Source organism: Suncus etruscus, chromosome 16 (assembly GCF_024139225.1).
Source record: "Suncus etruscus isolate mSunEtr1 chromosome 16, mSunEtr1.pri.cur, whole genome shotgun sequence".
Classification (NCBI taxonomy): Eukaryota; Metazoa; Chordata; class Mammalia; order Eulipotyphla; family Soricidae; genus Suncus; species Suncus etruscus.
Genome location: NC_064863.1, coordinates 77,644,499 through 77,893,931, shown reverse-complemented (window position 1 = coordinate 77,893,931; position 249,433 = coordinate 77,644,499). Strand labels below are relative to the sequence as shown.

At 41.4% G+C, this 249,433-nt stretch overlaps 5 protein-coding genes, 2 non-coding genes and 1 pseudogene across 7 annotated transcripts; 3 read left to right on the top strand and 5 right to left on the bottom strand.

Moving 5' to 3' along the window:
• The first annotated feature begins 9,017 nt into the window (after positions 1 to 9,017).
• PYURF (PIGY upstream open reading frame) lies at positions 9,018 to 10,619 on the top strand. The gene is made up of 2 exons (XM_049789776.1): positions 9,018 to 9,214; positions 10,478 to 10,619. The coding sequence occupies exons 1-2, from the start codon at positions 9,021 to 9,023 to the stop codon at positions 10,617 to 10,619; spliced, it is 336 nt and encodes a 111-aa protein (XP_049645733.1). The 5' UTR covers positions 9,018 to 9,020.
• Positions 10,620 to 10,711: 92 nt separating this feature from the next.
• On the top strand, positions 10,712 to 11,143 carry PIGY (phosphatidylinositol glycan anchor biosynthesis class Y). Its single transcript, XM_049789777.1, has one exon. It carries the CDS (start codon positions 10,712 to 10,714, stop codon positions 10,925 to 10,927), a length of 216 nt encoding a protein of 71 aa, XP_049645734.1. The 3' UTR covers positions 10,928 to 11,143.
• Positions 11,144 to 24,993: 13,850 nt separating this feature from the next.
• Positions 24,994 to 92,244, bottom strand: HERC5 (HECT and RLD domain containing E3 ubiquitin protein ligase 5). The gene is given in 28 exon segments (XM_049789890.1): positions 24,994 to 25,199; positions 27,733 to 27,781; positions 27,783 to 27,812; positions 27,814 to 27,840; positions 29,134 to 29,147; positions 29,150 to 29,184; positions 29,186 to 29,295; positions 29,297 to 29,318; positions 30,702 to 30,772; positions 32,454 to 32,520; positions 33,177 to 33,343; positions 36,625 to 36,774; positions 38,936 to 39,106; positions 41,626 to 41,736; positions 43,013 to 43,126; positions 46,104 to 46,258; positions 58,450 to 58,639; positions 60,358 to 60,451; positions 62,328 to 62,387; positions 70,634 to 70,734; positions 71,576 to 71,652; positions 73,295 to 73,434; positions 83,744 to 83,874; positions 84,227 to 84,318; positions 86,759 to 86,980; positions 87,403 to 87,479; positions 89,535 to 89,655; positions 91,983 to 92,244. Coding segments are annotated over 28 exon segments (3,066 nt in total).
• LOC126032545 (heterogeneous nuclear ribonucleoproteins A2/B1-like) lies at positions 81,704 to 82,698 on the bottom strand (annotated as a pseudogene).
• A 2,648-nt stretch (positions 92,245 to 94,892) lies between the features above and the next one.
• Positions 94,893 to 161,784, bottom strand: HERC6 (HECT and RLD domain containing E3 ubiquitin protein ligase family member 6). Its single transcript, XM_049789889.1, has 23 exons — positions 161,265 to 161,784; positions 158,372 to 158,531; positions 155,425 to 155,501; positions 150,242 to 150,469; positions 147,415 to 147,509; positions 145,715 to 145,836; positions 143,837 to 143,970; positions 143,208 to 143,275; positions 139,213 to 139,328; positions 136,466 to 136,525; positions 134,740 to 134,833; positions 131,013 to 131,193; positions 126,795 to 126,949; positions 124,770 to 124,883; positions 123,380 to 123,487; positions 119,929 to 120,087; positions 114,945 to 115,088; positions 109,784 to 109,950; positions 102,391 to 102,454; positions 101,942 to 102,012; positions 99,304 to 99,490; positions 98,924 to 99,026; positions 94,893 to 95,236 (listed from the first exon to the last, which is right to left on the bottom strand). Exons 1-23 carry the CDS (start codon positions 161,782 to 161,784, stop codon positions 95,013 to 95,015), a joined length of 3,351 nt encoding a protein of 1,116 aa, XP_049645846.1. The 3' UTR covers positions 94,893 to 95,012.
• Positions 161,785 to 197,917: 36,133 nt separating this feature from the next.
• PPM1K (protein phosphatase, Mg2+/Mn2+ dependent 1K) lies at positions 197,918 to 219,424 on the top strand. Its single transcript, XM_049789771.1, has 6 exons — positions 197,918 to 198,651; positions 202,215 to 202,315; positions 213,041 to 213,206; positions 214,639 to 214,783; positions 215,865 to 215,999; positions 218,916 to 219,424. Exons 1-6 carry the CDS (start codon positions 198,212 to 198,214, stop codon positions 219,045 to 219,047), a joined length of 1,119 nt encoding a protein of 372 aa, XP_049645728.1. The 5' UTR covers positions 197,918 to 198,211; the 3' UTR covers positions 219,048 to 219,424.
• Positions 207,519 to 207,645, bottom strand: LOC126032782 (small Cajal body-specific RNA 1). The gene has a single exon (XR_007503980.1). It is a non-coding gene; the product is annotated as a small Cajal body-specific RNA 1 (non-coding RNA).
• A 19,015-nt stretch (positions 219,425 to 238,439) lies between the features above and the next one.
• On the bottom strand, positions 238,440 to 238,569 carry LOC126033276 (small nucleolar RNA SNORA22). Its single transcript, XR_007504385.1, has one exon. It is a non-coding gene; the product is annotated as a small nucleolar RNA SNORA22 (small nucleolar RNA).
• Between the last annotated feature and the right edge of the window lie 10,864 nt (positions 238,570 to 249,433).

The window sequence follows — 249,433 nt, the reverse complement described above, 5'->3', positions numbered from 1 at the left end:
ACCACAGTGTATAAAAGATAAAAAGTGGGGGGGGGTGGGGAAAGGCTACAGAGGAAGGGGAAGAGTGTTGGGGAGAGCAGGAAGGAAACTGAGGACTGGTGAAAGGTGTTGTAGATTGTGTGACTAAAACTCAATTATGATCAATTTTGCAGTTGTAGGAAAAACCCAACTGTACACACACACACACACACACACACACACACACACACACACACACACATTGGTTTTTGGGTTACACACGGCAGTGCTCAGGGGTTACTCCTGGCTCTATGCTCAGAAATCGCCCCTGGCAGGCACAGGGGACCATATGGGATGCCGGGATTCAAATCACCATCCTGCATGCAAGGCAAATGCCTTACCTCCACGCTATCTCTCCGGCCCCACCAACTGTATTATTAACAACCTTGTAACCATGGTGTTTAAAAAAGTAATTAATTTTTAAAAATCTATAAATGTCCTATTGTTTCTGTGGAGGCAAGCATTCTATGTGCTATATTATTGCTTTGGCCCCTAATGATATTTTATGTGATTATCAATCAAATGCATTTCCTCTTATGAAGTTTTAATATATTTCTCAATTTTTCTACTTGACCTTTGATTTTATATGTTTATTGTGTGGGGGAGGGATCCAGTAGTGCTTATGGCATACTCTTGGTTCTGGATAGGGGGAACATATGGTAGCACTGGGCTTCAACTCCAAGTCAACCAATGCCCTTCAAACACCTATAGCCCTGTATTCTCTCTCCAGGCCTAAATCCTTGGGTTTTTTTTGGTTTTTGGTTTTTGGGTCACACCCGGCAGTGCTCAGAGGTTATTCCCAGCTCCATGCTCAGAAATCACTCCTGGCAAGCTCAGGGGACCATATGGGATGCCGGATTCAAAGACCTTACCTCCATGCTATCTCTCCGGCCCCAATCCTTGGTATTTTAAGTCCAATACATCTTTAAGTTATTAACAAAAATTTTGTGACTCTAAAATAAGTGATCAAATCAAGGAAACTGGGAAAAAGTAAATGAAATTGTATCACAGGACCAGAGCAATAGTATAGCAGGTAGGAAGCTCGTCTTGCAAATGGTTGACCTGGGTCCAATCACAATATCCCATATGGTTTCCTTAGCCTGCCAGGAGTGATCCCTGTTCACTGCTAAGTGTAGCCTCCCCCATCCCCCCAAATAGGAGAGAAAGAGCGCAAGTAGAAATGTTAGTTAAAACATAGAATGATGCATTCTAGTGAAAATTTGATTATAATTTTTATTAGAAATTATTGGATTTGAACACCTCTACTCAATTTGTATTTATGTTAAAGGGTATACGCTGTCTGGGAAGTTTTGGTTTTTTTTTTAAGTAAGCTAGGATACACCTGGTGGTGCTCTGTACTTTGTGTACCATGAATATCAGGGATAAAATCCAAGTTGATCATATGCCAACCAAGCACCTTAATCCCAGGACTCTTTCTCCAACCTCTGCCTGGAAATTTTTTAATCAATTGATATGCCCAGAAGTTTTGTTTCAATACTATATACATATATACTGGAAACTATCAAATTTTATGTTAGTTTAAAGAAAAGTTTCCTGGTGGTACACTGTACTTTTCATCTGAATTTTTATCAATCACACATTAACTTTTTGCTAAAAATAACATTGCTTAAATGTGTAGTCTTGGGTCCAGATTGATAGCACAGTGTTTGCCTTGTATGCAGCCAACCCAGGATCCATCTCTGGCATCCCATACGGTCCCTGAGCCTGCCAGGAGCGATTTCTGGCAGTGCCAGGAGTAAGCCCTGAATGCCACCAGGTGGGGTCCAAAAACAAACAAAAAACTAACCAACTAACTAACTAAATAAATAAATAAATGTGCTAGCCCCTGTGCAAACTTCTTTACTTGTATTGTCATCCTCTCAACAGTAATAAATGGGTACTATTATTATTCTATTTCATAGATAAAAAAAAAGACTGAAGTATGGGGCCGGAACAGTGGTGCAGTGGAAGGGCGTTTGCCTTGCACGTGGCTGAAAAAGGACGGACCAAGGTTCGATCCCCTGGTGTCCCATATGGCCCCCAAGCCAGGAGAAATTTTTGAGTGCAGAGCCAGTAGTAACCCCTAAGCGTCATCAGGTGTGGCCCAAAAACAAAACAAACAAAAAGGCCGAAGTAGAGGGTTTAAATAGTGAGTAGGAGGCACCTAAGCCAAAAACACATCATGTTACTCTGTGATGAGAAAGGTTACAATTATACCAATAAATGATGCCAGTAAAAGGACTAATGACTCCAACATTTCATGGATTTTTACATTCCATTGTTGTTCTTTTGCCTGCAATCACTTAATATACTAGCTACAGATATGTTATATTTCACTATTACTGAGGAATGTTTAGGGACATTTCAATGTTTTGCCAGTTAATATTACATGATTTGGACAAATATTCACATGACAATGTTTAGACATTGGTTGTGGATTCTAGGTGTTGGAAATTAAAGGATATTTACAATATTGCGGTATTTCTTTTCATTTTTTCCCAAGAGTAATTATAAACTAGAACAAACTGATCTGTCTCAAATCTTCCATGTGAACACAATCTGAATCTAATTTATTATGCCTAATTAGAAAACTCATTTTAATAAGTACCTGGCAGCCAGGTAAGCTGGGCTAATGCAACTGGCCTTTCAAATGGTGTGCTGTCCCTTAGGCCCTGGGTCTGCCCGCCCTCCTGCTGCTGAAAAACAAACTCCTGAAATTTACTCCCTCTCTAGAACTCAAAGTATCAACTAACAACTGAAAATTTAATCCCTACTACTACCATGGTAGGAAATAGTGTAAAAGTAACAGGTTACTAGTCACTGCTGAGGCTTTATCATCCCTGAAAGCTACTATATTTTTATTATCTTTAGCTGGAAAGTTATAGGAAGTTCTCATTGTAAAAGATTTTTATGGAACAGGGAGGCTTGTTTATCAGACACTTTCATCACCTTTTAAATGCTTATCTACTTAGAAAATCATTTTCTACTTAGTATTCTAATAGTGGCTTTAACATTTATAAATCTATTGATCATTAGTAACTAGAGTATCAAATATTGTAGCTAACATTTTGAAGTTTAAGTGAACTTAAGTTTTCAAGACATAGAACACAGAACCTGAAATCTCAGAATAGAATTGCCGGTACTAAACAACCAAAACCCAATTCTCTGTTTAATGTAACTCATGTCAGCTCATCACCAGGGAATTTCTAATCAATCCACTTGTATTTTTTTTATTTTTAATTTTGTTTTTGGGGGCCACACCCAGCAGTGCTCAGGTGTTACTCCTAGCTCTGTGCTCAGAAATCACTTCTGGCAGGCTCGGGGGACCATATGGGATTCTGGAGATTGAATCCAGGTCTGTTCCAGGCTGGCTGCATGCATGGCAAAAGCCATGTATTGCACGATTACTCCGGCCTCCCACTTGAACTTTTAATGTTTTTATGCCATGCTAAGAGGTGCTGATGACTTCTCCTGGCTTGGTGCTCAGGTGCACTCCCACACCTGCATGTTAGAAGGTTTTTAGCCCAATGTCCATGCTGTTTGTTGGAATAGGAAGAGGTAGATCTGGTCATGACCACAGCTGCATAAATATTGGACCAAGTAGGAGGATAGACAGGACTTGGGAGACACTCAAGTCTCTAGGTCTCTTCATGGGCTCCTTCATAAAGGAAAGAAAGTCCTTTATTTCCCCCCTAAAAGTGTGTTCAAAGTGATCAGATTTTGAACTCCAGCCATTGAATAAATTATGAACTGGGAAGTTGCATTAAAAGTTGCACTTTTAATCTAGAAGTTCTGCTTCAAAGATCTTCTGCATTAGACTCAGGCTACTGAAAACTTCCCTCTAGCTAGTGTCCAGCAGTAGAAAAGCCACTGATTACATGAGCTGGAGCCAACCAGGAGAGGAATACATCTTTGGGCTCTAAGAATTCCATGGAGGCAGTCCAAGGCTGAACACTATGACCAGACATAAAGACTCAGTGGTTGTAGTATACACAGAAATTGCATAGCAGGTAGAGCTCCCCTCGTTCCATATTTCCAACAGCTCCCCACTCCCACTGCCAAGAGTTTGGAGAAATGCTAATTATTAGGACTCTGGAGAACTCCTTCCTAGAAGCTGGACAGACCCCAGTACTCACCTGTGTAGCTATTGCCATATACTGAACCTGGCAAGTTTTTTTATTTAGTTTTTTGTTTGTTGCTTTGGTTTTAGGGGCATACACATCCTGGCTCTTCTCGCAGGAATTACTCCTGGCAGTGGGTGGAGGACCATAAAAGAATCCGAGGATTAAACTCTGGCCAATTTTGTGCAAGGTAAGTGTCCTACCTGCTGTGCTATTGCTCCAGCTAAATAATTTATTTTTTGTCTTTATTTAAGTACCTTAATTACAGACAAGATTATAGTTGGGTTTCAGTCATATAAAGAAAACCCTCCTTCACCAGTGCAACATTCCCATCACCAATAACCCCAATAGCCTTCCCCCACTGCAGCTGTATTTGAGACAGGCATTCTACTTCTCTCAGTCACTGACATTGTCACCATAGTTGTCAGTATAATTATTTCTCTAATTGCATTTACCACTCCTTGTCGTGAGCTTCATATCATGATCCCTCATCTCTATTGTCTTTGGGCATTATTACAATAATGTCTTTTATTTTTCTTAAAACCCATAAATGAGAGAATATTCTGTGTCTATCTCTCTCCCTCTGACTTATTTCACTCATCATAATAAATACCATGTACATCCATGTATAGGAAAATTTCATTACTTCATCTCTGCTGATGGGCTTTGTTTTTGCAATGACTTTTGATTAATATTTTAATATTCTCAATTATGTCCTTGACTGTTGATTCTTCCTGTAGATTTTCTTCCTGGGTTCTGGGACTCCAAAAATCTTTTGTTGTTTCTGTTGAGTTTATCAAAGACTTCTAATTTCATCTATTCACATTCTTTGAGTAATTTTTCCACTGTCTGATCATTTGCTTTAAGGCTCTTTTCCAATCTCTTCTGTTGTATGGAGTATGCATCTCATCTTCCAGCTCACTGATTCTGTCCTCAGCAGCTATTACCCTGTTGGATAGGCTTTCCATTGAGGTTTTCATTTCATCTACTGAGTTTTTTAATTTTGTTATTTCAGTTTGGAGTTTTCTGATTTCTATCTTCATATCCTCTTGATTCTTATTTGTGTTCTGTTCAACACAATCTATGCTTTCTTTGAGTTTTATGAACATCCTCCATATTTCTTCTCTAAACTCCTTATCTGAAAGGCAGTTTTCAGGTCATCAGAGCTGCCATCTTTATTCTGTATGCCTGTTGTTGGCCTGTATTTTTCCCCATTGTCCCACTTGTAGTGTGGTTGTTTTCTATGTGTTATGGTGGGGTTTTGAAGATACTCATGACTGTGAAGCAGAGAGGAGTGACCATGCTCCTCTGGCTCCAATCTTTGTGGATGGAACTGCTCACCTCTGAAGAAGCGCCCCTAGGGAATGATTGGTGGGGAGGACCAAGGAGCAGACCAAAGGAGTGTTGAGAAGGTAGTCCCGGATAGCTGTCTACTGTGCTTCAAGGACCACAGCAGCAACTTGCTTTATTTAGTTCAGATTTTGGACCACACCTGATGGTGCTCAGGGTAGGGCATGAGGGTACCATATGGGTAAGCTGTATGCAAGGAAAGTGACTTACCTCTGTTACTATCTTGCTGGTACCTGGCCTCTTCCCTCTCCTTAGAAATCCACAAAAAATTATGGCCAGAGAGAGAATCCAAAAGTGTAGAATGTTTGCCTTACATGAGCCAACCATTTCAATACGCAGCACCACATATGGTTGCTCAGGCCCCTGCCAGGATTGCTGAGGGCAGAGCCATTAGCAAGCCCTGAGCATCATAGGGTATGACCCTGCTCAGAAAAATCTGATCCCAGAGTAAAATACTGATAGCAGCAGCTGTCATTAGAGGAAGACTCTTGACCTGCAGATGTCAAACTCAGAGAATAGAACGAGTGACAAAAGGATTAAGGCAGCAGCTGTCATTAGAGGAAGATTCTTAAACCACAGATGTCAAATTCAGAGAACAGAACTAGTGACAAAAGGACAGGAAAAGTGATGTACTTTATACATAGGTTGGTCCTCCCCACCCAGTGCAGTGAGTCTGGACAACTTATCCCTCATCCCTTCACAGGTGACATCCATCCTGAAAAGCAAAACAGTTCTCCAAGGCAACACAAAAGGCAGTGTCTCCTACAGAAAAAAAATCTGCCTGCAAATGCCAGAAAAGGACTATACAATGTGGTTTAGTAAACAAGAATGAAGATGCTTGGAAAATCAACCTCAACAATACAAAAATTAGACAATGAATTTAAAATAACTACTAGGACAAAAGTCTGCCAGGGAAACCAAACATACACTAATATAAAACAAATGTTAATGAAATAAAGAAAATATAGAAATAGAAAAGTGTCTTATCAAAGACCTGACACAGTATTGGTAAGGGCATGGAGAAAAAGAAAGTAGTGTGCTGAGAAAATTATAAATTAGTGCAGTCTCTATGGAAATTATGTGGATGGTCCTTAAAACACTGAAAATGGAAATGATTCAGAAATGCTATGGTAGGCATGAAGCCCTTTTCAGAAAGACTATAGCAGCATTTATTCCTAATTGTCAAAACACTAACTTCAACCTCAATGCCCATCTACAAATGACAATAAAACTGTGCTATAGATACTCCTATTCAGCTGTCTAATAAAATGAAGTGATACCTTTGTGATGGTATAGATGGAATTTGAGGTGAGTGTGCAAAGTGAAATAGGTTAGAATGTGAGTTACCTGATGATTTTACATATGTGTGGCCTGTGAACCAGATAATAACAGAAGTAACCCACCCTCTGAAAATGTGATTATCAAAGGAAGAGGAGAGGGGGGGAAGGGAGGAATTGGTTGCATAGTCATTTTGGGTTTGGTGCTCAGGACTTACTTGACTCTGCATTCAGGGATCAATCCTGGTGGGGCTCCAGGGATCCTATGTAGTGCTGGGGATGTAAGCTTGTCAGCAACGTGCAAGACTAGTGCCCTACCCTTTATACTATCCGTCTAGCCCCCTAAACGATCATTCTTGACCATGTGAAGACACCAGAACTTTAGTAGTGGGTGCAAAGATTTAAATTTGCACAGATGGTGAAGCTGTATCACCAAATTTACAGAATATTCAACCAAATGGTAACACTAAAAATTGTTTCAAGAATATTTTATATTATTGTGTGGAAGGGAAATCTGAAATGTAATCTTTCATGTGCACCTGCAATCTCTATTCCTCACTACCACCCCTATGTTAAGAGCCTGAAATGTGACGTAAAGTCCAGTGAATCAAACAGAATCTGCTAACATTCGGCAAAACAAAGATGAAATACTAATAATTAACAAAACATTAAGTGTATTGAAGTGAGAATGTGAGAAAGGGAAGTGGAAGGGAGGAAAGAAAAAAAAAATGGCAGAAAAGGAGGGATGAGGGAGGGGTTGAAGAAAGGAAGATTTGGGGCAGGGAAATGCTCAGAGGGTACAGTCTGTACTTCTTCCAAGACGCTGAGACCCCATGGTTTCACAGATCGCTACTGGGCGTGATCCCCTGCACCACCCAGGAATAGCTTCGGAACACCACAGGCTGTGGGTCACAGTAAAGAATTGCAAAGACCGTTGGTCGTGAATCCGTACAAGTCGTTCTTTAAATGCTCTTTGCATGCACTTAATCCTCCAGCCCAGGGGTCTTCAAACTACGGCCCGCGGGCCACATGCAGCCGGCAGAGGAGTCTGATCCGGCCCGCCAGCAGTGAGGGCTGTTTGGTTGCCAAGATACCTGCCAGCATATACACTCAGTGTATATCCAAATATCAGGAACCATGCACTCAAAATGGTCACCATCTTTGGTAGCACTTTATGCCTGTGAACAGACTTTTTCAAGAATGAAACATCTGCAATCTCCAACCAGATCAAGATTAACTGATGCCCACTTGCATCACTTGTTACGGCTGGCAGTGACAAATATGGGAATCGGACATTGACCATCTCATTAGCCAAAAGCAGGCCCACAGTTCCCATTGAAATACTGGTGCGTGATCTGTTTATTTATAAATGGTTTTCATTTTATTTATAGAAGATATGTGCAGTGTGAGTAGGAATTAGTAGCTCATACAGTCCGGCCCTCCAGCTCTCTAAGGGACCGTACTCCGGCCCCCACTTTAAAAAGTTTGAAGACCCCTGCTCCAGCCCATCGCAAAAAAGAAAAAAAGAAAAGAAAGAAAAAAACTACTTGAAGCGCCACGTGGAATCCACCTATTCAGAAACTGAGAAGTCATTGCTGGAACCAGGCAGGGAGGAAACTGTGTTCCTGGAGCCCAGCTGTCAAGTGCCTGCCTCTGGTCCTGTTAAGACCCAGATCCGCCTGTAATTAGGCCTTTGCAGGGCAGTGCATTGGCCGGGCTGGTCACTCAGCTAGCTGCACAAATTGCATCGGATTCGCTTCCAATGCCACTGGACCCAGGAGGGCCCTGGAACGTGGGGTGGCAGTGCAGACCACTGTGTGGGTTTCGCAGGAGGAAACCAAAGGCCCAAGAAACGAGGCTGGGAGCACTGCGGCATTTTTCACAGAGAACAAGGTATGTTCACAAGAAAAAAAAAGCTAAGGCTTGCACATACCCTGCATGACTGTGTCTGACATTTCCTTCTGGAATCAGGCCCAGATCTAACGCCGCCCCGTAGCTTTGAGGTCCGGCTGGACACAAACCAGCCAGCCAGGGTCGGTAAAAAAAATCAAATCCCAGGCGCCGGATTTAAATCCCAGCCCAGCGCGCCAGCCTTGGGGTCACGGCAAAAAGCGCTCGGGTCCGCGGCACTCCCGGAACCAAAGCGCGGCGGCGCGAGGGCCGGGCGGCGGCATTTCCGGAACGCGCCGGGGGGCGGGGCCTAGCCGGGCCGGAAGTTTGTCCGCGTTCGCCTCTGCGGCCGCCGTCCCGGACCATGCTGAGCGGGGCTCGCGGCTGCTTGGCCTCCGCGCTGCGGCAGGTACGAGTGCCGGGAGCCGGCAGGTGCCTGCACGGCTCGCGGCGGCGGCTGCGGCCAGACGGCAGCCAGCAGGCTCAGGCCCCGGCCCGCGACTTCGACCCCGGGCTGCTGGAGTTCCTGGTGTGCCCGCTGTCCAAAAAGCCGCTCAGGTCAGAGCCGGGGCGGGCGCGTCTTCCTGGCCGGGGCCGCGGCGAGGTCTGGCCACGCCCAGTCGGGGACTTCCGCTGCGCAACTTCCGGCCGCGGGGGCTTCTGGGAGTGTTGCTGACGGCCCAGGCCGGGCCCTGTGCTGGAGCCTTTTTGCAGAGCAGCCTCAGGATGCAGCTCGGCCCAGGGCTTTCAACGCTGCAATCAGCGTCCCTAGACAATCGCGGGGTGCTGCACTGGCCCCAGGCATTCCGTGTGGTAGAAATGCCGTCCCTGATGAGCGAACGCCATCTTAAACTTGCATGCCACGTTCTTGTTTCTTTGCTCTTGACTTTCTCAAACTTGGCTGCATTAGCAGCATTGCTGCTGATACACTCCCCAGATTTATTCCCAATGGAAGGAGTTGCCTTCATGGTCGTTTGTTTCGAGGCCGCAACCAGACCCTGCTCAGGTCCCTGACTCTGCCCTCAGGGATCACTCCTTCTGGTGGTGCTCATGTTGTATTTATTCCCATTTTGTTTCTTCACTTCTAAATAAGATATATGCAGTGTGCATGGAAATTTGTTCATAGTTTTTGTTTTTACTACAATCTGGCCCTCCAACAGTCTGAAGGACAGTGAACTGGACCCCTGTTTAAAAAGTTTGAGGACCCCTGGTCTACCCTATGGGATGCCAGAGGTCAAACCCGAGTCGCCTGCCTGCAAGGGGAACACCCTACCCCCTCCGGGGGTCCTCAAACTTTTTAAACAGGGGTCAGTCCCTCAGACCATTGGAGGGTCTGACTATAGTAAAAACAAAACTTATGAACGAATTCTTATGCACACTACATATATCTTATTTTGCAATGAAAAAACAAAACAGATACAAATACAATATGTGGCCCGCGGGCGATAGTTTGAGGACCACTGCCCTATGCTATCACTTTTCCCCTGATGGAATCGATTTTCTTAGTCTTGAGTGTATGCTCCAGTACTAAATGAACTGCATAAAGTGCCTTAGATCGTTTCTATAGTTTATAGCTAAAGCTTAATGAGTAAAGCAATAAATTAACACGAGAAAAGCTGGTTAAAATGGGAACAATCAGAAGTTAATTGTGCGAGTTAAATTTTGCAACAGACATGTTTCCCTTGTTTACTGAGACTAGACTAGAATGTAATTGAATTCTGCTGTTCTGGGAGTGGCTCTGGGTTAAAAAGTGGATATATAGTGCTACTGCTTGTAGACCACCTGCTTCCAATCCTTTTTCATAGCGTCATTCTCCTGCAGATATGAAGCATCGACCAATGAGCTGATTAACGAGGAGCTGGGAATAGCCTACCCAATCATTGATGGAATCCCAAATATGATACCACAGGCTGCCAGGAGCACACGTCAGAGTGAGAAGCAAGAAGACCCAGAGCATCACTAGCTCAGCACCATCTCCTGGTTTAAACTGTAGCGGGACTGCACCTCATCACCCATCTGTCAGCCACACAGAATCAGGATAGCCACGTGGGCAGCATGTTCCTGTCTCTTCCGACGCTCACAGTCCTCATCCCCCTGGTGTCCTTAGCAGGATTGTTCTACTCTGCCTCTGTGGAGGAGAACTTCCCACAGGGCTGCACCAGCACCAGCAGCCTCTGCTTTTACAGCCTACTCTTACCCATCACTGTTCCCGTATATGTCTTCTTCCACCTCTGGACCTGGATGGGTATCAAACTCTTCAGGCACAACTGATGCCACAAGAACCCTGGTGGTATATTTATTAATAAAAGGCTTAAAGGGTGAATCTCTCAGTGGAAATACTGGAAAGACACTAGGCATTGCTTCTGTGAGCAGCTCAAAGCCATGGTGCATACCTAGTAAAAGCTTATTCTGCTGTTCTGCCCTTAAAAAGCAGTAATTTGTAACAGGTGTATCAAAAAATAAATAAATAAAAACAGTTGGGAATTACTAGATCCTGCCATTGTCTGATGACTTTCTTATCCCATTCATCTGAAAGTTTATGATTTGAAATATTGCTCAGTCACATTTACCGTTTTGGTCAAGTCTCATTTTAGAGTGACTAAATTATTTATTCCAAAGGAGCTATGCTATGGCTATTAAAAATTTTTCGTTTAGGGGCCAGAGTGATAGCACAGTGGTAGGCCGTTTGCCTTGCACATGGCAGATCCAGGACAGACTTAGTTCAATTCCCCGGCATCCCATATGGTCCCCCTAGCCAGCAGAGATTTCTGAGCACATAGCCAGGAGTAACCCCTGAGCGTCACCAGGTGTGGCCCAAAAAACAACCAATAGATTTTGTATATGTCTTTCAGAACAATAAAATGCAAAGTTTATAGACTAATAAAAATTCCGAGTATGAAATTGTCTTCATTTTCTTGGCATGAAATGTTGATATTTTTCATTAAAAAAATGGTTTGCATGCAAGGTATGGTATCCCACACGGGATACCATACCTTGCATGCACTACGAGATGGCCACGAGAAAACTCTTTAACATACACTTTATCTCTAGGTAATACCTCCATTTAGGAATTGAAGCACGTGATCATTCAGATCATCGAAGCAGTACCTGAGACGTACAGACTTAAACCACAGGCTCTATTCTTCGAACACTTTTAATTAAACCAGCATTCCCTTGCTATTCTCTCTTCTCACTACTTTTTTTTTTTTCTCTATTCTGCTCATTACTTTTTTCCCTTTCTCTTCCCCTTTTCTCTCTAAGGTATTTTCTCTTTTCTCTTCCTTCATAGCCTTCCCCTTTCTCCCCTTCGGAAATCCAACTAACCCTATACCCCTCAATCCCATCCAGATCTCCCACCATATTAAAACTCTTCACCCTCAGTCCTTATTCTATTAGGCATCAAGATCGACCTCCTACCCAACGAACCAGTACCCTGCACCCAGGCAAGGGGACACCCAGATAAACCCACACCTCGTCTCCTGAAAGAAAAGACAGCCAACTCCCCTGTGGACTCATACTGCGAGGCCCTCCCTACTAACTCTCCCTAACGCGGACTGTTCCTTGAAACTGGGCCTAGCTCCAAAAGTATCCCCAATGCAACAACTCTTCCAAGACCTCCCTGCCGCAAATTTTTAATAATCTGAAGAAGGTCAGGGGATGTGTTAGGAAGATGCCTGGGAACCCACACACCACAAGAAAAACCCAAAAGAGGGGCCGGGCGGTGGCGCTAAAGGTAAGGTGCCTGCCTTGCCTGCGCTAGCCTTGAACGGACCGCGGTTCGATCCCCCGGTGTCCCATATGGTCCCCCAAACCAGGAGCGACTTCTGAGCTCATAGCCAGGAGTAACCCCTGAGTGTTACCGGGTGTGGCCCAAAAACCAAAAAAAAAAAAGAAAAACCCAAAAGACAATGGGAAAACTGTACTTCCAACATAGGCATAAAACCTGTATACACCATCTCTTTACCTGCTCTCCCCCAAATGTAAGGTAGTCCTCTGCACCACTTTGGTTCCTTAAAAACTTCGCTAACTTATTTTTATTTTTTATTTTTTTTATTTATTTATTTTTTCTTTTTTTTCTTTTTTTTGTTTTGTTTTTTTGTTTTTGTTTTTGTTTTTGTTTTTTTTGTTTGTTTGTTTTTTGTTTTTTTTTTTTTTTGGTTTTTGGGCCACACCCGGCAGTGCTCAGGGGTTATTCCTGGCTGTCTGCTCAGAAATAGCTCCTGGCAGGCACGGGGGACCATATGGGACACTGGGATTCGAACCAACCACCTTTGGTCCTGGTTCGGCTGCTTGCAAGGCAAACACCGCTGTGCTATCTCTCCGGGCCCTGTTTTGTTTTGTTTTTAATTTATTTATTTATCTTTTTTAAATGATTGTCCTTCATATATATTGGTGAGCACATACTTTTTTAATTCCCTTTTTTTTTCTTTTCTTTTTTTTTCTCCTCGTTTTTGGGTATGTGACCTGTTTCGGTTATCCCATCAATCCACCCACAAATATACAGACATTATAATGTAGCACCACTTCCCCCTGCAAAGGCACACTAAGTAAAGGGGAAATCTTACATATATATATATAAAAAAAAAGAGCTCCTATCTACTAGAGATAGGAACTCATAGTTGTTTACAATATGGGGATATCTCCTGCCTTGAAAATATGTCATGTGGAATCAACTTAGACCTCAAGTGATTAGATACCATTCATTCAGCCTTGAACCCTTGATCCCCGACATAGAAACGGCACAGCTCTTCACAACAGCTGCAGGAAACAAACTTTATCCGGGACAGCCTTGATACGGCGGGACTAACAACAAGGCCCAGCTCTAACATGTTATCCTGACAACGAGGAAAATGCGAACATCTTGACCTTAGAGCAGATTAGCCTACCTTACCAACTAATGACAAGATAAAACCAGAAGTCTTGGCACCCTTTGGTAAGTCCAAAAACCAAGATCGGGATTTGCAGATGACTGGCTGCAAGAACCACGACCAGACTGTATACATCTTGGGACCAATAAAAAAGCCCTAGTTTAGGGCTTGAACTATGACCTGCACAATAATCATGATCCCCAGTCCCAAAGGTCCAGCAGAGACAATTGTAACGGAATGGGGCTTTTGGAAGCACAAAGAAAGACGCTATCCTAGGTGCCACCCTAGGTTCAGTGCAAAGACCAAGATCACCAACCACAGAAGATGGATTAAAATGACACTGAGGTAACAGAACCTCTAGAACCACAAAGATGGACTTCATCATAAGTCCCACCTCAGGATCTGTGCAGATACTGAGACCTCTAAACATAGAGCAGAAGTCTTCCACACACACACACAAAAAAAAAAAAAAAAAAAAAAAAAAAAACTACCATCGGGAAAGTAAAGGACCCTGATCATGAGCAAAGTCTAGAGTTGATCCCATGACAGTATGCTCCAAGGACAGAGAAACCCCATATCTCTTAGGCCAAGTGAATTCCTTTTCGAATGACCCCAATATTTACTGTGCCAGGGCAGGAGGGAAAAAAACAAATACAAAAAGCACAAAATCTTGGTTATTTTTATATAAATATATATATTACCTTTATTTATTATTGTTATTATTTTTTATTTATTTATCTATTTTGGTCGATTTTTCTGTTTGGGTGCGATTATTGAAAGTGTTGTCCCCAATTATATTTATTTATTTTTTTCTTTCTTCCTTTCTTCTCTTTCGTTATGTGCTATACCATGTTTCTTAATTCAAGACCATGGCGTGATTTTTGTTTGTTTGTTTTAGTTTTTTGTTTTGTTTTGTTTGTTTTTTTTTGTTGGTTTGTTTGTTTTGTCTGTTCTTTGAGGTGCTTATCGATATAGCTGGAGCCCTCAATTCATGGGAGGACTGCCCTGGTTTGTCTCTAAAGAGGCGAGATTGGGGAACAGGTGACTGGGCTGCTAGAGCAGTTCACATGATCTGTGGTGGTTATTCATTGAAAATGTACCTCATTATATCTGCTTTTGCTTTTCTTGGGCAGCCCTGTCAGCCAACCCACCAGCTGTTAAGCAGTTTACAAGTAAATGCAATTTTTTTTGTTGTGGGGTTTTGTGTTTTTTTTTATATTTTATATTACATTTTGTTTAAAGTCCTATGAATGTATATGTGTGATTAAAATGGCTTTTTCTGTTTGGAAAAAAAAAATAAAAACCATTACTTTAATAAAAAAAAAAAAGAAAGAAAAAAAATGGTTTGCATTTCTATTTGTTGTAGAAAGTGATTCTTTACAGCACAAATGGCTGATATCTAGATTCTATTGGGTAGGAAGAACATCTTTAGTGCAACAGCTCACAAAGGCCTAACAATGAATTCTGCCACCCAGACAGCAACCACAATAACTTGTGACCTGTATGACAGCCTTGATATATCCCGTTCCTTAGCTGCTTATGTTGTCTGACAGGTTGTGCCCTGTGTAAATAAAGGAAAGGACACCCACTCAATCTGGTTAAAAAACCACCAGATTACTTAGGTAGCAACCAGTTAGATTGGTTCTGCAACTAATCAGATTCCTATGGCAGCAACTAAAGAAAGTTTTGCCAGAAGTGACTATGTCAAAGATAGTTGAAAACGATTACTCTGGACAAGAACTGGGTGCTGAAAGTAGGTAAGTTATGTGCATATTCCCCAATCAGTAACAATATCACACACAGTGTGTTTGTGTGTGCTGAAAGTAGATAGGTTATATGCATATTACCCAATCAGTAACAATATCACACACACACACTGTGTGTGTGTGTGTGTGTGTGTGTGTGTGTGTGTGTGTGTGTGTGTGTGTGTGTGTGTGTGTGTATGTAGGGGAAAATTGAAGAAAAATGTCTGCCACAAAGGCAAGGGAGAGGGAAGGGAGGAAGCAGGAAGGAAACTGGGGACATTGGTGGTGAGAAATGTGCACTGATGAAGGGGTGCGTGTTGGGCATTGTATGGCTGAACTTGATCATGAACAACTTTGGAACTATCACGGTGATTCAATTAAAGTTGTTATTAGTGACTTAATATTTCTCTTTTGTCTGTTTTAGCTCAACTATTTCTGTTTGTGTGAAAACTCAGCACATCCATAAACCTTCACACATCTTCACACCATTCTTAGGTGTCCAGATTTCCTAAATTTCTGGCCCTCCTCTCATGAAGGCTGCTTTGATCTCATCACTGTCTTTGTACTATTTTATTTATACTCAGCCTGTCTGATCCCTTAGTAAGCTTCATAAAGAAGTGTGATGTTCCAAGCACCTGTCAGAAAGCCAGACACAGTCATGCCAACTTTCACAGAAGGAAAACGACATATTGTTTTCCCTTGTTCAGGGAAGACAAGAGCAAGGCCTTCTACCCCTACCCCTTGGTTTCAAGGAACATTTATATACGTAGGAGAAGCTTGAAACTTGGATCTCATTCTTGAAAACTTAGAGGTGACAAATAGGTTAGGAGCCTTAAATAATAAGGTTTCAGGAGAAGAAACAAGATGACTTTCTGTGCATTTCCATCTAAATTGCAATGCCAACTTGTTACAGATTCTGGCTGTTTTGAAGGTCAAAGGCAAGCAGGTACTAGGGGACAGAAGGAAGTGGATAATAGTCCTGCTTGTTATTCTTACAGACAGTTATAGCACTTGCTTCTTATGCAGAGCAATTCTTAGCAATCTGAAGGCAAGATTTTAGTTTTTTGTTTTTTGTCTGTCCCAATTTATCCATATGTTTAAACCTTCCTTGTTTCTGGGCTATGGTCTTTGTTCTTTAGGGCTAGAAACTTTTAACTTCAAGTTTTGTTTTCAGGGCTAGAAATGGTTACCTAACTTCTTTACATTAAGCACTTTGTAAAGAATATATATTAAGAACATTAATGTAATTAAGAACAGTAATTTGTAAAGAACATGTGAAAGAACAAAGTCACAATGATATTAGGGATAAAGTATGATGAGCTCTGGCACTCCCCAAGAAACAGCCCTTCCTTGGGAAAAATGATAGACCGGAAAAACAAAACTGAAAGTCTGGGAGTTTTACTAAGGGCATTCAGTTGAAGCAGGATGTACAAGAAAAGCTCAAACTCTGGAGTACCAGGAATCTGGCATCTGAACCTCCACCTCTATCACTCTGTGTCACTACTAAATGATTCGTGTGCAGTTGGAGAGGACACATCCAAGAAAACCCATTTCCTTCTCCTCTCATACTGCCCAGTCTTTTTTTGGTTTTTGGTTTTTGGGTCACACCCGGCGGCGCTCAGGGGTTCTGGCTCTACGCTCAGAAATCACTCCTGGCAGGCTCCGGGGATCATATGGGATGCCGGGATTCAAACCACCGTCCTTCTGCATGCAAGGCAAACGCCCTACCTCCATGCTATCTCTCCCGCCCCCATACTGCTCAGTCTTGCCCTACATTGGCAGTGTTGCCAACGTGGCAGTCATAAAAGGAGTCTGCCCCTTTAAAAAAGATTAACTCCAACTGTTATTGACTGGCTGGAACTATAACATGCCCCCCCCACCCCCTGACATCCTTGCCCCTCCAAAGAGTTCCCAGGAGGTGACAGTTCACCAGCCCAGCTGAGGTAATTACATAATTGAAAGACAAGTCCTATTTTGTATGTTTTATAATTACAGAGCAATTCTATGTTACAGCCTATTGCATATTTTTCTTTTTTAGTAAGCAAGATGGTTTTTACTGAATGAAACTTCCGTAGAAAGATGAAAGATGCGGGGTGAGGGAGGGGAGAAAAGGAGAAAAAGTTCTATTCAAGAAAGAACAGGGCTTTGAAAGAACAAGAAAGAGCAAACAAACAGGTAAGCAAGCGAGATTCATGTTCAGGGAGACCAGACTTGAAGAGCAAGCCAAGTCTGTAGTGTATTTCCCATAAATGGCTCTAAGAGCATGACTGAAGCAAAGTTGAATTAGAGAAGAAAATGACACCAAAATGGCACCAGAATGGAACAAATAAGAAAAGGCAGAAAGTAAAGTCAGAATAGAAGCCGGCGGAAAGCTTAGAGCCTCTTACTTTCAGGCTAGATGCCTGAAGTCTGTTAATCTGAGTGTGGTCCTGATGGTACTGTCAGTTGTAACGCCTAGCACCACAAAAAATATGTGAACTCTCGTGAACACAACTAAGTGAACATCCGTCAGCATACACGTGTATGCATGCGCAAGCGCGCGCGCGCACACACACACACACACACACACACACACACACACACACACACACACACACACACACACACACACCACTTCAATAAAAAGGAAGAGGTGAAAGAACAAAAAGGGGGCTGGAAAGTGCATAATAGGTAAGACATTGCCTTGTATCCAGCCAACTCTGAGACCCTATCAGGGGTTTTAAACTCACGGCCCGCGGGCCATTTGCGGCCCTCCATACAACATTTTGTGGCCCTGCCTTGAGGAATCTTGTTTTGTTTTATTTTAGTTGTTTGGGTCACACACCCCCAATGTTCAAGGCTTACTACTGACTTTGCACTCAAGGATCACCCCGACTTTGCCTCCTGCAGCCCCCAGGTAAATTGAGTTTGAGACCCCTGCCGGGCCTAGTTCCTTCCCTGGCACTACATGTTTTTCCAAGCTCTGCCAAAAGTCACTACCGAGTACAGAATCATGAGTAACCTTGAGCACTGTTAACTAAGGAGAAAACTTGTGGCCCAAAAAACTCCAGAGAAAGAAAAATATTACAAATATATATATGTTTTTTTATTTTATTTTTTATTTTTTTGGTTTTTGGGCCACACCCGGCAGTGCTCAGGGATTACTCCTGGCTGTCTGCTCAGAAATAGCTCCTGGCAGGCACGGGGGACCGTATGGGACGCCGGGATTCGAACCAACCACCTTTGGTCCTGGATCGGCTGCTTGCAAGGCAAACGCCGCTGTGCTATTTCTCTGGGCCCTACAAATATATTTTTTTAAGAAGAAATTGTTACAAGCAATAGCACAGCTGTAGAGCATTTGATTGCCTTGCACGTGGTCAACCTAATACGAACCTGGGTTCAATCCCCAGCATCCCATATGGTCCCTGAGCCTACCAGGAGCAATTTCTGAGTACAGAGCCAGGAGTAACCCCTGAGCACTGCCAGGTGTGACCCCAAAACAAAACAATAAATAATATTTCTTTTGTCTGTTGAAAAGACAGTGAATTACGTGAAATATTTAAAGCAGTTTTATTGGGATTGTGACAATGTAGAGTGACCAACAATAGAAGCCCAAATTTTGTCCCAGTGAAATGTGCAATTTTGAATCAATTTATCTTTTATCTTTCTTTTATAAATACCATGGTTACAAGGTTGCTCAAAGTGCATCCCCTCCAGATAAAAAGTTGTTTATAACTGAGTTTCAGTATAATGTACAGCACCCTTCCCCAGCAGTATTTTGTAGGTTTTGTGTGTGTGTGTGTGTGTGTGTGTGTGTGTGTGTGTGTGTGTGTGTGTGTGTGTGTGTGTGTGTGTGTGTAGGTAGATATTTCATCACTGTATTTGACTCCAAGGTACTTGATTTTCTGAGGCACAATGGTGAATGGAGTTGTTTTTTAAATGTTTTTCTTCTCTTTCACTCTCTGTATGTAGAAAAGCCATGTGTATTAATTTTGTAGCCTGCCACTTTACTATAAAAATCTATTGCTTCTAGAAACATTTTTGTTTTAAAACATTTTTATAAAGTCTTTATGATTTTCTAAATATATTATGTCGTCTGTAAATGTGAAAGCTTGACTTCTTCCCTTCCTCTCTGGAAGCCCTTGATTATCTTTTTTTCTTGCCATGGAAAGTACTTTTGTTACAATATTTAATAGAAGTGATAAGAGGGAGCAATTTTGTCTTCTGCCAGATCTTGAGGAAATTTTTTTTTTTTTTTTTGGTTTTTGGGCCACACCCGGTAATGCTCAGGGGTTACTCCTGGCTATGTGCTCAGAAGTTGCTCCTGGCTTGGGGGACCATATGGGACACCGGGGGATCGAACCGCGGTCCGTCCAGGGCTAGCGCAGGCAAGGCAGGCACCTTACCTTTAGCGCCACCGCCCGGCCCCGAAATTTTTTTTTTTAATTTTTAACCCTTGAGTATAATGTTAGCCATGGGCTTGTAGTAAATGGTTTCGACTATATTGAGGAAAGTTCTTTTAATTTCCATCTTGAGTTTTTATCATAAATGGGTGCTGGACCTTGTCAAATGCTTTCTCTGCATCTATTGCTATGATCATATTTTTATTGATATTGATTGCTTGTATATGTTCAAACATCCTATCCTTGCATCTCTGGAATGAATCATACTTGGCCATGATATATGATCTTTTTGATGAACTATTGGATTATATTTGCTAGTATTTTGTTGAGGATCTTTGCAACTGTGTTCATTAAGGGTATGGTCTTCATTATTTTGTTGTTTCCCTTTCTGCTTTTTGTATCCTAGAAACTATTTGGGAGTGTTTGTTTCTTCATTTCCTGGAAGAGCCTGAGGATTGGCACTAAGTCCTCTCTAAAGATTTGAAAGCATTCACTAGTAAATACATACATATTGACCTAGGATTTTGTTACTTTTTCAATTTATTCAATAGTAATAGGTGATCTGTTTGAGTATTCCAGACAGCTTTGGTTCAACCATAGGAGTCCAAGAATTTATCCGTTTCTTCCAGGTTCTCTTGTTTTCAAAGTAATCTCAAAGTAATATTCTCAAATAATCTTTTTTTCTTTGGAATTTATGTTTTATCTGTTGTAACTTACGCACTTTCATTTCTGATTTGGCTTATTAAGTTTATCTCTTTCTTTGTGAGTCTTGCTAATGGTTTATCAATCCTGTTTATTTTTTCAAATAACCAAATCTTTCACTGATATTTTGGATTTGTTTTGCTAGTTCACTAATTTCTGCTTCAAATTTTATTATTTCCTTCTGCCTGCTTTGAGGTCATTTTGTTGATCATTTTCCAGTTTCTTAATTTGTGCCATTAAGTTATTTATGTAAATCCTTTCTTCCTTTCTGATACAGCCTGCAAAGCTGTATTTTCTTCTTACTACTGCTTTTGCTATGTTTATTAATTTGTCTTCATTCTAATTTATTTTCAAGAATATTTTTTGATTTCCTCTCTCAGTGGGATTTCAGTAGTAAGATATTTTAGTTTCCAAGTATTAAAGTTATTTCACCATTCCTGTTTGTAATTCATTTCTATTTTAAATGCATCAAAGTTTAAGAAGATAGTTGATAGAATTTCTTTTTTTTTTTTTTTGGGGGGGGCCACACCCTGTGACGCTCAGGGGTTACTCCTGGCTATGCGCTCAGAAGTTGCTCCTGGCTTCTTGGGGGGGACCATATGGGACGCCAGGGAGGAGTTGAACCGAGGTCCGTCCTAGGTAGCGCAATTAAGGCAAGGCAAGGCACCCTACCCTCCAGCGCCACCGCCCGGACCCCTTGATAGCATTTTATTCTTTTTATTTATGGAGGGAGGTATGTTTTATGGTCCCAGCCATGTGATCTTAGATAATGTCCCATGTGCATTGGGAGAATATGTATTCAGCTTTGGGGGTTAAAACAAAACCCTAAATCTATTATGTCACTCTCACCCCATTTCTTCTTTCAACACCATTATATATATATATATATATATACATATATATATGTATGTATGTATGTATATTGTGTGTGTGTGTTTTGTTTTATTTTGTTTTTGCCACATCCAGTGATGCTCAGGGCTTACTCCTGGCTAGGAACTCAAAAATCGCTCCTGGTTTGGGGGACCATATGGGACACTGGAGGATAGAACCACGGTCCATCCATCCTAGGCCAGTGTAGGCAAGGCAGATGCCTTACCACTTGCACCACCACTCTGGCCCCTAAATCTAATGTGAATGTTAAGGATGCATTTTTGATCTTGTTCTTTCAGTATTCTATCTCTATAGTTTCCATCATTGTGACTAGTATATGCTTAGAGTGCTTTTATTTGGATCTTTTAAGCTGGTAGGTACTCTTCCTGTGTCCAAGATGTGGGTGCATGCACTTTCAGTTCTGGGAATTTTTCAGCAATGATGTCATTAACTATTGCTTCTTTATAGAGGTTTTCTTTCTGGCTCTCTGGAACCCCAATGATTCGGATGTTTTTCCTATTAGATTTATCTCAAAGGGCTATTATTGTCTGTTTGCTTATTCTGAGCATTTCTTCAATCTTCTGTTCAGTTAAGGGTTTTCCAACTTCTATCATATGGAGTTATTATGCTGCTCTTCAGGCTCATTAATTCAGTCATCAGCAGCTATTACTCTACTGTTGAGGCCTTCCAGTGATCTTGCATTCCACCTATCAAATTTTTCAGTCCTGTTATTTCTGTTTAAAGTTTTCTCATTTCTACTCTCATATCCTAGTTTTCCTCAGGGTTGTGCACTTTTTGAAGACACTAATACCACCAACAGCCATTTTTCTCACAGCTGTGCTCTTCTTACAGGCACTGACCCACAGTGGGTAGAATGCTTTCCATGCATACGGTCTACCTGGGTTTGATCCCTGGCATCTCATAGGGAACCCCAAACTTGGCAGGAGTAATTTTTGAGCACAGAGCCAGGAGTTACCCCTGAGCACTGCTGGGTGTGGTCCCAAAAACAACTTGGCCTCCACTGCCAGAAATTTTCCTCTTGGGTGCACTCTTCATAGAGCATTTAATCTTGCTGGCAACTGGTCTTCCTTGCAGCTACACACTTCTCATAGGGGCACTGACTCTGTGGGACTTTTTTTTTTTTTTTGGTTTTTGGATCACACCCAGCAGCACTCAGGGGCTACTCCTGGCTCTATGCTCAGAAATCACTCCTGGCAGGCTCGAGGGACCATATGGGATGCTGGGATTTGAACCACCGGCCTTCTGCATGCAAGGCAAATGCACTACCCCCATGCTCTCTCTCCAGGCCCCTGTGGGACTTCTTCTTTTCTAATTGACTAACTGTGAATTACAAAGTTACAAAGGTATTTATGACTTTATGATATTTCAACTTATTTTATTATTCCAATAAATAAAATTTATGATACTTATGAAACTTCAGGAGTACATTGCTTCAACACAAATCCCTTCACCTATGTCCACTACCCTCCACCAATCTCTCATATTTCCCCTCTGACCCCCCCCCCATTTCTGTAGCAGGCACTTTTTCTGAAGTACTGTAAGTTTCTGGCACTTTGAGCAAACTGACAGAACCAAGCTCTAACCAGAATGGTGTAGCAGCATATGACTGCATGAAAGCCATTAGAGCTAAGTGAATAAGTGAGAAAAGTAAACAGACTGAACAAGTTAGCAGAGATAAAGGTAAGATGAGAAAATATTCCCAGAAGTAGGCAACCAAGGTAGGTAGAAAAAAACTGAAATAATGGCATGGTAGTGGCTGAAGCATTGCTGGGGACACATTGTGGTCTACTGAGTGCTCTAACAGTATGATCAAGTTAGGCTAAAATGCCTGGATTTCACATTATTTGTACTCATAATCACTATGGGTTTTTCTCAAAACCTGGGGGGAAAACAGAAACATATGCAAAATTTAAGGGTGTGGCTGGGGAAGTCTGCCTGCCACTGGTCCTGTGATGGCAAATGCAGGCCCTGCACATAGCAACTACCAGTCACAGGTAAATGTTTAGTAGTTCAATGTGCTGGTGGACTATGAACTAGAATCTGACAGCAGTTAATTTTTCCTATTATGGTCAAGTGCTGTAAAGACTAACGGGTCTATATAGTGAACAGTGCTGAGATAGATCTGCCATAAAACACTCTGGATAATGCTGACCTGCATATAAGAATGTCATGTGGAAGATGACTACAGTTATGGAAAGGGAAATCTAGTCTGCACAGAACCTGTCTCTGGGGTTGTATTTACACCTAGAATTGTCAAGATTTGACATTTTGTAGGTGTAGAAATTACAAAAAGAAGAGTGGCTTCTGCCTGGATATGCTGTTAATCACACTGTAAGCTGTGGAACTTGGGGGAAAATGATCCATTTCTTCTTTTAGAAATTTATAAAGCTAAGTTGAATAAGCCAGAGCATACAGGCAGACTCTGAGCAAACGAATAACTGTAGTGTCTGACTTTCTCTTCCTTAGTTTATCCATTGTTCTTTGCATAGGATGGGTTAGGGTACAGGACTTTCAGTACCCTAGTTTTTCTTTTTTTAACCAGTGGCCTGCTTGGTTGTGTAAGTGGTGGTTGGAGGTATATCTATATTCTAGGGATTATTTTCTCAGGGTGCATGCGTTTACCCAAGTATGGTAGAAATGTTAGAGACTAGTTAGGTTTTGGGGCTATATATTTTCAAAGGAAGAAAAAAAGTTGGGCCTGCTCTGCCTAGGACTGTCTGGCACAGTCTTAAGCATCAGCTGGGTTTGTAGGGCAGCGAGGTTATGACCAGGGTGTGTATGTACAGCCCCACAGTGGCGTAGGCACAATGGAATTGTCCAAGGGCTCTTTCTTGTGCCTGGCCTGGCAAGGTCATATTTCTCCTCTCTATTTCCTGGTTCCCGCACTTACTCTATCCCCAGAGCTGCAGGAACCAAGGCACCGAGATGGCATCCCCCACACCCGCTATAGTGTGTCTTTCTCATCTGATCCTGCAGGTCAGTGAGAGAGGGGGATCTGGGTTCCTTGCAACAGCATGGGTGCACTGAAGTACTGGAGCAGACAAAGATGTGTATGTGCAGATTAAAATGTCTATACTAGCACCTCATGTCTGTGAGTTTAAGAGAAATATGCAGAAGGGATAGTAAAGAAACCACAAAAATAAAACCTAGTCTTGGCAGTTAAGTTTTGAGAAAGTTGTCAGTGACTAAAAAGGTAACCGTTGACAAGACTAAAATGTGGGGCCGGGGAGGTGGCACTAGAGGTAAGGTGTCAGCCTTGCAAGCGCTAGCCAAGGAAAGATCGCGACCGCAGTTTGATCCCCTGGTGTCCCATATGATCCCCCCAAGCCAGGGGCAATTTCTGAGCGCTTAGCCAGGAGTAACCCCTGAGCATCAAACGGTGTGGCCCAAAAAACAAACAAGAAAAGAAAAGAAAAGAAAAGAAAAGAAAAGAAAAGACTGAAATGTGTAAGTCTCCACAAAAGTCTTCTATTAATGTGACTTAAAGCACAGCACTTTGAGTGGAAGTGCATCAGTTCTAGACAAACTATAGGTATTTATGAGGGAAAAAACATCTACCTTATTCAGTGTATGGTCACACAGTTTTAGGCTCGCCTTGTTTTAGCCTAATCTACATCATTACTAATTCATTTTCAGTAAATAAGAGCAAATAGAGTCATTGAAGGGTCAGCAAGAGTTCAGTGCTAATTTTTTGTTCACAATTTATTTTTGAGAATTTATCAACAAAGGTTAACAAGAGTTTAGGATGGTCAGCCAAATCCCCTATTGCTGTGGATGGCAATTTGAAGTGCTTCTTCCACTCTTTCCATCGTAGGGTATTTAGGAAGGTAGAGGACACTGAGACATGTTTGTGCTCTTATAGGATCTCTGTCATTCAAATTTTCAGGACAACAAAATGTTATTTTCATGTTCTTTAAACCTTTGATTTGAATTCTGTCAGTACCTGTAAGAAACACTAAAAATAAAAAAGAAAAACAAAAACAAAAAAACTGAGTGGTATGTTTCACAAACAACATTTATAAAGAGACTATGTTTGGTTTGTTTGTTTTGGAGCTATACCTGACAGTGTTCAAGGTTGACTCCTGGTGAGTTTGGGGACAAGAGGAAGTGCTAGGGATTTTAAAACCAAGGTGAAGGCAAATGCCCTACCACTGTATTATCACTCTGCTCCCCTAAAAAACAAAAACAAAAAAACAAAACAAAAAACTGTTTATTTGGGGCCCGGAGAGATAGCACAGCGGCGTTTGCCTTGCAAGCAGCCGATCGAGGAACGAAGGTGGTTGGTTCGAATCCCAGTGTCCCATATGGTCCCCCGTGCCTGCCAGGAGCTAGTTCTGAGCAGACAGCCAGGAGTAACCCCTGAGCACCGCCGGGTGTGGCCCAAAAACCAAAAAAAAAAAAACAAAAAAAAAAACTGTTTATTTGAAACTATATGCAGAGGCACACAGAGTGCTCAGGGCACTGATGAAAAACAAATATGATACTCTCCCTGCCTTTCAGCAGCTCATACACCTACCACCTGGACTCATTTATTGCATAAAAAGATAAAACAGCAAGAAAAAATTAAATGAGTTATTGAAACAGCCACCGAACAAGCACCATGACATCACGTTTCTGCTAATGCTTGGCTGAGAATTAAGCCAAACGCAGTTTAAAGATGCTCAGAAGATTCTAAGAGTCTTTTAAATTAAGTACAAGTAGTAGATAGAAGCAACTGAGGGATTATGGGTTGTTGTGAAAGTTTCTTCAGGACAAGAAATCTTCCTAGAAAATACGGGATAAAAATGTATCTTTGGGGCCCGGAGAGATAGCAAGGAAATAAGGTGTTTGCCTTTCATGTGCAGAAGGTCATCGGTTCGAATCCCGGCGTCCCCATATGGTGTCCGTCCCCCCCCACCCCCCACGGCTGCAGGAGCAATCCCTCGAGCACTGCCGGTGTGACCCAAAAAACCACACACACACACACAACAAAAAGTAACTTTGAAAATGTATACAATTAAGCTGCTGGGCTTCACACGAGGTTAATGGAATGAACTTCTAGATAAGCCTAAATATATTTCAACATTCATGTCATAGCACAAAATAACAATAGAAAACATTGCCCAAAGAAAATAAAATAGAATTATGAGATGAGAGATTAACAAATCTCAGGAAAACCAATATTAAAACCTGAAAAATACTATAAATAGCTTAGGTATCTCTTTGAGTCCTAGATAAGTGAATGATGGTACAAACTACAGAAAGAAGTTTTGTCAAAGAAGGAAGTTTGTTTTCTGTGCACATGTGGCAGTTCTCCAGGTGGTCTGCACCATAGTAGTAATTTCTATATTTCTATTAGGGGACAGACAGAGACCCTCCAGAAATCATATCCCTCGTGCGGATGGCTATTCATATGCCTCCAAGGGAATTTCACCAAAAGGCCAGCTGTGGAAACAGAGTGAGAGCTAGAGAAATTCCAGAAAGGTATTTTTGAGATTCATGTTATGGTTCAGACATGTTATTTCCTTCGCATTTTAATTGGTCTACTTCTCCCTGTGTATTTATAGGCCAAAATATAGCCTTGATTAATTTACTCTTTGCCCCCAAAATTGTCAGCATTCAAGACAATACTTTTTCTGTCAGCCTCTGAATTTACATCATGATGCAACTCTAAGCTGTCAAAACTCCTTGCCAGGTGCAAAATTTTCCATTTATATGGCCTGGCTCTTTTACCTACCCCTTTTACACAAAACCAGCTCTCCCTTAGCAAACTGGAAAAATCTGTTAGGCAAGCTTTAGCTCCTTGCTACCTCCAAAAAACTTTACTTCTGAAACTACTTGGAAGGATCTGCCTTTGTAAATGTTAAAACTAACATCTCCCTTCTAAATTAGGACTCTTATATAGTTTCTTTTCACCAAAGTTGCATATCCCTCTAGTCAATTTCAATGTTATGTACATCTTAACAGGGCTACTATTAATGTTTCTGTGTACCAGAAGTTCTGTTCTTTGTCAATCTCCAGACATTCTTCTCATAACCTGTGACTGGCAATTTACCCCTTATAAAACTCCCTAGCTTGGAGAAAGAACAATTGTCTCTCAAACATACATTGTGTGGTCTCAATGTCTTCATATTTCACTGCCTGTGCATCCTCTCTCCTCAAGAGGACTCCAAGGAAGAAATCCTCTAATGCATCCGGACCTCAAGAGCTAGTCGGTGGACACTCAGGGTCACCCCTGATGGTGGCTTGTGGAATCAGACATGCAAGGCAAGATCCTTACCCACTGTATTATCTCTCCAGGTTGAATAAGGAATTTTGTAAGCAACAGGTGAGTTTGAAATCACTGGGAGACAAATTTTTTTTGATGCTCACACCAACCCAGCATAAAGAAACATTCAGATAGTTTAGGGGGGACTGTTGTATTCAAGTTACAAATGCTTGTAACAAAACAGACTTTTAAAAATCACATAAAACAAGAATGCACGGTATTTAACTTCTGATCTAACTACTTACAAGAAATTTTTTCTTTTCTTCAAGTGTCAATTTATGTAAAGCCTTTCCAAAACATCACTATAGTGGGGTGTGAACTAATCATAACCTTCTTTATAGCTTGCATTCTAGGCATACAACCACACACACACCAAAAATTGAGGGATTATAAACAAACTTAAAGCAAAATTTGGCTCTATCAGAGGATATAAGGGATAGAATAATCTCACTCATTTGTGGATACAAGAAAAACAAGAGATAGTATGTACCATATATACTTGAGTATTACCTGACCCCAAGTATAGAGCCCACCCGAGTATAAGCCCACTCACCCCTCTAATTTTACCCTAAAAACTGGGAAAACTTAGTGACTCGAGAATAAGCCGAGGTGGAAAATTCAGCCATTAGTAAATTAAAAAAATAAATTAAAAATAAAAAATATATACCGAAACAATTATCAATAATTGAGGAATCGTAGGTTAAATGTTTTTTCAATATTTATTGCTAATAAAACCTGTAAACTAACAACAATAACTTTAAAACTTTAAAGTGCAAAAAACCATAGCTTAATGGGTAATTAAGCCAAATCACAAGGTTAAAAATCTTCAAAACTGGATTCCCTCCCTCATCATCTGTATATCCAAACAGAGCTTCAGCTTTATATGATGTGATGATATCAGCACATTGTCATCATCATTGAGTTCACAAATATAATCATCACTTCTGTCGGTTTCATATAAAGCACAGAATATCGTGAATTAAATAGTTCCGTGGCATTCAGTTCAGCTGCCTACCTCTTCAATTGAGCCTCGACTGGTGTACTGAGCTGAAGCTGAAGCTGAAGCCCCCTCCATCAGATGGCAGAAGATGACTGGAGACTATGTGCATTTGATTCAATGCAAATGCACTGAATCAACCTGTATGACCCGAAATTTGTATGGCACAAATTTGTGCCAAAAAACTCAGCTTATACTTGAGTATATATGGGTAATAAACATTCAGAGAGAATAGGGGTAAGGGTCAGGAGGTTCAGCCAAGGGTAGAAAGCTCACCACAAAGAGCTGTCAGGTGTAGTTAAGAGAGAAGGGTCTACTAGACAATGAAAATTGGAACTGATCACTCTGGACAGAACTCATGTGCTGAAAGGGGAGAAATAACATGTAAGGCATCTCTCTATAAACAATAGTACAAATCACAGTGGGTGAGAGACAGAGAGGGAAGAGGGACAGGGACAGGGACAGGGACAGGGACAGGGAGAGAAAGAGAGAGAGAAGCAAATTGCCTGTACAAGACAAGTGGGGGTGGGAGAGAAACTCTGGTGAAGGATGGTGTACACTATATGATTGAAACTCAACAATGAACAATTTTATAACCATGCTGCATAAATAAAAGCAATTAAAATTTAGGTTCTTATGATGTACCTTTTCAAATGTTTCCAATCATAATCTGTACTTCCTATATCACGTCCCTTAGTTCTCAGGATGGAAAAAATAAATTATCTCCTTTTCACAGACTCTGTAAAATCCCCCTTTGAAATTCTTCAATAAAACTACCTTTACAGAGAAGTCGAAGATGTAACTGACTACACTTAGAAACATAATCTCTCCTTTAAACAAAACAAAAGATGATTTCAGTTACTTCAATACTGGAACAAATAGGGATTAGTAACAGAATAAACTATAAATTAGAACAAATAAAAGTGCAAGTTTGTTTCTGGGCTACATTCAATAATGCTCAGGGTTTATTCCTGGCTCTTGCCTAGATAGCACCCTGAGCAGGGTTCAGGGGAATATGAGAGGTGCCAAGATTCAGATGGGTTGGCATGAAGGCAATCAATCCAGTCCACTGTAGTACTGCTCTGGACCAACATTTTTTAAAAACCCATTTGACTTAGATAAGAATGCTCAGTGGGGGCCAGAGAGATAGGATGGAGGTAAAGCGTTTGGTCTTCATGCAGAAGATTCGTAGCTTGAATCCCGGCATCCCCATATTAATGCCCCGAGCCTGCCAGGAGCGATTTCTGAGCATGGAGCCATGGAGTAACCAACCCCTGAGCACTGCCGGGTGGGACCCAACCAAAAAAAAAACCAAAAATGCTCACTGGATATCTCTTTGCTGCTCTAGCTGATTTTTTTTTTTTTTTGGTTTTTCAGGCCACACCCATTTGATGCTTAGGGCTACTCCTGGCTAAGCGCCTCAGAAATCGCCCATGGCTTGTGACAACCCACATGGGACACCAGGGGATCAAACCGGCTCTTTCCTTGGTTAGCGCTTGGCAAGGCAGATACCTTACCTTTGCGCCACCTCGCTGGCCCATAGAAATTTTTGTGTGTGTGTGTGTGTGTGTGTAGTTTTTGGGTCCTCACCCGCAGTGCTCAGGGGTTATTCCTGGCTCCAGGGCTCAATCTGGCAGGCACGGGGGACCATATGGGACTCCAGGATTCGAACCGATGACCTCCTGCATGAAAGGCAAATGCCTTACCTCCATGCTATCTCTCTGGCCCCCGCTTTAGCCGATTTTTTTATGAAATATCAGTAATCTCCAACTAAGCAGCATATTCCATGTTAGGGTATGAAAAGTATAGTGATCTCCTCCACAAATACTTATTTTACGATGTATCTGCTATGGAACAGTCAATGTGATAGAACACCCTAACTACTACATAGACAACAAATTAGCAAGACATAGAGTTCCTGCCATCAGGCAACTTGTTATTTTGGGAGACAACCATAAGTAAACCATAAGTAAAAAATGATAATTAAAGGAAGTGATGCTATATATTTATTTTATATATATTATATATATTTATATATATTATATTATATTATATATAGAGTCAGGGTTTGATAAAAAGAGAGACTATCTGGTAGTATAACACTTTCCAGGCCTCTCAACTTTTATTTGCCTTTCCTACCAGAATATAATCTTTCTTACCAGAAATAAAAGTAATTTATAAACAGAATAGACATTTCATTTCTTTGCACCTACTTGTTAGTCTGGTTGACAATTCTGGACCTTTCATTAGGATTCAAAGCAACATCATTTTTGTCCCAGTGTACCTATAACCACAAATGAACTCAGTACTTCTGAAATAAAACCATATCATCAACAAAACCACTTTAGAACTATCTTTTAAGAATTTGCCAAGATGTACATTCTCATGCAAATAATAGTCACCATATCATGCCAAATAAAACGCTTTTTTGGTTGTAATAGGGATCAAATCCAGGGTTTCATATATATAAGGCACATGCTTTTACCACTGAGTTACATCCCTAGCTTAATATAACTTTCTAAAATAAGAACCTGAATTAAGTGTTTTACTGGACCAACAAATAGAAAAAGAAATTGCAGGATCTTAGTAGTCATGTAGTACAGCTCAGACAAGAGTCACACAAATAAGGTCCATAAATTTCCTCCCAAAATTTCAGGCCCTTCTACAGTGCGATTGCATGACATTTCCCATCAGCCCTCAAAACTGAGTGTAGTCACCAGTTTAAGAATGTTTTGATCAAAGGGATCTGAGAAAAGTTTTAGATAAAACACTTTCCCATTATTTCTTCTTGCTCCCTGCCCCACCCCACATTTCTGAGTCACCTCTGGTTTTGTTCAGTTTACATGGTCTCCAGGCTCTGTAATCAGGATCATTCCTAGTGATGCCTGGGGGTCAGAATGTGGTGCCAGGAATTGAACAAGAATCAGCTGTATGCAAGGCAAGCACTTTACCTTCTAATACTATCTCTCTGGTTCCTCATCCTGCTCTTTTTAACCCAATAAAATCAGGGGAGAATTCTGCTAGCCTAGTAGAGGCTAAAAGGCCAGCAGGTCAGACACAAGGTGTTCTAGCAAAAATCCCATATAACCAACCAGCCTGCCAAAATAACTTGACCCAGAAGTGAGGCTACTGTAGACAATTTGGCCAAACTAAGCCCCACCCAATCCAGAAAAAAAATAGCTTTGCTTTAAGCCCCTCAATTCAGAAATTGTTTGTTACATAGTAAAAAAAAATAAATGGTATTTCCAGTTCAAAAAATAGCAAAATAACAATAAAGAAATATGAAAAACCAGCCTTTGCCATTAGCTAATTAAAAATATTTTCTTATGAGGCCAGAGAGATAGCATGGAGGTAGAGCGTGTTTGCCTTGCATACAGGACAGTGGTTTGAATCCCGGCATCCCATATGGTCCCCCGAGCCTGGCAGGAGTGATTTCTGAGTGTAGAGCCAGGAGTAAACCCTGAGTGCCATAGGGTGTGACTCAAAAACTAAAAAAAAATTTTTTTTTCTTATGCTGGAAGATAAACTAAAGGTCTGGAGCACATGTTTGCTTATGGGAATTTTGAGTTCAAGAGAATCCCTGGCCAGAAATGTCTGTTGGGAGATAGTTAGATGTGGTCCCAAACCAAATAAATAAATAAATAAAGTCAAAGTTTTGTGTGTGTTTTTTAAATAAAATACAAATGATACACTTAAAAAGTACAAATGACACACTTAGCTAAGTGTATAAAGGACTAACTGGAGGGGTCAGAGTGGTGGCACAAGCAGTAAGGTATCTGCCTTGCCTGCACTAACTCTGGATGGACAGTGGTTCAATCCCTGGCCCATAGCAATTTCTGAGTGCATAGCCAGGAGTAACCCCTGAGCATCACCACCCGGGGTGTGGCCCAAAAAACAAAAACAAAAAACAAAAGGAGTAACTGGATTAAATCTAATGTATAATCTGTTGTTTATTGTTTACTCACATAAAAATAGATAAGAAATACTTCTTCAAAGTCATCACCTTCATAATCCAGAAGTGTTTGTAAACTCCTAAAGAACAATTGACTGTGTTTTAAAATCAATCATCACTAAAGACATCATTTCAAGTGTTAGGCAGTCCCAAGCACATTTGGTCCCATGTTTTGGGCTGTCTGAAGTGGCAGATATATTTTACATTAGAAATAATTATTTCTAAGTAATGAAAAGGAAAGATTTAAATAAACATCCTACACAAATAATCTTGTGCTGTTAATGACTATTTCTACACTAGTATAATTGAAAGAGTAATGCAAGTGCCAAGGACAAATCATAGGAAACTTTGTACTTAAATGTGAAAGTTAAATATTATCTAATAAATCATGATGAAATAAATGTTTTAAAATACCTAAAACACGGGGCCGGGCGGTGGCGCTAAAGGTAAGGTGCCTGCCTTGCCTGCGCTAGCCTTGGACGGACCACGGTTCGATCCCCCGGTGTCCCATATGGTCCCCCAAGCCAGGAGCAACTTCTGAGCGCATAGCCAGGAGTAACCCCTGAGCATTACTGGGTGTGGCCCAAAAACCAAAAAAAAAAAAAAAAAAAAAAAAAAAAAAAAAAAAAAAAAAAATACCTAAAACACTACTGTTCAAAATGAAAATATAGTTGGTGTTTGTATAGTTAAATATTTATCTCAACAAATGTTAGAAAAAAGAACTATGAATACTTACTTTCCCAAAACAGGACTCAGTTCTTTTAAATCATCCAAAGATGGTGTTTGGCTCAGAAGTTTCTTAAACAGGGCCAGGGGAAAAGGGATATTGGCAACATTGCAATTGAACAGGGAAAGTCCACATAGTACCCCAAAGAAGTAGTAAAACTTTTTCTCAAATTTAGGCTGGAAAAAAAATAAGAAAAGGTTACCATTTACCATTATGACAGAATTACTATGAATTAATCTAGTACACAATAGATCTACAAAATGAAATCAAATATTAAAACCAAAACGCTTTTGGTGGGGGGAACATAGCAGTGCTCAGGGGAGCAATGAGTACCAGGCATCAAACCTGGGCTGGTAGTATGCAAGACAAGCACCCTACCCAACAACATACCCCTAAAAAACAAAACTTTTTCTAAAAACAAAGTCCATACTTGATTCATGAAGTCAATTTCAAACCCTGACAGTTTTGGTTATTAGAAACATTAACAGATATAAAAATATAATTAGTAATTATTATAAAAATAAAAGTTTGGGGCTAGAGAGATAGTACAAGGGTTAAGGGATTGATAAACATGTGGCTAATTTGGTTTGATCCCTGACATTCCAGATGGTCTCTAAGCACTACCAGGAGTAATCTCTGAGTACAGAGCCAGGAGAAATCCCTGAGCACAGCAAAATAATAAAGAGAAAGAAAAACTAAATAATTCAATTTCTTTCCACTGCCTTTGTCTTCAGGATGGTTTTCTGTGTGTATTATCTGTTTTAATGCTGGTGACTACTACTAATTAAGCACCTGAAGATCATTCCCAATAGTGCTTGGGGGACCATTCAGTACTAGGACTCAAATCTGGAGCTCCTGTATGCATGCAAAGCAATTGCTCCTTCCCTTTAAGCAATATCCCTAGCTGGAAGCATTTTCTTTTTAAAAAATGTTCTATTTAATTAAAGAACTGTGGTTTACAAGTTATTGATAGTTAAGTTTTAGGCTTTAAAAAAAAGAAAACTAATCCCACCATTGGTGTCAACTTCCATCATGAGTGTTCCCATACTCCATCATTCCCCGCACACCGACCAACCTTCCCAACCCTGCCTGTCATCACCTTGACAGTGAAGTTCGGTGGTTGTAGCTTAGATCTCATGTTTTCAGTGTTGGTGAGTCTGTGTTCTGGATGTGTAACTATACCTCTCCCACATCCCTAATATAAAGGAAGTCCAAACCCATGTTCCCCCTTCCTTTTCTCATCTTCCTTCCCACCTTGGTATCTTACCTCCTATGTCCTTCTCCTTGCTAGACCTTTAGGGTCAAGGATGATCTAGGAATCCCTTTACTACATACATTACATTTTTTAATTTTATATACCACAGATAAGTGAGATCATCCTGTGTTTATCTTTCTTCTGTCTAGCTTACTTCACTCAGCCTATCTTACAGCTTCTTCAGAAAATTGCACGATTTCATCATTCCTTGCATCTATATAGTATTCCATTGTGTATATCTTCATAATCAATTCATCTGTCATTGGGAAACCTAAGTTGATTCCATATTTTAGCTAATGTACTCATAGCAACAATGAATAATGGTGTGTTTATGTCCTTTTGAATAAATGTTTTTTAAGGTCTGGGGATATATATTCCAAAACTGGGATGCTGGGTCATATAGCAGTTCAAATCCAAGTTTACTGAAGTCTCTCCATACCATTTTCAGGAGGTAGAATCAGACAACATTCCCACTAGCATCAGACAGGAGTTCCCTTTTCACTGTATCTCCATCAGCACCAACTGTTCCTACATTTTTTGATATGTACCATAATTACTGGTGAATGGTATCTGTTATCTAGATTTGGATTTCTCTAGTAAGTGATCCTGAACACTTTTCATGTGCTTACTGGCAACCTGCCTGATTTCCAGAAGCATCTGTTCATTTTCTCTACCCATTTTTTGATAAGATCTTTGAATTTGTTTTCGTTTATATTTGTGAGTACTTTATATTATTTTAGCTCTAGCCCATTTTTCTTTTGCCATACAGAAGCTCTTTAACACAGATCCATTTGTTAATTTTTTTTAATTTTGTTCCCTTTGCCAGTAGTATGATTGAAAACTCCTTTAAGGTCAAATCTTAGAGCAGGGGTCTCAAACTCAATTTACCTGGGGCCGCAGGAGGCAAAGTCGGGGTGATTCTTGAGTGCAAAGTCAGTAGTAAGCCTTAAACATGGGGGGTGTGACCCAAACAACAAAAACAAAACAAAGATTCCTCTAGGGCGGGGCCACAAAATGTTGTACAGAGGGCCACAAGTTTGAGGCCCCTGTTTAGAGCATTCTCCCTATATTTTCCTCAATGTATTTTATAGTTTCTGGTCAGATTTCAATGTCTTTGATCCACACTAAATTGACTTGCGTGTAAAGAAATATGGGTTGAGTTTAATTTCTTAAATGTAATTATCCAGTTTTCCCAGCACCAATTGTTGAATAGGCTATCTTTTTTTTTTTTTTTTTTGGCTTTTGGATCACACCCAACAGCACTCAGGGGTTACTCCTGGCTCTACGCTCAGAAATCACTCCTGGCAGGCACAGGGGACCATATGGGATGCCAGGATTCGGACCACCAACCTTCTGCATGCAAGGCAAATGCTTTAGAAGAGGCTATCTTTATGCCATTTCATATTCTCATTTCCTTTATCAAAAACTATTTATATGGGATTTTGTCCCTGGGTAGATGATTCTGACCCATTGATCAGAGAGCTTATCTTTATTCAAGTAGCAGGCAGTTTTAATCATTATAGCTTTATAATATAGTTCTAAATTAGGTAAGGAGATACCTCTCCATTTTTTGGGATACCTATCCATTTTCTTTTTTGTTGGTTTTTGGACCACACCCGGTGGTGCTCAGAAATTACTCTTGGCAGGCTCAAGGGACCATATGGTATGCCAGAAATCAAACCCAGGTTAGCAACATGCAAGAAAATGCCCTAGCCACTGTACTATCACTCTGGCCCCATCTCTGCAATTCTTATTTTTTCATTGTGACTTTGGCTATTTGTGGTTTCTTCTAACTTTATTATTGACTTTTCTACGTCCTTAAAAAATGCTAACTTTGGATAGGAATTACACTGAATCTCTATATTTAGAATCTGGAAGAGCTCTTTTTTGTTGCTGTTTGTTTTGTTTTATGGGGACTATACTCGAAAATGTTTAGAAATCACTCCTGGTGGTGCCCAGGAAAAGCTCATTTTTATGTACATATTTTAGAAATGATAATTACTTAGGCTACAGTTAATAGAGGAGAAATACAAGGAGAAAGGAGAGTCCATTAGAAATAAAATAATCACCTTACAAGAACCTCATATTATCCTCACAACTGTACCAGAAACAATTTGCCAATATAAAGCCTTCAGGGAATACAATCTTTTGTGGCATGTGATGACCACCTGTCATAAAATTCAAGCCAAACTGAGGACTGACCTTGACAGGAAACCACATGTAGGAAGCCTCCTCAGGATAGATGAACATTTCATACTCTGGCCGGGTCATCTCTTCAAACAGACAATGAAAGAATTCCGCCTTGACTCCTCCAAAACCAAAACCAAATCCCATTTCTCCAGTAAATGAAATCTACAGAAACAAAATAAATCACCTACTATTACTTCCACAATTTTGTACTGCTACATATTATGTCAATTAAAAATAATACTAGCAGGGACTATAGAGCACAGTGGTAGGGTGTTTGCCTTGCATTCAGCAAACACAGGACAAACCCTGGTTCAATTCCTGGCCTTCCATATGGTCCTTTGAGCATGCCAAGATTGATTTCTAAGTGCAGAGCCAGGAGTAACCCTTGAGCGCTGCCAGGTGTGACACAAAATATATAAATATATATAGCAAAATAACATTTAATTATGCATCTCAAACTCTTTACGACATAGTGATAACATCTTATTCACACTAATCCTAAGAGGTTAATGCAGTTTCAAGAATTTAATCTTTAAAATAATTGCCATCTCCAGTGTTTAATCTTATAGATTAATATTGCAGATTTAATCTTGTAGTCTGCCAAACACAGAACCTGAAGTATTTCTCACCACTGACTTGTTATGAAAATCAACATTAAAAAGCCACAAATGGGGCTGGAACGATAGCATGGAGGTAGGGTGTTTGCCTTGCATGTAGAAGGACGATGGTTCGAATCCCGACATACCATATGGTCCCCCAAGCCTGCCAGGAACGATTTCTGAGCATAGACCCAGGAGTAACCCCTGAGCACTGCCAGGTGTGACCAAAACAAACAAAGAAATCCAGAAATAATGTAATTTTAAAAAAATGGAATAACCAGGGGACAGAACATAGCATAGCAGGTAGGGCATTTGCTTCACATGTGGCCAACCTGGGTTTATTCCCTGGCATCCTATATGATTCCTTGAATATGCCAGTAATGGCCCCAAGCAGAGTCAGGACTAGCCCCTAAGTATTGCTGGATGTGACCCTCCCTCCATAAAAATTAGAATAAACAAATCAAACATAATTGGCTAGCATTTAGTCCCGGAAGAAACAGCATCCTCTGTTGACAATCTCTCATTCGTAAAATGACTAAAACTGATTTTGACTCTGTTATTATTATTATTATTATTATTATTATTATTGGTTTTTCAGCCATAACTGTCACGCTCAGGGGTTACCCCTGGCTATGCGCTCAGAAATTGTTACTGGCTTGGGGTACCATATGGGACGCTGGGGATTGAATCACAGTGCATTCTAGGCTAGTGCTCAAAGAGGGATGCCTTATGGCTCGTGCCACCGTTCTGGCCCCCCAAGATCTTGATTCTTTAAATTACTCTGTACCTGTTTTCACCCTAGTTGTTTTTTGTTTGTTTGTTTGTTTGTTTTGATGGAACCACACCTGACTGTGCTCATAACTTAACCCTGTTCCAGAATGACTGCTGTTGGTGCCCAGGGAACCACATGGGTTCAAGGGATGGAACTGGACTGACCACATGCAAAGTGTCCTACCTGCTGATCTATCTCTTCCTTCCTGGGAATTTTTCAATTTATTTTATGTGTTCTGATTTTCCTTTTAAGGCATGGCTAACCCATACCCTTAAAAGGAAAAAAAAATAATCTCACCACCACAGACTCTAATACAGACAATTCTGGATCCTAGAGTCCAGCCTGCCAAATCTTGAGGAATGTATACCAATACCAAAGCCATGTCTCTTCTTTCCAAGAGACCCAAAATACTGTGACCCCTAAATTCCAAAGAGTTTTCTCATGTCTAATCTCTGGTTTCTAACCATATTCTCTTGCTTTCTCTTCCAACGTACTTAGATTTTAATTTCTCTTTCCTTCTTATGAAACCCTACATTTCTATGTTGACAGTTATATCCTGTTACTATAGACTTCCCTATCATTTTTCTTTTTAAATTCCATTTATTACTGGCAAGCATTTAACTTTTCTAAAACAATCCTTTGGAGCCAGAGACTCTACAGGGAAAAGGTGTTTGCCTAGATTACAAGTGACCCAGGTTCAAGTCACAGACATATGGTCCCTGAGTCCCACCGGGGTATGTTCCATGAGCACAGCATCAGAAGTAAGCCCTGAGCACCATAGGCATGAAACCAAAACACAATTAAAAGATAAACCAAAGGAATCTGGAGGAATGAAGAAAATTCCAAGACAGACAACCAGTTTAGTAAAAGGGGCTAGTTCTCCTATGGGAACTGTACTTATCTGTCTTCCTTAGCCCAGTAGCAAAAACATGAAGTGAATGTTATACTTTACCAATAACTCTTTCCTCAGATCTTCATTCTCAAATATATTAAGCTGATTCAAAACATCCTCAATTAAGTGACCTCTTCGGACCAATAGATTAAGGGTGGGCAGAAAAGACAATTCAAATCCTCCATGTTCCAAAACATCAGCCAACTGCCTATAGGCTCTAATTTTTTTTTCCTGTAAAACAGAAATTATTCGTATCTCCATTTGCTGTCAGCAGACATGTATAGATATCATCACCACAGCATTAATGAAAGGTACCTTATACACACCATTTGAAACTATGCACCATATTCACCTCTGGGAAGCAAGAACCCAACCCAAGAAACCAAAGCTCAGTATTGCTATTGGGTGCAAGATGGCAAGTGAGCCTTTACAGGTTCCAGTGGGCAACTCTATCTGTTACCAAAGCTCATTTCAGAGACTTGCAAAAACTGAATGAAGCAGTGTGCTGAACTTCATATTCTCAGAAGAAAAGTTTAGAAAGGAAGAAGACTATAGAAAAAGTTCAAGTATGAATGACATTCAAATATATATGACTTTTCTGGAGCCAGATAGCACAGGAGACAAGGTACTTTGCCTTGCATGGGACTGAACATGGTTCAAATCCCTCATACCACTTGGGATCCCACACACACTGCCATGGGTTGCTTTTAAGCACAACACTAGGAATAGCCCCTGAGAACTTCCTTTTAAGTGCAAATATTCACAGTCCCAAATATATATCCAATTCTAGGGAAAATCCATACAAAAAATTTCAGGAATTTGGTCCATCAATGCAACTAAAAGTAGTTCATCTGAGAACAACTGAGGAGGAAACAGGTACACAAATATCTTAAGTCAAATGACACTTTGGACTTGTTAATGTCTATGGCTCTTAGCAAAAGAAACAAATAAAAAAGGCCCAAAAATGTTAAATTATTGGAAGCTTGCTTAAAACCAGTAAAGCTACAGAAGTTAAAGCAAAATAAAATAATTGTATATTCTTTCCTTCATTAAACATTTCATTTATTTGATGGCAAATGCACTGTGTGAAAGTATACTTTTAGTTTATTTGCTTGTCCCCACATACATGTCTAATACACACACACACACACACACACAAATACACACACATATAAAAGAGATGGCACCTGGTATTTTTGCTTGTGTGAGGCACTTCTTTTTTGGGGGGGGTTTTGGTTTTTGGGCCACACCCAATGATGCTCAGGGGTTACTACTGGCTATGTGCTCAGAAATAGATCCTGGCTTGGTGGACCATATGGGAAGCCAGGGATCAAACCGAGGACCATCCTGGGTCAGCCACATGCAAGGCAAACACCCTACCGCTGTGCTATCACTCTGGCCCCTGTGTGAGGCACTGTTCTAAATGCTTTACCTATAAAATTAAATGCTTAATCCAAAATACAATGAGATAGCTGTAGAGAACCTGAAATGCAGTTCTTAGCAGTAGAGAACCTGCAATGCATGTGTAAAGTCCTGATTCAACCAGCACACTACTTCAAACAACAGACATAAAAAAAATATAATGAGGTACATTATGGCACCCATCTGTTCAGGGATTCAAGATTTTTAAGTTTAGGGAATACAAGATGGTGGCTATCAATAGGATTTGACGGCACTTGTGGCAGCCAACAAATGTGGAAAGAAAGTTTTGTTAGTTGCTCTTCAAAACTGAGTTCTCCCTTGAACATGTGTCTTGTCTGTTTCTTTGCTTGACTATTTCTACTCTACATAAGCTTGTGTTCTCTCCTAAAAACATAATTATTGTGTTCTCTCCCTGACAAATTTCTTTTTTTTTTTTTTTTTTGGTGCGGGTGGGGGAATACATGTGGTACTCAAGCTCCTGGGCTCTGCATTCAGACATCACTCCTGAACAGCTTGAGAAAACAAATGGGATACCGGGGATTGAATCCCACTTGGCTGCAGGAAAAGAAAATTCCCTACTTGTAGTACTCTGGCTTCTAACCCTCAAAATTTCCTAATAAGTTCCAATAAAGATTGCTGTGTCATCAAAAAAGTTTTTTATTGGTTAACAATTTAGGTTGATAAAGTTTACTTAATGATTTGGCAGCTTCCTTACATTCCTGCATGTGATAAGGGGGCTTTCAGAATGGAAATAACTGTCAAGCAGAATATCTATTCATATGAATAAGAAGGATCACACATTTACAAAGAAATAAAGGGAAAAGTGAATGATGAACTAAACTCTGTTATGGCTTCTGCATGCAAATGTAAGGCGGTTCCAGCAGTGGCATTCAGACAACTTGCAAAGTAGGACTGCAGAAAACAGGCATGAGCCACTGCCTGGCACTCCCTTCCAGCTATAATTCCTAGTTTTCTTTTTTTTTTTGAACTTTAAATATGTAGTAGGTATATTTTTATTTTTAAACATGTAACAGATATTTTTAAACATGTAACAAATATTCCCATAGTTTTATTAATCAAAATTGATATAGACAACCTTTAGGGAAAAAAAGATTAAATGTTAAAGGATTAATATGTTCTTTGAATCCAGTCAATTGTTTATGATCGCAAAATAGAAACAAATCACTCTGAGGCCTGGAGAGAGCATAGTTGGCCCAGGTTCAATTCTCAGCACCCCTTAATGAGAAGGCATCAAAACTTACAATTTGATGGTGAAGACAAAGAAATGAACTTACAATTTGATGGTGAAGACAAAGAAATGAACATACCTGTATTTTTAAAAGTGAGTCTGCATACAGAAGTTTAATTTTTGACAAAATATTAAAGATAAATGGAAAATGACTGAATATGACTGGAGACTGGAGGTCTACTGAACTGTCCTACAAGTGAAAAATGACAACCATTCTAATCAATGAAAGGATAAAGAAAAGTTGACCCTTCCCTCACAGATTTAAATCCCCGACTGGTTAATATCCTAGTACTTCCACCCAAAGCAATCCAATCTGCTGCTGCTCAGGAGCACTGAAGATCTACCAAATCCTAAAAAAAAATGCTTGTATGCTATATATACACATAAATACATGTATATGTATAAATATATATATGATATACATATATACATACACACATACATACATATAAATTTTTTAGCATTTACTTATTTAGTAATTAATTATAAATTATGGACAATTTCTCTAATAGTCTGTTTTGCTCTCTAAGTAGTCTGTACTTTGAAATGACACTAGCTCAAATGTTTTTATAGGAAATTGGAATGAATTTAGCTCTAACATAATTTTGCCAGCCAACAGATGATACTCTATAGATAAAATTACAATGCTCATGGAAAGAAACACAAATCTCAGGTTGTTGCTGCAATGGGCATAATAAAAACATTGGTTTTTGGGTGACACCCAGTGATGCTCAGGGGTTACTCCTGGTTATGTGCTCAGAAATTGCTCCTGGCTTGGGGGGACCAAATGGGACACGGGGGATCGAAATGCCGTCCATCCTAGGTCAGCCACGTGCAAGGCAAATGTCTTACTGCTATGCCACTGCTCTGGCCCCAAGAGTCAGAAACATTTAACTAAAAAGGAACACATATCTTAGACATTTCTTGAGTTGTAGCCCCACCTTCTGCCAGCTCCTGTGAGTCACATAGCATTCCATATTCAACTCAGGGCAACTGTGCTCCGCAGTGCTAGCAGATGGGGCTGAATTTCTACCTTCTAGATTCAGTGTAGTCTTCATTCTTATGATGCTTTCCAGGAACTGCATGCCCAGTTGGCCATGCTATCTACACCAAGACAGCACCTATTTCTTGGCTAATGCTCTATCCACCAAACTGCACTGGTTTGGAGGAGCTATAATCTTGTCCTTTCCATTAGTCCTTGATATTTCCATTGTATAATTTTACAAAGTGCAAGGGTTTTAGAAACTCATAAAGGTTATAAATATATTTCCATTAACTTAATATCAATCACATTTCCCACTTTAAATATGCCATACTGGGGCCACAGAGATAGTACAGTGATAGAGCACTCCGCTTGCACACTGCCAACCTAAATTCAATCCCAGGTACCCATAAGATTCCCTTGAGTCCAACAGTGATTATTAAATGCAGTCAGGAATAAATCACAAAAACTATTCTATACTTACTGAGTTCAATTTCCAAGAGGACCTTTTATAAGCATCTACATAAAAATCAAGCCAATGTGAGAGCTCATTAATTTTGAAAATATTTTCAGAGAGATGGAACATAGTCTGGTTTACCTTAAATAAGAAAAAATGATCAATGAGAAAGCATTATACATGATTTTACTTAATAGATTATTAGAATAAAGAGCAAACTGGCACTTTATTGGCTAGAGTAAGGATTTTGGGGAGTTTTATTGTTTTGAGGTTTTTTTGGATTTATGGGCCACACCCTGTGATGCTCAGGGATTACTCCTGACCATGTGCTCAGAAATCACTCCTGGCTTGGGGGACCATATGGGACACCGGGAGATTGAACCAGGTTCCATCCTGGGACAGCTGAGTGCAAGGCAAATACCCTAATGCTCCGCCATTGCTCCGGTCCCTAGAGTATGGTTTTATAAAAATAAAATCCTCTACTGTCAAGCCCACATTTATAGGAATATAAAGAAAACTATAATAATATATATGGTTAATGTAATAACATTCTAATTTATTTTCATTCATAAAAAGCTTTAAAGAATTAAGGGTCTAAGGAAAAATCCATGTAGATGAAGAAAATACTTGAAACTGCCATTGAAAGCTTGATAGGTGAGGGATCAGAGAGATAAGGCATTTGCCTTGCATGCAGAAGGATGGTGGTTCAAATCCCAGCATCCCATATGGACCCCGAGTGTTCTGGGGCAATTTCTGAGCATAGAGCCAGGAGTAGCCCCTGAGTGCTGCAGGGTCTGAACCAAAAACCAAAAATCCAAACAAACAAAACCAAACTTGGTAGGTGAAATGAAAAACTCACTGGAAAGCTTTATCAACAGAGCTTATTAACAGCTACTGAGGAATCAGTGAGCTGGAAGATGCGCTGTATAATACATCCATTAAATAGAAGATACTGAAAAAGTCTTAAAATAAACAAAGAGAAGATGGAAAATATAATCAAAGTAAATGAACATACAACAACAGACCTTTGGTATAAATTTAACAGGAGCAACATTAAGAATCACTGGAGTACCAGAGAACTAGGAAGAAAACCCTTATGAAAAAGACATCATCGCGGAAAAATTCCCAGAGTTGAAAGAATGCTTGAACCCATATTTTAGATGCCCAAAGTGACCAGGATACAAAGAATAACTACAGAATGGAAGAAACTATAAAATTCACCCAATTCCCATCTGATAAAGGATTACTATCTAATATATACAAAGTACTGTTAGAGCATAGCAAGAAAAGAAATGATCAGACATTTCCTCAAAGAAGAAACAGAGATGGCTAAAAGGCACATAAAAAACACACTACTTCACTGAAATGCATATCAAAACGCGAGGTATCATTTCATGCCACAGAACCAGAGACTGGAATACATTAAAAGGAACAAGAACAAAGTGCTGGTGAGAATGTAGAGAATGCCAATTGGTCCAGCGTTTTGGGAAAGCAATATCCTTAAAAATTCTCATAAAAATATGAACTGAACTTCTGTATGATCAGCAATTACCATTCCCTGGGTATATAACCAATGAACCCAAAAAACACATGCAAAAAAACTTCTCTGAATTCTATGTTCAAACTCGTACTATAAAGAAACATCACTATTTACAATAGCCAGTATCTGAAAACACCTAGGACGGACCCTCGGTTTGATCCCTTGGGCATCCCATATGATCCCCCAAGCCAGGAGTGATTTCTGAGCACATAGCCAGGAGTAACCCATGAGCTTCACTGGGTGTGGCCCAAAAACCAAAAAGAAAAAAAGAGGAACAATATATTTTTAGATTATTGAAATACAAGAACAGGAATTTCATAAAAGAGAAAGCCCTTCACTTTTAAGTTAAAATGTTTGCACTTATGACATTAAACACATTAAGACCGAGGAATTATCATTATAATAATTAGGAAGTAATATATGCAGAAAATGTTTCCAAATTTTAAAAAGTGAGACATCTCTATGGAACATAGATTCATTATCCTTTTGAAAGAATTTGAAATTGGTTCATTTAAGAAGATAATATGTCAATAATAGTAAAGAGTGAAGGTATCTTTTGTTTTAAGAGATTTTGGGGGGAAGTGCCTATACTCAGTAGTTCACAGGGGTCATTCTTGGCATACTGGTGTTGGTCATTCACATACAAGACAAACCTACCTGCTGTACTCTCTCTTTGTCCAACAGCAACAAATCTCACAAGCTTGCAACTATACAGAATGTTTACAGATATATACAAAAATTACAAAACGGGCTGGAGCAGTGACGTAGCAGTAGGGCAATTGTCTTGCACGCAGCTGACCTAGGAAGGACTGCAGTTCAATCTCCCGGCGTCCCATATGGTCCCCTGAGCCAGGAGCGATTTTTGACCACATAACCAGGAGTAACCCCTGGGGTATGGCCCAAAACCAAAAAAAAAAAGTTATAAAACAATAAAGACAGAAGTATGGCTACCTCTGTGATATGCATTTTTTGTTTTGGTTTTTGTGCTATCCCTGGCAGTGGCCATGGTCCCTCCTGGCTTAGAAATAAGTCTTGCCAGGGTCAGGGTACTAGATGGGATACCAGGGATCAAATCCAGGATGCCCACCTGCTGTGCTATCACTCTAGTCCCCAATACACACATTTCTAAAATGCTATCTTTTGTAAAAAAAAAAAAAAAAAAAAAGCATTGAGTGATCATTATATACTAATAGTTTTTATTGCTTTAAATTTATCCTGTATATAAGATACTGTATGCATCCCTAACATGAAAAACAAAATTAAAAAAATTTAAAGATATAGGGGAGGGTAAAGAAAAAAGATAAACCAATAAAATAAAATATAAACAAATAAAAAGTACTAATATAAACTTCAAATTTTGAGTTTACATAACATCAAGGAAAAAGCAAATGTGATATTATGAAGTTTGGGGGTTGTTTTTTCTGGGGGTGATTCTCAAAGGACTTGCTCCTGGCTCTACACTTAAAGAGACCATAGAGATACAGGGGATCAAAGCTGGGTTGGTGGCATACAGAGCAGAGTCTTAACAATGTACTATCTCTCTAGCCCGCTATTCTGAGTTTTGATATAAATCCTTACCGTGTAGAGTTTTCCCAACATTTTAAGAAGAACTTTAGCATGATAGTTGTTCTCATCACTTTCATTCCAATAATGCAGCAGGGAAATGACGGCCCTTTTGAACATCTGGACCAATGCGCTAAATGTGGAATCTTGTAGAGAGGCCCAATATCCCTCTGCAGGGCACAAAAAGGTACAAATAATTGTTAGCATGAACTTTCTCTTCAAGTATTTGAGATAAACATGGTCAATATAGTACCAACCAAAATAAATATTTTCATCTACATTATAATTATAAAAACTCAATTTTGTAAAATTGTCATTAAAATGTATAAGTTCTAGGAGGAAATGGAAAGTAACAGAACTATAAAAATCAATCTAATTAATTTGTGGAATAAACACAAAATTAAATGTAGTCACATTCCTCCAGCTTCCCACAATCAAATAACATACTTAATTTAAAAAACTCGATGGTTGGGGGCCAGAGCAGTGGTGCTAGCCTAGGACGGACCTTGATTAGAGCCCCTGGTGTCCCATATGGTCTCCAAGCCAGGAGCAATTTCTGAGTACATAGCCAGGAGCACATAGCCAGGAGTAAGCCCCCACCCACCCCCAAAAAAAACTCGATGGGAGACTTAATTGAGGGCTGAGAATAGTGGAGTTAAGGTGTTTGCCTTAATGAGTTGAGTACATTATTCAAATCCTCAACATCACATATGATCTCCTGAGCACAGAGTAAGGAACAGTCTGCAGTGGGGCCAACTTCCCCCACCTCATCAAAAGCACATGGCAGGGTTGAAGAGATAGTTTTGAGTTAAGATGGATGTCTTACATGCAGCTGACCCTAGTTTAATCCTTCATTCAACATAGGGTCCTGTGTACACTCCCAGGAGTGATTTCCTAGCAGACACAGGATTAATCCCAATGTACTGTGACCCCAAAATAAATAAAATAAAATAAAGGAATTAAGAACACAAAACTTCTTTGCACTTCCAGTATTATTTGAGTAGAGGCCTCCTTAGCAGTGCATAGGGACCTTAGGGGGAATTGCCAGCTACACTTAGCCTAGTTGTGCAGGCTAGAAAGCTTAATAACCAGGTCCTATGGTATAGAGCTTCTTAGAATCACAAGAACCTTATATGGCCACGATGCTCACTCATCAGTGCTCAAGGGTCACAAACAGTACTTGGAGATTGAACTTGGAGCCTTAAGAATGTCAGACAGCATACCAGCTCTTTGAGATTTTTCTTAGTCTGAGTCTTAACTCTGAAAAACTTTCCGGGGCTGAGGATTCAAAGAGTGCTGTCTCTCAAACCTGAAGTCAATCCTATACCTGATTCCCAGTGCCTTTGATTTTCAGGTGTTCCCCAGCACCAAAACCAAGTGTGCAACTTTAGAACACCTGACCATACAAAGCACAAGAAACTGCAGCCCTAAACAAAGTACTTGCAGCCAAGAAATGTGTGCCCACACAGCATAAGAGGGTAAACCAGCCAGCATATATGTAAACCTGAATCATGAATGTGCAACTTCAATTACCTTAACGATCACTTGGGAGAAGGGAAAGGGGAATACAATTGCTTATAAAAATCAGTAATAGGGCAGAAGCCATCTTGAGCCATGCTGTTTCCAGCCGTAAGAGATTGGATTTCATCAGCTTTCCTGCTGGCAGTCTTGCCTGCTTCAGATGTGGGTCAGGCCATACACAGACTGACTACTGCCGTTTCTGCTGGGTGTCAGAGGCGCTCTGTGGTCATCTTGGGCCTTGCTGTTCCAAGCAGCCTGAGATTGGATTTCTTCAGCATCCCTACTAGCAGACTTGCCAATGTATACCACCACAACATGTAGAAAAGGCCACAATACAAGAGTAACAATGTGAAACAATGCAAGCCAACACCAGGCAATGAAATGAAGATGGCAATTCTGAGAATCCAAAAACGCCAACCACCTAGTTAGTCTCTCAGATATGGAGCTTAGAGAAGAAATATGGAGGATGTTCACAGAACTCCAAGAAAGTATAGAACAGAACACTTATAAGAATCAAGAGCATATGAAGATAGAAATCAGAAAACTCCAAACTGAAATATCAGGTCAAATAACAGGTCTGAAAAGCTCAGTAGATGAATTGACAAAATAGATTAGCTCTCCAGCAGGGTAACAGCAGCTGAGGACAGAATTAGTGTGATGGAAGTTGAGATGCATAACAACTCCATACAGCAGAAGAGACTGGAAAAAAGCCTTAAAGCAAATGATCAGACAATGGAAAAATTACTCAAAGAATGTGAACAGATGAAAACAGAAGTCTTTGATAAGCTCCACAGAAACAACTTAAGAATCATTGGAGTCCCAGAGACCCAGAAAGAAAATCTCCAGGAAGAATCAATGGTCTAGAACATGATTAAAGAGAAACTACCAGAGCTAAAGAATACATGTGACCAAATCCTGCATGCCCAAAGAGTACCAGCTAAAAGAGACCCCAGGAAAAACACCCCAATACACATCCCAGTCACAATGATGAATCCCACAGATAGAGATAGAATACTGAAAGCAGTAAGATCAAAAAGAGAAATTATATTCAAGGGAGCATCCTTGAGATTTACAGCAGACCTGTCACAAGAAACACTCAAGGCTAGAAGGCAGTGGTGGGACATAGTGACAAAACACAATGAAATAAATGCTTCGCCTAGAATACTACACCCAGCCAAATTCACTTTCAGGTTTGAAGGAAGTATACAAGGCTTTACAGATAAACAACAGCTCAGAAACTTTACAGACTCAAAACCAGCCTTTTAAGAAAAACTGAAAGATCTACTTTAAGACAAGACTGACTAACAGACATATCAAATTTCACACAAAGATGGCACTAAACCCCATGACAGTTCTTTCAATGTCAATGGACTAAATGTACCTGTTAAGAGACACAGTGGCTAAATGGATCAAAAACTCAATCCAACCTTCTGCTGCCTACAAGAAACACACCTGAATAGTCAGAACAAACATAGACTCAAAATAAAAGGTTGTAGAAAAATCATCTAAGCAAACAACACCCATAAAAAAGCTGGAGTGGCCATACTAATATCAGATGATGCAAACTTTATACTCAGAAAAGTTGTAAGGGACAAAGATGTACGTTTTGTATTAACCAAGGGATATGTATAGCAGGAAGAAATCACTTTCCTAAACATATATGCAACAAATGAGGGGCCAGAAATATTTAATACAATTGTTGACAAATCTTTAAAAGGGTATCAATAACAACACAATAATTGTGGGAGACCTCAACACAGCTTTGTCAACACCTGATAGGTCAACCAGACTGAAACCCAACAAAAATATACTAGACCTGAAAAGAGAAATGGAAGAAAGAGGACTAGTAGATATATATAAAACACTCCACCCCAGAAACCTAGATAAACTTTCTTCTCCAATGTACACGGGTCATTCTCCAGGATAGACAACATGCTGGCACATAAAACATACCTCCATAATATCACGAGTATAGAAATTTTGCAGGCTACCTTCACTGACCACAAGGCTCTGAAGTTAGAGGTGAACTACAAAGGGACACAGAAGAAAAACTTTAACACCTGGAAATTAAACAGCCTAATAATGAATAACCAGTGGGTCCAAAATGAAATCAAAGAGGAAATCAAAACTTTCCTGGAAACAAATACAATAAAGACACAAACTATCAGAACCTATGGGACTTAGCAAAAGTGGTACTGAGAGGAAAATTTATAGCTTTGAAAGCACACATAAGGAAGAAGGGGCCTACGTGAATAGCTTAATGACGCAGCTCATAGGATTAGAAAGTGCTCAACAAAAGGAACCAAAAATAGAAAGAGAGAAGGAAATAACAAAGCTGAGAGCAGAAATAAACGAAGTGGAAACCCAAAAAACAATCCGAAAGATCAACGAAAGCAGAAGTTGGTTCTTTGAAAAAAATAAACAAGATTGATAAACCACTGGCAAAACTCACAAAGAAAGGGAGAGAGAGAAACTTGGTAACTCGTATTAGAAACAAAAAGGGTGAGATCACTACTAATACTGCAGAGATTCAAAGGGTAATCAGAACTATTTTGTGAAACTCTATGCCACTAAAAATGAGAACCTGGAAGAAATGGATAAATGCTTGGACTCTTATAACCTTCCAAAGTTGGATAAAGAGGATGTAGCATATCTAAACACCCCCATCACTATTGATCAGGGGTCCTCAAACTTTTTAAACAGGGGGCCAGTTCACTGTCCTTCAGACTGCTGGAGGGCCAGATTATAGTATAAACAAAAATTATGAACAAATTTCTACGCACACTGCATATATCTTATTTAGAAGTGAAGAAACAAAATGGGAATAAATACATTATGTGGCCCGCAGGCCTTAGTTTGAGGACCATTGCAGTATTGATGAAATTAAAAAGGTAATCAAATGTCTTCCTAAGCCCAGACCCAGATGAATTCACTAATGAATTATTTCAAACCTTTCAAGAGGAACTACTACCAATCCTGGCAAAACTCTCTCATGAAATCGAAAAAAAGGGAACACTTCCAAATAGCTTTTATGAAGCCAACATCACCTTGATACCCAAACCAGACAGAGATGCTACCAAAAAAGAAAATTACAGACCAATATCTCTGATGAACACAGATGCAAAGATCCTCAACAAAATCCTGGCAAATAGGATTCAATGCCTCATTAAGAAGATCATCCACTACAATCAAGTAGGTTTCATCCCAGGAATGCAAGGATGGTTAAACATCCGTAAATCTATCAACATAATACACAACATTAACAAGAAAAATAAAAATCACATGATCATATCAATAGATGCAGAGAAAGCATTTGATAAGGTCCAACACCCATTCTTGATCAAAACTCTCAGCAAGATGGGAATGAAAGGAACCTTTCTCAATATACTTAAGGCCATCTACCACAAGCCAGTGGCAAATATTATCCTCAATGGAGAAAAACTAAAAGCCTTCCCACTAAATCAGGGGTCTCAAACTCAATTTACCTGGGGCCGCAGGAGGCAAAGTCAGGGTGATCCTTGAGTGCAAAGTCAGTAGTAAGCCTTGAACATTGAGGGGTGTGACCCAAACAACTAAAACAAAACAAAAAAGGATTCCTCGGGCCCGGAGATATAGTACAGCGGTGTTTGCCTTGCAAGCAGCTGATCCAGGACCAAAGGTGGTTGGTTCAAATCCCGGTGTCCCATATGGTCCCCCATGCCTGCCAGGAGCTATTTCTGAGCAGGCGGCCAGGAGTAGCCCCTGAGCACCGTGGGTTGTGGCCCAAAAACAAAAAAAAAAAAAAAAAAAGATTCCTCTAGGGCAGGGCCACAAAATGTTGTACGGAGGGGCCTGTGGGCCGCGAGTTTGAGACCCCTTCCAAATTCTGGCACAAGACAAGCTGTCCTCTCTCACCACTCCTATTCAACATAGCACTGGAAGTACTTGCTATAGCGATTAGGCAAGAAAAAAGACATCAAGGGAATCCATATAGGAAAGGAAGAAGTCAATTCTCACTGTTTGAAGATGACATGATACTCTACTAAGAAAACCCTAAAGAATCTACCAAAAAGCTTCTAGAAACAATAGACTCATAAAGCAAGGTGGCAGGCTACAAAATTAACATACAAAAATCAATGGCTTTTTTATACACCAATAATAACAGGGAATAAATGGACATTAAGGAAACAACCCCATTCACATTAGTGCCACACAAACTCAAATATCTTGGCGTCAACTTGACTAAAGATGTGAAGGACCTATACAAAGAAAACTATAAAACTCTGCTCCAAGAAATAAGAGAGGACACACAGAAATGGAAACATATACCCTGCTCATGGATTGGCAGGATTAACATAATTAAAATGGCAATACTCCCCAAAGCATTGTACAGATTTAATGCAATCCCTCTATGACATTCTTCAAAGTGGATCAAACACTGTTGAAATTCTTTTGGAACAATAAACAACCTCAAATAGCTAAAGCAATCATTGAGAAAAAGAATATGGGAGGCATAACTTTCCCCAACTTTAAACTGTATTACAAAGCAATAGTTATCAAAACAGCATGGTATTAGAATAAAGACAGACCCTCAGATCAGTGTAATAGGCTTGAATACTCAGAGAATGTTACCCAGACATACAATCACCTAAGTTTTGATAAAAGAGCAAGAAATCCTAAATGGAGCAAAAAAAGCCTCTTCAACAAGTGGTGTTGGCACAACTGGTTAGCCACTTGCAAAAAAATTGAAATTAGACCCCCAGCTAACATCATCTACAAAGGTAAAATTCAAGTGGATTAAAGACCTTGATATCAGGCATGATACCATAAGATATATGCAACAACACATAGGTAAAACACTCAATGACATTGAGACTAAAGGTATCTTCAAGGAGGAAATAGCACTCTCCAAATAAGTGAAAGCAGAGATTAACAGATGGGAATATATTAAGCTGAGAAGCTTCTGCACCTCAAAGGACATAGTGCCCAGGATACAAGAGCCACCCACTGAGTGGGAGAAACTATTCACCCAATACCCATCAGATAAGGGGCTAATCTCCAAAATATACAAGACAGAACTTTACAAGAAAAAAAAACATCTAATCCCATCAAGAAATGGAGAGAAGAAATGGACAATTTGATAAAGAAGAAATACAAATAGACAAAAGGCACATGAAAAAATGCTCCACATCACTAATCATCAGGGAGATGCAAATCAAAACAACTATGAGGTACTATTTCACACCACAGAGATTGGCACACATCACAAAGAATGAGAACAAGCAGTGTTGGTGGGGATGTGGAGAGAAAGGAACTCTTATTCACTGCTGGTGGGAATGCCGTCTAGTCCAACCTTTATGGAAAGTGATATGGAGATTCCTCCAAAAACTGGAAATCGAGCTCCCATACGATCCAGCTATACCACTCCTAGGAATATACCCTAGGAACACAAAAATACAATACAAAAACCCTTCCCTCACACCTATATTCATTGCAGCACTATTTACTATAGCAAGGCTCTGGAAACAAGCAAGATGCCCATCAACAGATGAATGGCTAAAGATACTATGGTACATGTACACAATGGAATATTATGCAGCCATAGAAGAGATGAAGTCATGAAATTTTCCTATACATGGATGTACATGGAAATCTATTATGCTGAGTGAAATTAAATCAGAGAGAGAAAGATGCAGAATGGTCTCACTCATTTATGGGTTTTAAGAAAAATGAAAGACATTTTTGCAATAATTTTTAGAAATGAAAGAGAGGAGAGCTGGAAGTTCCAGCTCACCTCAAGAAGTTCACCACAAAGAGTTATGAGCTAAGTTAGAGAGGTAACTACATTGAGAACTATCTAAACAATGAGAATGTATGAGGGAAAGAGAAAGCCTGTATAGAGTACAGGCAGGGGAGGGCTGGGGAGGAGGGAGAATTGGGACATTGGTGATGGGAATGCTGCACTGGTGATGGGGGGGAGGTGCTCTATTTTTTTTTTTTTTTTGGTTTTTGGGCCACACCCGGTAACGCTCAGGGGTTACTCCTGGCTATGTGCTCAGAAGTTGCTCCTGGCTTGGGGGACCATATGGGACACCGGGGGATCGAACCGCGGTCCGTCCAAGGCTAGCTCAGGCAAAGCAGGCACCTTACCTTTAGCGCCACCGCCAGGCCCCCGGAGGTGCTCTTTATATGACAGAACCCCAACCACAATCATGTTTGTAATCAAGGTGTTTAAATAAAATATAAAAAATATAATAATAATGGAGGAGGGAGGAGGGAGGATGGAGCAGGAGGAGGAGAAAAAAATCAGTAATAGTCTTAACATCAAAATAAATAAACCACAGGGCCAGAGCGGTGGCACTAGAGGTAAGACGTCTCCAGGACAGACCTTGGTTCAATTCCCTGGCATCCCATATACAGTCTAAGCCAGGAGTGATTTCTGAGTGCATAGCCAGGAGTATCACCAGGTGTGACCCAAAAACCAAACAAACACACACTTTTAGCACTGTTTAAGACAAAAGTCAATCGAAGATAAGCCTTTATCACAGTTACAATTTCAGGCAGGTTAAATCAAGCCCAAAAATGTTCTTCCTTGGAAACTGAATGACTACTCTGTGTCTAACACTTGACAAACATAAGCCCTAATCCCAGCACTGGCAAGTATGAAGGTTGTGGGGCCTAGCTGACAGATGCAGGCCTTCAAGTTATATACCTCATTCGAAGCAGTCTTGTGCTCATACCAATGAGGAGGAAAGAAGCCTTAGTGGTATTTGTACTTTCTCTTCAATGATTAGGCTTTTTCATGTGTTTCAACCCACCCACCCAACCCCATCCCAAATATAGGGCAAAGCAGAAGTGGAGAATCTTGGCTAGCCCAGTTCAAGTGTGTGAAGGAGTGTGAAATGTGGCCTTTCAATGAAGGGCAGCATGTAAACCCAGGGCTGAGTTCCTCTTTCCACTCTAAACACCTAGAGAATGCAACTACCTTTGACCCTGAACTGGAATGAGAAGAGTCAGTGGTACTGAGTGTATGTATGTATGTATGTATATGTGTGTGTGTGTGTATATATATATATATATACACACACACATATATATATATCACATTGTTGAATATAAAGTGTCTGAGCTCTTTATTTAGAAGCTTAGGCATACCTGGCACAGGCCTCAGAAGAATGGACATTCTCCATTCACCCCTGATCTAGAGAAGACATCTACAAAATATCCAAGGTTGTCTATAACATCACCTGAAGGCATTCCTCTACCAGGGAAGATCCTACAGCTGCTCTGACATCGATCTACTCAAAAGAGACTTCCCTTAACACTGAGAAGACTTAACATAAACAATGAACTGCTTACTGGACAGGGCTTGCTGTATTGTCCCTTAATTGTGAGGTGAAACTAGAGGATACTCCACACCAGCCTGACTTCAATGTAGGATGTGCAGATTCCAGGATCTTTAATACAGAAACCTGATGCCAACAATAGGACTACGTGAAAAATAAAACTGTATTGGCACTACAGACAATGACTTGGATTGAATAAACTAGTTTGCCTGGAGCCTAGAGTTGGTCTTATGCCAGGAAACTTCAGGGGTAGTGGTCTCCTTGTATTTAGATCAAGGCTATTCCTTTCTATGACCCCCATATTTTGGTGGGCCTATGCAAACAATATTTGCCACTTTAACACCGTTTTTACTGTGCTCTTTTGACTAACCCTTAAAAAAAAACCTCTTAAACTTTTGATGTTAACTTAAACTAATATGTATGTGCATGAATATATAACAATACTATGACTTCAAAGTTAAGGAGTCACATAAATCTCATGGCTTTAGGTTGCTTTGTGTACTGCTAAGAAATGTTATAATGTCCTACAATCTGGGGAATTGTGGACAAAGTAATTGTACATGGGTTCTGTCTTATTTTTCTTAATGATTTTTTGACTGTAAGTTCAATATTTAGGCGTCAGCAAGGGGATTTCTTCTGAGAACTCTGTTTATGGGTGATTGTTCTTTCACTGTAACTTTACCTTGTCCTCTTGCATCATTGTTCTCATAATTAAAAATAAAAAAATTTAAAAAAAGCTTAGGCAATTACTTCTGACAAGAGATGCAGTAGAACTTAGCCCTTGTTTCTACCGATTAGCTGCTGGTAAGACTGAACTTTTTTTTTTTTTGGAGGGCTTCCTCAGTAGTTCTGAAGGTCACCAGAGCCACATCCGTTGGTATTATAGAGGCCATCCAGTGCCAGGAATGGGAATTGGGGCCCAGTGCACATCAGGCATAAATTTTAACCTGATGAGCTACTGTGCAGTTTTTAAAATATATTTCATGCAGGTCTTTAATACATTTCACTTAGAATTTCTAATTCCAAGAACCTATCAGTAACACCATGATGACTTACTATATATATGTACAATCTTTTCAAGCCCAACCCCACTTCTTGCAAATTGGAAATGCAGAAAAAGGAGGAAACCACCAGATAAATCTACTGAATGTGAGATTTTCTTTTGTTTTGGTCATACCTGGCAGCTATCAGGAGTTACTCCTGGTTCTGCGCTCAGGAATCGCTCCTGGCAGGCTAAGGGGACCATATGGGATGCCAGGATTTGAACCACCGACCTTCCACATGCAAGGCAAACGCTTTACCTCCATGCTATCTCTCCGGCCCCTGAATGTGAGGTTTTCATCTGAATAAACAACCTTCATTTATTTCTGAGAAGCTATAATACAAGGCCAGAGTTCAGGGTATGTTAAGGCAGTTGCACAGTACGTTGCTGACCCTGATTCAATTCCCCTGTACCAAGTCCATAACGGGATCACTCTTAAGCACAAACACAGGGAATAGCCTGTAGTATATGAAAAAGTTTCTTTAAGATTAGTCTTGGAATTGTTGTATATAAAAATATTTCCTGGGCCCGGAGAGATAGCACAACGGCGTTTGCCTTGCAAGCAGCTGATCCAAGACCAAAGGTGATTGGTTCAAATCCCGGTGTCCCATATGGTCCCCCGTGCCTGCCAGGAGCTATTTCTGAGCAGACAGCCAGGAGTAACCCCTGAGCACTGCTGGGTGTGGCCCAAAAACCAAAAAAAAAAAAAAAAAATTTTTCTTAGGATTGTCCTGTGACTATTGCCCCACCTAGACCTCTCAGGTGGGGGCGCTGTGGAGTTGGCAATAAATAGCTTGATGGACAGGGAAGAGGGGTCCTTTTGAGAAAGCTGTTTGCAGGCTGCAAGAGGACTCCTCTCTCTCCCCTTTCTCACCCCCCTTCTCCCTCCCTCTCCCTCCCCGCCCAATCTTTTACACCCTAACCTTCTTGTCTGTGTGGATTATTATTTGCTGCGGATAAATATTACCAAGGTCTCCCCCCGAAAGGGGACAAGGGGATGGGAAGTAATTTCTCATTCTGGGCACTGTTCATGAATTCACAAACACCCAACAAAGGATTTAACAGCTCAGATTCATTACAATAGCTCTTGAACACTGCATGAGTGTGGTCCCCAAACCTGGTCCAGCCACGGCCCCAACCATAAAATGGGCCTGAGAAGTAATTTAGTGACAAGATTCTTATAAGCTTTCTGAGTCCAAGCCCCACTGCCAGTCCCAGGCACCTCTGCTCTCGACACCCAGTGTAATAGAACAGTGTGCTGTCCTCAGCCCTTTGAAGCCAGGGATGTGATGCCTGAAGAGCACATGTGCGGGAGCACCCAAACTCAGCAAACTTGTAGTGCTACAAGTACAGCGCAACTATATAAACAGCACAAACAGGTGTGTGACTTAGGTCAATACAATAGCAACCCAGGTGAGGGAAGAGAGGGGGCCATGAAACACTGGAGCGAAAAGTCAAGTACAGAAATCTGAATGTGGAATGTATCAACTCAATATTATTAATTATGGACAAAATGTTGATGAACTTATATATCAATATGAATTTTATTAGCTGTGATAATAATGACTTAGTATGGTAGAATTGTACATTCCTAAGTGGTAACTCCTGAATCACAGTAAAATGTCACACCAACAACTTTATTTAATTTTGCTTTTGGCATAACTCAGGAGTTACTCCTGGCTCTGCATTCAGAAATCTGGCATGGGAGACCATATGGGACAGCGCAATTCAAACCACTATTCATCCTAAATCGGCTGTGTGCAAGGCGAACGCCCTACCGCTGAGCTATCTCTTTAGCCCACAACTTCTAATTTTGTTTTTGTTTGGGGGTTGCACTCAATGATACTCAGGAGTTGATTCTACTAATACCTGGTATTTGGAGACCACAGATATTAATGACTACTCAACCTACTGAGCTAGTTATATATCCCTCAACTTACTTTTAAATAATTCAATGAAATAATATGTACCTAAGGAGAAAGTATATATGGCAACATATTCTGAACAGGCGACTAAAGTGTCAGGTATAAATATGGAGTATCGTACTTTTTTTCTCAACTTGTGCATAAAACGTTTCGTAGTAAAAGCAGGCACAAATTTACTATGTATGACTTTAATACCATTAACTTTAAAAAATGTACCTCAACAATATGGTTCTTTTGAGGACCACAGTATTACAGTACCTGTATAACATGGTAAAAATATTTAAAACGTGACTATTTAATAGGTTTTGTCTAAGTTTATTTATTTTTTAATCTGGGCCATACCCTGGCTGTGCACTCAGTAGTTACTACTGAAGTGCTTGGGGGACCATACGGAATAACAGGAATTAAATCTGAGTCAGACATGTGCAAGGCAAACACCCTAGGTTGCTGTGTTATCTTTCTGACCCCAAATTTGTCTAAGTTTAATAGGCACGTATCCCCACTAAGAGGATAGCCAAGCATTTTCAAATATAAGACATGAGCCTTACCCAGAAGCCCTGATGATTGGTCACTCATTTTACAAACAGCTTCTGCAAATGGAACCACCAGGCTCTCCCAGTTGTTACACTCATGCATCATGGGAAATTCTGGGAGAAGGAAGAAAACTTCTAAAGCTTCTTGGTGTGGAGAATGAAATGGGAGATTTTTGAGCAGATTATCCTTGAGACATGTAGTTATCTGTAGTAAAAAAAAAAAAAAAAGGAAAGGCTCAAAACCTGCCATATGATTTGGGTTAATGTTTGCAACCAAGTATAGAAGTTGGAATTTGATTTCACTGTGATCATGTTTGAGTCCATGTTTACAACCAGCTCACCCAGTCTCCCATCCTCAGCAGGAGGATATTCATAGATAAAGGAGATCAAGAGTTAAACAGATGATCAATGGATTCCCAACTAATAGACAAGAGGGCTGGAGAGATAACACAGTGGTAGGGTGCTTGCCTGGCACGTGGCCAACCTAGGATGGACCTGGGTTTGATTCCTGGCATCCCATATAGTCCCCTGAGCCTTCGAGGAGTGATTTCTGAACACAGAGCCAGGAGTAACCCAAGTGCTTCTGGGTATGGGCCAAAAACAAACAAAAAGCAATAGACAGTCCTCCAGTACTGAGGACTAGGTTCTACCCCCTTTTATCACTCTTACAGCTCATATTTGAAAGAGAAATATCTATCAGGATCCCAAAGAACAGAGCAAACAGAAAACAAACAAAACCCAACATGGTTTCCCATTATCCTCTCACCACACTGGACAGAGTCAATAAGACTCTCTTCCATTATTCTCTCATACAGGGGTCTTCAAACTACGGCCCGCGGGCCACATATTGTATTTATTCCCATTTTGTTTCTAAATAAGATATATGCAGTGTGCATAGAAATTTGTTCATAATTTTTGTTTTTACTATAATCTGGCCCTCCAACAGTCTGAAGGACAGTGAACTGGCCCCCTGTTTAAAAAGTTTGAGGACCACTGCTAGGTCACCCTGGACAGTCAATTTGACTCTCCTCAATTCCCCTGTGATTTCCCAATTTCCTTGAGTGCCATAGTTCAGAATATAAGTTTTCAGGAAAAAGCCAAAAGGAATGTGGAATGAGGGGCCGGGCAGTGGCGCTGGAGGTAAGGTGCCTGCCTTGCCTGCGCTAGCCTAGGACGGACCTTGGTTCGATCCCCCGGCGTCCCATATGGTCCCCCAAGAAGCCAGGAACAACTTCTGAGCGCATAGCCAGGAGTAACCCCTGAGCGTCACAGGGTGTGGCCCAAAAACCAAAAAAAAAAAGAAAAAAAAAAAAGGAATCTGGAATGAAAACATGCCTCACAAAAGCTGCAGTTATTATCAATAATGACTAGAATTCCTAGACACTGTGGCAACTCCAGTTTTTTAAAAAATAATACATCCCTGTAGAAATATACCAATTTAGACACCAAAATGTATTTTAAGCCACCTAATATTCACAAAGTAACAGAATAATGAATTAGCAATAAGAGTTTACTAAACAACTTTTTTATTTTTCCTTCAGCCATACCTGGTAACACTCAGGGGTTACTCCTGGCTATGCATTCAAAAATCGCTCCTGTCTTAGGAGACCACATGGGATGCTGGGGAATCGAACCGTGGTTAGTCCTAGGTTATTGCATGCAAAGCAGACGCCTTATCGCTTGCGCCACCGTTCCAGCCCCATGAGTTTACTAAACTTTCTGACAATGACTTAGTAACCTCATTGTGTGATTCAGTAAGTTTTATATTTTTTCTTATTATATATTTTTTTCTTTCTTTCATTTTTTAAGAATTTTTCTCCCACTTACCTGGAAATAAGTGTATTATGATCAACTACTGACATGATCTTTGAATAAAATAGTTTGTATTTTAAAAAATGTAAAAAAAAATCTGAAGAATACTACCGTGTTAGTAATCCAATCCTTTTGGGTAAGCTCCTTAAAAGCATTTCTTGCTGTATTTATGTCCAAATATATAGACATTGATTCTTCAGCTGTCCTGTGAAAGATAAATTTTAGAACAGATATCTAAGTAAATAAAAAAAAGAAATAACATTTAATGTAAAGTTTTCCAAAACTTAGTTTAATGGACACTGATGACAGCAACTGAGCAGTTTGGTGGTGGCAGGGTGCAGTAACTTTGTACTCAATGCCATCAATGGTAACAACATAAAAAAAATTTTGGATAGCAACAAATATTACTTTTCTAAAAAGCTTGCTTCATTTAAATAATTATATTTACATTTGCCCTCTACTTATACTATAACTGAAATGATCTGGCTCAATATAACTACAATAGAAAACCTCAACAATATATCTAAAATCCAAAAAACTCATGGAGCTAGAACTATAGTACAGCAGGAAAGGTTCTTTGCCTTATATAAGGCCAACGTAGGTTCAAATCTCCAACACCCTATAAGATCCCCTGAGAACTACCAGGAGTGAGCCCTGAATGTTTCACTGGTGAAGGGGGGTGTTCTTTACATGACTAAAACCCAACTACAATCACATTTGTAACCAAGGTGTTTAAATAAAGATATTAATTAAAATAAAACAGAGAGGGATAGACATAGAATGGTTGTACTGTTAATAGTCATTTAAAAAAAGCATTATCACCTATTATAATCTCTTCTTTCTGGGTTGAAAGGTTCTGGTTATTTCTCTGTACCAATCAATATGAGAAAGCTGGAGATGGGAAATGGTACCTCTAGTTGAAAATGGCAGAATGACACATTAAATTTAGATTCTTGAGTCATTGGTTAAAAAAAAGAGCAGAGAGAGAAGGCCTGACTACAAGTAGTGTGGCCCCAAAATACCAACAACTAAAAAATATGAAGGTAGAATTAGCCATACATATATGTACGTATATATGGATAAAGTCACCACACTTTAATTTAAATAAAACACCTTAATTACTGTACTCTCTCTAGCCCCAGGGATTTCCCTTAAGTGATGTTTCACAAACATTAAGTAAAGCCATTCTTCAATAAGATTTAAAAATTCAAATAATCTTAGTCTCTACCAATAATGAAATAAATAAGGTACAATTTTGTTTTGTTTTTGGATCACACCTGGCAGTGCTCAGAGGTTATTCCTTGTTCTGCACTCGGGAATTACTTTTGTTGGTCAGGGGGAAACCTTATGGGGTGCGTGAGATCAAACCTGGGTTAGCCCATGCAAGGCCCTAACCTTTATACTATCTCTCCATATCCCAACCCAATTAGACACATTCTTCCCACAGAATACTATTAGCCACTGAAATGTTACAGGTAGAGCTGGAAATACATCTGAGAGCACATGCTTTGCATGTTAAAGGCCAGGTTCTATCCCCAGCATTACATGTTCCCCTGAGCACCAGCAGGTGTGACCCAAAACACCAAAAAGTTTTAGGAATGCTGCGTATCAAGAAAACTGAGCAACAAGAAAAATGTTTTTAAGTTCAAGGCAAAGCGTAACAAATACAATCTAAATTTTTAGTAAAAGAATGTGTCTATACAGAAAAAGTATACCTATACAAAGTCTAGTAATTATTTTTAAGGGGTTATAAGTGATTTGTTTTCTTTATATTGCATACAGTTCACATTTTCTAAGATAAAAGATTAGCTAATTATTTTTATCTTCAATTGACTTTCATATTTTCAAGTATTTTCCATTGCAATATAATGGCTATGAAATATTACATTAGTTTTAGATGTACAAGATATTTACATATATGTACCATGAAATAACAATAAAACTAGTTAACATGTCTCCTGACATAGTAAAATTATTTTTCTTATAAGAACTTTTAAGATATATTAGCAATTTTCAAATTATTATTATAGTTACCATGCTATACACTATTTTTAAACAAACTTTAATTTACTATGTATTACCTTTCTCTTAAAAAACTTCCAATTAGACAAGCAGGGGATGAAAATATCTCTCTGATTTCCCTACAGTAGGAAGAAGATGGTTTAAAAAATGAGTATATATCTCCTGATAACATATAACAAGATAAACATTTAATCTTCATTTGAGAATATATTAAGCAATGTTTTCAATTCATCTGCATACCACTCTCACACCTAAAAGTCTATTCTAACCACTTTTCCAGGGGTGGTAGTCCACAAACATGAAAAAATACTCAACATCCCTTATTAATTAGGAAAATACAAATCACAATGAGATATTATCTCCCACTAATGAGAATGCATAAGTCAAAAAGACTGAAATAAGGATTGAGGAGATGGCTCAATGGATTACTGTGCATAATATGCAGGCTGGAGGTCCATATTAAGAATCCCCACATGATCTTGTGACCACTATAGGAGTAACCCCCAAGCTCAATGCTAGGATTAGCCCGAGAATTTACAGGGGAGCCAAAATAACCTGAAAAAATAAAAACAGTAAACAAATATAACAAGAATTAAAAAAAAAGGAACAATGATACCCAGTGGAGGGAATGTAAATTGAGAGCCCTCTACAGAAAACGCTGCAAAGATTCCTGTAAAAAACTGAAAAAATTATCAAGAGATAATACTATAGGTAGGGAACTTGCCGAAAACAGCTGACCCAGGTTTAGTCCCTGGCACCATAAAGTCAGGAATAAGTGCTAAGCACTGTTGGGTGTGGCCCCAAATAAAACAAAATCAAAATATTAAGATTCAGTAGAAACATTTCCAGGCACATAAGAATGTGAAAATACTAACTCAAAAACTATTTGCTCCCCTGTATTTATAACAGTATTATTTGTAATAGCAAAAACCAGGGAGCCTCAAACTAAAGCCCATGAGCCACATGCAGCCCAGCAGAGACATTTATCTGACCTGCTGGGTGTTTGTGCTAAAGAGATATGTTCAGAGACGGCCAATTTATTTTGTACAGTGAGTCTTTCAGGATCTATAATTACACAAAGGATTGAAGAAATGATAGATAATTTGCATTAGTATTTGCAACTCCACAAAAAATCTTTCCTAATTTTCCTTGGCACTATATAACACCAATGATGTTCATGATTCTGCACAACTTCTAATTGCTATTCATGGGAGGAATCACTATTTCAAAGTCACAGAAGAGCTTGCTGGGCCGGGCGGTGGCGCTGGAGGTAAGGTGCCTGCCTTGCCTGCGCTAGCCTAGGACGGACCGCGGTTCGATCCCCCGGAGTCCCATATGGTCCCCCAAGAAGCCAGGAGCAACTTCTGAGCGCATAGCCAGGAGTAACCCCTGAGCGTCACAGGGTGTGGCCCAAAAACCAAAAAAAAAAAAAAAAAAAGAAGAGCTTGCTGTATTGCAGAGTATCAAAGGCTCAACTATAGGAGAGGATATCTATGAAAAGGTTTGCCAAAACTGTGAATGGTTTAGAGCTGCACTGGGCGAAACTAGCAATGTTGCAACTGATGGTGCTCCTAGTAAGGTGGGGTCTACAGACGGAGTAATTGCTATCATTAACCAAGAAATGGACAAACATAACCATTATCAGCCAAAACCCATATACAATCTCATCCACCAACAAATGCTGTATAGTAAATCAATGAAGTGGAACTGTTATGAAAACTGGAAACCATCTTTGCAGCACTTATGTCTATGAACAGATGTTTTCCAGAATGAAACATCTGAAATCTCCAACCAGATCTAGACTAACTAAAGCATACTTGCATCACATGTTACAAAGTGACAAAAATATGGACCGGGACACTGATCATCTCATTAACCAAAAATAGGTCCACAGTTCCCACTGAAATACTAGTAAGTTTGTTGATTTGACTTTATTTATGGGGCCGGAGTGATAGCACAGTGGTAAGGCTGTGTTCATTTATAATGAACTTTTACAAATTTACCGGTGTATGTGAGACATTCAGGGGCTATAACTTTTTTTTTTCTCACCCTTGGTGGGTAGACCAAAACTAGGGCTTAGACACACATGCAGTCCAGCTCTCTGCTGCTGAGCCATATCCCTAACTCTAGAAGTCTACTTTAATACTTCCCTATCTGTATAGGGTTCATTACATGTACCACCAGAATTCCTAAACCTAAATATTTCATAGGCAAAAACAGGAAATAAAAAGATATTAGAAAAGTCATAAAGAAGAAAGAGGTTGATCTAGGCAGTGATAGCTACCTTTTTGAGCCCGAGTGCCCAAACTGCCGCACAATGCCCAGTCCTCCCAATGGCCAGTCCAGCCCTGTTGCCAGGTCAGCTGCAAAGCAGACACCGAAACACTCGCCTCCGGCCGCATATCTTAATTGCGGACCTTCCCGCGTGCCAGCTGCAAGGCCTTCGAGTACCACTGCTGGTATGAGTGCCATAGGTTCTCCATCGAGAACCCTCCTCCATCGAGGGTCTAGGGAAAATATTTTTTTCTATTTTGTGGCCACACCCAATGATGTTCAGGACTTACCCTTGGCTCTGTGCTCAAGGATAAGTCCTGGCAGGGTTCAGGAGACTGTATGTAGTGCTGAGGATCAAATTGGGTCAGTCTAGTGCAAGGCATGCATCCTAGCTACTTACTATACTATTGCTCTGGATTTAAGACTGGGGGAAATGGTTTGCACATACTTGTGGTTACTGAGAGGCTACTCCTGGCTCTGCACTCAGGGATCACTCCTGGCAGTCCCTTGGTGGATCATATGGGATGCCAGGGATCAAACCCAAGTTGGCTATGTGCAAGGTAAACAAACACCCTCTCCACTGAACTATCGTTCTAGCCCCTCAAGACAGTATTTTCTTAAATAGAACATGTTCCTCCCACTTAACTTTCTAAGATTTGTTTTCTGCTGATGTGGAACAAAAAGAGAAATTAAGTAAGGGTGAGGATAGGAGGATCGGCCCTATCTTAGAATTAAATAGGGTTTTTTTTTGTTTTTGTTTTGCTTTTGGGCCACACCCAGTGATGCTCAGGGGTTACTCCTGGCTATGCACTCAGAAATCACTTCTGGCTTAGAGGACCATGTGGGACGCCAGGGATCAAACCGAGGTCCATCCTGGGTCAGCCACATGCAAGGCAAATGCCTTACTGCTGTGCTATTGCTCCGGTCCCTGAATTAAATAGTTTTTGATCATCAAATTATGAAGCAAGTTTTAGGTAACTACTCCAGAATTATAATCATAGCTATAAATATCTCTTTAAAAATGCTTAGACAAATCAGTATAATCTGGATAGATGGTAGTTATCTAGTTCAGAGTAAGGTTGCCATTGTTGAACAGCTTTTGACCACAGGGTCTACAAACAAGTGCTTTCAATGCTAAATAGGGTGGGAAATTGGAGACTGCATTTTCTGCCCAGAGTTATATTTATATATATTATATATTTATATATATATTATATATATATATATATATAAACACATCAAAGACTTAGGAAATCCTATAGTGAAAACAGCAGTCTTCATGGAGTTTACAAGACAGTTATGGTTAATCTTACATGTTTGGTTAGACCACCATAATCAGAATTAATAAAATATCCAGAATCACTTATTCTTTTTTTTTGTGGGTAGTGCCAGAGTCAAATCCAGAACCTCACACATTTGAGGCAATCTATGTATGTAGTTTTCACGTATTCTTTTTAAGAGTGTTCAGTGCTGGAGATCAAACCGGGCATCATATAGGCAAGGCAAGTGCTCTCCCACTGAGCTGTATCCCTTGTTTTAGTTCTTTGCTTATAATTTAAAGGATGATTTTATTTCCTTTTTTTAAAACTGTATTTTATTGAAACAATTGTGATGTACAGAGTCCTTCATAATTGAATTTCAGATATACAATGTAATCAGGGCCTTCCCACCACCAATGTCGACCTCTCTCCATCAATGGACCCAGAGTGCATTCCTATACCACCACCCTTTGCCCTCTGGCCCCTTAATTTGAAGGATGTTTTTAGATAAGATTATAATCAGTAGAGTTTAAGGAAGCAGATCATCTCCAGAGTGAGGCTTTGCCCAATCAGTTGAAGGTACTAAAAACTAAAGGCTTGGGGCCAAAGCAATAGCACAGAGGTACAACATTTGCCGTGAACACAGCTGACCTGGGTTCGATCCCTATGGTTCCAAGAGTACCAGACCTAATTTCTGAGCACAGAGCAAGGATTAATCCCTGAGTACTGCCAAATCAGATACAAAAAAAACAAAAATAAAATGGAAATAAAAAAAAAGACTCAAGTCCCTAAGAAAGAGCGAATTCAAAACTAGAAATTGAGATTCCATTTGATCCAGAAATACTACTCTTGAGAATATACCCTATAAAAAACACAATGCATGCTGGAGGCTGGGTAGGTCATTTGCCTTGCAGATGGCTGACTTGTGTTTAATACCCTGAATACTATATGATTCCCCAAGCATCACCAGGAATGATTTCTGAATACAGAACCAGGGGTAACCCCTGAGCATCACCAGGTCTGGCCAAATAAAACAAAAATACCCACAATGCAGAAAAGGCATCTCATTCCTATGTTCATTCACTACTCACAATAGCTATAGTCTGGAAATAAACCAAGAACAGATGAGTGGATAAAGAAATTATGGCATATCCACACAACGAAATACTATGCCACCATTAGAAAAAAATGAAGCCATGAAATGTGTCCATATGTGAATGGATATGGTAAGTGAAAAGAGCCAGAGGAGCAGACACAGAATGATGGTACTCATTTGTAAAATACTAAAAAATAGTATGACAATAATATCCAAAGACAATAGAAATGAGAGTCAGTAATGCCTCCCATATTCCTTTTCCCAAGAATTGCTTTAGCTATTCGTGGGTGTTTATTGTTTCAAATAAATATCAGTGTGTGATCCACTTCTTTAAAGAATGTCATGGGTATTTTTAGAGGGATTGCATTAAATCTGTACAATGCTTTGGGGAGTACTGCCATTTTAATGTTGTTAATCCTGCCAATACATGAGCAGGTATGTGTTTCCATTTCCATGTGTCCTCTCATTTCTTGAAGCAGGGTTTTGTAGTTTTCTTTGTATAAGTCCTTCACCTCTTTAAATATCTTGACTCCAAACTATTTGAGTTTGTGTGACACTAATGTGAATGGGGTTGTTTTTTTAATGTCCATTTTTCTCCATCATTATTGCTGTATAAAAAGGCCATTGATTTCTGTGTGTTAATTTTGTAGCCTGCCACCTTACTATATGAGTCTATTGTTTCTAGAAGCTTTTTGGTAGAGTCTTTAGGGTTTTCTAAATATACTATCATGTCATCTGCAAACAGTGAGAGCTTGACTTCCTCCTTTCCTATCTGGATGCCCTTGATATCTTTTTATTGCCTACTTGCTGTAGCAAGTACTTCCAGTAATATGTTGAATAGGAGTGGTGAGAGAGGACAGCCTTGACTACAAAGCAAGTTATCAAAACAATATGGTATTAGAATAAAGACAGATCCTCAGATCAGCGAAATAGGCTTGAGTATTCAGAGAATGTTCCCAGACATAAAATCATTTAATTTTTGATAAAGGGGCAAGAAATCCAAAATGGAGCTAGGAAAGCCTCTTCAACAAGTGGTGTTGGCACGACTGTTTCGCCACTTGCAAAAAGGCAAACTCAGACCCCCAGCTAACACCATGTACGAAGGTAAAATCCAAATGGATTAAAGACCTTGATATCAGACCTGAAACCATAAGGGTATATAGAAACAACAGATAGGAAAAACACTCCATGACATTGAAACTAAAGGCATCTTCAAAGAGGAAACAGCACTCTCCAAACAAGTGTTAAGTAGAGATAAACAGATAGGAATAATATTACTGAGAAGCTTCTGTACCTCAAAGAAAATAGTGCCTAGGATACAAGTGCCATTCAATGAATGGGAGAAATTAGTCACCAATACCCATCAGATAAGGGGCTAATATCCAAAATATACAAGGCACTGACAGAACTTTACAAGAAAGAAAAATCTAATCCCATTTAAAAATGGAGAGAAAAAATGAACAGACACTTTGTCTAAGAAGAAATCCAAATGGCCAAAAGACACATGAAAAAATGCTCCATATCACCAATCATCAGGGAAATACAAATCAAAACAACTATGAAGTACCATCTCACTCCACAGAGATTAGCACACATCGCAAAGAAAGAGAACAAGCAGTGCTGGGGGGATGTAGAGAGAAAGGAACTTTCTTATTCACTGCTGGTGGGAGTGCCGTCTAGTCCAGCCTTTATGAAAAACAATATGAGAGTCCTCAAAAAACTGGTAATTGAGCTCCCATATGATCCATATACACTCCTAGGGATCTACCCTAGGACAGTGATGGCGAACCCATGGCACGCATAAGCCTTGCAGCTGGCACACGGGAAGGTCCGCAATTAATAAATTTATAAAATTTATAAAGAGTTTTTAGATACTAAAATCTTGTTATTAAGGTTTAATTGACATGCTGGCACTTTGAGGAAATTCTTTGGTTTTGTATGACAGTTTGGGCACTCGGACTCAAAAAGGTTAGCCATCACTGCCCTAAGAACACAAAAATACAATTCAAAAATCCCTTCCTCACACCTATATTTACTGCAGCGCTATTTACAATAGCCAGACTCTGGAAACAACCAAGATGAGGAATGGCTAAAGAAACTGGTACTTCAGAACCAAACAGATATATGATCACTAATAGTAAGCTAGACAAAGAGGGGACCACCTACTCTAGCAGCCCGGGGAGTGATGGTAGGGTATATGGGTTGCAGAAATGGAAACTGGGGGGGGGAGGACAAATTTGGTGATGGGTATTCCCCTAATTCAATGCTAATATGTACCTAAAATACTACTGTGAAAAATATGTAAGCCATTATGATTGAAATAAAAATTAAAAAAAAATAAATACTAATTAAAATATTTTAAAAAAGAAACTGTGGTACTTATACACAATGGAGTATTATGCAGCCATCAGGAGAGATGAAATCATAAATTTTTCCTATACATGGATGTACATGGAATCTATTATGCTGAGTGAAATAAGTTAGAGGGAGAGAGACAGACACAAAATAGTCTCACTCACCTATGGGTTTAAAAAAAAAAGTAAATACATTATTGTAATAATTCCAGAGAAAATAGAGGGAAGGGCCTGAAGGACCAGCCCATAATATGAAGCTCACCACAAAAAGTGGTGAATGCTGTTAGGTAAATAACTACACTAACAACTAGCATGACAAACTTAATGAGAGAAATAGAATGCCTATCTCGAATACAGGCAGGGGTTGGCAAGGAGGGATCAGGGACATTGGCAGTGGGAGTGTTGTACAGGTGAAGGGGGGTGTTCTGTTTATGACTGAAACCCAACTACAATCATGCTTGTAATTATGGTGCTTAAATAAATATTTTATAATTAAAAAAAAATGAGGGTCAGGAGAAATGGTCCATGGTAGGAAACTTGCTACAAAGGGGGTATGCATAGGGAGTACATTAGGGCAGATACCAGATATCCTATATCAGATATATTGATAACTGGAAATGATCACTTTGGGTAAGAACTTGTTGCTCAAAGGTGGTTTAAGTGATATGCATGATACCCTTTCGGTTATAGTACTGCAGACCATGATGCCTTAAAAGAAAATGGGGATAGAAAGATACTACCATAGAGGCAGACTTGGATTAGGGGGAACAGGATAGGACAGAAGTCAAACTGGAGGTGCCAGAGAGTTATCACAGTGAGAAGGCAATTTGTATGTGGCCAACCCGGGATGGACCCGATTCAATTCCTGGCATCCCATATGGTCCCACGAGCTTGCCAAGAGCGATTTCTAAGTACAAACCCATATGGCATTTGCTTTGGATGCAGAAGAACGGCAGTTTGAATCCCGGCATCTCATATTGTCCCCCGAGCCTGTCAGGAGCGATTTCTGAGTGTAGAGTCAGGAGTAACCCCTGAACGTGGCCAGGTGTGACCCCAAAAACAAAAAATAATTAATAAATCTTGAAAAACAAAGTCAAACTGGGGATATGGGTGGTAGGAAATATACACACAGTTAAGAGGATGGATGTTAGAATGTTGTATGACTGAAATTCAACCATCAACAACTTTTTAACTTTGTATCTGATGACTTAATTTAAAAGAGAAAATTCACCCTCTCCACAGCCACCCTTGCTTAGGTTTCTCTCTCTAGAGAGAAACTAATTAATATTCTCAAGACTAATTAATATTCTCAGATGTCAAAATTTTCCCTATCAGCAGAAGCACTATGAAGTGCTACAAACAGATCAACCTATGAGGTGTACCTTTTTGCATTCTGCCATTGTTTAGTCCCCACACTAGCAATCCATCTCTTTATAGTCCCTTCATTCAGTGTGGGGATTCTCCTCAGATTAACGTAGGAATTCTGGAAACAAGAGACACAATGCAACTTTTAGCACATTTTAAGGACACAGAGTACTACTCACTGTTACATATGGATTACGTGGCTCTGAGAAATCATTGCGAGTCCATCAAGAAATTATCAACCTTTTCCCTGGTTTTCAATTTCTTGTCCAAAGTAGCTTTGATTCCAACCACATTTGAGCATGTATGAGTGCTCAGCACTTTATGACCACTTTTTGCATAACACAACCTTCAGAGATCCTACAAGAACTGTATATAGAATAGGAAACTCAACATTTGCCTTGGGGTAGAGGTAGGGAGAGGACTTGGTCTGACTATCTGTAAGCCTATGGATCTTGGCCTTTTTTCAGTACTGTTCCAATAAAGTCATTCAGAATGTCAATTTGTTGGCTCACTAGAATACTGATTTCTTGCCTTTGGCAGAAGCTTCCCTAAAGGTAAACATCTAAGAAAATCCCCAATTTGTTACTCACTAAAAACAAGTCTGCTGATTTTTGTGGATACTTCTGTAATGTGACAATAAAGTACCAGTAATATCCAGCTATTAGGGGCTGGCGTGGTGGCTCTAGAGGTAAGGTGTCTGCCTTGCCAGCGCTAGCCTAGGACGGACCATGGTTCTATCCCTCAGTATCCCATATGGTCCCCCAAGTCAGGAGCAACTTCTGAGCACATAGCCAGGAGTAACCCCTGAGCGTCACCGGGTGTGGCCCAAACCCCACCCCCCAAAAAAATCCAGCTATTAGATAAAAGTAACTTAGTAGTCTTAAAATTTGGGAGTTCACTAAATCTGGATCCTTGGTATTTCTTACTTAAAACATGAGGTTATCTAGAACTTGTTTTACCTCTTTTTTCATCCAGAGCAAAATGCTATGATTTCCTCCAGCAATCATTATTAACTCCTTTCCTGAAACATTGCTTTCTGAAAGAAATATATGAAATGAAAGTCATTAGGCATGAGCATACACAAGTGAAATCATTTCACATCTTCAACTTAATCATCCTATCTTCCTAATGAAGAAGACTCAACACACTTCCCCCCATGAAGCAGAAATATAAATTTATTTCACAAACGTAAGTATTTTATAAAGTTAATATGAGACACTGTTTGGATCTGGAGTCATACGCAGGGGTCTTCAAACTACGGCCCGCGGGCCACATATTTATTTATTCCCATTTTGTTTCTTCACTTCTAAATAAGATATATGCAGTGTGCATAGAAATTTGTTCATAATTTTTGTTTTTACTATAATCTGGCCCTCCAACAGTCTGAAGGACAGTGAACTGGCCCCCTGTTTAAAAAGTTTGAGGACCCCTGATAGAGATTAGGGCCAAGTGGCCCACGTTCAATCTCCCACATCCTAGAGTCTGCTGAGCAGGCCAAAAGTGATCCCTTGAGAAAAAAGCAGAAAAAGGGCTAAGCACCACTGCTAAGTACTGCTAGGTGTAGCCCAAAAATAAAACATTGTTAAATACAATATAAATGTGTTGATATTTAAAATGAAAACAACTACTCTATTCCCTAGCTTAATTTGGCCCTATAATCAAAAACTATTCAATATTTCAGCAATGAGTTGGTTGTAAAGAATTTATGTATATGAGTGGTGATAAAAGATCAAATGTATGTGTCTATGGAGGAATAATACTAATGTTCATGCTCCTGGAACAACTGAGATAATTTTGGTTCAAGGAGACTACAGGTGAAATCTATATAAATAGGGGCCATGACAGGATTCTAGGCAGCTTATAGGCTGGATGGGTCAGAAAAAGGATGAGATACACTGCTCTAGGTCCTCACTAAGCTTTCACATACCAGTATCATCATGTTGGAATGTTGTTTCATAGTAGCCAACAAGTTTAGGTTCTGAGGGCACATGGCACTAACTAGCTAGCCCTGGTTGTTTAACTTTCTCTGAAAGTCTGTGCACCTTTCAAGAAAATATGACTTAGTATGTATTGCTCAGAATTGTTAAGGACTGAAGAGAGTACCTCGTGGTAAGCATAGTGAAAGTGCCTGCCAGGTAAATTGCCTACTCCTGAGGGTGCATGATACATGTTATTTTATTTAAGAAAATTGTCAGAGGGGGCTGGAGAGATAGCATGGAGGTAAGGCATTTGCCTGCATACAGAAGGTCGATGGTTCAAATCCTGGCATCCCATATGGTCCCCCAAGCCTGCCAGGAGTGATTTCTGAGCATAGAGCCAAGTAGTAGCACCTGAGTGCTGCCGGTGTGACTCCACCCCCCCCCCAAAAAAAAAGAAAATTGTCAGAGAATTGTCTCTCACAAATATATTAGATCTGCATTTGCTCTTAAGTTCAGTCTAATTTATGCTGTATCATTTTTAAGTCCATATTAATCTTAATCTGAAGGAGTAAGAGAAAGCCAATAGTCACTTTGATATGACATGTTCTAGATTGAGTAATTTACATTTTTTGCAAGTTAAAAAATAGTTATATTTAGAGAAAATGTATTCAAGCCAATCTTTCTTTTATTACATACCTAGAAGAATTGGTTTCTTAACTAAAGTATTTATGACATCGTCAATGCTACTACAGAACTTACCAAATCTGAGTTCATATGATGATCTCATGGGACGTGGTCTTAGTTGATTACGTGTTCCACCATTTCCCAGTTGGCCTTCTCTTCCAGATCCGAAAGAAAAAACTTTTCCCAAACCAGCAACATAGACAAGTGTGTGCTTCCTATTAAATAAAAGTACAATTTGGCAGAAACAAATCCATAACTTATGGCACTGTGAGAGAATGGAATACACTAAATTGCCAGAATAAAATAATCAATGAGTGACATTAGTCATAATTCATAATGTCAGGTAAGGCATTATAAACTATGAAATAACTACTCTTTTTTCTATTTTATTGAAATCATCATGATTTACAAAGTCCTTCATAGTTGAATTTCAGGCATAGAGTGACAGTAAATCAAGGCCATTCCCACCATTAGTGGTGACCTCCCTTTACCAATGTTCCCAGTTTGCATCTGGGATCTTCCAGGTGGAATGACAGGCAAAAACATTATTACAACAATCACACAACATACCACCACCCTTAGTCCTCTGGCCTACCAGTGTAACAACCCATTTTAAGTTTAGTTTGTTATAGTTTGGATCTCTTGATTCTATTGTTTGTTGACTTTGGCTTAGGTAATAACTTCTTGTGTAACTGAAATCATCTTAGAATTACTGACTCTGATCAAGAGCAGGGATTAGATCCATGCTGTCAAAGCAATAAAAATATAATGAAGTTGGCACTGCCAAAACAAAACATTTAATTAACCCCATTAACTCTAATGCTAATTGATTTTAGACTCGGATGAGTTCTCCTTGTTGGTAATACTCTACATATTGCCCAATTTTGAGCTGGGGAGAGGAAGGTGGAAACTATATGCTGCGGGGCTCCCTACATTCTGCCTGTTCATCTCCTTTTAATGGCTGTATTTTATATCTCTTCTTGAAATGAAAGTGGTCATGAGCTCCATATTATTCAAGGAGGTTCTATGTCTTCTCTATGAATTCTCCCAGATTAGTAGGGCGACTGTTGTGTTTTGTATTAAGACATCTTCATAACTGGATCTATTTACTTATGACACATGCTACTTAGAGAAATGGGAGTTGCAAGATTTCCAGTTGAGAGGCTGACATGCAGCTCACTGTAGCATTGTTTCATACATACAAAACCCTAAGTTTGATCCCAAACTTGAGCGTGCACTCCACTCTCAAAATTCAGTATGATAGCAATGTTTTTATGGTGAATAGAGATGCTGAATGTTGTGTATGTAAACATTTTTATGGGATTATTATGTTACTGACCCTACCCTGATCGGTGATTGTGCCCTACCCTAGGGTGTGACCTGGCTTTCTGCTCCCACCCTAGGGTGGTACCTGATTTTGCTCCGACCATTGGGTAGTATCTGATCCCACCATTGGGTGGTACCTTCTGGGGCATAAAAGCAAGGGTCTGTGAAAGGTGAGAGGCTTTTTTCCTGGCCTATTCTTAGGCCTTTTGACTTCGGCCTCTTCACAGAATAAAGAGCTCATTTCTTCGGAAGCCTGACTGCCTGTAGGCATTTTTTTTAAGGTTAGCAATAAATACCTTCATTGCAACTATTGGTAAAAGCTTGTTATATGCAATATTTGAGCTATACTTATAAAGCAAAAGTATTAAAAGGTTGTGTGAAATTATTTTATTGTACAATCTTTTTTTCTTTATTTAAACATCTTAATTACAAATATGATTTGTGATTAGGTTTCAGTCATGTAAAGAATACCCCCTTCACCAGTGCAACATTCCCACCACCAATGTCCCAAATCTCCCTCCATCCCACCCCACCCCACCTGTACTCCAGACAGGCTTTCCAGTTCCCTCATTCAGTTACATGATTATGGTAGTTCTCTGTGTAGTTATTTCTATAGCTGCACTCACCACTCTTTGTGGTGAGCTTCATGAAGTGAGCTGGAAGTTCTAGTCCTTCTCTCATTGTGTCTGAGGATTGTTGCAAAGATGACTTTTATTTTTCTTAAAACCCATAGGTGAGGGGCCCGGAGAGATAGCACAGCGGCGTTTGCCTTGCAAGCAGCCGATCCAGGACCAAAGGTGGTTGGTTCGAATCCTGGTGTCCCATATGGTCCCCCGTGCCTGCCAGGAGCTATTTCTGAGCAGACAGCCAGGAGTAACCCCTGAGCAACGCCGGGTGTGACCCAAAAACCAAAAAAACAAAAACAAAAAAAAAAAAAAACCCATAGGTGAGTGAGACTATTCTGCATCTCTCTCTCCCTCTGACTTATTTCACTCAGCATGATAGACTCCATATACATCCATGTATAGGAAAATTTCATGACTTCATTTCTCCTGACGGCTGCATACTATTCCATTGTGTATATGTACCACAGTTTCTTTCACCATTCATCTGTTGAAGGGCATCTTGGTTGTTTCCAGAGCCTGGCTATTGTGAATAGTGCTGCAATAAATATAGGTGTGAGGAAGGGGTTTTTGTATTGTATTCTTGTGTTCCTACGGCCTAGGAGTGGAATAGCTGGGTCGAATGGGAGCTCAATTTCCAGATTTTGGAGGAATCTCCATATCACTTTCCATAGAGGTTGGACTAGATGGCATTCCCACCAGCAGTGGATAAGAGTTCCTTTCTCTCCACATCCCCACTAGCACCAATTGTTCTCATTCTTTGTGATGTGAGTCAATCTCTGTGGTGTGAGATGGTATCTCATTGTTGTTTTGATTTTCATCTCCCTGATGATCAGTGATGAGGAGCATTTTTTCATGTGCCTTTTGGCCATTTGTATTTCTTTTTTTATCAAAGTGTCTGTTCATTTCTTCTCCCCATTTTTTTATGGGATTAGATTTTTTTTCTTGTAAAGTTATGTCAGTACCCTGTGCATTTTGGATATTACCCCTTTATCTGATGGGTATTGGGTGAATAGTTTCTCCCACATGGTGGGTGGCTCTTGTATCCTGGGCACTATTTCTTTTGAGGTGCAGAAGCTTCTCATCTTAATGTATTCCTATCTGTTTATCTCTGCTTCCACTTGTTTGGAAAGTGCAGTTTCCTCCTTGAAGATGTCTTGAGTCTCAATGTAATGGAGTGTTTTACCAACGTGTTGTTCTATATACCTTAAGGTATCAGGTCTGATATCAAGGTCTTTAATCCATTTGGATTTTACCTTCGTACATGATGTTAACTGGGGGTCTATGTTTGCTTTTTTTGCAAGTGGCTAACCAGTTCTGCCAGTACCACTTGTTGAAGAGGTTTTCCCTGCTCCACTTAGGATTTCTTGCTCTTTTATCAAAAATTAGGTGATTGTACGTCTGGGAACATTGTCTGAGAACTCAAACCTATTCCACTGATCTGAGGGTCTGTCTTTATTCCAATACCATGCTGTTTTGATAACTATTGCTTTGTAGTACAGTTTAAAGTTGGGGAAAGTAATGCCTCCCATTTTCCTTTTCCCTAGGAATGCTTTAGCTATTCGAGGGTGTTTATTGTTCCAGATGAACTTCATATTGAGGACATTGAAACTGTAATCAAGCATCTGCCCAAAAAGAAAAGCCCAGGCCCAGATGGATTTACTAATGAATGTTTCAAACCTTTCAAGAGGAGCTATTACCAATCCTAGCCAGGCTCTTCCATGAAATTGAAAAAACGGGAACACTCCCAAACAGCTTCTATGAAGCCAACATCACCTTGATACCAAAACCAGACAGAGATGCTGCCAAAAAAGAAAATTATAGACCATATCCCTGGATGAATGCAGATGCAAAGATCTTCAACAAAATCCTGGCAAATAGGATCTAATGCATCATCAAGAAGATCATACGCTACGACCATATAGGTTTCATCCCAGGAATGCAAGGATGGTTTAACATCCGTAAATCTATCAACATCATACACAACATCAACAAGAAAAATAAAAATCACATGATTTTATCAATAGATGCAGAAAAGGCATTTGATAAGGACAACACCCATTCTTGATCAAAACTCTCAGCAAGATGGGAATGGAAGGAACCTTTCTTAATCTAGTTAAAGACATCTACCACAAGCCAATGGCAAATATTATCCTCAATGGAGAAAAACTAAAAGCCTTTCTTCTAAATTCTGGTACAAGACAAGACTGTCCGCTCTCACCTCTCCTATTCAACATAGTACTGGAAGTGCCTGATGGCTTTCTTTCTGCCGCATTCACCTCAGAACCGCAGGCTGAATATGGTAACAGACGCATGGTCCAAGCTGGAGGAGAAAGGCTTCATCCTCCATCCCTCCATCAGTCAACCTCATCAGGGGCTTATTTGCAACACTGAATGCTAACAACCATATCATCACAATCTGTTCTATCCAATTATGTAATCGTGTCCTTAAAATAATGTACGCAGACTAAAAATATTGGACTGGAGAGATAGTATAGTGGGTAAGGTGCTTATCTTGCATACCAATGACCCACGTTTGATTCCTGGCACTTCATATGCCCTGAAGACCATCAGGAATGATTCCTGAGCCAGAGTCAGGAGTAATCCCTAAGCACTTCCAGGTATGGCCCAAAAGCATAAACAAAAGAAGTATGCTAATCTTTTAACGATAGTATTTACCATTTTAACAAAGATTTCAGTAAGCTTACAAACTTACCCCATATTCAGATTCAATTTGAACTGCTAGTGTTGTGAAGAAAAAAAGAACTGCTAAAAACAATTTAACTCACAAAAACCCAACACCTTACTAGTGAGAAGTAAAATGATCCAACTGATCATTTCAAGAAAAATCCAACTTCAAGAAAAAAAATTAAGTCAAGGAACTTGAACATTTTTTCTAGTTTTATTTTTTTCTTTAAGAATTATTTTATTAAATCATAAATGTACAACAGCTTAACTCTACACATACACTTACAATTTTTTTTAATTTTTTATTTTTAATTATGAGAACAAAGATGCAAAGAAAGAGGACAAGGTAAAGTTACAGTGGAAGGACAATCACCCATAACATAATTCTCAGAAGAAGTCCCCTTGCTGATATCTTAACTTTGAACTTTCAGCCAAAGGACATTAAGATAAATAAAACAGAATCCATGTGCAATTACATTGTCCCTCAAGTCCCCAGATTGTAACACATTATAATATTTCTTTTTTTTTTTCATTTTTTTTCCTTTTTTTTATTTATTGAAACACCTTGATTACATACATGATTGTGTTTGGGTTTCAGTCATATAAAGAACACCACCCATCACCAGTGCAACACTCCCATCATCAATGTCCCAAGTCTCCCTCCTCCCCACCCGACCCCCGCCTGCACTCTAAACAGGCTCTCAACTTCCCTCATACATTCTCATTATTAGGACAGTTCAAAATGTAGTCATTTATCCAACTAAACTCATCACTCTCTGTGGTGAGCTTCCTGAGGTGAGCTGGGACTTCCAGCTCTTTTCTCTTTTGTGTCTGAAAATTATTATTACAAGGGTGTCTTTCATTTTTCTTAAAACCCATAGATGAGTGAGACCATTCTGCGTTTTTCTCTCTCTCTCTGACTTATTTCACTCAGCATAATAGATTCCGTGTACATCCATGTATAGGAAAATTTCATGACTTCATCTCTCCTGACAGCTGCATAATATTCCATTGTGTATATGTACCACAGTTTCTTTAGCCATTCGTCTGTTGAAGGGCATCTTGGTTGTTTCCAGAGTCTTGCTATGGTAAATAGTGCTGCAATGAATATAGGTGTAAGGAAGGGATTTTTGTATTGTATTTTTGTGTTCCTAGGGTATATTCCTAGGAGTGGTATAGCTGGATCGTATGGGAGCTCGATTTCCAGTTTTTGGAGGAATCTCCATATCGCTTTCCATAAAGGTTGAACTAGACGGCATTCCCACCAGCAGTGGATAAGAGTTCCTTTCTCCCTACATCCCCGCCAACACTGTTTATTCTCATTCTTTGTGATGTGTGCCATTCTCTGTGGTGTGAGGTGGTATCTCATCGTTGTTTTGATTTGCATCTCACTGATGATTAGTGATATGGAGCACTTTTTCATGTGTCTTTTGGCCATCTGTATTTCTTCTTTGTCAAAGTGTCTGTTCATTTCTTCTCCCCATTTTTTTATGGGATTAGATGTTTTTTTCTTGTAAAGTTCTGTCAGTGTCTTGTATATTTTGGAGATTAGACCCTTATCTGATGGGTATATTTCTTAACAGCACACAAGGCAATCTAAAGCCACAAAACTTACGTAACTCCTTAAACATTAGAGGCATAGCATTTTTTACATTTCCATGTACATGCATATTAGCTTAAATTAACCTCAAATTTTAAGTGGATTTTTTTTTAAGGATTAGAGTCAAAGGAGCACAGTAAAAACAGTGTCAGAGTGGCAATTGTTGTTTGCATAGGCCCACCAAAATATGAGAGGCATGGAAAGGAATAACCTTGGCCTAAATACAAAGAGACCCTACCCCTGAAGTTTCCTGGCATAAGACCAACTCTAGGCTCCAGGCAAGTTAGATCGTCCAATCCAAGACATTGTCTGTAGTGCCAACACACTTTTCACACAGTCTCTGTTGTTGGTATCATGTTTCTGTATTAAAGATCCTGGAATCTGCATATCCTACCTTGAAGTCAGGATGTGGAGTGTCTTCTCGTTTCACCTCACCATTAAAGGGCAATGCAGAAAGCCCTGTCCTGTAAGCAGGTCGTTGTTGTTAAGTCTTCTCAGTGTTAAGGGAAGTCTCTTTTGAGCAGGTCAATGTCTGAGCAGTGGCAGGGTCTTCCGTGGTAGAGGATTGCTTCCAGGTGATGTTATAGACAAACCTGGATGTTTCGTGGATGGCTTCCCTGGTGCAGGGGTGAATGAAAAATGCCCTTTCTTCTGAGGCCTGTGCCAGGTCATTATGTCAATGTTCAGGGTGTAAGGTCCCTTTGCACTACAGGATTTGTGTATTCCAATCTCTATTAGATAGGATCTTATTTGTATGTATAGTATTTTCTCATGTTAATGTGCCTATGCAAAAAAGGAGCAATGCCACGTGGCGTTATTGGTGCATATGGGGGACATAAGAACAAGTCCAATAATCCCCATAACATGGTTCAATCATAAGCATTAAACTGGGGGACTCTTTCACCAAAATTCCTTGTTGAAAAGCTCATAAAGAGAAGATAAAAAGTGGTTAGAATCGTCACTGTATAAGAGAATATTTAGTCAGACTTAATAGTTGTCAGGGAAAAACACAAAATATTCTAAAGACATACATGTCCATATTATGTCTTTTGAAATAGTTCGGGGATGTTACACACAATGCACAGCTTTGGTCTCTGATTAGGATTGTGCAATACTGAAGTTAAAAAGAGTAATGTGGGTTACTGATGTTTGAGGTGGCTGAGAGAGTTAAGGACTAAAAGTGAGCTTTGAAGGGGTGTGGGAAAGGGCAAAATACAAAATGGACATTCTAGATACGCAGAACATAACATTAAGATAAGGAATACTCTTAATACAAGCAGCCCCCGCACGGTTTTCCATATGCAGAGTGGTCAGAAATTGCCAGTGACAAACATAGCGTAACCGAGCAAATCTCAGCACACGCCAAGTTAGGACCAACCAATTCTGGCCACCTGGGCTGCCACCCCAGAAGGCTCCCAGCCTTCCCAGCGCACCCAAGTTAGGGAGAAGGCCTTCCACATGGGATCTCCCCCAACCCCATGCTGGCTAGAGCTAGCCTCCAGCTCAAGAGAGGATCGAGAGAGAGCCGGAAGCCAGGATCTGCCCGCCCTACACCCTGTGCCCTTCCCTCCCTAGAGCTGAGGGAAGGGCAGGGAAAGCTTGGGACCTCATGCAGGAGGGACCCCCAACACCCACCTTGTCTGGCTGCCTGGGCTGCCACCCCAGAAGGCCTGGAGGCCGGGGGCAGAAGAGGGGAAGGCTCCCAGCGCACCCAAGTTAGGGAGAAGACTTTCCACATGGGGTCTCCCCCAACCCCATATCGGCTAGCGTACACTTACAATTTAAAAAAAAAAAAAGTTACCTTTTATTACACCACGATCCTGGCTAATAGCTTTTCAAAACTTTTGAGAAAATCTTAAAAAAAAGTTTCTTATGTCACCTGAAACAAATTCAACATTATTGAAGGAATGCTTCTACACTCTTAAAAAGATCACTAGAAAGAAACACAATTAAAAAGCTAAGAAATTGTCTCAAAGAAATTTTTTTTTACAATCCTTTCTCCACAGTAAGGTTATGTTAATAATCCAATCCATTCACAAAAAGGTTCTCTGCATTTTCTCTGTCATCTTCTGCCATATCACTGAATATTTATGCATGACTGAGATAAGAGTTTCCTTAACATTGTTATTCCAATAACCTGAAGCTGTTGTTACCTCTGGGCTTTCATCGTCTCTGTTTATACAGTGAAGCCCACAGCAATAAGAAGCAGCTCATTATTTGTTTCTTCCTCCATAATCCACACTTCCTTCACTGCCCTTCTGGACCATAGTTTCCTCCACCATATGATACCCCCATATTCCTGCTACCACCAATTTCTACTCTTCATCGAACCATAGATGGAAGGTTGCTAGTTATAATTCCCAAAATAATTGTAATTTCCACTTCCATAATTTCTTCCTCCATAGTTATCATAACCACCTCCCTAGCCCCCACACCCTGATTGCTTTATCCAGGTCTTCTACCACCATATCCTCCCCTTCCTCTTTTATAACCAGGGCTACCTCCAAAACTGCCATCTCCAGGTCCTCCTCCATATCCATTATCGTCATCACCAAATCCACGACCACTTCCATATCCATCAGATCCTCCCTAAAATTAAAAATTACTACACCAAGTCCTGATCCAAAATTTCCTCCTCCACCATGAGCATCTCCAAAGTCAAAGTTGCCTCCTTCCACTCCTAGAACTTTGGACTTCCTGAATTTCTTGCTTTAATAAAGCCTTTCTTCTTAATGCATTGTGACCATTAATGGTATGGTATTTCTGTAATACAATCTTATCCACAGGATCATGGTCATCGAAAGTAACAAATCCAAAGCCTCTTTTCTTTCCAAACTGCCTATCTGTATTATCTCAATAGTGTCAATTTTTCCATATTCCTCAAAGTAATCTCTAAGGTGATGTTCCTCAATATCTTCTTCTATTCCACCAACAAAAAGCTTCTTTACAGTTACATAAGCCCCCGGTTTTCTAGATTCCTGTCTTGCTACAGCTAGTTTTGGCTGTATTACTCTTCCGTCAATTGAATGAGGTTTTATAGGCATGGCATCATCGACCTCAGCCATGGATGAAAAGGTGTTCAAAAACTAAATCCTTTTGATCATTTGCTTGCTGAATTTCATAATCACACAATCAGTAAGTTTCCGCCATTCCTCGTAGTAATTCCTCAAACTTTCTTCCCTTGTTTCAAAGCTCAAGCCACCAATAAAGAGTTAATGGAACTGTTTCTTTTGTCTCTCCATCATGGACTCAGAGCTTCAGCCCAACTTCCCACAGCAGAGTAAGATGAGAGAGATCTCCGTGGTTGGACATGAGCTGGACTAGTCCTGGACAAAGAACCACCACGAGGAGAACCTTCCACTGGGGACCCAGCAACACGGCTTTTCTAGAACCTTCCCCACCCCCAGTAACGCATTCTCCTCTACTCCAGGCCATTGCATAAATGTCCTAACCGCCACCAATCTTCTACTTTTATTCTAAAACAAAACAAATAAGCATTATGATAACCTTTTTTTTCCTTTTTTGGGTTACACCTGGCAACATTCATGGCTGTTTTCAGAAATCACTTTTTTTTTTTTTTTGCCACACCCGGTGACACTCAGGTTACTCCTCATTATGCACTCAGAAATCGCTCCTGGATAGGAGGACCATTTGGGACGCTGGGGATTGAACTCAGGTCCCTCCTGGGCAGCCATACAAGGCAAAAGCCCTATGCTGTGCAATCGCTCCAGCCCTAAAAAGCAAACTTCTATGAGTATAACTGACTTGACTTTACTATGATCATTCTGCAGGAAAGATCTGAAAGAACTGAGAACTTGAAGAAAGATTACATCAACATGATTCATTGCTACTGTTTCCTGAATAATTACATTTTTCTTCAAGATAAAAGTATAGCTGAAAAAACTCAAAGGTAACAAAGAGCATATTTTCTCATTTACAAGTCAGGAATAGGGTCTGGGAGATGCCCTTGTATATGGAAGGCCCAGAGTGCTTCCCAGCACTAAGACAGTGACCTACAGCAGTGGCCTTGTATTAGTGACCCCAACAATGCTGAGAGTCTCGAGTTGCACTGCATTCAGGGTTTAAGCACAGAACCTCAAAAGCCACACTACAGTGTGGCCCATGAGAACTTCCCACCAAATTAGTAATGACAGTATGTACATGGAAAAATTTATTATCACTACCTGTGAAACTAGTATCTCAACTAGAATGTCTTTGATAGAAAACTTCATTCCCTCTTAATTTACTGTGTTGATCTGACTTTTTATGTTGCACATAATAGCTTACCTTCCACATGCTATTTGAGACACTCTATTTCCAATGAATTCAGTCACCAAACGGGGTTTTAACTCATTCTGTGTTGAGTTGTGACCAAGTTGCCCAAATTTTCCAGCACCAAAGGTAAACAACAGCCCATTCTAAGGAAAAAGAATGTTTTAATTCAGAATGTGAAGCAATATAATCTGGATCATCCACTGATAAGTTACCAGTTAATAAACCATGTACTATTAAGCGAAGCCTCCTCACCCCATTATTAGGAGGGGGAGAGGGATATGATAGCCCTCTTTTCTGGGAATCACTAATTGCTATACCTGTAACTCATTATCAAGCACCCTTGACACTTCAGTCTAAGAGAATGCTACATGTACCCGCTCCTTTGTAACTCTAATCTAGAGTTGGATACATATCCACTCCTCCGGAGCTCCAGTCTAAGAGATGGGGTACACACACCTGCTCCTCTAGAGCTTCTAAGAGACAAGGTACACAAACCTTTGTGAGCAGGGCAGTGTGAGAACCACCACAGGTGAGAAACTCAACTGTATGACTGTTCAGTGCTTCAATAAGAGAAGGAGAATCTTGATCTACACAGGAGAAAGAAGAGTTGAAATGACTGAAAGAAAATTCTGGAAATTCATACTAAAGTTCCATACTATTGGCAAAATAGGGATGTAAGGACACACAACTTCCTTTCAGCCTGGTAATCCTTTCCCAGTTGAGAAGCCATATCTGATTCTGGAATATGCAGACTGGGAAAGAGCGATCAATGGTCAAGGAGCAGCTCATTCAACTGTATGCTAAAAAGCCTACCAGAGTTCATTTTCCTCTTCTGACTTGATTAGTTATGACAAAAGACAGTTCAATTCCCACCTATTTTCTTTTTTTTTTACATTTCTATTTCCTTTAATTTTGAAAAAATTAATTTTACAGAAATATGTTCCTATATATAGTAATCTTTAATAAAAAGAAAGTATAACAAGTTCATTACTACACATAGACCATTTACATTGAATTTACAAATCACGTTTTTTTTATTTTTTTGAAACTTTTTTCTTTATTTAAACATCTTAATTACATATAAGATTGTGATTAGGTTTCAGTCATGTAAAGAACACTCCCCTTCACCAGTGCAACATTCCCACCACCAATGTCCCAAATCTCCCTCCATCCCACCCCACCCCACCTGTACTCCAGACAGGCTTTCCAGTTCCCTCATTCAGTCACATGATTATGGTAGTTCTCTGTGTAGTTATTTCTATAGCTTCACTCACCACTCTTTGTGGTGAGCTTCATGAAGTGAGCTGGAAGTTCCAGCCCTCCTCTCTTTGTTTCTGAGGATTGTTGCAAAAATGACTTTTATTTTTCTTAAAACCCATAGATGAGTGAGACTACTTTGCATCTCTCTCTCTCTCTCCCTCTGACTTATTTCACTCAGCATGATAGATTCCATGTACATCCATGTATAGGAAAATTTCATGACTTCATCTCTCCTGATGGCTGCATAATATTCCACTGTGTATAGTAATCAGGCAAGAAAAACATATCAAGGGAATTCAGATAGGAAAGGAAGAAGTCAAGCTCTCATTGTTTGCAGACGACATGATACTCTACTTAGAAAACCCTAAAGATTCTACCAAAAAGCTTCTAGAAACAATAGACTCATATAGCAAGGTGGCAGGCTACAAAATTAACACACAGAAATCAATGGCCTTTTTATACACCACTAATGAAAGGGAAGAGAAGGAAGTCAAGAAGGCAATCCCATTCACAATAGTGCCACACAAACTTAAATATCTTGGAGTCAACTTGACCAAAGACGTGAAGGACCTAAACCTATTTTCTTTTCTAAATCCTCTACAACTGATAATTCATAGTACTAATCCATATCATCTCTTCTTTCCTTCATGGTTATTTTGTCACTATACTTGGAAAATAGGAAGAAAAATCTTAAATGTCCTTTCTTTGTTTCTAACACCGACTTCAGTGCTTTACCTGAGTAATTTCTTAGCTTTGGACATCCACAAAGAAAATGCAATGTTAAATTAATAATGCAAGGATTAACTAGTAAGGCTGTAAAGTCTGTTATACCTGACAAGACTGTGTCTAGGATCATGAGAAATGTTTCCATCTACCATGTAGAGAAACAGTGGGAAAGTAGTAAACATGAATAACATGCTTTTTCTTGTTGTGTATATGTGTATGCACAGATGTACAAAATAACTTACAAAAGATCAGAAAATGCTTACTTTCTAAGAATGTTAGTTTCTCTTTTAACGTAATAACATAAAATCATAGAGATGTTTAAGTGTACAAACATCCTAAAACTTTTATCTTCATGGGCCAAAAAAAAAATGAGACTTGAGAAAAACTAAGTGACCAGCAAGGCCAAGTTAACTATGAAGTGGAAATGAGGACACAGGTATTCTAGCCACCAGTTCAATTCTCTTCCTCTCTCCTGTGCCTATTTCTAAGCCCAGACCTTCCAATGTACCCAATAAAATGCTCTTACCCCTGCCCCTCTTGAATAATAAAAAGAGAAGCAGTAGTCTTGAGTATAATTGGGGGTTTTAGATATTCACTTGAAGGTAGCTATTTGAAGGGAGAATAAATTTGTTTTTCTGAATAAGGGCAATAAGCCAACTAAGTTTTGCAATCTGTCCTAAACCAAATGGTGCGGTGCCCTAAGGGAAAAAAAATTTAAAAAAGCAGTGAAAATAAGATTATAATCATTTGAACAAACTCTTTGATAGTATATCTCTATTAAAATGTCCTATTTGCTCTTTCCAATAAACACTTATAATTATGAATTTAAAGGTAAATTTCTGGGGCCGGAGAGATAGCATGGAGGTAAGGTGTTTGCCTTTCATGCAGACGGTCATTGGTTCGAATCTTGGCATCCCATATGGTCCCCCGAGCCTGCCAGGAGCGATTTCTGAGTATGCAGCCAGGAGTAACCTCTGAGCACTGCTGGGTGTGACCCAAAAACCAAAAAAAAAAAAAAAAAAAAAAGGTAAATTTTCATACCGTCAGTGTGACCAAGGCCTAGTTGTCCAAAATTGTTTCTTCCCCATGAGTAAACATTTCCTGACATGGATAAGGCCATGCTGTGAGCTTCTCCTGCAGAAATCTGTACCAAGGGGACTCCTGAGAGGTGTTCCACCAGCTGTGGTATGGGGTTAGAGGCAAATATTTTTCCCACTCCAAGCTGGCCATACATATTCTGGCCCCATGCATAAAGCTCTCCACCTTGAGATTAAAAAAAACATAAATGAGGAAACAGCAGACATTATCCTGGACATATGCATTGCTGCACAGTGACACAATCACGTGCTTTCAAATGGACTTAAATCTCATATATATATATATATATATATATATATATATATATATATATATATATATATATATATATATTCCCTTTAGCAGTAACACATCTTCATCTCCTACCACAAAGAGTAGGTTATGTGCTCTCCCCAAATTCCAATGATAAAATCCTAGTCATCCACTAAATATATATAAAAATTCCAATGATAAATTCCAACGATAAAATCCTATATATATAGTGGATGACTAGGATTTTACCATTGGAATTTATCATTGGAATATATATATATATATACACAAAAACACATATACACACTACTAGTTCCACATCTATATATATATACCTTTTGAGAGTGCAAGGGAATGATAATCTCCACATGTGATCTGAATTATTACTTTTTCTTGTAAAATACATTGAAACCTGAGGAAAGAAAGAAATTTTAGTCACTGAATGTTGAACCATAAAAGAGATAAAAGTTACTAATGAAATTTAGTTAGGTTTAAAGCTCAGGAAATAAAAATTGAATGTACTGCCTCAAAATTATAAAATTGCTCTAATTGGCTTAAAAGAAAAAGAATATACATAATTATAATAACTGTAATGAGATGATTCTAACACTTTTGCAAAATAAATTTTACAGTTTGAAATTAGTAAGTAGAAAATCAATCTTAAATCACATAATTTACCAGAGAAAAGTCTTACTCATTTCATGGTAAATATATAGTCAAAAGCTTTTAACCAAACTTATAGATGGGATTAAATGAAAATGAAAGTCTCTACCTGGATGAAATAAAACCATTTTCTTTAAATGTCAAAGGCACATCTTATAGGATACCTTCCCTATTTGTCTTACAGTAAAGTGAGTTTGAAATTTACAAGTGAAAAAAATTTAAACACCATGTTGTGTTACAAGGTTATTCATAATAGTTTTCTTTTTTAGTTTGGGTTTTTTTTTGGGGGGGGGGCACACCCGGCGGTGCTCAGGGGTTACTCCTGGCTGTCTGCTCAGAAATAGCTCCTGGCAGGCATGGGGGACCATATGGGACACTGGGATTCGAGCCAACCACCTTAGGTCCTGGATCGGCTGCTTGCAAGGCAAACGCCGCTGTGCTATCTCTCCGGGCCCCTCATAATAGTTTTCTTCACAAAGTTGTTCATGATTGACTTAGTCATAAAATGAACAACCTTCATCAGTGCACATTTCTCAGCACCAATGTCCCCAGTTTCCCTCTCACCTTTACCAGCGCTATCTCCCTTCCTGTCTCTGGGGAATACATTTTGCTTCTCTTTCTCTCTCTTCCTTTGCAGACACTTCGATTTGCAGTGCAGTGCACATTTCCCACCACTAATATACCTAGTTTCCCTCCCACCTACCCTCCTCCACCTGCCTCTACGACAGGCATTTTATTTTACATTTTACTTTCCACTCTCACTTTTCTTTTATGACAATGTGGTTTGCACTATGGTTACTGAAGTAACGACTAAATGTCATTTATTCCCTTTCTGCACCCAATCCTTGTCCAGTGGTCAGTTCCAATATCATTGTCATAGTAGACCCTTCTTTAACTATACTCTCAGCTATTCCTACCATGAACTGGTCCCCCTAATTCTCTTCTCTATCGTCTATGGATATTATTTCCATAATGTCTTTTTTATATTCCACATATGAGTGAAATTATTTTAGTTGATCTTCTCCATGACTCATTTCATTCAGCATAATAATCTTCATGTCTGTGTATAGGCAAATTTCATGACTTCATTTTTCTTAACAGCTGTATAGCATTCCTTTGTGTAGATGTACCACTGTTTCTATAGCCACTCATCTATTGTTGGGTACCTGGGTTGTTTCCAGACTTTGAATGTTGTAAATAATGCTGTGATGAACATAGAAGTGCAGACAGCATTTTTGTATTGTGTTTTTGTGTTCCTAGGATATATCCCTAGAAGTGGTAATCCTGGATCATATGGGAGCTCAATTTCTAGGGTTTTTTTTTTAATTCCTTTTCATTTTTTCAATTTCTAGGTTTTTGAGGAATAGCCATATTGTTTTCTAGAAAGGCTGGACTAGATGGCATTCCATTTTGAATGAGAGTCCCTTTCTCCCGCATCCATGCCAACACTGGCATCTTGTTCTTTGTTATGTGTGCCAGTCTCTGTGGTATGATATGGTACCTAATTATTGTTTTGATTTTAATCTCCCTGATGATTAGTGATGTGGAGCAATTTTCATGTGCCTTTTGTCCATCTGTATTTTTCTTTGAGAAAATGTCTGCTCATTTCCCATCCCCATTTTTGATTGGAGTTAATGTTTATTTCTTTCTTACTTTCCGTCAGTACTACAGGTGAAATTTTAAGACGTTTGAAAATTGTTACAAAAACCTAGGAATAAGGATCAGGTAGTCATATTTTTCTATAAAATTATAAGTACCTGGCCAGAAAACAAAATAATTTTAATAAAAGAAAAAGGTTCCCTACCTTGAATGTTCTATTTTATAGTTATACTCAAATGGTTTTCCATCAGAGGATAGAATCAGCATGTATTCTACTCCTTGGTCCATAGAATGTATCTTCATTTTTTTCCCTAGTTTAATGCATTCTGCAGAGCAAATTAAATCAGTCATTATCATCACTGATCATTACCCAATCTTCTTACTCTCATATATGCAAAGTAATAGAAACAATTTTTAGGTAGCATAAATCATTTTTGGAACAAATCCATAATGTACACTGAAATGCATTTCTTAAAAAAATTAACAGAAGGGGCCAGAGCAATAGCACAGCAGGTAAGGTGTTTGCCGCACACGTGGCTGACCAGGGTTCAATCTCCAGTATCCCATATGGTGTCTAGAGTGACCAGGAGTGATTTCTAAATGCAGAGCCAATAGAAAATAACCACTGAGAGCTGCCGGCTGTGGCACCCACCCCCAAACAAAATCTTCAGTCCACAAGCTCAAGGTTCTATCATAGTTTGATAGATTATGGATCATGGCAGGAACTAATCTAGCCTCCATCGACCAGGCCCTGGGTTGGATTCGAAAGCAATGGGCAGGCTGTAGGCGCAGAGCCCCACAGGGTGTGAACCCAAAAATGAAACCAGAAAAATGCATATTTAGGGAAGAGGAAGTACAGTGGTACTTGCCTTGCACTCCCATCTACCTGGGTTCAATCCTGGTGTCCAGTCTGGTCCCTTGAGCTGCCAGCATTGACCACTGAGCAGACCCAGGAGGAAGCCCTGAACACCACTGGGTGTGGTCCCCAATCAAGAAGAACCCCACCACCCACCAATCAGAACAAAACAAAAACCAAAACGGCTTGTTCTTAAACACCAAATAGGAAGTATCACGGGCAGGGCAGAAGGCACCATGGGAACCTTCACTGAACAGAGAGATGGTGCACATGATGTGGCCTCCAAAATCCTTACAAAGGGAGCCAGACATCCCAACAACAAAAAAAATTCCTTGAAAAACGAACCTATGCAGAGCTCCCCTAGGTTGCTGCAAACCCAGATAAGACCTTCCAAAGAGAAGGGAGGAGGAAGTCTCAGGAGCAGAGAGTCAGGGCTCTGATATAAAATGGAGACCCGAATATGGAGCCAGAAGCCAGCTGACGAGGCACTTTCAACACGGCCACAGAAGGTGCACGCCCGAGCGAGGCCTGAGATATGATCCGCAGAGCAAAAATGAATCACAGTCGACTATCACAGAAATAAGTACCTGGCAACAAGGAATACTCAAGGGGTCGAGGAAAGAGAAGGCCCACGACCCAGAGCACACTAGATTTGCAAGGCCTGAGGCAATAGTACATTTAGATCATAAGCCATTTGATCTGTGGTGAATTACAATCGACAATAATAAGTAAGACATATCAAGAGTCAAAAGGTTGGGGCCCGGAGAGATAGCACAGCGGCGTTTGCCTTGCAAGCAGCCCATCCAGGACCAAAGGTGTTTGGTTCGAATCCCGGTGTCCCATATGGTCTCCCGTGCCTGCCAGGAGCTATTTCTGAGCAGACAGCCAGGAGTGACCCCTGAGCACCGCTGGGTGTGGCCCAAAAAAAAAAAACAAAAACAAACAAAAAGAGTCAAAAGGTTGAACGGAGAGGTTGCGCAGTCCTTAGGCATCTGCCTTACCAGCGCTACCTTAGGACCGACCAGATGCCTGCGTCCTAGATGGTCCCCTAAGCCAGGTGCGACTTCTTGAGCGCGTAGCCAGGAGGAAGCCCTGAGCATCAGCGGGTGTGGCCCCAAAACAACAACAACCAAAGGATGAACAGTTGTAGTTAGAGTATATAGCAGGGGTGGTGTTTGCCTTGCAGCCGCTGACTCAGGTTCGAACCCCTGTACCCCACAGGGTTCCCCTTGAGCCTGCAGTAGGTTCCTAAGTCCAGAGCCAGGAGTAGCCCGCGAACAGACCCCCACCATCACAGACACACACAAAGAAAGAGTGAAGGCTGAGGTGCGGGGTTGTCCAGGCTCGATGATGGGCCAGGCCCAAGAAAATATTCAAGCCTAAACCAACGGTTACGGGGCAAAAATACTTAAAAAACAAAAAGAATACTGTGACCCCCTGAGTGCGCCGCCCAAATCTGGCTGGGACCAGCCACGCCTGGCGAGGACGCGGGCGCCATTTTGGCGAGACGCCTCAGCCGAGGCCAGCTCCGTCGTCCTTGCGCTGTGTCGAGGGAGAAGAGCGGGCATGGGCGTGGGCAAGGCAGTGGGGCCTGCTGAAGCAGCTCCATCGGCGATCATGGCGGCACTTCCGGTTGGCGCGACTGGGAGGTACTTCCGGCGGGCGGTACTTCCGGTCGGCTTGGCGTGACTGAGCAGCACTTCCGGTCGCCGTGCCGCACGCCGCCCTGCCTGAGGCGACTGAGGCTGCACGTGCCCCCCGCCCCCACCCCGCCTCGCCTCGCCCGGCGCCACTCACTGGGCTTCCGGGCGCCGCCGCTCGCCACCAGCTGGTGCACCTCGACGCCGGCCCCGCCGCGCGCCAGCACCACGAGGCGCTCCCGCGTGCAGCTCATCTGCCGCGTGGCCTCGCACTTCCGCGACAGCGCGTCGTGCAGCGCCTTGGCGCCGGGGAAGAGCCAGAGCTGCGGGCCCTGCGGCTCTGGGGGCTGGGCCCCGCGCGCGCGTCCCGCTTGGGGGGGCCCGCAGCGTGCGCCGCCACGCGCCCGCCGCCGCCCCATCGGGGCTTCGCGGGGTTCCAGGGCCGCCTCGGGGCGCTCAGCGGCTGCTAGGACGACGGAGCGGACGAGCGGCCGGCCGCGGCGTCGGCGTCGAGGTTTCTGCGCCGCGCGCTGCACGACGCACGCCTGACGCACGCACGCACGTCGGGCACGTCGGGGGCGTGGCCGAGGGCGGGGCCGGCGCTCGCTCTTAAAGGGGCGGGCTGGGCCAAAGGGCGCGAAAGTCGGAGGGCAGAAAGGTGCGGCCCGCCCACCCGTCCAGGGGCGGAGTAGGGCGTGGGGCGCATGCGCGGGTGCTGCTGGGAGAATCCAGGGCCCGACCCAGGCGCACAAGGCGGCAGGACAGCCACGCTAATGGGGCTGGGCGCATGCGCGGGTGCTGCTGGGAGAGTCCGGGGCCCGACCCAAGCGCACGAGGCGGCAGGACAGCCATGCTAATGGGGCAGGGCGCATGCGCGGGTGCTGCTGGGAGAATCCAGGGCCCCGGAGGCAGGCACACGAGGCGGCAGGAGAGCCATGCTAATGGGGCTGAGCGCATGCGCGGGTGCTGCGGGAGAGTCCAAGGCCCGGATCCAGGTGCTCGAGGTGGCAGGACAGCCATGCTAATGGGGCGGGGCGCATGCGCGAGTGCTGCTGGGAGAATCCAGGGCCCTACCCAGGCGAACGAGGCGGCAGGACAGCCATGCTAATTGGGCTGAGCGCATGCGCGGGTGCTGCTGGGAGAGTCCAGGGCCCGGACCCAAGCGCACGAGGCTGCAGGACAGCCATGCTAATGGGGCAGGGCGCATGCGCGGGTGCTGCTGGGAGAGTCCAGGGCCCGGACCCAGGCGCACGAGGCAGCGGAACAGCCATGCCAATGAAGCACGAGTTTTCTGGGCTCCACGCTGCATGGGCTCTCAGTGCCCAAAACCCCCCAAACGAATAGGGTGCTCCACTTAGTGTGTGCCATTCCCTTGTCTCCCAGTACATGTGGGAGTTCCCCGAGGGTGTGGCCTGGCCAGAGTTTGCCCCCCTTGGTACTTTGGGGGTGTTCGTGATGGCAGCTGCAAGTGATCCTAGCTCTCTCTTTCTATGCATCTTAGTGGGCTGTTCATTCTCTTTATTGTCATTCTTATCATTTGGTGCAGGGGTCCTCAAACTTTTTAAACAGGGAGCCAGTTCACTGTCCCTCAGATCATTGGAGGGTCTGACTATAGTAAAAGCAAAACTTAGGAACAAATTCTTATACACACTGCATATATCTTGTTTTGCAATGAAGAAGCAAAACAGATACAAATACAATATGTGGCCCGCAGGCCATAGTTTGAAGACCACTGATTGGTGTTTTGGCTCAGGGTAATGTTACTCCCGGCTCTGTGCTCAGACATTGCTCCTAGTAGGCACAGGGAGGGCCATATGGGATGCTGGGAATGGAACCCAGGTCTGTCCTGCATCTCCAGCCCCTCCATTGATATCTTCTAGCTGTTTTTCTCAGCCTCTTATTCCCCTTCTCTGTTCCCGCCACGGACTTGTTCTCTGTGTCCAAGTTCATTTTCTTCTTCATATTCTTCTTGTAAGTGAACCGACTCATCTAGCAGAAGGCTCTCAAGGTCCAGCCATATTGACACTGCCAAGATTTTATCTTTTTCTGTTCCGTTCATTTATTAATTTTGCTTAATTGAGGCCCACCCTCAGCAAGCGTGGCAGTGCCCAGAATGGCAAGTGGGGGCTGGAGAGATAACATAGCGGTAGGGCATTTGCCTTACAAGCAGCTGATCCAGGACAGGTGTTGCTTCGAATCCCAGCATCTCATTGGTCCCCCGTGCCTGCCAGGAGAGATTTCAGAGCGCAGAGCCAGGACTAACTCCTGAGCGCCACCGGGTGTAACTCCCCCCCCCCAAAAAAAAGTGTCAAGCGGTATGTGAGCATGCAGAACCAAGGATAAAACTCGGGGTCTCGCACTTGCCTGGGGCTCAGCTGATCATTTTTGTTCAGGGTAGAATTGATTAAAAATAGCAAATAATGGGCCCGGAGAGATAGCACAGCAGTGCTTGCCTTGCAAGCAGACGATCCAGAACCTAAGGTGGTTGGTTCGAATCCCGGTGTCCCATATGGTCCCCGTGCCTGCCAGGAGCTATTTCTGAGCAGACAGCCAGGAGTATCCCCTAAGCACCGCCGGGTGTGACCAAAAAAAAAAAAAAAAAGCAAATAATCTAATAATTTAAGTTTAGGGACTAGGTAGGTTAATTCATTAAAAATATGACAGTTGGGATGTAGCTCAACAGAGCATTTACCTTGCATATGTGAAGGCCATGGTTCAATCCCCAAGATTACCCTCACATACGTTTATACCAGTATTCATCAATGAATTTTAATGAAAATACATCAATATTTAACTAAATTATTGTCAAATAATTTAATTAAATTTAGGTAATAATTTAGTTAATTAAATTATTTTAACTAGACTTAAGAATTTTAACTAAAATACATCAACATATCTATACTGTCATCAGAGTAATAGTACAATAGATAGGGTCTTTACCCTGCCTGCTGCTTATCTAAAAATCCTATATGTTCCACCAAGCCTACTAAGAGTAATTCCCAAGAGCAAAGCCAGGATTAACCCCTGAGCACTGCCAGGTGTTGCCCAAAACCTAAACTAAACAATACAGTACAATAAAACAAAATAAAATATATAAGCCTTTATATATTTAATCCAAAGAGAAAAGAAAATTTCAGAGACAAGAGGACATGAGAGTGTGGCCGTGCTGAAGTCTCAGCGGTAACAATCACAGTGTGGCAAGGGCAACATCAAAGCCAGTGCTATTGTTGATGGCAATTTGAAGTGCTTCCTTCATTCTTTTCTTTGTAGAATATTTTGGTAGATCCAGAAGATTGTGACATATCAGTGATCTCAGGTTATCACTTTCACGTAAAGTCTCAGAATAGCGGAAATTGATTCCAGTTTTCATCATGCCTTTTACTTGTAATCTATCATTTCCTGTTAGGAATACTAGAAAAGAACAAACTTTGGTTAAGATTGTTAACTGTGGGGGCCGGAGAGATAGCATGGAGGTAAGGTGTTTGCCTTTCATGCAGAAGGTCATCGGTTCGAATCCCGGCATTCCATATGGTCCCCTGTGCCTGCCAGGAGCAATTTCTGAGCATGGAGCCAGGAGTAGCCCCTGAGCACTGCCGGGTATGACCCAAAAACAAAAACAAACAATCAAAAAGATTGTTAAGTGTGGGGCCAGAGCCCACAGTATATAAGGAAAGGCATTTGCCTTGCATGCAGCCAACTCAGGCTTGATCCCCAGCATATTTATGGTCCTCTAAGCACTACCAAGAGTAATACCTGAGTATAGAGCCAGGAGTAACCCCTGAGTATCGCAGGTATGCTTTCCCCCAAAATCCCTCCAATATTTTAGGAAGAGAGATAACTCAGTGGACTAAATCTCATGCTTTACATTCAGTAGGCCTGAGTTTGATTCTTTGCACTACATGGCCCCCAAGCACCCAACTGGAAGTAGCCCCTAAGACTGCCAGGTATATCCCCAAACAATAAAATATAAATGGGAAACTTATAATGAAAAGAAACTAATGACTTCATTAAAGAGATATTTATTTTGTGCTCTTAGGCAGAGAGAACTACACTGGAGCATTTGGGGGCATAGAAAAATCATGACATTTGGTATTTGTTCACACGTTCTTAATTTGGTTGGAGGTATGGGGATTATGTGCAAATAAAACAGCAGACCCGAGGATGAGCCATTCGGCTTAGCTACAGGGTGAGAAGATGGGCCAAGGGAGAGCGCTAGTCTCAGGACAGGGTGAGGGTCTGGAGGAAAGGTCAGGAAGAGTTGCCTCTGGCTGCTTGGTTTTCAAGGCAGGAAGTTGAGAGAGCTTTCCAGTGTGGGAATGGATATGTGTGGGTATGTGTTTATCTGTGTGCGTGTATAGAAATGCTAAGGAAAAGCCTCAGAAAGTGTCAGTGAGTTCACTGAATATAGACAGTACAGCCAATAGAGTAAAGCAAAGGGTCCCCGTTTAGAAGATTTGGTAAGGTGATTTGGGATGCTGGAGGATACTGGTTGTGGGAAGCTGAACAAACACGCTTAACGACAACCAAGCCCCAGCAAACTTGATTGTAGTAACCAGCAAAAAGGCAAGAAGAAATATGGGCATCTCAGAAAGAACTTGAAAGCTGAGATGAAGTAAGAAATGTCTCTGTTCTAGACAAAGAGAGGAGGGCTGGAAGGTGCAGATCACGACATGAAGCTCACCACAAAGAGTGGTGAGTGCAGTCAGAGAAATAACTACACCGAGAACTATCATAACAATGTGAATGAATGAGGGAGGCAGAAAGCCTGTCTAGAGTACAGGTGGGGGTGGAGTAGGGAGGAGGGAAATTTGGGACATTGGTGATGGAAATGGTACACTGGTGAAGGGGGGGTATTCTTTTACAAACTGAAACCCAATTATAATCATATTTGTAATCAAGGTGGTTTTTTGGGGGGTTTTGTTGTTTTTTGGTTTCTCGAGTCACACCCGTTTGATGCTCAGGGGTTACTCCTGGCTAAGCGCTCAGAAATTGCCCCTGGATGGGGGGGACCATATGGGACGCAGGGGGATCAAACTACGGTCCTTCCTTGGCGAGTGCTTGCAAGGCAGACACCTTACCTCTAGCGCCACCTTGCCAGCCCCAGTAATCAAGGTGTTTAAATAAAGATATTAATAAATAAAAAAAGAAATGTCTCTGTTCTAAAGAATGAGCCAATAAGTCTAATCCATAGAAACCCAGTTTTCACCCTGAGACTTTCTTCTCCCACTAGACCACCGGAGCTTCTGCTAGTCTATGTTTCTGGGCTGGAGCAATAGTAAAGCAGGTAGGGCAATTGCTTTATATGTGACTGAATCAGATTCTATCCTCAACACACCGCATGGTCCTCTAAACAGCCTGACAAGAGTGACCCCTGAATACAGGGCCAGGAATAAGTCCTAATCACTGCAGGGTGTGTCCCCCCTCCAAAAAAATGTCTGGACTTTTGACATCCTCTGGCTTCCTCGACATATACATCTTCAAAGTATACAGGATTCTTTCTCCCTAGAGGTGAAATGAGGCCAGAAAGACCAGCTCAATAGGTTGAGTGAAAACAGGCTTTTGCAGCAGGAGGCTCAAATTCAATCCTTGGCACCACACACAGTAGCTATTAAAATAAAATGAGGTTGGGGAGATAAGCTGCTTGAAAGCAGAGTCTAAGGTGTGATTCCCATAACTACATGGATCCCCTACAAAGCCCAGAGAGACAATCTGGATATAACCCTTGGACACTGTTGCTGGTGGTCACAAATTCAAAACAGAAATATGTAATGGATATAAAGAGATTGATATAAGCTTAGATCACAGTAGATACTGTGGTTGTTATATTACTTTTTAATCATCAGTGGTTATAGCTATTATATCTAAAATAATGTGGGTTTTTTGTTTGTTGTTTGCTTGTTTTGTTTTTGGACCACACCCAGTGATGCTCAGAAGTTACTCCTGGCTATGCATTCAGAAATCGCTCCTGGCTTGGGAGACCATCTGGGACGCCAGGGGATCAAACGTTGATCCATCCTAGGCTAGCATGCCCAAGGCAGACACCTTACCACATGCGCCACGGCTCCAGCCCCTTCTAAAATAATGTTAAAGCTTGTTAATGCCCTTATTCCATAGGACTTAGGTAATTACAAGAGGTAGGAATCTAAGATTCAAAGCCTTCATTAAGAACCAATGAGACTAAAGAAAGGAGGAATTAAAATTGGAGATGACAGTAGAATCAATGCAGAGATGACAGCTGGAAAATAGCAGTAGCTTTTATTATCACCATGTTTTCAAAGGCAAATGTGTGTTCAAGATGAGTGGATCAGCAACCATTTTGCCAGTGACGTTGTGTTCAGTTCTTTGTGTTCAGTCCCCAGTACCACTCCACTGGGCAGTGTAGTCTCCAGTACCTCAAGTGTGCAATTGCCAGTGCACCTGAACCATATATGAATACTGCAAACAAGTATGTTTGAGCACCATGGCCAAGTGTGTGAAAGACTGTGACCAAAAATATATATGAGTGCTATGACGAAATGTGTGCAAGCACACAAACAAGTGTGTATCGATACTGTGATCAAGTGTGATGACTTAGTGTTTGAGTCCTGCAACAAAGTGTGTGCAGCCACCATGACTAGTGTGTTAGCATTGCAACCAAATGTGTGCAAACACTGCAGCTAAATATCCAAGAGTAATGCAACTAAGTGTGCAACCTCAAATATAGCAACAACAATCAGAATGGGTCCATGAAAGGGAAGGGCAAGTAGAAAACAAGAAATAGGCTCACTGAGGCAGGAACTCAGAATCTAAAACCTTGCTTGGGGGCCTATGGAAAGATATTGCAGGTAAGGCTGACAGATTGAACCCCTTACGCCGAATATGGTATCCTAACACCCATCAGAAATAATCACTGAGCACAGAATCAGGAGGTAGATCTATGTAGCTATGTAGTATGTACGTGGTTATGTAGCTTACCCATATGTGGTCCCTCAAATAAAACAAAGAACCCTTCTCCAGGCCATTAACATATGACTATCGTTAACAACTTCAGCAAACTAAGGTATTGATCCTTAAGAAACATATGTATGTGATCAGAGATTCATCTACAGGAATACTTACAAAGGAATTTCTTCTTTTCCTCCAAAGTTAACTTGTGGAACACTTTCCAAAACATTTTTATAGTAGGATGTGATGAGCTATATCCTCCTCCATATGTTGAATTCTTGACAAAAATATAAAAATAAAAAAAAGGAAGAGAGTTTTTAGAGGAAATTCTTCCCTTTTTTGTTTTTGGGCAATACCCAGTCGTATTCCTGGCTCTGAACTCAGGAATCACTCCTGGTGGGGTGTGGAGGACCACATAGGATCCCCAGGATCAAACCCAGATTGACCCGGCGCCCTTGCACCAAACACCGTAGTATCAGCTGTACTATGACTCCAGCCCCTAGAGGAAATAACTGTTGTTTTGGAAAACTGGGGAAACTTTGGTTACCACCTACCTTTTCAAATTCTTCCCAGTCATAAACAGTATTTCCAATTACTGCTTCCATTAATTCTTCAGGCTGAAACAACTGTCTAATTAATTTCTCATCGCAGACGCTGTAAAATCCTCTCTGAAACTCCATATAAACCACATCAATAGAAGTGTTGAAAATGTAATTGATACACTCAGAAACAAAATCTTCCCTGAGGAATAAAATATTTTTTAAAGTTACTAAGAGACTTCACAATAGTGATGAACATATTCTCCACTTTGTTCTTCTTACCATTTTAATTGCAAAAAGAAATGTCACTGTGCAAAACCCTCCCCCCCCCACACACACACACCCTTAGCCAGAAAAGTACAGGGACAATAAAATAAAAGGAACTCTAGAAAACTCAATAAGAAAGATTTTGCTTTGGAACCTGTTGCCCAGTTAGAACTGCAATGGATATTTATTTATTTATTTTATTATTTTGGTGCCAATGGTACTCAGTTCTGGCAGACTTGGGGGACAATATGGGATGTCAGAGATTGATTCTGAGTCTGGTCTGTGAATGCAGACAGCACCCTAGGATGGATATTTAAAAACAAATCTGAGGGCCCAGAGAGATAGCACAGCGGCATTTGCCTTGTAACCAGAACGATCCAGGACCAAAAGGTGGTTGGTTCGAATCCCGGTGTCCCCCGTGCCTGCCAAGAGCTATTTCTGAGCAGACAACCAGGAGTAACCCCTGAGCATCGCCGGGTGTGGCCAAAAGAAAAAAAAAAAAAAAATCTGAAAGTGGCATTCTTCTTTTAAAGACCTTTCCTTGTCCTCAGGTTAAGCTCTCAATTCCCCCAAAAAGCATGACCCAAAAGCTTCACATAGTCTCTTAGCCCACTCAGCAGCCTCTTCCGTTATCCCCCCTCCCCTTCAAACATAGTCACCAGTGGATGGCTTTTCTTATCTAGGCCTTCCACTGTAGGTAGCTGAGGACCTTCTTTGCCTGGAAGATTCAATTTCAACATTCAGCTGTTAACCTACACTTGGTCAACCCTCAATAGGAACCTGACTTTCTCAGTGTTGCTCACCTATCCATTTGCCTCTCCCTTCTCACTCACAACACGTCACTGTAAAAATTATTCAGAAAATTCATATTCTCCATGGCATGAGAAACTTACTTTTTATTCCTGCATGAGGACTGGGATTTGGACTACAGACAGTTGTATTCAGGGCTTACTCCTGACTTTGGACTCAGGAGACCATATATGGGGCCAGGAAGCAAATCTGGGTCAGCCACACGCAAGGCAAGTGCCTTAATACCTTTATGATCTCTGTAGCCCAATAATTTTATTCTTATCTCAAGGCTTCATTTTTATTTTTTTTGGTTTTTGGATCACACCCAGCAGCGCTCAGGGATTACTCCTGGCTCTGTGCTCAGAAATCGCACCTGGCAGGCTCAGGGGACCATATGGGATGCCGGGATTCGAACCATCAACCTTCTGCATGCAAGGCAAACACCTTACCTCCATGCTATCTCTCCGCTCCCATCAAGGCTTCATTTTAATTATATAATATGCTACCTTTTGGGGAGGGCAGAGATGCATCTGCACCCCAGGGAATGTGTGCTTAATTGTTATTCCTGGCTCAGTGCTCAAGAATTACCATTGGTGGTGCTCAGGATACTATCTCTGGTGCTAGGGATCAAATTGGGGCCAGCTGAATGCAAGGTTCACTAAATTAACTCTCCGTCCCTTTTTGATAATGAGTGTCCTGCTGTCAGTTGTTGCTCTTGGAAGTATTTGTCCCGGAAACGTACTTATCCTCCACATTTTTAGTAGGTTTTCAGCCTGTATAATTCAAAGTCCTTTTGGTCCTACCCTACATGGGAGTATGTTGGAAAATATCTAACAACCTGCTTTTTTTAAGAGAAGGAAAGAAAAATAAGGAACACACCTTTGACTCACTTGCCAATTTCTGGGGTGTTAGAATTTCTAGACTGGCTGATTTCATGTTACTAACACTTAACTTTCAAGATGGCACAGCTGACTCCATCCTGCTGGCATGCCACACCTATAACTCCCTCATCTCCTCATTGGTTTTATTTTTTTTTAAAGAGCTCCTCCTTATCTGACATTATGTTACCTAAGAATGCATGTTTTTTCGTTGCTGTTTTGGGGACCTTATCCGAAGGTGCTTAGGGGTTACTCCCAAAAACCTAATAAATCATAGTAATACATGTTATGTATATTCAGACCTATATTTTGACTCCCAAAACCTGCTTGGACAGCATGGATGACAGAAGGATTAAGGCATTTATTTATCTTCCATCCTACTAAGCCTGGTTTAAATCTATAGCACCACATTTGGGACCCCTGAGCACTAGCAAGGATAGTTTTATTTATTGATTTATTTTGATTTTGGGGCAACACGCAGCCGCACTCAGAGGTTATTCCTGGCTCTGTGCTCAGAAATCGTACCTGATAGGCTCAGGGGACCCTATAGGGTGCCAGGAATCAATCCTGGGTCTGTCCCAGGTCAGCTGCGAGTAAGGCAAATGCCCTACTGCTGAGCTATCACTCTGGCCCATGGATAGTTTTATTTCTAGGCACAGAGCCACGACCAGCCCGAGCCTCAGCTATGCCCAGAGAACAAAACAACACTATCAACTTACTTGTTAGTATGGTCCACAAGTATAGATGACCCATTCGAAATTAAAGAAACATCATTTTGGTCCCAGTATATCTGTAAACAAAATAAGTTCGGTAACTAAAGTTAAAAAGTGTACATTTTCCCTGTTGAATTTTAAATAGGTAATTATTTGTGTAGATTGGACTTTTATAATACATATGGAACCCAAAAGTCTTGTATATAAAGTAGACTTATATGTATTATGTAGACTTACATATAGCATATTCCTTTTAGTTGATTACATATTCACATTAATTGAAGAACCACTGTATTTTCATTTTAGAATATGCAGACATGAGAGCAAATGAGAAACCAATGGGAGTAAGTAATTTAGTACAAAGTAAAATATCCTTCAAAAGAGGAGTGTCATATTTCAGATACTATATGAAATTATATTAACTGTTAGTATAAAAAAGTTTTATTTATACTCACAGTAAAGTATATGCTAAGATCTTCAATGTTGTCAGCTTCATAATTTAGAATTTCTTGCAAATTCCTATTGAAATTTTTGGTTTAAAAAAAAAAGAAAAGAAAAGTTTGGTTTAAATGTTACATTACTTGATTTGAAAACAAGTAGTTAAAACTAATGAATATCAATTATCTAGAAATGTATAAAACGCCAGATTTATTTCCTGTACTTCATCCTCATAGTCCTCTACAGAGATAACTACTCTTCAGTCTTCACTGACTGTGAGCATAGGTGCCTGTGCTTTAACTCATGTGGGAGGCATTCCTTTCTCAAGACTAATAATCTTCAACCAGGGTGACTATCTCCCCAAAAGACATTTGTTCAACCCTGCATACATCGCTTGGTGGCACAATTAAGGGGGAGTCACCCTCTATGCCACTAGACAATCCCACTCCAAAATCAGCATCCCCATATTGAACAACTGACCATATATTGTCAGGATACATATAGTCAATTTAGTCATCCATTGACTAAGAGTTCAGAAAAAGAAAGTCCTTCAACTAGTTTTTAACAAAAATAGATTTTATGAAAAGGGTTTTTATGGGGGTAAAAGTGATGGAAATTCATATATGAGGCCATGTGCTTTACATGTTGCTCTACAACTGAGCTACACCTCTAGCCCAATGGTTTTCTTGTTTATCTTTTGTTGTTGTGACAGAAACACTCAGGCATACAATAGAAAACATTTTAACTGTTGTGAATCTGTAAACCAAAATAACATCTTATTTGCAGGCATTTTTAAAATTATCCATATTCCATTTAGGGTTTTTTGTTTTGATTTTTGCCTTTGGGGGCCACACCTGGCAGTGCTTAGAGATTACTTCTGGCTGTATACGCAGAGATCATACTGGCAGTGAACCACATGGGGTGCAAGGAATTGAACTCGGGTCTGCCACATGAAAAGCAAGCTCTCTACCACAGTACTATCATACCAGCCCTATCATCCATATTCTTTTTTAAATTTTGGTTTGGGGCTCACACCAGGTGATGTGTTAGCTCCAGGTTAACTTCTAGCTTTACTCGCAGGAAATACTCCTGGCAGTTCTCAGGGAATCATACAGTATGCGAAGGATTGGACCAAAGTTGGCTGGCTCCAACCCAGTCAAGTATTTGTAGTGTGGGAATATCTATAAAATATTTATGTATCTGGGGCCAGAGAGATAGCATGGAGGTAGGCCGTTTACCTTGCATGCAGAAGGATGGTGGTTTGAATCCCAGCATCCCATATGGTCCCCCTAGCCTGCCAGGAGTGATTTCTGAGCTTAAAGCCAGGAGTAACCTCTGAGCACTGCCGGATGTAACCCCAATACCAAAAAAGATTATTTATGTATCAGATACTAATTATTTGATTTTCATTTATGTTATGACTTGCCTTTTAACGTATAACCAGTATTTTTTACTCCTTAAAATAATTAAATCTGGGGCCGGGCGGTGGTGCTAGAGGTAAGATGCCTGCCTTGCCTGGGCTAGCCTAGGATGGACCGTGGTTCAATCCCCCGGCATCCCATATGGTCCCCCAGCCAGGAGCGACTTCTGAGCGCATAGCCAGGAGTAACCCCTGAGCGTCACCGGGTGTGGCCCAAAAACCAAAAAAAAAAAAAAATTAAATCTGATGGACCAGAGCAATAGAACAACTGGTAAGGCATTTGCCTTGCACTTGGCCAACCTGTGTTCAATCTCAGGCATCCCATATGGTCCCCCAAATCAGCCAGGAGTGATTCTTGAGTGCAGAGCCAGTAGTAATCCCTGAGCACCACCAGGTGTGGCCCAAAAGCAAACAAAAAATATCTGATGACATGCTAAAACATTGTTACATGACTGATTCTAAGAATATTAGAAACCTGGCAGACCAAAATGTTGATGTTAGCTTCTTTTGTTATCTAGGTGTATTAAAGGCTCTGATCTTTTTCTATCCCATTCCATCCTGGATCCTTCAGATCAGGAAGCCCCCATGTTATGGCCCACCTCATGAATTTAAAACCACACAGAAGTGTGACAATTTAACCCTTCAATCTCACTAGTTCTAAGTGTTGTTGGTTTTGATATCTTGTCTCAAATAAGTCCATAATTACCCTCTATGTAAATGGAATTATTAGATTGAATTATTTGATGCAACTGTCAGAACACTTAATATCATCTAGAGTAAAAAGACTGTTCAATTAATGGATTAAAAGGAGTGACATCTGGCTGAAATATAAAGGAACAGTTCAGATCCCAGGCAATTAAGAATCTGAATCTCAAATCATAGTGCCCACAATTTTTTAAGCATAATGAACAAACAAAGGAACTAAGATGCCCTGGCATATAGGGACACTAGCCTGGGCAAATCACTGATCTCAAATAAAGTTTCAATTCTCATCAATGAAGAACGTAAATAAATGTTCCATACAATGGCCATGGAAATAAGGTGATCATTGGAAACCAATTCAACCAACTGAAAGTTGAACTGATCCAGGATATCAAAGAGTCCATACAAGATAATTGAAAGCTTAAATACAATAGCAAGCTACAGCAACAGAATTCAACATGCAGAGGACCATATCAGTGATACTAGCCATCACCAATAATGAACTGGCAAAAGAGAAATAAACAAATGGAAGAGAACATAAGAATTGTGGGAAATAATAGCATGATTAATAATCTTCAATCAAAGTAGAGGGAAAAGGGAAAGAGGAAGAATGACTGGTAGAAGAAATAATTACCGAGAACTTCCCTGATCTCTAGAAAGAGGCTTCTGTAGAGATTCAAAATGTCCAAAGAGTACCATACAAAACCAAGCCAGGCCACAAAGCTATCAACATGGTAAATTCAAAAGACAAAGACAGAGGACTGACTGTAGAAGTGCTCAAAGGATAATATGTCATACTATGGATTCAAACTAGAGTGGAAACCATGTGCCAGCATTTGTTCATGCATATATCTGGAGTTTGAATGGATTCAAGATAGTGAAAAAAGAGAAGACAACAAAAGTCCTGGAAGAAAGGGTACTTCTCAGAAACTCTCAGAAAGCACTCAGAACCAGCAACTGCAGGTTTTGGGGCAAACTCCACCCAGAAGTGTCTGCAGAAGCCACGTGATCAGAGGTGAGCTGGCACCACCCATGAAGAGGGGAGCCTGATCACAGCTGACTGCCTTCCAAGCCACTGCCACCTGAAACCGCCCAGAAGCATCTGTGGAAGCCACATGATCGGATGTGAGCTGAAACCACCCAAGAAGGATAGAGCCAGCATCTCCTAGTCAATGAACCCTAGCACAACACGCAGAAAACATCATACAACAGAAATGAAGAAAACAATGAGGAAACATCGCAGGCCAATATCATGCATAGAGAATAAAAAGTGCAAACCACCAATTTAGCGTCTTGGATAAGGAGTTTAGAGAAGAAATATGGAGGGTATTCATAAAACTCAAAGAAAGCATAGATCGAGCTGAACAAACCACAAATAAGAATCAAGAGGAGGGCCGGAGAGATAGCATGGAGGTAAGGCATTTGCCTTGCATGCAGAATGACAGTAGTTTGAATCCTGGCATCCCATATGGTTCCCCGAGCCTGCCAGAAACGATTTTTTGAGCATAGAGCCCGGAGTAACCCTTGAGCACTGCCGGGTGTAGCAAAAAAAAAAAAAAAAAGGCAAAACAAACAAAGAATCAAGAAGAAATGAAAATAGAAATCAGAAAACTCCAAACTGAAATAACAGGAATGAAAAATGTAGTAGGCAAAACGACAACCTCATTGGGAATTCACTTCAACAGAGTAACAGTGACTAAGGACAGAATCAGTGAGCTTGAAGATGAGATGCATAACAACTCCATACAAAAGAAGAGATAGGAAAAGAGCCTTAAAACAAATGATCAGACAATGAAAAAAATTCTAAAAGAATATAAACAGATGAAAATCGAAGTCTGATAAACTCAACAGAAACAACAAAAAATCATTGGAGTCCCAGAGACCCAGGAAGAAAATCCCCAGGAAGAATCAAAGTCAAGGAAATCATTGCAAAGAAACTCCCAAGCTAAAGACAACATGCAACCAAATTCTACATGCCCAAAGAGTACCAGTTAAAAGACACCTAAAGAAAAGCACCCCTACTTCTTCTGAGAATTATGTTATGGGTGATTGTCCTTCCACTGTAACTTTACCTTGTCCTCTTTCTTTGCATCTTTTGTTCTCATAATTCAAAATAAAAAAATTAAAAAAAGAAAAAAAAAAAAAAAAAAGAAAAGCACCCCTGAAGCCGGAGAGATAGCATGAGGTAAGGCATTTGCCTCGCATGCAGAAGGTCAGTGGTTCAAATCCCTGCATTCCATATGGTCCCCTGAGCCTGCCAGGAGTGATTTCTGAGCATAGAGCCAGGAGTAACCCCTGAGCACTGCCGGGTGTGACCCCCCAAAAAAAATTAAAAAGAAAAGCACCCCAAGTAGAAAGCCTGTCTAGAGTACAGGTGGGAGTGGGATGGGAGGAGGGAGATTTGGGACATTGGTGATGGGAATGTTGCACTGGTGAAGGGGGAGTTCTTTACATGACTGAAGACCAACAATAATCATATTTGTAATCAAGGTAAATAAAGATATTAATTTAAATAAATAAAAAATTAAAAAAAGAAAAGCACCCCAAGACACATCCTATTCACAATGACGACTCCCACAGATAGGGATAGAATACTGAAAGCAGTAATATCAAAAAGAGAAATTACAGGGGTCACAAAGATAGCATGGATGTAAGGTGTTTGCCTTAGAAGGTCGGTGGTTCGAATCCCAGCATCACATAATGGTCCCCTGAGCCTGCCAGGAGCGATTTCTGAGCATAGAGCCAGGAGTAACCCCTGAGAGTTGCCAAGTGTGACCCAAAAATCAAAAAAACAAAAGAGAGAAAGAGAGAAATTACATTCAAAGGAGCATTCTTAAGATTTACAGCAGACCTTTCACATGAAACCCTCAATGGTGGCATATAGTGACAAAGCTCAATGAAATGAATGCTTCGCTTAAAATACTGCACCCTGCCAGAATCACTTTCAGGTTTGAAAGAAGTACACATAGTTTCAAGGATAAATAACGACGCAGAAACTTTACAGACTCAAAACTAGCCTTAAAATAAAAACTGAAAGGTCTACTTTAAGACAAGACAGACCTTTCATCCATTTGGATTTAACCTTCATACATGATGTTAGCTGGAGAGAAAGGAACTCTTATCCACTGCTGGTGGGAATGCCATCTAGTTCAACCTTTATGGAAAGCAGTCTGGAGATTCCTCCAAAAACTGGAAATCGAGCTCCCATACGACCCAGCTATACCACTCCTAGATATATACCCTAGGAACACAAAAATACAATACAAAAATCCCTTCCTCACACCTATATTTATTGCATCACTATTCACAATAGCCAGGCTCTGGAAACAACCAAGATGCCCTTCAACAGATGAATGGCTAAAGAAACTATGGTATATATACACAATGGAATACTATGCAGCCATCAGGAGAGATAAAGTCATGAAATTTTCCTATACATGGATGTACATGGAGTCTATTATGCTGAGTGAAATAAGTCAGAGAGAGAGAGAGAGAGAAAGACGCAGAATGGTCTCACTCATCTATGGGTTTTAAGAAAAATGAAAGACATTCTTGCAATAAAAGACACAAAAGAAAAGAGCTGGAAGTTACAGCTCACCTCATGAAGCTCACCACAAACAGGGATGAGTTTAGTTAGAGAAATAACTAAGTTTCGAACTATCCTAAAAATGAGAATGTACGAGGGAAACAGAAAGCCTGTCTAGAGTACAGGCAGGGGTTGGGTGGGGAGGAGGGAGATTTGGGACATTGGTGATGGGAATGTTGCACTGGTGATGGGTGGTGTTCTTTACATGACTGAAACCCAAACACAATCATGTATGTAATAAATTTGTTTAAATTAAAAAATTAAAAAAAGACAAGACAGACCAAACTTCAACACAAAGATATTACTAAATCCCATGACAATTATCTCTCTCACCCCATGACAATTATCTAAATGTACCAGTTAAGAGACAAAGGAGAACAGAGGGCAAAATGAATCAAAAGCTGAATCCAACATTCTTCTGCCTACAAGAAACAAACATAGACTCAAAATCAGTGGTTGGAGTTGTCCAAACAAACAACTACCAAATAAAGTTGCAGTGACCTTATTAATATCAGATGACACAAATTATAGACTTAGAAAAGTTATAAGGAACAAAGATAGACATTTTGTACTAATCAAGGGATATGTACTCCCACAATGTACAACAAGAAAAAAAAATCACATTCCTAAACATATATGCACCCAATGAGAGACCAACAACATTTTCAATACAACTGTTGACAAATATAAAAGAAGACATCAGTAGCAATACAAGAATAGTGGGAGACTTCAATACTGCCCTGTCACCCCTTGATAGGTAAACCAAACTGAAACCCAACAAAAATATACTAGCTCTTAAAAGAGAAATGGAAGAAAGTGGACTAGTAGACTTTTAAACAGTGACATAGACCCCATTGCAAGAATGACAATTTTCACAAGTTTTCTTTTCATGCAGTTTTTTTTAAAATAATTCCATTACTATGTAGTTATACCAAGCAATATTAAGTAAATTATTCCTACCTACCAAGGGGCAGTTTCTGGGAGACTGGTAAATTGATGACCAGGGTGAAGGGAATATTATATTGGTTGTGGGATTGGTGTTGAAATATGAAATGCCAGAAATAACTGTATTATGAACAACTCTGTAAACCACAGTGTCTAAAATAAAGAAATTTAACTAAAAAAAATTAAGGGGCTAATGATACAATAGGTGATGGGACAGTGGTAGAAGATGACAGGAAGAGAACAAAACTGCCAATGGAACTTGGTCAGAAAATGGCTAAGATACACTATTCTAAAACACTGAACTGGTTTAAAAAATTGGGGGGAGTTTGGGTTTTTGGGCCACACCCAGTGATGCTCAGGGGTTACTCCTGGTTCTGTGCTTAGAAATCGCCACTGGGAGGTTTAAAGAACCATAAGGGATGCCAGGGATCAAACTTGGGTTTGTCCCAGGTCGGCCCTACCAATGTGCCTGGCCTCACATTCAAATTTAGAACAAAACAAAAGAAAAGAATATTAGGAACTATTCAAAGCAAATATTTGTACCTATGTACAGGTCTATGATTCTAGCTGTTAGATGACTTTTCCATATTTTTGAAGTTGTACTTAATTACGAATCATGCTAAAATTCAAATTCACTTTGAATTTGAATAGGCATATTCTTAATGAAACTGAAGACTGGAAGGGGGGATGTGTGTGTGAGACACTGTTTATTCCTGAGTAATAGATTTATTAGATATAATAAGGATTATTTACTTACTTTCCCCTAAGAGGACTGAGTTCTTTTAAATCTTCAAGTGATGGCTTTTGGCCCAGAAGTTTCTTGAATAAAGCCAGTGGAAATGGAATGTTGGCAACATTGTCATTGTACAGAGAAAGTCCACACAGCAGTCCAAAGAGGTAATACCTTTTCTTCTCAATTACAGGCTGGAAAAAGAAAAGATAGAAAAATTTGGATGTGATATAACTCACAATACAAAGGTATAATTAAAGTAGTGGGCAGAAAATAGTTTTGATTCCCTTTCTTGAAAAATCACAAATTTTAAAAAATTGTGCTTTAGAAAGTATAAGTGTTAAGTTCTTACAAGTACTAAAATTTAATTTAAATTTTCCCACTTCATAATCAAAACCATAAACTTCAATGTTACCTAAACTATAATAGAAATAAATAAAAGATAGGGTGTTCTATGATTAAAAATATAAATCAACACTTAATAAATATTAAACAAGTATATTTGCAACAGAATCCCTTAAGTTTGTGATTGTGTCCTATAGTCTTCATGAGGCTTTCATACTTTGAAATACTTTATCTTGTATCAGTTTTTCTCTTTTTCCGTTTTGTTTTATGGATCACATCCAGCAGTGTTCAAAGCTTATTCCTGGTTCTGCAATTAGGGATCACACTAGGGGTGCCAAAGATGGATCCAGGGGTTGGCCACATGCAAGGCAAATGCCCAACCTGCTGTACTATCCTTAGTGTCCCATTTTGTATCAATCTTTAAAGATCCTGGTAAAGAAGGCAGGGCAGAAATTGGGTTTTCATTTAATAAATGAGAAAACTGAGGGCAGAGAGGTGCTAGATGATTCTCCCACCATCAAGGAGGTGAGAACTCTGGGCTTCTGGTCCCACACCACATTTCTCCTCTCTCTCTGCCATGCCTCTCCACAACTATTACACAAAATATTCAGGAATCTTTAATTTAGAAATATTGCTTCAGTTTCTGGTATTTTAGAAACTTTGGTAAACATTTCATATATCTACAAAAAGTTTGGTGGGACATGGGCTGGATAGATTAATACAGTGAGTAAGGCATTTGCCTTACGTGCAGCAGATCTGGGCAATTGCTGACATCTCATATGGTCACCCAACCACTTTAGGAGTGATTCCTAGGTGCAGAGCCAGAATAAGCCCTGAGTATTGCCAGATATAGCCCAGAAACAAATAAACAAAAAGTTTAGAAATAAAAAGGAATGTAATTTGGTTCTGTGGCAATATTTAATCCAATGAAAACTCTAATAATTATTATTTTTTTTTTTTTTTTTTGGTTTTTGGGTCATACCTGGCAGTGCTCCTGGCTCTATGCTCAGAAATCGCTCTTGGCATGCTTGGGGGACCATATGGGATGCCAGGATTCAAATCACCATCTTTCTGCATGCAAGGCAAATGCACTACCTTCATGCTATCTCTCTGGCCCCAAACTCAATAAATTTTCAATAACTGCATGTTGAGCAATAAAGCTCTATCATCTACACGTTGGCCATTTCTTTCTTTTAGAGAACCACTCTTTTCAGAAAGATACTAAACACTTTCTCTTTTTTTTTTTTTCACATTCAGCCCCCTTTCTGCCCCCTCTTGCCTGTCATTTCCAGGTTCAAGACCACTTACTATGTAATGTTGAAGAATAATTGGATACTTATGGGAAAGCAGATCAATACCTAAACATATAATTCTTTTAAGAAGTATCTGCATTGTGCTACTAAGATTGAAATTAAATGAGGTTTTGTTACTTTAACAATATATTTTGATTTCTGGGATCTTCATAAAAAATTTAATCTCTACTAAGAAACAACGTAGAACTCCTAATTATCTTCAGGATTCTATTAATAATATTGCTGTGCTTTGAAAAATTCTATATTACTACTTAAGGAAGTCAGTCAATCTATCAACAGCAGACTATACCATGTAGATACTCAGACAATGAAATAGTACTTTAGTAGTTAGTACTAAAGGGAAATGAACAGTGGATACTTGCATCATGAATGAATCTGAATAATAGTGTTGAGAGAAAGAGTGAAGGGACAAAGCCGAATTCGGATCCTTATTATAAGTTACAGGAAATCTAAACTTCTGTAATGACAGAAATCAATATTTGGATAGAGGGAAAACTCTGGGCCTATCAGGGAGAGAAGGAAACTTTGGGGAATTATGTTCATTACCTTTATCATCTTGATTTTTTGATAAGTTCATGAGTGTATATGTATAATAAAATCTGGCAACTTAGATGCTTTAAACTTATAGCTTACTGTATCAGTACATGTCTAAAGTAGTATAAAAATTCAGTGTCAATTCTGGGGACTTAGTTCAAAGGGCTTAGAACACATTCCTGGGATATACGAAGCCTGGAGTTCAATTGCGTATACTGTAGATCACTCCCAGCACAATTTGAGGGGTCTAGTGACCCCTGCAACCATTAGGCTGTGTGCCTCATAACATGCCACATCCTTACATTTGACCAAACATTTATTCTGCATAATATTTTCTAGATCCATCCACATGGCAGTAAATTTCAAGATTTCATTTTTCCTTATAGCTAAGTAGTGTTTCTTTTCATTTGTAATATATATACATATATATATATACGTATGTGTGTATATATATAGGTTAGGTGTTGTATTAAATATTGAATTATAAGAGTCCTAGTGTAGATGGATGGATGGATGGTGAGACCTTTCTTGGCCTGTCCAGCGCCTGCAGCCCTATGGGGGGTCTGTGGGTTCAGGATAACAGTGAGGAAATGATCCATAGCAGTCAGATGAAGTTTCAGAAGACATCAGCTTTATTACAAGACCCTAACTGCCAAGTGCTTATTCCTCAGATGGCCTTTAAACTAAGCAGCCTTTTTCCTGCTCCTGCACCCAACCTGTCTCTCATCTCTCCTCCTTTGCTGCATCTCTCTCTCCCCCCTTTCCCCAGGCTACTCTTAATTACCAACCAGACCCTTCCCAGCTGTGGGAGGGTCTCACAATCCAGGTGAATTGGGCAAGAAGTTGGGGTAGGGTTAACAGTTAATATGCTATAGTCATGTTTAAGTTGATAGTATATTTTTATTACAGTCTTCCAGCACAGAAAAAGTTTAACATGCTATTCAGCTGTTAGGAAAAATGAAGTCATGAAATTTGCCTATATATGGGTGAATATGGAGCCTATTATTATGTTGAGTGAAATAAGTCAGAGGGAAAGAGATAGACACAGAATAACCTCACTCATCTGTGGGATTTAAGAAAAAATGAAAGACAGCATGTTAATAATGCCCAGAGACAATAGAAATGAGGGCTGGAAAAACCAGTCTACAAAATGAAGCTTACCACAAAGAGTGGTAAATGCAGTTAGAGAAATAAGTTCACCAACAACTATCATGATAGTGGGGAGAGAGTGTAAGAAATAGAATACCTGTATCAAAGACATATTTATAACCATGGTGCTTAAATAAAGATATTATTAGAAAAAATATAGCATTTTCTAAATGCTTCTAAATAAAATATAAAGAAAAAGAAAAAGTGTACCATGTCACTTGGTCAGCCAATTGCCACTGGGAATGGTCCTTGATTTCCTGAACCTTGGTTGTAAGCTCCCTATCCCAATTTAGTATAGTAATGAATGACTTTATAAAACACATGTACACATCTGGGAAAGAGTCTGTATTTTTTTTCTAACATCTCTCAGTTGCTGTTGAAGGTTCTGCTTTGTGGAACATATTCTAAATAATGATGACTAATCTGACTTTAGGCTTTCAATACATGGTGCACTCTTTTCTGTATGTAAAGATTATAAGAAAATACTTTATCAACTTAAACACTATTGTAAGCATATTACCTAATCTATAATACATTTTTTTACAAAAAAAAGAAAGAAAGAAAGAAAGAAAGAAAGAAGGAAGGAAGGAAGGAAGGAAGGAAGGAAGGAAGGAAGGAAGGAAGGAAGGAAGGAAGGAAGAAAGAAAGAAAGAAAGAAAGAAAGAAAGAAAGAAAGAAAGAAAGAAAGAAAGAAAGAAAGAAAGAAAGAAAGAAAGAAAGAAAGAAGAAAGAAAAAGAAAGAAAGGAAGGAAGGAAAGAAAAAGGAAGGAAAGAAGAAAGAAAGAAGAAAGAAAGAAAGAAAGAAAGAAAGAAAGAAAGAAAGAAAGAAAGAAAGAAAGAAAGAAAGAAAGAAAGAAAGAAAGAAAGAAAGAAAGAAAGAAAAAGAGACTACTCAGTAAAATAAAATGAAATCATAAAAATTGAATGAAAGAAAGAAAGAAAGAAAGAAAGAAAAAGAGATTACTCAGTAAAATAAAATGAAATCATAAAAATTGAAAGAAAGAAAGAAAGAAAGAAAGAAAGAAAGAAAGAAAGAAAGAAAGAAAGAAAGAAAGAAAGAAAGAAAGAAAGAAAGAAAGAAGAAAGAAAAAGAAAGATAGGAAGGAAGGAAAGAAAAAGGAAGGAAAGAAGAAAGAAGAAGAAGAAAGAAAGAAAGAAGAAGAAAGAAAGAAAGAAAGAAAGAAAGAAAGAAAGAAAGAAAGAAAGAAAGAAAGAAAGAAAGAAAGAAAGAAAGAAAGAAAGAAAGAAAGAAAGAAAAAGAGACTACTCAGTAAAATAAAATGAAATCATAAAAATTGAATGAAAGAAAGAAAGAAAGAAAGAAAGAAAAAGAGATTACTCAGTAAAATAAAATGAAATCATAAAAATTGAAAGAAAGAAAGAAAGAAAGAAAGAAAGAAAGAAAGAAAGAAAGAAAGAAAGAAAGAAAGAAAGAAAGAAAGAAAGAAAGAAAGAAAGAAAGAAAGAAAGAAAGAAAGAAAGAAAAAGACTACTCAGTAAAATAAAATGAAATCATAAAAATTGCTACCAGGTGGATGCATATGGAGAGTATCATGCAGAGTAAAGTTGGTCAGAAGGATAGAGACAGACACAAAGTGGTCTCTCATATGCGGGGTATGAAGAAACAGAATAGGGAAATAACAAATGCTCAAAGACAATAGGACTTCAGTAGGAAGCTTACCAAGGAAGGGAGAGTAGTGGTGGGTGAGAGTCAATGATGGAAAGAAGCTGACACCTGCATAGAGGCTGTGGTACTGAAATAGTTCATGTTGAAATCCTACTAATGACAATTTGTAACCTACAGTATACAGGATAAAAAAAATAAAAATTTTAAAGATAGGACTTACATTGGCAGGAAACCACATATAGGACCCCTCTTCAGGATATGTGAACAATCTATATTTTGCCTCTGTCATCTCTTCAAATACAGCATGGAAGAACTCAGATACTACAGCTCCACACTTGGGACGAATCTCTCCAATAAATCCAACCTTAGGAAAGAGAACATGGTTTCAGGTGCCCATTTAAAATATAACATCTGGATCTTTACAGTCATTCCAAATCTCGTGCCCTTAATTCCCCAAATCTTCGCTTTCAAGTTGGTTCTCAGCAATGACTCTAAGTTACTTATTGTCAGTGTGGTGGGTTTGCTAGTCCACTAACCTGCTCAGGGACCAAGTGAAGGGATATCTGGGACACCTCACTTTCACCAATTGTCTAACCAGCGTTTTCAATTAGACTTAGATTTGTTTAAATCCCTGAGCTACTAAATGGCCCCGTTCTACTATCTTGTCACCTGTCTTCATCTCAAATTCAGTCTGTGACCTTTGCTGCAGTAACAACTATTCAATTTCTCCATTTGCTGCCCTCATTATGACTTCTGATGAACAGCTTTCTGAGTCAGCCATTAGTCCTTATGTGCAAAATAATGAGAATTAAAGTCTACTTCTGGCTTTTTGGTGGAAGATTGATCTAACTTTTTTCGAACATCCCTTCTTCCTTTCAACTTTTGATTTATTATCTTTATCTTATTTTTTTAAATATAGGCATCATTAAGCTTCACTCGAGTATTTTCTGCTGGGGCCGGCATGGTGGTGCTAGAGGTAAGGTGTCTACTTGCCAGCGCTAGCCTAGTTCGATCCCCCGATGCCCCATATGGTCCCCAAGCCAGGAGCAACTTCTGAGTGCATAGCCAGGAGTAACCCCTGAGTGTTACCAGGTGTGGCCCAAAAACAAAAACGAAAAAAAAAAAGAAGTATTTTCTTCTGTTTTATGCAGAAGATCTTCTCTAATGCCAGTTGTTGATCAATACATTTCTTGATCAGAGATCATCAATTTTGAAGATTATTGGTTCTATTTCTTCTGGATAGCTCAATAGCAAATTAATCCTACTTTTTAAAAATATTTTTTATTTTTATTTTTTTGGTTTTTGGGTCACACCTGGCAGCACCCAGGGGTTACTCCTGGCTCTATGCTCAGAAATCACTCCTGGCAGGCTCAGGGGACCATATGGGATGCCAGAATTTGCACCACCGTTCTCCCACATGCAAGGCTAATGCCATACCTCCATGCTATCTCTCCGGTCCCTTAAAAAATATTTTTAAACTAAATTTTTATTTTTTATTTATTTAAAAATCTTTAAACGGAATCACCATGAGATAAACAGTTACAAAGTTTTGCTTGACTGAGTTTCATTTACACAATGTTCAATGACCCATCCCTTCACTAGTGCATATTTCTCACCATTAATGTCCCCAGTTTCCCTCCCACCTTCCTCCCACTCCAGCCTGCTTCTATATCTCTATCAGACATCATCTCTCCCTCTGTCTCTCTCTCTTCTCTCTTTATTTCCTTTTAGGCACTATGATTTACAATGCTGTCACTAAAAATAGATACCATGCTCATCAAGTCTTCTTTCAGTACCCAGTTTTTGTCCAGAGTGATTATTTCCAACTATCCTTCTGTCTTTTTTTTAATATTTTATTTAAACACCTTGATTATAAACATGATTGTGGTTGGGTTTCTGTCATATAAAGAACACCCCCATCACCACTATCCTTCTGTCTTAACTGCACTTCCCATCTGCTTTGTGGAAGCTTCCTATCATAGGCCAGTCCTCTTGAACCTCATTTCATCATTTCTATTGTCTTCAGATATTATTATCATACTATGCTTTTTTTATATCCCACATATCTTTCTATGTCAATCTCTCTGCTCATTTTCCCAGCATAATACTATTTCCATCCATGTATAAGCAAATTTCAGGACTTCTTTTTTTTCTAACACAGGGGTCTCAAACTCGATTTACCTGGGGGCCACAGGGGGCAAAGTCGGGGTGATCCTTGAGTGCAAAATCAGTAGTAAGCCTTGAACATTGGGGGGTGTGACCCAAACAACTAAAACAAAACAAAACAAAACAAAGATTCCTCTGGGAAACGGCCCATGGGCCACGAGTTTGAGACCCCTGATAACAGCTGAGTAGATTTCCAATGTATAGATGGGTAAGTTTCTTTAACCATTTATCTGTTCTCAGACACTTGGGTTGTTTCCAGATTCTGGTTATTGTGAATAGTGCTGCAATGAACATAGGAGTGCAGGTTCCTTTTTTTTATTATTTTTCTTTTTTGGTTTTGGGTCACACCCAGCAGCACTCAGGGGTTACTCCTGGCTCTATGCTCAGAAATCACTCCTGGCGGGCTCAGGGGACCATATGGGATGCCACCGTCTTTCTGCATGCAAGGCAAACATCCTACCTCCATGCTATCTCTCCGGCCCCTTGTATTGTTTTTGTGTCCCTAGGAAGTAGTCCAGGAATGGTGTTGCTGGATCATATGAAAGCTCAACTTCTACTTTTTTGATGAATAATAAATAACCTACTTTTAATGTTCTTTATCTTTTGTTGTTATATTTTTGGGTCCACACTCAGTTATGCTCTAGGATTATTCCTGGCTGCATTCAGGAACCACTCCTGAAGGTGCTGAGGGGACCCTATGGGATGCTGAAGATCAAACCCTGTTTGGCCATGTACAAGGAATGTGTCTTACCCACTAGACTATCTCTCTAGCTCCAATTCTTAATGTTCTTATTTCTGCTCATTTGCACTATTGTCTCCACACTGTAGACCTCAGCAACTTTGCCTAGTCCATGATTTATATTTCTTTTGGTCATTCTGTCCTAAAGTTCATCTCTTTCTCTTCTCCTGCAGATAGTTATTTCCTATAGATTTCTTCATAACTAAGATTGGAAGGAAAACAGACAGAGAAGAGGGGACATATAACTATAAAGTCTAGCTTGTGAAAAGATTCTTGGTTTGCCACTGACTTCCTATGCAAGAAAATGTTCCTCTTCATCTGGGTCTCACCCCCTTCCTCCCTAGTTCTGGATTCTTCTTTGAGAGTTGAACCCTTCTCATAATTCATAAAGGAAAATTCACTCTTTAAAAAACAGTCCATTTCTCATCTATAGAATTAGTCATTATAGCCTCCAAAGGGCAAATGATCTGAGGTACTACACAAAAGAAATTGTACAGGCTCCTACAAAGGATAAAATGATGAATGAGGGCCAGAGCAGAGATGTGGAGCAGTAAAGCGTCTGCCTGGCCAGTGCTAGCCTAAGATGGATCACGGTTCGATCCCCCGGCATCCCATATGGTCCCCCAAGCCAGGAGTGATTTCTGAGCGCATAGCCAGAAGTAACCCCTGAGCGTCCCCGGGTGTGGTCCAAAAACAAAAACAAAAAGTTTAAAAAAAATTTTTTTAATGATGAATGGCTAGAAATCGGAGCCAATATAGTGAAAGACTTGGGAGAATGAAACAAAGCCAAAAGGTAAGGAAACTATGCATTCCCTGCTGCCTGTAGATTGCAATAACCCCAATTCTTCACCTTTTGATCTGTGTCTTGCAGTTTCTCCCATTAAAGAGGCAGCCTGTGGGGCCCGAGCAGTGGCACAGAGTGGTAAGGCATCTATATTGCCGGTGCTAGCCTAGGATGGACCACAGTTCAATCCCCTGGTGTCCCATATGGTCCCCCAAGCCAGGAGAGATTTCTGAGTGCATAGCCAGGGGTAACCCCTAAGGGTCACCGGATGTGGCCCCAAAACAAAAATAATAAAAAGGGGCCGGAGCGATAGAACAGCTGTTAAGGTGTGTGTCTTGCACCCGCTGGACCTGAGTTCGGTCACCGGCATCCCTCATGGCCTCTTGAGCATGCCAGGAAGGCGTCCTGAGCAAAGCTAGGAATAGCCCCAGAGCATTGCCGGGTATGGTTAAGAAAAGACCAAAAAAAAAAAAAAAAAAAAAAAAGACCAAAAAAAAAAACCAATAAATAAAAAAATAAATAAAGAGGCAGCCTGTATTTCCCCAACCCTTTATAGTGGTTAGCTAATGACTTGCTTTGACTAAAACAATGTGTGACTATGCTTGTTATCTTTTATTTCTTGTACTACTTTGAGAACATGATGGCTAGTTCCAGGTAAAAGATGGAAATTAGAACAAAAATACCCCAATTAGGACAAATTTAGATCAGTCAACTACTAGCCAACTATATCAACAAATATACACAATCTGCAAAACTTCCCAGATAAATTTTACCCTAGGTGAACAGGTGCTCAGCTTAACAGATTTGGAATATAAATTATTGTGGGTTTTTTTTTTTTTTGCAAAGTCTTGTGTGTTTGTTTGTTTTTATAAAATCTTTATTTAAGGGGACGATGTGGTGGCTTGGAGCAGTAAGGTGTCTGCCTTGCCGGCACTAAGAATAAACCCCCCAAAGATATCTCTAAAGTTGATACCAATGAGTAGGCTTCAATATTCATGATACAACTATGTAAGACTTTTTGTTTTGTTTCATTTTTGGAGGCCACAGTCAGCTGTTTGCAGGGTAAATTTCTGGCTTGGTGCTAAGAAATCGTGGAAGGCTTAGTGAACTAGAGGTGTCAGGGATCAAAGTTAGTTTCGCTATAATCAAGGCAAGTGCCCTACCCATTATACTATTGCCTAGTCCCTCTACAAGCTTATTTATACACATCAAAAGAAACTACCACAGTCCATTTGCTTTGTACACAACAGTCCTGATTTGATTCCCAGTCACTGCATATGTTCCCCCATGGACTATCATGTATGGTCTCTGAGCACAGAGCCAGGAGAAAGAGGTTTCTACTTCTGGGGGTGGTCCAAAGAAAGAAGGAAGAAGGGAAGAAAAAAAAATAAGGAAGCAAATACCAACCAACAAAACAAACAAAAACAAAACAAAAAGGAAAACTCAGAAAGTCACACACAAAAAAAGTTTCCCTCCCACACTGATAGAAATCTTCATTGAGGTATTTTACCATACCAGTAACTCTTTCTGGAGATCAGTGACTTCAGCATAGTTTAAATGACGCAGAGTATCTTCCACTAGATGACTTCTTCCAACATTCAGTACAAAATAGAAATTTTCAAAACACTCGCCTCCCAGAAATATCCAAAGACTATTTTTTTTGACTCCCACCTCCTAGAAGAAATGATTTAGGGATTTTTATGGAAATCCTATTAAGCATTTAATGTTACCCCTCCCCACAACTTCCTGCTTAGCTCACCGGAAGAGGGAGACCCTCCCACTGCTGGGAGGGGTCTGTGGTTGTTAATTAAGGCCTGGAAAAGGAGTAATAGGAAGATTCACAGAGAGATTCAGCAAGCAAGGGATTCAGCAAGAAGCCTGAGCAAGAAGCAGGATGGGGAGATGAGAGATGGTTGGATGCAGAGAGGCTGCTTAGCTTAGAAGCCACACATGCGGGTCAGGGCCTTATAATAAAGCTTCATGTCTCCTGACTTCTACTGATTGCTTGTGGATAATTTCCTCGCTGTAACCCCGAAACCTCAGACCCGCCAGAGCAATGAAGCTGCAGGTGCCGGGCAGGCAGCTTATGCCTGCCATTACTTCAGGAAAATATCACCCTACCTGTGGACAATAAAGAGACTAAAATTAAAAAAAAAAAAAAAAAAAAAAAAAAACGACAGCTTTTGACCAATCCCCATAGATATTCAACAAAGTAATAAAAGCTTCTCCAGCTGGAACAATGGCTCAAAACTGGTAATCATACTTTGTATGTAGAAGTATATATATATATATATATATATATATATATATATATGTATGTATATATATATATATGTATGTATGTATGTATGTATGTATATACCCTGGTATCACACCCTGATTTCCCAGAACCATTGGGTGTGCCCCTCCTGTTGAGAAGCTGCTGTGCTTTTATAAATCCATGTTTTGTTGTTTTTTTTTTGTTTTTGTTTTTGTTGTTTTTGTTTTTTTTTTTTTTTTTTTTTTTTTTGGGCCTTATACCCGGCAGTGCTCAGGGGTTACTCCTGGCTGTCTGCTCAGAAATAGCTCCTGGCAGGCACAGGGGACCATATGGGACACCGGGATTCGAACCAACCACCTTTGGTCCTAGATCAGCTGCTTGCAAGGCAAACGCCGCTGTGCTATCTCTCCGGGCCCTGTTTTGTTGTTTCTTAATTTAGGCACTATGATTTACACAATTGTTAACATTAATATTTGAAGTCTATACTATTGCTTGCATACCCACCACTCAGCCCTATTTGTGTTTCTATTCAGGATTGCTTGCACACCCACCACTCAGCCCTATAGTATTTCTATTCAGAAACAAACATTAGTTTATATGTGTTTTCTTGTGATGGATTTCATTTATTTTGGTTTTTCTATTTTTAGGACTAATCTTAGAATAGAAACCAAGCTGCTAAATGTCCCAGATATTCAAGCTGATAACTTGATCTTCAATTTATCTTCAAGCTGAAAACTCTGGACCTCTCCTAAAGGGAGGTGAGCCAAAAATCGTTCTAGTACTATAACTTCTGAAGCTCCTGGAGCATGTAGCACATACACAGCCATGTGACAATTCCAAATTCCACTGGGCGAACAGCCCAGTAGAAGCATTGCATAGTAGATAGGAAGATAGCATAGGTGTCAACTATGCTCAATAAGCAAAAATAATAACATAGGCTAAACTAGCAACAAATAGCTTAGTAAATCCTCAGATAATTAATTTAATAACAGCATTGTGAGATATAATGATTTAAAAAATTATTTTACTGTTTTTATCACTATTTACAACAACATTTTGTTGTAATCATGGTGCTTAAATAAGCATTGTTTTATTTTTTAAATTTGGCTTTAAAATATAAGCACTTGGGGAAGGAGCAATGGCACAGCAGAAGGGTGTTTGCCTTGCATACAGCTGACCCAGATGGCCCCAAAATTTTAAAAAATTAAATAAAATAAGCACCTTGATTACAAACATGTTTGCAGTTGGGTTTCAGTTATAAAAAAGAATACCCCCTTCACCAGTGCAACCTTCCCACTACCAAAGGCCCCCGTTTCCATCTTCTACCAACCCCTGCCTGTATTTGAGACAAGCATTTTATTTGTCTCACTCGCTACCATTGTCATGGTAGATGTCAGTGGAGTTATTTATCTAACTGAACTCACCACTCTTTGTAGTAAGCTTCATATCATGGGCTGGGCCTTCCAAACCTCATCTCTATTGACTCTGGGTATTGCTACAATAACATCTTTTATTTTTCTTAAGTCCCACAGATGAGTGAGACTATTCCATGTCTATCTCTCTCCCTCTGACTTATTTCACTCAGCATAATATTTTCCATGTCCATCCATTAATAGGAAAACTTCATGACTCTATTTTTCTGGTAAATACAAGAACTTATTAAGAAAATGCAGAAATGAGCATGGCTTTTGTGCGGCCATAACTTAACTAGGTCTTCAGTAGCATTCTGTATATTTGAACTTTTTCATGATGTCTCTAAAATATGTACTTCCTCACTATTTGGGGGTGGGTGTCACATCTGGTGGCACTCAGGAGTTACTCCTGGCTCTGCACTTAGAAATCGCCCCTGGCAGGCTCAGGGGACCACATGGGATAGCGGGATTCAAACCACCATTCATCCTTGGTTCGCTGTGTGCAAGGCAAATGCCCTACCGCTGTGCTATCTCTACAGTTCCATCCTCACTATTTCGTTTTTGGCATGTGGTTCTGTAAATTAACCTTCTGTGATTGTCATTGATTCTATGGCTGATTCAAGTTCAATCTCTGTCATTACATAGAGTCTCCTGAACCTGCCAGACATAATTTCTGAGCACAGAGCCAGGAGTCACCTCTGAGCACTGCAGGGTGTGGGAAACAGAATAAACTCATTGAATGACTCATAAGGATTATCTGAAAAAGGAATATTCAATAGACTTCTAATTTGCACTCCAAGACATTTGCAAAGTAGATATCAAAATCTAAAGGCTGACACCAATGGTGGAAGCAAGAGGAGAAAAAGAAGAGTTCATAGATGTTGGCTCTAAGTAAAAGAGCAATGACTACTATTGAAAGAAAATGAGGATTTGGGTATTATAGAATAATGAAAAACAAATTTAAAAGTACCAGTAAATTGAAATACTATGATTAACCCAAGAAACTGGAAAAGATTTCACTCAGAAGTTGGTGATTTCCAACAGATCAAAGTGTGTGTGTGAGAGGGCATTCAGACATTGCTTGTAGTGCATGCCTTTCGCATGACAAGTTCCGGATACTTTATCAGTCCCACACCCAGCTCCCCAGCTGCAGTCCTGGTCACTCTGAATGGACCCAATACTTCGAAACAAGCATTGAACTGTCAAGTTGACACATTTGAGGCTAAGTATCACCAAGATACTTTCAGACTCACTGAAAAGGGTTTAAAAAGCAAAATAAAATTGTTACCAGTACCTTCTTTCTAACAAAGGAGTAAGCTCGCCATGATTTGATTTTGGAGACCAAATTAAAGATAAATGGATAATCACTGAAAATAACAGGACTGTTGTTTTCTTGAAAGAGCTAAAAAAAAACCAACAAAAACAGTTTGGTCATTAAAAGAATACCTTCATTCTTTCAATATTTCCCTTTATCTATAATCTCTTGTTGTTGTTCTTAGTGTTTGTTTGTTTTGGGGCCATACCCAGTGGTGCTCAGGGCTCTGAGCTCAGGGGTCATTTCTGGAGGTGCTGGGTGGATCATAGATTGTTGGGGATCAAACCTAAGTCACTCACTTACAAGGTAAATGTCCTACCCCGTGCTACTACTCTGGCCCTGTTAAATCTCTTTTTTTTTTCTTTTAAGCCAGTCAAATAAATCTTTTTTTTAAACTACATATTAGTGGATAATGATAGGACCACAGAGGTGACACAGAGATAGTGGAAGAAGTTCTGGGGGTACTCTGATGATAGAAAGATGCTATAACTTTGCACATCAATACCAAAAACATTAACATTATTATATCCATGTTACCTAAACTATTAGTACACGTAAATAGTTTTACTATTATTAAAAATAAGAATTCAAATCATTTGAAAGCAAATTTTTAATAGAAAAATGTAATTATTAATTTTTTTATTTTTTTGGTTTTGGGTCACACTCGGTGGTGCTCAGGGGTTACTCCTGGCTGTCTGCTCAGAAATAGCTCCTGGCAGGCACGGGGGACACCGGGATTCGAACCAACCACCTTTGGTCCTGGATCAGCTGCTTGCAAGGCAAACACCGCTGTGCTATCTCTTCGGGCCCGAAAATGTAATTATTGTATGAATAAAAGATGTCTGTTTTCGGGGCCGGTGAGGTGGCACTAGAGGTAAGGTGTCTGCCTTGCAAGCACTAGCCAAGGAAGGACCGAAGTTCGATCCCCCGGTGTCCCATATGGTTCCCCCAAGCAGGAGCAATTTCTGAGCACTTAACCAGGAGTAACCCCTGAGCATCAAATGGGTGTGGCCCGAAAAACAAAAAAAATGTTTGTTTTCAATGATAATCTAATCAAGCAAATTCATCATTTAATGAGGAAATATTTAAGTGCTTTTTTAAATTTTTTGTTTGTTTTTGCTTTCTGTTTTAAGTCACACCTACAAAGCTCAGGGGTTACTTCTAGCTCTACACATGGGACTCACACCTGGCAGTGCTCAGAAGACCAAATGGGGTATTGGGGTTCAAATCTGGGTTGGCCATGTGCAAAGACTGTACTATTTCTCTAGTCATATCAAGTCTTGATTGCTCAAAGAAATATCAATATAGCTACTGATGGTTTCCCCTTTTAAAGGATGTCAGTATTCAGAAATAAAAATGTTATTCTTACACCGTTGTCTTTACAGAATGCCACGTGTCTATCTTCTAAAAAGTCCACGGAGTCAGAGAATTCATTTATGTAGAAAGTACTATCTGGTAGCCGACAATCAACTTTGCTGTTTACCTTAAAGAGAATATAACTTGAATTTCATTTCCTGTTAATAAATTACTCTATTTTATATAAATAATCATTATACAAATTATACACATTATGAGCAGCATTTTGTTTTGTTATGGTTTGGATTTGAACGCACACCTAGTGTTACTCAGGGCTTACTCCTGCCTCTGCTGTCAGGGATCCATCATGGCAGGCTTGGGGGACTATATGGGATACTGGGGATCAAACCTGGATCAGCCACATGCAAAGTTAAGTACACTACCCATTGTAGTACCTCTTCAACCCAGTATTCTGTTTTTATATGTTTATTTATTTTGTTGGGGTAGGGACATGAATACCACAAAGTGAGTACCACAAGTGGTACTGTTCAGGGGACCAGCTGGGATAGGAAATCAGAATCAGGCTTGCAAGCAAAACCAGCATTTAGTCCTTTAAGCTCTCTCCCCAGCTCCCATTTTCTCTCTCTCTCTTCACTGTTTTGATTTTTGGACCACATCTGTCTACTCCCTACAGGAATCATCCAGTCATTTAGATCAAACCAGTGGTTGTGCCAGCTCTTTTAGCTATCTCCCCAGCCAGAAAGAGAGCATTTGTTAATGTGAAATGTTATACATTTCTGTTTTCTGAGGGCCAAAGAGAGAGCATAGTTATTAAAGCATTGTCTTGGCTGAGCAGGGTTTTATCCCTGGAACAAAAAGGGTCCTCAGAGCATCACCAAGAAAAACCTCTAAGCACAGATCCAGGAATAAACCCTAAGTACTGCTGGTTGTGGGAAACACCCCCCTCCAAATAAGCAAATAAGTATATTTCCATCATTTCATATCTGTAATCTCCAATTTTCCTAAGTCTTGTAAAAAGATAAAACGTGTAGGTTTACTATAAGCAGTTTCTAGATCTTGAGAAAAATATTCCAAATATGTTGGGCAAATACAGAATTTTTCATGGTAATTAATGAACGTCAATTTTGCAGACATGTTGAATATAGAACAATATATAAACTGAAAATTACCGTAGCTTCCTACTTAGTGTAGTAGTCAGCAAACCGTTCCTGAAATTTAAATAGTAAATACTTTGAGTTTGATCTAAATAATCTCTAGTGTAACTATTGAGCTTGCCATTTGGTAGCACAAAACGGTGAGATAATTAGAGATAGGAAAAAAGAAAGAAAAAAAAAAAACTGGGACATTAGTGGTGGGAAATGTGCATCAGACAGGGGCTGATGAGAAGCTAGAGATGGGCATTAAGTTCTTCCAGATGCAATGCAGTAGTCCCTCATCTCTGACTTCTTTTTCCAGACCCCAGATAATTCTTTTTCATTTAAGCAACATCAGTTTTATTCTGCACATTTAATTGAAGTGTCAACAATCAAGCTTATTAGTCATTGCATTTAGGTTACTTTTGTGTAGAAATATATGCTAATAAAAATACTTGGGGCCAGAAAGATAGCATGAAGATAGGGTGTTTGCCTTGCATGCAGAAGGATGGTTGTTTAAATTCCGGCATCCCATATGGTCCCCTGAGCCTGCCAGGAGTGATTTCTGAGCGTAGAGCCAGGAGTAGCCCCTGGGTATGACCCAAAAAACAAAAAACAGACAAAAAAATAATCATTTTCCTATCTGATTTATTAGGGGTGACCAAGTTTTTTCCCCAGGGGTTGGAGCGATAGTCCAGCAAATAAGACACTTGTGTTGCACACAACTGACCCAAATTTGATCCCTGGCACTTCATTTGGTCCCCAAGCCAGCCAGAAGTGATCCCTGAGCACAAAACCAAGAGTAAGCCCTCAGCACTGCCAGGTATGACTCAAAAACAACAAAAACTATTTTCGTTCTGTTTCAAGAAACAAATCTCCAACTGCCAGAAACTTTAGGGATTTTTGAGAAAAATGGTATATGTGCTCCTTTGATGATTCCTTACCTTATATACTTTTTTCATCATTTCCAGTAGAACTTTGGCATTACAGTGATGTTCAAGGGATTTAAACCCGTAGTCCAGTAGGGAGATCATGGCAGTCTTGAGCATCTTTACTAATGTGTTGAGATAAGATCCTTGCAAGGATCCCCACCATTGCTCTATGGGTACAAAATCAATCATAAGTAGTAGCTTTCTGAAAAAAACCCTCTCTGCTTCCACAAAGTTTACTCAGGTAAAAAAAAAACAGTGTTATTTATTTATTGTGGCATGACTCATAAAGTTTTTCTACGAAGGATGTCATCTTAAATATTAACAGTCACTCGTGGAGAACATTATTTTGAGTAATGGATTTAGAAGTCAAACTCAAGATACTAAATAACTGTTAGTATTTAATAATGTTGTTTATGCAAGATTAATGGCTGTGTACATGATTCTCAAACTAACAACTCAATGAAGTATCTATAAAGTATGAAAGCACACAAGATGAATACGCACACAAACACACACAAAACCAGAGAGACTATCATTAAAAGACAATCTCAACCTGTAAAAATTAATATAGTGTTAGTCATGTTTTCAATGAAAACATGTGTTAAATATAATTAACACAACAACTTGCTGAAGTGCTTATTTTTGGGTCATGCCCAGAGGTGCTCAGAAGACCATTTTGGGTCAAGGACTGAACCCAGGTCTCATGCATACAAAATATGCATTGTAACCCTCTATGCTGTTTCTCCAACAAGCTGGATTATTTTATCTTCAAAAGGCAACTGCACTTTAGAGGGAAAGAAACATCATCAATAAATATGCACAAACAATCGGAAATATCCTTTGTTTTGGACCACACTGGCGGTGCTTAGAAGTTACACCTGCTCTGCACTCAGGAATTACTTCTGGCAGATTAGAGAGACCATATGGGATCCTGGGAATCAAATCCAGGTCAACCACGTACAAGACAAACACTCTACCCGCTGTACTGTCACTCTGGCCCTATATCCCTAAAATTTTTTAAATTATAATGAATTTCAGGACTAGAGATATAGCTGAGCAAACTGGAACACATGCATTGCATGAAGGAGATCTGGCTTCAGTTCTCAGCTCCACATAAGGTCCCCAAAAACACTGCCAAGAATAATACCCCCCCCAAAAAAAAGAATAATACCCAAGCACTGAGTTGGAAATATCCCTGAAAATTTGATGAAATTCAGATAGATCAAGTATTTAAACACAAAAATGAGGGGCCAGAGAGATAGTACAGCAAGTAGTATAGTATATATTTTGTCTTGTATGTGGCAGACCTGGGTTCAATTCTTAGCACTACAAATAATCCCCTGAGCCCCACCAGTAATTATCCCTAAGCATAGAGCCAGAAACAAGTCCTGAGCATAGCTGGGTGGGCCCCCTTCCCCCCCCCAAAAAAAAAGTAAACACAAAAATTAAACAATAAAAATTCTACTAGGAGCATGAAAAATATTTTTGAGAGATATTTTTTTAAAAAGTTCAGCATCAGATAGACTTTATAAAATAGGACCCCAAGGGGCTGGAGCGGTGGTGCCGCAGTAGGGCATTTGCCTTGCACAAGGCTGACCTAGGACGGACCAAGGTTCAATCCCCGGCATCCCATATGGTCCCCAAGCCAGGAGCTATTTCTGAGAGCATAGCCAGGAGTGACCCCTGAGCGTCACCGGGTATGGTTCAAAAAAACAAAACAAGCAAACAAAAAAAAAAATATAACCCCAAATCAAAAACTGATAGAATATAATATAGTCAATTTAATAATAATTAAAATGTTTAAAAAATAATTTGTGTAGAGAATACTAATAAAATAATTTTTAATAACCTAAAGAAAAAAAAACTGTTGGGCTGGAGAGATAGTTCAGTGGGAAGGTACTTGACAAGCACACAGTTGACCCTGATTCAATACATGGAACTATGTATTGTTCCCTGAACACCTCCAGGAATAACTCCAAAGCACAGAGCCAGAAGAATCACTGGATGTGGTCCAAAACATCCTCCACCCCTAAAAAATGTATTTCTAAATGCGCTTATACAAATAATATTTTTAAAATTTACTCAACAATCTAAACTCTGTAAATAAATACTTTCTTAGAGGGGCTGAAACGGTGGCACAAGTGGTAAGGCATCTTTCTACCTTGCCCGCACTAGCCTAGGACGGACCATGGTTCAATCCCCCGGTCCCATATGGTCCCCCAAGCCAGAAGAAATTTCTGAGTGCATAGCCAGGAGAAATCCCTGAGTGTAACTGGGTGTGGCCCAAAAAACAAAAAACAAAAAACAAAAAAAAAACTTTCTTAGAGAGAAAACAAGGGTGTTATATTTTATTAGTTGTAGATAAGCTTAGTTCTGAGTACTCTAAGAGTTTTGAATATTAGCTTAGAATTATAAAAGGAAATTCCATAATAGTTAATAAAAATAAAGAATATGAATAAAAAAATTTTTGTTTTGGTTTGGTTTTGGGGTCACACCCGGCAGCGCTCAAGGGTTACTCCTGGCTCTGTGTTCAGAAATCACTCCTGGCAGGCACGGGATATGGGATGCCAGGATTCGAATCACTTTTAGTCCTGGATCAGCTGCTTGCAAGGCAAATGCCCTACCACTGTGCTATCTCTCTGGCTCCAGAATACAAATGTTTTAACAATTTTACCAGACATCAATATAGTTTTCATCATCTCTCGTAAAAGTCTCAAGTTTTTTTTTTTGTTTGTTTGCTTGTTTGTTTGGGTTTTTTTTTATTTGGGGGTCACACCCGGTAGCGCTCAGGGGTTACTCCTGGCTCTGTGTTCAGAAATCACTCCTGGCAGGCTCGGGAGACCATATGGGATGCCGGGATTTGAACCACCGACCTTCTGCATGCAAGGCAGATGCTTTACTTCCATGCTATCTCTCCGGCCCCAAAAGTCTCAAGCTTTAAGCCAACATGAACCAAAATTTTTACTAATTTATCTCGGTTTTTGTTAGTTTGTTTTGTGCTGTGATGCTCAGGGATTCCTCCTGGATCTGCACTCAAAAATTACTTCTGTAAATGCTTAAGGTACCAGATGGTATGCCAGGGATTGAACATGAATTGGCTGCAATGCAAGGCAACTGCCCTACCCACTTATACTACTGCTCTGGTCCCTTGGCTGGATCTTTTCTGGGATCATTAAATCAAATCTAAGAATGACACAAGCTTTCTAAAATAGTGATAATTTTCTTTTCTTAGTCTTTTTTTTTTATTTGAGGGGATTCTAGGTCACACACAATAATACGCAGAACTTACTCTTGGCTCTGAGCTCAGGGATCACTTTGAAGGTGCTTGGAGGGACTTCAGGGGGTGCCAAGGACAGAACACAGGTTGGCGGCATGTAAGGCAAATATGCTTTCCCTACTGTACTATTTTACTGCCCTCCCGAACAATGATGCTTTTCATAGCCTACAGTTATTTAACCATTTGCAGAGCATTTATTCAATTATATGACTTTTGGATTCTTCTATCAAAATCTGTTACAGCTTTCACTTCAGACAGTGAACTCTATTTAGAGTAAAAATTAAATGACATCAGAGGCCGGAGCGGTGGCACAAGCAGTAAGGCAGGGGTCTCAAACTCGCGGCCCGCGGGCCGTTTGCAGACCTCCATACAACATTTTGTGGCCACGGCCGGCCTTCAAATATCGTAGTATTCGCGATTATTCACTTACCGAATAATCGCAATAAAATTTGCATTAGTAAGAAAAAATTGCATTAAACATTCGCATACCCCGAGCAGTTCCGTTCGGGGTATGCAAATGTTTAATGAGATTTTTTGCGATTTTTTTTCTTACTAATGCGATTTTTTTATTGCGAATATTCGGTAAGTGAATAATCGCAAATACTTTGCGCCTAGTGCAGACATCATTTCCACTGCTCCTGCCCGCTGTCCCTTTTTTTTTTTTTTTTTTTTTTTTTTGTGAAATCCCTTATGCGGCCCTGCCTCACTCCGACTTTGCCTCCTGCGGCCCCCAGGTAAATTGAGTTTGAGACCCCTGAAGTAAGGTATCTGTCTGCCTTGCCTGCACTAGCCTACGACAGACCGTGTGTGGTTCAATCCCCCGGGGTCCCATATGGTCCCCCAAGCCAGGAGCACTTTCTAAGTGCATAGCCAGGAGTAACCCCTGAGCATCACCAGTGTGGCCCAAAAGAAAAATAAATAAGATTAAATAACATCAAAGGATTCCAACTTACCCAGAATAAGTGAAGACATTTTACCAACAGCTTCTGCAAATGGAACAATGAGATTTTTCCAGTTACTGGATTCGTGCATCACAGGACATTCTGGGAGCAGAAGAAAAACCAGCAATGCTTCCTCATGTCGTGAACCATAAGGAAGATCTCTGAACAGTTTCTCACTGAAATGGGTAGTTATCTGCGGTTGAAATAAGATCAGGTAAAGATTCAGGCTGTGTCACTTAGATCCCCAGAGTATTATGAGAAGCAAGTTATGGGGCCAGAGTTTTCTTCCCACTATTTTTCATGGGAAAGAGTCTTTTTGTTTCCCTGGAAGAAACTTGTACAACCACATCACTTTCTGCACCCTACAGGTCTCTAGTATAGTATGGGAGAATTAGTCTATTTCATAAAGTGATACACGGAGGGAAGCAAAGAAAAGAAAAGTAGATACACATAGACCAAACAGTGAAAGTTGTTCAATCGGAACTGGGTGGGAAGAGAGCTCTGTAGAATAGAGCACATGCTTTGCATGCAAGAGGTCCAGGGTTTGGTCCCTGGCCCCACAATCCAGAGCATCACTAGGAATGGTCCAAAGACAAAACAAAAACAAAGTGACAGATTTGTGTGATTTATCTGATCCCCCCCCCCAAAAAAAATCTATCCTCAGAGCTTTAGGAAAAAGGTACTGCTTCAGGGCTCTCTCTGGGCTGCAGGAATTTGAGTGAAGGTGAAATAAAATGGCCCCAAACACAGTCCCTAAAACCTGTCAGTGGTCTGCCACACTTCCTTTCCTTAAGAGTCACATAAAAAGTGCCTCAGACACCCCTGAATGATCCATGAAGAGGTGGGAAGGAAGGAAAATATAGTATCTCACAAATTGTGACTCTGATATAAGATTTTTGAGTTGGCGTGATAACAAGCAAACTCAGCTCTCCAGCCTTGGGAAGAGCATAACTTAAATGCCCCTCAGTCATCCTATAACCTGAATGAGCATCACAATTTGCTCAGCACAAAAAATTAGGCACTGAGCAAGAGTTCACAGACATAAACCATACTAGTTAGCCCTTATTTGAATTCCCTTTTCAGAGTTTGCTATCTTGAGCAGCTCAAAATCCTGTTCCTTGTACTTGTCACTTCTCTATAAAATTAATGCTGTTTGCTAAGAAAGTCAAGTTCCAATTTTCTCTGTAAGATACCAACCACTGGTTATTTCCCATGTCCATATGCACATAGCAAAAGTTAATAAACTTTTGTGTTTTTTTTTTGTTTGTTTTTGTTTTTCTTAGAGAGGGTGAGGGTTTTCCATACCCAGTGGTGCTCAGGATTAACTCTAGGATCTGTCCTTAAGGTTATTCCTGGAGGTGCTGAGACTATATGTGGTGTTGGGGATCAAACCTAGGTCAGCTCCTTGGAAAGCAAGTGCCTAACTCACTATTACCGTGGCCCAACTTCATTTAGTCAGTCTAACCTGGACAGTTGATGAACCTAAGACTACCAGAAGGAAATAAGACTGTCAATAGGAGTTCTCTACTTCCCAACTCTCAATATAGTAAGAAATATCCATTGTGGGGGCCGGAGTGATGGTGCAGCGGTAGTGCATTTGCCTTTCATGTGGCTGACCCAGGACGGACCGTGGTTTGATCCCCCAGCATCCCATATGGTCCCCCAAGCCAGGAGCGATTTCTGAGTGCAAAGCCAGGAGTAAGCCCCTGAGAATCACCAGGTGTGGCCCAAAATCAAAAAAGAAAGAAATATCCATTTTGTTAAGTCACAGAGCTTTTGTTACAACACTTTGCATTATCTTTCCTGTATACATACTAAGGGATCTATGTGTCATAACAGGTAACCAGTAACATGCTCTAGGGCCGGAACAATAGCACAGTGGTAGGGCATTTATTTGCCTTGCACGCGGCTGATCCAGGACTAACCTCGGTTAGATCCCTAGCATTCCATATGGTCCCCCAAGCCAGGAGCGATTTCTGAGCACATAACCAGGAGTAACCCCTGAGCGTCACTGGGTGTGGCCCAAAAATCAAAACCAAAACCAATTAAAAAAAAAAAAACATGCTCTATATTATAGTTGCTTTAATGCTTTTACAATTTGGGTTTTCATATTTCCATAAAAAGATTTCCATGCAATACTGATAGGTGTATAAAAAAATTTTTTTTTGGTTTTTGGGCCACACCCGGCGGTGCTCAGGGGTTACTCCTGGCTGTCTGCTCAGAAATAGCTCCTGGCAGGCACGGGGGACCATATGGGACACCAGGATCGAAACAACCACCTTTGGTCCTGGATCGGCTGCTTGCAAGGCAAATGCCGCTGTGCTATCTCTCCAGGCCCTAGGTGTATAAAATTTTTAAAGAAAGTGTCATAAAAGGACTGGAGAGACTGAAGAAACAGTACAGTGGGTAAGGCATTTGCCTTGCACGTAGCTGAACTGGGCTCAATCCCCAGCACCCCATATGGTCTCTCAAGTCTACCAAAAGTAATTCCTGAGTGCAAGGCTAGGAGTAACTCTTAAGTGACACCAGGTAAGGCTGCTACCACACTACCCCCAAAGTAGAAGAACACAAACACAAAACACTGCCGGAGAGATAGCCTGGAAGTAAGGCGTCTGTCAGCCTTCCAGGTAGAAGGACAATGGTTCAAATTCCAGCATCCCATATGGTCCCCCATGCCTTCCAGGGGCAATTTCTGAGCGTAGAGCCAGGAGTAACCCCTGAGCACTGCCGGGTGTGACCCAAAAACCAAAAACCAAAAAAAAAAAAAAAAACACAAAACACACACACACACACACACACACACACACACTAGACAATGTTACCACAAAGGCAAATGAATTTGAGAAAAACAGGGTTAAAAATTCAAAATTATTTTGATAGATAGTGGAAACTTTGATATATGAGAACATACCATGACTACCAAATAGTGGTCAGCATTTCCCAAATGTTCTATTAAGAATAAATTAAATGCTTCTTAATGGAGCATCCCATGAATCTATCTCTCTTTTTTGTCTTTCTCTATTTCTCTCTCTCTCTCTTTCTCTCTCTCTCTCTCTGTCTCTCTCTCCATATTTCCTAAATGAAAGTCTTTACTTCACTATTCATCTACTTCCTCAAGGACTAACAAATTTTTGCAGTAACTTACTCCTACCTGGAGCCATGACCCCCAATCCCTTTTCCACACTACAGAGATCAGGGGGTATCGGGGTGCAACTAGTGAAGCTGAGAAGATTTCAGTATAGAATCTCATGTGAGCTCTTGTGAGTCCTGATTTTCCTGGGGCTTCATCATCAAGCTATGCTATAAATCTTTTTCTTATGTAGCTACTGCCGCCCAGCTGTGCCTCCTCACACATCACATCACCAACATTTCTACTGAACATTGAAAGATTCAATAAGAAAATGAATAACAGGGGCCAGAGAGCATGGAGGAAAGACGTTTGCCTTGCATGCAGAAGGTCGGTGGTTCGAATCCTGGCATCCTATATGGTCCCCAAGCCTGCCAGGAGTGATTCCTGAGCATAGATCCAGGAGTGACCCTTGAGCGCTGCCAGGTGTGATCCAAAAACCAAAAAATAAAAAATAAAATGAATAACAGCACCTAGCACAATGTTGGCAATACAGTAACCTCACAGTGAATGCTACTTCCTCCTTTACCACGGCTCCCTCTCAACCAACAAGAGAATCAGACATCACAGTAGACCCATTGCTCTATGTCTCAGATCAACATTGGTAGTCACCATGGAAGAAATCCTCTTATTTTCTGTCAACATCTTGAAGGTGTCTCTCGCCATCTGCAGGTCCACACCTACGAAAACAGTTTCTTCTGGTTCCCTTTAGGTACAAGAAGTATGAGACACTAATAAACAAATGGAAAGAAATATTGCAAAGTTTGTGATTATGACTTACTATTTTTTGATTGCTTATCAGATATAAACTTTTATAAATCTTTCTTCCTTTCAAACTAATCACTTTATTTAATGCGCAAAAATATTGATCAAAGCCTGTTCCCTGAGCAAGTAACAGTTAATTTTACCTTCAGAGTAGCTCCTAGAAATCTGGCGGCAATAACAAGAGATTTTTCTTTGCTGTGCTGAGGAGGCAAAGCACCACCCCACAGGTCTGCATACAGAAAGGTGAAACTCCCTACCCCACCACCTGTCCTCAAGCATCCACACCACACAGGAATCATTTCATTAGTGTGATTGACTTTATTGTCCCAAGAAGGCTTTTGCCTGGGCAAATGATTTGATTGTTCATTGTAAGGAGCTTCCTATGAAAACTAAAATTGCTTTAATATTTATAGGCTATAACAGTTCTTATTTTTGGTGTGATCAGCAAGAAAAAATGAGTTGATCTTTTTTTGTTTGTTCGTTTGTTTGTTTGTTTGTTTGTTTGGAAGCCACATCCCTCAGTGCTCAGGGCTTTCTCCTGGTTCTGCACTGAGAGATCACACTTGAGAAGGCCCAGGAATCTTAACAGATGACAGGGATCAAATCTGGATCAGCTGTGTGCAAAGCAAGTGCCCCACTGTACTCTCTGGAATCCTCAATATTGAACATCTTACAAAGAAACTAATCTACTAAGTGCCAAATAAATAATAGAGAAGTGATCCCTGAGTCTAGAGCAGTGCTTCTCAAATAGTGGGGCGCCCCCTGGGGGGGGGGGCGTGAGGCTTCCTAAAGGGGGGGCACGTTTGACCTCGGCAAACACTGTCATGACAAGCTAAGCCCCGTGTTTATGTCTCTGTATGTCTCTGGAGCTGAGAGTTGCTGTGTCCTGCTTCAAACCCCGCTTCGAAAAGCTATGCATTGCAAAACATGCTCATTGTCGCCACTAATCCAGACATCACCTCTGATTAAAAAATCAGCTCAAATAATTTTATATATTTTTGTTTTGCAGGTTAAAGTTTGTTTTAATAAAGATACTATTTACAGTCGCGCGAGCGCGGGGGCACGAAAAATGTTTTCTTCTTCCTAGGGGGCTGTTTTGGGGAGACCAGAACAATAACACAGCAGGGAGAGCATTTGCCTTGCAAGCAACTGACCAGAGTTCAGTCTTTGATATCCCATATGATCGATTCCCTAAACCCACCAGAAGTGATTCCTGACAACAAAGCCGGTAAATAACCCCTAAACACCACTGGGTGTGGCCCAAAAAACAAAAACAAAAACAAAAAAAATAACTTAACCTCCATGTATTAAGAAATGTTAGAGCAAACAGTGATGGTCTTTATAGCAACAACAAAAAACAAACAAACAAAAAATGTAAGAGCAAATTGATGTGTAATATGTAAAAGATACTGAAAAAAAATAACTATTCCTTGCAACAAGATAATAGAAGAGGAAGGACAGGGACGTGAACAATGAATTAATAATTTGCTCCTACTTAACATTTGCTAATCAAAATGGCAGACTTGAAACAATTCACTATTTTAAGGGAAAGGAAATCTCCTATAAATATTACCTTTTCTGTAAAAAACTTGCAGTCAGACAAGCAGGAGATGAAAAAATTGTTTCAATTTCACTGGAAAAAAAATGAAAGAACTTAAGTCACAACATACTATAAAGTGTATTTGATTGATTTTACATAATAGAACATAACTGATGATGTGCTAGCATTATCCATTTCTTGCAGTAGCATGGATTGACCCTAAAATCTCAAACATACATGCATGTGCTCTACCACAGAGCCACATTTCAGGCCCAATACTAGTTTTCTATTTTTTTGATATCTTCATTTAAACACCTTGATTACAAACATGATTGTAGTTGGGTTTCAGTCATGTGAAGAATGCCCCTCTTCACCAGTGCAACATTCCCATCACCAAAGTCCCAAGTCTCCCTCCCCACCCCACCCCCACCTGTGCTTAGACAGGCTTTCTACATCCCTCATCCATTCACATTGTTGTGATAGTTCTCAATGTAGTTATTTCTCTAACTGCACTCATCACTCTTCGTGGTGAGCTTCATGTCATCAGCTTGACCTTCCAGTTCACCTCTCTCTTTTTTTTTAATAATATATTTTATTTAAACACCTTGATTACATACATGATTATGTTTGGGTTTCAGTCATGTAAAGAACACCACCCATCACCAGTGCAACATTCCCATCACCAATGTCCCAAATCTCCCTCCTCCCCACCCGACCCTCGCCTGTACTCTAGACAGGCTATTTCCCTCATTTATTCTCATTATTAGGATAGTTCAAAACGTAGTTATTTCTCTAACTAAACTCATCCCTGTTTGTGGTGAGCTTCATGAGGTGAGCTGTTACTTCCAGCCCTTCTCTCTTTTGTGTCTGAATCTTGTCTCTGAGAATTATTGCAAAAAATGTCTTTTATTTTTCTTAAAACCCATAGATGAGTGAGACTATTCTGCATCTATCTCTCTCCCTCTGGCTTATTTCACTCATCATAACAGATTTCATGTACATCCGTGTATAGGAAAATTTCATGACTTCATCTTTTCTAACAGCTGCATAATATTCTATTGTGTATATGCACCACAGTTTCTTTGGCCATTTATCTGTTGAGGAGCATCTAGGTTGTTTCCGGAGTCTGGCTATTGTAAATAGCACTGCAATGAATATAGGTGTAAGGAAGGGGATTTTTGTATTGTATATTTGTGTACATAGGGTATATCCCTAAGAGTGGTATAGCTGGATCATATGGGAGCTCGATTTCTAGTTTTTGGAGGACTCTCCATATCGCTTTCCATAAAACTTGGACTAGATGGCATTCCCACCAGCAGTGAATAAGAGTTCCTTTCTCTCCACATCCCCGCCAACACTGCTTGTTCTCATTCTTTCTGATTCTTTGCCAATCTCTCTGGTGTGAGATGGTACCTCATAGTTGTTTTGATTTGCATCTCCCTGATGATTAGTGATGTGGAGCATTTATTCATGTGCCTTTTGGCCATTTATTTGTATTTCTTCTTTGACAAAGTGTCTGTTCATTTGTTCTCCCCATTTTTTAATGGGATTAGATGTTTATTTCTTGTAAAGTTCTGTCAATGCCTTGTATACTTTGGATATTAACCCCTTATCTGATGGATATTGGGTGAATAGTTTCTCCCACTCAGTGGATGGCTCTTGTATCCTGAGCACTATTTCCTTTGAGGTGCTACAGTTTCTCAGCTTAATATATTCCCATCTATTTATTTCTGCTTCCATTTGTTTGGAGAGTGCTGTTTCCTCTTTAAAGATGCCTTTACTCTCAATATCATGGAGTGTTTTACCTACACCAACACAAGTTTTTTAATAAAATTAAATTAACTACTTCCCTAGGAATCTTCCAAATTGTTCATGTATTTTGTGCATGTCAAAGTTAAATCTCTTTGAATACTTCATAGTTCACTTGATCAGGTCATTTAGATTTAAATAAAATCCAATTTTCTGAAAACAGAGTCCAAAAGAATAAGCTAAAAATATAAAAACATTTCCCGTTTGTGAGAGTGGAGAGTTTGATGTTGTTTTATTTTGTGGTCACACCTGGTAGTGTTCAGGGGCTACTCTATGCTCTAAGGATCCGGGGTATTTCTTGGTGGTTCTAAGGATCAAACCCAGCCTCTTGCATGCAAAACATGTGCTCAGCCCCTAAGCCATAAACAGTGAGCTGTCCTTCTGCTCTTCAAAGGGTTTAAATTCATTCAATTATCTCCCTTGCCTGGATGTACTTCTGTTATATGAACTATGAATAAATTAATATCAGTGTCATCTTCAGATAAGAACAGAAGAGATGATCATTAAAATACAAATACCTCAGGCTAGGGAGATACTACAGGTAGGGTGCCTGCCTTGTGTATAGCTGACCCCAGTTTGATCCCCAGCACCCCATCTGGTCTTTGTGACCACCACCAGAAGTAATCCCTGAATACCACTCGAGACACTACCATTTGGTAGTGTCGCTACCACTAGTGACAGACTCATCTTCTGTCTAAGGTAAAAAATGGTCAAAGTTTCAGGAGCAGATGAAAGTGATTTATAATTGAACGAATAGGCGGCCGAGCGATGGCGCAAGCAGTAGGGTGTCTGCCTTGCACGTGCTAACCTAGCATGGACCACGGTTCGATCCCCCCTGGTGTCCCATATGGTCCCCAAGCCAGAAGCGATTTCTGAGCACATAGCCAGGAGGAACACCTGAGCGTCACCAGGTGTGGCCCCAAAACAAAAATAAATAAATAAATGATAAACAATTGAACAGATAGAGCCACCTTTCAACTTGTCTATGTTTTCCACTTCTTGCCTTTGAAATCCACTTTTCAGTCAAGGACTGGCATATTCGGCTTATTTCTGGTAGAGTCTTCTTGGGAATACTTGGGCTTGTAGGCTTCAAGAAAAAATAATAATGATCAGGAAAACAGACTCATACACTGAGTAATAACCCAGTAAAACTAATATCAACGGTGGTCTAGATAATAAAATCCTCTCAGCTAACAATTAGGAAGATGCTACAGAACAATAGGCAATAGAATGAAGCAAACTGTGGCCTAAACTGCATTATCTGGAGTTCACCCTAAGGTACTTGTTAACAGTTCAACATTAGTGAAGCCCATCTATTCAAATTTCCATGGTTTAATCTGTGAAATGGGGTAAGTAATGCCAACTGGAGTTGATAGCTTAACAAGGTGTTATTTATTGTCCTTTGGTCAATCCCTAAAGTATGATGATTACAGTGTTGCTGTTCTCATCACAACAGCATAGTTTATGTAATTCATGTAAAATCAATGAATTTGGGGGCCTCATCTCTTAGAAAGTCAAATGAAGTAATATGATATAATACTTTTTTAAAAACACATTCTTGATATGTATGGAGCAAATATTTTCTCCCAGTTTGTAAGACGTCTTTTTAATCTAGTCATCATTCTTTTTGTTTTTGTTTTTGTTTTTGTTTTTGGCAGCATTCGTGGTTACTACTGGCTCTACACTCAGAAATTGCTCCTGGCAGGCTTGGGGGACCATATGGGATGCTGGGATTCGAACCAATGACCTTCTGTATGAAAGGCAAACGCCTTACCTCCATGCTATCTCTTCGGCCCCATCATTCATTTTTTTAAGTGCAGAAGCTTCTTTTTTTAATAATAACTTTACTTAAACACTTTGATTACAAACATGATTGTGATTAGGTTTCAGTCATATAAGGAACACCACCCTTCACCAGTGCAACATTCCCACCAACAATGTCCCAAATCTCCCTCCACTTCACCCCACCCCCACCTGTACTCTAAATAGGCTTTCCAGTTCCCTCATTCATTCACATGGCTATGATAGTTCTCAATGTAGTTAGTTATTTCTCTAACTGCACTCACTACTCTTTGTGGTGAGCTTTATGAAGTGAACTGGAAGTTCCAGCCCTCCTCTCATGCTGAGTGAAATAAGTTAGAGGGGGGCCAGAGAGATAGCATGGAGCTTAAGGCGTTGCCTTTCATGCAGAAGGACCAGCATCCTATTTGTTCAAGTCCCAGCATCCTATTTGGTCCCCTGAGCCTGCCGGGGGCAATTTCTGAGCGTAGAGCCAGGAGTGGCCCCTGAGTACTGCCAGGTGTAACCCAAAAACCAAAAAAAAAAGAAAGAAAGAAATAAGTTAGAGGGAGAGAGATAGACACAGAATAGTCTCACTCATCTATGGGTTTTAAGAAAAATGAAAGACATTTTTGCAACAATCCTCAGAGACAGAGCAGAAGCTTCTTAATTTTATATAGTTCCATTTGTTTATTTTTACTTCTGTTTGTTTGTTTAATAGCAATAAATTATTGAAGATACCTCTGGAGTCAATATCTGTAAGAGTTCTGATTGTGTTTGCACATGTTATTAATGGGATCAGATCTGATACCGATTTTGAATTAACTTTTGTGTATGGACTGAGATGTATCTAAGTTCATTTTTTCACATATGGTGCACCAATTTCTTCAACACCACTTGCAGAGAGGCTTTTCCTGTGCCACTTCATATGCCTAGCTTGTTTATCAAAGATTAGCTAGCTGTCCGTTTACCTGAAGATCAGTCTCTAGATTCTCTTTTTTTTTTTTTTGGGGGGGGGGGGTCCACACCTGGCGGTGCTCAGGGGTTACTCCTGGCTGTCTGCTCAGAAATAGCTCCTGGCAGGCACAGGGGACCATATGGGACACCAGGATTCGAACCAACTACCTTTGGTCCTGGATCGGCTGCTTGCAAGGCAAACGCCGCTGTGCTATCTCTCCGGGCCCAGTCTCTAGATTCTCAATTCCATTCTGTTGTTCTGGAAGTTTGTCTTTTTTCCAGTACCAAAGTACTATGAGTACTATATCTTTCTATCAACTCAAGTTGTGAAGAGAAGCCATCCATCTTCTTTTATCTCAAGATTTTGGCTATCCAAGGAGGTTTTTTTTTCCATATAAATTCCTACAGTATTTTGTCCATATCATTGAAAAATAGTATAGTGATTTCTATAGTGACTATTTTTAATTTAATCCTGCTGTGGGCAGGATTGCTATTTGACCATGTTAATCTTTTTCTTTTGGTTTTTGGTTTTTGGGTCACATCCGGCAGTGCTCAGGGATTACTCCTGGCTCAAAGCTCAGAAATCGCTCCTGGCAGGCTCGGGAGACCATCAGGGTTGCCGGGATTCTAACCACTGTCCTTCTACATGCAAGGCAAACACCTTACCTCCGTGCTATCTCTCCAGCTCCCATGTTAATCTTTTCAATCTATGAACAGGATATGTATTTTAATTTCCTTAAATATTCTATTTCCTTTGATAGTGATTTATATGACTCTTTTTCCTTGTAGGACTCTATTATCTCTTGAGTCTCAGGTACTTGATTTTGTGTAATTGTAAATAAGATTTCTTTGGGGTTTTTTTGTTTTGTTTTGGTTTGGCTTGGTTTTTGAGCACTGTCAGGAGTGATTACTGACTGCAAAGCCAGAATAACCCAGGACTATCGCCCAGTGTGATCTAAAAACAAACAAGCAAAAAAAAAAAAAAACCCACAAAAATGTTCATCACTTATCATCAGAGAAATATAAATCAAAAAACAACAACAAGGGCCCGGAGAGATAGCACAGCGGCGTTTGCCTTGCAAGCAGCCGATCCAGGACCAAAGGTGGTTGGTTCGAATCCTGGTGTCCCATATGGTCCCCTGTGCCTGCCAGGAGCTATTTCTGAGCAGACAGCCATGAGTAACCCCTGAGCACTGCTGGGTGTGGCCCAAAAACCAAAAAAAAAAAAACAAGCTATCACCTCACATCAATGAGACTGGTATACATTGGAGGAATAAAACAACCAGTACTGATGTAAATGTGGGGATAAAGGAACCCTCAAACACTTGGTCATCATGTCATCTGGCCTAGTCTCTGGAAAACAATATGAAGATGTGTCAAAAATTTGTCAAAAAAAACTGAGCAATTCTATTTTTTCGCATCTATGGCCAAAACCTCAATGGCCAAAATCACTATTCTAATAAAATAACTGCACTCCTATGTTCACTGCAGCACTCTTCACAGTTGGCAACACTGGATATAATCCAAGTGCCCAAGAGCAGATTATTATAAGTGGCATCTATACACAACAGGCTACTTTCAACTTTAAGAAAAGATGAAATCATACCATTTGTCACTACATGAATGAAAGGAGGGTGTCATGCTGAGTGAAGTTAGTCAGGGAAGAAGGTCAAATCAGGATTCTGTCTCTCAAATGTGGGGTAAAATAGAAAGAAGCATAGTAAAAGCAATGGTAACAGACACTTGAGAGTTGCTCTACCAAGCTTAGTTAATCAAGGCAAAGGGGAAAGGAGGAAAGAAAGGGAGGGTATTCTGAGACAATGTGGGGATACAGATATTCTGGTTGAGGGAATGGCTTGGAACACCATAATATTCTATGCTTGAATTGCAATTATTAACAGTTGTGTAAATCATAGGGCTGAAATAATAATTGAAAGAAAATTCAAGCATTCCAACTGAGAATCTTAATATTTTCATAAGAAACTTGAGTACATATGAATGACACCGTATTTCAAATATTGCTCTGAATCTAAAGGAAAAATGATCTATAAAAGAAACAAAGTGGACCAGAGTAATAGCACAGTGTCTTGAATGTGACTAACCTAGGTTCAATCCCTGATGTCCCATTTAGTCCCCCAAGCCAGGAATGATTTCCGAGTGTCATCAGGTGTGGCCCAAAAACCAATAAATAAATATATATGTATATATATAAAGAAACAAAATGAAATACCTGATAAGTTGTCACAAAGTTGGCATATGTTCCAGCAAAAATATGCTTAACTTGAACATTCAAAAGGTCTAAAAGAAAGTCATAAATCCATACTTAATATTTTATAGAAGCAAAAAAATATTTTATCAAATAAACCTAAAATATTAATCTTAAAATGCTGGTATATTAGCAAACTAAAATGACACATTATTGGCAATTTATACTCTTTTATTTATTTATATAAAATAATTTATACAAAATCTCTTATGTAAATTTTTATCATAGAAATTATTTTGATCAGATTTACATCTCATATATTCACTCATCTTAAAATGTAATTTTTCCTGCACTTGTATAATAATAGTAGACTGGTATGCTTCATATGGTTTGATTAAATATATAAAAGTACACTAGTCAAAGAAGCTGAGCAGATAATTGGGGATCCTCTTTTGTTTGGCCTTAATCTTCAGCGATGATTTCCAGTACTGCAGAAATTATTACATAAGAAAAATGTGTGACATACAAATTTACAATAAATTTACTCCAAGAAACATTGTCTCAGAGGCTCCTTTGAAAGGAAGTAGATTAATATATCTCCCATGGTGGCATTAATCAACTCAAAAGTCTTTAATTTCTGGGACCACTCATACCATCAACAGGGATCAGGCAGTTAATATTCAAGTTCTCCACTGCTTCTGAATGAGTTGAGTTGCTTGTGAGACTTGGTCCACAACCAAAAGATAACACCTGACCAGTAGTGTAGACATATACAAGGGTGTGCTTACTTCAGGAGAGAAAAATATGTTATAGTTATGACCAGATAACATGCTTTGGGGAAAAGAAGAAATGTCTCAACACAAAGTTACAAATCTATCTTCAAAAAAATGTTACAAATTTGGGCCCGGAGAGATAGCACAGCAGTGTTTGCCTTTCAAGAGCCGATCCAGGACCAAAGGTGGTTGGTTCGAATCCCGGTGTCCCATATGGTCCCCCGTGCCTGCCAGGAGCTACTTCTGAGCAGACAGCCAGGAGTAACCCCTGAGCAACGCCGGGTGTGGCCCAAAAAACAAAAACAAAAAAAGTTACAAATCTATCTTATACTAAGAGTATCATGTTATTAGGATTCAAGGGCATCAAATATGAACTGAAAGAGAGAATATTATTGTTTGTGTATTAGTATGTGACTATTTTTTTTCTTTTTGGATCACACCCAGCAGTGCTCAGGGGTCATTCCTGGCTCCATGCTCAGAAATCGTTCCTGGCAGGCTCATATGGGATGCCGGAATTCGAACCACCGTCCTTCTGCATGTAAGGCAACGCCTTATCTGCATGCTATCTCTCCAGCCCCAGTATGTGACTTTCTTCTACCTTCAACATGTCACAATCAGTTTGAGAAATTGTTTCTGTAGCTGGAAACTTAGTTCAATATGCCTGTTGAACAACCCCTTTTCCAGAAGCAGAAAAATCACCTTACAAAGGTCTATATGTCCTTGTTTTCCATTTCTGTAGCTTTCTGAACCAAAGTGGCTGATGTTCATACAAATTCAATATCATTTCATTTCATAATTAACACATCTACCTTGGAGAAAAATACAGAGCAAGCAATCTGACTTCACCCAAACACTATACATGCAGCAGCTGTGCTTTTCTCCCAAGAAATGCTGGACTTCAACAACAACAAATAAGCACACAGATGGAGAATATACACAGAACCAGTCATAGGGCCCCATCTGAGACTTGTGTGGTCCCCTCCCAGGGATGCTCAGGGGTTATTCCTGGCTCTGCACTCAGGAATCAGTCCTGGTAATGCTTGAGGGACCATATGGGATGCTGGGGATTTAACCCCGGTCAGCAGCAAGTCAAGTGTCCTACCCACTGTATTAATACTCCAGCCACATGTCTTTATTTTGCACATGGTGTTAGGATAACATTCATGGGGCCCAAGAGAGACCACAAGAGTTAAGGCACTTGCCTGGCACATGGCTGACCCAGGTCCGATCCCTGGCACTGCCAGAGAAGTTCCCTGAGAACCGCTGAGTGTCCCACCCTCATCTCCAAAAGACAGATTATAATTCATGGGTCTTTCCTGTTGTTCCTATCACTTCCATTTACATATAATTTTTTCCTAATAAACTGGGTATATAAGACTCAAAGTACACTCATAATTAGGCAATATGTAAAGGTCAACATATACATAACCCTCAAACATAAATCCACTTGTATGAGATTACCTTCAATTTGTCTCATCAGCTCATGTAGTCAAGTACCATTTTCTTTTTCTAATAAACCCACCCCCCACTCTCCAGCACCTAGTTAAGTTGGACTATCCAGAATAAACTGCCATTAAATTTGTATTCAATATATAACATGTCTACAATACAAGTTTTTGGGGAAAAACTAGTTATATTAGAAAGAAGTCAATTTTATGAATAGTTCTAAAAAAGAGTAGTGCCATATTTTAGAATATGACCATCCTAATGCAAAATTAATAAATAACCCTGTCAATAAGTCAGTTAATAAATAAATACCTTCCACAGTCTATCTGCGAAACGAGGCCGAGGATCCCTTCCACAGGATGTGGGCCACTCTTTGCAAAGCTGTGTCCCAACTGTCTGTAAGTGTTGTCACCAAATGTAAACACTTTTCCATCCTTTTTACAAAAAGAAGGAGAGTCAGAAAGACAAGTCAGTGAGCTCAGACACATACTTTACAAGTAAGAGAACCAGGTTTAATCAGTGGTACCTGCAGATGGCCCCTTAGTCTAGCCAAGAGTGATCCCTGAACATCAAGTGAGGAGTAATACATAGGCACCATTGGGAGAAGTCCCCAAACCAAAACAAATTAATTTATTAAAAATTATTAAACGTTTATTTAAATTTTTATTAAAATATTTATTTAAATTAATAAATCATAAAAGTAATCAGGGAACTAAAAGATAAAAGAGCTTGGCATGCAGAAAACCTTGTTCGATTCCTGGCACCCCATTTGATCCCTTGAGTACCACCAAGAGTAAGCCCTGAGCACAGTCAGGAGTCAGCTCTGAGGTGTGAACCAAACAAAAATGAAAACAAAACAGAAACAAACCAAAACAAGGGGGGGGGGAGAAACCAGAAAAATTTCAGATTACAAAACGAACTAAAAGATTATATATCATACGAGTTTCATGAAAGCAATAAATAAAATATAAGCTCTCCATAAATACAGAGGAGCCCATATTTGCTATTTCTAACCATGAATGTAGAGTTAGCACATGAAATGTGAAAAAATAATTGACAGTCCCTTAGGGAAAAAAGCACTTACTCAAAGTTTACATACTGAATACATGGAAGAATCAATTGCCAGTAGTGATCCCTGAGTTCAGGCTGACTCTATGCTCCTGATTTTATCCTCCCATACTATTTCAAAAGACTTAAAGGGTATATGTATATCTCCTTTAAATATTTCTTTAGATGTAACTCCCTTAATAGGTATAACCCTTATTGTCTATCTTATGTAGCGGCAATATCCCCCATTTGTGGGGATTTGTTTAGTAGGGAATTCTAGTAGATAAATTTCTCCAGTGTTCCGAGTTCATGTTAGAAGCAGGTTCTTTTTTTTGCTGTGCCTATGCAAACAATAACTGCACACACACACATAAACACACACACACACACAACCTTTTTTATTTTTTATCTGTATCTTTAAAAAAAAAAGAGCTTACTAAACCTTCTGCTATTGTATTAATGACCTTATTGGAGACACAATAATTTTCACAAATATACTTGCTACTGAACTTTTTCTTCTTTTTTCTACTCTTCCATTTTATTTTTTAGTTTTCTTTCTATTTCTTCAATAACTTTGCTTTTTCTTATCTTGAAACACATGTATTATAAGCAGTTATGACAACTATGTGATGCATTTTCTTTAAATACAAATATTTTTTAAAAGATTGTAGATATGTAAATGTAATGTGTTTAAACCATTGCTAAAGGTATTAGCTCTTCTATTAGCCTAAATGTATACAGGTATCTAAAAATATTTGCTACGGCTGAAATCAGCTTTGGTTATAGGATCTTGGCATTATCATCATTTACATCAGGTTAAGTTTGCCTCTTACTCTATATATTGTGTCTATTGGACAGATGTGTTAAGATGCTGATTCACATCTTGCTTCAGTAATTATCACTACATGTACTTTGGGCAATAGTACTCAGAAAAATTAGGAAATCAGCCTGAAGTTTTGGATTACCTGCGTCAGCACTGCGGTGTGCTCCTGTCCACAGCTGATGTAAACCACACCCAACTTCTGCAGCGCTCCCACAGCACGAGGTTTGGAGCTTTCAACTGGTGATAGAAAGTAGAATCACTAGAGCATGAAAAGAACCTCTGCATTCATAATTATAACTTTTTACTACTTTATATATGGTTTTTTTTGGTTTTTGGTTTTTGGGCCACACTCGGCAGTGCTCAACGGTTACTCCTGGCTATCTGCTCAGAAATAGCTCCTGACAGGCACAGGGGACCATATGGGACACCAGGATTCGAACCAACCACCTTAGGTCCTGGATCGACTGCTTGCAAGGCAAACGCCACTGTGCTATCTCTCCGGACCCTACTTTATATATGTTTTTAACCCCTGATTTTCTTCTCCTACATCACCAATACAATTCCTGCCTAAATTCAGCACCACTTTATGGAGGGGGGGTGTTTCCAAGTTGATTCAGGAGGTCCCCTCACAGAGGGGAACCCCTCACAGAGATTCTCAGTCAAGTGTTTTAACTTTAGGGTTCTCTGGTACTGGGGGTCCCCAGGCCACTACAGCAGTACTGGTGGCCCTCAAGACAGCACCCAAAAATACTCAGAGGAATATGTAATACTGAAAATCAAACCAAGCCCACCCACATGCAAAGAACATGCCTTAACCCCTGATAAAACTCCATCTCTTTGGCCCCCTCTTTATATTATACTACAATGATTGAATTTATTTGTTCAGCACTGCTGTTTGGGGCCAGGACAGAGCTCTGGCCTGTGAGGAGCTGGAGGTGGAGGCTAGACATACACACCACTCATCAGCCATATGATCCCAGCGATCAAATTTAAGGCCTTGAGCATGCTAGGTATGTACTCCCTACCACTAAACTCCCTGGCCACAGATACCATTTTATTCATTTATTTTGAGTTTTAGAGCCATAGCCAATGGGGTTCAGAGACCACTCTGGCTCAGGGCTCAGAAACCATTCTTAGTGGGGACTTGGGGACCATGCAGCACAAGTGTCAAACCCTGGACCCCTGTGTGTAATACATCACTCAGCCCTCTCAGCTCTCATTCTGGGTCCCTAACATGATTTTAAAATGTAAACAATAAAAAATATAAGATTGGGGGGTGGAGCCATAGCACAGTGGTAAGGCGTTTGTCTTGCATGTGGCCAACACAGGACAGAACCCAGTTAGAATCCCAGCATTCCTAGCCTGCCAAGAGCAACTTCTGAGTGCAGAGCCAGAACTAACTCCTGAATGCCACTAGGTGTGACCCAAAAACAACAATAACAACAGCAACAAAAAGTTGCGGGTGGGGCTGGAGAGATGACACAAGCAGTAAGACCTTGCCCACACTAGTCGAGGACAGACTGCAGTTTGATCCCCTGGCCTCCCATATGGTCCCCCAAGCCAGGATTGATTTCTGAGCACATAGCCAGGAGTAACCCCTGAGCATCACCGGGTGTGACCCAAAAACCAAAAAAAAAAAAGTTGGGGAGATCCTGATTTAGAACAGAAAAGCAATCCATTGGACAAACTAGTTTGCCTGGAGCCTGGAGTTGGTCTTATGCCAGGAAACTTCAGGGGTAGGGTCTCCTTGTATTTAGGCCAAGGCTTTTCCTTTCCATGTCCCTCATATTTTGGTGGGCCTATGCAAACATTAATTGCCACTCTAACACCGTTTTTTTTTGTTTTGTTTTGTTTTTGTTTTTTTTTTTTGTTTTGGGGCCACATCGGTGAGGCTCAGGGGTTACTCCTGGTTATGCGCTCAGAAGTCGCTCCTGGCTTGGGGGACCATATGGAACACCAGGGGGATCGAACCGTGGTCTGCCCTAGGCTAGCGCAGGCAAAACAGGCACCTTACCTCTAGCACCACCACCCAGCCCCTCTAACACCGTTTTTACTGTGTTCCTTTGACTCTAATCCCGAAGAAAAATAACCCACTTAAACTTTTGAGGTTAACTTAAACTAATATGCATGTGCATGGAAATGTAAAAAAGTACTTTGCCTTCAATGTTTAAGGAGTTACATAAGTTTTATGACTTTAGATTGCTTTGTGTGCTGCTAAGAAATATTATGTATTACAATCTGGGGACTTGAGGGACAAAGTAATTGTTACATGGGTTCTGTCTTATTTTTTTTAATGTTCTTTGGCTGAAAGTTGAAAGTTAAGATATCAGCAAGGGGACTTCTTCTGAGAATTCTGTTTATGGGTGATTGTCTTTCCACTGTAACTTTACCTTGTCCTCTTTCTTTGCATCTTTGTTCTCATAATTAAAAATTAAAAAATTAAAAAAATATATAGAAAAACAATCCATTAGCATTAATTTCTGGAAATAAATATTCTGAAATTCTAAACTTTAAGATTCTCATCCCCATTAATATTTAGATCCACCATAAAGACAGCACAGCTTGAATGTATAAAGTTGAGCACCATTTGATCCCCAGCACCATATGTGGCCCCAAGCCCTGTCCAGAGTAAACCCTGACTGAGCACTGCTAAGTGTGACTACAAAACCAACCAACCAACAAAAGAAAATATCCTTCCATCAGAACTTGATCTTACTCCCTGGAAATTTTATCAGATTTTTACCACCAGAACTAAAATATAAGAAATTTGTGTTCACTTAAGCTGCTAAGTCTGTCATGATTTGCCACATCGGCCATTAAAAGTGTCTATGCTCTACCACCTCCCTGGGGAATTTGAGAGTCCTGAAATTTAAGAATCCTTTTTATGTTCTTTGATAATGTCCATGGCAGAACCCTTCTTTGAATTGCAAAGAGACTCACTTATTGTGACAAAAAAATTTTTTTCTTACCTGGAACATTTCTGCCACTGAGGGCCAGTTGCCCCACATTATTACTTCCCCAGCCAAACGAAGTTCCAGCCAGGGAGAGGGCAAAGCTGTGGTTCCCACCTGCAGCCACCTGTGCCAAGGGAATGCCATACAGGGACTTCACCTGCTTCGGAATTTTCTGGGAAGAGAACTCCTTCCCCAGACCAAGCTGCCCATGGCTGTTGCTTCCCCAGGAAAACAGCTGGCTATCTACAAAAATAAAGAAGATAAAGTTAAAACTATACCTACAATGGACTACCAAATTCCAAGGGAAAAAATCCCATCAAAATTCTAAACATCTTTAAAATATAAAACAGGTATTAAAAAGGTGAAAATGTTTTGACTTGAAGGTCAAGACCACCATCAAACAAGATCTTTGCTTGGTGAAGGACAAGTGTATTCTTCAACTGTGCAGTCAAAAACAACATTATTTTGGTTTTGAAGCCACACCTGGCAGTTCTCAGGACTAACTCCTGGCTCTATATTCAAGGATCAATCCAGGCAAGGTTTTCCCCAAAATCATATATGGTGTGGGTGATCAAACCTGAGTGGCTCTGTGCAAGGTAAGCTTCTTAACCCCTGTGTTATGTCATTAGTGCAAAGCCAAGATAAGGAAACAACCCAAAGGCCCAACTACAGATAGATGATGTAGACAATTTATGGGGCCAGAGTGAGTACAGTGGAGGGGGCATTACTTGAATGCAGCCTACCTGTGTTCAATCTCCAGCATTCCATATGATCACCCAAGCAGTGACAGGAGTAATACCTTTGTGCAAGCCTGAAGTAAACCCTTGGCAGTGCTGAATATGGCCCCAAAACAAAAACAAAATAAATTGTGGTGTATATATACACAATTTGTGGAAGGAAAAAGGTTTAGGGCCACATCAGGCAGTACTCAGGCTTTGTTCCTAGTTCTACTAGAAGGAATAACTTCTAGTAACCAACTTTTGCTGGTGCTCAGGGACCAGATGGAGTGCCAGGGATCAAACCTGGTCAACCAAAGGCAAGTAAAGCATCCTACCCACTGTACTATCTCTCCAGCCCATAATAGAACCATGCATTTTCACAACAAAACTGGATCTAGAGAATATGTCAATCAGAGATTTTAATACAGAATGATCTCTCTTACAGTGGGACAAACAATACACAGCAATGTAGCAACAAAGGGACAAAGGCAAGGGAAGCACAATTGAAGCACAGTACTGAGTTTAGAGAGTAGAGGGGTTTGAAAGGGAAGGACATGGAGACTTTGGGGAAGGGAGGTGGGTGATGGATGTAGTGTTGGAATTATGTACACAGATAACCATTATTAATAGTATTGTAAATCACAAGCCCTCAATCAATTAGAAAAAGTTAATGAATAATTTTAAAAAATTAATTATTTTTCAAAAATTTTAAATGCATTATATCCAGACTCTGAGTCAAAAATCTTGGAGATGTCACACTTTCTTCTGCACCTTTCAGTCCAGTACACCCTTAACCTCTATATTCAACCACTACCCAGCATCCAACGATATGGCTATGTTGCACTGGGTTCCACGATAGCCGAGCTTTCCCTACATATTTTCTGGAGAATGACCAGGGCTCCATCGTCTCCGATTCCTCCTCTGCCCCACCATCTATTTCAGAACAGCCTTTGGAAAAGCTGAGTGTTCTTCCACAAGTATGTGCGAGGCAGGCCTTCAGGTTGCTGCTTCCCTCAATAGAAGGTTGATGGTTACTATGACTACCAAAACCCCATCTCATCCCCTATTCTTTCATCTGAGTCCACTCTGCTGCTCCTGAGTGTGCTGAGATCTTTGGCTCTGAGAGCCTGGTTATGCTTCTATATCACAGCCTTAGTGTCCACACACATTCCACTCTCCCTTTCAGTTTTTGCTCACATACTGCTTGCTGCAGATGTCTTGCGTCCCTAAGCAAAACCTTAGTGGGGTCAGAAAACCTACACGAAAGAAAGCGGGTTCACGAGGCGGACGAATATGAAATATGAAATAATTGAGACCACACAAAATGCATTGTATGGGGACCCACGTCTATGAGACGAGAGACAAATTTTACTTTCAGCTGATGACATTTTAGCACAACTCTGATATGCAAGGTGTCTTCAGAGAAAACAAAGGGCAGAGGATCGTTAGGAGGGACAGCACAATGGTACCAGACCCTAGAATCTACATATCAAATAACTACCTGATGTAGGTGAGAAAGAGCCCTGCTAAAGGTTAGGCAAAAACATGAGCTGGAGATGTTTTTTGGGTTAGCAAAAAACAGGTTTTTCAAGAAACAGGAGGAGAGAAGCCCGTTCTGGAAGAAATGTTTTAGCAGTGGCCAGAAAATGAATTTTTGGGGGGACAGAAATTATTGTTTACCATCATGGAGCTAGACACAGAAAAACAAGCTGCTGGCGCCAGGTTATACTTGAAGTAAGAATTACAAATAAACTAGCCAGCGGGGAGCGTTTGGCAGGCTTTCTTTGGTACTGAAATTTCTTTGTGACTGCGGGATAGCTAAGGCTGAATTACTGTAGTAGAAAAGGAGACAAAAATCAAAATAAAAGGAAAAGAGAAATATGTCACAGCCATGTCAGAAATATGGCCAGTAATCCATGCAAGGGTCAATGATTGACTTATCCAACGGGCCTTCTGGCAACTGCTACCTGACTTCATTTATCCACCAGAAAGACCCTTGCTGTCTCCACTCTGTCCCCTCACTCAATCCCACAATCCTCATCCTATTTGATGACTTGGCTGTAGCCAGACTGGCCATTGACTTCTTCCCTGACTTAACCATAGAATATAAACACCCAAGAGTGCCTTGTCTGAAGCTATTGCTATATTCTTTTTTTTTTTTTTTTTTTGCCAAGCAAAGCATAGCACACAAAACACTTAAGAGATTATTTCACTTGCAGGAGGGAGACCCAGAAGGGTCAGAGGGGAGAGTGAAGAACAATATTATTTTATGATGAATCTGAGCACAGATGGGAAACTTATTTTTGATTTTTAAAAAGTGTTTCTGGGGGATAAAGGAGGGGGAGATAAGGGATATATGCTTGGGAACAAGGATGAAGGGAGGACAACACTGGTGGTGGAAAGGCCCTCATTTATTGTCACTGTGTACCTTAAATATCACTGTGTAAGATTTGTAATTTACTTTGGCCACAATAAAAATAAAAAAAGAGAGAAAAAATTATAAAAAAAAAAAAAGTGAGTTGTCGGGGCCAGAGCGATAGCACAGTGGTAGGGCATTTGCCTTGCATGTGGCTGACCCAGGATGGACCTGGGTTCGACCCTAGCATCCCATATGGTCCCCCAAAGCCAGGAGTAATTTCTGAGCACATAGCCAAGAGTAACCTCTGAGCATCACCGGGTGTGGCCCCAAAACAAAACAAAATAAAACGAATTCTCGGGCTGGAGTGATAGCATAGAGAGTAAGACGTTTGTCTTACATGGGCTGACCCTAGTTCAATCCCCAGCATCCCATATGGTTTCCCAAGCCTGCCAAGTGTAATTTCTGAGCACAGAACCAGGAGTAGCCACTGGAAACCACCAGGCATGACCTCCAAACCAAAAATAAGTAAACAAACAAATAAACAAATAAATAAACAAGTGCAAGCGTGGCCTCAAAGGGCTGAGTATTATAGTCTGATGGCAGGAGGCCTCCATGGTTCCTGGCCCCCACTCTCAACACTGAGCTAAAGTAGTCCCAGGCACCACTGGGTGGTAGTAGCCCAAATTAACAACAAAGGCAAGCTCTTAGTAGGATTTTACTGAGAGATATAGCTCAGGTTTTGATTCATCTAACCTTTCTTTTAAACTTTTCTAAAGTTAATCCTACCACTGAAAAGATTTCTTTTTATTTGGGGGTCAATCCTCCAGCGGTTTTCAGAAGCTACTCTGGGCTCAGTGCAGGAAGTGGTAAGGTTTGCTCTCCAGCCAGCCATGCTAGGGCTTCGTAAGGTGTAGGGTATCCAGCTTAGGGCTCCCTCAAGCAAAGCATGCACTGAACTCTCTTTTCTTTTTTTCTTTTTTTATAAATATATAATTTTTATTTTGGTCATAGTGGCTTACATAACTTTCCCAGTAATATTTTAGGTACATATTAACATTGAATCAGGGGAATTCCTATCACCAAATTTGTCCTCCCTCTACCCCCATTCCCATCTTGCATTCCATATCCCCCACCCTCACCTCCCGGGCTGCTAGAATGAGTGGCCCCCTCTGTGTCTAGCTTACTACTTAGTGATCATACAACTGTTTGGTCTTGGTACCCTCCATTATTTCCCCCTCTATTTGAGAGGCGGAACTAGATAGTTCAAGTTATGTAGTTTGTTTGAAGAAAAGAAAAGCAATAAAATGGGGTAAAAATCAAATAAGCCGAAAATGGGCCGAGTCCTTCTAGAAACTCTCAACCTCAGTTTGAGAGAGGAAAGGAAAAAAGGAATTGAAATACCACAATAATACAAACAGAAATATCAAATAAAATATCCAGTGATCACTACAGTAATAAAGACAAGCACCACATAGCCACGGTCCTGAAATAAAAACATGTCAGAGCACAAAAAGTAAAAAAAAGTGGAGAAAACAACTTCAATATCTACACCAAAACAAAAACGTCTCACATACACACACACACACACACACACACACACACACACACACACACACACACACACACAGATAAATAAATAGATAAACAAAAAAGATTATTTTGTGCTTTTTTTTTTTTTTTCCTGCATAGGCACAGTAAATATTGGGGACATTAGAAAAGGAATTCCCTTGGCCTAAGAGATACAGGGTTGGGGCCGGAGAGATGGCATGGAGGTAAGGCGTTTTCCTTTCATGCAGAAGGATGGTTGTTCGAATCCCGGCATCCCATATGGTCCCCTGTGCCTGCCAGGGGCAATTTCTGAGCATAGAGCCAGGAGTAGCCCCTGAGCGCTGCTGGGTGTGACCAGAGAGAGAGAGAGAGAGAGAGAGAGAGAGAGAGAGAGAGAGAGAGAGAGAGTGAGAGAGAGAGAGAGAGAGAGAGCTACAGGGTTTCTCCACTCTTGAAGTATACTGTCATGGGATTAACTATAGACTCCCTGAGTTGAACTCTCTTTTCTAATCGCCCAAATTACTTTCTAATGACACTTAGGAAGTTCAAAAAGTTCATAAAGCCATTCTTACCTTCTGATAAGGCTAGAGAGTGATGGTCTCCACAAGAAATTTGTATTATTTTTATGCCAGACAGACTTTTTATTTTCCTATAATAAAAGATGATGATATTAATATTAAAAGAATTAATATTCTTTTAGAGTTGGACACCAAGATAATGACAAATATTTTAAAACTATCTCAGGTAATATGTTTGGTTAAGAGAAACTATTTCACTGTCTTGGATTTCTTTCCTTCTTTTTTTTTTTTTTTTTTTTTTTTTTTTTGGTTTTTTGTTTTTTATTTAAACCCAGCAGCGCTCAGGAATTACTCCTGGCTCTACGCTCAGAAATTGCTCCTGGCAAGCTTGGGAGACCATATGGGATTCGAACCACCATCCTTCTGCATGCAGGCAAATGCTCTACTTTCATGCTATCTCTCTGGCCCCTGTCTTGGATTTCTACAGTACCTTTCTCCAGAGGTCTCAAACTGTGTTTTATTTTTTTAACATGCTAGTGAAATATACATAGGTATGTAGTAGAATTCAAAATAGTACAATGGGGCTAGAGAGATAGCACAGCGGTAGCGCGTTTGCCTTGCGCTGACCCAGGCCCAATGATGGTTCGAATCCCGGCATCCCATATGGTCCCCCGTGCCTGCCTGGAGTGATTTCTGAGCAGAGAGCCAGGAGTAACCACGGAACATCGCCGGGTGTGGCCCAAAAACCAAAAAAAAAAAAAAAAAAAAAAAAAAAAAGTACAAAAGTGATTTCTATTGCCTTTTTTGTTTTGTTTCGGGGCCACATCCGGTAACGCTCAGGGGTTACTCCTGGCTATGCGCTCAGAAGTAGCTCCTGGCTTGGGGGACCATATTGGACGCCAGGGTATCGAAGCGCGGTCTGTCCTAGGCTAGCGCTGGCAAGGCAGACACCTTACCTCTAGTGCCACCGACCCAGCCCCTCTATTGCCTTTTAAATGTACTACATAATGCACCAAATTCTATATTCAGTTGTGGCTAAAAGAAATACAAATGTCTTCATGCATATATAGAACATGGCTTCAGAGTTTATTGTTAGCGTGTACTTTAGCTAACTGAAGCCCTATGAGATTAGGAAAACCATTAGGATGAATCTTCTTAAACTGCCATGTGAATCATAAATCTGTCAGTAATTTCATATAGTTGAACCTAGTGGAACCCAAAAGAAAAATGAACATTGAGACTCAAAATGTTGGTCTTTTCATTTCAAATTCACTGTTCTATAGCATTTTTCCACTTTAAAAAATTAGAGGTAAGAAAAGGTAATTTCCTAGAATCCCCAAAAATAGGATTTTGAATATTCCCAGTGTATAATTTGTAAACCCACATACCAGAGAGCTGTCCCATCAATCACCTTAGGAATATATTTGTGAAGAAACTATTTTCCAACCATTTTGCTCGGTAAGATATTAAGGTTCAGGGGCAGAGGACAGGCCAGATTATGTTAGGAGAAAACTTTTCCTATTTCAGCTACTATCCATCATTGAGGACCTGCAAATTAACTGACACATTTTATTTCTGCTACATAGCCTAGAAGCTCTTGCTAAAAGGAAATGAAGAATGGCCCAAGTACAGGAGGGAATTTGAGGACTTTCATGAGAGATGCAATCAAATTTTTTCACACTAATGAAACTAAGTTTCACTCATAGGAAAAACACCTCTGCAGAGAGTTAGTGGCTGCTCTGTTGGAGGTGCGGATGGGAGCTCATCTAAAGTAAGGGAAATTAAGATGTGGCTTTTTTTATTTTTTGGTTTTTGGGCCACACCTGGAAACACTCAGGGTTTACTCCTGGCTATGCGCTCAGAAATGGCGTGGGGACCATATAGGATGTTGGGGATCAAACCCCAGGTCCGCCCTTAGTCAGTTGCATGCAAGGCAAGCGCCCTACCTCTGTACTGACGCTCCAGCCCAAGATGTGGCTTGTTTATGCATCTTCCATACCTCAAGTTTAAAATAATCTTTACCAGAACCTATTGTGGTCTCCTAAGGAACTTCAAGAGTGATCCCTAAGCACAGAGCAAGAAATAAAGCTCTGAGCACTGCTAGGTGTGGCCCAAAAGCCAAAATAAATAAACAATCTTTATGCCACCTTTGGGGATCTGAGTGGGTCCCAAAGATGATTGCCATAAACAAGTGTGAGTCTCATCACCTCTCCCTACTCTTTCTTCACAAGAGAGGGAACTAAAGAGCAGGCAGGATTCAGCCCCATGCCTGCTCTCTGAAGTTCAGCTAATGTCTGCAGAGATGACGGAGTGTGCTTTCACCCCTGCCAATATTTGCAAACACCGAGATGGCATAACTTCTCCCCGACAGGCTGGTAAGGAACTAAAAGAGGTGACACTCTAGTTCTTTGGGGGAAAATTCTCCTTTTCCTCAGAAAGTTCATGAAGAACTTCCCCCTACTCACAGACAATGGAATAGGATCATAAAAGACTCCAAAACGGTCCTCAGAGTCTGCTTGGATCCAGTGCCCTTCTCTGCCTTTCTTTCCCCATACAAAAGCCCACACCTGTTTGATGCTCAGGGGTTACTCCTGGCTAAGCGCTCAGAAATTGCCCCTGGCTTGGGGGGACCATATGGGACGCCGGGGGATCGAACCGTAGTCCTGATCCTTGGCTAGCGCTTGCAAGGCAGACACCTTAACTCTAGCGCCACCTCACCGGCCCCTAAAGCCTACTTTTAATAAAGCCTCTTTCTTGTCCTGTGTTGCTGCTGCTTTCTAACTCCAAGCCTCAGAGAATACAGGGACTTCCTGCTTTTCTATGCGAACAGGATTCTTATGGAAAGAAAAACTGGTGTGAGGTTCGGCCTTCCTTCCTTCCCATGTGTAGGACACCTTAGCCTAGGGACTTCATTTGTCACAGTGTATGCAGCCTGAAGAGTACCTGGTGCACTGGGACTCAAATCTACTAAACCAATGAAGAAAATAATTGAAATACTTACATAGGTGTATCGACTCTCTCCTTAAATTCTCCAATCCCCAGCTGCCCTTCGGTGCCGGCTCCCCATGCAAAGACCATTCCTCGATGACAGAGAGCCAGGGAGTACTCCTTGCCACAGCTCACAAAAGTAAACCGCAGAGATTCAACAGCCCGGATTGGTACTTTGGGAACAAAACAGGAAAAAGAAAAAAGAATTCAGAAACCCAACAATTTCCATTATAAAGCAAATAAAAAAAAATTTTTTTAAGCAATACCACCACCAAATTCTGTATGCCACTGAACTATTCAACCCATAATATTCTGCACTTTGTGATGAGAACTCAGTGATGATGACAATGTCTATGTTGATTCCCTCACATCAAATCCAGCTGAAGCTCTGTTTGGACATACAGATGAGGAGGAATCCAGTTTGGAAGGATTTTAACTTTTGTGATTTAGCTTCATTATCTGGTAAGCTATGGTTTTCTAAACTTTCTTTAAAGTTTTAAAGTTACTGTTAATGTTTCTAGTTTACAGTTTTTCTTTAGCAATAAATATTGAAAAAACATTTAACCTACTGATTCCTCAATTATTCTAATTGTTGTGTGTGTGTATGTGTGTGTGTGTGTGTGTGTGTGTGTGTGTGTGTGTGTATACACACATTGGTTTTTGAGTCACCCAGTGGTGCTTAGGAATTACTCCTGGCTCTGCGCTCAGAAATCATTCCTGGCAGGCTCTGGGGACCATATGGGATGCTGAGAATTGAACCACCATCGGTCCTGGGTCAGCCATGTGCAAGGCAAATACCTTTACCGCTGTGCTATTATATCTCCAGGCCCCGATGAGGTTTTTTTTTTTTTATTTACCAGTGGCTGCTGCATTTTTCACGTTCACTTATACTTGAGCCACTAAGTTTTCCCAGTTTTTAGGGTAAAGTTACAGGGCTCTCTGCTTATACTTGGTTGGCTTACACTCAAGTATATACGGTAATTATTTTTATTATTCATGTAAACACATCTTATACCTAAGATGCTGGCTAGGTAGTATTTTCCAGGAAGTAATTACTGAAAAGAGAACAATAATGGAAAAATAAAAGAATAATTTCGTTAATTTAAAAATAAATAAATGAATGAATGATTTTTTAAAAGGGGGAGAGGGAACTGGGAAATGCATTGTTTTTCTTTTTTTTTTTTTTTTTGTTTTTGGGCCACACCCAGTAACGCTCAGGGGTTACTCCTGGCTATGTGCTCAGAAGTTGCTCCTGGCTTGGGGGACCATATGGGACACCGGGGGATCGAACCGCGGTCCGTCCAAGGCTAGCGCAGGCAAGGCAGGCACCTTACCTTTAGCGCCACCGCCCGGCCCTGCATTGTTTTTCTTAATGTATACTAATGAGTCCTGAGTGATATCACAGCAGGTAGACGTTTGCTTTGCATATGGCCAAACAAGTTCAATCCTCAACATCCCATATGGTCTCCTGAGCACAGCCAGGAAATGACCCCTGAGCACAGAGCTAGGAGTAATCCCTGAGCAACGCTGGGTGTGGTCCAAACCCCCCCCCAAAAAAGAATACATATTATTACATATTAAGGGACTAGAAAATAGCTCAATGACTGGAATATATGCTATGTATGCTGCAAGCCAAGTTCTATTCTGCCTCACATAGCTCCCCACCCTACAACTTGGTCTTAATAACCCCCCAAGTCCCACAGAATGTGAACCCACCAAAAAAAAAAAAAGACAATATCTTCTTATACTATGAAAGCACAACTTACTGAGTTGCATAATTACTATATATATAACTAAGTGAAGTTAAATAATTTTAATTGGGAAAGTTAGAAAAATGAGGGGGAAAGGAGAGAAAAGAGAGACAGAGACAGGCTTCACCAAGTGAGGGTGGGGAGGGAGTGAAACGTTTATTTTTTTTTGGGGGGGGGTCACACCCGGCATCGCTCAGGGGTTACTCTTGAGTCTTGGCTCTACTCAGAAGTCGCCCCTGGCAGGCTCGGGGGAGAGGGGGGGATCATACGGGAAGCTGGGATTCGAACCACCGTCCTTCTGCATGCAAGGCAAATACCCCACCTCCATGCTATCTCTCCGGCCCCTGAAATGGTTTTTAATGAAGGTCGGATAAATAGTAGGGGAGAAAGTAGGAATTCCTCTAGACACTATTCCTAGACACTATTCGGAAGCCGGAATTGGGCGGGAGGGGGAGGACTCCTGCACTGGTGAGTAAGAGCAAAATGCCATCCATTATCAGTTTTTGATTCCCACGGGGCTGCCAGGGTATACCAGGGTACCAGACCCACACCGACCCGACGGTGGAGACGCAAGCTCCAGGCTCCGCCTCGCCCAGGGTCCGGTTGGAGAAGGAAACAGAAACCGAAAGGGGCCGACAGCGCGGAGAAACGAAACCCAAGGAAGGACCGGAGAGATGGCATGCAGGTGGGGCGTTTGCCTCGCAAGCAGAAGGTCGGTGGTTCGAATCCATCATCCCATATGGCCCCCCGATGCCAAGAGCGATTTCTGAGCACGGAGCCAGGAGGAACCCCTAAGCGAAAAAAACCCAACCAACCAAACAAACAAACAAACAAATAAGAAAAAGAAACAAAACCCAGGGCCGGAGAGATCGCATGCAGGTGGGGCGTTTGCCTTGCATGCAGAAGGACAGTGGTTCGAATCCCGGCATCCCATATGGACCCCCCGATGCCAGGAGCGATTTCTGAGCGTGGAGCCAGGAGGGACCCCTCATTGAGCGCTGCCGGGTGTGACCCCAAAACAAACACACAAAAGGAAAGGAAACCCAGAAAGATAGATGCGCACAGGCGCTCCCGGCCGCCTCTGGGGTCCGCGCCCAGCTGCCCTTCTCGTCGGGGACCCCGCGCCCCGAAGCCGCCGCCGGGCCGGCCACTCACCCGGCCGCTCGGAAGCGCCGGCGCCCAGACGGCCCAGCTGGCCGCGGCTGTTGTCCCCGCACGACAGCACCGAGCCCGAGCCGAGCAGCAGCAGCGAGTGGCGCGCCCCGCTCGCCGCCAGCACCGGCTCCGCGCGCCCCGCGCCCTCCGGCGCCCAGCGCTCCGGGCCGCTGCCGCCCGCGCGCCAGCACCAGCACCAGCTCGGCCCGCCGCCGCTCCCGCCGCTCCCGCTCCTGCGCCGGCTCCGGCTCCCGCTGCCCCGGCCGCGCCGGCCCCGGCTCCGGCTCCTGCCGTCCGCCCCGCGCCCGGACATCGCTCCCAGTCCCTTGGCACAGTGCGCCCAGGGACTGGACTCCAGGCGGTGGGCGTGCCCTCCCCGGGGAGCCCCTGCGCCTCCTTCCCGGCCCGGTCCACGCGCGCACTGGCTACCGGCTGGGCTGGGCTGGCGTGTCCATCCAGATGTGCCGCACGCTGGCGACCTGGACTCAGTCCTCGGCCTTGCCACGGTCTCCCTGGGCATCACCAGGAGGGACACCCGAGCACAGGCTCAGAGGAAACCTTGAGAGCCCCTGGGTGCGGCCCATAAATAAAGACATAAGCTGTGCGACCTTGATACATGTACAGAATAGGGGCTGGAAAGACTAGAGCTGGACGGTGCTTGTCTTTCACGGGGCTAACCCAGGCGTCTCATGCAGGCCGCCAGAGCCCTACGAAGTGATTCCTGAGCGCAAACCCAGGAATAGACCTGAGCGCCATGGGAGTGGCCCAGAAACAAGAGGTGTGTATGAGTGTGTATTATATATATATGTGTGTGTGTGTAAATTGATGTAGAAAGGGGAGAGAGGGGGGAGAGGGAGGGAAGGAGAGAAGGAGGAAGAGGGAGAGAGAAAGAGAGAGAGACAGAGAGAGACAGACAGAGAGAGACAGAGAAAGACAGAAAGGCAGAGAGACAGAGAGAGAGGAGAGAGAGAAAGACAGACAGAAAGAGAGAGACAGAGAGAAGAGGAGAGAGAGGAGAGACAGAGAGAGAAAGACAGAGAAACAGAGAGAAGAGAGAGACAGAAAGACAGACAGAAAGAGAGAAGAGGAGAGAGAGGAGAGACAAACAGAGAAAGATAGACAGAGAGACAGAGAGAGAGGAGAGACAGAGAAAGACAGACAGAAAGAGAGAGGAGAGAGACAGAGAAAGACAGACAGAAAGAGAGACAGAGACAGAGAGAGGAGAGAGACAGAGAAAGACAGACAGAAAGAGACAGAAACAGAGAGAGGAGAGAGACAGAGAAAGACAGACAGAAAGAGAGACAGAAACAGAGAGAGGAGAGAGACAGAGAGAGGAGAGAGAGACAGAGAAAGACACACAGAAAGAGAGACAGAGAGAGAGGAGAGAGAGACAGAGAAAGACAGACAGAGAGACAGAGAGAGAGGAGAGAGACAGAGAAAGACAGACAGAGAGACAGAGAGAGAGGAGAGAGAGGGGAGGTTTCTGGAACCACAAGTCTCCAGAATTCTCACCATGAGTGATCCCTGAACATTGCTGGGTGTAGTACCAAGATAAAAAAAAAAATAAAAATAAAAAAATGCCGTATTTTCGGGCATATAAGACAACTTTTTAACCCATGAAAAACTTCTTAAAAGTCGGGGGTCGTTTTATACGCTGGATTATGGCAAGCTAAAACTTACCCCAGCTTCAGGGACGAGTGACCCGCCCCCCTCTTACCACCGCATCTCATGCAGCTGCCAGGCGTCTTCATTCAGTTCTCTGCTTCTCCTGATTCATCTTTCAGAGCACACAGAGGAGCTGAGTTCCCGAGCTCCGCATCTCAGCCAGCTTTCCAGTGCTCAGTCCTCTGTTCAGCTTGTATGGGACACAGAGGAGGCACTCTGTCTTCCTCTAGCTGTCCTACTAAGCACTGCACTCCAGCCAGCGGCTCTTGGAGGAGTCCCCTCTCTCTGCTCTCAGTGTAGCTCACAATTAAAAAAACCAGTCACTCACTCCAAATGACAAATGTAAAATGATTGTCGGCACTTCAAAGTCTAGCTTTATTAAACATATACTGTTAAACTTTGAAGGCTCTACTCTTTTTCTCTTACGTTTTTTTAATTTCCACTTGGTGTGCATCAAAAGAGAGGTAGTTTTATACGGCGAATATAACCCAACCCCTATATTTTAACAGGAAAAGTAGGGGGTCTTCTTAGACACCCAATCGTCTTCTATGCCCAGTCGTCTTATACACCGGAAAATATGGTACGTAAAACTGGATTCCTGCCATGTGCTTTGACACGTGGGAGATATTTTATAAGGCCTCTGCTCTGTTGTGCAGCCATGATGATGCAGCCATGTGATGCAGAACACTCCTGAAGATACTACAACAGGGGACTTTTGCTGAGAGCACGGCCTGACACCTGCTGTGTTCTTTGGCACATAGGAGACAATTTAAGAGGCCTCTGCTTTTAAGGCAGTTGTGAACCATGCCACCAAGAACAGCTCCTGAGGTCACCACATAGGGACATCTCCTGAGGGCACATACACACATACACCCCACCTAGAACAGCACAATAGGGCATGACAATAGGAAAATCCTCCTGATAATATATCAGCAGAAGTGAGCTGTCTATGCCCAGGAAAGGCAGAGCCTAATTCCTGCCAGGTGCTTTGGCACATGGGAGATATTTTAAATGACCTCTGCTCTGCTCAGTGAGACAGCAGTGAACCACTGTTGTGTATGTAAATATTTTGGGGGATTACTATGTTGCTCACCCTAATCTGTGCCCTACCCTAGGGTGTGACCTGGCATTCTGCCCCCACCCTAGGGTAGGACCTGATTCTGCTTCCACCATTGGTTGGTATCTGATCCCACCATTGGGTGGGACCTGACTCTGGAGTATAAGAGCAAGGGTCTGTGGAAGGCGAGGGCTTTTGGCTGGCTAGAACTGAAGCTGAGTCTTTGGACTTCAGTTTTGTCCATCAGAATAAAGCAAATATTTCCACGAGCCTGACTGTCTGCGAGCTGTTTACCCGCCGTTTCACCTCAGAACCGTGGGCTAGACAGGGTGGCAGACGCGTGCTCCGAGCTGGAAGAAAAGGGCCTCATTCTCCATCCTCCCATCAGTCAACCTCTTCAGGGGCTGTCCTGCTACAAACCACCTCACCCAGAACAGCTCCAGAGGGCATGACTGCAGGGGACATCTCCTGAGGTCACATCAGCAAAGTCTTGAACCAAACCACCCAGAACAGCTCCTGAGTGCGCGAGAAGAGTGGACAACTGAGGGCACATCAGAATAGCTATGAACCTCCACACTCAGTACAGATCCTGAGGGCATGAGAACAAGGGTCACCTCCTTAGAACACACAGCAGATATGTGACCACCCCCAACCAGAACAGTTTCTGAGGGGAACAACGGGGACATTTCCTGAGGGCACTTCAACAGAGCCACGAACCACCACGTCCAGAACAGTTCCTGATGCATGACAACATGAGACACCACCTGAGGGCACCTCAGCAGAGATGAACTGTCTCCACCCAAGAAGGGCAGAGACTGATTCCTGTAGTGTGCTTTGAAACATGGGCCACATTTTTTAAACTAATATCTTTATTTAAACACTGTGATTACAAACATGATTGTAGTTGGGTTTCAGTCATAAAAGGAACACCCCCCTTCACCAGTGCAACACTCCCACCACCAATGCCCCCCTCTTACTCCCACCCCACCTGTATTCAAGACAGGCTTTCTACTTCCCTCACTCATTGACTTTGTTATGATAGTTCTCAGTGTAGTTATTTCTCTAACTAAACTCACCACTCTTTGTGTTGAGCCTCATATGGTGAGCCGGTCCTTCCTGCCCTCATCTCTGAGAATTATTTCAATCATGTCTTTTATTTTTCTTAAAACCCATGAATGAGTGAGACTATTCTGTGTGTGTCTGACTTGTTTCACTCAGCATAATAGATCCATGTACATTCATGTACATGGAAAATTTTATGACTTCATCTCTCCTGACAGCTGCATAATATTCCATTGTGTATATGTACCACAGTTTCTTTAGCTGTTGAAGGGGCATCTTGATTATTTCCAGAATCTAGCTATTGTAAATAGAGCTGAGATGAATATATGTGTGAGGAAGAGATTTAGTATTGCATTTTTGTGTTCATGTGGTATATCCCTAGGAATGGTATAGCTAGATCATATGGGAGCTCGATTTCCAGTTCTTTGAGGAATCTCCATATTGTTTTTCATAAGGGTTGGACTAGACGGCATTCCCACCAGTAGTGAATGAGAGTTACTTTCTCCCCACATCCCCTCCAGCACTGATTGTTCTTGTTCTTTTGATGTGTGGCAGTCTCTTTGGCATGAGATGGTACCTCGTTGTTGTTTTGATTTGCATCCCCCTGATGATTAGTGATGTGGAGCATTTTTTCATGTGCTTTTTGCCCATTTGTATTTCTTCTCCCCATTTTTTGATGGGGTTAAATGTTTTTTTCTTGTAAATCTCTGTCAGTGCCTTGTATAAATTTGATATTAGCCCCTTATCTGATGGGTATTGGGTGAATAGCTTCTCCATGGGAGACATTTTAAACGGCCATGAATCACCAAAACCAGAAAAAATCCTGAGTGCTTGAGAACAGGGCAAATCTGAGAGCACATCCACATAGCCAAGAACCACCCCACACAAAACAGTTCCTGAGGGCACATCCACAGGCTCTATCGCCTGAAAGCACTTTAGCTGGGCCATGAACCACTCCAGCCAGAATAGCTTTTGAGGGCACACAGTAGGGGACATCTTCTGAGGGCACATTAGCAAGGTGAGCTTTCTCCACACACAAAGGATGGAACTTGATTCATGTCCTATGCTTTGGCATATGGGAGACATTTTAAATGGCCTCTGCTCTGCTCTGAGAGGCAGGCATGAGCACCCACCAGAACAGCTCCTGAAGGCATGAAGACAGAAAGCAAAGTTATTTAAAAAAAAAAATAGAAAGAAGGGCCCCGAGAGATAGCACAGTGGTGTTTGCCTTGCAAGCAGCCGATCCAGGACCAAAGGTGGTTGGTTGGAATCCTAGTGTCCCATATGGTCCCCCATGCCTGCCAGGAGCTATTTCTGAGCAGACAGCCAGGAGTAACCCCTGAGCACCGTGGGGTGTGGCCCAAAAACCAAAAAAAAAAAAAAAGAAGAAGAAGAAAAAAGAAAAGAAAAAGTTCATAGTAAGTACATTTGTGAAGTTATTGTATCTCCAATGAACTCCTTAAAACAATAGCAGAAGGTTTAGTAAGCTCTTTCTTTTTTTTTTTAAGATAGAGATTAAAAAAAAAATTAGAGTAAAAAGTTATGTGTGTTTGGCAGTTGTTGCTGTTTGCATAAGCCCAGCAAAATATGGGAGAAATAGAAAGGAAAAGTGTTTGGCCTAAATACAGAGAGACCTTACCCCTGAAGAATTCTGGCATAAGACCAACTCCCTCTCGGTTTTGAGAATGAAGACTGATGGGAAGGAAGGTTGCTGGCAATATCTCCAAGACCGCCCTTCTTGTGTTGGGTGGGGAAGGACTTAAGGCCTGGGGTCCCCTTCAAAGTCCTCCCCAGTACCAACCTCGCTGCCCTCCCCGGACAGGTGCCCAGTGAAGGCCCAAGAGAGTTGGGACTCAACTATGATGCAGAGACGAGGTACTTGTCTACTAGAGCTACACTGTTGGAAGCAAGGGACCTGGACTATAATAATTAAAATGATCTGTCAAGTATTTAGCTTGAGGAATAGGAGGAATGGGGGCATGGGTGGGAAGATGGGGACACAAGTGATGGAATTGGAGCTGGGAACATTCTATGCATGAAACTCTATTGTAAGCAACTTTATAAATCATTGTGTCTGCATAAAATAATAACAATGTCTTTGGGGCCAGAGATTTTCCATGGGCTGGAGCACATACTTCACATAGAAGTCCAGGTTCGACCCCATCCCCCACCCCCAGCACCTCTGGTTTCCTAAATACACCAGGAGCTAGGAGTGACCATCCGCCTCAAAAAAGTGTGAATTTGAAGTCATAATGCAATATCAACAGACAGAGAAACCAATGGTGGCCCCAGCTGGGGGCTGTGTGTCAATAACTGACAGATGTTTACTCCACATAGATAACAGTGCAGTAACTGTGGTTTCTTGCAAGGACATCAGGGCAAATTCATATATGACACTGGGTGGTAGCTCAGTAGTATGACTTTTACCTCACATACATGATTCGTGGGGTTCGATTCCCAGCTTGAATGAGAAGGGGTGGGGACTCAGTATAGAGATGGCACTTTAAAGCTAAATGGAATAAAGTCACCAGCAGAAAAGTGTGGTCAGAATGTAGCCACCTCCAAGAATCCCAGGAAGGATGGTGTGCTGGAAGAAATCAAACTAAGGATGAACAAATCTGACAGTTGCTGATGGAGCAAGACAAGGATCACATATGGACAAAATCAAGTCATTGCTGTCTAGGACTCTGTTCCTATTAATGTTTTATTTTTATTAAGCACATATAGACTTTCAGTTCACCTTCTCTGTAGCTGACATTCCACTTTCATCCAAATTACTCCCTGCTTCTTCACCTACAGACAAAATAATCCAGGAAATAATTACAAGTTAGGGAAACAAGCACCTTTAACAATCTCTTGGGCACAAGAATGGTGGTTTTGAAACTGAACACAAGATGGCAGTAGGAGTTAACATGATCCCTTTTCTTGATGGAAAATTTTGACCTATATTGATTGCAAGGTTGGTGGACCAATTTGCTGATAGTGCTTTTTTACAAATATATAATTATATAATATATTATATATAATTATTCACAAAGAATTTATCTTGTTCCCCATGCCTATTGCAAATTGGTGGTGTTTAAATCACTTAGAAAAAATATAAAGTGTCACACTTAGCTATTTTCATTTTATTAATTCACCTGTGTTACAATCATGTTACATTGATGGTTGTTAAGATGATGGAAGTTGGGCCCGGAGAGATAGCACAGCGGCGTTTGCCTTGCAAGCAGCCGATCCAGGACCAAAGGTGGTTGGTTCGAATCCCGGTGTCCCATAGGGTCCCCCGTGCCTGCCAGGAGCTATTTCTGAGCAGACAGCCAGGAGTAACCCCTGAGCATCGCCGGGTGTGGCCCAAAAAAACAAAACCAAAACCAAAAAAAAAAAAAAAAAAAAGATGATGGAAGTTGGGGTCGGAGCGGTGGCATATGCGGTAAGGCATCTGCCTTGCGGCAACTAGCCTAGGACAGTCTGCAGTTCAAAACCACGGCATCCCATATGGTTCTCCAAGCCAGGAGCGATTTTTGAGCGCATAGCCAGGAATAACCCTGAGCGTCACCAGGTATGGCCAAAAACAACAACAACAACAACAAATTAGAATAGGGCCAGAGCAATAATACAATGTGTATGTAGGGTGTTTGCTTTGCATGCAGCAGACCCAGGTTTGACCCCTGGCATCCCATACGGTCCTCTGAGCATACCAGGAGTAATTTCTGAATGCAGAGAGGTGTAGCCCTGGAGCACTGCTGGATCTGGCCCTAAAACCAAAAACAAACAAACAAAATCCCAAGAACTAAGAATAAGTCTAGTTCTGTTAAGGTGATAAAATAGTGAATGCAAGACTCAGCCCTTGGGGTATCTCTGTTTTATTTTGTTTTAATTTTATTTTTGATATTTGATCCACATCCAGAAGTGCCCAGGGATTAATTAAATCTCTGTGCTCAGGAGTAACTCTTGGCCATGTTTTGGGGGCTATTTATGGTAATTTAAACCAGAGTTGGTGAGATGCAAGGCAAGCACTTTAACCCCTGTGCTATCTCTTCAGCCCTTTGTGAAGCTTTTTTTTTTTTATTTGTTTGGTTGGTTTTTGGTTTTGGGGTCATATCTGGTAGTGCCTAGGGGTTACTCCTGGCAGCCTGGGGGACCATATGGGATGCTGGGATAAAACCCAGGTTGACTGAGTGCAAAGCAAATGCCCTATCTGCTGTGCTATCACTCCAGCCTTGTGAAGCCTTTCAGGGGCTGAAAAAGAAACTGGCAGTCAGGGTCACATGACTTGCATACACTGGAATCTAAGTCTGAACTCTAAACCATATGGATTGCTGAGCACTGTTGGGTAGAGTCCTAAAAGCTCCTGAACACTACTAAAGTAGAGGTCCCACCAACTCAGGGAACAAGCAGCACTTCATCCTCAACTCTGGCACTAAACTTGACCTAGTTAGACAAGTATCACATTATATATATAAGCCCCAAGCTCTACTTGGGATTTGCCAAGAAAACTCACTAAACTTCATGTTTATAACCAGCACAATTTGTCCACATCTATTTTGTGTAGGGTTCTGTCTTTTCTTGATAAGAGAATTTTTAAGTTGTAATTTGTCAGGTTTAAGAGAATTGGATAAATAAAATCAAGACAACAATGAGATATCATTTTACACCAGTGAGGATGGTACATATTAAAAATACTGGAAGCATGTACATATATACAATGAAATACTACATAACTGTAAGAAATGATGCAGTCATGCAATTTGCTGCAACATAGATGGAACTGGAAGGTATTATGTTCAAAGAAGTAAGCAAAAGAAAGATAAATACAGAGCTGGAGAGATAGCATGGAGGTAGGGCGTTTGCCTTGCATGCAGAAGGACAGTGGTTCGAATCCCAGCATCCCATATGGTCCCCCGAGCCTGCCAGGAGAAATTTCTAAGCATAGAGCCAGGAGTAAACCCTGAACACTCCCAGGTGTGACCCAAAAAAAAGATAAATACAGGATATTATTTATATGTGGTATTTAGAATAACTGCATGAAGAAATGCAATGGTTTAAATGGGGATTATCTAGCGCACTCTTGACCCAGAGTATAGTGAGGAGAAGGAAAAAAATTGAGTAGAAGAAAAGAAAGACAGATGTGAAATAAGAGACACCTAGAGCAAGCCCTGACATAAGCCCTGGACTTTAGGTAATAACACTGTCAGTTTTGGCTTAATTTTTTTTTTTTTTTGGCTTTTTGGGTCACACCCGGCAGTGCTCAGGGTTACTCCTGACTCCATGCTCAGAAATCGCTCCTGACAAGCTCGGGGGACCATATGGGGCGCCGGGATTCGATCCTATGACCTTCTGCATGAAAAGCAAATGCCTTACCTCCATGCTATCTCTCCGGCCCCTTGGCTTGATTTTAACAAATGTGCTGGGGATGTTTATGGTAGGGAAGGATGGATATGGAATATATTATAACTCTTCTTACTTTGTCCTCAATTTTACTATACATTTTAAAACTTTGCTAAGTAATAAAATCTAGGGGGGTTTTTTGTTTTTGTTTTTGGGGGATAGGGGCCACATCAGTGACACTCAGGGGTTACTCTTGGCTGGCTCAGGAGATGTTATGGGGTGCCAGAGATTGAACTCGAATCAGCTGCACACTGTTGAATCAACTCTATTTTCTTTCATTTGCAGTGCTGGAGACTGAACCCAGGGTTTCAAACATGCAGGGCAAGTGCTCTACCTCTGAGTTCTATCCCCGGCCCCATTTCATGAATTCTATTTTCACTTATTTGGGAGGTAGGCCAGGCAGAGGTGGAAGCAGGTGCTCAGGATTTAGGGCCAGCTCAGTGCTTGAGCTTCAGACATGCAAAACATGCACTTCAGCTATTGAGCAATTTCCCCATCTTTAAAGTAAGAAATATAATCCTAAAATAGGCAGTTTCGCTCACAAAACTGAGCTAAAGGTGTGGAAAGTATCCATAGTCTATGTCTTTACATGTACATTATAGCTAATATCTAATTTTGTATTATGACACGGAAAACTCACCATTATACATTAAGAACAAAATAGTAGAGGAATATGTAGAATAGGAGCTAGGAGACTATGCCAAAAGCTAGAATGCAAGTTTATATGATGAAACCACCTATTCCATTCTAAGTATTTCATAGTGCCATGTGCATTCACTAGATGTGGCCCCTCAAAACAAAAATATATATAATAAATGAGCTATAATTTGAAATTTAACAGTTGCATAAAATGTTTTAAAAGGATTCACATATCTCATTGTTATCCTTCTTTCAGTGATTCTGAGATATTAGATGGATCAGTTATAAATAGTAAAACCAAGAGACAAAAATCAATATGGTATGGGCCCTGGCTTAGGGTCTTTCTACATCAGGCAGAAAAGTTTATTAGAGCAAACCAGGAGCCACTGGCAGAGTGATGTGAACACTGGGTTTGAAGGATGGTCAAAAAGTACATTTGCTGGGGCTGGAATGGTGGTGCAAGCGGTAGGGCGTTTGCCTTGCAAGCACTAACCTAGAATGAACAGTGGTTCGATCCCCTGGCATCCCATATGGTCCCCCAAGCCAGGAGCGATTTCTGAGCGCATAGCCAGGAGTAACCCCTGAGCATCACCGGGTGTGGCCCCCAAAAAACAACAAACAAACAAACAAAAATATGGGCCGGAGAGATAGCACAGCAGCATTTGCCTTGCAAGCAGCTGACCGAGGACAGAAAGTGGTTGGTTCGAATCCTTACCTGCCAGGAACTGTTTCTGAGCAGATAGCCAGGAGTAACCCCTGAGCGCCACCTGGTGTGGCCCAAAAACCAAAAAACAAAAACAAAAGAAAAGTACATTTGGAAATGGACTATAGTAATAGCTGGGTAGCAGAATAGGGACAATGGAGTGGGGGCAGACCCTCCTTTCTCTGGGGAAAGGCAACTTAGGCCACACCTATTGTGTGCAAGACAAGCACGTTACCCCTGTCCTGTCTCTCTGGTGCCATCAAAAACTAGTGTGAACGTAAGACATCAATCATAGATTGGGACAAACAATAAAAAATTTTTTTGTTTTATTTTTGGATCACAACCGGTTGTATTCAGGTGTTTCTCCTGGATCTATACTCAGAAATCACTCTTGGCAGACTCAGGAAACAATATGAGATGCCGGGATTTGAACCACCGTCCTTGTGCATGCAAGGCAAATGCCCTATCTCCATGCTATCTCTCCGACACCAACAATAAAATGTTTTAATAATATATTCTTTTTTTTTTTGTTTGTTTTTTGTTTTTTTTTTTTTGTTTTGTTTTTTGGGGCCACACCCGGCATTGTTCAGGGGTTTATCCTGGCTGTCTGCTCAGAAATAGCACCTGACAGGCACGGGGGTCCATATGGGACACCGGGATTCGAACCAACCACCTTTGGTCCTGGATCGGCTGCTTGCAAGGCAAATGCCGCTGTGCTATCTCTCCAGGCCCTTAATAATATATTCTTATATTTGATTTTGTGTTTTGGTTTCCTTTTTCTCTCTCTTTACCTTTGAGCATCAGTTATTTCAAAGACTGGGAGGTCACAAGATTGCTGTCACATTAGGAGTTCCCACAAAGCTACTGCTGATGCTATCAGACCCACAAGGCACCTGTTCTGTTTTAGAGTAATACCCCTGACTATTAATACCCCTGACTGTAGATGAGTAATGAGGGATGGGGAGCAATGGTTGGGCAAAGCACAGGCTTAGTACATAGAGGACACCCATGTTTGAGCCCTGAATACTGCTGCATGTGAATTTTCCTAAAAAACTACACAAAAGAGGGGCCAGAGAGATAGCATGGAGGTAAGGCGTTTGCCTTTCATACAGAAGGACGGTGGTTCGAATCCCGGCATCCCATATGGTCCCCTGAGCCTAGCAGGAGTGATTTCTGAGTGTGGAGCCAGGAGTGACTCCTGAGTGCTACTGGGTGTGACCCAAAAACAAAACAAAACAAAATTAAAAAAAAAAACTACACAAAAAAAATAAGGAAAGCAGAGGTTAATTCAAAATATGGCCTGAATTTCACAATAGCTTGTATCTTATTTTTATCTTTTTTCTTTTTTCTTTTAATACCTGGTATTTTTGCTAAACATTGTTTTCTCATGTTCTAGGTCTTCTAAAATAATCTCCTATCTAGGCCAAACTTTTTCCAACAACCAATTTTTCTCTTTAGTTCTGTAAATTCTTTTTTTTTTTTTTTTTTTTTGGTTTTTGGGCCACACCCGTTTGACACTCAGGGGTTACTCCTGGCTATGTGCTCAGAAATCGCCCCTGGCTTGGGCGGACCATATGGGACACCTGGGACACCGGGGGATCGAACCGCGGTCCGTTCCTTGGCTAGCGCTTGCAAGGCAGACACCTTACCTCTAGTGCCACCTTCCCGGCCCCTAAGTTCTTTTTTTTTTTTTTTTTTTTTTTTTTGGTTTTTGGGCCACACCCGGCGGTGCTCAGGGGTTACTCCTGGCTGTCTGCTCAGAAATAGCTCCTGGCAGGCACGGGGGACCATATGGGACACCGGGATTCGAACCAACCACCGTTGGTCCTGGATTGGCTGCTTGCAAGGCAAACGCTGGTGTGCTATCTCTCCGGGCCCTCGTTCTGTAAATTCTATGTGTGACTCATCAAAGAAGATTGGAGGTCAGGAAAAGGGAGGGGCACCTTTTTTCTGAGTGAACCATCTTTATATTGAAATGAATTATTGCGAAGTGCATGGTTTTATTTGTTTGTGTTTGTAATTTGTAGACACCAAGATACTATTATCTTCTTCCCTGGGTTGACACTTTTCCACTTTGTATTGAAGATTCATTCGTGTATTTCTGAGCAATCTGTGCAGCCCTGCCTACCTCTAACCTGATGTTCCTTGTAGAAGTGTGAGGCTCTGAGGTGTATTTCCTGTCTTACCTGCTTGCTCATCCAGAAATGAGCACTAAAAAATCCCTCCTCACCAAGGTCTATGACACAGAGTAAGCACTCACAGAGACCTGTACAAGCAGCTCTTTGAAGCATATTGCTGAATCACAGATCTGTCTTCTTATAGATCTGAAACAATTTGATGGCTTGGAAACTTGATGAATTCAGTTATGGAGCTGGGCCTTTCCTATGGCGTAGAGTGTTGGGTGTGTCTGGGCCACTGTGTCTTCATTTAGTGAAATCCGCTTGTCCCCATTCTGAGAAGGTCCCATAATTGTCATCTCAGTTGTCAGGTATACCTGGGAAAATAAAATAATTTTGCATTTTATTTGTATGGGTTTTTTTAAGGTGAGAATTTTGGGCCATACCTGGTAATGCTCAGGGGTTACTCCTAGTTCTATACTTTTTTTTTTTTTTTTTTGGTTTTTGGGTCACACCCAGTGACACTCAGAGGTTATGCCTGGCTATGCACTCAGAAAACGCTCCTGGCTTGGGGAACCATAAGGGATGGCCAGGGTATCAAACCACGGTCTGTCCTAGACTAGCATGGGCAAGGCAGATGCCTTACCCCTTGTGCCACTGCTCCGGCCCCTAGTTCTATACTTAGTAATTACTCCTGGTGGCCTGGTGGAGCTCAGAGGACAATATGGGGTGCTGGGGATTGAACCTGGGTCAACTGTGTTCAAGGCAAACACTCTGCCAACTATAATATCTCTCCAGCCTAAAAGCTATTTTCTAAATGATATTGGAAGACCAGGGAGTAGGGCATTGGCCTTGTATGTATCTGACCCATTTCAATCTCTCACATTTTTTTTGTTTAGGGGTCACATCCGGTGGCACTCAGGGGTTCCTCCTGGTTCTGCACTCAGAAGCCACTCCTGGCAGGCTCAGGAGACCATAGAGGACGTTGGGATTCGAACCATTGTCTGTTTGGGTCAACCTCATACAGGGCAGGCGCCTTAACCTTTAGACCATTACACTCTGTCCAATCCCTCACATTTTATATGGTCCCCTGACACCACCTGGATGATCCTTGAGCACAGAGTTAGTAATAGTCCCCTCAAATATGATAATGGAGGACAAAAGAATATGTCAGTGGTAGAGCACTTGCCTTGTAGACATCAGACCACAAGTTTAACCCCTTGCAACTTCCAATGCCAAGTGACATCTGCATCGCTATCTTTTTGAGATATTTTATAGTGCCATGATAAAAAGTTGAAATTTGTTTTTGTTTTTGGATCACACCTGGCAGTGCTCAGGGGTTACTCCTGGCTTTACACTCAGAAATTGCTCCTGGCAGGCTTAGGGGACCATATGGGGTGCCAGGATTTGAACCACTGTCCTTCTGCATACAAGGCAAACGCCCTACCTTCATGCTATCTCTTTGGCCCCCAAAAAGTTGAAATTTTTATCAGTGCCATGATTAAAAAGAATAACTTGCAGGTGACTGGAGTAATAGTACAGGTGCTTGTTTTGCATGCAGCTGGCCCAGGTTCAGTCCCCAATATGCCATTATGGTCCTCTAAGCACCTCCAGGTGTGACTCCTGAGTCCAAAGCCAGGTATAAGCCCTGAACATCATCGCTGGGTGTAACCAAAAGAAAAAAAAAGGTGCCTTGTAATCAAGTGTGTGTGTAGTACCATAACATAAGTTTGAAACCTTCAATAAGTACTACAGCCAAGTGCCTACAAACCTTGGGCATCACACCAACAGAGACAGTAAAGGAAAAAACAAGTGAAAAATTGCTATTTACCTAAGCAAGGGGAAAGAACCAGCATGCATACAAACCTGAAAGACACCTCCAAATTTCATAGTAATATCAGCCTCATGGATAATAGCAAATTAGATAGGAAAGTTACATAGAAGATCACCAGTTTAATAAGCCTAAACAATAACATAGAAGGCTCAGCTAGCACTAACTAGTCCAGTAAATCCTCAGGCCATGACTTTTAGAAACACTATTGTGAGATATAACAAAGATCACAAATTGACTTTTATTGATCTAAGTTTTGATAATTCCATTTTATTTTGTGTTGTAACAAACAATAAGAACTAAATGTGCTTGTGCCTGCAAGAAGGAAGGAAAGTTTGGGTTGTGGGTAGGAAATGAAGAAAAATGGTGGATAGGATGGGTGTCAGAACATTTAATGCCTGAAACAACTGCATATGGAAAAATCATGGTGCTATGAGAAAATAAAAAAAACGTTTTCTTTGATTTAGATGGCATGCATAGGTGTAAATATCAAAAACTGTTGATAAAACTGTGAAAAATCAAGCTGACTGAAGATATGTAACAAGGAGTTTAAGCAAAGGTAGGTCTTCTGTTACTCTAAAGATTTCAAAGGCATACTAGCAGCAATCAATTTGTGAGCTACTTGAAAGGCAGAGGAAGGGCAAATACTAGATGATCTCACTTACCTGTGAGAAACAAAGCAAGGGAACAGACAGTTTTTAATTTTAACAAGCCTTCGATTATAGGACTGAGATAACCAAGTCCCTTGGGGAGTTATTTCTGAGTGTAGAGCCAGGAGTAACCCCTGAACGCTGCCAGGTCTGACCCAGAAACAAAACAAAACAAAACGAAACAAAAAAATCCTCATATAAATAGAGGGGACAATTAACAGTGGAAGAAAGCACACACTGGTAGAAGGTATGTTGCTGGGATGTTTTATAAATAAAACCCTACCAATAACAGTTTTGCAAACCACTCTGCCTAAAATCAATAAAATAATTAATTGAGTTACTTGTGTCTCTAAATTTATAAGTTGCAAGACTTTATTTATTGTTCTAAATATGTCTCTTAACAAATAGATATATGATTTTAAAATATTTTCTTGAGCTGGGGGAAAGTAGGGAAAGGGCTGGTTTTGGAAGCAGAAGCCCAAGTTTGATCCCTGGCACCACATGGTCAACCAAGAACCACTGGGAGTTGCTCCATTCCCTAAATGTGGCCACAAAATTAAACAAAAGAACATTGCTTGGGATTAGTCCTCTTTGGTTAACCTCAATATTAAACATGGAACAGCTGCCACTACTTCTCTGGTGATAATTTAAGAACATTCATTTATTTTGTTTTGGTTTGGTTTGGGTTTGGTTTTGGGTCACACCTGGCAGCGTTCAGTGGTTATTCCTGGTTCTATGCTCAGAAATCGCTCTTGGTAGGCTCAGGGGACCATATGGGATGCCAGGATTCAAACCTTCTGGATGCAAGGCAAACGCCTTACCTCCAAGCTATCTCTCTTCTCTCCGGCACCAGGAGCTTTCTTTTCTGCCTCTTTTGCTCCTGATTAGTTTCTGAGATTTTTCTCAAAACTATTCTGCCACCAAATGTGTGTTCCCATTTACTTACACACACACACACACACACACACACACACACACACCATTAATCAGTTGTGCAACTCTGCTTATAAACTAGCTGTCCTACTACTCAAAGCAAAGTCCCACTTCAGGTTGTTACCAGTACTTATGACAAACTCTTTATTTATTATTATGTTTTTTTTGGATTTTGGGCCACACCCAGTGACAGTCAGGGGTTACTGCTGGCTATGTGCTCAGAAATTTCTCCTGGCTTGGGGGTCCCTATGAGACATCAGGGGATCAAACCTCTGTTTATCCTAGGCCAGTGCGAACAAGGCAGACGCTTTATCACGTGTACCACTGCTCCAGCCCCTATGCCAAACTCTTGACCCTCAATAATGGGATTGAGTTACAAATCAGGTCTCTTAGACCGGTAGTAAGTTCATGGAATTATTCTAGAAAGATAAACTGTCTCCTAGACAAATAGCTTAATTACCTATTTATTATAAAAGATTGAAGTCATGAGCAGCCACATAGAAAGGCAAAGCATGTTGTTAAAATTCGGACATCTCTGCGATGTGCCATCTACTTTGCACCTTGACTTCTTAGTCAAGAAGAGCATCTATGGAGAGGTATAGGTCAAAAGGGCTGTAAGAGGGAAGCCAGAGTGATAGCACAGCGGTAAGTCATTTGCCTTGTACGAGACCAACACAGGACAGACCCTGGTTTGAATTCAGGTATCCTATATGGTCCCCCGAGCCTGCCAGCAGTGACTTCTGAGTGAAGAGCCAGGAGTAACTCCTGAGTGCCTCTGGGCACAAAAACCAAAATTAATTAATTAATTAATTAATTAAAGGGCTATAAAGGAAAGCAACAGAAACAGGGGAGAATGTGAGTACTAATTGTAACTTTCATTTTCTTTTCTCTGTCCAAGACTCAGAGGAATTTACTGATAATTCATCACATCATGGTGTTTCATATGGTTTTTCTGGGAAACTGAGAGTTCTTCCATTCATTCAGTAAATACATTTTGAGCAAATAGTCTCTGGTTGCTGAGGATAATACAATTAATTTTATTTTTGTTTTGTTTTGGGATCAAAACTAGTGGTACTAAAGGATCACTTCTGGTGTTACACAGGGACCCTGGAAAGTGCCAGGTATCAAATCTGAGTATGCCACATGCTAGCCTATCTTCTGTCCTATCTTCCTATGCCAGAGAATAATACAAACAAAAAAAAAATGTTTTTGGTTGGTGCTGAGGATTGAATCTATGGCTTTCTATTTATGAAACTTAATCACCGACTCACACCCATGGCCATAATAATATAATTTACAAAGCAAAAATCTGTCTCCTTAAAGCAGAGATAACATAGAGAGTATGATGACAGTCTTGATGTCTTGCAAGTCTCTGACAGTCTTGCATGTCAGCTCACCCGTTTGATCCTGGGACTACATAGGATCTCTGAGCACCTCCAGGGTTCACTCTGGAATTTAGGGTCAGGAATAGGTCCTGAGAGTTTTAATGAGGAAGAGAAAGAGCAGAGAGTTGATTGTGTGGAGCCGATGACAGAAAAAAGCCAGCCTAGAGAAAGTCAGACTGGACAGATAGTGAAAACCTGGACTGGGTTATAGAGGGCAGGAAGTGTAGATAGTGTAGATGGCACATGTTAGTGTAGTGAGCACTCACAGAGCAAGCTTTGGGAAATACTAGCCTCTCCGTGGAAGCATAAGACATGTGAACACAAGGTCACAAAACTGGCAGGAAGCCAATTTACCACAGGGAAAGCCCACATGGGATTATGCTGACAGTTTCAGGTCATGCTCTCTGCTGTTCTCCATCTCACCTCTTGGCACAGGCAAGTCAGAGGCTGCTGAATTCAAATGCACCTACTTAGCAATATTGCCCAGAACCCCGAAACACCTGCAGTTTTCTCTGAAGGGGGATTTTCCTGGAGCCAGAAATGGAACCAGAGCCTCACACTGGATGGCCAACCCCGGTCAACATTAAACCACATCCCTGGCTCCTGAAGTTGGAACAGAAAAAAGACATCAGTCTTATCTGGCTTCCTTATAAACATTTCCTGGACAGTTGGCATAGCTTGTGACCTGGTTTTTGATGTTTGGGTCTCACCTGGCAATGCTCAGGGGTTACTCCTAGCTCTGCACTCAAAAAAGACTCTTGAGGACAGAAAAACACTGTTCCAAAAGGATATATGCAAACCGCTATTCACTGGTACCACAGCTAAAAGTTGGAATTAACCTAGATAGATGTCCAAAAACAGATGAGTGGATCATGAAGATGTGGTACATATACACAATGAAACGCTACATAGCTGTGAGGAATGATGCAATTATGCAATTTGCTGCAACGTAAATGGAACTGGAAGAGATTATGTTAAATAAAATGAGCCAAAATAAGAAGGATAAGTACAAGATAAAAACACTTATGTGCCGCATTTAGAATAACTGCATGAAGAAATACGATTCTTTAAATGGGAGTTGTCAAGAATACTCTTGGCCCCAGATTATAATGAGAAGGAAAGAAATTGAGTGGAGGGGAAGAAACACAAATATGAAAAGATGAAAGATGGAGCCAAGGGGTCTCAGATGCATTTTGGTATTAAAAAAGAATAGAACCTAAATAGCCAAGCCAGAGTAATAACAATGAAATCATGAGATCCAAATTTTAATAATCAAAATAAGAAATGGGCCTGTTATGCTGGCAAGCCAGGGGGTAGGGGGCAGTGCATGAGAACACTGGTAAAGGAGATTGACACTGGTGATGAAATTGGTCCCTGAAACATTGTACATCTAAAATCCAATAATAAATAACTTTGTAAATCATAATGGTTTAAATTTTAAAAAATTAAAATTCGAGGCCAGAGTGATAGCGCAGTGGTAGGGCCTTTGCTTTGCAAGTGGCTGACCCAGGACGAACCTCAGTTCGGTCCCCAGCATCCCATGTGGTCCCCCAAGCCAGGAGCGACTTCTGAACGCAAAGCCAGGAGTAAACCCTGAGCGTCACCGGGTTTAATTTTTTGGGTGTGGCCCCAAAAACAAAAAACAAACAAAAAAACCTAAAAAATAAATTACTTCTGAGAAGGCTCAAGGAAACATATGAGGTGCCAGGGATCAAAATAATTTTAGCCATGTGCAAGGCAAATGCCATGCCCACTGTACTATAGCTCTCACCCTGTGGCCTGTTTTTTGGTTGTTTTTTTGTTTTGTTTTGGGGCCACACCTGGTGATGCACTGTGGCCTGTTTTTAAGAGTATTATTACCAACTGGTAGAAAAAGTAGAATTAGCATTTATTACTAAAGATTCGGCCTTTGATCTCAGTCTGCCTTTCAGTTTATGGTCTTGAGCAAATATTTTCATCTCTCATGTTTGCATTTAGTTTCTGCAAAACGAAGAGGTAGAAAAGGAATTTAGTTAAAAGGTTACTAACAGCTTTAAAACACTGAGATCCCCAGACTTAAACTCATGCAAATGAAATTATGGGACCCAAGGGTGTGGCTCAAGTATATCACAAATGCCTCATACCCATACCAATGTGCTAGATCCCCTGTGCGCCTTGTCCGGCCTCTCCATTCCCCTTGCATAGCAATGTGGAGTGAGATGACTACAATTTAGAAAGATTGCCAGCTGGAGCTCAACAGGCTAGGCAGACTTTGCAATAGGAGGGCCTAGGTTAAATGCCTGGGCACCACGTGGTCTCCCAAGCACTGTGACCCCTCAGCACCTAGCTGAGAATAAATAATCCCAGCACTGCCAAGTCTGACCTCAGGATAAACAAACAAACCAAAAGCTCTCAACCTTTCTTCTTCCAATTTCCCAGTTTAGTTGGCAAATTGAAGAAGAGATGAAAGGCACCTTGGTAGCCAATGAAAACGAAAGAGGAAAGGAAGGAAGGAAGGAAGGAAGGGAAGGAAGGAAGGAAGGAAGGAAGGAAGGAAGGAAGGAGGGAGGGAGGGAAGGAAGGAAGGAAGGAAGGGGAGGGAAGGGAGGGAGGGAGGGGAGGGAGGGAGGGAGGGAGGGAGGGGAGGGAGGGAAGAGAGGGAGGGAAGGAGGGGAGGGAGGGAGGAGGGAAGAAGGAGGGAGGAGGGAAGGGAGGGGAGGGGGAGGGAGGAGGGAGGAAAGGGAGGGAAGGGAGGGAGGGAGGGAAGAAGGGAGGGGAGGGAGGAAGGGAGAGAGGGAGGAGGGAGGGAAGGGGCTGAGGGAGAGAGGCAGGCAGGGAGAGAGGGCAGGGAGGGAGACAGAGAAGAGAGAAAAGTTGAAAAAAAATTTTTTTTGGTTTTTGGGCCACACCCCGTGACATACAGGAGTTCCTTCTGGCTATGAGCTCAGAAATTGCCCCTGGCTTGGGGGGGCATATGGGACACCGGGGAAGTCGAACCATGGGTCCGTCCTAGGCTAGCGCGGGCAAGACAGAAGTCTTACCCCCTTGCGCCACTGCTCCGGGCCCTGTGAAATATTAAATTTTAAACTTTGCCTTCTCACAACCCCTAGGAAACCCAGCCTCCTTTTAGATTAAAGCGTTTTACATTTCAATCACTGAAAAGGAGTGAAAATAAATGGACCTAGCAAGGCAGGAGCCTATGATGCAAAATAAGTAGTTTATTTTTCCTTCATACAGTTCTTGCCAACAGACTTGTTTAGATAAATTCACTGATCAGGTTTATCTTTGGCATTTCAGTGCTTCAGTAGAAGTGATTGTTCTTTGCCTTTTCTCTACGCTCATTGGGTTGAACTATGTGATACTATCTAATCTGTAGCTGATCTGTAGTAAAACAGGAAATACTCTTTTATTCTCTTTCCCCCTTACTTTAGCTTACAAATCTCCCCCACCCCCACCCCCGTACATAAAGTAATCAAAAATGTGTATGCTCCTTTGTGGGCAGCTATCTGGAGGCTAACTTTCCATGTTTGTCCTCCTCAGTTTTCTGGGTTGGTGAAACAGGCACTTGAAATGGATCCTTCATAGGAAACTAGTGGCTTTCTGCTGGGGAAGTGACTCAGAGGGCTTTTCCTATGTACCACTGGGAACAAACAACGTCAGGCACTTAAGCCCAGATATTATATATATATATATATGGGGGGAGCTGAAAGATAGCATGGAGGTTAAGGTGTATGCCTTGCATGCAGAAGAACGGTGGGTTCAAATCGCAGTATCCCATGTGGTCCCCGAGCCTGCTAGGAGCAATTTCTGAGCAAAGAGCAAAGAGCTCTGCTGGATGTAACCCAAAAAGCAAAAAAAAAAAAAAAAAAAAAAAGGAGAAAGAGAGGAGGAGGAGGGGGAGGAGAAAGAAAAGTAGAATAGAGGGGAAGACAAGTGAAGGGAGGGGAAGGAACAAAAGAGGGGAAAAGAAAAGGAAAAGAAGAGAAAAGGAAGAGGGAAGAAAGAAGGAGAAAAGGAAGAGGAAAGAAAGAAGAGAAAAGGAAGAGGAAAGAAAGAAAGAAAGAAAAGAAAGAAAGAAAGAAAGGAAAGAAAGAAAGAGAAGAAAGAAAGAAAGAAAGAATGAAGAAAGAAAGGAAGAGAAAGAAAGAAAGAAAGAAAGAAAGAAAGAAAGAAATAAAGAATGAAAGAGAAAGAAAGAAAGAAATAGAGGGCCGGAGAGATAGCATTGGAGGGTAGAGGCGTTTACCTTTCATGCAGAAGGTCATCGTTCGAATCCCGGCGTCCCATATGGTTCCCCGTGCCTGCCAGGAGCGATTTCTGAGCACAGAGCCAGGAAAAACCCCTGAGCACTGCCGGGTGTGACCCAAAAACCACAAGAAAAAAAAAAAAAGAAAGAAAGTAAGAAAGAAAGAAAGAAAGAAGAAGAAGAGGAGAGGAGAAGAGGAAAGGGGAGGGGAGAGGAAAAGGTAAAAGGTATAGGGGGAAAGGAAGGGAAGAAAATGGAAAGAGAAAGGAAGAAAAGGAGAAAGAAGAAAAAGGAAGACTCAAAGAAAAGAAAGGAGAGGGAGAAAGAAAAGAAGGGCCAGAAAACCTGTATGCCAGAGATGTATTTAGTCATGAGTGGGTTGCTTCATGGGTTCAATCCCTAGTCCTGTCCCCATCCTAGATAGGAGCTAATGAAACTTTGTGAAACAGTACATTCAGATGGAAAAAAGTATGAAAGTAGGGAAAAACTAAGGGGAGAAAGAGAGAAAGATAGGCTGGAGTGATAATACTGTGGATAGGGCAACTGTCTGGCATGTGGCTGACTCAGATTTGATCCTAGTACAACATATGGTCCCCTAAGCCCCTCCAGGATTGATCCCTGAGATCAGAGATAGGAGTCAGTTCTGAGCACTGTTGGGTGTGGCTCTAACACCTTTCTTTCACCCCCCTCACCCTCCCAAAAGTGTGGGGGGGGGCCGGAGAGATAGCATGGAGGTAAGGCGTTTGCATTTCATGCAGAAGGTCATTGGTTCGAATTCCGGCATCCCATATGGTCCTCCGAGCTTGCCAGGAGTGATTTCTGAGCATAGAGCCAGGAGTAACCCCTGAGCGTTGCTGGGTGTGACCCAAAAACCAAAAAGAAAAACAAAAAAAAAAAAAAAAAAGAAAAAAAGTATGGAGGGATGGTAATACAAAATTTTACCAAAAGTTTACCAAAATAATCAAAAGCTGGGCATTAGAGCCCATCTCTGCTTGTCTGTTTTGATGGCCACAGGGGCCCCCACTAATAAAATTGTGCTGAAGCCTCTCTATCTACTTCCATGACTCTGGCCGAGCCCACCTTCCTCTCTCTAGCCTTGACTTATGTATGTGGGGTATAGCTAGTCAATATCATTTTTGTCCTTGTAAACTGAATAAATTATTTCTGGTAAAATATTTAAGATGGCAAGGATTTTTATTTTCTTTTGAGTAGAACATGTATTAAACAAGGATCTCTTGCTTGCTTACTTTTCATAGTATAAATCACCCTGTGCTATAAATTTACTTAAACTCTAAAAACTCCTTTCTTAAAGCAGTTCTGTATATTAAAAAATCAAAATAACCCAGAGCCATAGCTAACTTTTAAGTAGTAAATTCTAATTCCAGTTTTAAAATCTTTTATCAGCACTGTTAGGAAAGACGGTTGGATTTTTTCCCAGAGTGTGCTAACAGCTAGAAAATAAATACTTCTCTTCGTTCATTGGAAGAGAAACCAGCCAATAGAAAAGCAGCTCAACACCTACGCCCACTCTGTGTACAAAATAAGAAGTGTTTTTACATTCAGTAAATCCTGCTTTCTATTGCCTGACTACAAGTGATGAATGTGCCTTTCATCATCTCTTGCAATGTTACCTTGAAATATCTAATATAATTGAGTCTCAACAAGTTAAAGGGTTTAGAAAAAATTTTTCAACAGGTTAGGAACATAAACACTTCTGCATTACACAGTGGTTTGGTGTTTGTTTGTTTGGGGGCCATACCTAGTGATGCTTAGAAGTTACTTCTGTCTCTGAACTCAGGAATTATTTCTGGCAGGCTGGTGGGTGGTGGTGGGTGGGGGGGAGGGTATATGGGAATGCTAGGATTGAACCCAGACATTGCAAGACAAACATCCTACTTACTAGACAATTGATCTGGCCCTGTCTGAAATTATAGATTTGTTTCTTAATCTGCATGCAAGTTGATTTTATTTGTTTTGAGGGGTCACATCTAGATTTGCTCACAGGCTATTCGGGGCTCAGGGTTCAGGGCAATATGCAGTGTTGGCATGAAACCAGGACCTCGTGCACACAATTCATGCTCAGCTCTTTGAGTTCTCTCTCCAGCTCCAAATTGAGTGTGTGTGTGTGTGTGTGTGTGTGTGTGTGTGTGTGTGTGTGTGTGTGTATACACAGTTCCAGGGATCAAACCCAGAGGTTTTTACATTTGCAAGACAAAATGCATACACTTTTCTTTTTTTCACCTATTTGTATAAAAGCAATTATAAATGCATTCCCTTGAAGTGGAGAGATAATATAGTGGAAAAGGATAGAGATAGTACAGTGGAATAAGGTACTTGCAAGTCAACTGGTTTCCTGTGCACCATCAGGAGAGAGCTGTGAACACAGAACCAGGAGTAGAACCTAAGAGACTGTTGAGGAGTAGGACAAAAATCCGTGAAGAAGAAGAAGAAAAAAAAAAAAAACTAACTAAAAAAAAAAAACATGCATATGGTCACATGATTTCTCTAACAAGAAAATATTAAAAAATTTTTGCAGTGTCAGCCACAGAACTCAGGGACTCCCACTTATAAAACAGCTATTCTACTGCTGTGTTATATCTCCAACCCAAAATATTTAATATTCATTATAAAGTATAAGAGAGTACTTTTCAGCTGTTAGTCATATCCTAGTAACAATGCATCAGCATGTGTTCCTTAGCACACTGAATTTTAGCATTTTTTTTTTTTTAATTTTGAGAAACACCCAGTGGTACTCAGGAGTTACTTTCTGGCTCTGCGTTCAGAAATCATACCTGGCAACATACTAGATGCTGAGAATTGAAACCATAGTCAGTCCATGTGCAAGACAAACACCCTACCTGCTGTGCTATCACTCTAACCCTCTTTTTTAGTCATATATATATATATATATATATATATATATATACCCATGTTCAAAAACTTAGCAGCAAAATTTTTATGTGTGTGCAACACCTGGCTCAATGCTCAGGCTTACTCCTGGCTCTGCTATGAGGATCATTCCTTGTAGTGCTTAGAGACTTATATGGGTCGACCAATGATTGAATCAGGGTCAGCTACTTGATTTGCAAAGCCCTACTCGCTGTACTATTACTTTAGCCCCAGGTTTAAGCTTCTTGAGGATATAAATTCCATTGTGTCATTCTGTTGCTATTTCCCACAGCTATAACACAATAATAATTTGCTTATATTCTGTTTTATAGACACCTATAAAAATTTAGCTGGCTATTTATAGGTTCCTCTAATGCACTATAAAAATCTTCAAAGAATAGTAGCACTGTGTATTTTATGGCATGTTTACATTCTCTGCCTAATTTAATTCCTACAGCAATTATGCAAGTTGGGCAAGAGCAGGTTCTATTTAGTTTCTGTTTGACAGGAGTTACACCAAGATTAGTGACTGTCTGAAACCAGGGCATAGGTCAAAAGAAATGTCCAACTCAGCAAGGTACATTTCTTATGTTTTTCCTTGTTTTTTTTTTTTTTTTTTTTTTTTTTTTTTTGGTTTTTGGGCCACACCCGGTGACGCTCAGGGGTTACTCCTGGCTATGCGCTCAGAAGTCCGCTCCTGGCTTGGGGGACCATATGGGACGCCGGGGATCGAACCGCGTCCGTCCTAGGCTAGCGGCAGGCAAGGCAGGCACCTTACCTCCAGCGCCACCAGCGCCGGCCCATTTTCCTTGTTATTTTTAGGTAATCTTTTATAATATTCTGCAACTAATTTAAGAGAGACAGAGGGTTTGGTAAGCTAGTTTAGCAGTTATAGGCATCTGCTTTAAACACAGCAACCAGAATTAGATCCCTGTACCACATAGTTTCCTGAGCAGCTCAGGAGAAATCCCTGAGAGCAGAGTCAGAGTTAGTCCTGATAATATCTGGGTCTGGTCCCAAAACAAACATAGGCAAAGCAAAACCAAAAAAGGAGGACATCCAAGTCTTGAGTAAACCATGAGCTTTAGGCCTATGAACCCACCAGAGCCCAGCTTTCAACAGATAGTGTTGAAACAGTAACATAGTTTCAACAGAGACATATTAAACAGTGAGGCCAAAACTGGGACTGCAAAGATATTACAGGAGGTGTGACCTTGCTTTCCATGAAACTATGGGGGCATCTGACCCCTGAGCCATCCCAGAAGTGATACAAATGCATGATGCTAAAGAGAAAGCCCTGCACAAAGTCAGGTTGGCTCAAACCACCACCAACAACAAACTTTTCTTTAGAAGAGGAAGCAAGAAATTGGGAATGTGAGTTTTCCTGCCATTTTCCCTGCCTCTTTCCCCCCTTTTAAATAAGCTATCTTTGAATTAAAAAGAAAAGTAATTGCTTGATTGATTTGGCGCTTAGGGGATTACCTTTCTTGGGAAAGCTTCTTGGCTGCCGCGCTTGTTTACTAGTTTTGGTTTGAGTTTGCCTCTGTAGAATAAAAAAAATCCTTCAGCTTTTTCAGTCTGATCACCTCCTTGTTTAAGTCATTTAATACGCTCCATTTTCTTGATTATTTACTAATGCCTGTGGGGACCAAATAATATGAAATAATGAATTTAAAACTATTTTCCCTAATGAGCAATGTGTTTCATGTTATAAAATTAGAATGAGGTATTTTTGAATACTCAGAGAAGTATACCACATGTCATCTAATATATGCCCCTTTGGTTTATAGATTGTAGGGGGAGGGGCTGATAACTTTGGGGCTACTCTTGGGTCCAGTTCTTTAGGATCCCTCCTAGCTGAGGTCAGGGAACCAGGTAACACTATGGCTTAAATCTGGGCCTTCTGATTACAAAACACACACTCAGCCCACTGAGCAATTTCTCAGGCATGGCGGATAGTTTTTCACCTAAAGGCAACTGAACCTCAACATATGCAGGAAAAGCTCATTATTTCTCTATTTTCCTATACCTAAAAGGTATAGGGGCTGGAGTGGTAGCACAGTGGTAGGTCTTTTACCTTGCACGAGGCTGACCCTGGATGGATGCGGGTCCGATCCCCTCATCCCATATGGTCTCTGAGCCAGGAGCAATTTCTAAGTGCAGAGCCAGGAGTAATCCCTGAGCACTGCCAGGTGTGGCCCAAAAATACAAAATAAATAAATAAATAAATAGAAGGTAGCTATAATTTTTTCCCTTTGAGAAGGAAATAGACATTTTATCAGAGAAACTTCCATCCTGTCTTCCGGCAATACCAGAAAGAGCTACTCCAGAGACAGCCCAGTACATATGAGTATGGTTTAGTCTACTAGAATGAAAGGATATGGCTAAGATGTCTCCAGAAGCAGATTGCAAATGCAAGTACTATTGTAATAATAACAATACTAACAAGCATTATTATAATCATGCCCAGAGACAATAGAGATGAGGGCTGGAAGAACTGGCTTACAATATGAAGCTCACTAGAAGGAGTGGTGAGTGCAGTTTGAGAAATACTACACTAATAACTATGGTGACAATGTTAATGAATGAGTGATGTAGAATGTATGTCTCGAAACAGGTGAGGGTGGGGTGAAGGGAGGAGGAAGATTGGGGACATTGGTGAATTGTTGCACTGGTGGAAAGGGGGGGTGTTCTTTTATTACAACAAACTACAATCATGTTTGTGATCAGGTACTTAAAGAAAGATAATATTAAAAAAAAAAAGGCAGGTCAAAACAGCAAGCATAATTCAAACTGTTTTATACATTTAAGCCAAAGTTCAGAATTTCAACCAAAATTTCCTGTTAAAGGTTTCTTGTTATTGCCAATGTTTTCATAACTGTGAGAAAAGGCCTTCATGATCTATAGCAAAGATCAATGTACATGCTTGGACTCTTGTTAATAATTGGTACTAGATGACTGAGGAGACTCTTCTACACTAAAAAAAGAAAAGAAGAAGGAGGAGGAGGAGAAAAAAGAAGAAGAAGAAGAAAGAAGAAGAAGAAGAAGAAGAAGGAAGAAGAAAGAAAGAAGAAAGAAGAAAAGAAGAGAAGAAGAAGGAAAAGGAGGAGGAGGAGAAGGAAAAGAAGGAGGAGGAGGAGAAGAAGAAAGAAGAAAAGAAGAAAAAAGAAGAATAAGGAAAAGAAGGAGGAGGAGGAGGAGAAAGGAGGAGAGGAGGAAAAGAAGAAGGAGGAGGAGGAGAAAGAATAAGAAGAAAAGAAGAAAAGAAGGAGGAGGAGGAGAAGAAGAAGGAAAAGGAGGAGGAGGAGAACAAGAAGAAGAAGAAGGAAGAAGAAGAAGAAGAAGAAGAAGAAGAAGAAGAAGAAGAAGAAGAGAAGAAGAAGAAGAAGAAGAAGAAGAAGAAGAAGAAGAAGAAGAAGAAGAAGAAGAAGAAGAAGAAGAAGAAGAAGAAGAAGAAGAAGAAGAAGAAGAAGAAGAAGAAGAAGAAGAAGAAGAAGGAAAAGAAGGAAAAGGAGAAGAAAAGAAAAGAAGAAAGAAAAGAAGAGGAAGAGGAAGTGGCAGGATACAAAATTAACACACAAAAATCAATGGCCTTTTTATACACGAATAATGATAGGGAAGAAATGGACATTAAGAGAACAATCCCATTCACATTAGTTCCACACAAACTCAAATATCTTGGAGTCAACCTGACTAAAGATGTGAAGGATCTATACAAAGAAAACTACAAAACACTGCTCCAAGAAATAAGAGAGGACACGCGGAAATGGAAACACATACCATGCTCATGGATTGGCAGGATCAACATCATTAAAATGGCAATACTTCCAAAAGCATTGTACAGATTTAACGCGATTCCTCTAAAGATACCCATGACATTTTTCAAAGAAGTGGATCAAATACTTCTGAAATTCATCTGGAACAACAAACAACCTCGAATAGCTAAAGCACTCCTTGGGAAAAGGAATATGGGAGGCATTACTTTCCCCAATTTTAAGTTGTATTACAAAGCAACAGTTATAAAAACAGCATGGTATTGGAATAAAAACAGACCCTCAGATCAGTGGAATAGGCTTGAGTACTCAGAGAAGGTTCCTCAGACATATAACCACCTTGTTTTTGATAAAGGAGCAAAAAATCCTAAATGGAGCAGGGAAAGCCTATTCAACAAGTGGTGTTGGCACAACTGGTTAACCACTTGCAAAAAAGCGAACTCAGACCCCCAGCTAACACCATATACAAAGGTAAAATCCAAATGGATTAAAGACCTTGATATCAGAACTGAAACTATAAGGTATATAGAACAACATGTAGGTGAAACACTCCAGGACATTGAGACTAAAGGCATCTTTAAGGAGGAGACAGCACTTTCCAAGCAAGTGGAAGCAGAGATAAACAGATGGGACTATATTAAGCTGAAAAGCTTCTGCATCTCAAAGGAAATAGCGCCCAGAATACAAAGGCCACCCACTGAGTGGGAGAAATTATTCACCCAATACACATCAGATAAAGGGCTAATATCCAAAATTTACAAGGTACTGACAGAACTATACAAGAAAAAAAAAACTAACCCCATCAAAAAATGGGGAGAAGAAATGAACAGACACTTTGAAAAAGAAGAAAGGCAAATGGCCAAAAGGCACATGAAAAGATGTTCAACATCACTAATCGTCAGGGAGATGCAAATCAAAACTACTATGAGGTACCACCTCACGCCACTGAGATTGGCACACATCACAAGAAAGGAAAACAAGCAGTGCTGGCGGGGATGTGGAGAGAAAGGAACTCTTTTTCACTGCTGGTGGGAATGCCGTCTAGTACAACCTTTATGGAAAGCGATATGGAGATTCCTTCACAAACTGGAAATTGAGCTTCCATACGATCCAGCTATACCACTCCTAGGAATATACCCAAGAAACACAAAAATACAATACAAAAAACCCTTCCTTACTCCTATATTCATTGCAGCGCTATTTACAATAGCCAGACTCTGGAAACAACCAAGATGCCCTTCAACAGATGAGTGGCTGAAGAAACTGTGGTACATATACACAATGGAATACTATGCAGCCATCAGGAGAGATGAAGTCATGAAATTTTCCAATACATGGATGTACATGGAATCTATTATGCTGAGTGAAGTAAGTCAGAGGGAGAGAGAAAGACGCAGAATGGTTTCACTCATCTATGGGCTTTAAGAAAAATGAAGGACATTTTTAACAATATCTCAGAGACAAGAGAGATGAGGGCTGGTAGGTGCAGCTCAGGACATGCAGCTCATCACATAGAGTGATGAGTGCAGTTGCAGAGATGACTACACTGAAAACTATCATAAAATGTGAATGAATGAGGGAAGTAGAAAGCCTGTCTCGAGTACAGGTGTAGGGGGGTGGGGAGGAGGGAGATCTGGGAAATTGGTGGTGGGAATGTTACACCGGTGAAGGGGGGGTGCTCTTTACATGACTGTAATCATACAACTATAATCATGTTTGTAATCACGGTGTTTAAATAAAGATAAAAAAATAAAAAAAAAAAAAAAAAAAAAAAAGAATATATTAAAATAATAATAATAATAATATGGCAATGATAGTAAGGCAAGCGCCTTCCCTCCACGCTATCTGTCCGCCCTCCTCCCCATCCCGCGGTGGCCTTCGCCTTCTCCCAAGTCCCGCCGCGCCCTCGCCCAGTGACAGACGCCGCAGCCGAGCCCCTGACCACGCCCGCCTCGGCCGCGCCTTCTCATTGGCCGCGCGTCAAGGACGCGTCATCGGTCCAAGCAGACGTCGCTCGGCCCGCGCGGCGGAAAGTCCGCCGAGTCCAACAGCCGAGGCAGGGAGGCTCATACCCAACGGCGCCTGTGATTGGCTCCGAGGGCGCCGGGGACCCGCTCACCAGAGCGCGGATTGGCCGAAGCGCCCGTCTATCTGCGCGTCCAGACTCCGCCCCCTCTTTGCATCTGGCCTAGCGCCGGGGGCACATTCCCGGGCATTCGCTGCGCAGGAGCGTGTTGGCCTCCGGGGGTCAGAGTCGCTTAGAGGAGACGATCTCTTCTGACCGGGGGGAGAGAGAGACAGAGAGAGACAGAGAGAGCCTCTCTCCCGCTCTCCATGACCTAAGCCAGGGCGCCCCGGGCACCGCCGGAGGTAAGATCAGAGCCTGGCAGGAGATGCGCTTTGCTCGAGTCTGCAGACGGTGGGCAGGCGGGACCTGTCAAAAGTGCCCCGGCCTCGGTCACCGCCGCCGATCAGTCGATCGATGCACCGAGGAGGGTGCCCGGGGTGGGGGGCCTAAGGGCTGAAGTGCCCCCGGGCAGCCCTCGCCGCCTCCGACGCCGCCCCCTGGCCCTCCGGGGCTGGGGAATCCGCTGACTCCCATCTGCTCCGCCGGCTCCTGCGCTCGGCCTTGAACTTGACCGCGGGCCGGGGGGCTCCCCATCGACGCCCCCTTCCCGGATCCCCCCCACCCCCGGCGCGCGGATGCTGGCTGCTGGAGCCCGGGGAGCCGCGAGGGAGGCGGCTGGGGAGGCGGAGGCCCGGGCGGAAGGTGCGTCCCGGGGCGCCCCTGGCTCCGCTGGGCTCCGGCGGGCGGGCGTGCAACTCGGCTGGCCCGTGCGGGTCCGGGCTCTGCAGGCCTGCAGCTAGCTCCGCGGCGCCTCTGGAAGCCGAAAGCGGCGCTGGGGAAGGTGACAAAGAGGAGGTTCCTGCACTTGGAGAGTGCCCCAGGAGTTGGCGGCTGGCTTGCACGCCTCTGCTTTTTCCTGGGCTCCAGGCCCACTCCTTCGGCCGAGTCTGTCTGTCTATCTGTGTCAGTCTCTCCTCTGTGTCTGTCTCTCTGTCTCTCTGCTTGTCTGTCTGTCTTCTGTGTCTGTCTGTCTCTCTGTCTCTGTGTCTGTCTTGTCTGTCTGTCTTCTGTGTCTGTCTCTCTGTGTCTGTCTCTGTCTCTCTGTGTCTGTCTCTGTCTGTCTCTCTGTGTCTGTCTGTCTGTCTCTCTGTGTCTGTCTGTCTCTCTGTCTCTCTGTGTCTGTCTGTCTCTCTGTGTCTGTCTGTCTCTCTGTGTCTGTCTGTCTCTCTGCGTCTGTCTGTCTGTCTCTGTCTCTCTGTGTCTGTCTCTGCCTGTCTGTCTCTCTGTGTCTGTCTCTGTCTGTCTCTCTGTGTCTGTCTCTCTGTCTCTCTGTGTCTGTCTGTCTTGTCTGTGTCTGTCTGTGTTTGTCTTGTCTGTGTCTGTCTTGTCTGTGTCTGTCTGTGTCTGTCTCTCTCTGTCTCTGTCTCTCTCTGTCTCTATCTTTCTGTGTCTGTGTCTGTGTCTCTGTCTCTGTCTCTCTCTCTCCTCCCTCCACTCTCTCCTCTCCTCCCTCCTCTCTCTCCTCTCTCTCCCTCCGATGCCATCCCTGCCTCCCTACACACCCACACTCCCCTAACCAATCCCAGCCAGAGGTCGCGCAGATGTTGGCTTTGAAAACCAGTAGTGACTGCTGATATCCCGATTCGTGGCAAAGGCAGGAATGGGTGGGGAGGGGATTATCTACGGCTGGGAGCCGATACACGTTGAGCCTGGCCAAGTTTGGCCCCCCTAAATGATGCTAGATGAAGCAAGGCATAGCGAAGCAGCTTACCTTAGCACGCTGCGGTGGCTTAGAACCGAGAGATCCGTGCTGGCTTTTAAAAGGAGAGCGGTCAGCGAACTGTCCTTTCCACCGCTTTCGGCAGTGGAGCAATGGCTCTCCGGACCGAATGCATTCGCCTGCCAAAAGCTTTGCACCTCCCTTTTTCCAAAAATAAAGTCGGACATCTCAGAGGTGCTAAGTCCCTGAGTGATCAGAAAATGGGAGTCAGATGAAACTAGAACAGGCACAGCAGAGCGTGGATCTTGTCGTCATCATCTCTGCCTTTATATTTTGAAATCCAGCATGTGGGACGCAAGAGATAGCACAGTAGTTAAAGGCATTTACTTACTTGTCCTCACTTCCCTCTTCAGTACTGCATATGGTCTCCTGAGCCCTGTCAGTACTGATCTCTGAGCACAGAGGACGGAGTAAGCCCTGAGCACTGCCGCGTGTGGCCCAAAAAAACGCAAAATAAAACTAAATCAAGGGACCAGAGCGATAGCACAGTGGGTTGCCTTGCTCACGGCTAACCCAGGTTCCATGCCCAACATGGTCCCCCGAATCTGCCAGAAGTAACTTTTGAGCACAGAGCCAGGAGTAATCTCTGAGCACCACTGGGCCTGGCCCCCAAAACAAAAAATAAAACAAACTAAATCAAGTAGGTGTGTTGAAGACTCACAGTAAACCAAGCACACTACTTGCCTCCTTGTTGCTTTTCTCCCGATATGTTCTGTTCTGGGTTGTCACACAACTGTTTACACAATCTCTAAGCCTACTCTTGATTCGTTTATTTACCTGTATACCCATTTTTTGCTCAGTTCTCTCCCTGCTGCTAGTCTGACTTGTTAATCAGGTTCCAGTTCTCCCAAAACACCCCCCCCCACCTGTACCAGTCTTAATTTTGTTGTAGTGCCTTAGAGTGCCAGATAAATCAATATTGATGGAGGAGGATGGGGGAAATTAATTCACAAAATCAGTTCAGAAGTGATAAAAAAGGAAAATCTTGTGAGATGCTCGTTTGTTGGCAATACATCATGCAAACATATGCATGCTTGTCATGTATGCGCCCATATTTGACTTATCAGAGTTTTTCCACTCAGAACTCCTTCCCACGCTGAGAATTTTCTCTCATTGTCTATAAAACCTTCCTGGGTCCAACTAAGAAAGAAGGGGGAAAGAAAAGTATATGTGGGGCTGGAACAGTAGCACAGTGGTAGGGTGCTTGCCTTGCACGTGGCTGACCCAGGACGGACCTTGGTTCCATCCAATCCCTGGTGTCCCATATGGTCTCCCAGGAGACACATGGCACAAAATACCAAAAAAAAAAAAAAAAAGTATATGTGAATATGTGATTAATGTAAATTTGTGTGCAACTTTTTTTTGAAAGCGGGTGGAGATTGGGTCATGCACAAATCAGGGACAACTCCCAAGCTTGGGGCTTAGGAATCATGTAGTGTTGGGATCAAATCTGGGCCTCCAACATCCAAAAGCATGTGCCCCAATCCTTTGAGTGTTCATTCTCATCCTAACCTTTTTTTTTTTAATTGAAAGCAAGTTGGCCTAGGGTGAATATTTTCTTTCTGGTTTTTTTGTTTGTTTGTTTTGTTTTGTTTTCTATTTAATTTTTAGCCACTCCTGGCAATGCTCAGGGGCTACTTCTAGCTTTGCTCAGGAAGCCTTCCTGGCATGCTCAGGGGCCATATTGGGATGCCTGTGATCGAGCATGTGCAAGGCAAGCTCCCTACCTGCAGCACTCAGGGCTTACTCCTGGCTCTATGCTCAAAAATCACTCCTGGCAGGCTAGGGGACCATATGGAATACCAGGATTCGAATCACCATCCTTCTGCATGCAAGGCAAATGCCTTACCTCCATGCTATCTCTCCGGCCCCTCACTTAGAAATTTTTGTTGTTGTCATTGTTTTGTTTTGGGGCTTACTCCCTGGCTCTGAGCTCAGGAATCATTTCTGCCTGGGGGATGCCAGGGATTGAACCTGGGTCAACCGAGTCAAGGCACAAACCCTACATAATGTGCTATCGCTTCAGCCCCTCACTTAGAAATTTTTATATCTTTAAATGATCTTCTAGGCAGAATTCATTCCTTTTGGTACCTGGATGACTTGACTTCCAAGTATTGAGTAAAAATGGTTTATTAAAATAACATATGGGCTGAAGAAATGGGTAAGGTGTTTGGCCTGCAAACTGGGTTTGATCTCTTGCTCCCCCCAGGCCCTGCAGGAGTGAGCCCTGTGCATGGCTGGTTGTAGCCCCAAATCAAAAATAAATAAATAATATAGCCTTAATTTCTAACCAGAAGGTCAGCCAAATATGAGTTAAAGATGGTCAGTTGGCATGAATAAAGCTTTTCAGTTTTCAGAATGTTAAACTCATGTTAATTAAAAATTGCTAATAAAATGAAAATAATAATTAGGTGTTTGTCTTCTGGGTCCATACCTTTTGGTTCTCTGGGATTTCCTTAGCTTGGGGATTGTGGGATCCTGATGACATTGCAGAATGAACCCAGACCTGTTGTTTGCAAAGCACATACAATAGTCCTTTGGCTACTTTCCTGTCCCTTACATGTTTGATGTTCTCATGATCTTATTGTAAAGAACACTTATTTTTCTTTTTAAAAGTTTTTGTTTTGGGGGGTAGGGGTGTTGTTTTCCAACATTATGCATTCTACTCCTCTTTGCTTATTAGTCAGTGTGTCTTCATTTCCATGGATATTTAGAGAATGGCCTATGGCTCTTGATTCTAGTTTGACACTCTGGCCGAAGCTTAGTGAGTGTTCCAGGTTTGGTACAAAGGTTATTGTTATTGAACATATGTTTTTGAGCATATGGGCTCAATATTGAGCTCATTGAGCAATATGTTATTGAGCATAGGTTATTTCTTGGTGGATCAGAGGGCTTAGTATCTCACTGTATATGCTGTGCTGTCTGTGGAAGAACAGAGCTGCAGCTGTTAGTGCAGATGTGGATTAGCTACTCAAAAGTCAGGACTATTTGACGCGAATGCAGTGCGTCCGAACTGACTTATCCTGTTTCTGGAGATATGTGTCTGAACCAGGCCATATCAGCTACAGTAGTGTAGAATGTCAAGTTCAGTACATTGAGAAATTTTGTTTTTGTTTTTGTTGGAAGGTGGGGCTGGGTAGCACTAGACAATGCTCAGAGTCCCATATACAGTGCCCAGGGCTTGAACTGAGTCAGTTGCATGCAAGGCAAGTGTCTTAACCCTCATACTATATCTCTGGCCTGTAAAATGAGAAAACTTTTGTTTGTTTGTTTGTTTGTTTGTTTTTGGGTCACACCGAGCAGCACTCAGGGGTTACTCCTGGCTCTACGCTCAGAAATCACCCCTGGTAGGCTCGGGGACTATCTGGGATGCCGGGATTCTAATCACCATCCTTCTACATGCAAGGCAAATGCCTTATCCATGCTATCTCATTGACCCAAAATGAGAAAACTTAATGAGTTGTTTTTCTTTCAATCTCTCCTAAGAGATTTTATTATTATTATTTTATTACTGTTAAGTGCCTTTTCTTTAAAGCAGTAGAGTCAGTGTACTGCTGACTGAAGAAAATACTGATGAAGAATAAAGAAATGGAGCCTGCCAGGAGCGATTTCTGAGCAGAGAGCCAGGAGTAACCCCTGAGCGCTGCCCGGTGTGACTCAAAAACAAAAAACAAACAAACAAAAAAAGAATAAAGAAATGAAGAATGAAGACAATGTACTGATACTGAGGTCCGGAGATAGTACAGAAGTAATATGCTTGCCTTGCACACAGCCAACCCTGGGTCTATCCTTGGCATCCCCCAAGTTAGCCTGAAGTGATGCCTGAGGGCAAAGTCAAGAGAAAGCCCCAAGCACTTTTATTATTTGTTTTGTTTTGTTTGTTTGGGGGCCATGCCCAGTGGTGCTCAGGGTTTACTCCTGGCTCTGTGCTCTGTGATCACTCCTGGCAAGGCTGCGGGGACCATATGGGGTGTCAAAAGTCAAGCTAGGGCTTTATGCAGGGCTTGCTCACCTAATGCTTTTTGATTTTGCTACTCTATTTGACTTCACAAGTAAGCAGGTTTAACTCCAATCCTTAAGAAAAACAACCCACTAAAACTTTTGAGGTTAACTTAAACTAGTAAGCATGTGCATGGAACTAGATAAATGTACTTTGCCCTCAATGTTTAAGGAGTTACATAAGTCTAATGTCTTTAGATTATATTGTGTGCTGCTAAGAAATAGTATGTACTACAACTGGGGATTTGAGGGACAAAGTAATTGTATTGTACATGGATTCATTTTTGTTTTTCTTAATGTTCTTTGGCTGAAAGTTCAAGGCTGGGATATCATCGATGGGACTACCGAGAATTCTGTTTATGGGTGATTGTGCTTCCACTGTAACTTTACCCTGTCCTCTTTCTTTGCATCTTTGTTGTCATAATTAAAATAAAAAATTAAAAAATTAAAAAAAAAATCCAGCATCAGAATCCAACAGAATGCGAGAACTGCGTTCTGATTTGGTGGCACTTGTAGGCAGGGTTCGGTTTAAGGAGCTCTCCTTTTCATGATCAGACTTTTATAGAATTGAATCAGGCAGTAAGGCCTTCACTGTTAGTAGAAGTGAGTTGAGGGCGAGCATGTTCTCTCTGCCTTCCATTGCTATTGGGTTGCAGCATGGGTTATCCTGTCTTTGGAATGACCGACTGACTGACTCCTTTCTCTTCACCCAGCTGTACCATCTCCCCCAACGACGACGGTCTATTGTCCCCTGGCCTCGCCCTCCTCTCCGGGAGCCGAGGGATGTCCACAGCTGCCTTGCTGACCTTGGTCAGAGGTGGCAGGACCCAAGTGCACAGAAGGGTGCTGCTGAGCTCCCACCTGCTGAGAGTGGACGGACGGGTGACTCCGGCCTGCCACGGTGCCACTTCTGAACCCCGGTACTCCCGCTTCGACCCGGATGGCAGCGGGCGGCCTGCCACCTGGGACAGCTTTGGGATCTGGGACAACCGCATTGATGAGCCCATCCTGCTGCCTCCCAGCATCAAGTACGGCAAGCCCATCCCCAAGGTCAGCCTCACTAGGGTGGGCTGCGCCTCGCAGATAGGGAAGCGGAAGGAGAATGAAGACCGCTTCGACTTCGCACAGCTGACCGATGAGGTCCTGTACTTCGCAGTGTTCGACGGCCACGGTGGCCCTGGCGCCGCAGACTTCTGCCACACGCACATGGAGGCATGCATCCTGTAGGTACCAAGAGGCTGCAGTGGTTGCATTGTACCGGGGAGGCCTGGTGGAGGATACTGGGAGGTCTGGTGGGGATACTGCCTGTCATAGCAGCGAAGCAGCTCGCTTAGTGTCTGCTTACCACTTACCAGTGTAGAAATGTGCTTTAGCAACTTTCCTTCAGCAGGAGACTATGGGTGAGAATGAGTTTCCACTGGAACCTGGCATCATTTCAGGCCATTGACAAACTACATGGTTTCATCTATTAGAACAGCTGGAGAGCTGATAGGGGTTAAGTTACTTGCCTTGTATGCTGACAGAACCGCAACGTCTAAACTCCAGGCCCAAAACCTCATCTAGTTCTCTGAACTCTGCCAAGAGTGATTCCTGACCACAGAGCCAGGAGTAATCTCTGAGCGCTTCTAGGAGTGAGCCAAAAACAAAAAAAAAATCATTTGTTTTAAAAAATCATAAACACTTGCTTTTGTGAGAACCTTCTCCCTATCTTTTTTTTTTTTGGGGGGGGGTGTTCTTGGGTCGGTTGAATAGTCAGATTAACATCAGATAGATTAGGAGGAATAAAACTTGATTACAGTTCTGTGCCACTTAATAACCACCAAGAACCATAAACTAGGGTGATTGCATTCTTGTCTGAATTTTTATTTTTTTGAGGGGGGAGACACACCCGGCGGCTTCAGGGGTTACTCCTGGCTATCTGCTCAGAAATAGCTCCTGGCAGGCATGGGGGACCATATGGGATGCCGGGATTCGAACCAGCCACCTTAGGTCCTGGATGGGCTGCTTGCAAGGCAAACACCGCTGTGCTATCTCTCCGACCCTCTTGTCTGAATCTTACAGGGTGTAATTTCACTCCTCACTTCGACATGAACTTGTATGATGCAGACTTTTAGAATCAGCACTATTGAATGTTGTCCACTGATGGATAACCACTGTAAGTCTGCATAGTCTTATAAAGTCCCAAGGAAAGCAGTAAAATGGCGGATAATGTCTGTAACTAAGATCTAGTTCCACTACTGATCCAGGACACTGTTGGGGCCCAACGTGGGGTCCAAACCCACGAGGTGCCACACGACAAAGAGGCAGAGGCTGTGGTCCAAGACAGCAGGGCTTTTATTCAGGCATGCCTGGCCTCGAGGGCAGAAAGGAGCCATCTCGAACCCGAGTTCAGGGCAGATCCGGTTTCTATACTTTTCAGATATTCTATTACATCTTATCAGTTACACAAAAGATGATAAACGTAAATTCTAAGTTACACCATACAAACCCCTTTTCTGGCCATGTTTATTGCAGTCCGGTGAAATTTGTGCCAGAGATTGATTGATAGCTCTGCTGTCAGGGCCTTGATGGGGGTCAGAGGCACCTGCAAACTGCAGGGGTCCTGGGGCCTAGAGGTAGCTGGGGCGGTGAATACATTTATGACTTTTAGCGACAATTTCTCTTAACCCTTTCAACACTAGTCACAAGAGAGAAGGCGACAGGTTGAGAAAGATGCTACACTTATCCTTAGAGAAATAGCCTTCCAATTTTTATGGGAAACAAGCCATATAGTAGGGACCAGGGAGCACAAGGTTTGTTTGTGGGTGCCTTTGGTTCCATTCTCAACCACATTGGTTCCTTGAACACAGCCTCCTCACATCCTTCACCACTCTTGTGACCCCAGAGGTCACCTCCCTGATCAATGCTGGGAGAGGCCTTAATTAAGTCCTTTGTGGCCTGGTACACTGAGGTTTAAGGATCATTTTACATATTATCTTCCTTGTGATAGGCCTTTTAGGAGAAGATAAGAGAGTGGAGCATTCTTGAGATCTCAGGAATCCTGCTAGATGAGTTTTCTGCGTTTGCCTTGCATATAACAATCCTAAATTTCAGCCCTGGCATCCCATAAGGTTCCCTGAGCACAGCCAGGAGTAATTCCCGAGTGCAGAGCCTGAGTGTGGTCCCTACCCCTCAAAATACAAACAAAATAAAACCCCAAAAAGGTACAGACTAAAGTTATGACTAAAGTTCTAGTTTCCTACCCTATGTTTGTTCATGCTGTTTCTACATCTAAAAGACTCTAAACAATCTTATTCTATACTTGCCTGGTACATTTTTGCTGCTGGAAGATTTTGTTATCTATTCTTTTCTTTCCTGATATATATTATTCTTTCCTGGGTACAAACTTGCAAACTCTTTGCATTCTAATATCTAAACTATCTTACTTAGGGACATAACTCCATTTTTGGCGTTTCTTGTTAGAGAGATGCATTCATATATATATAATGCATATTATATATATTACATATTATATTATTATATATTATATATAGTTATTGTTCTGGTGCCACTCAGTTAGCTAAGCTCAAGACATACTTTCAGCTCTGTGCTCAGGCATCACTCCCAGGAGACCATATGCAGTGTTAGGGATAGAATTATGGTTGTATGTAAAGTAAGCACCTTAATCCCCATATTATCTTTCTGGTCCATGTATCATATCTTGAGCTATGGAATAAGATTGGGTCCTGGTGCTTGTGAGATTTAAGAGAGGGTAATTCATATGATGCTTTATAATTAGGTGTTTGCCGTGTCATACAGGTGACTTATTCAGATAGAGTGATTAGTTCTAGTAATAACCCTAGTTTGGGAAACACCTCATTTTTTCGGGGTAGTTAAGAGAATGATACAGTTTCTCCACACCACTTTTCTTTCTTTTGGGGTGCTCAGGGCTTACTCTGGGTTCTATGCTCAGGATCATTCCTGGTGGTGCTCAGGGGACCAGACGCAGTGCCAGTTATCAAATAGGGGTTTACTGCATGCAAGGCAAGCACTTTCCAGGCTGCATTATTGCTCAAACCCTAAGGGAATGATACAGTGGATTTCTGCTTAGTGTTGAAGATTGAGTACAGGATTTGAGGCCTTGCTTGCTTGTAACCCTGGTAAAGCACCTCCAAGAGTGAATCTGGAGTAGCCAAAAGGTCAAAAATAAGTGAATAAAGTAAAATTTTAAATCTTCTGGACGCTAACGTGGCAAGCCTTTCTATCCTTCTACTAGTCCAGGAACATACTTCAGTAAACACTCATTCTTTTTTAAAGTAGTGTGAAGACCTTTATGACTTGTTGAAATAGATTTTGATGATTAACTTTAGTGTGGGTGTTCTGACTCTTGAAAGAGTTTAGTGTTGACTATAATTATTAAAGTTCTTTGAGAATTGTTCTACTCTTAAAAGCAAAAGGGCCCTGGGACGGAGTTAGGGCCAGGTGACTAATACTTGTCTCCTGAGTTATGCCTTATTCCGCAGAGGAATTCAATGCCTTTATATAATGTAAAGGGACTCAACCTCTTGGCTTTGTGATGAGGGATTGACCTTTTGGACTGAATATTTAGACTTTAATAGTCCTTAAAGGCTTCTATATCTGCCTGAATCTGGCCAGGTTTGGCTGGATAATTCTAAGCCCCAAAGGATAGACTAGAGGGCATTGCCAGTTCTGGAAAAAGACGAAAGTGGAAACTTAGACGATGAGAAAAAAAAGTCAGTAAAATAATTTTTGAGAGCTTTTTTTTTTTTTTTTCCCCTCCACAAAGGGATTTGCTTCCTAAGGAGAAAAACTTGGAAACTGTGTTGACCTTGGCTTTTCTAGAAATTGATAAAGCCTTTTCCAGGCACGCCCAACTGTCTGCTGATGGTAAGTAGAACAAATCATCTTCTTCAAGGTCTTAGGGAAACCTGGGTAAAATTGAAACAATTTAAACCATTAGGGATGGGAATTTTAATGCAGATCTATTCACAAATATGTTGTTGAACTGATTATATAAAGAATCGTTTTAGGGGCTGGAGAGATAGCACAGCGGTAGGGCGTTTGCCTTGCACGTGATTGACCTGGGATAGACCTAGATTTTATCCCTGGCATCTCATATTGTCCCCTGAGCCTGCCAGGAGTGATTTCTGAGCGCAGAGCCAGGAGTAACCCTGAGCACTGCCAGGTGTGGCCCAAAAACCAAAAATAGAATCACTTTAAATACTGTTTGGAAACCAAACTAATGTTAGCAACTGACTTTTAAATGAAATCTACTAAGAAATTTTTAGAAATAAATCTCCAAAAGATTTTGCTATTGAAATGCAATCTTTAAAAAAAAAATTAAACTGTTCCATTGCTTGTTTTATAGACATGATGTCCATACTACAAACAACTTATAAGTGATAAGTTTTTGGTATTTTAGATGAATCTGATGAGTAAGTACTAAAATGCACTATAGGGTACTCTGATTTAGCAAGAACAGTAAATGTCTAGACAAGCATAAGATTGCTAATTATTTATACATGGGCTAATGATATGTATTCCTTCAGTAATTAAAAAGATCACTCACCCACTTTTGAAAAATAAACTGATCTTGAAGCTTTCTGTGGCAAGAGATATTTTATTTTTATGTGCAAACCCAAGGGCATGTCAGCTGAGTTTAAAATGTGTGATTGCATTCTTTTTTTTTTTTCCTTCTGGTTTTTGGGCCACACTCGGTGACACTCAGGGGTTACTCCTAGTCTTGTGCTCAGAAATTGCTCCTGGCTTGGTAGATCATATGGGACTCTGCAAATTGAACCCAGGTTGGTCCTGGGTCAACCGCGTGCAAGGCAAACTCCCTACCACTGAGCTATCGCTCTGGCCCCTGTATTCTTGCTTTTGAAAGTAAAATGTTTCAGATTTTGACTCAATTTATCAAAATAATTTCAGAAAAATGTATCTAATGTTCTGTAGTTAGCAGTTCCCAATATTCTTTTGGTTCTGGTTTTGATTTTGGCTTTGGAGAGGACACTTTTTGGAGAGGGCATTTTCCCGGTCCACCTCCAGCCTGGTGAATCAATGAGAAAGATGCAAAAAAAAGTGTTTTTTTTGATTGCAAGGTTCATCTTAAAAATGTCCACAGCGTGTGTGTGTGTGTGTGTGTGTGTGTGTGTGTGTGTGTGTGTGTGTGTGCTGTGCATATACATTTAGACCTCTGACAGCTTTGAAAGTGATTTGTGCTGTCATATTAGCCCATATGTGTTAAGCACACTGCAAAAATGTCACATTCACCCTTTCCAGCTATAGTACACAGGAATGGAAATTCTCTTTATTGTACATATCAGAAAATGAAGTTCCTAGCATACCGGGAACTCTGTAGTCTGTGTCCTAATGGCTTAAGGACGGCTCTAGTCAAGTCATTTTAGATTTTTCTGTTCTTGGAGAACCTCACCTGCTCCTGAGCAGTGCATGAATTCTGCTCTCTGAATAGGAATCTGTTTCCTTTTCTCTGCTACCTCTTCTTGGCACTGGGCATCACACCCAGGGCCTCGTTTATGCGAAGCATGATATGGAGCCACACTTCCCATGATTTTCTTGTTTGTACATTAGTCAGCTCCACTTTATCTACATACCTTTGACCTTTTCCTGGTAGATTTAGTTTGGGTTTTGAGGAGTTTTAAGGAGATTATGCAGTGTGGCAGAGAAGGCCTGGACCTTGCACTTGCTATTTGCGCTCCGTTCTTGGAGAAGGCTTTCTGTATCCTCCGATATTGCTATGGTCTACTGTATCCACTGTCAGCCTTATCTCTCTGCACCACAGTGTTTGTGGAAGGCCCAGCATTCTATAAGTGCTTTTCTTGCCAGACTTTCAGAAGTCATGCTTATCTGGAAATTGGATCAATAATAATAGACTTTAGCCTTCCATGGGTGCAACCAGCTCTTTGTAAAGGATCTAATAAATTTAGATATTCAATACAATGATACCTTGACTAAAAAATAATGGACTCTTTCATTTTATTTGTTTATATTTTGATTTTTGGGCCACGCCTGGCAATGCCCCTGGCTTATTCCTGGTTCTGCCCTCAGGAATTACTCCTGGCAATTCTTGGAACTATCTGATATACTGACAATTGAATCCACGTTATCTGCTCGCAAGGCCAGCGCCCTATCACTTACTATATCTCTGACTCTGCCATTTTGTAATACATTATATAAAATAAAGGACTAACATAGTGAATTATAATTGAAGAGGATGTTTAACTTGGACAGAGAATTGACTTTCCTGCCTTAATAGTTCTTTCGTTTTTTGTTTTGTTTTTGGGCCACACCCAGCAGTGCTAAGGGGTTACTCCTGGCTCTGCACTCTGAAATTACTACTTGAAGGCTTGGGAGACCAAATGGGATGCTGGGGACGGAACACGAGTCTGCCGAATGCAAGGCAAACACATATTGCTCTGGCCCTTTCTAAACTTTCTAAAGATATTTTTATAGATAGTTGTGAAGAAGTTGATCATAAAAATGTAATTCATTTCCTTTTTTGTTGTTGTTGTTGTTTTGTTTTTTTGGGCCACACTCGGTGACGCTCAGGGGTTTACTCCTGGCTCTGCGCTCAGAAATCGCTCCTGGCTTGGGGGACCATATGGGACGCCGGGGGATCAAACCACGGTCCGTCCTAGGTCAGCCACGTGCAAGGCAAAACACCCTACTGCTGCACCACCTCCGGCCCCTGTACTTAATTTCTAATGTAAAATTTAAATGTATTTATTTAATGTATTTCTTCTATCATAATGTTCCAATGTAGTAATTGCAGAATTTTTATATGATAATCTAAGCTTTATTTTTCTTTTAATGGCTCTTTTGCGGTTATAATGCAACAAGACAGAGAGATGTATAGTATATATCTAAAAAGCACAAAAGGCTTGTTTTTATTTATCATTTTGGGTTTGATTTTGGTTGATGAGCCACAACACCGCAGTGCTCTGGGATTACTGCTGGCTCTGTACTCAGGGATCACCCTTAGTGGTGCTCAGTGAACCAAATGGGATGTCTATGTACAAGGTAAGGTTTCTATCTCCTGTACTGTTTTTCTGGTTACTGATTTTTTTTTGCTTTGTTTTGTTTTTTTGGGCCACACCTGGTGGTGCTCAGGGGTTACTCCTGGCTGTCTGCTCAGAAATAGCTCCTGGCAAGCACGGGGGACCATATGGGACACCGGGATTCGAACCAACCACCTTAGGTCCTGGATCAGCTGCTTGCAAGGCAAACATCACTGTGCTATCTCTCCAGCCCCGACTTTTCTTTTTTTGGGCCACACCCAGCAGTGCGCAGGGGTTACTCCTGGCTGTCTGCTCAGAAATAGCTCCTGGCAGGCACGGGGGACCATATGGGACACCGGGATTCGAACCAACCACCTTTGGTCCTAGATTGGCTGCTTGCAAGGCAAACGCCGCTGTGCTATCTCTCCGGGCCCCCGACTTTTTTTTAGAAGATCTTATCTTGTCTCTTTTCTTACAGATCAAACAAATCTATATATTTAACTAGCATTTTGAGAACAGTTCTAAAATTACTCTAAATAGGTTGCCCTCGATTTTCAAAAATGACAAAAATTGAGACTGGAGCAATAATACTGTGGGTAGGGCACTTTCCTTTGCACATGACTGACCTGATTTCGATCTCTGGCACCCCATATGGTCCCCCTGAGCCCTGCCAGGGTTGTTTCTGAGTGCAGAGCCAAGCCCTGAGACAGCCTGATGTGGCCTCTCCAATCACAAAAATATATGACCAGAGTTGCTCTTTGATATTAAAGTTAGGAAGAAAAATACTATTGCAGATTCCAAAAAATTGTGAAACAAGTGAAATTTCCCCTCTCCACTTTCTTCAACTTCTCTTCAAACCTCAGTTCTGTTTTCCCTCCTTGGAACCTTTTATAAGTTGCTTAAGGATTGACCTTAAGAGAGATGTCCCATGTAGGCCTAAATTCCCAGCCGTGATCCTTGGAGCCTTCTCCACATGGGGGCTGGCTGAATCTCTGCCCTACTAGAAGGCCTAGTATCCCACCCACACCCAACTCTTCCTCTGGCATATAAACAGCCCGACTCCACAACTCATCTCCAGAAGATGCCAAGATGCTGAACTATCCCAGTTCCACAGCTCCGCTGGAGTATATGTGGCTGTGAAACTCCAAATTTCACATTACTGATAGCCCCTGAGTAGCACAGCAAACTAGATGGGAATGTTGTATAGAAGCCCACTAAGTTCACTGAGCAAAAACAATAACACAGAAGGCTCACTAGCGTTAAACAGCTTAGTGAAATCCTCAGATAATGACTTCAGTCACACCATTGTGATATAGATATTGTAACAAGCAATATAAATTCGTTTCTTTTATGCCTGCTAATAGGGCAGGTTTGGGGGATGTGTGGGAAAATGGGTACATTGGTGGAGGTCACACTGGAGGTGTTGGAACACTGAGTCTCTGAAACAACTGTGTTAAAAAACAACTTGGTAGGGGCCGGAGAGATAGCACGGAGGGTAAGGCGGTTGCCTTTCATGCAGAAGGTCATCGGTTCGAATCCCAGCACCCATATGGTCCCCGGAGCCTGCCAGGAGTGATTTCTGAGCATAGAGCCAGGAGTAACCCCTGAGTGCTGCGGGGTGTGACCCAAAAAAAGAAAAAAAAAACAAACAAACTTGGTAAATTACAACATTTGGGTGTTGTTTTTTGGTTTGTTTGTTATTTTAATTTTAGGACCACACTTGGTGGTGCTCAGGGCTCATTACTGACTCTGCACTCAGGAATTATTCCTAGTAGTGCATTAGAGACCATCTGGAATGCACGGGTCAAACCTAGATGGGCTGTGTGCAAGACAAGCACCCTAACCCACTGTACTATCTCCTCAGCCCCTGCAAATTACAATGTTTAAATAAATTTCAGATATTAAAAAAAAGAGGGGCTGGAGTGATAGCCCCTCCTTCTTTTTTGTTGTTTTTGTTTTTTGGTTTTGGGGGGGATTAGCCCTGGCTATGTGCTCAGAAATCGCTGCTGGCTTTGGGGAACCATATGGAACACCCGGGGATTGGGTCATCCTAGGTTGGCCGCATGCAAGGCAAATGCCCTACAGCTTGCCTCACCGCTCCAGCCCCAATATTGCTCTTCTTAAACTCAGTGATCATATCACACTACAAGTCTTTCATCAAGGCTAAAATACAGATAGCTTAGCTAGTATCAAGTGCTAAGTATTCGCTTTCTTAAAAGAAAGTGAATATTAGGGCTGGAGAGAGATGATAGTTAAGATAATTGCTTTGCATGTTGTTAACCTGGGTTTGATTCCATGGAAGCTCTCATAGGGTCCTCCAAGAGCATTGCCAGGAATGATTCTTGACTATATAGACAGGAATAAGCCCTCACACCACTAGGTGGCAAACCAGCAGTAAAAATGGAAAGAGAGAAAAGTGAATATGACATTTTTTTTTTTTTTTTTTTTTTTTTTTTTGTTTTTTGGGCCACACCCGGCGGTGCTCAGGGGTTACTCCTGGCTGTCTGCTCAGAAATAGCTCCTGGCAGGCACAGGGGACCATATGGGACACTGGGATTCGAACCAACCACCTTTGGTCCTGGATCGGCTGCTTGCAAGGCAAACATCACTGTGCTATCTCTCCGGGCCCGAATATGTCATTCTTATCATTTCATAACCTTAGTCCAATGATAGAACTTAGTATTTCTTTAGCACTAAAATACGTATGTACTATTTTAAATGGCTTATAGTAGTTTAAAATGGGCTTCATTTGAATTTAGAATTCACTTATCAAAAATCAGCAAGAACCTAGGGTTTTTTTGGGTTGTTTTTTTTTGGGGGGGGTCACACCCAGCAGCGCTCAGGGGTTACTCCATGCTCAGAAAATCACCCCTGGCAGGCACGGGGGACCGTGTGGGATGCTGAGATTCGAACCACCATCCTTCTGCATGAAAGGCAAATGCCTTACCTCCGTGCTATCTCTCCGGCCCCAAGAATCTAGTTTTGAAGAAATTGTGGACTACATCCAACAGTGCTCAGGGAGTATTCCTAGTTAGGTGCTTGGGGCTCACTCCCAGGGATACTTGGGGGGGGGGCATGCAGTCCTGAAATTGGAACACAGGAGTCCTGCATGCAAAGCATGCACTCAATCCTTTGAGCCAGTGGTCCTCAAACTATGGCCCGCGGGCCACATATTGTATTTGTATCTGTTTTGTTTCTTCATTGCAAAATAAGACATATGCAGTGTGCATAAGAATTTGTTCATAAGTTTTGTTTTTACTATAGTCAGACCCTCCAATGGTCTGAGGGACAGTGAACTGGCCCCCTGTTTAAAAAGTTTGAGGACCCCTGCAGAGTTTGAGCCATCACTCCAGACTTTCTTAACTTTATTATTATTCGGGGAGGGAGCTGTGGCCATCTGTCTTACTCAGGGGCTATTTCTGCTTCTCTGCTCAGGAATGTCTCCAGGCATCCCTCTGCAGTGCTGGAGTTCAAACCAGGGTTGGTTGGAAACAGGGCTTGCAAAGCAAGTACCTTATTCCTGTACTCTCTAGTTCCTTAACATTATGCTTTTAATGAATTAATAAAGCAGATCAGTAGACTTCTAGCAATGTAACAGTTCCCCCCCACTATGGGCCTCCCCTGGCTTCACTGTAGTTCTCTTGCTCCACCTAGTGTGATCCCAGAGCAGAAGAACCAGGTGTAAGCCTTGAGCACTCCCAGGTGTACCCCCCCCCCCCAAAATAACAACAAAACAGTATGAAGGGAATAAAGTTCCCAGAGAGACAAAAAGATCAACAAAGATGGACTTGATTAACTGTGTGGGAGATGGTGAAAGGATTGCAGCTCATTGGAAACTTCTCTGTGCTTGTTCTGATGCTGTCTCTTAAGCAATGCATGAAAGATCAAAATGCTCATGTGAAGTAGGCTAGTGATTCTGAGTACCTTGCATGTCCAGGGCACTCAAAGAAAGGTGCCGTGCTAACTTGAAGTTACTCTTATTACACTGTTATTGTTTCAGTGTATCTGCCTTTGGTGGGTTTTACTTCTAGTTTTTGTTGTTGTTTTGTTTTAGGGTCACACCATCTATATTCAGGGCTTACTCTCACCTCTGAATTCAGGGATCATTCCAGGTGGGTCTCAGAAAATCACATGGAGTGATTGGCATTGAATCAAGGTCAATCTCACGCAAGGCAACCACCCTATTATCTGTAGGATCTCTGATTCCAACCTTTGGTGTTTTTGAATTAGTTGTGCAGAACACCCATTTAATGCCTATTGAAACTACTGATTTATCCAAATTGTTTACAGTTGAGTTATCACCTGCAAGTATTTATTTTGTCAAGTCCAGTTTTTTACTCATTATGTCATCATCCAAGATCTTGATTATTTTTCTTTTCATTTGCGGGTCTACAGACTGGTGAAATGGGAAAGCTGCAGAAAGCATGGGTCTTATGGATCATGAAATTACAGACCTACATTAAGGCTCAGGCATTATTGGCTTTATGTTTAAATAATTTAAGATGTTTAATCATTCCTCTCCAAAACTGCCTTGAAACACTTAATCCCTGTGATAGACTTCATCAACAAACACCTTCCTCTTTGCATTTGAGTGTTTGCATTTGAGAAGTGCTTTGATTGCTGTATGTACTTGAATTACAGTAATTTGGTGGTCTAGTTTAGTTTAGTTCACTTCCTGACAAGGTACTGTTTGTCCAGCAAGGACATACCCCCAATTCAGGTAGGACAAGAGACACAAGTCTGGTAGCTCTTCAGACACAGGAAATAATCCATACACGACTGGGGAAAAAAATAACAGGCCAGGAACCCACACCTAAAGCTGTTCGCCAGCTGGCAGCTTCCCCTCTGGGCTTTATTCGCAGTCTTTATTGGGAAAACAAATCCCAACTCCAAGAGCAGAGACTACACCAAGTGAAAACCGGCTAATACCAACATTCCCCCAACTCAGACAAGATGTTAATTTACTTATTAAGGCTATTAATTCAGTATGCATGCATGTATATGTACATGTTCGTAGAGGGGTCTATGACCACATGTGCTTTAGTTTAGTTGCATCTAGTTTTTTCCACCTTGGGAAGCCATAGAACTGAGAAATAAATGCTGACTTTAAGGGGAGGGAAAAAAAGAACACTTAACTGCTAACTACCATAAACTTTGAGTGAACAGAGTTTTGAAATCTTTGCTTCAGCATCTCCTGCAATATTATGTCATTTGTAAGTGAAATTTACTCCCAAGTTAAATCCCTTCCCCTTATTTTGCAGCTCTCTCTGCCCCACCCTATGTTGCAGGCATGTAAAGTGTGAGCACAATTCCTGGGTGAATTTCCTATTTGCCTCTGTGTGAGTTATTTGTGGCAGAAAACTGTGCCCTGATCAGCAGCTGTAGGCCTGAGCCCATGGACACTCTGTGCTGGGCTTCAGCGGAAAGAGAGACCTGCTTATTTTTTTCTCAGGTGAAGAAGTCCAGCCGTTTAGTCTGGACTTTGGGAAAGTTCCCACATATCTTGTCACATTAGTTAACTGCCTTACAGTAGAAAAAGGCCAGTGAGTGTTAAGAACTGACCGAAAGATGTTTTCACTTTTTAGTTTGTTGTGTGTGAGAAGGGGGTGGGAAAGTGAGATGTTTTTACTTCTGTGTGAAATAAAAAGAAATGCTGGCTTAAATATATTTTCTTAGTTGCTTGACAAACCAGGATCAATAGCCAGTTTTGGAAAGGCTGCCATCAATCCCTTGATTTTGGAACTCTTGGAAATTGGTTTGGAGCTAAAAGCTCAAACTTTCAATATCTCAAAGCCACAGATAATAGTCCTAATTGATTTATTTTGAAAGTTTTTAATATGTGAAATTTTAATTCTTTTGATGTTGCCAATTAAAAACGCTTTTTAAAAAAATGGGCCACAGTTGATGGTGATTGGGGGCTAAATCTGGTGTTGGGGCCTGAACCCTGGTCTCTATGTGGAAGGCTAACACCTGTACCCCTGTATTATCTCTCCACTCCTTCCCCCAAAACCCACTTAAAAAAAAAAAAAAAGATGCCATGAGCTGTTGAAACAAAAAGGTTTTGAAACAACCAACCAAAAATGGCTACATTCTGTAAACAAATCTCTGAGTAAATGTTTGAATTCTCTTGTCTTGTTCTTCAAATATTGGAAAAAATGATGATGGTAAATTGGAAAGATCCCTTCATATAGTTTTATTTGGAAACTCAGGAGATTTATAATATAAACATCACTGATATAGTCATAATATCATCACTGATATTATGCAAACAGTATATACTGTATTGGCACTCAGTTCCAAAATCAAGAGGTAAATGGAAAAATAGTGCAGCTAGAGATGCTGTGTCTCAATAAATTAATTCAGCATGAATATAAAAAATAGGATTTATTCATATTTCTCTTTTGGGCTTTTCTGATTAAAGCAGGCATTTTAATATACAGATTGGAAAAAATATATATATCTTCTCAAAACGTAATACTGATGAGGTGTTTTAAAGAACCTTTTAGAAAAATCGAGCCTCAGTCAGTCAAATCAAGAGTACTTCATTTTTCTTGGCTCTACCTTTGAAGTCAGAATTATCTTTGGATGATCACCTGAAGTTTTTATTTAGCTGCTTTAAATAAGTGTCGTGATCTAGAACATAATTCCTGCTTTAAATACATTGTCTTTCTCCATTTCTTACAGTGCGCTTTACTTAGCTCATAATTTTATTGTCTTCTCACTTTGGGCAAGGCTCAATGCACCTTCAAATATTTGAACAATTGTTATATAGAACTTGGTGCAGACAGTTTAGAATAAATTAAAGGAAGATGCACAAATGCAGTTTGGATTGGCTCAAGGAAAAGGCAACCTCAAATCAAGTCACACTGAGATCTATTGGTGGTTGGTTCAAAGAAATTTATATTCTTAGAATACTAATGGGAGTACCATCCTGCATTGATTGCAGGTAAACTCTTGCTGGGAGTGGTAACTGCTCTAAGCTTGTGAGAAACGGGAATCAATTCATTTACTGTCCCCTCCCCCAATATTTTGTTGACATTATGATTGCTGAAACTCTGTTTCATGTCAGGGGAGGACAAAGATAAATGTGAAAGGATGACTATAAAATATTGGACCTGAAGCACAGAAGGTATGTGTTGTCCTTGCTTAATGCTTTCATAGGCCAGGTAGAATAAAAATCAAAAGTCCTTGAAATATAGAAAAATCGACTTGTCTGAATGACCTCCCTTGGTTTCATTTACCTTGCCATATTCGTGAATCTTATTAAAATGCAACTATTCCCATCCTGACACCTGATATCCAAACGCAGGTGGCATCCGGTTAGTTGTACTTATTGTCACTAGAGGATGTTGGAAACTGGGGACATGCTCTCCCTTTTTAACATCAGATCATGGTAGTGATTTGCATAGAGCCTTGTTGCTGAATTAAATGCTTCTTTGCATGCTCTTACTCACACTTCATCTGCATCTAATTTGTAGTTCTAGTTGAATTAAAACCACACGTTTGAGCATTAGTAGAAAATGAGTGTTTTACTTTGTAAAGAGAATTCAGTCATTTGACAGTCACTGATATGTACCCTTTCGTCACATTCCAGGGACCCTTCTGACTTCTGGGACTACGGCCACGGTAGCTTTGTTACGAGATGGCATTGAACTGGTCGTAGCCAGTGTTGGGGACAGCCGGGCGATTTTGTGCCGAAAAGGAAAGGCAGTGAAACTGACCATTGACCATACGCCAGAGAGAAAAGACGAGAAAGAAAGGTATCTGCGCTGCTGGGCCAGAAGGAGAGCGATGCTTAAAAAGTTCCCTCAGTGACCAGGCTAGCCTTCAAGCCTGGGGCAGACCCTGTGCTGGAGTGTTGGCACTGTGAATGGCACTCAGGGTCAATCCCTGTCACTGCATGTTCCCCTGAGCTCACCACAAGTTCCCCAAAACTAAGAAGAGAAATAAAAAAAGGATAAATTCACCATTACTTCTTTCTTGGTTCTGTGGCCACACCTGGACATACTCATGGAAAGCTCCCACAGCAATTTCTGGCATGCAGAGCATCCATCTCCCTGGCACTGAAACAGCTTTTCAACAGATTCAAAAAAATTTAACAGTGCCTTGATTTTCTTGTTCTTTAAAATATGTATATATATTCATTTATTTCTTTTTTTTTTTTTTTTTTTTTTTTTGGTTTTGGGCCACACCCGGAGGTGCTTAGGGGTTACTCCTGACTGTCTACTCAGAAATAGCTCCTGGCAGGCACGGGGAACCATATGGGACACCGGGATTCGAACCAACCACCTTAGGTCCTGGATCGGCTGATTGCAAGGCAAACACCGCTGTGCTATCTCTCCGGGCCCATATTCATTTATTTCTCCCATTTATCGTCTTTTATTTATTTATTTTTTGGGGGGGCCACACCTGGTGACACTCAGGGGTTATTCTTGGCCCTACACTCAGGAATTACTCCTGGTAGGCTCAGAAATAATTTGGGATGCCAGGGATCCAACCTGATCTCTACCCACTGTGCTATTGCTCCGGCCCCTCTTTTCTACCTTATTTTTTGTTGTTTGGAGGCATACCCAGCAGTATTTAAGACTTAATCCTGGCTCTGGGTTCAGGGATGCTGAGGATCGAACCTAGATCTATCCTGTGCTAGGCAAACTCCCTCCCCTCTCTACTCTCACTCTAGCTCTAGCACCCTTCCTACTTTCTTTCACCTTTTTTTTTTTTCATTTCCCCCCCTTTCCCTTTGCTTTTTCTTGGTCACAGTGTGCCAGGCTCCCACCGAGGCTGCTGCACTTAGAGGTCTCACTCTGCAGTAGTGGAGATCCCCAAGGGTTATGCTGTTGGAATCAACATGTGTGTTGGGAGTGTTCCAGGGAACCATGGCCTTGCAGTGGTGAAGGGTGAAGGGAAAATGTCTGCTAATGGATCCTACTAAGTGAGCCCTACCTCCCTATTTTTTTCTTTTGCTTTACCAAGCAAAAACAAGCTAGTATAACCTTTTTACTGGAACTACAATAAAAACTTAAAACAACAAAACTAAACAAATGCCATTTATCCACCCCTCTCCTCTGTGATACTGTTCTGGCCCTTTCCCTATCCAGCATGGTGCAGCCTTCCAATGGGCCGAGTTCTGTTATGTAAATGGACCTTGTTGTCCAGTCTCTCACCATCTTCTTTCAATTTGTACATGCCCAGGATCAAGAAACATGGTGGATTTGTGGCTTGGAACAGTTTGGGGCAGCCTCATGTGAACGGCAGACTTGCCATGACAAGGAGTCTTGGAGATTTAGATCTGAAAGCCAGTGGTGTGATCGCAGAACCTGAAACAAAGAGGATCAAGGTAGGTGAGAGCTGGCAAATATAAAGGTGCAGGGCAGGTCCTTGGAAGCTTAATGACCACAAAGTGATTCTTAGAAGGGAGTCCTGGAGGGGAGCATGGTGTGGGGGAGGATGATTTCTCAGAGAAGCTGAGGGCTCTCCTGGCTAAGCATGGTGGGAAGGGAAACCTGGTGTCTACATTGCCAGAATTGTCATGGAAAGGCTGTCTCATGCTTTCCTCACTGGCACCTGATCAGCCAGAACCACTCCATCCTCCTTGGAAGCCAACTACCCTTTCAACTGAATAAGTGATCTCCTCATCTTGACTTCTGTGACACCCCCAATATGCACCCCTTTACCTAAGCGCACGCACACACACGGCACACACACACACACACACACACACACACACACACACACACACACACACACACAGCTGTGGGCACATTCCCCAGTTGCAGCTTTCCTCAGTGACTACCATCAGGCAGTCACTAATGGCAGTGAATGTTGAATAACAGAATGATTCCTATCTAATAAAATAATTTGTCTCATCTAATAAATATTCTCTTAGGGTCAACTGTGTGTCAGATTAGGTTTTAAAAAAAGATGCCAGTACATTTCACAGAGAAAACAGTCTGGTAGGGTAGGGCGCTTGCCTTGCCTAAGCCTACCTAGGTTTGATTCCCAGCATCACATATGGGCCCTTGAAAACTGACAAATGTGCCTCCAAACCAAAAACCCAAAAGCAAACAAATAAACAGAAAAAGAGGAAAACTATCTAAAGTATACATGGGGGCACCTTACTTTTGCTTGTGTCACTGAGAAATTGAGGTATGGACCACAACCAGAAAAACCATCTAGACTGCTGTTGTCGTGACCTCTCCCAACTGCTCCGCTTCTCACTGTCAAGACTACTCTTGTGTTGTCACTAAGTGAAATGTTAGGTTGGCATCCAGGGCGGTGGCTGCATTTTGCTACTTTAGCTTAAATATGACCTTTCTATTTTTACATGGTCTACCAACTTCTCAACACAGAGAAAGTCTCAGGTGACCAGGGAATTCAAGGGCTCTCCCAGTCTGTGATCCTCCCTGTTGTGTTTGCAGCTTCATCATGCTGACGACAGCTTCCTCGTCCTCACGACAGATGGAATTAACTTCATGGTGAATAGTCAAGAGATTTGTGACTTTGTCAACCAGTGCCATGACCCCAATGAAGCAGCCCGGGCAGTCACTGAACAGGTATACCATAGTGCTTCTGCGAGGGGAGTTCTAAGAGGAGAAAAGGGGTGAATTCAGAGGCAGGTCTCAATGGAGAGACCTCTTCCCCATGGACTTGATGTTTCTTAGAAAAATCGTATCATTGAACTTTCAGGTTGCGGTGAAATTTTCTCTTGATTCATAATGATTCTTATTTTAAAATTATTTTGCTGTTCCCCTGGGTCGGTAAGTAAAATTAGTAGCCACAGAAATGTGTTTTGTTGATTTTTGGGCTTTGTATGCATCCTGAAATGATAGTAACACTGTACCATGATAAATTGCAATACTAGTAAATAAGGGCATTTGAAAAGAGCGCATAGGAGATAAGGTTTGTTCCTATTCCTGGTACTGCATGTGGTCCCCTGAGTACTACCGAGGATCACTCCTGAATACAGAAGCAAGAAAAGCCCATGGGTAGCATCAGGCCCAAACCACATACCCTACCCAACCCTGATACTAATATCACAATGATATGTTGTTCATACATGCTCCAATTTATGTATCTTCACTTTAGATGTTCTTCAACCATCCTCTGTACTTAAAGTTAGCATCACCCCTTTTCATAGATGAGAAAAGTGGAGTCACAAGAGGTTGAGAAGTGAGGTGATTCATTCAGGATTGCAAAACTGGACTTGAAATTGACAGGCAAACTTTTTTTTTTGTCTTTTGGGCTACACCCAGTGATGCTCAGGGGTTACTCCTGGCTATGTACTCAGAAGTTGCCCCTGGCTTGGGGACCATATGGAGCGCCAGGGGATCGAACTGCAGTTCGTCCTAGGTTAGCTGCATGCAAGGCAAAGCCCAACCACTTGTGCCACCTCTCTGGCCCCTAAAGTGCCTCTAAGCTAGAAAGAGAAAAAAATTAATCGTATTCAGAAATCGCTCCTGGCTTGGGGGACAATATAGAATGCCAGGGGATCGAACTGCAGTTGTCCTAGGTTAAAGCATGCAAGGCAAACACCCTACCATTTGTACCACTGCTCGGAGATAGGCAAACTTTTGTGCCTAATCACTTGACCAATACACTAATCCTCTTCCAGTAAATATCCTAAAAAGGATCATTTCAGACAGTGTTAAAATGTGATGGTTGGGCAATTCAAGAAACTAAAATTTTCCATGTTTAATATTCTGTTGAGGGGCTGGGAGATAGCACAGTGGCATTTGCCTTGCAAGCAGCCGATCCAGGACCTAAGGTGGTTGGTTCAAATCCTGACATCCCATATTGTCCCCGTGCCTGCCAGGAGCTATTTCTGAGCAGATAGCCAGGAGTAACACCCTGAGGACTGCTGGGTGTGGCCCAAAAACAAAAACAAAAACAAAAAAAAAATCTGTTGAGATAGAAAAATTCAAGTTATACTCATTATTAATCATTAGAGTCATGCTTTAAATCAACAGTTTTTTTGTTTGTTTGTTTTTTGTTTTTTGTTTTTTGCATTTTCTAACTTTTATGTTTTCCTTTCGGGAGCCAAATGTGGCCCAAGCCTTTAAGGGCTAATATTGATCATTGGAACATCAAATTTTATGGTAAAAAGCATTATTTATTTGCTTCAGAGCAATAGTACTATGAATAGGACCCTTTCCTTGCATGAAGCGGAGCCGGGTTCAATCTCTAGCATATGGATTCCCAAATCTGTCAGGAGTGATCCCTGAGTGTAGACCCAGTAGTAAGTCCTGAGCTACCACTTGGTATGACTCAAAAACAAATAAGCAAAAAACAAAAAAAGGCATTATTTGTTTGATAGTAAGTAGGCAAGTATGAATTATTCACTTGGCTACTCTTAGGCCCTTTATATTAAAACTTATACCCAACCCAGAGAATGCTTTTTTTTTTTTTGGTTTTGTTTTTTGGGCCAACCTGGGGTGCTCAGAGGTTACTCCTGGCAGGCTCAGGGACCATATGGGATATCATATTGGGGAGATATGGGATATCGGGGATCAAACTCAGGTCTGTCCTGGGTCAGCAAAACCCTACCACTGTGCTATCGTTCCAGCCCCCAAATGCTTATTTCTACTTTTAATTTGTACTATCTTTTTTTTGTTGTTGTTGTTGTGGTTTTTGGATCATACCCAACAGTGCTCAGGGAAAACTCCTGGCTCCGTGCTCAGAAATTGCCCCGGCAGGCACGGGGACCATATGGGAGGCCGGATTCGAACTGATGACCTTCTGCATGAAAGGCAAATGCCTTGCCTCCATGCTATCTCTCCGGCCCCTAATTTGTACTATCTTAATTGTTTCCTCTTATTTATGAGGGGAATAATATTTTTAACAAGAGCATAGTAATCTACCTACTTGGACATTGGGATTCATTTAATAGTTTCCCTCATTAGCAAATTTATTTTATGATTGCTTTTCTATATTAGAAGAGCACTATAATAAACATTCATGGGTCATTTTGTACATTCATAGTTCCTCCAGATACTTTTTCTTATCCTTGGTTGTATTATTTTCTTAGTTTAAAAAAATTGGGGGGTGCAGAGTGATAGTTCAGAAGGTAAGATGCTTGCATTGAACATGGCTGACCTAAGTTTGATCTCCAGTATCTTATATGGTCCCCCATGTAGTAATTCCTGAGTTCAGAGCCAGCAGTAACTCCTGAGCACTATCAGATGTGGCTCAAAAAGAAAAAATGGGGGGCGGGCACACCCAGCAATGTTTAAGGGTTACTCCTGACTCTGCATTCAAAAATTACTCCTGGCAATTTTCAGGGGACTTTAAGGGATGCTGAGATCGAACCACAAATTGATTGACGTGCAAGGCAAATACCCTATATTCTGTACTTGCTCTGGTCCCAACTGGATTTTGAAGTTGTTTGCATCATATTTTTTTGATCATCTTTTCCATTCACAGTGACTTCTGATCTCTGGTGCTTTTGTCTTTTTTCCTTTCTAACTCTCAAGGCCATTCTGTACGGTACTGAGGACAACAGCACAGCTGTGGTGGTACCCTTTGGTGCATGGGGTAAATACAAGAACTCGGAAGTCAACTTCTCCTTCAGCAGAAGCTTTGCCTCCAGTGGACGATGGGCCTGATACTTCTTTGCTATGGGTTTGAAGTTTCTTCTCTGCAGTTGTTTCACTGTCAAGAAACTGATTAGTTCAACTGTCAACTGTGCCAGAGTGACCTGTGACTTACTAGATCAAACACAAGTCAGTGTAAACTTGGTAGCTATTTTGTTATTGTCTTCCCTTGTACCCTTCATATTTATGTTCCACCATAGGTATTCAGTGTAAGAATGTAATTCTGAGGACGGAGCAATAGCACAGCAGGCACGGCATTTGCCTTGCATGCAGCCAATCCAGAATCAATCCCTAGCATCCCATATGGTTTCCCAAGATGCCAGGAGTAACTTCTGAGCATACAGCCAACCAAGAGTAACCCCTGAACACTGCAGGGTGTGGCCCCAAAAATCAATAATAAGAGTGTAATCCCATTACTGAATCTCTTAATTGATGAAGTAAATGAAAAGTGGTTTTGATATACTTGCTGAGAGTTAAATTACTTCTCCTCAACAAAACTCTTACTTTTGGTCATTTTGTTCTTCACTCATACGAACAGTTCTTACTTTCAGGTTCATTGAAACTCAATATTTTGATGGCTACTCAGTATATTTGCTGGGTTTCTTTTTAATAATTAAGCCTAGCAGTAAGCATAAAAACAAAATTATTTTTATTTTATATTCCAGACCATTCATTGGTAAATGTAGCAGTGTAAATGAAATAAATACAGATATAACAGCACTTGAGTCATGAGCCAGTTTGGAAAAATGCATTGTGTATTTTAAATGTCACCAGGTCCCAAATTTGTTCCTATCTTTCTGTAGCTAAGAAACTGTATAGATATGCCCATTCTTTTATGTCAGAAAGAGTAATTAGCCTGAATCCTTTTATCAGTGCTCTACAAAGTTAAATACTGACGTTGCCAAGTGTTTCGTATAAGCTTCTTTCATTATGGCTAATTATAGTTTTGTTTTGTGTACATATTTATATCACTCTGTATAGCATTAGCAAGTTGGCTCATTTGTAGCATCACAGTAATGTGTCTACAGATAGAACATTCATCATTTTACTAATGCTAAGTCTCATAACAAAGAATAAATCTAGAACAAATTCTATATTTTAGCCTGTTGTAGATTAGGACTGTAAAATTGTACTTTTTATCTGTACGCTGGGTGTTAAAATGTGAATCTCGAGATATGTGCTTGGTATTGTAATGCAATTTATTTCTACAGACGGTATGAATTTGCTGTATATGTGAGCGTATGTACACATGTATTTTGGAGTAATAGAAAATCAAAGGGAACAGTACTAGATAGCTCCAAACCAGTTGGCTTTCAATGATTGATGCTTATGGGGGCCAGACGATGTACAGTGTATATGTAGGGTGTTTGCCTTGCCTTGCAAGCAACCAACCCAGGTGCAATCCTCAGCATCCCATATAGTCCCCCAAACACCTCCAGGTGTAATTCCTGCAGGAAGAGCCAGGAATAACCCCTGAATATCATTGGTGTGACCCCCCCCAATAAAAAAGACCTCAAAAATTATTGATGCTCATCTCTAAGGATTTTTGACAAAAATAAAACTTTTCTTTGTTTGGCTTTACGAGATGCTGGAAATCTAATGTAGATCTCAAGAATCCAAAGCATGTACTTTATCCCTTACGGCCATTTTCTTATACTTTAGAACCAATGACTATGAGGAAATAGACGTAAAATGACTGGAAGGGGTGTTGAATTTAGGAAACCCAGGAACTGAACCAGCATATTGAAGCTACTCTGTTGCTATATAGTGATTTGCATATAGAACAATAGTGTGGGAGGAAAATACTACCAAAAATGTTATGCAATTTTTTTTTGTAGAAAACAAGAAAAACTGAAAAGATGTTAGAACCTGGGTTGAAAAGATGATATAGTGTATCTTAAATTCTGTTTTTGGTAGTTGGCTGTTTTATTTAAAGACTTATTAGAAGGAAATGGGACCATTATAAAAGGCACATTTACTCTTTGTTTCTTGTTTATTTTTTTTAAATGGAAGAAAAAAAACTTTTTTTTTTTAGAGGGGGGAGATATGGGCCACACCTGATGATACTTATGTGGTTACTCCTGGCTCTGCACTAGGAAATCACTCCTGGCAGTGCTCAAGGACTGCATTATATATGGAACACCAGGGATCAGACTTGGGTCAGCAGCATGCAAGGCAATACCCGCGTGCTATTACTCGGTCCCCCAAAAAAGAAATCTTGAAGTTTCCTGCCCCATGTCAATAAAGAATCATTCTTTGGGGAGAAAAGGCAAATATTTCGAGATTTTTTTTTTTAAGAAGTTCACAAAAAAAAGTTCTTAAAAAAGAAAAGGAAAGAATCTAACTAAAATACAGAAGCTAGGGGTAAAGAGATAATACAGGGGTTAAGAAGTTTGCCTTATGTGCAACTGACCTATGTTCAATCCCCAGCACTGCATATGCTCCCCTGCTGTGTCCCCCACCATCGTGAAAGAGAGGGAAGGAGAGAAATAGAGAAGCTATATTTAGAAGTTAAAAAGTTTCCTAAGTTTGGTCAGAGTGATAGTACACAGAGTACAGAGTGATAGAGCTCTTGCTTTGCACATAGTCAACCCAGGTTCTAACACCCCAGTACCAAGCCTCACTAGAAATAATCTCTAGCTGCAGAGCGAGGAATACTGCACCTGAGCACCGCTGGTTGTGACCCAAAACAAAACAAGACAAAAAAATTCCCAAGTGACAAGTAGGTAGATCTAAAGTACAAAATGACAACCTAAGGATGTAAGTTTGGGTTTGATTTTTCTAATACTATTCCTCTTTTACTTTAAAAAATGAAGGGTGATGGGGCCGGGCGGTGGCGCTCGAGGTAAGGTGCCTGCCTTACCTGCGCTAGACTAGGAGACGGACCGCGGTTCGATCCCCCGGCGTCCCATATGGTCCCCCAAGCCAGGAGCGACTTCTGAGCGCATAGCCAGGAGTAACCCCTGAGCGTCACCGGGTGTGGCCCAAAAACCAAAAAAAAAAAAAAAAAAAAAATGAAGGGTGGGAGGTATGGAGTAATGTTGTCAAGTTCAGTATTTTGGGAATCAGTGAAAGGGACCAGAGAATGCAACGTGTAAGGAGTTGCATGCAGCTAATCCCAGTTCAAATCCCTGCTACCATTCATGGACCATTCATGTGAACTCCACCAGGAATAATTCCTGAGCACAGAACCAGGAGTCAGCCGTGAGTGAGCATTTCTGGGTGTGGTCCCTAGTCCCCCCCCCCCTCAAAAAAGGACCATTGACGTAGGAATTGAGGACAGATCAGTGGTAGAGCACTGTGTGAGGTCTTGCTTTCAATACCCAGCATGGCAAAGTATGTTTTTTTTTTTTAAAAAACAGAGATACTGTTCAAAGATCAAAAACTTGCTGGATTCACTCTCTACCACTACATAGTGTCCTGAGCATGGTTGAGGAGTAGCCTTTCATCACTGTGTGTGGTGGTGGTGGTAGGAATGACAGATGAAGATGGATTGGTAGGTTTGACAAAAGAGTTGGTAGAAGCTTGTAGCTTTAAGTCTGAAGAGGATTGTCCGGTTCACCTGTAAACCCCTAAATTGTCACTGCTGACAGGAACAGAAAGCATAGTGTATTTGTTTTTCAAGCCACTGTGTTGAAATAATCATAGATTATATAATTTATAAGGGAAGCATGCATTTATTAGATTTCTTAACTTCTAGGAATTATGCAAGTAGTAATGAAGAAAGGACTGTGCTAAGTAAAATTGGTGCAACGACTGTGAATTTGCCATATGGTTATTACCATGTGGGTATTAGTATGGTAAATTATATTACTGTAAATAAACTTTAGTCAACTTATTTGTTTGTCTTTCATTTATACGAAGAATATACATGTAAAACATGTTGGTAACTATTGCAAATGTTTGTTCGGTAAGACATTCTTAAACTCATTGCAATTGTTTATAGGTTCCTAAATTATTTCTAGACTCAAAAGTAGATGCTGGACCAGAGAGATAGTTTGGGGGTAGGTAAGGCACTTGCATGCAACCAAACCCATTCTCTGATGTCAAAATTTTTTTAGTTTCCAATATTTTAAAGAATTACTTGAAGAATTGTTAGCACATATTCTGAATAGAAAATTTTATTTCAACGTGTAATTTGATTTTTTTTTAAAAGGACCTTCGGCGGAGAATGATCATGTAAGACTAGTAGAACTCCGATAATAGTCTTTCATGGTAATTTGATAATAAGAAAAATGTTTGAAATGGGCTGGTGGAAGTTCTGGCTAAAGTTCAACACTAAACATTTCAATATAAATTTTCCTTTACCCCCTATATTCTTCCCAAATCTGGATCTGAAAAGTGACATGAAATTTTTGTACACACACACACACACACACACACCCCTCTGGATCTGAAAAGTGACATGAAACTTTTTTGTATACGCGCACACACACGAAATTTTTGTACACACACACACACATATACACACACACACCTCTGGATCTGAAAAGTGACATGAAACTTTTTTGTATAGGCGCACACACACGAAATTTTTGTACACACACAAACACACACTCACACACACACCTCTGGATCTGAAAAGTGATATGAAACTTTTTTGTATACGCGCACACACACGAAATTTTTGTACACACACACACACACACACACACACACACCCTCTGCTGACACTACAGCTTTCATTGGCTGTTTGCAGGGTGAAATGATTCAGTCACGGTTATCCAAATCGACTGTCCTGACTCTATAATGACTCACTGATCATTAGATTCCAATACAGAGTTTGGGTATGTCCCAAATGAATCTGATTTCTACCAAAGTGGTCTTTTGTTCATCTATTTATTTACGAGTCACCAGAATGCTACTTTGGCAGAGAGAGAGAGCAGTTCCTGGAGACTGATGTCATTGCTTTTTGGCCCCTGTTTAAAATGTCTATATTAAAGTAACTGGATTAAGATGGAATCTTAGTGTTTATAAAAATCATTTGAATAAATAATACATTCAACTATTTTTTTTAATTTTATACCCCTCTGTCTTGTTCCTCCCACTCACTTTGCAAGGAACTTGAGTTCTTTTGTCTGTGATAAGTGATTTTTGAAAATCCAGTTGTGGGGCCTCAATGGGTGCACTGGACTTAATCTGCACTGGACTTAATCTGGTTGCATCCCAGGCACCACCCAACCAAGCCTGCCAGGAATGATTCCAGGAGTGAAGACAGAGTCAGCACAGCTGGGTGTGCCGCCCCCCAAAAAAAGAAAAAAAGAGAAAAAGTCTGGAGTGGAAGCTTCCCTCTGCCACCGCCAGGCCTTCCCCAGGAGCAGAGAGGCCCAGTGGGCTGCGCCTTGGCAGGACCAGCGAGCGCCTTCCGCCTCGGCTGAGATTCCGCATCGGCGCCGCAGAGGCCTGCGCAGGCGCGCTTCTGGCTTTGCAGGGCGAGGGTCTAGGGCGGAGGCGAGCCCGGGAGGCTCCGAGGCTCCGAGCCACGCCCCTCCCGCGGCCCCGCCCACCGTGGCCCCGCCCCCGCCCCGCGCTCGCCCGGCCTCGCGCTGCCCTGGGCGGGGCGAGGGAGCCTCGGGGGCGCTGGGCCGGCGGTCGCGGCGGAGGAGCGGCGGAGGATGACAGGTGGGCACGTGAGCGGCCATCAGACGGGAGGGCAGGGGCGCGCTCGGCTCTGCGCGGGGGTCGGTGGGTCCGGCCCGTAGCTGCGGCCGGAAAGTGGGGCGCCAGGGGGCGTGCCTGCGTTGTTCCGCTAGATGCGCGCCAGCCGGGCTCTTTGGGAAGATGTGGTCCTGCGGCAGAGCAGAGAAGGAAGCACGGTGACCATGCTAGTTGGAAGTGATCGCTCTACTCAGGACAAGAACTGGGTGCTGAAAGGGGGAGAAAGCGGCATGCAGGGCACCCTTCAGTAACACTATTACAAACCACAGTGTCAAAAAGGAAGAGAGAGACAGAGAGAGAGAGAGGGAGAGAGAGAGAGAGAGAGAGAGAGACAGAGAGAGAGACAGAGAGAGAGACAGAGAGAGAGAGACAGAGAGACAGAGAGAGAGACAGAGACAGAGAGGAGAGAGAGAGAGAGAAGAGAGACAGAGGAGAGAGACAGAGAGAGGAGAGAGACAGAGAGGAGAGAGACAGAGAGAGGAGAGAGAGGAGAGAGACAGAGACAGAGAGGAGAGAGAAACAGAGACAGACAGAGACAGAGAGAAGAGACAAAGGAGACAGAGGACAGAGAAAGAGGAGAGAGACAGAGAGAGAGGAGATAAAGAGAGGAGAGAAGAGAGAAAGGACAGAGAGGAGAGACAGAGAGAGAGGAGAGAGAGAAGAGAGAGGAGAGGGAGGAGAGAGAGAAGAGAGAGGAGAGACAGGAAAATGAGAGAGAGAAGAGAGGAGAGAGGAGAGGGAGAGAGAGGAGAGAGGAGAAAAAGAACAGAGAGAAGAGAAAGAGACACAAAGAAAGACTAAGAGAGGCGAGAGAGGACAGAGGAGAGAGAGAAGAGAGGAGAGAGAGGAAAGTGAGGAGAGAGAGGAGAAAAAGGAGAGAGGAGAGAGGAGAGAGGAGAGAGAGGACAGAGGAGAGAGAGAGGAGAGAGAGAGAGAGAGAGAGAGAGAGAGACAGAGAGAGAGAGAGAGAGAGAGAGAGAGAGAGAGAGAGAGAAGTTGCTTACTGTAGTCTCACAGTGATGTTGGGTTTTAGACATACCCATCAGTACCAGTCCTGGGCTGGAGTGATAGCACAGCAGCCAGGCGTTTGCCTTGCACGCTACTGACCCAGCACAGACACGGGTCATGTGAATACTTTTGAGATGACAAAACAGAAAAGCTCCTCCAAAGAGGGGTGTAAAGTAGGGAGCAGAACTATCTCCTTTCTTGCAGTCTCAGTTCCAACCTAGGCCTAGTTTGACAGGATCCTTAACAAACACCTAACAGCAATTACAGAATATAAAAAGCAACTGTCCTAGGACACTACCTAAGGGACTTAAATCCCACTGTTTTATCCCAAAGTTATCACTTTCTACTATTAAATATGTAATCATGGGGCTGGAAAGATAGCATGGAGGTAGGTGCTTGCCTTTCATGCAGAAGGTCATTGGTTCGAATCCCGGCATTCCATATAGTCCCCCGAGCCTTCCAGGAGCGATTTCTGAGTGTGGAACCAGGAGTAACCCCTGAGCAATGCCAGGTGTGACTCAAAAAGCAGAAAAATTATAATATATATGTAATCGTTAACTGAATTAGCTGAAATTCATTAGCTGAAAGGGAATGAAGTAGGGACCTGAAGATGACAGATGCAACTAGTCCCTGGAAACCAGGAGGAATATCTGGAAAATGTATCAGGGAACAAACAAGAGGACCTGGCAAAATTACACCGAGATTAAGACAAACCCTAGCTAAGCCCTCAGACCACCTCTCTTAGCATATCAACAGCTTCTTCCCAGTTTCTCATTCACGTCTGAACTTGCAGCATTCTACTGTCTGACTCCATCATGCCAATGAAACCTCCATTTCGGGTCCATACTGACCTCCTGTTATATGAATCTCAACATTCTTCTCATCTTCCTATTTCACTTATCCAGAGTCCAGCTTTTGGTGGTACAATCTCATCTCATCTAACTCTAGCTCCTCCCGGGTCTCTGACATGAGTCTACGTTCTGCTGTCCCAACTTCACCTGTCACCTGTGTGCTGATGACTATCCATGATATTCCTGGTTTACATTTCTCTCCTGACTGCTAACCCGAGGATTCCAGATGTATACTGGAATGCCTGGTGACAGGTGCCCAAGGACCATTAGCTCAATACATCTGAATGGTAGAATTCCCACCTACATCTTTTCTAATGCATTGGGCTTGAAACTGCAATACTATCCGTCCAGACTTCATTTCTCCTACATCCCTGTAGTTTGATTTCTCTGCTGCCTTCTCATTAACATTCCCTTAGATCCCACTAGTGTTGTAATTTCCCAAATGTTTTCCTTTGGGGTTTTTCCTTATTGTTCTCCACACTCTAATTCTTGCACACTTGTATTTGCATTCTTTTACCCTAATGTTCTAGAGAAATTAAAACTCCTTCCCCGGGGTTGAAGGAGGAGGAGGAGCCTTGCATATAGCTGTCCTGGGTTTGATTCCCAGTACCCCGTATGATCCACAAGCCCTGCCAGAAGTGATCTTTGAGCACAGAATCACGCATAAGCCCTGAGCACTTCTGGGTTTGGCCACAGAAACAAAACAACAGCAACAACAAACAATCTCCACCCCCAAAAAAAACCCTTCCTTTACCTTGCATAAAAGATACTTTTCTCATGATTTGTTTCTTGCCTTGTGATCTGTTTCTCTAGTGTAATTTTTCCACTTCTGACATCTCTTTCCAAGCTTTATGTATATATATTTTTTTCTCTGTGTACCACAGAATTTTGCTCCTGGAAAGCTTCAAAACTCATATGTCGGTACTAGAAATATAGCTCAAAGTATTAAAGTATATGCCTGGGGCTGGAGAGATAGCATGGAGGTAAGGCGTTTGCCTTGCGTGCAAAAGGTTGATGGTTCAAATCCCGGCATCCCATATGGTCCCCTGAGCCTGCCAGGAGTGATTTCTGAGCATGGAGCCAGGAGTGACCCCTAAATGCTACGAGGTATGACCCAAAAACCAAAAAAACAAAAAAGTATATGCCTAACTGTGTGCAGTTCTGAGTTCCACCCTTATATTGGCTTATATTGGATGCTTCCTTCTACCCAGCACCACTAGGTTGGTCCTGGTGGCTCCCAGCACCAGTAGATTCTGACCACTGCAACATCAGGGAATAGTGGCCCCTGCACACTGCTGGGTGTGATCCTATTAAGACACACACAGATACCTTTGCCTCTAAGTGGTTTGTCCTATGACTTTTCCAGAGTCTTGAGTTATCACATTATTTTAGTTTTGGAGGAAATACCTGGTGATGTTCAGGGATTACTCCTGGCTCTGTGTTCAGAAGTCACTGCTGGCGGTGCTTGGGGGACCATATAGAATGCTAGGGATCAAACCTGAATGAGCTGTGTGCAAGGCAAGTGCCTCATCTGCTGTATTATCTCTCTGGCCCTTCACTTTTCTTTTTATCTACTACAATCCATGAGCCAGAAGATAGTACAGTGGGTGAGGAGGAGCTTGCTTTGGCTGTGGCTGACCCAGGTTCAATCCTGGGCACAGCATTTATGATCCCCCATGCCCTTCCAGGAGCGCTCTCTTAGTGCAGAGCCAGGAGTAAGGCCTGAACACAGCCAGGAGCAGCCTCTCAAAATAAAAACAAAATATACAGAAAAAAAAAAAGCCCTCTGTACTTAACTTAACACTCTTCCCCCTTTTGGGGGGACACCCCCCCACTCTCAGTTACCCCACACTCAGGGGTAACTCTTGCTCTGTGCTCAGAAATAGTTCCTAGCAGGCCCGGGGGCCATATGGGATACCGGGATTCGAACCACTGTTGGTCCTGAGTTGGCTGCTTGCAAGGCAAATGATCTACCACTGTACTATCCCTCTGGCCCCCTCTTTCCTCTTATTTTTTTTTAACCTTCGGACTGAGGATTCTTAACAGAGGTTCTCAAATTTGTCTCTGTAGTCCTAGGAAATAATTCTTAAGCCTTGGGGTATCTACTTAACCTGAAAGAAAAGTTGGAGAGTCTTTTCCATATCCTGGAATAGGTATAGAATAGGAATAGCAATAGCAATATATTAGCATGGATTTGTATGATTCATTCTAGAATAGTAGTTTCTAGTCTTTTTTAGAAACAAAAAATGCACCAACAATATAATATGGCATCATTCCCTTTTGCATAGACATACTAAAAAGGGGGAAATCTTATGTATAGAAACAAGCTCTTATCTACTCGGTATAAGAACCCATAAATTTTATAATACAGGGGCATATCCCACCCTCAACATTTGTCATGGGGACTCAACTTAGACCCATGTGATCAGACATCGACTGTCCAAACCTGAACCTCAGATCCCAAACAAAGATCCGACACAGCTCCCTGCAGCAGAACCAGAAACTAAATCTGCTCCCCCGGGAGTCCTTAATACCACTCTAGCACCAACTTGTGCCAGGCTAGGTTGATATGACATCCTGACGATGACGATGATGACGAAACAGCAACAACTTGATTTAAGGCAGGTTGCCCTACCTCATCACCTAATGGTAAGATGAAATCAAAAGACACTTTGTCCTTTGGTCTGTGCAAAAACTAAGATTACTAATTACAGAAGACTGACTTTGACAACCGTGACTGAACCATAAGGAAAGACTCTATTCTAGACTTCATTCTAGGATCTGTGCAAATACTAAGATCTGTAATTACAGATGACTGATTTTGACAATCACAACTAAGCAGAAAGTTTCCTGGCACCATAAAAAGACCTTGGGACTCAATAATGAGCATGTCAGAAGCCTGTAGTTGTTCCCATGCCATTATGGAGGAACCCTATATCCTTAGGCCAAGGGAATTAATTTCCTTTCTAATTTCCCCAAAACTTACTGTGCTTATGCAAAAAATAAAAACTAAAACAAATACAACCTTGCAACACCAGTCCCCCTTCCATTTGTTGGGTTGTTTTGTTGTTGTGTTTTTTGTCATTGTTTGTTAAGGTTTGTTTTTTCTTTTTTTCTTTTTCTTTCTTTTAAATTTATGGTTTCTAGATGGGCTTCTCCCAGCTTTTATTTTTTTCCCTCAATAGAACCATAGAACTTGAATCATCTTGTTTTGACTCATAAATTGAGGAGGGGAAAAAGTGGGTGAATGGTACTAGAGACAAACAGTCTCACGAACATTGAGTGGAAATAAAAAATGATCAGACCTAAATACCAAACCCAAAGTCAACGACAATAGAATCAAGATACCCAGTCTACAACAAGCTATACACAAAGGGGTCCTGTTATACTAGCGGTCCAGGGGGCTAAGGGGGTGGGTATGGGATGCATGCTGGGAACAGAGGTGGAGGGAGGACAACACTGGGCCTAATTCACTGTCACTAGTACCTTAGATATAACTGTGAAAGACTTGTAATTCACATTGGTCACAATAAAAATAATAATAAAAAACAAACAAATAAAAAAAATCAACTCTGTGGCTGGTTGAAAACTGGTTGAAAACCACTGGTTAAAAACTATTGTGTTGGGGCCGGGAGGTGGCGCAAGAGGTAAGGTGCCTGCCTTGCCTGCACTAGCCTTGGACGGACCGCGGTTCGATCCCCCGGTGTCCCATATGGTCCCCCAAGCCAGGATCGACTTCTGAGCGCATAGTCAGGAGTAACCCCTGAGCGTTACCGGGTGTGGCCCAAAAACCAAAAAAACAAAAACAAAAAAAAAAAAAACTATTGTGTTGGGGCTGGAGAGATAGCATGGAGGTAATACATTTGCCTTGCATGCAGAAGGTCGGTGGTTTGAATTCCGGCATCCCATATGGTCCCATGAGCCTGCCAGGAGCGATTTCTGAGCGTAGAGCCAGGAGTAACCCCTGAGTGCTGCTGGGTATGACCCAAAAACCAAAAAAAAAAAGGAAAAGAAAACTATTGTGTTAAGTGACAAACTTTTTTATACACACACTAGCAGGACATCTCTGCAGACCAACACCATGTGTGGTCCTGTGCTTAAAAACCGCTTCTCTGATTTTAGGGGATGTGACTCAATGGCATAACATTTGCCTTGCATTTGTGAGGCTTGGGTTATATTCCAATTATGGAAAAAAACAAAAAACAAAAGATAGAACCAAACCAGACCAAATCAAAACACTCTTTTAGAACATTCTAAAGTCTTTGTTATAAACTTATCTTGTAAATATTTAGGTTATAATTTGTTTCTTCTTTCCTTAATCTCTCCACCATTTCCACTTTTTCATTTTCTCTTTGAACAATCAATTGTTTCTGATACTGTGTTTAGTAATATAATTTATCACATTACGTGAAAGGTAGGATAATTTTTTTGCTTGTTTTGTGTTTTTAGGCCATACCTAGCGATCCTCAGAAGTGCTCTCTGCAGTGTTTATAGGACCATGTAATAAAGGGAATCAGACTGAGGCTAGCTGTTGGCAAGCCAGCTGCCTTAACCCCTGTACTAGTTCACTGGCCCCAAATATTTGAGGATTTGTTTTGAGAGGGACACACCCAACAGTTCTCAGGAATTACTCTTGGCTCTGTGATCAGGAATCATTCTGGGGACCATATGAGATGCCAGGGTTCAAAACTGGGTCAGCCACATGCAAGGCAAACACCCTACCTGCTGTATTATCACTGCAGCCCAGGGGAAGGATTGTGAAAGTTAAAACTCGTGTTATCTTCTGGCAGAAAAAGTACAAGTGTGGAAGAGTTAGTGTGAGTGAGTGCGAGTGAGGAGCACGGAGAGTTCATAGAACACTAAAAGAGTGGAATAGTGAATGTGAGTGGAGCCTCACTGTATGCGTATGCGTTTGTATGCCAATGAACCTGTGTGCCAGCATCATAGCTAAGGGAGTACAAACCTCTGTGAGCATCTTGACCTAGCCTGATGCACATCCCCAGGTATATGTCAGCATGTGTCAGCCGAGGTCATTGCAACAATGGGCAGAGAGGGGAGAGAAAATGAAAAGCCATTTCCTTAACAAAGAAATACAGATGGCCCATAGGGCACGTGAAAAAAAAATAAGATTAAGTTGTAGAGCTGCGTCATTTATTTATTTTAAATATTTTTTATTGTGTGAATTACAATCTTTCACAGTAATATGTGCGGTACATAGTGGCATTGAATCGGGGGTATTCCCTCCACCAGTGTCGTCCTCCCTCCGCCCCAGTTCCCAGCATCCCCTTCCTTTGCCCCCCCCACCCCCAGGACTGCTAGTATAGCTGGTCCCCTCTGTGTGTAGCTTGTTGAAGATTGACTATTGATTATGTTGTCTTTGATTTTGGGTTTGGTGTTTAAGTCTGGTCCTTTTTTATTTCTATTCAATGTTCATATGACTGTTTCGTTCTGGTACCATCCTTTTTATCCCCCTCAATTTATGAGGCAGAACAGAGCTGCTTAATTTCAGATGGACTGTATCCTGTGTGGCTGTGGATTGCTGTGCCTTCAGGGAGAAAGGGGAATCTGTCCCCACCCATTCTGAAAATGCCCCGGTGGTATCAGCCTGCCCAGTCCAGACTACCTAGGAAGAGTTGGCAGCCATTATTTTCTTTTGGAACTTGGTAGAGGAGTTGGTGGCAATAAAGTTAAATTCCTCTCCTCTGGGCCCAGAGAGATAGCACAGCGGCGTTTGCCTTGCAAGCAGCCAATCCAGGACCAAAGGTGGTTGGTTCGAATCCCAGTGTCCCATATGCCCTCGCCCCTCATGCCTGCCAGGAGCTATTTCTGAGCAGACAGCCAGGAGCAACGCCGGGGGTGTGACCCAAAAACAAAACAAAACAAAATTCCTCTCCTCTTTTCAACAAGAAGTTACTAGCCTTGTTGATTTACTTTATATGAAAAAAAGTTTTTATTTCTGGTTTCAGGACAACACCCAGCCATATTCAGGGCACAAGCCTACTCCTGGTGGGTTTCAGGGGACCATATGTGGTTCTGGGATCAAACGCAAGTATGCCATGTATAGGGCAAACTGATCTATCTCTCTGTCCCTAAGCCTTATCAATTTAAAAAGTTAAGTACCTTTTTTTAAATTTATTTTTGTAGGGGAGTGTAGTAAAACAGCCCTTATAATGGGCTTGGATGGTGGAGATTGAGGCGTTTGTCCTTAGACCCCAGCCACGTGGTTCCATCCCCCATTAACTGGCAGGTCATCATCTTCAGGTGGTCGTGGCGGGAATCAGACTCACTCAGACAGGATTCCAGAGAGATAACATCTTTATTGGCCCTGGCCCATGTGTGTGGCCTATATCATAACCAATTATGCTGTATATCTATTCAGCCCTGCATTGTACTTGTCTCTCAGCCATCTCTGCTTCTGCCACCTCTCCATGCTGGCAAAAGACCCTAATCCCTTGGGTCAAAGGCCTTATCTAACTTCCCAAGACCTCTCCCAGGAATGGGTGGGGTCTTGCAGGTAAAGATACAAGTAATATCCAAGGTGGAGTCACAGGGTGGGTTTGGGTCACACTCGGTGGCACTCAGAAGTTACTCCTGGCTCTGCACTCAGAAATCACTCTGGCAGGCTCCGGGGATCATATGGGATGCCGGGATTTGAAGCACTGTCTGTCCTGGGTCAGCCTCGTGCAAGACAAATGCCCTACCACTGTGCTATCTCTCCAGCACCTAGAATACCTTTTTTTTTTTTGGTTTTTGGGCCACACCCTGTGACGCTCAGGAGTTACTCCTGGCTATATGCTCACAAATCGCTCCTGGCTTGGGGGACCATATGGGATGCGGGGGATCAGACCTCGGCCATATGCAAGGCAAACATCCTACTGCTGCACCACTGCTCCAGCCCCTAGAATACTTTTTTTTTTTTTTTGGTTTTTGGGCCACACCCGGTAACGCTCAGGGGTTAATCCTGGCTATGCGCTCAGAAGTCGCTCCTGGCTTGGGGGACCATATGGGACGCCGGGGGATCGAACCGCGGTCCGTCTCCTAGGCTAGCGCAGGTAAGGCAGGCACCTTACCTCCAGCGCCACCGCCCAGCCCCATAGAATACTTTTTTTAAAAAAAATTTTTTGGATCACATCTGGTGATTTTTAGTGGACCTATGGGATATTGGAGATCAAACCCGGTTCGGATACATACAAGGCAAGCACCGTACGAGCACCCTCCCCAAAATATATCTTTAAAAAGACAACTCTTTCTGGCCAGAGTTTCCAGAAAGCTAATCAATGGGCTGAAAGCACGCATTTCATGCAGGAGGCCTGAGTTCAATTCATAGTAATACATGATCTTCCAAGGACCTCTGGGAGTGAGAGACTCTTGAACCCAGACTAACTCCTGAGCACTGCCAGTGTGAATCCCAAAACAAAACAAAAACACAAATAAATTTAGATATGTCCATGGAGATGTTGGGCGTTATTCCGAGCTTATTTTTAAACCTTCTTTCTATCTAGAGTAAAGAACAATCTTATATATTTAAAATGTGAGAAGATATGAGAAAAGTGCAGATTTCCTTAGGTTTGCCTATGTTGGTTTTGGTGTTATGTATTTGCAGGGTCCAGAAGCCCCCCAGGGGGGCCCGGCCAGCAGGAATTTGCTGGGAAGGCTTCTCAGACGACCGCACTTCTATTTTGCTGAGTAGAAGCACAACCACACTGTAAGAAATTTAAGAGAGGTTAATAATAAATGGCCTAAGACAATATTTCACTGTTCAAAGGCGTTTATTGAAATACAACTCCTTCTTTTATAGTGAAGGAAAAGGGGGCAGTACAAAGGTGCTGTCAATTATACTTTTGGCGCGAAGTGGACAGTGGGTTAGGGGGCTGGATGACCTTCAAGCTATGCTGAACGTGCTGTTTCAATGGAAACTTTTAGTGTCCTTCTAGCTGCATTCCTAAATGCTTGACTATCAGGAAATGGTGCAAGATGTGCTTGTCTCAGTGATCTTGAACAGACAATGTAGCATATACTTATTGAAAACAGCCTAATTCACTCCGGAATGTGGTCTTAAGGAATGGGGCCTAGTTTCTGATAACTGTACCAGGCAGTTTTTACTCTCCTCCGGGCTTAGAGCTAAATTATGTCCTGCAGCTGCACATTCTTTTCTCTTAGCTCAAAAATTTGCAGCAAGACTGCATATTGCTTTTAGGTGAAAAGCTGGGCTATGGCAGAAAGAACCGCAAAATGTCCTCAAACAAGTCAGTTCCCAACATCTCCCCCTTTCTCTTCTAATAAAAGAAGGAAAGTCGTGAGCGGGTGGAAGAACCGTGTCTTAGGCATACAAGGTTTGACCAGGTCGGACACGGCCAAAGCCGCATTTAAAAGGTGGCTACAAACGCCGTGGGTGTGCGCAGAGATCCGAATTATGCGTTGTAGCCTTTTAGGGCCGTGCCCTAACTGGGACCTTGCTAATCCCGTCGTAGGTGTCTCCACAGCCGAGAGCACAAGTGCCGGAGCGAGCTCCGTCTGTTAGCTATGCGCTCTATCTCCTGGAAACTTAGTGGCTGGAAAGGCGGCTTGGTGACTAAAGCCAAGTTTTCACAGGAGTCACGCGGGGTTAGACGCTGGTAGTTAACCTGAATAGAGGTTTTTGCCTTTTCATCTACCTGGTTTTTAATAAAGGCAGTAATTTTGCGGAAAATCCATGGGCCAAGAGAAAAGAGCAGCATGAGGCTAATAAGAGGGCCCAAAATAGTGGACAAGATTGTGTGGAGCCAAGGGGAAGAGAAAAACCAATCCTGGTACCATCCTTGTTCTTCATCGAAATGTTTTTGAAAATCTTTTATACCATCACCAATATGTTGAACGCTGTCTCTAACTAATCCTGTTTTGTCTTTAAAAATACAACATTGTTCCTTAAGGGCTACACAGACTCCCCCCTCTTTCATAAGGGCAAAATCTAAAGCACGACGATTTTGGAGAACAACATCAGCAAGGGAACTAATAGTATCTGTGAGAAATTGCAGACTAGTTTTGATTTCATTAATGTCTTGCTCTACTGCTTGAGTAAGAGTGCGGAAATTGGATTGAGAGGATACAAGAGAGTAGATGCCAGTGCCAGCGCCAGTGGCGCCAACAGCAAGGAGAACTGCAAGTGTAAAGGAGGTGAAGGGCTCACGGCGTCGTCGAGAGAGAGATTGAGAAGAATATGAATAGGGTGAGGTGGCAGGAGAGGGAAAGGTATGTTTTGAGTGAATGGTGATTTTTGGAATGAGAATAACGAGGACACAGTAATCATGTGAAAGGAGAAAAGAGGAACGAATGATAAAAGGAGTAAGGCCAGAAGCACAGGCAAAATAAGTACCATTGGGGGCTAACAGATAAATTTTTGAAGAGGAAGAGTTGGAGATGTCAATAGTTTCGTTGCACACATTAAGTAGTTGGCTGGGGAGCAGGGAGTCGTTAGGCTTGAGGCAGAGGCCAGAGCCTACGACTTGTCCGACTGTAATGCCATGTTGAGGTTGAGCGTGCCAACGGAGGTCAGAAGGGTTGGAGGTAGAGGAAAGGTTGCCAAAGACTGCAACACCTTCATAGAAGGGGGCACGAGGAGAAAAACAAAGCCAGCATCGCTCATAAGCAGGATCTGTAAGGGCAAGAGCAGAGGCATTCATGAGATTGAGAATAACCTGAGAGGACGGAGAAGGACCGGAAGGCATAGTGAGTTGTCGGAGAGAAGGGGGTGCAGAAGGAAGAGGAGGGGGAGGAGAAGGCACGCGAAGTGGAGAACCTGAATTAGGGTGAAGAAAAGTATTAGAACCAATGGCGAGGGGGCGAGAAATTGGCAGTTGTTTAAGTAAACGGAGGGAAAAAAGAAGTCCAGGGTCGTTACCCCGAATGTAAAGTTTGAGTCCCCATTGTACAGCTTGAGTCCAGTGATGCTGACGTCCAGCAGCAGTAAAATTGATGAGGATGGGGTTACACCAACCACGGGTAGCAGAGGATGCATCACAGTTCAGAAAAGGAGGAGTCGGGGGGCGTGAAACGGTGATGAAGTCCCAGGAGGAAGAGGGTTTCCAATAAGCAGTTCCGGTGGTTTCACAGCCCCAGGAGGCGCAAAAGTGTTGGTTATGAGCGCCACACTTATAGTCGCTGGAACGGGGCCGGTGGTGACCAGGGCAGACGTAGAAGGTGGTGAAGGGGTGGCGTAGTACATCACGGCGAATAGCAGAGTTGCAGCCACCGCTAGCAGGGGAGTAATAGTCATCGGGGTCAACAGCACGAGGTTGAGGCAGGCGGAAATTGGAGGTGCCCCAGTATAGGCTTGCACCCATGGCTAGGGCACAAAGGTCGACTTGCAAGACCGGCCAAGGGATGGAGGTAGAGAGGATGGAGGTTTGGTGGCAATGGTGGGCATCCAAGGCAGCTAGGCAGAGTGTCTAATTCAGCATTGTCAAAGGTGGAGTCAGTTAGAAACAGGTTTGCAGGAATGGCGGCTAGCAGGAGGTTTATAAGAAAACAGCTTGGCAGGAGGCAAAATGGTTACTTCATATAAAAATTAAGAATTTACTTAGTTTTTTGGCTTGGGTATACAGGCAGAAAACATTAGCAATATACATTACACTAGTTATTTTGGAATACCACGGGAATGTTATTTGACCTCTGTTAGACTTTGGCATAAAAGAAATTTTATAATTAACAATTGCTAATTAAAAAAAATTTTAAACTGAATATAAAGGATTTTTCTTAAACTTTTAGTTATTATGTTAAAGCTGGATGCTATTTTTTAGCCATAAATACATATTCTATAGGCCTGAACTTACACATAACAGGAAAGCCGGGTGACTGCAAAGTCCAGAAATTCTCCAGGGAAAAGTTATCCCCGATGGCCATTGAGAAATCTGGGGTTTGCCATCTCCCACACCTTCCGCCATGTTTTTAGAAGGACAAAGCTAGCTTAATACATAATTTGTAACACATGATTTTTAGTTGCAAGATGCCAGTTTGTGAACTGACCAGACTGAACCAGGTTGAAAAAATTAATTGAAATTTGAAAAATGGATAAGGCTTTAAAAATTGTATTATTATAAAATGTAGAGATAACAAACAGACAAAACACAAACAGACAAAACAAAACAACACTAAACACAACATTTTACACTTGTGGCCACTTTCATTCATCACAACAGACAGATAAACAGATAAAAGGAGTGATTTAAGACTTAATTATAAAAAATTGACAAGCGCTTTTAAATATTTAGCTAGCATGTTTGTGAGAAGAAGAAAAGAAAAAAAAATTTTGTAGAAAAACTTTTTTAGTTTTGAGAAGTACTTAATGTAGATGGAGTGGAACTTTGCTGAAAATAAATTTTGAGGTTTAGATTTAACACAAAACATTTTTAAAACAACTTTAATTTGAAGTTTAAAACATTAAGTAAAATGGTTAATGAGCACTGTAGAAGGAGTCTTCACTTTGAAGTATGAAATTATTTGCTGTAAATGAATAGGTTTTCTTTAAATTGGTTTTGCAGTAGAACAGTAAGACAGCTGCAATAAAGTGTTAAAATTTTTATGATTAAACACAATAGCATGAACTATGATTATTAAAGGTATAAAAACTGATTTTAAAAAACAAACAACTGTTTTTACTATGAAGACTGTAAGTGAGTAATTTGTAAAAAAATATTATATACCAAATTAACTAAATGCTTAGATTATTATAAAATATAGTTAAAGACATCTGATGCATTTACACACTTAGAACTTAAGACTAAAATTATATTTAATACTAGTTAATTTGCTTATAAAGTTTAGATATTTTTATATATTACTTATAAAATTATATATAATATATTTTTATTAATATTATTTTTTCACTGCGACACAAATATACAGATTTGTATAATGTGCTGATATTTTGAATGCACTTAAAATAATAGTTCTTTCAATGCAGAAATAAAGAACAACCATTGCTGTAGCACAAAGTTAAAACTAAGGGTACTATAAAGCATACTTAGGTGTTTACTGTGCATTAAATTAACTATATTGTTTAAAAAGGCTAACCACATTATTTTTCACATAATTTTGTAAATACTTTAAAAATTAAAATAAAACTTTTAATAGAAATATAAGACTTAAATTTAACACTTTTGTGTTCGTTTGGATTTTAAAACACAAAGAAGTTTTTCTTTTACCAACATTTTGTTATCTGTAAAGTGACAGAATTATGACCTTGGTGTAAAATTTTCTGAGAGGCATAAAAAAAAAGTTTATTGCCCTTATCTTCCTGTTGCTTTTTAATGTTTTAATAATTACTTTACACCACTTAATGCACTAAACCTAATAACACATATTTGATGAAGTGTAGGGCTGACAAGGTGAAGCAGAGTCTTTTACTGATAACTCGGGGAGGGGCCAGCACAGTTAACAGCAGGAAGGTTAGAGGCAAATTATTTACAGTCAGCAGGGTGTAATGATATAGAGAAGAAAAAAAAAGCAATCTTTTAAGATTAATTACTAATTTATTGGAATTAGAGGGAATGGCAACCGAAGAGGGGAGTCTGGGTTGCAAAAGCACCATGGGGATCATGGTTTTATTAATTGATTTGAGAATATGCAAGAGATGCTACTTTTCAGATTTCTTTTGAATAACAAAGATTGGGTATTTCAAGGTGAAATGGAAGGCTTAAAGTGGGAGTGGCAGGGCCTGAGCTGGCTGTTTCCCAAGGCTGGCAGGAAAGAGGCTGAAGGAGGCTGAGGAGTGACCGACAGGGCAGGGACGCTTGAGGAAGGATGTAAGATAGCAGGGTACGCTTGTGTCCCATAAGGTTTTGCTGCTTGAAGCAGCTCAGCAAGATCTCTTTCATTAATAGTAACATAGCGTAAAGAAGTCTCACCCTCCGGAGGTCTAGCATCGTAAGGCTGGGTGTCCTCTCCTCCCACATACGAATTGAGCTGACTGGAGTCGACCGCTACGGAAGCTGTGTCCGCAGCGGCTTGTGCCTCGCGATCACGCTGCGCCCTCTCATGGGGGTGGGGATCAGCGGGCGGAGGGAGGGGTAGGTTAGAATGAGGCAGTGGAGGCTGCTGAGGCGGAGGCGGGGGAAGGTCCTCGCCATTAGGAATGAGAGCAGGAAATGTAGCAGCGTTAGCAGTTTTTTGTTCACGAGATTGATGAAATTCATTAGTAAGTTGGGAGATCATGGAAGTAATAGTAATAAGGTGAGAATCTAAAGTAGTAGGCTTAGGGGGATCGGGAAAGGCACATTTTGGAGGAGCAGGACAGTCATAAGGAGGAGAAAGAGTTTGTGTGGTCTGTGTGACTAATGAGCTGTGACAGGCAGCGGCTTCTTCTGCAGGGGTCTGTGTGCATAGAGAATCAAGTTCTTGAGGTGGAGCAGAAGCCTGGACAGAAGTAAGGGAGGGATATAAGTGAGAAGCATTAGAGAGATCTTTAAGAGCATTAGTTACTTTGGAAACAAAGGTAGAAGAATCAGTGGTGGAGGGAGGACAAGGAGAAGGATTTTCAGAGGGAGAAGGGAGATGAGAGACAGAATTAGAACGAGAGGGAGTTCTGGAACACTCACGGGAGACCTGTTGCACATGAGTCTCAACGGCATGGATGATATCTTTGGCGGTTTTGGCATTTTTAGTTACTATGATATCTCTTAACAGGCTCCAAATTGGAACATAATTTTTTCCTTCTGTGGATCATCATTATTAACAAAATAATCACTCATTTCTTGTCCTATTTTGTCCCAAGTGGACGCAACAATTTCTGGACAGGTAATAATAAACCAAGGACACACATCATGTATGAACATAAGAAAATTACAAATATCCTTTTTGGTAACCTCTACATGTCTGGCTTTCAACTCAGACTGAATATCAATAATGAATTTAAGTTCAGTACTCAAAGAATTACCCATGGTAACGTATCCTATGGGTGAAACCCCAAAAGCCAATCAGGGGCGGCGATCAGAACGACTGAAAAAACTGCAGTTTAAATATTTGATTAAGGCTAACTCGTTTCAACGCTTACCCTGATGAGGTAATTCCCGCGATTTACGAAAGAGCTCCAGACTCGCCGACCTGTAGTCATTCGGAGTGTGGCGGTGATCTTCGAGCCCAGCGTTGGGCGCCAAAATGCAGGGTCCAGAAGCCCCCCAGGGGGGCCCGGCCAGCAGGAATTTGCTGGGAAGGCTTCTCAGACGACCGCACTTCTATTTTGCTGAGTAGAAGCACAACCACACTGTAAGAAATTTAAGAGAGGTTAATAATAAATGGCCTAAGACAATATTTCACTGTTCAAAGGCGTTTATTGAAATACAACTCCTTCTTTTATAGTGAAGGAAAAGGGGGCAGTACAAAGGTGCTGTCAATTATACTTTTGGCGCGAAGTGGACAGTGGGTTAGGGGGCTGGATGACCTTCAAGCTATGCTGAACGTGCTGTTTCAATGGAAACTTTTAGTGTCCTTCTAGCTGCATTCCTAAATGCTTGACTATCAGGAAATGGTGCAAGATGTGCTTGTCTCAGTGATCTTGAACAGACAATGTAGCATATACTTATTGAAAACAGCCTAATTCACTCCGGAATGTGGTCTTAAGGAATGGGGCCTAGTTTCTGATAACTGTACCAGGCAGTTTTTACTCTCCTCCGGGCTTAGAGCTAAATTATGTCCTGCAGCTGCACATTCTTTTCTCTTAGCTCAAAAATTTGCAGCAAGACTGCATATTGCTTTTAGGTGAAAAGCTGGGCTATGGCAGAAAGAACCGCAAAATGTCCTCAAACAAGTCAGTTCCCAACATGTATTTTCTTTCTAAGAGTACTTAAAGTGAAGCTTCCCTCTAAAAGAAGAGATTCACCCTCTACCCCCATTAAAAAATGATGCTCACATGAAAAATAACCGTGGATGGCAATTTTTAATAGATTCAAAATTTCTATTTGGTGGTGATGAAACTGTTTTGGAAATACACCTCAGTGATAGGATATATAACATTGTGGATAAAATTAATGTCATTGTTGGCTTAGGTTTAAGGAGTCCATTCGATGAGGTTAGAGTGATAGTACAGTGGGTAGTCCTTTTGTCTTGCATGCAGCCCACCCAGATCTTTTCGCGGACATCCCATAATGTGCCCCCAGTCTACCAGGAGTGATCCCTGAGTGTAGAGTCAGAAGTAAATCCTGAGTACAGCCAGGTGTGGCCCCAATACAAACAAACAAAAAGTTCATTTGAGAACAGGTATCAGTCATACAACTGACGGGTAGTTTCGAAGGTTAAGATTTAGGAATGTGGGGCCGGGAGAGATAGCACAGCGGCGTTTGCCTTGCAAGCAGCCAATCCAGGACCAAAGGTGGTTGGTTCGAATCCCGGTGTCCCATATGGTCCCCCGTGCCTGCCAGGAGCTATTTCTGAGCAGACAGCCAGGAGTAACCCCTGAGCATCGCCGGGTGTGGCCCAAAAACCAAAAAAAAAAAAAAAAAAAAAGATTTAGGAATGTTTTAAAGAATGAAGCTAAGATGATTTAACAGAACCTAAGTCACTTGTTGGAAGTTTTGTGTTGGTTGGTTGACAAGTCTTCAAACAATGTTTCAAGGTGGAGTTTTTCTGCTTTTAGTTTGGTTTCAAGCCACACACTGGTGCTCAGGGACACCTCCTGACTTGGTCCTTGAGGTTGGAGTCACTCTCGATGGTTCTTGTGAGACCTGAGAGGTGTTTGGAGGATCCTGTGGGGCCAAGAATTGAACCCTGGCCTCCAGCATGCAAAGCAAAGCACACAGCCCTTTGAGCTTCTCTCAGCTCCAAGTTCTCAGATCAAGTTCCAAGGTCTTTCAAGTGGTTAGATGCTTTTTACATAGAAGTCTCATCATGACTGAGACAAGATAGTCTGTTAAGTCAGATCTGTTAAGTCAGATAGGTATAACAATGTATTTAATACCATTACATTTTACTACAATAAAAAATAGATGAAATATCTTCACCCTTTTTTCCTTGAAGGGGATGTTTTGAGGCCACACCTGGTAGTTTTCATGGTATATTCTTAAATTCTATGCTCAGGAATCACTCCTGGAACTGTCCAAGCCCTCTTTGTTACTGGGGATCCAACTAGGGTTAGCCCAAATGGACACATGCAAGGCACATGTGCCTCTTCAAAAAAAAAAGTTTAAATGTATTTCATTTCACTAAATATTTATCAATTGCATTATTTATTATGGTGATGCTGCTGCTGGTTTGGGTCTATACTTGGTGATAGGCAAGGGATTTTTCCTGACTTGGTGCCTGGGCAGGTGTGTTCTCACTCTTGGTGGTGCTTGAGGGGTGGGGTTGGGGCACATTTGGTACCAGGGGTGGTTAATCCTAGTCCTCCAACCTACAAAGCATATACTCAGCCCATTGAACTCTCTCTCTTTCTCTCTCTCTCTCTCTCTCTCTCCCCCCCCCACAACACCCTGGATGGGGACTTCATCACCATAACACCCTGGATGGTGACTTCACTCTAAAGAGAACTCTCTGCTTGACAAGCTTCATAAGGGGCATTTTGGCCAGCCTAGTTTTTCATCACACTAGTTTTGTTGTTCTATTTTAGAATTGAAAAGGCTAGAATGAAAAATGTATCAGGATATAAATTGCACAATCAGAAGCTCTTTGTAAATGTCCTGTTACTGCACTTGCCATCCAACATATTTTCTTTATATATATATATATATTTTTTTTTTTTTTAAAGAAGTTTATTGACTGATTGATTGGTTTTGGGGCCACGTCCGGCAATGCTCAGGGGTTACTCCTGGCTCTGTGCTCAGAAATCACTTTTGGCAAGCTCGGGGAACCATATGGGATGCCAGGAATCGAACCAGGTCCATCCCAGCTCAGCCATATGCAAGGCAAATGCCCTACCGCTGTGCTATCTCTCCGGCATTTGCCTTGCATATGCACATTCAGCATATTTTCTGGACAGAAAATTTTGTGCCATCAGAACTTCCCATATATACTTTTGGGTTTAGAGCTATAGCACTAGTACAGAGGTGAAGTCTTGCAAATAGCTGATTCCTGTGATCCCCAGCAGTGCTAAGTGTGGCATAACTTCTCCTCACAATTCCCTCTCCCCACAGCAAACAAATAAACTGACTCCTGGTTTGGAAAAGAAAACGTTAGAAGGAGAGCACTTTCAAATAATAGAGGCTTCTCTTTTCTTCCACCTCTCTGGAGTGCCTTTTTCCTGAAATCTAACAGGGCAAAGGCTCTGACCTTGTTTGGATTTCTTTTAACTGCTTGCCACATCTCCGTTGTCCTGCTCATATATATTTTTTTAGAAGGCAAGAGCTCTGTAAAGACAATCTGATTACATCAGAGTTTAGACAGGAAGTTTACACAGTGAAAACTATTCACCAGAATTAGTTTGATTCCTTCCTAAAGTTGCTCTTCACATGGGGAAAGCTGCAGTTGGACGCCTCTTGCACAGACAGAGATAAAAATATCTCCCCGACACGTAAATCTCACCCTTTTCTTAGCCCTTTGCCAGTAACATCAGAAACAAACAAAAAATTCTCTGGCTGATCTGAGGCAGTTGATAGTCTTAGTTTGGTTCCTGGCAGCCAAGGACTAGTGAGTAATAGTGGTGATGGTGAGGGAAAAGGAAGTCAAAGCTCAGAGACCAGTTTTCACTTGACTCAGTCCTGAGGAGTTTATTGGTGAAGCCAGGGCCTTTCTGAAAGTCCTTGGAAGATACCCGAGGTGGCTGGTGAGCAGCCTTTGTGTTTTCCTTCTACCCCCCCCTCCCACCGTCCCCACCTCCATCCTGGAGAGCCAGAGAGCAGGAGAGCTGCAGGAAGGGAAGCTTCTGCATTTTCAGGAAATCTTGCTTAACCTCTCCTTGTGAGAGTCTTTTGGTCTAAACTGTTGCCTCCCCACTAAGGTCTGGTTGCTCTTTCCAAAGCTCATGCCATCATTGAGGTAAGTTCTTATTTTCTCACAGGTGTCTGTTGATAGAGAATCTGAATCCTTCTGTATATATGTTCTTACCTGTGTCATTTTATATATTTTATTTATTCATTCACCTATTTATTATTATTATTATTATTATTATTCCTTTTTGTTTGTTTGGGGACCATGCCTGGTTGATACTCAAAGCTCACTCTGGATTCACAACTGGTGGGAGTCTGAGGACCTTATGCGGTGCCGGTTTTCTTGTTTTTTATTTGTTTTTTGTTTTTGGTTTTTTTGGGCCACACCCGTTTGATGCTCAGGGGTTACTCCTGGCTAAGTGCTCAGAAATTGCCTCTGGCTTGGGGGGACCATATGGGATGCCCGGGGATCGAACCGCTAGCGCTTGCAAGGCAGACACCTTACCTCTAGTGCCACCTCACCGGCCCCATGGGGTGCTGGTTTTCAAACTTGGGTAGGCCAGGTTCAAGGCAATCACCTTACTTTCTGTGCTATTTCCGACTCTTTCTGTATCATTTCAACTAGCACATTTTGCCTGTAAGTGTGAGAATCCCCAAAGGAACTTTTTTTCTAATACAATGGGTTCGGTGGGTCTGGATGTCTGCATTTCCCATCAATTCCTAGGTAAACTCAGGTCGGGTCCATAAACTGTGCTGAGATGGTGACCAGGCAATTCAGATCAGAGCTGCCTGGCTGAACCTGGTATCTGCAGTTGGGTAGAAAATGGGAGTCCATCCCTGCCTGCTTTGCGGTTTCTGTTAAATAGTTCTTACATATTGTGAACTGACCCTCTCTGATAAACACTGTTCCAATGCTGATCCCTGAGTCTGTGAGCATATTTGAGCAGAATCAGGACTCTTGTTCAATTCTGGCCTCTAAATATTACATGTCCTGCCTCTGCCTTTGCTACTTGGAACATCTCAGCTTCAATTAAAAATAAATACTTTCAGCTAGGAAAAAAATACTAGTTGCTTACTCCTGCCATTTGAATCTCAAATACTAAGGTCTATGAAGCTATGGTGGTGTTTAAAGTCGATTCACATAATTATATGGTGAATATGGTTTTTAAAACATTTTAATTAAATTAATGTGAGATACAGAGTTAAAAATTTGTTGATAGTTGAGTTGTAGCAGTACAGTATTCCAATTCCTTCGCCAGTGTAGTGAATGGGTTTTATCTTCTTGTGAGAGGTAGAAGACTGTTCCCTGTCCTAAATGATACATCTTAATTTAAAGTCAAATTAATTTGTTTTGAGGGCTAAACCTGGCAGTGCTCCAGGCTCTGTGTTCAGGGATCTCTCCAGGTAGGGGTCAGGGGATCATATGAGGACCATGTGGGTCAGCCAAATTCATTGTACTATCTTTCTGTCCCTGCAAGTCATTAAAATTTTTTTTGTTTTTTGTTTGTTTTTTTTTTGTTAGTTTTGTTTGTTTTTTTGTTTGTTTGTTTTTGGGCCATACCCGGTGACGCTCAGGAGTTACTCCTGGCTATGCGCTCAGAAATCACTCCTGGCTTAGGGGACCATATGGGATGCCGGGGATGGAACCCAGGTATGTCCCAGGTCAGACGCGTGCAAGGCAAAGGCTCTACTGCTGTGCTATTGCTCTGGCCCCTCGTTTTAAATTTAAAAGTGACAAGTCCAGAGTTGGAAAAACAGATAAGGAAGGGTATGTGTTTTGCATTAAGTTGAGAGGGATAAAATTACAACAGGCAGGGGCCCGGAGAGATAGCATGGAGATAAGGCATTTGCTTTGCATGCAGAAGGTCAGCAGTTCAAAATCCAGCATCCCATTGGTCCCCAGAGCCTGCCAGGAGCGATTTCTGAGCATAGAGCCAGGAGTAACTCCTGAGCGCTGCTGGGTGTGACCCAAAAACAGAAACAAAACAAAAAAAAAAAATTACAAGAGGCAAAAGATGGGGAAACAGGAATGGTGTCCAGGAAACTCTTAGCTTTGTAAAAGGAGTAAATGGCCCCCAGGACATGGGGCCAGAGATAGTATCCAGATAAAGGTACTTGCCCTATATGTGGCCAACCCCTATTCAATTCTGACACCAAAGGGTCCCTAAAGCATTGAAAAGCACTGCTGCCTGTGGCTTCCAACTTCTTCCCAAAAAAGAAACCCTAGGACAGAAATAGAGTTCTTGGATGGAGAAAGGGGGTGCTAGATTACATCTGGTGGCGCTCATGGTGGTGCTCAGCATACTAGCAGAGATCAAACCTGGGTTGATCTGGTACTGTCTTTTTAGTCTTACAGAAATAGAGTTTTCCCCCTCAAAATGCATGTGGCTTTTCCTAGACACATAGTGAGGATGATAGAGAAATATGAAATAAATATGTTTGATATAGAGCAGGGACATTGAAAATCATGTTCTTTCCATATGTTGAAACCATTTTTCATTGAGTCCTGCTTTAGGCAGTGAAGTTAAAGGTCAGAGGCATGGACAGTTCTGTTGAGGCCCAGTTATGAATTCTAAATCAGCACAGATCACCTGTTTCTGATTTCTGTTTCTCCACCTGTCCTGCATCACTTCCATGGGCCAACCCTGGGAACTAAGGCATCAGCCAGAGGTTTCTAACCTTCCTGCACTTGTACATAGGGTGGTGACTAAAGAAAGCTGCATTTTTGAGAGGGCACACCTGATGGTGCTCAGGCATTACTTTCTGGCTCTGTGCTCAGAAATCAGTCCTGACAGGCTTTGGGACCATATGGGATGTCAGGTCACCCTAGTCACCATATGCAAGGCAAATGCCTTCCCTGCTATGCTATCGCTTTCACCCAGAAATGCTGCTTTAAACCATCCCAGCTTTTGGGGAAATAACTTTTGTTTGAAATCAACTTCAGATGGCACTCCTTTCTAATACAGGATAAAGTCAAAGGTCTCATTTAAAAGTTAACAACTTGTAGGGCCGGAGTGATAGCACAGTGGGTAGGGTGTTTATCTTGATCTGGCTGACTCAGGTTTGATCCCCCAGCATCCCATTTGGTCCCCCATGCCTGCCAGGAGTGATTTCTGTGTGCAGAGCCATGAGTAACTAGAGTAACCCATTGTGGGTGTAACCCAGAAACCAATCAATCAGTTAATAAAATTTAACAACTACAAGCACGGAGAAATCAGAACAGAAGTTACTGTAACTTGCCAATTCTGACCAACATAATATAAAGAGATACTAGAGAGGGCCAGGAAGATGGTCTGACACACTGTGCTTCATTGGCAGGAGGCCCAGCTTCCATCTTTGACACCACCTGGTTCCCCAGGCACAGCCAGAGCAACTCTTGAGCACTGCTGGCTGTGGCTCAGCAACCACAAAAAATAAACAATAGTTGATTCTTTCTTGGGCAAAAGGAATTATCTAGGCTGTCCTGGCCATCTTGGTCTGGACACTAAAGGGAATTCTTGGAGCCCCTCAGGAAAGTGAATGGATAGAGTTGGCTAAGTGAGAATAACAGAGCCACACTCAGAAGTGCGAGTGAATCTGCATTCTCTTTTTTTTTTTTTTTTTTGGTTTTTGGGCCACACCCTGTGAGGCTCAGGGGTTACTCCTGGCTATGCGCTCAGAAGTTGCTCCTGGCTTCTTGGGGGACCATATGGGACGCCGGGGGATCGAACCGCGGTCCGTCCTAGGTTAGCGCAGGCAAGGCAGGCACCTTACCTCCAGCGCCACCGCCCGGCCCCTGCATTCTCTTTTATTGAAGATTACAAGGGCTATTTAAGCAAGGTTTTTACAAGTCATAATTTTTTGGTATGTAAAAATAAGCTCACATTTCTTTCTCAGAGACAAACGTAACTTTCTTGTTAACAAAAGCTTATTGGTACACACTGTTTGATCTATGAATTTTTTAAAACAATTCACATGTCTATAAAGTGGATTACAAACCTGCTAAAAGATAAAAAAAAATTGTTTTTTGGTTTTTGGGTCACACCCAGCAACACTCAGGGGTTACTCCTGGCTCTACACTCAGAAATCGCCCCTGGCAGGCACGGGGGACCATATGGGATGCCGGGATTCTAAGCACTGTCCTTCTGCATGGAAGACAAACACCTTACCTCCATGCTATCTTCCTGGTCCCTAAAACATAAAATTTAATCAAGAGACAGAGGTGAGTCTCTGAGTCAGAGGCTTCCCTGGGATTAAAGAGGGCAAACTATTTTTTTTTAATTTTTGTTGTGGCCAAAGTGAATTACAAATCTTTCACAATAATATTTAAGGTACATAGTGATAATGAATAAGGGGAATTCCCACCACCAGTGTTGTCCTCCCTTCATTCCTTTTCCCAGCATGTGTCCCACTTCTCCCTCCTTTACCCCCCAGGATGCTAGCATAACTGGTCCCCACTTGTACAGCTTGTTGTAGATTGGCTATCGATTCTGTTGTCGTTGACTTTGGGTTTGGTGTTCAAGTCTGATCATTTTTTATTTCCAGTAAATGTTCATATGACTGTCTAGTCCTGGTACCATCCATTTTTCCCCCTCAAATTATGAGGCTGAGCAAGATGATTTCAGTAATGTGGTTCTGTTCGAAGTATAAGAAATAAAAAGAGGAGAATTGAGTCTCAAACTCAATTTACCTGGGGGCCGCAGGAGGCAAAGTCGGGGTGATCCTTGAGTGCAAAGTCAGTAGTAAGCCTTGAACATTGGGGGGTGTGACCCAAACAACTAAAACAAAACAAACAAACAAAAAAAAGATTCCTCTAGGGCAGGGCCACAAAGTGTTGTACGAAGGGCTGTTTGTGGCCCGTGGGCCGCAAGTTTGAGACCCCTGATAAAAGGAATCGTCTAGGTGTTATAAATATATATAAAAAACAAAAAACAAAAACTGGGCCCGGAGAGATAGCACAGCTTGCCTTGCAAGCAGCCGATCCAGGACTTAAGGTGGTTGGTTCGAATGCCGGTGTCCCATATGGTCCCCCGTGCCTGCCAGGAGCTATTTCTGAGCAGACAGCCAGGAGTAA

What these genes read in the sequence shown, in the direction of transcription:
- PYURF (XM_049789776.1), top strand. Translation starts at nt 9,021, where the DNA reads ATGCTGAGCGGGGCTCGCGGCTGCTTGGCCTCCGCGCTGCGGCAGGTA. An exon ending in CTGTCCAAAAAGCCGCTCAG is followed by an intron (nt 9,215 to 10,477) that starts GTCAGAGCCGGG and finishes ATTCTCCTGCAG; the next exon opens with ATATGAAGCATCGACCAATG.
- PIGY (XM_049789777.1), top strand. Translation starts at nt 10,712, where the DNA reads ATGTTCCTGTCTCTTCCGACGCTCACAGTCCTCATCCCCCTGGTGTCC.
- HERC6 (XM_049789889.1), bottom strand. Translation starts at nt 161,784, where the DNA reads ATGCCCAGGGAGACCGTGGCAAGGCCGAGGACTGAGTCCAGGTCGCCA. An exon ending in CAGTGGCAGAAATGTTCCAG is followed by an intron (nt 147,510 to 150,241) that starts GTAAGAAAAAAA and finishes TTCTATCACCAG; the next exon opens with TTGAAAGCTCCAAACCTCGT. An exon ending in GGAAAAGAAGAAATTCCTTT is followed by an intron (nt 95,237 to 98,923) that starts GTAAGTATTCCT and finishes GTTCTTTTCTAG; the next exon opens with TATTCCTAACAGGAAATGAT.
- PPM1K (XM_049789771.1), top strand. Translation starts at nt 198,212, where the DNA reads ATGTCCACAGCTGCCTTGCTGACCTTGGTCAGAGGTGGCAGGACCCAA. An exon ending in CACATGGAGGCATGCATCCT is followed by an intron (nt 198,652 to 202,214) that starts GTAGGTACCAAG and finishes CCCTCCACAAAG; the next exon opens with GGATTTGCTTCCTAAGGAGA. An exon ending in CGCCCAACTGTCTGCTGATG is followed by an intron (nt 202,316 to 213,040) that starts GTAAGTAGAACA and finishes GTCACATTCCAG; the next exon opens with GGACCCTTCTGACTTCTGGG.